General features: G+C 42.9%; 1 protein-coding gene and 1 non-coding gene across 2 annotated transcripts; both read right to left on the reverse strand.

Annotated features, from left to right (window-relative positions):
* Positions 1 to 40,386: 40,386 nt before the first annotated feature.
* Positions 40,387 to 212,255, reverse strand: PIP4K2A (phosphatidylinositol-5-phosphate 4-kinase type 2 alpha). The gene is made up of 10 exons (XM_044229441.1): positions 212,029 to 212,255; positions 106,093 to 106,190; positions 104,691 to 104,787; positions 89,213 to 89,365; positions 76,543 to 76,689; positions 70,954 to 70,992; positions 56,502 to 56,615; positions 47,283 to 47,526; positions 45,125 to 45,228; positions 40,387 to 42,680 (listed from the first exon to the last, which is right to left on the reverse strand). The coding sequence occupies exons 1-10, from the start codon at positions 212,170 to 212,172 to the stop codon at positions 42,600 to 42,602; spliced, it is 1,221 nt and encodes a 406-aa protein (XP_044085376.1). The 5' UTR covers positions 212,173 to 212,255; the 3' UTR covers positions 40,387 to 42,599.
* A 17,023-nt stretch (positions 212,256 to 229,278) lies between these two features.
* TRNAK-CUU lies at positions 229,279 to 229,351 on the reverse strand. Its single transcript has one exon. It is a non-coding gene; the product is annotated as a tRNA-Lys (tRNA).
* Positions 229,352 to 288,358: the final 59,007 nt, after the last annotated feature.

The following is a 288,358-nucleotide window of genomic DNA, read 5'->3' on the forward strand; positions in this document are numbered from 1 at the left end:
AGCCTCTTAGCATGAAACCCCACAGAAATGAGGGGAAGTTGGATTCTATTAGCTGAATACTTTACTCACTGATTAAAAATGTATGTGTTTGCATCAAATTTGAGGGGATAGAATCCCTGTTCAAATAATGTAAGACTTATTTTTCCCCCTATTTCCTAACATCACTTAAAAATATACCTTTGGGGTGATAGCATATGTTAAATTCTCAAGGACTTAAGAAAATGAGGAACAATTTTTTTACAATTAGGAGAATCAGCGATCTATGACAAAATTGCTGAAAAACAACTCTCCAAAGAGATGTGCGTGAATGAGTGCATTAGTTATTGCTTTAATATGAAGAGCTTCAAAATGAAGAAACTGTTTTTAAAATTGCTAAGCCACCCCAATAAACTTCCCAGAGTGACTCATCCCCAATTTGATTTCTTAAGGAGCATGCCTGGACTATACTCTCCACACAGAAGAAACTGTTCTCGAGTAGGGAATAATCAGTAGCTTAAATTGTGTCCAGAAGAAGATGAGTGAGCTAAATGATCAACAACACATTAAAATAACATTAGGTTAATAGCTCTTCAACATGCTTTGGAACTGAAAATTTTAAAATATTAAGTTGGAGATGAAAGGTTGTGGGACAATTTTTAGTAAATTGTGTACATATGTGGGAGAAGCTACACAAATAATCTGCAGCATTTGTGTAAGTGTATTTCCAATATAAGATTTGATGTTTACTACACAAAGGTGGATTGTATTAGGTGTATGCAATTGTTGAAACACAAAAAACCATAATGTGAGGTCCCTACCTTTGCTATAGGTAAATTATACCTCAATTTGAACAAATCTTCAAACTTTCAAGGTCACCAGAAACAAGTCTGAGAAACCGTCACTGTCTAAGGAGACATGAAGACTAATGTAAAGTGATATCCTGGATGGGATAGAAGAACAGAAAAAGGAATATTTTTAAAATGAATAAAATCCAAATGAAATATGGCATTTAGTTAACAATAATGTATAAGTATTGGCTCATTAATTGGGACACAAGTACCACACTAACCTGAGATGTTAACAATAGAAGAATGGAGGCTGTCTAGGAAAACTGGCACTTTTCTGCAAGCCTTAAACTATTCTAAAAATTTAAAAGCTTATTTTGAAAGATAGAAACAAATAGGATAAGGGGTTGGGGAATGGCTAATATAGCAGTTACCCAAGATACTACTCCAAGTCAAGAAAATGAAAAAGAAAATACTGGTATACATGATCCATTTCAAGCAATAAGGGTAAACAAAGAGGAAGTGTTTTATCTACTGGAAATTAGCATGGAATAGATTACCCTTCTATCAGATCCGACTCTCCCCTGATAAAACTGAAGGTTGCCATCATTACATTGTTTTTAAAGCTGGGCTCACGTTAAAAGGGGCTTTACACACATACATGGCAATGGACTGAAAAAACAGTATAGCTTTTATATCTGAGGCAGTATATTCTTCATGGTGCATTATCTAGTGCGGTGCACCGTTCCGCCCTGTTTCACTCCACCATCGTGAGTGACACACGTTCTATGGATAAACAGCAAAAAATCATTTCGTGCCTGACAAAAAGGTTTTCTTCTCAGGTGCGTATATAGAGGGAGTGTGTGTGTAGAGAGAGATGGGTAAAGAAAACTCGCTTACAATGCCAACTCTGTCTCTTTGTTAAATACGCCTTTATGCTATAATCCATAATCATCATAATTAAATCCTGTCGATTCCTCTTTCCATAAACCGGGAGTCTTCCTCATCGTTTACCGGTGTCCGGGCCAGCCGGCCCTCGCAGCGGCTCGGATGGGCCGAGCACCACCGTGGAGCAGTGTCTGGCGCCGCCGCATCTGGGCCCGGGTGCCAGAGGCAGGTGCCCACGGGACGGAGCGGGGTCCTGCGGGGGTGCGCGCAGCTCCATCGGGAACACGCCGTGCGACGACAAATTCCTCTTTCTTCAGTTAACAGTTCTGGGACAGTGGCTGGTGGAGAGGCCCCGAGCCGACGTAGACCGAGATGAAGATGAGGAAGACCAGCAGTAAGAAGAGGCTGGCTGCCGCGGCGGCCACAGCGAAGAGCTCCATTCCCAGCGCAGCCTCCCGCCGCCGGGACTCGCCGGCTGCCTGGAGGCGCCGCGTTGCCATGGGAACCGCGGCGGCGCCCCAGCGGAACCCCGCGTTTATGACGCGAGAATCAACCCGCTCCGCAGCCTCCCCCAGCCGGGGGGCGGAGAGAGGCGCTAACCCCCGCCCCCAGCACGCGTGCGGGAAAGCAGGAATCGGACAACGGCTATACACGTGGCAAACACTCGGTAAGCCGTGTCGGGAGTGCCGGGAGCCGGCGCTGGGAGCCCCGAGGTCGGGTGCGCAGCCCCGGGTGAAAGCCAGTACCGGACCGCCCGCGCGGACCCTCCTTTCCTGCCGCTCCCGCTTGGGCCCCTGGCGTGGGGCGCGACGCGGGGCGCAGAGCGCTGCTCCCGCCGTCCCTGGCTTTGCTGACGCCCTCGGACCCTGCTGGGACCGTCGCCCGGAGGAAGCTGGAGGTCCGACGTGCGCGTTTCTGCAGAACCTCCCCGAAGCGAGGGCCGCATTTAATCCCTCGCCCCTGCCCTGCAGGCTCTCGAAGTGGAGGGGGGGAGCATCAACGACATCTACCCCGAGTCCTAATTATTGGAACATTTCCTAGCACGCCGTCTGTCCCCGGAGCGAGAAACATATTGCGGGAAGGCAATGTTTGGGTAATTAATAAAGAGACAATAACGGGGCTTCGAAACGCTAGCCGCCCTGCGTCGTGCGGTAGGCCCTGCGAGGTGCTCGGCCGCGCTCGGCAGCCTTCAGGGCGCACGGACGGCGGTTCCCGCAGGGCTCGTCCGCCTCCCGGCCTGACTTTCACCGCTCCTGTAATTAGCAGAAACGCAAAAGGCGAACGATTCCCATTTTACCCACTCCACTTTCTCCTCCTGGGTCACTGGTGAGGTCCCAGGCTCGGAGACGCCGGGGCTGTGCTCCTGGGCCTGAAAGTCCGCCCCCAGGGAGCCAAGTCCTGTCGCTCCCAGCTATAAATATTAATAAGCTGAGAGGCTCGGCATAATTATCTCCTTTTAATTGCAACTCAACCAAAAATCCAACCCGCTGCCACTCAGGCCCCCCTAAATCGGGATTGCTGGGTTTCCATGTCAAGAGATTCCCTTGGCTCCAAGCAGTTCTTTGTATCCGCCGCCCAACATGGAAACCATATGCTGCGCCTCTCCGCGAGTTAAAATCACCCTCGGAGAGATTCGAGCTGACGCCCTTTGGCTTTTCATCGGTCGCTTGCCCCCCTGGCCGCCCCGTGTCCTCTAGGTCTCTCCCCGCCACCAGGGGCCTCGCCTCTATTCGTTCCAGACCTCCTGTTACTGAAGCAGTCGTCTGAGGAGCTCGGCACGGAGGAGTGGCCCCTGGAGGGGGTGGGATTCACCCGGTTTTGATCCGAAGGCACCTGCGGCGGCCCGGGGGACAGAGGCCTGCGGGTCGCAGAAGGCCTCGGCCCCGTCGCGCCCGCGCAAGCAGCCCTAAGGGGCTCCACGGCGGCCGGGGCGCTCCGGCCCGCAGTTCTGACCTACCTGGTGCCCCTCCGTGTTGGGGTCCCTCCGCCCCACCTCTCCTCCCTCCTGCTACTTCCCCGAGGACTGCTCCCTCTGTCCCCCGGCTGCGTGCCGCGCGCTACAGAGGAGGCCAGTTCCGAGGGGGCAGCTACCCAGGGCCGCGCTCTCCCGGGGATGGAGGCTGAGGTGGGGGTTCGTGGGCTGGTGCCCCTCGCTGAGCTTTCTCCCCACGAGGCCCAAAACCTGAGATCCCGGGCGTGGGGTGCGGCGAGAGCTGCGCTCGGTAACTAGGCCTTCCTCGCCCTCAGGGTCGCGGACGGGTGGGCGCTGGGAGGCACCTGGAAAGGACCGGGGTGCGGGCTCCCGGCCTCCCGACCCGCAGGCTTCAGTAGCTCAGGCCCGGACTCCCGCCCGCACCTCCACCGGGTGTCCCCAAGGCTTTTTCGGAGCCGAGAAGTCTCTCGTCGCTCCCTGGAGGAGGCTTTGCGGAGCCCAGATACCCGGGACGCAGGAGGAGGCTCAGCTGAGTTGGTCCTGGCAAAGCAGCGGACACGAAGATCCCTGCAGGGAGGACACACCGTCCGCGGGCTCCTTGAGAAAGCCCTGCTTTCTGCGCACCAGTCTGGTCGCTCTTAATAAGCAAACATCGTAGGCCAAGAGGAGCTGCCGAATTATTTCTTGCCCACTTACTTCTGTTGGAGTTTTGTGCCAACAGACAACTGCTCCACGCAGAGAGGTGCTGGCTGTCCACTCTCCAGGGATTATGACGATATCATTTAAAAATATTAATGTCCATTTACTTGATGCATGCCCATTTAAAGTGCATCAGGAGGAAAATTTGAAATGCAAAATAAGAATTTATTTAAAATCCCCACAGCAGTTAAATTAGTACCCATTATACTTCAGTTAAAATTACAGATCCATCAGGAAGGCCCAATTAAAAGACACTCTGGGCTCTGGAAGCTGAAATGTCAATTATCAGACTATGGTGGTGACAGAACTGTCCGCTGAAATGACAAAAACAAATCTACCTCCCAGTCGGATACTTGCACTGTAGCCGTGAGAACCCTAGGCAGTTTCTGCAACTCTCCTGCTGACCAATGGAAGTTTTCTGTAAAATTTGCATCGGTTCCACACTCTGGCAGCAAATGTTTAAGTGGGTCCCAGAGCTGGGGCGACCCAATTTGGTGTTCAGGCTAGGAGGTCAGTGCTCCCACCATGTGGCACCCAGGTCACCTATGTGGGAAAGCAGGCTGTAGCTGGTTGCCCAGGAGGAGGGGTGGGGAAGGCATGGGCAGCAAGACCCGCGGCGGTGGCAGCGGTGGGCATTTGGACTGGTGTGGGTTTTATTTTTTTGCTATTCCTGCAGCCTGCAGGTTTTGAGTAAATATTAAAAGACCCCAAACTACAGAAGACCAGTGGGGCTGGCCTTCTCTAAAGGGAAATTCAGCTTGAGCAGCCTGGTTAATAATCAGGCCTAGAGCCTACATGGAGTAGTGTGTGCTTTATTCCACTTTTCTTTCTTCTGTGGTGGGTGGAGGCAGGCAGTGGTGGGAATGTGGGCAGATACAAAGGCCTCCTGTCCTTTGGAGCGCAGGAAGGCATCTGGAAATCTGTTAGTGGGAGTATTTCTCCGATTGTCTTAGGAACTCTTTCATCTCGACCAAGAAGTGTTTCACAAGGCCTTTGGAAATCGTTCTTTGCTACTACTGACACTGTTGGGATCTCTCGCTCGCTCACCCCCTTCACACGCACACTCACAAATCTGTCCTTTTTGTATTTTGTGTGCAACTTTTTAGCCGGATAAAGATCAAAGCCACGTACCGGCTTGTCTCCCTGAAACCCCCCACACGGCTCTACGTCCTCCTGGCAGTAAAAGTCTGGAAGCTGTTTTTGGGTTCTGCTCACTTGGCCTCACCGCACTCCGCCCCAAATGATGCAATGCTAGGACAGGACCCAGAAAGCTGCTGGGTCTGTCACCGGCTGGCTGAGGCCTGGAGGTACCAGACCAGACCAGACCAGACCAGACCAGAGGCTTGTTGAGTGAGCTTCCCGCAGCTCCTGGAGCTTTGACAGGATTCGCAACGTAACACCTTCCATTTTTATCAGACTTTAGAGCTGACCAAATTAGGGCTAGTTTCTTCCAACAACTTATTATCTGCATTTATAGATGAAGAAACTGAAATCTGGAGAGGTTAAGTGAAGGCCACCAGGAGAGAATGGGGCATCTTTTGAGTCTTCTTGCTAGCACACCTGTCACTTGAAGGTCAGCAGTAGACTTGATGAGCTCTAATTGGTATTTAACCCGGAATTCCCATTGCTTCTCCACTCCATTGGGCAGGAGCTGGGTCCCACACATCTCTCAGCGGCAGAGAGACGAGTGCGTCCCAGCAAGAAATCGGGGACAGTCCAGGCAGCAGAGCCAAAGACACAAGTGGGAGCCAGGCCTTTCCATAGGACAAAGCCTTCTCACTGGCGGGTGTTATAAAAGTAAGTGACGCCTCTCTTTCCAAAGGTGGAGACAGGGCAAGGGATGTCCCCCCATGGTGATCAGTCCCTATAATTCTCCCCTTCCTTCCCTTCCACTCTGGCTTGACTCACTGGCTGCCAGCCGTGATTAGCAGGGCAGGCTATGGTCTGGGACAGGTTTTTTTCCTCATCAGAAGTTGCAGGGCATGACGTTTATTAGCCCTAGACGCTCACCAACCTCAGACCTTTGGAAAATCAGACCTGAATTTGATGTACCATAGACTCCCAGACACACCTGTCACTCGCAGCCATGATGACCAATCAAAGCTCCACCTCTCCCACCTGGTAAGGTCTCCAGAAGGTGAGCAAGAATTGAAGGTAGGCTTTCTCACGTTCGCTTGGATTTTCGTATTTGCTACTTTGAGTTGCTCATGTCCTCAGCCTAGAAAAGTGGCCTAGAAAATGCTGGAGTGAGATGGGAAGGAGTATCAGAGGAGAGAAGACAGCATCGTCGATGAGTAGGGCTGGGGCTACTCGTTTGAGGATTTAAAGATTGTTGTAAACTAATTATGAAAATTAGTACTCAGCTGGTATTAATCAAAGCGGTGAGTCTGATTGATAATGGTGGTTGACCTTGATGGGTCCTTTCTATGTACCTGGCACTGTGCTAAGTCCTTGACGTGTGGACTCATTCCATCTTCGAGGCAACACTGTGGGGGAGTGACTGTGACTCTACTCACTTTATAGATAAGGACACTGAGACCTAGAGATGTTCTGTAACAACGCTGGCAAGTAGCGGAGTCAGGATTTCACTGGACCTGGGAGCTAGCACGAGCCGTCATCAGTCCCACAGGTGAAGATGGTTTCACTGAGGTTGTGGGCGCTGAAGCCGAGCAGCTTCTCTTGGAGAAAGAGACTCTTCACTGTTCTTAGCAAGAACACAGATTTCAAGTTGTTTTCTCCTCCCTGCTTTCCTTCTCCACGCACTGCCCCCGCTGGGTACCCCTCAACCTCCGCCCCATGTTAGGGCTGAGATTCCGGTGGTTGAGCCTGGAGGAAGGTGACAAGTGGTTAGAAATGGAAAGATTCGCTGCCTTGAGTTCCCCCTTGTAACCTGTGCCCCACAGAGCTCTGAATCTGGCCGGGCTGAGGTGTACAAAGAAAACCGCTGTTATTAGTGGCTCCCATTCCACGTGGCTTGCGTCAATGACAGTAGCGCCTTTTACACGGATCACACTTATTTACAGTCTACAAACCATATTCACTCGTGGCGTCTCGTTTTGGACATTTCTTCTTTGCGCTTGGGCCCTTAACTCTAACTGTGGAATGAAAGGCTGTGTCCCTTGTTTAAAAAGATTCCCAGCTGTGGGACTCCTGGGTGGCTCAGTGGGTTAAAGCCTCTGCCTTCCGTTCGGGTCCTGATCCCAGGGCTAAGTGAAAGAAGTCAGTCAGAAAAGACCAATACCACCTGATTTCACTCATATGTGGAATTTAAGGCAGAAAAGAGATGGCCATAGGGAAGGGGGAAAAGAAAAAAGGAGAGGGAAACAAGTCTTAAGAGACTCGTAATAGAGAACAGGGTAGTTGGAGGGAGGTGGATAGGAATGGGCTGGGGGGATTGGTGTTAAGGAGGGCAGCTGGGTGTTGTATGTAATTGATGAATCACTGAATTCTGCTCCAGAAACCAATATTGTGCTGTATGTTAACCATCTAAAATTTAAATTAAAAAAAAAAAAAAGGAATTCTTCTAGCTTTGTGATCTCTTTTTTACAGGGCTGGGACTAGGGTGAAGTGAATGAGGTATTTCCTTGTGCATAAGATTAAAGACGGTGCCAAAAAACTCAACAGTCAAGAGAAATATTTTACTGTAGTATTCTTTTTTTTTTTTTAATTTTATTTATTTATTTGACAGAGAGAGATCACAAGTAGGCAGAGAGAGAGAGAGGAGGAAGCAGGCTCCCCGCCGAGCAGAGAGCCCGATGCGGGACTCGATCCCAGGACCCTGAGATCATGACCTGAGCCGAAGGCAGCGGCCTAACGCACTGAGCCACCCAGGCGCCCCCCCCCCCTTTTTTTTAAATTTTATTTACTGTAGTATTCTTAAAAATCAAAATTAACACCAAAAAATTAACAATGAATACATAATCCAAATTTTAAATAAGAAACAGTATTACATTTCCTTTTGCCTCAAGCTACAGTATGGCTTGTCACGGCTTTTTTATTTATCTTAAATCGGAGGAAATGAGGAGGCAGCAGGAATAAAGCCAACTAAAATTGCTGTAATAAGCCAGAGAAAGTAGACATGAACAAAATGAAACCAAAAGTAAAATCATGCGTTGAAAAACTTAATGAAAGAATGAGAGGAGTGGCCAAATTAATACCTAAATAGCTTTTTGTCAATGGCAAGTAAACCTTATAAAGAATTGTTCTACTCTTAAGTTATTATTTTATTTTCAGTAATTATTGAAAACTTTGTTGTAGTTCAAAGTGTTTTTAGAGGGCTGTTTGTTTTCCCTAGCACTCCGTTTTTGTTTCTGCTTTTGTAACAGTACTTTGTCTTTAGAGTGCTGCTTATTTTTCAGAGCATTTTGGTATTGCAAATTTATTTCATTTATTCTTCTCACATTGAAAGCATTAGATTAGGTATGCTATCCTTTCTCACAAAATGAATTGATGGGATTGTAGAAGAAAAGGAAGAGTTATTTTCTGAATGCCAGGCACTGAACTAAATGCTCTACGTGTTTTATTTATTTCCCAGATACTTCTGGGTTATGGATATGATCAGCTCCTTTTTATAGGTCAAGAAACTGAAATCCAGGAGGATTGATTAATTAGCTAATAAAAATCTCAGGGTATTTATTTCCTTAAAATATTATATCCTTGTTCTCATGCTTTGGTTGTTAGTAACACTAAAAAGGGAAAGGCTAATTAGACTGTGAAGTTATATTCTAGCTCCAAAAAATGTTTTATGCCTCCATATCTGGTCAAAGCAACTCCAAGATTTTCTCTTTGCTTTTTCTGAGCAGTCTATAAGTACCTAAGCCAGAATGCGTCAACTTTGAAAGGGCTAGTTTGAAGAACTGAAGTGTCTTTTAATGTAGAAATATTTTGAATTAAGTAGATGTAAATGATGGGGAAAATACTCTTTTTTCTTCACTATGCAGTGCATTTATTTGGTTTATTAAATACATCAACCACCATGTTAAAGTGTGGAATCGTTCTCGTGTGGCCTAATTTTAGTACATTACTTAATTTTTATAAATAGAAGTACAGCAACATTAGAATAACGTTTAATGGACCACAATCCCCCCACCCTCTTACAACTGTTTTTATTTTTGAGACATCCATTCACATGAATAGTTTAGTAAGAGGAAGCATATTATTTTATACTTAACATATTATCGTATAAACATCCCATGATTTCAATAGCTTTATACTAACAAAATGGCTGCGCAAGTCATTTTACTGATTTACTGCAATATAGTAAACCGTGTATCTGAAAATGAAATATTAAGCTGTTTCAATTTTATGTTTTGCACTTTAATTGATAATGGTATTGAAGTCTGCCACTTACTGAACTCTGACCCTGTGGTGGGAGCTATGTTAGGCACTTTTTTTTTTTTTTTTAAGATTTTTTTATCTGACAGATCACAAGTAGGCAGAGAGGCAGTTAGAGAGAGAGGGGGAAGCAGTCTCCCTGCTGAGCAGAGAGCCTGATGCGGGCCTCGATCCCAGGACCCTGAGATCATGACCTGAGCTCAAGGCAGAGGTTTAACCCACTGAGCCACCCAGGTGCCCCTTAGGCACTTTTAAAGTGTAGATGATTTCATGGGGCGCCTGGGTGGCTCAGTCAGTTGACTACTTGCCTTCATCTCCGGTCCTGGGATCCAGCCCTGTCTGGGGTTCTCTGCTCAACGGGGAGCCAGCTTTTCCCTTTTCCTCTCTCTCAAATAAATAGACAAATCTTTTTTTTTTTTTTTTTAAGTGTATATGATTTCGCTTAAGCCTCATCCAGAAGCCCTAGAAAGTAGATTTTAATCATCTCATTTTACAGACTTAGAAACTGAGGCATGTCTTGGGGTGGCAGACCTGGGAGGGTGCCAGTTGCTATGCTCCCCGTGTGCTCAGTCACCATCCCAGTGAAGGTACCATGCCCCTACCTTTAGTCCTTTATTATTCAATTTCCAGGGAAGAAAAAATATCTTTAGGATTCTTCCTGTGCCCAGCCATATGCTTTCTGCAGGGGTTGTAATCGTGTATCGTCTTTCTACCTGTGAAGAAGAGAACCAGTCTTGCTTTCTACCTTAGTAACACTGGGTGTTGCTACTTTAAAGCTGATACTTGGGCAGGTATAAAAGTGACAGCTGTGGAGGGGGTGCTCTAATGTCTGTTTCTTCCATTACAAGTGAGGACAGATCTTTTTCAGATGTTTGCAAACGTGTCTTCCCTCTTAGGTGTGAATTGTGGGTAGCCCATGTAGCTATTGGTGTCAAAATTTTTCTCATGAATTTGATCTCTGCATTTTAGACATAAAAATTCTTGTCTTTCATGGCTGATCCAGATATCCTCGTGGCTGGTGGTTGGACCTTAGAATGTTTTGTAGCCTGCATGGAAAAAAAAAAACCAAAACAGTTTCATGTTAGATGATTTTGCAGCAGGCCCAGATGACGCGGTGGTAATTTGATTATACAGTATTATTTATCAAAACTAACTGAGGTTGATCATTTGACGTTAATTAGGGGTGAATTTCCTCAACTCTAACAAGGCGAGCTCAAGTGTGGGTGGACTAGGACTGTATTTCTGCCATTTTCTATCACTGAAGTCGGAGACACAAATAGAATCATGTCACTAAAGGGAGCTTATGTAGCTTTTATGTTTTTCTTATAAAATAGAAACTTATATACATTTTAGCAGAAATTGGCATAGGCGGCTCTGACTTTTTAGGTTTTTAGCTATAAAAACATTTTAAAGCAAAGAATAGAAACAATATCTCATTCAGGTCAACATGAGGAACCCGGAAGGGCAGATTATGTTCACTCGGATTTACTCTTCACTTTTCTCTTCCTGTACTTTCCCAAAAGGGAAAAGAAACGTTTTTTGTCATCCTCCTCGGTAGTCTGCCAGGTAGCCTCTGGGGACTGCACATGTATATTCTCCCCTAATTATGAAGGTTTTTTTGGAGGTGGAAATACCATGTACATCTGAGTTGTTTTTTCCTAACTTATGGTATAAACTCTGACTCTGTACCTTAAAGTTATGTGTTTTAGCAGGTACACCACACACACAAGCACACACACGTTAAATCCTTGAAAACTCATTCACAGGGACGCTGGGTGGCTCAGTGGGTTGGGCCTCTGCCTTCAGCTCTGGTCGTGATCTCAGGGTCCTGGGATAGAGTCCTGAGTCAGGCTCTCTGCTCAGCAGGGAGCCTGCTTCCCCTCCTTCTCTCTCTCTGCCTGCTTCTCTGCCTACTTGTGATCTCTCTTTGTCCATGAATAAATAAAAATCTTTAAAAAAAACAACAACACCTCATTCACGAGTTTTTCCTTTCCTTTTCTAATCTGGCCACAGGTAGTTACCAAAGACCACACAGCACCCCCATCAGGTGGAGAGAAGGGGCCTGATTAGAAGGTGGTTCTCTCCCCTGCTCAGTCTCCTCTCTCTCCCCGTCCCACGTGTGGTGGCCCTGCTGCGGAAGGGCCCACTGCTAGATTGTTCTGAGTTCTCCCACGTCCCCGGGAGCCACACGGGAAGCTGGGCTGCAGCCATGGCAAATTGGTGCTTTGTGTAGAGTCAGACAATCCCTCACTTTTTCCTTTTGGTTGTAGGAGAATATGTGGTTTTGGCCATCTTGAAAGTACTTCTGCTGCAGATACACAGAGAACAAATCTAAGTAGAGAAAGAAGTCAGGTAAAACTGTGAGGCGCTGGGCGCTCACGGCCCTGTGGTCCTAATGACCACTGTGAATGTTTGCCCGGCTACTCTGCCTTTCCAGAAAAGTGGCCAGAAGCAGAGGGCTCTTGTTTCTCTCTGAGACCATCAACTCTTATCAAAGCTCTGCCACCAACAGTGGGTTAGTAGAGTCCATCTGAAGGGCCTGCTGAGGCAAAATTCAAAAAATACAAATGAGTTGGAACAGGTTATGGTTTACTTCCAACAGATACTACAAAATTATTCAAAGCACGGTAGCTGCAGAAAACAGGATATCCTTAAACCATGAAGTCAATTTGACCCAAGTGGTGTCCACAATACCAAGGAGTAAGTCCTGAGACAGGTTTGCTGCCAATGTTTGCATTTCCTCTCTGTGTGTCTCTTGTATTCTGATATGTTGCACTATATAATCTATTTATTCTTTGGCCTTACGGCTTCCTTCTTTTGACATCATTACTGATGCTTTTCTTTCCAAACTGTGCCAACGAGGTGACTGCATGCCAAGGGATTGAGATGTCTCTGTAAAAATCCCAACATTCACATATAAAAGCAACTTACACAGCTTTTTTTTGAGAAGAGTCAGAAACTATGTCTTCTGCTGGGTGATGCCTCCTCCTTTCCGAGAAAGCAAATTTATCTCAAACCTATTTATTGTTTACATTTAAAAAACTTCACCTGATGATTTTCCTACACAAAGGGAGAGAGACTCACTTATTGTAAAGACCCAGAAAAATCCTGCTAGAGGAAAAAGGAAATGACTCCTAATTCTTCATATTTGAATTGAGCAGCCACTTTTTATTCTGTCAAAATAGTTGTTGCATTCCTTTGATTACATTTTCGCTTTTCCCATTAATGGAAGAACCTCACCAGCAGTTCTTGGCAGTTTTTTGTAGAAGATCAAACCTACTCACGCATCCTCTCTGAGGTCAAGTATGAAAGAGTCATTTTCTGTCACAGGTTTTCTTCAAATCAACCTTGAGTGTCATAGAATATAAAATGAGTGCCATATTGATTTAATAGTAGCTTTTAAATGATGCGGAAGGATCCTCATTTAATTAATTCAGTCATTCATTCAGTAAACATTTATTGCATGCCCCCGCTGGAGAAAACCTCTGTCTGTCACTGATGCTATTGCTAAGCCATCATGGCCGCCATTTTTTTTTATTTTTTATTTTTTTAAGCAGTTGTGGAGCTCCACGCTGGGGACGCTACACCACATAATTTTATTTAATCTTCGGAGCACTCTGCCCGTGACTCACATTTTCAACATCAGGAAGCCGAGCCTTACATGGCTTATCACTGTCAAGCTAGTAACAGTGGAACTGGGGTTGGCCCCCCCTTTGGCCTAACTCCAAGTTTGGGCCGAGAATCACTTGAAGTCCCTGACAAGTTCTCCTTCAAAAGAATATTGAGAATGGACTGCAGATAAGAGTTGAAACTGAGGAATTTGGAGAAGTGTGAACTTAAGTCACTCTATGACCTTTACTCTCAGCTTGATTGTGGCTGCTGGCTTATTTTTAGATCATATGGCTCCCTTTTGTTACCTGTTTATTTACAGCCATCACTCCTTAATTTAAAATTGTATTGAATCTCTTGTCTTGTCTTGTCTCTAGTCAGCAGTCTCTACTGGTCTCTCATACCTCACAGCTTCCTAGGACTTAAGGAAACCTGGTGTACCACCTCCAGGGACCCCTCCCGTATCACTCAAGCCAGGCTATTCTTTCTCAACTTGGGACTTCCAAGCACATCCACGTATAATTTCACGGCTTGCTGCTCCCGGACTATGTTCCTCTTCATGACCAGGACAGGGTCTCTCTCATACACTTCTTTTGAATCTTCTCTGGTGCCTTGCATGTGGTACACTCCTAATAAAAGTTCGCTAAGTGTAGGAACAACACTTAGCTTTTGAACAATCACGGAGGTGAACAGGGCTGGATAGTTTCATGATGTGTTAAGTTTTCTGAGAATCGCAAGCCCTTGGCAGGTGGAAAAACTCTACGGAAAATCACTGTCAGTTTGTTAATTCCCCAAAGAGGCCAGCCTGAAAGAAATGAAGTCCACGGTTCATAAAGAGCAGATAAATGTTTTATATGGAAAATAAATTAGCAAATTCACTGTCAAATTCCTAATGGCATGGAAGCATGGAAAGTCACAGTTTAACTTCCTTAACAAACCTGTCACTGACAGCCAGATGACAGACTCTGTCAAAGAAACCATGTGTCACTTGGGAAACAGACTGCTGTCTGACAAACAGGATTCATTCCTGGGCCTATCCCCATAGATTGAAAGAAGAGTGAAATCTTGTAAAAAGCGTTTGTCATTTGACTGTACAAAAGTTTCCCTTCAATTTTGAGGGTATTTTGAAGCTGTGTAGATTCCCACCCATGAAAGAAGTGCTTGTCATGGGGGTCTTTTCTGGAAAGTAAAATATATTTGAAAATCTGCTTCAATTACATCATGTCATGTAGTTTGCGGTTTTGCTCAGGGTGAACACATTATGAGTCAGATAAGGCAGGCCCAGCTCACTTCTTTGTCATGGAGATTTCCCAAATCTGCCCTTGGCTGCTAAGTGTCTCGTTGTTTGATCAGTGTAATGGGGAAGTAAGAACTGCCTCAGCTAAAAATAGGCCCACATATTCCCAGAGGGTGATGGAGCAATGATGAGGTAAGGAAAATAGTACGCTGGTGGATGGAAATTCTGAGTGGGGTAAAGGGGCTCAGTCACAACCTCTCTGTTCAACAAGCATTTATTAGGCCCCTACTGTTGGCCAGGTGTTAGGTGTTGGAGAAGTGACGTGAAGTTGATGTAGCTGCTGTTCCCAAGGAGACTATGGTGGAGGAAACCATGTCCCATGTAGTGAGGAGCCATGTTAGATTCAGGTATCCCCAGCGCTTGAAGAGTTCTGAGAATTCCCTACTGGAAATTCAACTTTACTGATTCATGACCTCTCACACTTGAAAAGTCACACGCTAACAGAATATCGATCCTTTAATTGCTGAAGAACCGGCTGCTGGTATCCCTGGGCAGCCCTACTGACTAAATAGAGCCCGCCATTTTGTTTTTCTTACTCAAAGGAAACATCAGGCTACGATGGCTCATGGGTGAAAATTAAGGTAGACAAACTCCCACTCAGAAATGAAGCCTTGCTAAGACAAAAAAGAAAAGGCAAGGCATATGAAAGGAACACAGGTATGCGAAAAGACAGATCTAGGCTGCAGACTTGCCTCAGCTGTGTAACGTGGGGTGCTTTTCTCTGCTCGGCACAGAGTCCTTGGAAGCTAGTCCTGTTGACGACTGTGGTGTCAGCAGTAGAAGCCCTTAATTCATAGGACCACCTGCCCCAAGAGGAAGAGACTGGGACGGCTCTGATGGTGCACCTGGGTATGCTCAGCGAGGCAGCAGCACTGGAGTGATTGGCAATGAAGGATTTGGCTCAGGGATGACTAGATGGCTTACTACTGTTGCCGCTGAGCCTGAGGCCATCCTGAAGCTACCTTGGGTCAGCAGACCTGGGGTTTGGAAAGAAAATCTGCATGCCATTGGGAGACAGAACCAACTGGAATCTATGAGGTGACCTGGAATCTGCATTTTCTTTCATGAACCCCAACCTTGGGTCACGGGAGACCTTTGCCTGGAGCTGCACGCATACCACGTCCCCACCTCAGAGAAGCTGAAGCAGGAGATCCCGGGGGAGCTGTGGGCCAGGTGCTGCTCCCCTCAGACAAGGCGAGCCCGCAAATCACCTGTAGGGGCTGCCGTGGCCCCTGGTGTCTTATACTGACTGCCCTTCACTTCTGCCCTCCCACCAGTACAGATTTCTTTGGGCCGGGCTCTCACTGGGAGCCTGCTGGGAAGGGAGCTCTGGGGAAGAGCTTTAGCTTCGCTAAGTTGATCAAGAACAGACTGCCACAGAGGAGGACTGTCCATTGCTTCAGAACAGGCTTTTCCACCTGGCTCTGGTTTCCTGTCCCACCTCACTCTGCACTTCCCCTCCCCCCCCACCCCTTCACACTGTCACCAGATCTCTGTAGAGTACCTACTATGTTCCAGGTACTACATTAGGGTCTGGGGGAAAAAACTGAAACATGGTGCCCCCCTTCATGACTCTTTCAGTCTAATGGGTGGGAGACATTAAATAACCACCCACGTAGATGTAAAATTTCACCCATGGCTAGGGCCATGATGGGAGGGTACGTGATCCCCTTGAGAGTGCACAGAAAGAGGATTTTACCTAATCTAATAAAAACACCTAAAATTCAAGTATCAACTTCTCTTAAACCTCTAGATTTTTCTGGCAGCACCAACACTGTTGATGCTCATTGACTTCCAAGGTCAGCCTCAGACCCCTGTCATCACTAATCTACAACTTCACAGTGGACCAGAGTAAGCAGAGCTGAAAATTAAATCAAGAGCTGAAGAGATTTTTTTTTTAAATAATTATGTTATTAACTGAATTCAAGGAATTAGAAATGCTGAGTTACAGTCAAGGGAGACTAGAGTAGAAGGTTCAAGCACCAACACTCCTATTGCTTACCCAATGCCCCAGTGGGACAGCCCAATAATTGAATCCGATTACTGTACAGATGTGGCATCTCGGTTGCTAAATGGACAATTCCAATATGAGTCCATTTTTTGTAAAGGATGAGCTACCTTTTCCAAGGTAGCATTCAAATCATGACAGAATGCTGCTACATAAAGATGACAACATCTTTTACTTGTGCCCTATCTGCAGCACCTGGCATCATCCCTGCTATAGGTCAGTGGTCCGTAGTGACCTGCTATAATATAATGCTGTAGACTGGGTGGCTTTTAAATGACAGAAACTCTTCACAATTCTAGAGGCTGGCAAGTCCAAGATCAAGGCATTGGCAGATTAAGCGTCTGGTGAGGACATAGATGCTTCCTGGCTCCTAGATGGCTGTTTTCTCTCAGCGTCCTCACATGGAGGAAGGGATGAGGGATTCCTTGGAGGTCTCTTTGGTAAGGCTCCACTCTCATGACCTAATCACTGCCCAAAGGCCCTACCTCCTAATACTGTTACATTGGGGGTTAGGTTTCAATGTATACGAATTTTAGGGGCAAACAAACATTCAGGCTATAGCAGTAAGCATTAGCTGGATGGATAAACCCATCCAAATGACTGGTTGGATGTCAGGATCTGCCTCCTATGTCAGGTTGCTCTACTGTAGCAAACGTTCGATCTTCCAAGAGCAGGAAGTGAATGGAAGGTTTTACCCTTGAGTCAGGCTTTCCCTAAACCCAGGTCTTCCAGTGGGGTCTCCCTTTGTCTTAACTGCAAACTTAACCTTTGACCCTCAGCTCTGTAGTGACCTCCGGGTTCTCCATACCTGGGTGGGGACAGTTGTTCAATGTCATCCACCTCTCAGTCACCATCTCTAGCTTGTGAGCCTCCAAACCCAGTGTGTCTCTTTGGTTTCCCTTGACGGTTTCTGGAGATTGAGCTTTCGGTTTCTTGGCTGTTTATTGTGTCTCTGATCTTACTCCCCCTGCCCACTCCCCACATGGCTATTGTGGTCAGACCTGCAGCATGTGAGGGCCAGTGTGCTAGCTGAGGGCCAGCAGGCGGAAACAGCATACGGGCAAGTTACATGACACCTTCCAAGCAGCTACCAGTGTCATGGGTGCCACAGAATTGTGCCATCACAGACGTCCCAGGAGCGATTTTCTGGAGCTACATTGACTAGATGCAGAGTGAAGGTGCTGGTCTTGTTTCTTAAAATTCTTTTGAGATTTGAAGCTAGCTTAACTTTTAGTAATACTTTTATTTTAAAAGAAAAGACCTTTTTTTTAAAAAAAAAAAGATTTTATTTATTTATTTGACAGAGAAAGACACAGTGAGAGAGGGAACACAAGCAAGGAGAGTGGGAGAGGGAGAAGCAGGCTCCCCACTGAGCAGGGAGCCCGATGCAGGGCTCGATCCCAGGACTCTGCGATCATGACCGGAGCCGAAGGCAGGTGCTTCATGACTTAGCCACTCAGGCGTCCCAAGAAAAGAACCTATTTGATTTTAAAAGTAAAACACGCTTACTATGGATAACTTAGAAAATATAAGATGTTACAAAGAAGGCACATTATCCATGACTTACTATCCAGAAAGAATCACTGTTAACCCTTTGACCCTGTTTAGATGGCATAAGGCAGGAGACATGACTGAAGGTCTATGTGTCATATGAGCCACAGGGCCCGCCATGTCTCCTTCTGACAGCCTCAGGGCTGGGCATGAAAATCCAGTTTCCTGAGCCTCCCTGCTGTGGTCATAGAGCACAAATCTCATCCTGTCATCCACCCTGCTTAGGCCATTTCCCATGGACTCCCTGTGCCTTCCAGATAAAGTCTCTCCCCTTTGTATGACACACAAGCTTTCTTTTCCTTTTCTTTTTCCTTTGCCTTTCCCTTTCCCTTTCCATTTCCCTATCCCTTTCCTTTTCCCTCCCTTCTCTTGCCCTGCCCTGCCCTCCCTTCCCTTCCCTTTCCTTTTTGCAATCAGCTTTGTTGAAGTATAATTTATGTACAATAGAATTCACTGATGTTACGTGTATAGTTCAGTGAGTTTTGACAAAATGTGTTATCCAGGACAGTTTTCTGAAAACTGTTGATCTGTTTCGTGTCACTGTAGTTTTGCCTTTTTAAAGTAATGTATTAAAAAAGTCCTAGAGAATGTAGTATTTTGTACCCAGATTCTTTTCACCTAATGCTTTTTATATTTGTCCATGATTTTGCGTGTATCAGATGCTCGTTCTTTTTGATTGTTGATTAATAGTGCATTGTGTGGACGTATCACAATTAGTTTATTATTTACAGTTGATGGGCCACTGGATTCTTTCCAGTTTTTCACTCTCCTGAGTAAATCTGTTAGGATCATTTGTGTACGTATCTCTGTCTGAGCACATGTTTGAATTTCTCGCAGGTGAATCCCCAGGAGTGGGATTGCTGCATTGTGTGGTAAATGTGTGTGTCACTTTATAAGAATATTGCAAACTGGTTTCCACGTGGCTGGGCCATTTGACACGCCCTGTCCTAGCGTTTGAGTGTTGTAGTCATTCCAAATCCTCACCAACTCCTGGACCATGGGATCAGCCATCTTGTACATTTTAGTCCTTGTAGTGGGTTGGGCGAAGCTTTTTCAGCTCACCCTCCAGGCCTCCAGTGGCCTGCCCCCTCCTGCTCTGGTCACAGATTTACACTCAGTTGTAGGTGTCGCTGCCCCCCATGCTGCTGCTCCCTCAAGTGTCCAGCTTCCTGTGGGAGCCCCCTCAAGGCTCAACCAGGGTCCTTGCTCTGACCCCTGCAGTATCCAGTGCGCACCCATCCTTACTGGGTTTGTTGGCTTTTTTCCCCTGGCTTGTCCTCTAAACTCCGTGTTCAGTGGCAGGAGTGAAGATGGGGAAGAAGTTTCCACAGCTTTGTGTCCCAGAGTCACGAATTCTGTGTTGAGTGAGAGTGAACAAATCAATCTTAAGACTTTAATACATTTTCTAACTGATAGGACTTACCCCCTCAAAACATGCACCCAGACATTCTTCAAAGGTTGGAATTCTACACATCTCTCCACAGGCAGCTTGGGAAGAAGGAGGTTTTTGAGAAAGCTAGTGAGGCTTCTAGCCCCAGACTACGAGATGTGAAACGGAGTGGCCTTTAGCAGGACTGGGGCTCTGACTTTGCCCACTCTGTGCCCGACAGAGCCAATCACTTCTTCAAATTATTTACCAAGTACTAACCATGTGTAGGTACTTTGGTTAGGTTTTGAAGGCACCATGGCAGGGAAGGGGGAGATGTGTGTGGAACCACAGGCAGAGCTGTGAAGAACGGGTATAACTGGATGGGTGGAGAAACAAGGCAGAGTCCTTTCTGGTCACAGAATTCCTGCTCACAAAACTGAAACGCGGACCTAAGTCGTGCCTGTTAAGGTAGTTAGGCCCTGGCTAGAGCATGGTTAGAACAGAGGGTTCCTTTGAGAACTGCAGCACATGTAATCGGAGGGATGCACGAGCAGTTGGGGGAGGGTCTAGAATGCATGGACAGGGGTAGAAGGGATTGAATTTTATCTTACGTTCAGGGGGCTAGAGGGAGGGTGGAAATAGACTTTACTTGTTTGTTTGTAACAGGGTAGTAAAGGGTAGAGGTCAGTGTCTTAGAGGAAGATTCTGGTAACTGTATGAGGGAAAGGGCAGGGGGCCTGAGCCACCTTCGACATTTGCACCAACCAGCACTCATTGTCTGGTCTGCTAGATCTCCCAGAAACCTTTCATCCCTTTAGCAGCTGACCTGGTGTCCTCAATCTGTTTCCTCATGACATTCCTAAAGTTTATTTCTAACGATATACAGTCTTCTGGATTGGATGCCTTTCTTTCTGTCCTGGCCCCATCACCAGTGGATGTAAGAAGGCTGGTTTTATTTGATCACGCTAGTTATCCATCCAACAAGACACATTGACACTGGCACAGTGATTTGGAGTTTGCGGGCCACCTGGACATGTGACTCCCAGTGGGCATCTCTAGAAGTAGGAGTATGGCCACCCGAGACACTTCGCGGGGTCCTTGGGGGGAGGACCTGTGCGAAGCTCTGCTCAGCAGCTCACAGACACCTTGACATAAGAGGTGGGAGCCCCTGGGCCTAGCTACCTGGCCTGGGACGGAGGTCCTTCCTGCTGAGAGGAGAGGTGGTGACCTCTACAGCATCGAATTTTTCATCTGTCCTCAGAGGACACAGGCTTCCTCTCCAAACCTGCCGTATTCTCAAGGGATAACCAGCCTCACATGTTGCACTAGGGAGTTCCCACTCGAGGGTCCCATGTGTAGAATATTCTGTGAAGACCCTGTGTCCTATGGCCACGAGGGCGGCCCTGCTTGCTCAGACCGCAGGGAACGGCAGGCAGCTGGTATGCAGGAGGGCTGCGCTGTGTTCTCTTCCTCTGATGGCCACCTCTACCGCCTTTTGGATCTAAACTGTTGGAGCAAATGCCAAAGGCCATAAATTCGAATAAACTTGCGAGGATGCCTAGTCCATGCAGGGATTCGGAGTTCCTGCATAGAACCCTGCGTCTGGCGGGGACTCGTCTGTTCCCTGTGATGGGGACGGGTGAGCCCCAGGCAAGGTGGTGCAGCCTCGGTCCTGGACCCACGTTCCTGGCAAGTCTGTCTTCTCAACATTAGTCCCTCGGTTTGTTTCTTTCCCTTCTGTCCTCAGGCAGAACGGAGAACAGCTGGGCCACCTCCTTCCTCCCGGAAGGTGATTATTGAGTCCTGCCCTTGTGCATTGTGCCCCTGTAGCCGGTAGCCCTGGGTCACTCACTGGGCATCTGAGACACCGCGTCAGCATGAAAACTCATTATTTGCCTGCCTTGTTCTGCGGCCTCAGCTCCTCCTTGGAAGCAGGTGGCCTCTCCATTATGAATACATTAAAAAAAAAAGAAGAAGAAAAAGAAAACCTTCCCAGTTTGTCGTTAGACCAGCTTCTTATTAGAGCACCGTCCCCCTTCCACTTCAGTAGAGGCTAAGCCAGAGGAAGGAGCTTCCCGTGTGGGGAGTCGTTTTTCTTCAGCATTTGTCAGAGGCAGCAATTGAGATCGAGTAAGTTCCCAGGTAAAATTAATTAGCCAGCTGAGGGGGATCTGAATCCTGCCGAGGTGTGCATACGGAGAGGTGTTTGCTCTTCCCAGAGTGGAACAGTCCCGGATGGCGGAGGTAAGGGTGCGGGCAGCCATCCTGAAGGGCCCCAGCACCCCCTCCTTGGGCAGAGGGGTCTGGCCATTGTGTGCTGATCTGGGGAGAGGGCCCCTGTGAGGGAGTGACAGCTCCGGGGCTGGGGAGGGAGCCCCAGCAGTTACTGGTGTGAGAGTGAACACCAGCAAGCTCCTGCCTGGCACAGAGGTCTGAGGGGAGGGCTCCGGAGTGAGGCGAGAGCCTTTCCAAATGCGGTTTCCAAATGAAAATATTCCTTTCAATGACCTTGGACTAATTAGTATCCTTTCCCTTGGGTCCCTCCCAAGGTTGGACGGAGAGACTCGAGATTTAGAAAGAAGTAAGGAGACGTGAGGAGAGAGAACAGGAAGGAGTCAGTCGATTGTAAAGGAAATGAAAATCGCTTGGTGACATTAGACCCGGGGTCCGCAAGGTCTCAGACTGCGGGGAAATGGCAGTTTGCACCAGCCGTTTCGGCTGTTAAACCAACTGTCATTGGAGAGAAAAGAAAGAGCTGTTTGAATTTTGGCAGCTTGATAGACTTTTTAAAAACCTCTTTGCAAGGTTGATTTTAACATAAATCTCGAGCTAGCATAACATGTAAAATGCCACCCAGGGCCATTACAGTTACGTTACGGGTTTTATTTTCTCTTGCCAGCGGGATTTCTCTCCCCGCTGGTATTATGCGTGCCTGCCAAAACTATGTAAAAAGCATTCATGGAGAGAAGTTTCCACTGCCAGCAGCCAATCCAGTTCTTGCCCGAATTCGAAGGTTGGAAGGCACAGCCTGGAAACTGGCAGGCGACACACATCAGGTCAGATGCGGAGCGAGGCGGGATGAAGGCCCTGGTGTCCGGCCTGTGCTTCTGGTGAGGGACGGAAGGCGTCGGTTCATTACGGCTAAAGCGGGATAGAGACAGAAGTTGATGATGTTTTTCAGGGACATTGATCTTCTCATCTGTCCATTGTTTTCTGTCAACAAGAAGAAGCTGCTCAAAAACCAAACCAAACGCACGGTTCACAATAATCAATAGGTACATTTGCACTTTGTACACACACTATGCTAACCCAAGCCGTCCTGTTTCCCCTCCTGCTTCTAAAATGAGGAATTACAGAGAGAGTCATAGGGGGAGAAAATGATTTTGTCTAGTAATGGCTTTGATGAAACACACATACACACACCCTTCCTGTGGCCTTTATAGTAACCAAACCTGTCCTGAGCTGACAGTCATATTTTTATACTGTGACATGGGCCATATATTCAGGACCATCAGGATAGATAAGACTCTGAAGTCCCCCGTGATTCCCCTGTGTGAGGAAGCCTTTGTTTAACTGGCGGCAGTGTTCACAGGACAATGGACTTCGAGCGATATATGCAAATGTGTCCTTTTCCCATTACTGAAAGTGACCTTTATGATTAGATTGGAATAGCAACATCAATTCCTGGGTTAATATGACTTATTGGCCTAAAGGGAGGGAGCATGTTCTGCTAGCAAGATTTGAAAACTAGGAATTAGACCCGTCAAACCCAAACCCTTGCCGGTGCCAAAGGAGCCTTGCGTGATGCTGGAGAAATCTTTCAGCCTCGCGTAACTCATTTGCTGTCTTTGGAAATCAGAGGAAACCACCTTTCCAGGAGTGTTACGAGCCTTTATTAGGCATTCATGTAAAAGTCAGAAGAGTTGGCTTAAATAATATTAAGACCTATGAGGTCCCCATCTAGGACCTCTTCAGATTATTCTAAGCCCCAGGGCCATGGGCTGATTCAGGTCAGATTCAGAGACATGCATGCCAGTAAAAATCACTGTTAAATGGAGTTAAGAGTTATTGTTTATTGGCAAAACAGTCCCCTGGCAGCCAAATACGGAAAACACACAGAAGGTGACATTTCTGGAAGAGAGGTAAGGCCTCGCCAAACAAACTGCTCCCTCCAGCGACCACCCCCCACCCCCAACCCAAACCAGCCCTTCCTCCACCTCAGGGGCCAGGAGTTCTGCTATAATGTTACTTGCTCTTCCCATACTCGTCTTGGTTATTTATTTGCCCTGTGATAACACTTAACATTTTTCAAATGCCTCGAAATAACTTGACCAGGGTCTCGAAGTCAACACATGTTAAGAGCTGGGGGAGAAAAAGTGGCTCAGACACACAGAGCAAAGCCAGCGTGTGCCGACAGGCACCTTGCCGTCCCGGACAAAGCGAGCGGACATGAATGTGGTGACATTTTTCAGCGAGGCGCAGGGTTTCAAAGGAAAAACCGTGGTATCACTTAAAGGAAGAAAGCGCCCTCTAACACTGCTGTTAGAGGGACTCCGGACACTTTTCGTTGATTTAAAAAAAAAAAAAAAAGAAGCTGAGATGAAGTTTGCAATCACACAAACATTTCTGCAGGTATACTCGTGTTTGCAAACGAAGAGCCGTTTTCAAACTCAGAGAAAGTGTGTCTTTGTCAAAAGAAGTTGACTTCGCCTTGTTGAAGTATTGTTCTATGTGAAAGGCATTTGGCTGGGGTTCTCATCTGTGGGGTTAGAATGGTTAAGTATTTAATTGCTGAGAGGTAATCCTATTATTTCAGATTTCATGCGTAATGAATTCTTTTTCCGAATTTGAGGAACTCTGCAGAGAAAGTGAGATTCTCTGGGAAGTCATGTTTTTGAAAAAAGTGCTTGACAGATGTGGTAACATCTGAGCAGGCATGGTCTGGGAGAGGCTTTTAGCCACGGGCTGGGGAGCAGGTACCAGAGGGTGAATGCGGGGAAACCCATGTGACCATCGAATGAGGTGATGTCTGCCCTTGGTTCCCAGCATGAAATCACCGCAAAAACATGACTTTTTAGAAACAGGGCATAAATGAATACTTTGTTTCATTAAAGCCCCTGCTATTTCTCCTGGGAGGTTGTGCATCTGTGGAAATATCTCAGCCCCGAGCGTTTAATAGTACCTTTTTGCGTACCTCTGAGAAGTTTGGGGGAAACATGGCATGCCCTTGTGTCCCCTGATTCTGTCCCAAATGACTAGACGAGAAATTGCTTAGAAGCAGAGGGGGAGAGGACAGTTGGGGCAGAGGAGGTGCTGGGTGAATACGGAAAAGGCTGGTGAGCACCACAGAGCTCCCAGCATGAAACACAGGCGTTCGTGAAGGTCTGTCGTCTGGGTGGATGACCGGATGGGACCGAGTGAAAGCTTTTGTGTTCCCAAAAGTCAGCCAGTGCTTTTTCTTGTAGAACCCACCCACGCCCCCAAATGATTGGGAAATGGGGACTCCTGATTAAGTTGATTAATATGCCCTAAATGAACCACTTAATTTTAAAAAAATGTTCAAAAGCCTTAATGACACACCGCACAGACCAACCCCATTATGACTGATGGGATTCTTCGGTGAACCCTAAAGCCCTTGAGGATGTCATCCTGCCTGCACAGCATTTATCATCGTGCGGCTCAGCAAAAGCTTTCGGTGAGCTCTTGTTTTCAGATGAATTTGATTCTTGATAAATGGGAATGTATTTTGCCTACGTTTTTGTTCTTGCTTTTATTACAAAGCATGTTATTATTTAATCTTTGCCTGAAATTTTGACAGGAGAACTTTGTGGGGGTGGGGCGTGAGGGGGGACACCGGCAATGACCTTTGTTGATGGGTTTGACCTTTGCTAAGTGGGCTTCTCCGTGAGCTTCTGGGGCCTCCAGAAAGGGACCCTCTGCAAGTGAGAAGAATTGGCTGTTTTAAGCCACAAGCGGAAAAAACCTGAGGTTTTGGAATTTGTGTCATGGTTTCTCTTTGCGACTTGGACTACATTTACAACTTAATGGGATTGGTGGACTTTCTTTCCTTATGCTTTTTAAACTTTTTCATCGCTCTACAGAAATATTCAGGAAGTTTTCATTATTATTTTTATAATGTAGTAAAACAGCAAAGGATCACTTATTCACGACATCCAAGAAAATGGGAATTACTCTCCCTTAACCTCAGTCCTCTTTCTGCCCCAAGACAGCATGCTTATCAACATGTTTCCCCTGAATTCCTTGCCCAGTAAAGCTTTTCTTTCTTTTCTTTTTTTTAACCTCCCGTGTTGCATCAAAGATCCGCTAAAGAATACTTCAACAGAGGGCCTACACACATTTTACTTGCAGAGAAAATTCAGGATGGAAGCCACCAGCCAGAGGGAAGTTTCTGGAAGATATTGAGAAACAAACTAGATGGTAATGAGACAGGGTAAAGGAGAAGAAAAATATCTCTAACATGTTGTTAAGACAGCTTTAGAAAACATTCTGGTCCCAGTAGAAAACCTCTCAGAGCTATGTGTCCACCAGTTACTGTAAAGCCATTTTCTCTCTATCACTGGAGATGAGTGTCAGTCACATCTTCTGTCTGGGAGAAAATTGTAATTGGAAGGTTGGTGTAAGTAGAGAACAGGGGCCTAGGCCCGTAGAGCTATGTTCTGCAAGGGAGGGGCCCCTAGTCCCCAGTGCCCCCCAATGTCAAGTTACCATCCATGCTCGCCCATAAGTTCCTTTAGTTGACTGACTTTCACATCCTCAGTGGTTCACACAAAACTTAACACATACTAGGACTTCAGTACATGCGGTTACATGAGAGATTGCGATGTAACTTCTGTTACATCAGTCAAATAACAGTAACAGTCAAATCCTAGAGGCCCTAAGGATCTTGGATCTTAGATCCCTAAGATCCTTGTATCTAAGGATTTTGTTTCTTGGCAGCATTTTCTCTGTCTCAGGGGTGGTCTCACAGGCATCTGGGACACCTACACTTAACAGCCCCACACAGCCTGCCCACACAGCCCTCTCCCTTCCTTTGCTCATTGTTGTGGTTGCTTCCTGTGCAAACATAGAGCTGCTGTTGACATGTGATTCACATGTTTCAATTGTTTTTGTCCCTGTGAGAATTCTGGCTGGGAAATAATAAATAAATGAAAATGAGTGAGGAAATGAAAATGAGAAAGCGGGGGTGTGGGGGGGAGTTCAACATCCTATTTTTTTACAAGTAAAGTTATAAATGCTGAATCAACATTCGCTCACAGTATAACGAGAAGGTAAGGGTGCATCTGGTCCCCTCACTGACCCCTGTGATTTCAGTTCAGCCGTGAGAAGGCCCAGCCAAGCAGCACGAGCTGTTACCAAACACACCGTCTGCACAAGCGAGTTGAGAGCGGGGAGCTAGGGATTTAGCTCAAGGTGACCCTACAACTTTCCCTGTAAATACAAAGGCTTTAAAAGCTGTCATGCATTCCCCTGCTGCTTAATACTTGAGTAGTAATATCTAGGGGCATAGACACCATAAGAAAGGAGAAAGACCCAGGTGCTTGGATGGCTTTGGGGATGTTTCTGATCCCACTGTTTTCTGTGAGTGCCCTTTGGAGCACAGATACCTGCCCACTTCCCTGACTCCAGATGAGGTTTTAACAAACCTTTAACCAGTCCAAGAACAAGTTGTTTATGCCCCACTCGGGGGAGATAATAGTGAATGTAGGTAGAAGTCGTCACTCGAGTCACTTCCCAGCTCCCCTACCTTATTCTGCACCTTTATTTCCAAGAAAATTCCGAGTGTCAAAAGCCTTTCCCTCAATTTCAATACCAGCACTCTTTAAAAGAGTTATGATTTAATTTGTATTCTGTATTTGCAAAGGGTACAAAAGGGTATATTGTGTAGAGCAAGTATGTCTCCCATCTGTCTTGAAGTCCCGAATTTCCCCTTACTTCCAGGGGCAGCCACCGAAGCTGGTTTCATATGTCCTCTACCAGAGATTCTCTGTGTAGCTACATGCATATATAGTTATTTACAACAACTGGGATTGTCTTCTGTGTACCTCGATATACTGTTGGGTGCCATGTTTTGTTCTGTTTTGTTCATTTGTCAGTTTATCCTGGACAGATCATTCCAGAATCAGCACATTTAGAATATCCACATTCTTTACAAGAGCTACGTGGTTTTCTCTTTTTTAGATAAACGTCTACTGGATATTTAAGTTGTTTTCCATTTTGCCATTACAAAGAGGGCTTCAGTGAATGTGCTGGCAGTATTGTTCCATATGTGTTTGAGTTTAGGACAAATTCCTATCAGAGGGATGGGGGTGTCACAGGAATAAGTTCTATGTACCGCCATTTTCGTATATCCATGTACAGAATATGCCGCCCATTCTGTTCATCCTCCTGTCTACTCCTGGCCTCTAACTCTATCCCTAGTGGCGTAAAACCATTTGAAAGTGCCGTGTTGTCTCAGTTCTGTCTACTGTTCACTCAGTCAGAACATTCCCCTCTCGCTCACCATCCCACCTCCTCTTTTGGCACACGATGCTTTGGATATCAAATTAGACAGAGCTACTTACTCTTGGCAGCTTTCTGTCTCCTCAGGGATGGCCTAATTCTCTTTCTGTGGGCACCCAACAGCACCTGTGTTTTTGCCTTATAGCAGAGAACACACAGCAAACCAGCACGTGAAAAAATGACTGACTGTAAGGTGGATTCTAACGCCAATGAATGGAGTATTATGATTAAAAGGAAATTATGGAAGAACCTCCATTTCATAGGATTTTCAGTCTGAGAAGGAACAAGTCAGAGAAGGACCTTGCAGGATACGGGAAGTGTAAGCACAAAGGCATTGAAGTTGGGGAGAACATGACTTATTTGGGAAACAGACACAAATCAGGTAGAGCTGGAACACAGGGAGGAACCAAGAGATTAGATGAGATCGAGGAAACAGGCGGGGGGCAAGATGAGCTAAAGGCTGGCAGGCCGCGAGAGCTGTGTGGATATTCTGAGTACGATGAGAAGCATTGATGGGTTTCATATATGCGAGTGATGAGTGACATGTTTTGAGTTACCTTTTGGGAAGAGGAAAATATCCCTTGTAGCAAGTAGGCACTCAGCGAGAGATGACAGTGGGTCTGGACCGGAATGGTAGGCATGGAAAGAGGGGGAAGTTGATGGAATGGGATATTTTGAAAGAAGAGCCAGCAGGATCTGCTCATGGATTGACTGTGGTAGCGAGGGAAAGACATGAGTAATGGAAGTTCCCAGGTTTTTCATTTGATTAACTGAATGGACTCTGAAAGCTTTTTTTTTTTTTTTAAATATTTTCCAAATTTACATTTTATTTTATTTATTTATATTAACATATAATGTATTATTTGTTTCAGGGGTACAGATCTGTGAATCATCAGGGTTATACAATTCACAGCACTCACCATAGCACATACCCTCCCCAATGTCCATCACCCGGCCACCCTATCCCCTCTCTCCCACCCCCCCTCCTCTCCAGCAACCCTCAGTTTGTTCCTGAGATTAAGAGTCTCTTATGGTTTGTCTTCCTCCCCTGTCTCCTCTTGTTTCATTTTCCTTCCCTTCCTGCACGATCCCCTGCCCTGCCTCTCAAATTCCTCATGTCAGTGAGATCATATGATAATTCTTTCTCTCATTGACTTACTTCACTTATCATAATACCCTCTTGTCCCATCCACGTCATTGCAAATGGCAAGATTTCATTTCTTTTGATGGCTGCATAGTATTCCATTGTATATATACACACCACATCTTTTTAATCCTTTCATCTGTCGATGGACATCTAGGCTCTTTCCATAGTTTGGCTATTGTGGACATTGCTGCTATAAACATTGGGGTGCATGTGCCCCTTTTGGTAACTACATTTGTATCTTTAGGGTAAATACTCAGTTGTGCAATTGCTGGGTTGTAGGGTAGCTCTATTTTCAGATGTGCCTCTAATCATGTTTTTGATAAAGTCTCTGTGTCCTGGGACATCAATAATGGTCACATAATACTTGCTGGTCTTGAATTTCACAGGGAGAGATCAATGGTGATACCATGTTCATGTTCAGCTTTCAGTTTATCCAAGACCCAAGCATACTTGAAGGAGTCCTTTCCCATCTCAGCAGCCTCCCTCTCAAATTTTTTGAGAGTTCTTTTGTTGATCCCATCACATTTGGAGATCAGATGACCTGCAGTGGTAGACTTGCCCGAATCTACGTGTCTGGTGATGACGATGTTGATGTGAGTCTTTTCCCATGTTGGTTTAGGCTGAGCGGTGGTTGTCACGACACCTGTGTTCTGGCAACAAACATGCTGAGAAAAAGCAAGCTTCTTTTTTTTCTTTTTTTTTTTGAAGATTTTATTTATTTGAGAGAAAAAGAACATGAGTGGGGTGAGGGGCAGAGGGAGAGGGAGGAGAAGATTCCCCGCTGAGCAGGGAGCCTGATGCGGGCCTCGATCCTGGGGCATCAGGATCATGAGCTGAGCTGAAGGCAACCACTTAACCACGGAGCCACCCAGGAGCCCCTGGACTCTGGAAGCTTAAACAAGGTGGTAGACAAGGAAAATGGATGAATTTGAGGGATACTTGGGAGGGAGAATTAGGAGGATGTGATATTATTGGATATAGGGGAGAGGTGGTAGAATGGAGGGTGGGGAGAAGTGACCCCAGATTTTGGCTTATACGCCTAAATGGATGGGAGTAAGATAGAAAAACTGGAGGAGGCTTAGGTTTGGGGGGAGAGAAGAGTATGAATTTAGTCTGGTATTTATAGGGTCTGTGGCTTAAGGGCCTTTGAAACTTCTAAGTGTAGAAGATGAATTGATTGAAGTTTTGGATCTCAAAGGAGAGCTAGAGTAGGAGGTACAGATGTATGGCTTATGATGTATCATTGATAACTGGAGTCATGAAAATATTTGAGACGGACTAGAAACAGTTATAGACAGTGAGCAGAAAGCCCAGGTCCAAACCCTAGGGAATGCTAACATTTAAAGCTCAGTTGGAACTTTTAGGTTTGGAGGTCAATGGTGGCTACCTAATTCTGAATCTTCCCTTTCACCCTCTGCAAATATCTGTAAATCCAACAAGGGGAGCAAATAAAGCCATGCCCCACACCTTCCGCAGTACTAGGAGACAGAATACCAGGGCACTCAAACTACCCCTAAGTAGAAAACAAATAAGAATTCAACTGTCCCCTGCTCACCACACATGCCAGGGGGTGTGGAAAACAGGGGAGAGAAAGCTAAAGAGACTCAATAAGAAAGAGTAGAGGGGTACAGAGACAATAAAAACGTCACCCCTAGAAAAAGAAAGCCCAATACTGAAATGCAAGTCAGGCATTGATAACTCAGCACTGGCGAAAGGAAAAGGGTTTGAAAGTGAGCAGAACGGAAGCACTTGGGAGAAGCATTGCTTCTGGGGGAGACTCAGCTATTATGGGGAAGGGGAAATACCTCCAGAGATACGGCAGTGAAGGAAAAGAAGGAAAGAAGAGGAAAAAATTAGGGATCCTGCAGAAACAAAAAACATATCCATGCTTTCCCCCACACTATTGTGCAAACGAATAAAAATACCACGGACGAGACCACATCCACATAAAACTATTGTGATAGTTACTCACAACAGCCAGAAGGTGGAATCAATTCAAGTGTCCGTAGACAGGTAAATTCATAAACAAATGTGGGGTGGCTGTGTAATGGGAGTATTATTCAGGCTTAAAAAGGAAGGATATTCTGACCCACACTACAATATGAACCTCGAGGACATTATGCTAAGTGAAACAAGCCAGTCATAAAAGGACGAATATTTTATGGTTCCACTTACATGAAAAACCCAGAGGAGTCAAGTTCACGGAAAGGAAAAGTGAAATGGTGGTTGCCAGGTGTTGGGAGAGGTGGGCTGGGGGAGTAGTTTTATAATACAGTGTTTCAGTTTTGCAGGGGGAGAGTTCTAGAGATCCGTGGAACAACAACGTGCATGTACTTAACACCCCTAACTCTGGACACTTAAAGTTGGTTAAGATAGGAAAGTTTATGTTATGTGTATTTTACTACAGTTTTTTTTTTTTTAAAGGAAGTAGGTACCTTCACAATGAGCCTGGGATGATCTTTTGAGTTATCCTGGTATGTTGATATCTATTGTGTTATCTATTATCTGTTAGACGCTTAACACGGAAAACAATTCTTACCTGACAGTTTCTGTGGGTCAGGAATCTGGGAGCAGTTTAGCTAAGCGCCTCTGCCTAAAGGTCTCTTGTGAAACTGCAGGCAAGTTCTCAGTCCTGGGTCTCACCTGAAGGCTCAGTGGAGGGAGGACCTACATGGTTTCTGGTAGGTGGAGTGAAGGTCCTCGTTGGCTGTTGGGAAGTGATAATCAGCTCCTTGCTAAGTGGGCCTCTGCTCTGACGTGACAGCTGGATTCCATCCGAGGGTGCAACCAAGAGAGCGAGAGAGGGTGAGGAAGATGGAAGCCAGAGTCTTTTGTGACCTAACCTTGAAAGTGATATCTCATCATTTTTTGCCATATTCTCTTTGTTAGACGTGAATCACTGTTCCAGCCTACACTTGAGGGGACAGGATTAAACAAAGGATGACTACCAGGAGAGGATTTCTGGAAGCTGCCTTGTAGGCCCGATAAAATGATTAGACTTCACATATAAAGAGGAAAATTCTTCAGCCAAGCTACTCTTTGAATATCAAAGCTATTAAGAAACAGTCCTGAGTGTGCAAGAACTCAGGGACTACGTACATACACAGGTGCTTTTCCAAAGGAATCTATTAGAAGCAGGCGTATTAGCCAGGGTTCTCCAGAAAGGCAGAAACAATAGGATGGTAGATACTGGAAGAGATTTGTGTAAGGAATTAGTTTACACAATTATGGAGACTGAGAAGTGTTATTTTGAAGCTAGAGACCCAGGAAAGCCAGTATGAGTCTAAATGCCTGAGAACCAGGAGCACCTTGGGCAGGAAATCAATGTCCCAACTCAAGTGATCTGGCAGGAAGGGCTGAATTCTTATTCCTTCCTCTGCCTGTTCTGTTTTAATCAGGCCCTCAACGTATTGGATGATACTCCCCTACATTGGCGGGATGAGGAGAGAGGGAGGCAAACTGCTTTACTGAACCTATTGATTCAAGTGGTAACTTCATCCAGAAATACTCTCACAGACATACCTAGAAATAATGCTTAGCCAAGGATCTGGCCATCCTGTGATCCAGTCAAAATGACATATAAAATTAACTAACACAGAGGGCTCAGCAAACCGGCCATCCTTTTTTGGTAAATAAAAGTTTGTTGTAACAGCCACATCCATCCATTTACGTATTGTCTATGGCTGCTTTTGCTCTGTAACAGCAGGGTGAGCAATTTTGACAGATTGTCACTGAGCCCAAAATATTTACTGTCAGGTTCCTCAGTGAGAAAGCTTGTCCTCTTGTACTATAGGGTGAACCTTATCTAGTATGACATGACGGGGGGTTTTGGCAGGAGGACGGATGGTGAACGTTTCCTATAATTACAGCGCCAAGGCTAAAATAAGGGTGGAACTAGGGGCAAGAGAATAATATGTAAAGATGATATGTTCTGAACAAGTAGAAAAATATAATTCAAAATAGAGAAAGGAGCGAGCGAGGGAGGTAGACTAAGACCATGTGTGTTGGGGATTCATAACGGGAGGCAGGGCGCCTATTAAGATAGTGAGAGTGCGCCTGCGTCGTGGGCCGATGCGCCGAAGCACGCGGGGTCAAGGGTCAGCGGCACAAGATGGCGCTGAGGACCGGCTGCGGGCTGCTGGGTTGGAGCTACCGCCCCAGGCTCCCCGGTGTTTCTCCGGGTGGTTGGTGTTCGTTCATCGGGGGTAAGATCGCGCAGACTGAACGGGTTTATGATTTTAAAGACTATGGGGAAATTCAATTTGTAGGTCATCCCAAAGAGGGGAGTGAAAACTTTGGTATTGATTTGAAGTTGAGAGTCAGGTCTCGACATGTGACGGCAGTGAGGGGTCTCTTGGCCACGGGAAAGTTTATATAAACTTGAACAGAGAAAAACTGGGGCAAGCGGTTATTGTGGACCCCAGACAAGGCCATCACTAGGGTGAATTGTGCACCCTCAGCCTTAGGATCCTTTGGCTCAGACCCTGCTCCCTGATAAGAGAGAATAGACCTTCTTTTAAAGACCATGGGAACGTTCCTGGAAAGGGGTCATATATTAGGGCGCAAAGAAATCATTGACAGGTTTCATCAAAGTGAAATATTACTAATAGTTTCTGAACACAGTACAGTAAAATTAAAATTAAAAACAAAACTAAAAACAAAAGAGCACTTCCACCTGGAAATTTTTTAAAATTTCTTTTAAACTCTTGGGTTAGGAGGGAAATATACACAAAAATTACAGAATCTGAAAAACGATCATGAAAAGGCTATAAATCAAGGCTATATTTATGAAACTTTTATATAGTTACATGGTTAAAATGTCCATATAAGAAGCAGTGGTGATTTAAAAACTCCTAGCCCTAAACACTTTTATCAATTAAAATTAAAAATTGAAAATAAATGAATTAGATTCCAATCCAAAAATCTAGAAAAAAAATGATAAAACAAAAAGAAAGATAATAAAGGTAAATGCAGAAATTAATGGGATTGGAAACAGAAAAACAGTAGATGAAATCCATTAATAAAAATTCTGGTGCTTTGGAAAAGAGGTTCAGAATAGAGCAGTAGGTAATTGAATCAAACAGAAGAGGTGATGACAGAAGCAGAGTTTGGGGAGAAATGTGAAGATGCTACACTGCTGGCTTTGGAGAATGGAGTCTCCCCTCAGGGTTCCAGAAGGAAGGGTATATACCTAGGAGTGTAATTGCAGAGTCCTGTGGTAACCTGTGTTTAACCAGTGGAGATACTGCCAGACTGCTTTCCAAAGTGGTTGTACCAATTCACATTTCTACCAGCCCTCTGAGTGTTCCAGTTCCTCGACATCTTCACTGATACTCACTATTGTCTGTCTTTTTTATTCTGTCTGTCCTAGTGGATGTGAAGTGATTTATGGCTTTCATTTGCATTTCCCTAATAACTAACGCGCTAAACATTTTCCAGGTGCTTATTAACCTTTGGCAGAGCTTCTTTGGGGAAACGCCCATTCAAATTCTTTCCTCATTTTAGAATTTGTTCCTTTGATTGTTGAGTTGTAAAAATTCTTTATGAATTCTAGATATAAGTCTTGTTCCTTTGTTTGGCACGTCTTTTCCTGATGGTTCATCATCCTTGACTCTGTTGGTCTCCACGTATTAGACAAAGCAGGCACCCCTCCTGCTTCACGGACTGGCTTTTGTACAGAAGACCCTTGTCATTCAGCCGGGTTAGAGATTGTGGGGACCTCTACCAACTCTTTCCCTCCTCAGGGAAGAGCAGGTGGCTGTCATTTTTTGTCTCCTGCCCTGTGCTGAGCCTGGGCGTGGGGGGCTGTGGAAGCTATCAGTTCAAACCATAGTCTCTGTTCTCTCCTAGACAACGAGCCTGTTCCGACCAGTGAAGAAAAGAGATTCAAAACCGGTTAGACCGTTACTAGCTCTTTGGGCAGCCCTGGAGAAATTGGGGTGGTGGGCATAAAAATCAACTTTCTTCCTCCCTAGAGGCAGTTGACAACTGGCAGGGATTTTTTTATCCACTTGCTCTGTACCAGGCAGGGGGAGGGTCTAAGGCATCAAGCAGCCCAGGCTGCTGTGTCCTGTTTTTCCCTCAGCAGCGAACTGTGCCAGGCCTGTCAGAGCTCCAAGACTGACAAGATAAAAGCTAGTCTTCTGGGGAGACCTCTTGGAAAAGTTGGGGTGCTGGATGTGTAGCCAACTTCTGCCTTCCCCTGGGCTAAGCAGGGGAGGGGGTTTCCTCCTGATCATGGGGTGCTTTGCCAGGTGCAGGGACTCCCGTGAGAGGGTGTCCTGAATCTCTTTACTGACTTCAGTGAGTATGGTTTTGTGTTCTTTGGGGCGCAGGAGCCTTTCAGTTCGTTTCTAGATTCCTCAGAAAGACACGGTTTCTGGATTGTTGCTGAATTGGTGTGTTTGTTGGGGGAAGAAGTGACCAGGGCTTTACTCCCCTGTCTTGCTGACACCATCTTCACTTCAGCTTGAAGGACTTCATTCGGTGTTTATAGAGGAAGGGTCTGCTAGTGGCAAGTAAAAGACAAAACATGAGACCCTCATTTCTTCCCAAGATGCAGTTGTTTTCTTGAATAAAAGCTCCTCTAATTGCTGTAGGTTTTTGGCTAATATCCAGAGCTCCGAAAAATTTGATGAGGACAGTTTCGGCAAGTGTTTGGATTACTTTCGTGGAGAGGTGGATTTTCAGAGAGTTTTATTCCACCATTCCCTTTCCCCTTATTATTGAAGCAGCTCTGGAAAGATCAGTATGAATCAGGGTTCCGCCAGAAAACCACAACCAGTCAAAGCTGTTTATTAAGTGATTGATTGCAAGGCATTGATTTATATAATTGTGAGGGCTTATTAGGTTAAGTCGAAAAACCAGAGGGCCGGCTGTTGGGAAGGGTGGGCTGGAAATCTCAGGCATGAGCTGAGCTGCTGTCCATAGGTAGGATTTCTTCTTCTGGAAACCCCAGTTCTGCTCTTAAGGCCTTATTGAATTAGGCCCACTCAGGTCATCTATGCTAATCTTTCTTCGTTAACATAAACTGATCATAGACGTGAATCCATCTACAAAATACCTTCCTAGCAACACCTATACTAGCATTTGATCAAGGATTTTCATGGGGTCTCTGGAGAAACCAAGCCAACCATGACTGTCCAAATCAGATGCAGTACAAAGTAACAGTTTGACTCCACGTGCATTAAATGGCAGGAAATCGAGGACATCTAATATTTCGGGAAGCTTCGTGATGTGATACAGTACAAAGAACACCTAAGGCAGTACAAGGAACACCAGGAGGACATGGCTGAAGAGCTGGCCGTGTGACTTACTACCTCAGAGGGTTTACCAACCCGTCTGAGCCCTAGTCTCCTCACTGTGAGAGGAGAATAATACAAATAAAACCTGTGTGTGAGATTTGAGTGAGAGAATGTGAAGGGAAATGCTTTAGCCCAACACAGACCCCTGAGTCAATGTTTTTTTTTCTTAATTTTAAATTTTTCAAAATTAAATCTCATCACACTGATGACTTAAAAACCTTTTTATATAACAGCATTTAGAGGACCAAAAGCCAAGAGCATCTCTACATCCATGGCACATGTATGCTACCCCCACCCCATGTGGGGACAGTGGATATGTGTCCAGTCAGCAGATCCCAAATGTCCCTTAGTCTGTCCGGTCCACTAGAGCTGTGATCAGTACACACAGTGCATTTGTATATTTTGGCATTTTTGGTGCTGCTTCTTTTTGATAAAAAGAGGCAAGGCTCTATTTAGGCACTTTGTTTAATTAAAAGCTAAATTCCTAAGCCCACGTAGGAAGATAGTAAAAGAAAAAAAAATGTATGGCTTCACAGTTAGACATTCAATTCAGTGTTGGATTTTGAGAGCCTTGTGCTTGGCAGTGTGACGCTTCCCTGCTTTGCACGTGCATTCACTGCAGGAACACAATCTGGTCATTCTGTGATGACTTATTTTTAGAAATTTAGACCTGCTAATTTTCAGTAAATCAACTTTAACAATCTGGACATAAAGTGGGAGTGGAGTACAGTGGAAGGAGGAGTTGTAGTTTCAGAATTGAAATGGAAAACTTCCTCATTTTGCCTGGTCAAACCTTCGTTCAGAGATGTTTAAGTACAACCAAAGCAGGAAGAAGCTCCCTTCTGGAACTCTGGGGGAAAATATCTGAGGTCATCCAAGGGACCAGATCCACAGGCTAATAAGCTCCCGACCCCCAGACTACCAGGAAGCTTGAGGGGAAAAAAAATGTTATGTAAACATAGTCCGACAGATTCTTATATTTTAGTACTATCATCTTTGGTAAATAAAATTAGGTAAAAGTAGCACATATTTTTGCCACAGAATCCTTAACTAATACGATCAGAGACCAACAAAGAGGTTTTTTAAAGTGTGTAGGAGTATCTTAAAGTTCTAGGACTTTTAACAAAGTGACTGAATGACTTGAAGTTATGCCCCTTTTGTAAATGAATTTCTCAGGTGGTCAGTTCCCCTGGCGGCCATGACTGTAACTTAGGATGATCATAGCAATTTGCTCAAACTCAAATGGCAGTAATAACTTCAGTAGAGACTGAAGGCAGTCAAGAAGTTGCAACAGCTTTAGTAAAAGAATGAAAGAAACCTCAGCAACTCCAGGCAGGAGGAGAAGATCTCTGGATAATATAGCAGTTGTAGCTAAAGTCTGTGGTTTTGCAGAAACTACTTTGTGGTACTAAAATGAGGCTCTGTTTCAGGGGTCGGCAGACTTTCTCTGCAAAGGGCTGTATAGTAAATATTTTAAGCTTAATGGGTGTCAGGTCTCAGTCACAACTCAGTCTGCCACTGTGAATTGAAAGCAGCAATAGAAAATATGTGAATGGGTGTAACTGTTTCAGTAAAACTTTACAAAGATCATGTGTGGGCTAGATTTGGCCCTCAGGCTGTGGGTTGCTGCTCTAATCAGTAAGAAGCTATCTTGTTTGTATATTGTAAGTATAGAAAAGGGAGAAAGATGCTGTTACAAAAATTTTTTAAAATCAGTGATTCATTTAGTGGGATTCGCCACTTAAGACAGAGTTTTACAAACTGGCCATTCATCAAAAAAGTGAGACTCCTGTCAAGCAACAGTAATAAAAAGCTGTTGGACTAAGTAAAAATGATAGAACTGGAGTAATATAGATCAGCTCTCATAAAACGAACTGTGTAGGACATGTGCTCTAAAATGCAGGAGGCTGCGTGCCAGTGAGGGCTCTCAAAACACAGCGGAAGGGACCAGGCGGAGAGGAGCGCTCGCCCAGGAAGGGCAGTGGTGAGACCTTGGGAGTCCCCAGAGGGTACGAGGGCCCTCGTTCAAGCATCCAACTCTCAGTCTCGAGCTGCCACCAAGTGCCAGCCCTGACTTTGCTGTGAACTGTCCTCTGACCTCGGGCGAGTGACATGGCTTCTGGAGCCCAGGCTTTCCTTATCTCTGACATCCCCTCTGGCACAAGGTGTGGGATTCTGTGACACAGATGTGTCACGCTGGATTCTCAGAAATCCTAACCTCTGGTCCCTTCTCTTAAGAAGTTAAACTAGACATAAGTGTTTAAGAGTGAGAGAAAATTACAGACTGCCCTCGGGCAGGATTTCCACCCAATCGCAAAAAGAGGACGAAAACAAACTTCCGAAGGGCATTCGGTTTAGATGAAAAGGTACCCAACTGTACTCTTTAAGCCTGTCTTGTATGAAGGAACTTTCTGTAGTCGCTCTGTGTAGCTTATCAAGTCTGCCCTCCCAGAGACACTTCTGTGGTCTTCGGGGCCACTTTGGAGTTTCTCTCCGATACGCCAACTGTTTAAAGAAAGTGGTGTGTGAGCCGGCAGACAGCGTGCGTGCCACTGTGCGGGTCCCTCCTGTGCGCGGGAACCCACAAGGTGCAGCGAGTTTCTGCTCTTTAGGGAGAGCGACTTGTATATTTTTAATGTCGCAGCTCCAGATAACGTGGCTGCAGCTGACTCAAGTGCTGTTTAAGAAGATGGGGAGGGAGGAAGCGATGGGGCTGTTACTTTGCGAATTGGAAGAAGGCTTTTATGTGCACTAGAGACCATGACTGCTGATTCTGTGCTGATCAAACAGCCATGTACAGGGGTGGCTGGGCACTTGCAGAGTCCACCGACGTTAAGAACTCCTGGGTTCAGATCCATCTTCCACTCGGCCTTCTCTTCTCTACACTGCTTCGTTCCGTACATTACCACTTCATTGTCCACAATTCTTAGTCCCTTTGCATTTAACCCTTAGTCGCTTATTTCCCAAAGTGTTGGCATCAAGGAGTAATGCTTCCTATCAGCTTTTGTCCTTCTGTGAATTAACAATAACCAATTTTCTGGGACCAATGTGAATTTAGGCCAGGAAATTCAGTCATTGCTCTGTGCACGATAAAACCCACAGAGCTCATGGGAATACTGGGACAAAGGGGCACAGTACCCCAAAACTTCATCACTTAGTTAAAAAAAAACAAACACAACCTAATAAGAATAGTAGTACAGTTTTCAGTGTTGCTTCAGTGTTGCTAAATGGTCAGGAACCATATAAATACCCCAATAAATGTGGCAGGTTATCTAGAAAAGGACCTGCAGGGAACCTGTGGTAGAGGGCCTTGGAAGGGCTGCATCTTTGGGGCTGCTGGAAGGCAGAGGACGGAGTGATCCCAAGTTGGACCAGGGTGACTGTGCACAGGGGGCGACACTGGGGGAGCTGGTGATGTTGGGGGGGGTGCGTCTCATGTTTTCCTGTGCGGCACAGTTCAGCTGGGGGCAGTCTGCTGTGTTCATCTGATGTTCCTGGTGGACCGAAGTGCTCACAAGTAAAGGGGGAAAAGCACATTATGCTCAAATGATTCCTCATAGCTCAGTTGCATTAGAACAAACAGGCATTTTCAAAACAAGTGCTATAGCCAAACGGACTGTGTTTGCTAACCTGGCACCAGCGGCAGGAGAATGCTGTCAGAAAGCCTTCCACCCGGCCGCGGAACCCCAAGAAAGTTCCAAAAAATGCTGACACAAGAACTATGGTTGGTAAAAGTTAAAAATGAAACAAGCGTATTCACTGGAGAGATTTCTTTTCTCTGCCTGTCCCTCTTGTAGTATGTCCATTTTGGTGGGGAAGTTTCTGTTTACTAATAAAATAAGTCACAGGTTGAAGGCCAAAAAGATTCAATTTCACTTTTACTACTTCAAGGATCAGCTAAGTACCGAGTACTTGGAATTCATTTGCAGTAGAGAGAAACACAATGGAGAGAGAGGATCCACCTTGAGTCATCAAAGTGCTTTATTTTGTAAAGCCTGGCTCATGACTGGAGTGTATTGTTAGCACTAGGAGATACAAGGCAAACTTCCTCACTCTGTCCAAACAGTTTAGCGACAAATGAATGACAGAGACTGTTACAGACCAAAAAAAAAAAAAAAAAAAAAAAAAAGCATTTTGTAAACTTCTAAAAGCATACACAGACGGGCCACAAAGGAAATGGTTACTCAAATAATGTATGTGTACCTTATCTTTACTTCAGGGTCTCACTTTTGTAGTCTTGGGTCAAAGAAACCACAGTAGGACTTCAGAACACTGAAAGGGACTCCGTGCCAGAATGAATGGTGGGGGTGGGGGGAGGGGGCGCAAACCCCAGGCTCAGCTAATAGGAGGGCATAAAATTCAGATTTGGACGGCCATGTCACAGGGTCGAGAACAGCAGCCACCGGGACTCACAGACCTCGGGGGAAGCCGCTAGTAGAAGGGCGTTGCTGCTGGCTTTCAGAGACCCCGATTTTGCTGTCACCTCATTTTCCCAAGTCAACTCACACGCAGTAGGCACAACTGAAGTCTTGATAAGCCCTGAAGTAAAGTTCCTGGAAGGGGCAGTATGGCAGGGGGTGTTTGCTTAGTTCTAAGTAATCACTGAAAAGTGGCTTTTTTTTTTTTCTTTCCTGAAACTGCCTACAAAAATCATCTCGTGTTTTAAACAAAGAATTTCAAAGGCACAGCTTTAGCACAGTGTATAAGTTGATAACCTACTCTAAGCAAGTCTAATATTTGAGCTTGACGCCTTTCCGAAAATGCCAGAAAGTTGGTAAATACATGATTGATGTTGGAAACTTATAAACTGATTAAAACACAACCAGCACAGTTTAGGGCAATGAACTTACATAACCAGATTTGGGTTAAACATTAAAAAAAAAAAATCTGGTTGATAAATGTACATCTGGAGGAAACAAACAACCCTTTTCCTTTTATTGTATAAGACTGCCTACCATGTACTTTGAATAAAACATTCACCCAAAAACATGACTGCAGGATACATTTTAAAATATGACAAACATTATTTCACCTACACTGTAAAATGACTTTACATGTAAACTTCAGAAATCACATGCTGTACATTAAATTTTTAGATTCAAAAATATCCCTGTTTTCCTAATAATGTAAACAGTAAAATTGAGGGTTTCAGTTAAAGGGATAATTCATAACAAAATACCACTGTTTAATTAATGGTGAAACAAACATCTTAGAATCCACATTTGCCATTGTTAACAGGAAAATTCAGAGTTCTAATGCTTTGCTCACCTTCCCACAGTAGGAGATGTAGATACCATTGCCCAAAACTATGCACTTTTCAGGTAAGCTTTATTTTTATTTTGTAGCATTAATTCCTATATTGCAACATAAGAATGTAACAGTGAAGAAGCTCCAGGCAAGAAAAGAGAAGTAAGCAGTTTTCCTGGACATACTTACTGAGGTGAAAATGTACAGACAAGAGTCACTAGGGGCATCGGCTTCTTGCTGGAGGAGGGGCCTTTGTCCCCGGACCCCGGGAGTCCCGACACTGTGGAGGCCGAACCCTGAGCCCGGGCGTGCTGGCGATGCTCGCGCTCCCCCGGCCAGCGCCAGGGGCTTGGCGGACAACTATAAAGGAGTGTCAGCGTGCGTGGTAGAAATGTAACATTCGCAGTAAGTTTTTTTCTTTTAATCACCATCATTATTATCATCATTATTATTATCTTCATTATTATTATGAATACTGTCACATCTTTCAACTCCAAAAAATAAACTGATCCACAGTTTATCGCGTGACGCCAACATGGTCGGTCTGACATGCATTGCCTTTGCCCCCTCCCCCCGCACGTGCTCACCCATCCGTCCGTCCACCCACAGCTCGAATGGGAGGGTTGTTGCCCAAATGCACTCTGACTGAAGCTGACCGGTTTTCATTAATTAATTAATTAATTAATTTTTAAGATACACGCATACACGCGCGCAGACACACACGCACGCACGCACACGTGTCAGAAATAGCTAGAACGATGCTGGGAAATATCAGGTAGCTGTTAAAGCGAGTAGCCTCCAAATCAGTCATCTTGGCCTGAAGATGTAAACGAGGAGGTGTGCTTCACTGAGTTTGGTTTTCGTTTTTCCTACGCCGAAGCCACCTCTGTCCTTCCCGTGCTCATGTCCGTCCAAGGCCATGTGGGAGGTTACGTCAAGATGTGGCCAATAAAGTCCAAAAAGCGCTTTGAATACTGTTCTGGGTTCACGGTCGAGATCTCTGCACCAGCCTGGGCAGTTTTAAAAGAGAAGAATTATCAAAATAATTACTACTTAGTCTCTATAGCAATTTCTAATTGCAGCTAAACACAAAGCTAATAATTTTCCAATCTCTGCCTCTGTTCTTAAAACATAAAATATCTTGCATATTGTGTCCGAATAATCAAGGTTCTTAGAAATCTGTGTGAAAATGAGGCGAAGAGTCAGTAACAACAGATGCTGTTATCACACTGACTTCAGCAACTTAAAAAAAAAAAATCAAACTAGCCATGTTTGGGATGTGCCTGTCACATGGTGGACTGTGTGGCCTACGCTCAGAAGCCACACGAACAATATTGCCGTTTTTCAGGAGAGCAGAGTGGAGATCCCTTGAGAGTGATGCCAACAGCAACATTTGGCTGAAGGGAACCGACAAGGACAGAGGATCAGGTTTCTTTTTCAGGACTCAGGTAAGGGGCGGAGCACTCACAAGAGGGGTGACAGCCACAGCAGCGGGGTCTGGATCAGCCGCCCCCCAGCCAGGTGAGACCTCAGGCTGCTGATGGCACCTCCCCCCGCAGGGGCCGGGCCGGCTCCCTCAGCGCGGGGCACAGGGCTGCCATTGTTCCCCTTCACACAGACCTTCAGCGGGGAGTTCCCGTTCCGGGAGGCAGCCCTGGCGACCAGAGCTGAGGTATGTAGTTACTGGCCAGCTTCCTGAGCCGCAGAGGGCAAGACCAGTTTTATGAAGTCACCACGGGCTATTTTTAGATACCCATACTCCCCGGGGAACCTGTAATTTCCCAGCCTCCTTGGCCACGGGGATCTCCACGGAGGAGCCGAGGCCTTGAAGGCAGAGAAGAGTTCCCAGCAGCAGTTCGACACATTCCTTTGCTAAGAGTAAGGTCTTGCTCCTGCAAACTTGTGCACAGTCCGTGGCGTATTGTGGAGCTGAGCCGGGGTCTCATAGAAAAGACTAGAATGGAGCCATGCTTGCTCCGATCGATTTCGAGTTCCCCAGGGGGGGTGATACTGCAGCACGTGTGGGGAGGGGTGGGCTCAGACGTAGAGCACCTGCTCACCTCGGGTGTCCCCCACTAAACCCCGTCAGCAAGGGGTTAGGACTCTATTAGTTGGGACCCTTAAGCTCCGAAGTGTTTTCTCAAGGTTACAAACTGGGAAGGCTAAAATATGGATTATAGGGCTTCTGACCCAGTTGATCTCTGCAGTAGACCCGTGGTTCTCAGCCAGCGGTGAGCATCAGAATGACTACAGAGCCTTTTCCAGACCTCCCCCAGCCTCCTGCACCAGACTTAGAACCAGAGAAGGGGGACGGTGCCTCAGGCATGCACGTATTTCGCAAACGCTACCCCGAAGGATGCCAGCTGCCAGGTGAGAGCCCCCAGGTACCGAAACAGGCCCTGGACTCCAGCAGTGGGCTGGGTGAGGTCTTCAGCCCTGCTTTGCACACAGCAGGAATACCATACCTAGTTGCTGGTGATGTAACTGAAATGTTTCTTTGGCAAAGAGGATATGGCTGCAGACTGGCTCCCTTGCTGGGAGGACAGCCTGTTTGATTTTAAAATACAGAAAAAGAGCCTTTTTAATCGAGGCTGATGTTCTCGGCTGGCTGTACACACTACAGCACCTCTCCTTCTGTGAACCGGCCAGGGCCCAAGTTCATTGCTATGGGCTGGGGGTCTCTGGCTTTTTTAGTAGTGCCTGGAAAGCCAAAACAATCTCTACAATACGAGCATAATGGATGGTCACAACATGTGAAGTTCAACCAGGGAGGGGGTTTTTGCTGGTAGGGCAGGGGGGATGGGACTACCAGAGAGCAGGGGGCTGGCTAGGTTCTGGGGAGCAGTCCCATTTCTACCACTTTCTAGCACTTGACCCTGAGCAGGCTGCACAACTGGCCATCACGGGCTCGTCACAGGGAATTCAGCAAGTCCCCATATGCACAGAATAGTGATAATTTAGAACAAGCACAATGAAGGTGAAGAATTCATGTTATTAAACTTGGATCTTGTACCCAAAAGATAGAGAAAATACAGTTCACTGTACAAACGGAAGATAATCCCGCAGGTCCTGGAAGCGTCTGAAGCACAGAGTAGTGCGTCAGTCAGAATAGTCTCAACAGGTGAGTTTTGAGGACTCATGTGAAAACACTTAGCTGTCTTCACTTTCATCTTTGAAGCATTTTTCCAACAAAAACCCATTTGTAATACATTCCAGAGATGCACGAGTCTGTGACTATCCTGTGCGTAAAAGGACGAGCCACTGAGTTTTAAGTGACTTGCCCAGGGTGTGGGAGAGCTGGTGTGAGCCTGTTGGTATTCGCTGCCTCTCAGTCTCACACTCTGAACGCGACCCCCCAAACCAACAAGAACCCCCGAGGGACTCTGGCCAGCTTGGCGGCAAGGGGCGGGGCCGGTCCCCGCACGGCAGACAGCAACACGGTGGAGGTACTTACCCCATGCTTAACAGTTTTGGCGGCGTGGGCAGCTTTCTTTTTTGCATCATAATGAGTCAAAATGTCAATAATTGCCATAAAGTACACCTCTTTCCTGGGCGAGTCTGTAAAGGGACGAGAGCAACGATCCTGAGACAAGGGCACCGCCGGAGGGTGAGGAATCCGGGACGGGGACCAAAGGGGTCTGACCACAAAGGCCGGGTACACTGCAGCTCAAACACATTCTGGAAACGACAGCTTACTTTTTACTCCCCTCCTCTGGGTTTAATGGGGTGGGGGGAGAGGCAAAATGGGGAAGTGGGGTTGGGGGATACAGGCTTCCAGTTCCGGAGTGAGTACCAAGGCACAGCACGAGGAATACAGGCAGTGAGAGGCTAACGGTGTTGTGAGGGGACAGACGGCAGCCACCCCTGTGGTGAGCACCGTGTCACGGACAGACTGGTCCCATCCCTATGCCGGATATCCGGAACTAGCCTAACATGGTGTGTCAGCTCTCAAGTACAAAACAAAAACGTGCTAAAAAAATCGTAATTTGAAAAAAAATCCATGTAACTCCAGCATATCCCTGTTAAATAGCTTTTTTTTTTCCTGTCCCCAATTCTCTCTCAATTTAAAAAGTAAAATAAAAAAAAAAAAAAAAAAAAAAAAGTATAACCCTAGAATATCACCGGTAGAGGTCCAAGGACAAGACTGTTTTACTTTTGTTGTTAATCTGCATTTTCCTTAATCATTATGTATTGCCTTGGTGTAAAGAAAAATGCAATTTTAAAAATACAATAGAGGTAATTTTGTTCCTTAATCCTTTTCTACCAGTACGGCTGTAATGTGCTTTGCAGAGACTGCCTCTACCCGCAACCCTGCACGGAGCTTTCCAACAGCATTTGCTCACTTGGTGTCTCGGTCACATTCTGGTAATCCTAGCAATATTTTAAACTTTTTCATTATTACATTTTTATTGTGATGTTTGATCAGTGATTAAAACTCACTGAAAGCTCAGATGATGGCTAGTATATTTTAGCAATAAAGTATTTTTAAAATAAGTGTATGGTTTTTTTCCGGACACAGTGCTATTGCACAAATAGACTCTAGGCTAGAGTAGACACAACCTTTATACACACTGGGAAACCAGCACATTCATTCGACTTGCTTTATTGTGGTCTAGAACCCAGGGTATCTTTGAGGCATGCCTGTTTGTAATTCTGATGGAGTCCAGCATCAGAACTGGATAAAGGCATATATCCAATCAGTCTTCCTGCGTATTTCCACCAGTATAATGCTGTTTTAATTATAAACAATAAGAGAAGTACATTTGACTATATCTAATTTTCTGTGTTGGGAGTTTTGGTGGGCAAAATTTAAAAAAAAATTCTCATGGGGCATATCAGCCAAGTGAGTCTGAGCTGTGTTTAAACAATGATGAACCACTTTTATTACTCAAAAAATAAGAGGCTGGCATTTATCATCTCTCTAAATTGTTTTGATTTTCTCATGCATAAGTAGCTAAAGTAGAAGGTAATATTCCTTCAAATACCCAATCATACCGATTTCGAGGATTAAGACTGCGCTCACGCTGGAGAAGAGAGCCACAGACCCTTTAACGGGGCTGGGGTGGGATGGAGTGACAGAGTGTCCGCTCAGCAGAGGACGGACAACAGCAAACCAGACATTGTCATCCCACACCCTGGGCCAGCAGCGCTCGTGAAAGGGAAAGGGCGGGTAGTGATGAGACCCCCGCTGCCGTTACAGGGTGGCTGAGTGAGGTTCAGAAGGGACCCTATCTGTACCTGGCAGGGGAGGGATTCCCGACGCTCCTTCAGAGCCACGTAAGAGCTAAGAAAACATTTACAAACATTTCTTCTACGTGTCCCCTCCATTTACAGAAGTGTGCACACATGTGTGTTGTGTATATAAACTAGTTGGTGGCTTCGCTCTATTTCCTCAACATCAAAAAATTCAAGGGCCTTTTCACAGTAGGTTTCAAAACCAGAGATTACAGATCCTCTTAACATACTCCCGTCCCTGAATCGATTCCTGGGGCTCTGGGGAGTAAGTCTTGGAGGGCCGCCTGCTTTTAACGGGGGTTACAATTACTGGTAGGAAACAATGCAAAAATCAAACCATTTCATAGATAAAAAGAGTTGGTAATAACTCAGCTTACTTTCATGGCATTTAATTCCATAAACATCAATGTTCGGGTCAAACTCCCCTGGAGCCAAGGGCGGTGAGCTGTTCAGCGTATTTCCAGGACTGTCCGGCGGGGTCCCGACGGGGTGGGCGCCATCGCTCTCCCCCTCCTCCTCCCCCTCATTCTCTTCACACTCCACCTCTTCCTGTTCGGCTCTCTCCACGTCGTGGATTCCCACCAGGAGGCTATAGTCCATGAGCTTTAACTGGGCAAGAAACTGGAGGGGGGGAGGCAACAGGGTCAGTCATGCCTTAAACGAACCCCCCGATCTGAAGCAAAGGGGCGCAGGAAATGCCCGTGGGGGGACACTGGGAGGGAAGGGGCAGCAGAAATGAGGCGAGGGTCTCCCTAAGAGGCAGGCAGCCAGGAGCCTCCATTACGATGCTCTCTCAGTCCCAGGCAGCTTCTCTGGCCAAAAACGTAGCCCCACACTTGAGGCTGGCTCAGCCCCTGGTATTATTTTCCCTGAAACGCGACGCTGGATGCCGAGAGGCGTGCACGGATCACAGGGAGGTTGGATTACCCCAAAGAGCAGAGCGCATGACTGGCAAGGAGGGAAGAGAGCCGTTCTCCCGACAATGAAGACTGGCTGATGGGAAAAACCAGGGACCTCCCAAGTAGCTTCCAGCAGAGTCTCTTGTGAAAGCACTTTGAAATTCAGCACACTGGGCTGAGAGCAGATTATTATGCTGTCTGTCACAAAGAAGTAAAAGCCCAAATGTTCCAATCAGCCAGCAAATGCCCGTGTCAGTGCTCTGGTGACTAACGCGGTCCTTCTGTCCTCAGATTTCCTTATGGCGGGAGCGGGGGGACCGGAGAAGCCGGACGGGGCTCCCTTCCCACGCGGCAGCACCGGCCCAGGAGGCCTCCTCTCCCTCCGTCCCCCGGTCCAGCCGTGGGGAGACTCATGTGGGGCAGGACCTAGCCCCGTCGGGCAGCCTACTCCTGCCTGCCAAGTTCTCGTTTGCCTTTTCAGGTCACGATTTTTCTTCTAAGTGGACGTCCCCGGACTCGTGGTCTGAAGCACACTGTTCTAACCGCTCAAGTCAGACGTGGCCAGGCCTACTGAGGACAGAGCATGGCGGCCCGGCTGCTCGCTAAGACGCCGGCAGCCCCCCAGCCGGCTGGCTCGGCACAGGGTCCAAGACTGCTCTGACCCTGGGCCTGTGGCCCGAGAAGACGACGCATGACCCCAACCCTTGGGGCCTCGGTGCCACCCCGCTCGGTGATGCGGAGCAGCTGGCGGGCCTCTAGCTCAGCTAGAACTTAGGAAATGAACTTCCTTGCGCAAAGGGCAAGCATGTGAAATTATAGGTCTGAAGTTCTGGCTGGAAATGAAATGAGATCAATTTGTGGAGACCCGCAGAGCCACTTCTCGTCCTGAGCCTGTTGGGAAGCGGCCCGTTCTCCGAGCTGGAGAGAAAGCCACACTCCCTTAGGACAAGGAGAGGAGCTGCCCCCGCTGTCCCTGATGCCTTCCGCTCCTCAGAAGCCGCCTCCTGCCTGCTCTCCTCTTGCTCAGCTCCCATCTCCTTGTCTTTGCACCATGAGTCCCCTCGGGCCAGGCTGACTCTTCCTCATTTAAGCTCAGGGGGAAAAAATCACACAACTCTTTGTTTAGATAGGTGAGTGAGGTCGGAGAGACCTAAAACTTAAAAATTGATACATGCAAACCCTTTGGCAAAAAAGAGTCCAAATGGCCAACAGGTACAGAGAGGTTCCACATCACTTGTTATCAGAGAAATGCAGATCAAAAACCCCGATGAACGGTCACCTCACCCCTGTCAGTCAGGACCGCGAGTATCAAAAAGTCGAGAGAACCAGTGTTGGCGAGGATGTGGGGAAATGAGAACCTTGTGCCTTCTTGGTGGGAATGCAAACCGGTGCAGCCGCTGTGGAAAACAGTACGAAAATTCCTCAAGGAATTAAGAACAGAACCTCGGAAAGATCCAGCAACCCCAGTGCTGGGTACAGATCCAAAGGAAACAACATCATTATCTGGGAGAGATCTCTGTACGCCCATGTTCACGGCGGCATCATTCATACCATCCAAGGTAGGGAAACAAGCTCGGTGTCTGTCAGTGGGTGACCGGGCCGAGGAAACGGGATCCGTACGGATACAGTGGGATGGCATCTGGCCTCAAGAAAGAAACTCTGTCATTTGTGACAACATGGATGAACCTGGGGGCATTAGGCTAAGTGAAAGAAGCCAGACAGGGAGAGACAAATATTGTGTGATATCACGTGTGTGTGTGTGTGTGTGTGTGTGTGTGTGTGTGATTTAACTCCTAGAAACTGGAAACATGGCTGCTGAGGGCTGAAGGGGGTGGAAGACATAGGGAGAGTTGGTGAAGGGTAGAAAGCTCCAGCTCTCAGGAGAGTCAAGTCTGAGGATCTAATGTAGAACGTGGTGACCACAGTCGGTAATGCTGTGCCGTATCACTGGCATCTGCTAAGAGAGCAGAACTGAAATGTTCTCACCCAAAGAACAAAGGTCACTATGCGAGGTGATGGCTGTGTTCATAACTTGATGGGGTGACATCAGTCACCACCACATATGCATGAAATATCCTATAATACTGTGGTCAACTATACCTCAATAAAGCTGGGTAAAGAAATAAAGATGTTACTTATTCTAGTAAAAAAAAAGAAAAAAAAGCCAACAACAAATAAAACGGAGTGCTGGTTCTCATGCGTTCGATCAGTTTGCTGAGCCCCAGAGACAGAGGAAGCTCTTGTTCCTCCCACGGGCTTTCCCACACTCCCCTTTTCAAGTCCTCACAGAACAGCTTTCCACCTCCCTCAGCCAGTGGCCAGAGACGGCTCGTCCTGCCGCTGCCGGGAGTCACGGTGCATCTGGCCGGGAGCTCCTCTGTGTGGGCAGCCTTCCCCCTCTTGAGGCAGTAATAATACTCTAAAGTTGTGGCACTGTATTCATAAAGCTTGAATCTTTTCCCCACGCGGAGCCAGCCTCCCAGCCACGCAGCTGGACCTCGGGTACCTGGTCTGCTCCCCACAAGCGTGTGGAGGTGGAAGAGAGCCAGGCCCGGCGGGGTAGGGAGACAGCGGGCCTAGCCTGAGACAGACGTTCCGATCCCCGTGCAAGACAGCAAACAGGCTTGGAAAGATGAAAAGAGCTTGCCCGCGGAATCAAAGCTAAAGCAGAGTGAATTCAGGATCCTACGTTCGAAGCTCCTGTTCTTTATACTGCATTAGGCTGCTTCTGGAAACCACATTAAGGCAGCTTTTCCCAAGTCCTGTTCTTTGCAACACTAGTTGGGGAAAAAAATGAGTCAATCAAATCCAACGGTTTCTGAGGAGGAGGGCCTCCCAAAGTTACTACGGGCTGTGAGTCTCTGCACCAGCAGCAGGCCCCACACTGATTTCCACATGAAGCCTGCTCTTCTCACCCCTTCAGAACGCCCCTGGGCCTACTGATTTGGGAACAAGACATTCGGGAAACACTGCATCAGAAATCCCCAGTGATACCCTCTGCCCCCCAGCAGATAGGACAGGCAGGTTGTTCACTGGTGGCCGTGGGTCCCAGACAGCTGTGCCTGGGGCTGAGCTCAGCCTCTGAGCTCCTAGAGAACAGGGTCAGGGCCTCTTCTGCCCCCCACATGGCCCTCTCCCACACCTAGCACAGCACCTGCCCTGACCCCTCTCTCTAGAGTCTATCTGGCCTGCCCCCTCTGCCCACCCCGACACCCTCTAGAGGTCTGGGCAGACACAGCTGCAGACACTGATTACCAGGTGACAGCATCTCTCTGCAGGGTGGGTGGGGGCTTGGCCAGGCCAGGGCCTGCTCCCCTAGACCTGTGGCCAGGCAAAGGTCCTGTTTCTCCATCCCTGCTCTTTCCAGGCCCTTGGAAGCTCCCTGGGAAGTGGTAAAGATTGAAGCTGTGCAAACTGACCCCCAGTCCTCTGGGAAGGGAAGATCTTTTCCAAATGTAAGTTTGATCTTGCCTAGCCCCTGCTAAGGCCTTCATGGTATCCCATGTCCTGCCGGGCAGAAGCAAACTCTAACATGGCCCAGTGGGCCAGGATAGTTTGGTTCTATTACCTCCTGGGCCACCGTGAACTCTGTTCCGGCCTACCTTCTGGCCCTCTTACCACACCCAGTTACCTGCCACCTGACTTCAGATCTCAGCTGCAGAGACACTTGCTTATGGGAAGCCTTTCCTGGTTCCTGCCTAGGCCACATCCCAAAGCGCAGGCATGTGAATGGGTAAGTGCACTTTTCCTTAATGATGCTTGGCTCAGCTGCTCATTTATCTAGTTAGATTATATGAGTCGACTTCTCTCTTCCCCAAACGTGGCAGCTCCATGAGGGTAGGAACTCTGGCTGTTTCTGCCCTCACCGTGTTCCTGTCTGCCAGGAACTGATGGTCAGTCTTGATATTTACTGAACAAATGAATGAGATGTCTGCTGCTTACCTCACCTGAATCTCCCTAACCCCGTTCTCAAAGGAATAATCACCCCAGCCAGGTAAAAACATAGTACAAAGCAACACAAAAACCTTGGCCCAAGACGTAAGAGGCAGCAGCCACCGGGAGTAGAATGAGACCATTTATCATGTGTTCTGTCTACTGACAGAACAAGTATCCCCGTAACACGGGAGGAGTCCACTGTTCCACCTTCATATGGCTGGCTTTCAAGAACTCAAGTGGGGGGTTGGCCTGGATGGCTTAGTTGGTTCAAGCTTCTGCCTTTGGCTCAGGTCATGATCCTAGGGTCCTGGGATCGAGCCCCGCATCGGGCCCTCTGCTCAGCAGGGAGCCTGCTTCCTCCTCTCTCTCTCTTTGCCCACCTCTCTGCCTACTTGTGATCTCTGTCAAATAAATAAATAAAATTAAAAAAAAACAAAACAAAACAACTTAAGTGGGCTTTATTACAAAAGGAAGAGGGCTGCCTGTAATGAACTTGCAAAGGTCAGCCCGGCAGGAATGACAGGGCTGGCCCGTCTCCTCAGTTTGGGGAAGGTCTCCAGCTCCAGTGTCCCTCTCACAATGCCAGGCCCCTTCCCGGCCTGAGCTCCGCAGTCAGACCATGGCCGGGCTCCTTCCCAGTCAGGAAGCTCTGCATCTAAAACCTCAAGCGAAACCACCGGTGATGTGTCCAATGTGTCTCTAGATGGGAAGCTGCTTTGACACAGCCAAGATCAAGGGCCGCAGCGCCAAGTGGGTATTATGTAAGTGTTCCGATCCAGGACACTGAGAGGGAAATGGGAGACCAAGGATAGCGGAGTGGGGAACAGCAATAGGTTTTGCTGATAAGGCTGACCCCTTTATTCTTTAATTAAAGTACCAGGAAATCTTCAAAATAAAAAGAGTCTAAATTTGGGACTCAGACGGGAGATTAAATCTCTCGCTTACTAGCTCTGTGCCTTGACAATGAGTTCACCTCTCTTGAGTCTCAGTTATAACTATAAAATGGGATATTACCACTAATGTCGGGGGAGGGTGGAGAGGACACAGAGAGAGAGCGTAGCTCAGGCAATGAAAACAGTGCCTCGCAGGTGACCATGGAGGCTGTGACACGATCGCGCGGGTTGTTCTTACGGTAGAAGGACTTTTTTCATCAAATAAGCACCTTAAACACGGAGACGGGTTCAGTGAGGTGGGCCAAGAGGAGAAACTGTGGAAAAGCCCAGAGATTCACTAGTTCTTATCTTCACAAACAATTTTGAATCTCTTCTGAAGTAGAAGGGAATGAAATGTGGCAATAAACCCGAGATTCTTATTAGAGAAAATTCTTGCTGGGTATCACCGTGGCCTGTAAGACTCCACGTTGAGGGGAAGGAAAGGAGGGAAGGGGTTAAGGGCTACACTGCTGGGGCTGGCCTCCAGCTGACATTAAGGAACTTAATACATACTTGCTCTGTTTTCTGCTCATCGTATTAAGCTTCTGACTCAAATTTATTCATTTTTTTTTAAGTACATAAGATTACAAAGCATGACGATTTTTAAATCGTTATAATCTTTAGGTCCCTCGCCTTTCCTACTTTCCAACTTTTAATAATTATCTGCCAGAACTTTGGTCGGCTTCCTTTTTTCCCTGAGAATATCCCACCTAATCTGATTCCTTCATAATTAATTCCTCTTTATGCCAAATCTTTGAGCTAGAATCTTCAAGACCTTTCATGAGCTCTGTCACAAACCCTTCTGGAAAACTATGTGGTAAGAGAGCCATTAATAAACTCTCCTTCACAACATTTAAATTCACTTTAGTTGCTAACTTTATTAACACATTTGTTCTACCGAATTACCACCTCCTAACACATCTCAACGCAGATTAAAATTCCAACCAGCCCTAACTCACAGTCATCACTTATCACTTGTTAAAAGTTACAATGATCCTCCTTTGGGGCGTTCATCGGGAAACAAAGTCTCAACTGTGTTCTCACAAACATTTTTAATTCGCGCCTCATAGCAGAGCAGTTCGGGAGTGCGGCCTCTGACAGCCTCCGGCCCCAGACTGAATTTAGTACCTGTGTGTCTTTGAGCAAGTTACACAGAGTCTCGGGGCTCATCCAGTTTTCTCATCCATAGACTGGGGCAATGTCAGCACTCATCCTCAGGGGTAGTTAGGAATGAGAGAGACAATGCCTGGGAAGGGCTCTAGGCTGTACCAGTGGCTCCGTCAATGTCGGCGGCCCACTATCCCTGTCCCCAGCCTCCCACCCATTTCCAAGGTTGTGGGCCCACAAACATGACAGCTGAGATGCCCTGTGGTCAGGGCTCCCCAACACCACTGGGCTCCCAGCGTGAGCCAGTGAGAGGAGATGGGTGCCAGCTTTCCACCATCCAGCATCATGATGGGAGCTGACGTTAGCAGGCCAGAAGGCCAAAGCCATTTTCATTCTCCATATAGCACGGTCTTTTGGAGAAAAGGGCTCCCTCATACATAGTTATGTGCAAAGCTCTCTGAATTAACATATTTTCAAGGTATATGAACAGAGCAGGATTTCAGCTGCAGAAAAAAAAAAAAGCTAGATTCTCACGACAATTCTTTTCTTTTTGCTACAAAACCAGATTGTTGCTTGAGCTATATGTAATAAACTCATCTTCTACCTTAAGCATTAAGTAAAAAACAAAGAGTCATCCCCACCCCCAACCTGCACCAAAACACTGGACTCAAACGAACAGGCCAGTCAGCTACATTAGAAAGCACAGTGTTAATGAAAAAACAAAACTAGATGAAATTCTAGTCTCATTTATCAAGATCAGATGTCAAGCCACTTCACCATAATTACCTGCTTAAAAATTTAATGATGCTTCTGCATGAATTTCAAAACTAAAGATACTTGTATCAGCCATTGAGAATTTTTTTTTTTTAATGAAAGAATGCTTTATGCCCTGCTCCTATTTCAACAAAACAGCTAAGTGCGAGAGCCCTGCATGGGATTAAACTATCCAAATCCTCTAATCAACGACATTATTAGAGACAACAAAAGGGCTAAGAGGATCCTTATGTAATTCAGCTGTAAACTGGAACCGCTTCAGTTACATTGTATTGGAGTCTGAGCTCAGTGATATGCAGCCAAGAGAAAAAAGGATGAAAACAAAAATTTATTTTTTTTGGCAGAGCAGACATAACCCTAAAAGATATTTACCATAATTGCTCAAATGGTATTATTCTCAAGATCAAAGAATTGCTGATTGAGGAATAAAAACCCGAAAGTAAGCATGTCTACCTAGAGTACCTAGTTACCAGTTAGATGAAGTTGACACCGAAATATGGGAAATGTCTAACCGATGTTTAACTAATATATACGGTAACAATAATCACTGGCAACATGGGGGAAAAAATGCTTGTTACTGAAAGACTGGAGGAAAAAAATGTTACATGATAAAAGCAAACACTTTTTTCTACTTTTCTTTTCAAGTAGACATTGCATCCTTCACAAATAAACACTACTTAGGTTCTACTGGAAATACATATATACCAGCTAGGTTGAAAAAAAAGTAAACATTTTTTAATGAAAATAACCCACGATATAAAAATAATTATGAACTCACTGACTCAGTCTGGGTGTCTTACAATGAAAGGGACTTCAGAACAGGGAAAAATGCAATTGTAAAACTGCTCTGCCCTCACGGGGGATACAGTCGAGTGTAAAACACTCAATCGTTGGCCCGAGCCATTTTAATTATTTTTATTTAATGACACAAAGAAGAAAACTTTCCACTAAAGCCTCTAAGTAGAAGAGCTATACTGGTATGGCGGGGGCAGTATTTCAAAGTAAAAAAATAAAAATAAAAAAAAAGTATACCACACCCACACATACATACATATGAAGGAAGTAACAGCTTCCTTCCTATGTATGAAGTAACAGTAACAGCAAAACTGTGTTCATTAACTGTCTACATTAAAATTCTCGTAGCACGCTCTTGTTAACCTAATGGATCTCAAGAAAATCTCCCCCCCCGCCCCGAATTAATTTCTAAAGGAATCATAAAAGGAAGTCCCACAAGAGAGCTATGATGCCTTTAAAATCAACAAAAGGATAGGGAAGAGTATATTTTTAATTCTTAAACAACAACACAGTTAAGAAAACCTCCCTCACGAGAGATGAAAAGCCCATGTTCACACAGTATTTTGTGTGTCACAACCATCCCCCGTGCCGCTAGTGTCGCGAACAGCCTCGGCGCTGTCCCCACCACGTGTGAGGCCTGGTGGGCCTAATGACATCACTTCCACAGAAGCTGGTGGAAATGTTAAAGCACCAGGGGACCGGGGCTGTGTTTACTAACACCGAGATGTGGTTTAGATGAAGAAAACCCCAAATTCAAACAGTTACTAAGCATTTGTTTTTAAAACGCTTTACCGTGTGACAGAAGGTCATCGCTCAGCGTCACCCTCCCTCTGGTTGCTGTGGGCAGTCCGTGTGAGCAGGCTGGGACCACACAGGCTCCCCGCCGACCAAGACGGTGGCAACCCGAGGGTGGGGACGCCCCGCAGATGACATCCCGAGTCCATCGTCTAGAGGAAGCAGCTGCCGAAGCAGGACACTCTTTCCTAAACCAGATCACCCAGGAGAGGCACCTATTTGGATGGGATTTTCACAATGAACAATATGAATTTTGGCCTCGCCTGCAGATGTAAATGGACGGCTGAAGAAGCTTCTGAGACTCGAGAGTGGTGACATTTCTATAGCGGGGCTGTCCTTCACGTCGATGGTTTCTTACCTCGACATCCTTTTTCAGTTTTTCCAGGAACACCTTTTTGTTGTTGTCATCGATATAAATCTTTTGGCCCTCATTAATGAAATCATTATCCTTTAAAGTCGGTAGTTCTTTGGCCTAAAACAAACGACAAAGGGAATGAAATAAGTTTGAATAAAAGCGAAGAAATACATGCCTTCCAACCCCAGAGGTGAAGTTTCCACGCCTGGATATGGAGTGTGCCTCCCTCCCGGCGGGCTTCTCACCCGAGGCAACAAAACGTGAGGTGACTTGAGTACCGCAAGGGGGCACCAGTGAGCTACGACCACTGGAAGCAGTCCCACTAGGAAGGGAGGGTTGTACACACTCCATATTAGGAAGTTTTGCAATAGATCTCATGGCATAAAAACCCGACGGCTTTCTTAGATCCACTGTCTTACAAGAAGTCTTCTAAGTATAGAATTTGTATTCTTGGAATTCTTTGTCAGGAACCTTCAATTTTCTTACTGGTACAACCCAACTCCACGCCCCTGACACTTTTTGGGTAGCCTTTGCTGGCTTCATGTTACAAATAACAGGTTATCTTGTCTCAGAAAAGCACCATCCATAATCATATCTAATTTCTCAGTCAGGGACAATATGCACCCAGACACTGGTCATCTGCCCCTTCTAAGCCTTCCTGGTCACCACCCCACCAAGAAGAAAATGTGGACAATGCCAAAGGACAATGTCTTCTTCTAACACAAAACATATTAAGATGAGCAGTTCTATCCTTTACAAATAAACCAGGGGCGAGCTGGCAACTACACTGTCCTTACAATGACCGTCACAACACAAAGTCATGGGTGACCATCGAAACATGGGTCACAAGCAGTAAAAACCTTTAGCTTATGCTCTAGGATAATATGGGCATATGATCTTAAAATAGTGTGGCTTATTCTATTTCATTTCGTGCAGCCTGCATTCTGGGAGAGTTCAAGACCAGTCAAAGCCCCTCCCCCCTCCTGTCAGCTAATCATAGCTTCTTTCTTCCAGCCGAAAGGAATCCAACAGAAGACACTTAGTATACCAATGAATGTCTCAATAGCTTTCTCCTAAGTGTGAGCTAAATGAAAGAAAAAAAAAATAATCCAAGGAAACAACATATTCTCCTTCCTGCTCCCCACATGACCCCCCTCGTTGTTCAGAGCAGTAACAGCTATTGGTTCTATTGCATAGATCTACTGAACCATCTTTCAAATGCCTGAACCGCTCACTTTTTCTTCTCTGTAAACTATTCACATCAGTCCGTATGCACACATATATGCATATACATTACGGGATTCCAAATTTGTAGCTGCCACTCATTTTAACTTTGCAAAAATTTGAAGTCTTGCAATTTTTTAAAAAAGATTTGAGTGAGAGAGAGTATACACGAATGGGTGGAGGGGCGGAAGGAGAGGGACAAGCAGCCTCCCCTCTGAGCAGGGAGTCGCCATGGGGGCTCGATCCTAGAACCCTGGAATTGTGATCTTAGCTGAAGGCAGACACTTTTAAAAAAGTTACCCAGGCACCTCAAACGTTTTGCAATTTTTAATTTGATAAAACTACTGCCAAAATAACAATCTTTACAAAGCAGGTCTATCAAGGATCAGAAATCCAAAGGTTTGGTTCAATTAGCAGTTACTGAATGACCGTTACGTACAGGAATGCAAAAATGAGTAAGTCAATACTTTTCTTTTCTTTTCTTTCTTTTTTTTTTTTTTTAAAGATTTTACTTATTTATTTGACAGAGAGAGAAAAATCACCAAGTAGGCAGAGAGGCAGGCAGAGGGGGTGGGGGGAAGCAGGCTCCCCACTGAGCAGAGAGCCCGATGCGGGGCTCGATCCCAGGACCCTGAGATCATGACCTGAGCCAAAGGCAGAGGCTTAACCCACTGAGCCACCCAGGCGCCCCAGTAAGTCAACACTTCTAAAGGGGTCTGTGATCTAGTATGAGAGAAAAACAGAACAAGTAGGTAAAAAAAACAAAGAACAAGGCAGTAAGAGTATGCACAATGGACAGATAAATAACAATCATCCTTGGGGGACACTGATCTACTCTCAAATACTTTCATGCTGAGTCAGAGTTTTGAGGAAATAAAAACACAATGACATTCTTCACAAAAACTATGGAGGGGCCTGCTAGACTGACTCCCTAAATCTGTCATTAATAATTTAAAAATGTCATAAACGGGACATAAAAAACCCAACATGTAAAGACGCAAATTAATGTGAAATGTTTGAGTCAACCGCACTCTACCCGAAGGTCTGCTTCTAGCACAATTATAAACGCAACACAGTTTCATAGCAAATGAAATACAAGAATCTTAAGTTTCACAAATCCAGAGAGCCGTGAGAACCACCACCCAAAATACAAAACTGGAAGTGCCTTAGAAGAAAGGGCTGAAGCCAGATCCACGCACATAAACACAGATGGAGGAAGGGATTCTCTAAGGGGACACCCTGGGTGTTGGCGTCTGTGTGTGGGGGAGGATGGCAGCAGCGTGTGTGGGTGGCGGTGATGGGGGGTGGCCGTGATAGGGATTAAGGTATCAGCCTCAACTCCACAGCTCCCTTCGTTCGTGTAAGAGAAGAAGGGCGGAGGGATTTGGGGTTCTGTGTGAGCAAGGGAAACCTGAAGCCAGGGAGGTCAGAGCAGAGCCGAGGCAGTAAATGACACAGGGGATAGGCGTTTGTAATTCCGGGCACATTCATGGAGATGAATGTCATTTCGGGTTCACCCCAGCAAGATTACCTCATGTGACAGGGAAAACTTAATCCTAGCTCATAAAACTCGGGGCACCCTGCACTCTCTCACTCAGCTCACTTGTGAATTTCGCAGGCATTAGGGACGTATTTAGATTGGATCAAGTTTTAGAAAGGGCAACCAGATTGGTTAGAAGACTAAAGGGCTTACCGAAAGGCTCAAGAGGCAAGGGCAGATCCTTAGCAGGGCAGCTGCGGGAGGAATCCAACACGGGTCTACACATACCCACCCCCGGGGGTCTGCGGCGGGCCAGAGCGCCTGGGAGCACCGCCAGCGCGTGGGAGACGTGAATCCGGCATTCCAGATCCTGGCTCTATGCCCTACCTGTCGGGGGCCGGGGCCAGGTTTCTGGAGCTTTCCGACCGCAGTCTTACGCACGGAGTGGGGAAGGCACCACCCGGCACCAGCAGCTGCAGGTCCTGTGCTGACAGGCATTTCACTTGGATCCATTGCGGTGCATCGGTTCGTTGATCCTTCACAACAACCTTAACTATTACCCTTAGGTTCGTACTGACACGAAACTGAGTTCAGAGAGATTATGCAGGTTACCAGGTCTGAACTAAGGTCTCACAGCCTGGCAAGGGCAACTAGGAAACCAGTCCTTCACGTGGAGGGGGGAACCTGGGCTTCCTGACGCTTCAGTGGGTGTGGGGTGTGGGGTAGAGGTGCGGGCGTGGGAGTTGTTCCGAGAACTCCGCCCACACCTGTGGGACACACTTAACTAGCGAGGGCTGCTCGTCCTCACCATCGTCGACGTGAGCGTTCGCCGGCTTGCACGGATTTAAAAAGATACGTTGAGAGACTGCATACAAAATCTTCTCTTAAAACAACAAAAAACTGTTCTTTTTTTCTAAGAACTAGGTGACAAAGATTAAAGTCACCTGACAGTGATTCATGCTCAAGAAAACCTTATTCTTAGCTTTTGGAAAATTTTGTAAAATTTTAATTTCCAGTATAGTCCCCAGAGTGTCACGTGAGTTTCAGGCGTACAACAGAGCGGTGTGACAGTTCCACACATCACTCCGTGCGCGTCCCGGTACGGGTACACTTTCTCCCCATCACCTGTTTCCCCCATTCCCGCCCGCCTCCCCTCTGCTAACCATCTGTTTGTTCTCTATCGTTGAGAGTCTTTCTTCGATTGTCTTTTTTCTTTTTTATTGCTTAGCTTTGAGAACGATTTCAATATATTCATCTCTGATAGTGAGATGTGTTTATATTTAAACACAATTTTTTTTTTTTTTTAAACTGCTGAGAACTTCTAGGCTGTGAGCGAATGAGCTTCCACATTCCCGGCTCCACAGCCCACGAAGGTGAGGTCTGCAGAGCAGCCCAGGGGGTAACTGTGGGGAGCAATGGAGTCTACCCTTTGTTTTGCAACACTCGATTCTTTGCACTTAGGAGAGCTTTGAAAGCCTTGAAGTCACTGGTCTAGTTCTTTCGAGGGTGTCTTTCATACCCTTTCTAGTTCAATGCAGAACCAGCCAGAGGGCGGAGGAAACCGCCAGAGCTAAAGACCTCAGCTCAGAATCGCTTAACTGTGGACTCTCCGAGGCTGGCTCCCAGCCAGCGGTCAGCAACCTTTCTGAAGTGGTAGTAGGTTAAGTCTTTATTTATTCCCTCTGAATTAAGTTCTCCTGGCCAGTTTCGTGTGCAGACTGGGAGCCTCCGAGTGTGACAGGGGAATGGCGGTACCACACAAGGGACTTGCTGGGAGGCGAGGCCAAGAAAGACCAAGAAAGATGAGCTCCGTCACCCTCCCCCACCCTGCCTGCCCCGGGCTGGGGCTCCGGCCTGGGGGCCTCTGGGAGCTGCTCCCAGGACCCCCGCCAGCCGAGGGAGGCTGTGTACAACCAAACTCAGCTAGAGTCAGGCAAGGTTACTTTCCCTTTGGAATGAGGTAATTCTATTGGGGTGGATTGGACTCAAAACGACATTCAACCTCTGCTAATGCAACACGTAAATGCACAAGGACAGCCTACGGCATAATAACCAGACACCGTTCTCCTTGCAACCTAGCTATCCTGCTTCCATCGCTTGGATAAAATTACCAGGATGCATATGGCTCACACTTTCCTGCAGGGGGATGCCAGATGCCAGGTCCATTCGGCACGGTCCTGCACGGGGCACAGACTTGAGTGTCAGATTCTGAGCACAAACTGGATCCAAGCTGCCCGGTTTAGAGCTCAGCAACTTCGATTAGCTGGGGAGCTCTGGGCCAGTTACTTGACCTCTCTGTAACTTGGTTTCTTCCTCTTTAAACGGGGATTAGCAAACAGCACTAGTGTGAGCATGAGCTGAGTTCATACACATAAAAAGCTTAGGGGAGTGTTTGCCACGTGGAGGGTGACAAACATTGTCAGTGTTACTTGTTGGTCATGTTCTCAAGTATGGCTTGTGTAGCTGGGGGAAAAACTCACGGCTGATAAATCCAGAGCAAGATTTTTTAAAAGTCTGGCATATTTAACATTTTTATACTAGCTCTGATGTTCTGAACCAGCTGCTTAATCTGTCCCTCACAAGTCTATACTCTTCCTCAGTAAGAAACACAACTACGTAACAATATTGGTCACGGTCAGAAATGGTTTCTGTGTAACTGAACACAAATAATCAGGGCCGTGAGAGTCAGGATATAAACCCAACTGTGTCAGAGCCTGAAGATAACCAACACGTGGGTATTTTACACGTATAAATGCTTCTGAACATAAATACTTATTATTCCCGAGGGTTCAATGAAACACATCAATGATCTCTAAGGACAGATTTGGCCAGGGCCTTTGAGATTAAAAAAAAAAAAAAAAAAAAAGGAAAAAGTATGCAGAACTAACAGCAACCGAGTTCAGAACTCTCATTTTTAGAAATGAACCATGTACTTCTGTGGCCAGAAATCATGGATCCTGGAAGGGCCAAGAAAGAATGGTAGAAAGGAGATTAAAACAAGACAAAACAAAACAAGGCATTGGAACTGCCCTTCCAATATAAAAATAGTGCTGTTAATGAAACTTTTAAGATTCCAAATTAATAAAAATTTTACATATTCTCTGAAAACAGATCCAAAAATAAATGTTTAGCAAAGGAACTTACATCTTGTTTCAAATGGAAGTCAACCTGTTGGTTACATATAAATATTTATCTACTTCACTGGGCTCTGGGATGTGATATAGCATTGCTGTCATGCACATGGAGTTTAGTAGTATGTTAATGGCTAGTAAAGTCAGAGAAATGATTGAGAACTCTTATTTTTAGTGAGAACAAAAAAACAAATAATCTCTTAGAGGATTCAGAAATAATTTTAAAAAATCACAAAGATTTGAAATCTGTATTCACAGTCAAAAACGTCCTTCATATACACAGAATTCAAATGAAAATGATCCTAGGTTTTATTGTTATGCTACAATTATATTAAATTATGCTAAAAGAGTCTATCGTATTTTACGTTGCAGTAGGAAAGTTAAAAAAAAAAACATATATATTCAAAACGCAAAGAGCCAAAATTTATGTAACATAGAGTCACATTTTCATTTTCGCCTGGACAGAAACCCTAACAGGAAAATGGAACATACTCCTGTCACATTTGAGTATTTAATGCGAACAGGATTTAGGCACCAGAAGGTTTCAAGGCAAAGGATAATGCAAGGCATAGTCCTCTGTGATTAAAAGACTTGTATTTCAGAAAGAAATGAATTTCTGTTCGATGTGGTCATTTGGCAACCCATTTTTAAAGTCTAATTGTAAGCCTTGATGTCAAAGATTGCAGCCTGCTATCCCTCTAATGGGCTATATTGTCACACTTGGGAGATGAATACACAACATAAAAAAAGTACTAATTATTGTCTCATGTTAGACCTGCTTATGTTCCCAATTTACTTGTTATTCCAAGCTCACCTAAATGAAAATTAAAAGAAAGAATAAAACCCCTTTCAGCAGGCTTTCCAAAACACTTCAAAAAAATCACAGTCTGTGGGGCTGAAAATATACTCTCCAGAAATATTTCTGTGAGGGACAGAATTTTAGGTAATCCTTACTTTGGAGCTAGGATAAAGATAATTTGATTGAATAACATCATATATGTGGTATCAATTTTAGGGTAATAAGAGATGTTAGAGATTTATAATAAAATCAGTTCTGCTTCTCAAAACATCCAAGCCACAAACTTGATACACGAAAAGACAAATTAGTGAATATGGGTAAAGCTCACACAGAAGTAGCAAAGATAACAGGTGCTTTCTCACAAAAAGTGCATGTAACCACCTTCTTTAACATAAGCGGAATGTCTATGCAAGTTCATGGCTTGGAAAATGATCCCACAGCTCAGTACTACCTTGTAATTTCCACAATGAGAACCAACACATTTGTGACCAGCATCTGCATGTGAAAGGTTCATCATTTCTGGTTTGAACTTGTCTATATATAAACGTAGAAAGAGAAGAAACTTCAACACCCTTGTGAAACCAGACTACAATTAAGTAGTGCAAAACTCGGTAAACCCCAGTGATTTCAGCCCTTAGAACTGTTGGAGCTGGCAGTGCCCAGCTGTTGGTTATTTATTTATCCTAAGATTTTCAAGCCAATCTTTAAAATGTGAAATATATTGCTTTTCAAATATTATCATACTTTCCAAAATGGAATGGCCCTTTAACTGGAAGTGGGTGGTATCAATAGGGACAGTTTGGTTTTCCTCCCCGGGCTGTGACATGACAGTTAACCTGCAGGTAGGACCCACAAAATAGGTTGTTATGATCTGACTGGAAGATTCTGTTGCACAGATGTTGGTGGTGATAATATGAGAAATCTCAGAGTCTGAAAGCTTAGGAAGTACTAAGTGGCTAAGTACTATATGGTTTCTGTTTTAATACTAACCTAGCAAACATCATAATTTTATTATTTTATTTTATACTTTCATTTATTTATTTTTTTTAGAGAGGGGAGGGGAAGGGGAGAGGGAGAGAGGATCTTAAGCAGCCCAGATGCGGGGCTCGAACTCACAACCCTGAGATCATAACCTGAGCTGAAATCAAGAGTCCGTCGTTTAACCGACTGAGCCACGCAGGTGTCCCATATTATATTATTTTAAAAAGCATGCATCTGCAGCAGCTTGGCTAAAATTCAGGCCCCGTTCTAAATTTTAAAGTTTTCTTTCCACCCCGACTCTTTCTGGAACCAACTGAGTAAGAGTTGTCAGCTTAAAAAAAAAAAAAAAAAGCCCTGCTCCTGGCGTGTCTGGGAAACCCTGAATGTTGTTCCTGGGCGATGCTCACAAGGACCCCAGCATGTTACCCCTTTATTTTCATGTGCCACTTCTAGCAAATTCCAAATGAGCTGAATCTTAAAAACTCCACTTCCCAGACTATCCCCTAAGGTTTACATTGTAGGGTTCTTAGGTTTGCCCCAGCATCTGCTGACATGACAGTTCTGAACATTCTTTCCATGAATCCTAGCAATCGCCTTCAGCCATACCTGGAACAGACAGGACTTGAGTGATTGTCAAGTCCAAGTCCAGGACTTCTCAGAGCCCACTGTGCTGCTGATCTGTGCCTCTGCAGCAGGGGAGGGCTTCGTTTGAAACAAGAGATTCTGACACTGAAGCGGGAGAACCAATGATACCATCCCATCTTTTCATCTTCCGAGTGATGACAAAGTGAAATGATTTATCCCCAACCCCCGAACATCCATTAATGCCAGAGCAGGGGCTGGGACTCAGATCCGTGACTGCCGTTCGCGGCCCCTCCCCGCAAACTCCCCTTAATAAAACATCTCTACGCCACGAGGCAGATGTTACCCGTGTTGCCTTTAACGTAAGAGGAATAGGCCCTGCTTCTGCCCTGACGGGAAGCTATTCCTGGCATTTTGGGGGCTGGAATCGGGATTTCTAGCACTGGCTGGCAAAGGGAAATGATTCACTTCCATCTGGGAAGAAAAGGGATTTTACAGAAGAAGGTTAAAGCATGAGCTGAGTTTGGGGTGCAAAAACCATGATTATCTTGTTTTAACTGATCACCGGTTGACGGCAGAAAGATTTCCAGAAGGAAAGGACATGCCGCTGTGCTTGTGTCCCTTATTGTCCAGCGGCTTTGTCACCTTGCCTTTAACTGCATCCCAAAGAAGCAGAGAGAGGGCGTCATTAATTGTAATTTGTTACAATTTAAAGATCACAAAAGAAATGCTGAAAACTGGTTTGGGAAAGCATTTCTCAATGTAAGGGTATTAATGATCAATTCTTCTAGAACCTTCCGTCCGTAATAGGTAAAATGTCAGAGATGGTGACAGTCACTTAATTGCTGGTGCAATTCACGATGCCTGAGAATCGACAAGGCAGCTTTCTGCGGCCCATTATCAAAGTGTCAACAGTGATTATTGCCGATAGAGTTACACAAATGCCAACCGCGGGGCAGCTGTTTCCGGTCACGTGGGCCCCAGGGAGCAGGTTAGATGTTAAAAGGAATCTTCTGCTTGTGACCCGGTGACTCCATTATACACGCTCTGCTCTACCTCACACAATCAGACCCGAGTTTTGAGGAGAAGTGTGCAGAACGATGAACAAAATGCATATTTGTGCAAATCCCCAGGACTCTCTCCCTCAAGAACACGGGCTCTTTAAAGAGTCAGGTCAAATCCCCCAGAAATCAAGTGAGTCCAGTTATGTTTTCTTTTACTTCCCCAGATTCCCTGCTGCGTCGCTTGCTTGCTGGCAGCATGCTCAGGCTGTCATTTGTCAAAAGCAGCCCCCGCTCAGCTATAATTACTAATTTGATGTCACAGTGGAACCGCAGCGCAGCTGTGGAAAGATCGACCACCAGGGAGATCCGTGTTTCTCTGTCTCATTTAGAGGCAGCTAAACTGCTGGAGCCATGAATGGAAGATGCCCTTCCATTAAAAAGGGAAGAATTAAAGAATAAAACAAGTCATAGCAGCTGTCAGATTTGACAATGGCTTAAAAAAGGAAGGGAAAAAAAAAGCACTGTTCTGCTTTTAAAAAAAGAAACAAAACTCAAGACATCTGTACATGCGTGTTCGGATACTTGTTGCCATGAAAGTGATGCCACTATTGTTGCAACGTAACTTCTTTATTCCCCTCGGTTCCATCTTCATTATTATGCTAATGCAAATCACACTAATTATGTGTCAAGCTGAAATCGAAGGGACGGGACTCGACTGTACCTATGTAGCACTAAATATTTGAAATGACGGTTTCAAAACTTGTCATCAACAAGTTGAAAGTACGGGAAATTAAAACAGTTATAATGACTCGGATGGAAGGAAAACTCACAATTGAGATTACTAATTAAGCCGTGTCAATGGAAATTCTTTACGAAAATTATTCTTTGCACCATGACAATCATTTCTTACAGAACACAGTCCCACAGGGATAGCAATGAAAAGATTTTTGGCAGATCGTGCGACTTCATTCATAAAAGGTGAAAATGTAGAAAAGAAATATTTTTAGCCTTCCTCCAATGGTTCTATCCAGAGAGAAGAGCGATTGTTTCAATAACATTATGGTTTTATTTGTGGAGACAAAGAATAGCCTCTTAGAAGATGCAAAATGTTAACTGCTCATGGAAAGAAAAACTGAAAACTGACAGAAAGAGAAAGGCAAAGAAATTTTTTAGAACTTAAAAAAAAAACCAATGTTTTTTAGAGTTCAGCTCCATTATATACATTTCACTTATTTTTACGTATTACAGTTTGGTGACTGCCGCCTCAGTTGTGGCCAGATTATAAACCAGCTACTGTGTCAGAGCCACAATGCCCCTGTACCCACACAGGCAGGAGGAGTCTCTATCGATTACAAATTTTAATGACTTTTACTTCCTTATCTATAAGGTATTTGCTCTTGCCCCTGCCCGGGGAGCACCTGTAAACTAGAAGGGCAGGTGGGCAGGTGGGCGGCCTTCTGGAGCTGCTCCTTCTGGAAGCAGAACTATCACTAACCCAGAGCCCGGAAGGAGGCAGAAAGCACTGGATTCTTCCTCAGGGCCATGGTGTAGATGACTTTAATGCTTACCCAGTGTGACATACGGTCGACCATAGTTACAAACACGCCCAAAGCCCCAAATGGAGGAAATGAGAATTGGTTGTTTTGCCAACACAGTAGGAAACCGAACGATTTATTTCACAACTTCTGAAAAGTTTTAAACCAAGACTCAGAACGAACTGCTCTTGTACCATATTTAACTCTAAAACACTGTTTTTGTCAATGCAGGAATGCTTCATGATTCACAGGATTGCGACGCATTTTTGGTAATAGGTCCTTTTAAAAAAGGAGACAGACACGCCAGACATTCGGAGGGCAACAGCACAGCGGTTAGAAACGTGAGCCCTGGGCTAGAAGGCTGGCTGCCCCACGTCGTAAGTCTGGGGCTCTGGTCAAGTCACCGAACCTGTCTGTGAAGCAAGCTCGTTTACTCAAAGGAAGTAATAAAGGCGTGACCTCATAAGATGGCTGGAAGGATGAGGTGGCTTGAGTCATGTAAAATGTAAAACACACTCTGGCACGTAGTACACACTCAACAAATATCAAGTATTACTATTGACCTTCCTAAATCCCAAGACTCCACAATTCATTGTAAAAAAAATAATCTCCAGATGAAGGTAAGGTTTCACCTCTGCTACTTACTGACTGTGTGAAGGCGCGCGGGAACTGAAGCTCGTGGCCTCCCAACTGTCGTGTCGTGAGGTCCTTCCCATGGTTGACTTCTCTAAGCCTACCTCCAGGGGAGATGTTTTGAGGAACAACACAGTACAGGATAAAAGCATCCTAGGTAGTCTCCTCAGAAAAGTGATTTTCTATTCGATAAATTCTATAATTTCATTCTTTTCACAGAAACCTATGCCAGTGAAGGGCTCAGCATTTTTGGTGAGGTGGGCAGTAGAAATGTGAATGCCGCAGGTTTCTGGAAACCATGTGGTCCTGCAGGCAGAACAATGGAGGGAGGGACGGCAACTGGATGGTCTGCATCTGATGAAATATTACAGAGTCAAGGATGTCCAATACTCATGGCTTTCCTTCACATATGGACTCGTTTCATGATTTTGGCTTCAGCAGAAACGACCCCATGGTCTCTGTCTATCTTGGCAATGTTTTTTGTCAGAGCAGACCATGCCCTTGGTGATCAAACCTCAAGAAATGAAAATGAACAGAATTGGGGGAAAAGAGTGGGATCTGCTAGCCGTTGTCTCAAGGGACTTGGGACAGAGCCACCAGCGTGGAGCAGAAGCTGTCATCACCACATAGTTCTTACCCAGGGGCTGGCTTCCTGTTAGGAGGCCAAAATGTCTGTGTGGCTCTCCAAACAGTTCACATATTTTCTCCTAAGAGAAAAATCCCAATCCTACTAAACCTCTGATTTTCTCATGGAGTAAAACCTAAATACTCGCTTGGGTCTTGGGTACATGGACAAACATTTCGTCATAGCAACATGGAAGTTGGCAGTCCATTGTTTCTGCAAACTTTTGGCCAAAGCTGGTGACTTCAGGGTTATTTATGTGGCGATTGGAAGTGTGAAAATATATTCACTAGTGCACAGTAAAAGTACAAATGGTCAGAGAAGGATCCACCATTTCCTTTCCCATTCCTCACTTCTTCACCCACTGTCATGGACAAGGTCACCAGAGAGTTCCCTGGTGGTTAAGTCCAATGGATAATTGTCTCAGTCCTCATCCTACTTGACCCTGCAGAAGCATCTGATTCTGGGACAGTTCTCTTCCTCCGGTTTCTGGACTATAACTAGAGTGCAAGTCTCCAAGACCAGGGGCATTACTCAAGGCAGTGTTTCTCTCAGTGCTTGGAGAAACGCTTGCTCACAAGAAATATTCCATAAATGTCTGAACAGAATGTCTGAAATGCCTGATGACCTGAACTTTCCTGGCTCGTCTGCTCGTCTCCTGTGTCTTTGGCTGATCTTTTGCAGGATTCTCTCCTTCCACCCACTCCTTCAGTGATGAAGTTCTTCTAGGCTCTTCTAGACATCCTTCTCTTCTATTCCATATACTCGTCCTGGGTGGCCTCAGCCACTTCCCTGTCTTTGCTGATCATCCTTCCTGTGAGGTTTCCCAAGCCCTTTTTTCCCCCGAGCTGAAAGCTTCCCCGGAGCCTCTCATACCTACTGACCATCTCTGCTCTAGTGCCACACTGACGTTTCGAACCCCTCCTCTCACTCTGCTCCCTCTTTTAGTGAGTGGAACCAGCACCCTCCCCGCGGTCCAAACCAGACATACAGGAGTCCTCCTGAACCCCGCCCTGCCTCCACACACACTCCCTGGCACTGTTCACCTCCCACACTGAATCTCTGGCTTCTGTGGCTTCTTCTTCCCAAATCTCCCTTAGAACCTATCCTTTTCCACCAACCTAGCTCAGGACACCACTCTATTGGGGTTATTTCAACAGCCTTTCCAACTGGTGCGGCTTATGTCACCCTCCAGCTAAAGCGCCAAGCACTCCCCCTCCGCCCCCTTGCCCAGGGTGCTCTGTCTCACCTTTCCCTCCAACTAGCTCTTCCTGTCCTTCAGGGTTCCAAACATCACCTCCCCCAGGAAGCCCCTTCCTGACCCCCCGAGCATAAGTCAGGTGTACGTGGTCTCTATTAAATTGCTTATCACATGATAACTCATTGCCTATTTTAATGTCTGTGTTGCCTGCTACATGTGTCGCGTGGTTCCTTATTTTAGCCCCTGAAGCTAGGATGGTAACCATGAAAAAAATTTACAAATACTTCTGAGTGAACAAAGAACAGGAGATTTCCAAAATGTAAAATTCAAATCCAGACAGGAAGAGAATATTTTAAAATCATAATTTAGAGGTGTCTGGGTGGCTCAGTCAGTTAAGCATCTGCCTTCGACTCAGGTCATGATCCCAGGGTCCTGGGATCGAGCCCCATGTCGGGCTCCCTGCTCAGCAGAGAGCCTGTTTCTCCCTTTCCCTCTGCCTACTGCTCTGTCTACTTCTCTCTCTCTGTCAAATAAATAAAATCTTTAAAAAATAATATAAACTCATAATTTAAAGTCAAAACAGAAACAAAAATCCTGAGCCCTGCTTTCAAAGTTTGGTCAAAAAACTTGCCCAGGTGACGAGCAGGGGGGTAACTAAGAATTTCAAGGTCCTTTTCGTCTAAGCAATGCGGATTTTGGTTAGTTTCGATTTCCATACAGAAAGCTACTTCCCATCGCTTCATCAAACCAATTTCAGCTGAATCTGTCTATACTCTTGCATCATAAGCCAAATGTGGTTCAAATATCACCCGCTGTCCAGTGACTCAGGAAAAGAAAAGATACAGTCTCCACATGCTTAATTCTTCGTCAGAAGCCCTCTCACCCTGTCTTAGAGCTGCAAAGGAGTTTGAAGTTTGTCGGAGCCAACCTTTTTCCAGGTGAAATTAAAGCTCAACACACTCATTTTAGGAGAGGCTTGGAAAGGACTGGAGCTCCCGACCGCGCATCGTGGGGGGCAACCGGCGTGAGGACTCTGGGGGCTGACCAGGAGTCGCATCTGGATCCCGTAACCACACAGGTGACTGTGCTTTCAAGACCATGTCGCATGCGGAATGTTTCTTTCAACCACACATAAAACTAGCAGAACTACTTCAGTGCTCAACAGAGAGCGTGGGGGAGCTCAGGGCAGGAGAACTGCCGCCGGAGGTGGGAGAGGAAGAGCGGGCCGGAGAGGACCGCAGCAGGGTGAGTCAGGGTACTCACCTTTTCCTTGTCGCTGGCTTCTCTGGCCACAGTGGAGCCCTGAAACACAGAGACCATCATGAAAACATCGGGTATCACACGTGGAAAATACGCAAGTGTGTCAGGCCAGAGCGCAGAAATAAACAAGCGCCCCCGTGGCCCTGGAGCTGTGCCTTGAGGAAGCTCTGTCCCCTCCTTGGTCACACATTGCCCCAGGGGCACTCCCCCCCTCTGCAGACATTCCTGCTGGCTCATCTCCAACCCTTTCCCTAGCTTGTCATCTGAGCCAGATTCTGGTTCTTGTGTCCCTAGTGGAAATCAGAAAACCTGACAATCACTTGAACAATAATGTTTGTTTGTTTTTTAATGATTTTTTTTTTTAAGAGAGCATAAAAAAGGTGGGGGGGGTTGCGGAGGGAGAGGGAGAGAGAGAATCTTATGCAGCCTCTATGCCCAGCACCAAACTCGAAGCAGCGACTCGATCTCACGACCCTAAGGTCACAACCTGAGTCAAAATCAAGAGTCAGACACTTAACTTACTGAGTCCTCACGGGCACCCCTTGAAGGATAACTTATTAACACCAAATCAAAACCATGCTCTGCTTCTTGCCTCGATTGCCAGAAATGGTTGGCCTTATATCTTCAAAGGTGATGTGGGCCACTCGTGGTTGCAGTAGTCACCCAGGCATTAGATGCCTCCTCCCTCCATTATATCTTCTAGACGCGGGCCCGTCTTGGCCCTCTGCCTGCCCTTCTCCCCTGTTTCAGGGTTACTGATGGACATGTCCTCACTACTCTGAGTACCCTGTGGGCCCTTCCTGTCCCCCATCACTCTGGGAATCCCTGCAGACATATATTTACTTGTGCCCCCCTTTGTTCCAGGCTGAGCAAAGCACAAAAGTATCAAGGGGAAGAAAACATGCTTCTTGATCTGCACAACTCTACTCTGCTGCACTGGTTTTCAAAGCCACACACACCTCAGAGCTCTGAGGTTGTCTGAGAAGACCCAAGCCCACCCAGACGCCAACAGGGGCATGCGGTAGAGATCAAGAAGGGAAAGGTCCCCTTGTCTGGAAGATGTGGATCCCCAGCAATGTCAATAACAACAAGAACAATTTCTTCTTTGTGCTCCTCAACATATCTCACACAGCAATGCCTGCATTCCCTAAACAAATGGCTGGAGAAGGATCACGACCACATCACCACTCCCCCCGCCTCCTCCTGCCATGGCGCTGGCCACCCCAGCAAGCTCAGGTCAGCAGAGTGACATGCTTCCTCCACCACTTCTTAGATGGGCATTTATTGCCCTGGAAGCTGTGCATTAGCCGACTATGAAGAGAGTTCCCCCGCCACCTCCACCCCCACAGGTCAATGTTCCTTCCCCCTGGTGGTCAGCATCCCCAGAGATCTGCTGTCAGCTCCAGGGAAGTGCTCTGAGTTTCTGGGGGATGCATCAGGGGGGCAGAAAGCTGATCCACGAAGTGATGAGGGACAGTGTAAATTGTTCATGAGGGGAAATGTGTGGTCCCATTGCACAACCACAGCACACCCCCCCCCCCCGCCCACACAAACCCAGCAGCTCCCACTTGTAATGGTCAGTTTTCCTTTTTTAAAAGGGATTTTTGAATACAGACCACAAACATCTTCCTTTACACACTGATTTCTAACAAAATGCTTCTAGATTAAAAAAAAAAAAATGGGATAGTTGCAATATTTGAGCACTGTCTGTGCTCCTAGTCAGAGGAAGAAACTACTTACTCCTCTTTATCTCTAGCCAAGTTTCTGGTCCCTGTGCGTTTTCCCTCCTGCAGTAAAATTTACCCTGCTTCTGATTCTCGGTGAAGCTTCATCTCCATGTAAATGCAGATCATTAGCATAGGGTGTGGGGGCGGGGAGGTGCCCGGAGCTCACTCAAATTTAAATGAATTCAAAATAAAAACTCAAACAGAAACAGACAATAAGGTTAGTAAGTCAAGGCCAAGAGTTTGAGCCATGAAATTATGCCAGATGTCCAGGTTCCATCACAACTGAAAAGTACTGGCAAGAAGAGAATTTATTCTACAAACTAAAAACTGGAGATGAAATTAAGGAAGTCTGAGGCAAATTAAAACTATATTATCCAGTCTAGAAGTATAATTTACATCAAGATATGTTTCCTAGATGCTTGCTTGAACGAAACACTATCTTAGGGGCATAAAAAAGAAAAAAGGAGCAAAGATTTGCCTTTAAGGCACTTACTAGTAGAATGGATGAGTCACTACCCAAATTCATTGACCAGTTCCCATAGGCCACACATTATGCCGGGCATGACATACATGTGTGCGCGCGTGCGCAAAGGTAGGTATAATTATCCCTGTTTTACAGATGAAGAAACAGAGTATCAATAAAAGTTCAGCAACCCACCCACTGCTAACAAGTGATAAAACCAGGACAGGCGCTTCAGAATTCTCTCTGGCTGATTCTGTGGGGGGAGTCAGACCAGTGAACAAAGTCCTGTAATGCTCCACAGAGTCCTTCCTCTAAGCAGCACTGCAAAGGCTTCATGAGAGAGACGGTATCCAAGACCCTTGGAGAGTGGTTGGAATTTCCACCAGGGGCGATTCCAGGAGACAAAACAGAGCAAGGCTGGATCTGGGAAGCTTATGCAGTTTATCTGAATTCCAGAGAGAAGGAGATAAGCCTAAACCAAAAATTCCTCCCTTAGACTACTATTCTCAAAGTGTGCTCAGCATCCTGGGGTCCCAAGACCCCTTCAGAGCTCCGCAAAATCAAAACCACCTTTCTAATAATATTGAGACATTATCAGCCTTTTTTCACTGTCTTGATATTTGCATGGATGTTACAAAAACAACAGTGGGTAAACCTGTTGGCAACTTAGTACAAATCCAGTGGCTCCAAATGGTACTGAATTCGTCATAAAATACATACAAAATATACATTATATATAAATGTCTAAAACTCTCCTTGATGAGGCAATGAAATTAGTAAATCTTGACCACAGAGTACACATCTCTTCAATATTCCTTGTAGGAATATGTGTAGAATGCTTTTGTTTATGAAGATGGAATGTTATAAGAAAAGTCATTTTTGTGGTGATTTGAGTTATGAGCTCAACTAGCCACATTTTTCATTTAAAAACATTTTTACCTGAAAGAACAGCTGGCAATCTCTTTACTCAGATCTGGGCGTTTGGTAGGTATTTGCTCAATAATAACGAGCCAAGTGGGGCTCGGCTGTGTGCGGGGGAGATGTGTGTTGGCATTTCACAGGGCTGGTTGTCAGTGGTAAAATGTGGGCTTTCAAGTGGAAATCAGAGTTTTTAAAAACTTGTGTCCAACACCATGAGACTTCTCGGATGAGACTTGTGGTGATATTAATGAGACTTCTAGATATCGCATAATGAGATGTGTCCATATTTAGAAGACCACATAATTCAATGAGTCCATCTGTTTCAAATGATCAAAGTTTGTAAACAGACTAGTGGGTTTTAATGAAGTAAGTACAGAAAGTTCACTTATATGATTTCTGATTCCACATTGTAACTAAGCTTTGAGAAATCACCTTTTGTTAGGTGTTAGCATAATATCAAGGAAGAATATCCATAAATTTCTGAAAAAGTTACTGAAATACCCACCCTCCCATTTTCCCTCCCATTTCTGAAAAAGTTACTGAAATACCCACCCTCCCATTACATGTATCTATGTAAGGTCTTTCTTCATATACCTCAATCACATAACATTGCAACAGACAGCACAACCAAATAGGACATTCCAACTGTCTCATATTAAATCATGTATTAGGGAGATTTACAAAAATGTAAAGGAAAAAAAAAAGGCCACTTGTCTCACTAAATTTTTTTTCTTGTAAGATACAGCTATTTTTCATAAAAATATGTTCACATGTAATGCTTTTTAAAGTTGTAAATAAAGTAAGCATTTAAAAATTTCTTATTTTAATTTCTAACAATATAGATATAAATAGTAGTAGATACAACCTATATAACCAAAAGCTTTTGGGAGACCTCTTTTCAAAAAATTTTAATTTCAACATAATCAGCATATAATGTCATAGTAGTTTCAGGTATACAATAAAATGATTCAACAATTCTATACATTACTCAGTGCTCATCAGGACAAGTGCACTCCTAATCCCCTTCACCTATTTCATCATCCCTCACCCACCTTCCCTCTGATAACCATCAGTTTGTTCTCTATACTTAAGAACATGGGTTTTTATTTTTGTTTCTTGTTTTGTCTCTTTTAAAATTTGTTGGTTTGCTCTGCTTTTTAAATTCCACTTGATTGAATTGATATGGTATTTGTCCTTCTCTGACCTACTTCACCTAGCATCATACCCTCTAAATTCATCCACATTGTTATAAATGGCAAGAGTTTGTTCTTTTTAATGGCTGTGTAATATTCCATCATATATGCGTGTGTGTGTGTGTGTGTGTGTATACACACACATGTATCTTCTTTATCCATTCACCTACAAAGGACACTTAGGTTGCTTCCATAATTTGGCTACTGTAAATAATGCTGCAATAAACATAGGCATGCATGTGTCTTTTCAAATTAGTGTCTTTGTATTCTCTGGGCAAATACCCAGTAGTGGAATTACTAGATCATATGGCAATTCTATTTTTAATTCTTTGAGGAACTTTCATTCTGTTTTCCACACCAGCTGTACCAGGGGTCTTCTTTTAAGAGTGGAGGAGTCTGAGATAAAAAAAATCCGAGATCTACTGGCAAAGACCAAAGGGTGGCAAACTTTACCTGAACAGGTCCGGTGGCAAATGTTTTAGGTTTTGTAGTTCAAAGCAGTCTCTGTGTTTCTACTCAACTCTGCCATTAGAGTATAAAACAACCACACGTGATGCAGAAACATTGGCCCCTGCAGTGTTCCAATAAAACTTTATTTACAAAAATGGCCAAGCTGGATTTGCCAGGCAGGCAGGTCACAGACTGCCATCTCCCAACACCGACATCCTCCCCTGAAGTCAGTGATCCAAAGACTCAGTTCAGCTCACTCCCCTCAGAATTCCTACACTGTGCCTCTCACCCAAAGTCTTTGAAATAGCCGGTCCCAGGGCCTGTATCCTCTGCCAGGAATGCCCTTCCCTCAGCTCACACCCTCTTTCTTTGGGTGTGCTGAAAGATCAGCTTCCAGTGAAACCTTCCCTGACACCCTGTATACGCTGTATCCTGCCCCCGTTCTTCCCCATCTTTACTTCTATCCACAGCACTTACCCCTTCTTACTATGTTACAGGATTTACTCGCTGCTTTTACTTATTGTCTGTCCGTCTCCACCACAATGTCAGCTCCTTGGGCTCAGGTTTGGTCCATTTTGTTCATCCTACTATTCCCAGCACCAAAACAGTGCCTGGGACCTAGCTGGCGCTCAATCGATAACTCGTTGAAAATCAGACACGTTGTTCCTGACAAGTGCAAAAGTCTTCCAGTAAAGCTAGCAAGCGATCCTTGCGTCCCTCGAAGGCAAGATTTACTAGTTTAGTTGCCTGGTAGCTTTAAGCTCTAAGCACCTCCTAAGTGATTAGCAAGATCAATTACAACAGTTGATTACTTAATAAAAATGAACAAAAAGCTCACCTTTAAGTCGTATTTCCTATATACAGATAAACGGTGACTGAACACATTTCTTGTAACAATCACGTATATTTCAACTCCATCCACGTTAAGCCGGTACATGCCCAAGAACTGGGGAAGAAGGGTGATCCCATGACATTCTACTATGTACTACAGAGGAGAGAGAAAAAGGAAAACATTATGCAATCAAAAGGTGCTCATTCAGATGTAAAGCATAACTTTTTTGCCTTTGGCCTTTAGACAAAGTAAAACCGTCCAACCACTAAGGTCCTGTTTACAGAAAATGACCGTGTTTATACTGCCTGACACAGGATCTGTGTTCAGCAAGTATACATAGATAAGAAAGTTCAACTTTATCTCCAAAGAGATATATTTTCCCAACATCCCAAACTAATCTGTAAAGTCAAAATTTGGATGTAACAGACAAGAGGACAAGTGATTGGTCCATTTGCTAATTTCTCTAAAGGGAAATCACACTCTACCGAGGGCCTCCCCCTTCCTCCCCAGAAGCCTGGGTGATGACTCAGTGAGGCTGAGGGAGAGTCACTTGGCCACTAAGATCCGCTCCTTTAACAGCGTTATGAAAACCACAGCCCTGAAGCTGTGATTAAAGAGGAAACCGTGGAGAGAGCTAAGCGTTGCAAACTGGGACAGTCCTCTCTAGTCCTAATTTATGTTTCTCACCCACCACACTAATCTGTTGAACTGCTCTGCCCGCCAGAGCAGCAGCGTGAAGGCAAGGTGCCACGCTACTCCAGTGCTTGCTCCTGCTCCGCGGACAGACGAGGTACTCTGGCCCCATGTCGGATTTCATCGTGGCCGTTGGACAAGTTCTAGCTTTGACACCATTTGTGATTACGGTTGCAAAAACACTACTCAAGTCTTGAAACATTGATGACCATCCTCGAAAGGGCCATGAGAGGGAGACACATATCCTCTGAAAGCGGATATTTATAAAATGGGTCCCACTGCACTCTCCAAAGGAAAGTTGGGTTTTCCTTTCTTTAAAATGAAAGGGGAGAGACTATTTCAAAAGAGCTCTTTTTTGTCCTCGACAGGTGTGTGAATAGCATGAGTAGCAGGAATCCAAAATTGTAAAAATTGTTAAAATCACACATGTTGTGCCTATTTACAGGGAGCAGCCTGGAGGAATGGTCACCAAGTGGTAATGATGGGATCTGGGGTAATTTCGCTTTCCCCTCCCCTTTTTGTAAATTATACTGCTTAAATTTTTCCATTTTTACAATGAGCATTTTACAAAAATAAAAATAAAATGCCCTTTCAAACTTTTTAGGGGTAAGCATGGTCAATAATCAACTCTGATAACATTTAACCATCTTAAAGGTCAACAAAGCCCTCAGTTTTTGTCATTAAAGACACAGAGCGTGGGTATCTGAGTGCGACCCTTGTCACCCAGTGCTGGAAGGTTTTAAAGGCACTCTTGGTCTTTTCTAGCACACCGACCAGAACTGAGCTACACGTTTTAATTTGCTACATTTCCTGAGTAGAGTTTCATCTCAATTTATTCTTCATTTGAAGTCAGATCAGTGGAACATTTTCTCTTTCTCTCTCCTTTCAAAAAACCCAGTAAATTAACGTGAGGTTTGCTACTACAAAACAGGTCGTGAGGAGGCGTTGGCTGAAAACAAAACTTCTCACATCTGACTTCAAGAAACAAAAAGCGTTGTTGTCCCTCACCTCGGAAGGAAGATGGTTGGGTGAGCCTTCAAAACATGGAGATTGGGGGGGGTCTACACTGCGTGAGCATGGTAGAAAGAAGGTGGATTTGTGAGTCGGGAAGAATGCATGTGCATCCTGGTCCCTCCATGTACCAGCTGTGGGATCTCAGGCAAGTTACTAGACCATTCTTCATTTTAGTTTCATTTTTTGGGAAATGAGCACCATAATTCCCACCGGCAAGGAAAGCTGTCAGGACTAGTATGTCGACCTGTTTCGCGCCAGGCCTGTGCGCTGCACTGCGCTCTTCCTCCCTCTGCAGAGAACGGTAATAATAGCGACGATTATTTTCATTCAACACTCTCATAAGAAACTTCAATGTTACCCCTATCTGCTTGGCCCTCGGCACTCTGAGGCAGGCCGTGTGTAGGTACTCTGGCGGCTCACAGAGCATGTCTGTCCCACGCTGGTTTCAGTTTGGCTGCTCAACCCCTCTTTGTGCTCAGATTATTCTCATTCTGGCCTGTCTCTTACAAGTCCTGGCAGCAGAGTAAGTCTTTTTGATCAAATCTCTGTACCGAGCCACAGAGTGCCTCGGGATGAGTGGATAATATTATTCAGGTAATGAAAAGGATAAGGAAACTTTCTGCACATTGTACAGGAAATCGTCGACAAGGGTTTTTTTTTCCCCGTAGAAAAACACCCACATAGATTACATTCTACAGCCCCTTTATTTTTAAGACTAAATAAATTACTGCCTATAAAACTGAGATCAATTTAATCTGCATCTCCAAGTTTCTACAGGTGCTGCTTCTCAAAGGCCTGGCTCATCAATGAGGCTCTTAGACGAACACCTTGAAAAATACAGATTTAATAGACTCAAGTTCTTAAGTTTATAAATACGGATGAGACCACAACCCATATTCAAGTCTATCCTATTAGATCCCAGTACTGAAGAGCAACACTTGGTGCCAAAGGTTTAGAAAACATTTATGGGTCAAAACTTCGCAGAAGAGAAAATCGCACCCATTGATGGAATTTCTGGGCAGGGGCTCCGGGAAAAGATGACACGGTTTCATTACAGTAGAAGGACATTCCACTGGCTCTGGCAATGCCAGGGCTGGCAGACCGCCACTCTAGCGTGGCCTGTCACTGCGTGGGGTACTGGCACAGAGGCCTGAATGTTCACCCTCTTGGGTTCTGCACCAGCTGTCCCCAGAAATTCTGCACATAAACTCTGACATCGGGTGTCACATCTGCAAACCACACATGTGAACTACTGGGGTAATCCCAGTAATCCCACATCCAGGGCGACTGTAAGAGCTTTAGCTGGGCCCCTGGCATGACTTAGCCACATCAGGGGGCTAGAAGCCCTCTCGGTCCAGGTCTATACTCACTAGCTATGCATCCCTCGGTCAATTATTCAACCTCTCTGTGCCTCTGCATTTGGAGAAGAGGCGTAATGATAGTAATGAGGGCATAGGTTTTGGTGAAGAATATGAAGACCAGGTAACAGGACTGAGGGGGGCACTGACTGCCCATGACTTGAGCTGGAACAAGATGAAACCAAGAACCTGGGATGAAGGGTGGAAAAGGAAGCAGGGAGGGAGGGACGGAGGAATGGAGGGAGACTTCCTAGAGCATCTGATGTGTCCCTAAAATGCTGAGAAATGCATTTTATTATTTTTTTTAAAGATTTTATTTATTTATTTGACAGAGATCACAAGTAGGCAGAGAGGCAGACAGAGAGAGAGGGGAGGAAGCAGGTTCCCTGCTGAGCAGAGAGCCTGATGTGGGGCTCAATCCCAGGATCCTGAAATCATGACCGGAGCTGAAGGCAGAGGCTTTAACCCACTGAGCCACCCAGGCACCCCTGCATTTGATTTTAAATGCATGATGGGAACTCTCAATTTCAACAAACCTCCACAGAACAAAAGCTTTATAAAAATGAATATTTTTGCGAATGTATATAGTATATATTTATCTGCTTATAAAGTGAGGTAATATTCTTATAAATATAAAAGAAACACTAAAAAATAATATTTCTCTCTCATGTTGCTTTTAGGATCAGAACTCTGAGCACCTTCCCCTTAAGAATTTAAATATCATTGACAAATTTACAAAACAACTCGTATATAAATGCTTCCAAAATACGAAGGGGTGTTTGTGAAGGATACAATATCATGTCTTTCTTCAATAACCAAGTATTTGTCAGGAGGACCCTTTTTTTTTTCTGCATATTGAAAAACATCCTCAGCATCTCTCAATTCCTTTTTAAACACTGTTGATTCGACCACAAGATAACCTAAGGAATCTTTGCTTCCTCCCTTCTACTAGCTTCACTTCCAGACTACAAGAATGAAGAAATATAATTTAATCCTGAGGATGACTCCTAAAGGAAGGTAAAAATATTTCTTTCACTTTCAACCCCTGTCTTGATGTGGCTCCAAGGCAGGCCTTTCCCACTGGCAAAGGACATAGACACATGGGTATTCCCCGCCCGCCGTATTCGTATCTCCGTCCACGGACGGAGCAGGTGTGGCACCTACAGTAGCCTCGCAGACTCTCTTCTAGAAGTCAGGTGAGTCTGCAACTTCTGTCCTCTGCCACTCTGAGGTCCTGAGGGAGAGAAGGCCACAAATGGACCACATGTTTGGCAATGCCGATCGCCCATGTGTGGCTCGGAAATTCAGAGCACTCATCAGGCAAGAGAAACGCTTCTTTTATGAGAGTGTGGCTGCAAGGACACACTGGAGACTGTGCCTTTCAGTGGCTACGCGGAGGTGGCGTTTTCCTGGCGCATCCCTAGCTGCGGCGGAAGGCCGGCTCTCTAGGTCACTGGCAGCCAAGCTCTTCTCCCACGTCCAACAGAGAAGCTCGGTCTGGCGCCTGGACCGGTGGCTTTTGAATGCTTGCAAGTCCACAATGACACAAGCTTCCATCTGAATTGGAACTGGATATTGACCCTCCAATCTCTGAAGAGTCACCTTGATTATCATCGGTTCTTACTATGCTCACTATAAGAAGCTAAAACCATCCGTTACTCTTGGGGCCGGCGTGCATACTCTCAGTGTTAAACTCACTGCATCACCTACATTTGCGTTTTTTAGATACTGTTCTATGTGTCTTTCACACTTGTACAGTCGTGGCTGGATTATCTCGAGTCACCTGTTCTTCAAAAGCAGCGTCTGTTTTTTCTCAAGAGGATGCTCAGAAACTTCTGTTTGCTGGCAGTGCTTCCGTCCAAAAGTTGTGCTGCCAACACTACCTGTTTTTACTTTCTTTTGTCTTCTTTTGAGAAAGGTACTTGTAAACGATTCCACGGTGCAATCAGTAAAACCAAATTTTATCTCTTCGCAAGGCTTCCTTACAACTTTGGCTTACACAGCCATGGGTTGGTCAGAGCTCCCATACCAGGATAAATTAACGTGGTGAAATCAGAATTTCTAAAACAGACACAAGGAAACAGCCATAAGATCTGTTCCCTTCGCTCTTGGGCGCTCAACAAGAATAACAAGTATTATGAATCCCCGCCTTGTTGCTCTTCTCATGCAAAATAAAATGCCATTAAGAGATTCCCAGCTGACTGAAGGGTTCAGCAGAGAGGATTCTAAGTGATGTACTGCAACAGATAAATATTTATATCTCCACCTGGGAGTGTGAGCCCAGGCTCTGGCTTTTGGAAATTGCTGTTATTATCATGTTTCACTCATTTTTTTAGAGGCTTGAAGTGACAATTTAATATAGCGTCAAATTAAGACTTCAATGTAAAGTCTTGTTTCATTTAATGTTTCTGAAAGGTTAAACTATCTGTAATCCTTATTGTGCCTCTGGCTATGTTTATAGAACACTGCGACAACAGAAAAGAAAAGAAAGGAAAGGAAAGAAAGACAGCCTGAAATTAAGGATTGCTTTGCTTTAGAAGGACCAAACAAATAAATAAATCTAAACTTAACTTGAATTCATGTTTTGGGAAAATGGTCTTTAAGGATCAGTTAAGAGAATTTATTTTGGTTTCAAACAGTTTTGAGGTGAAAAAAGAATGTAAGGATGACTACATTTAAGCTAATCTAAATACAAAACTACTGCTTTTCTTAAAATTGATAAAATCAGATTTAAAAGGAATAAACACTCCTCCAAAGTATTTACAGACACTCTCAGTGCTGAGATAATGCAGAATATATAGTACATACCTGAAGGAAAACCCTGTTTGTTACACCATAATAAGACCCAGAAACACCACGGTTGTTAAAGATGAAATGACCGTGTAAAAATGATTCTATTATAAGTGCAAAAGGCATTTATTCATTGACTACAATGAAAATGCAGAACTGCTGTTCCAGCAGCATCCTAAGGAGATCTGAGAGGCCATGGCCTCCACTAGAACCGCACCCTGTGGGAGGCATTAGTTGGTCAAAGAAGGCGCGTTCCAGAACCAGCCCCTTGCCCTTCAGTCAGGAGCTGCACCCCCTGTGGCTTGTGACTGGGGTTGGGACGCCAGAAGTTCAAGCAGGGGTGCCAGGGGGCCAGGGAACTGGGAGGTGCTAGATTCTGACAGAAACACTTTGGGCTCCCCGCTCATTTTCTTCAGCACAGATAAAACTCTCCAGGCAACGCTTATTCTAAAGTAAGCTCGGAGGTCCTCTAGAGATGAAGCAATGAGCTCACCAAGACCATCAAACACAAGTAGGCAAGTATGGCTGCCTTTGGGGAAGGTCTTCCTGCCCAGCTGTGGAGTGCAGTCCGCAGCCTTGCTGGCAGCTCCTTCCGGTTCTACCTCCCAGTCACCCTGGGCCATCGTGGGAGCTTCCGAGGGAAGCACTCAAGAGCACCCCAGCAGTTGGCTACAGCTTGGTTGGCCTGTGTGGTGGTCTGACCTGCCCTTCTGTCCAGCCCTGCTTCTTCCCCATCCTACATACATAAGTTTGATCCCTAGCCAACGTCTTGACCCCAGACTGTGGGGGCTTTTGCTTGGGAAGGTCACTCTGACTGAGAGGCAGCAGGTCCAAGAGACAACAGCATCAGGTTCCCAGAAATGGCAGAGGTTAAGACCATCGGAAATAGAGCTTGAACAGTCACGCATAAGACATTTAAAAAAATAAAGGATGCAATTTCAGAGATGAACCTAAAACAGGGAACTATCAGGAATGAACTGGCAGATTTTTTAAAATGGAACTTCTCTAAGGAAAAATGGCATTACCAAAATAAAACCGCACTGGACAGCTGAGACAACAGAACGGGACAGTAGAGGAGAGAGCTGGGACTGGCAGAACGGAGGAATTTCCCCGGAATCTCATGAGCAGGGATGTCTAGAAACAGAAAACAGAAAGCAGAGTGATGGACGAGCTGTGGAAACCAGAATGAGAACATTCTAGCTGTTGGAAAGATGAGAAGAGACAGACGGTGTATAAAGAGAAAAGGATGACAGAATTTCCAGAAACTGGAGGAAATCTGCTGCGGGCAGTGGATGTTGGTGAACAGGTTGGGCAACTCCCCAGAAACCTAAGAACGAACGGGCAGGACTCTGGGAACTGAGGGCTCTGATCATTCCATTAGCAAGCGGCCACTCCCTGCCTGCAAAGTAGAGCTCAGCGGGGTGCTCCCTGGGGACCCAGGAGATGGCAAAGGCCTTCCTGATGTTTCTAGAAGAGATGCCAAGAAATGTGTCTGTAGCTCCTGAGGGCAGAGGCCCTGCTGGGAGCTCAGCTGTAGTAGCAGAGTTCCAGGGGACCCCTTGGACTTGAAACTCTAACCTGCTTTTCAAATTTTTTTTTTTTAAAGATTTTATTTATTTATCTGACAGAGAAAGATTACAAGTAGGCAGAGAGGCAGGCAGAGAGAGAGAGAGGAGGAAGCAGGCTCCCTGCCGAGCAGAGAGCCCGATGCGGGACTCGATCCCAGGACCCTGAGATCATGACCTGAGCCGAAGGCAGAGGCTTAACCCACTGAGCCACCCAGGCGCCCCCCGCTTTTCAAATTTTAATTGACCTCTCCTCCAGATGGGGAACCAAAAACCCAGGAACAGACTCAGACTATTTCTCCAGCTCTAGAAAGTAGATAGCGCCCTGCCACTTAATAAGCTTCATCAGTGTCACCTGGGAGCAGGTTAGAGCTGTGGCATTTCCGGCCACCACAGACCTTCTGAGTGAGAATTTGCGTTTCTGCCTGGGTCTCAGGTGTTATGTCTAAAGTCGAAGTATGAGAAGCACTGATGCTGTATGTAACTTTTTCTCCTTCTACGCAACACCCAGCTGTTTTAGCTGTTGGCTTTTAGGGTGCTTCATTCTTCCAGTGATGACACCAACACCCCTGTCCCTTATGGGAGGATAAAAAGAGGGCTCCAAAGAGTCAAACATTCACCCTAACATCGTCTACTGAGATGTGAGGTACTAGCTAGCTTATTTAACAAGGAACTCAGATGTTTAGTCATGACATTCAGATTCGGCTCAAGTTTCTAGTTGTTTCCCAATGCAAAGGATAAAAAAGGATTTGGGGGTTGCTTTATCGACCTTAGCAGTTTATCGTTTCAGTCATTTTGAAATAAGAAACAAGTAAATTTAAACCCTCTATCTCAAAAACTTAAAAGATACTCTTAATGATATACTTTTAGACATTTCTTAATGATGTATGCAGAAACCTGCTTCCTCTCCTAAAACTTCTAAAATTTTACTGACACTGACCCAGAATTTCAGTTAGAGCTGAAGCTACCTGATGTCAGAACTCCCAGTGATTTTAGGTTAGTGGGGGGAAAAATCATCTTAAGAGAAGTAAGACATTTAAGAAGGCTCTTGACTATTGTTTTCTTTTCAAACGTTATTCTAACACTGGTGAACTAATCAGTTGATAATCATCATTTAAAAGACCCAAGTTTGTTCTAGCCTAACAGAAATTTGAAGAAAATGGTATTGACACCAAAACTTTAGGTTATTTTCCCAAATATACAAAGAGAAAACCAAATAAAGTAAGAGACTTATAAATGTTTGCTTTGCTTAATAGAAATTCTCCTTTGGTCTGAGAGATGATGCTGAGTGGAAATTATGGCAGGATTTGGGCCAGAAGTAAAGACTAAGGTAAGATGCGGGGGTTTGGGGAAAAATTCTAACTCCTTATGGTTTGAATCTTCATAATTCTACAACAGTGCCACATGATACCAGAAACTGGGCCCCCTAGTGGATTGATAGAGTTAATGATTTCAACACTGGGAGGTAGGAAACTGAGTAGAATGGTCTCGATCTTATTCAATCATTGGTAGAGCACTTACACCATACAACAAGTTGGGCAGGTTGTAAATATCAACTCACCTAATTAGTACAATACCCAATAAAGAAAGTACTATTATCCAAATTTTATAGACAGAGAAGCAGGCGTAGAGAGGTTAAGTAACTTGCCCAAGGTCACACAGCTGGTCAGGGGCGAAACTGCAGCGGACAGCTCCAGAGTCTGAGGTCTGAACCACCTACCACACTGTGTCAGTGGTGAGGTTGGCTCGTCAGAAACTTAGTCCCAGGAAGGATTTATTTAAACATCTAGCAATGTTCCACTTCTCCAGAGACTGGCCTTGTGGTGATTTTAAACTTCTAGACTATAGCTGCAGCTCTGAATATATTCCATCAAAACAGAAACCAATGAAAGCAAAGAGAAGAGAAAAGAGAAGCCAAAGGGCCACAGAATAATCGCAAACATTGGCAAGTCCAGCCATTGGCTCCACGGGACACACCCTCTCTGAGAGCCAGTCCTGTCCACTGACAGGCAGTTGGAAGAAGTCTCTCCACTCGTCCAGACCAGGCAGTTCAAAAGCCCAGCATATCAGAGGGTAAAAAGAGCAGCAAAGAGCAAGAGGAAAGAGAAGAACTGACGGTTGCTGCCGAAGCAGAAAACAGAATTTGTAAGACTCAACATAAGTAATTGAATTGGCCCAGGCCTTTGTAAGGTAGGAAGAAAGGCCTGACGTGCATCTCAAATGCCTGTGAGCATCACTAAGAGAACCACGAAGCCTGGAGAGACCCTTCCTGGATCACAGGTGACGAGGCCTGTGTCTGATCGTGTGCAACAGCTACACCTGGGGATGGGCGGGGCTGAGCTGGCCACCACGTCACATCACCCAGCACCCTGTGTGAAGGTGGTCCGTGAGAGGACTGGAGAGGAGAACATTCAAATCCTGCCCGGAGGAAGCCGGGCCGGCAGAGGGTCAGGGACCCCCGGCAAACTGCATCTTCCCTTGCACAACCGTGGTGACTAAGTGTAATTGTGTGTCGGTGTGGTTTCTGCAGCCTGCACTGATGAGTTTCTTTTCAAGTTCTGTGAAATTCTGTGTTGCATGGGCATTTGTAAGCATGATGCTGATTGTGTCACATGCCCTCTCTGTGGGGTACTCCTTAGACCAAGACAACCCTGTCTGACCCTCGTGCCAAGAACAGTTCCAGTCCTCCTGATCAACCGAGTCATTCGTATTTTCAGGCACAGCAGCTGTGTAACAGACTTGCTTGGGTTTCTCTTTCCGCTTTCGTTCCTAGGAAACTCAAACTCCCCATCCTCATGCAAGCAAGCATGCCAGCATCCTGGCATAACGTTTTCAGCTCACCCCAGGCTCCATTTTATGTCTTTGCCCTCTCCTTCTGTCTTTTCCCATCTATGTCTTGTGTTTCAAACTTCCTTGAAGGCCACCTGAAATTCTTTCAGGTATTAGGTCAAAGGTAAATCTATGAATGAATGAATGAATGAAACATCCATAGGGAAACTGAGCTTCAGAGATCACCTAAGTAGCCATTTTTTAACAAGCCAAGATCTAGGTCTCCTGACTTTCAACTAAATGTCATTGAAATAAATTGTATTAATAGCGGTGATTCTCAATCATTAAGATACTTTAGATTAGATTTAAAATACTATTTTTAAGAAGAAATAAAAAGCTAGATGTCGGATAACAGACTTTTCTGGGTAAAGAACATAGCAAGAAAATAACTGTTTCCTAGCAGTGGAACGAAAGGCAATCTTTAGCACTGTGGAAGCCCCAGGAGCACGTCAATAGATTTATTTTGATCCCCAATGTATTTTATGGAATACTGATGACATGTCAAATCTGCATGCGAGGTTATAGTGACTACCCCAGAGAAAATGTTTCAAACAATGATTTCTGGAAAGTCGAAAAATTCTGAACTCAAAGTTGTCATCAGGAAGTTGATGTTTGAATTGCATGTCACATTTTATTAGAACGGTATCGTAGCCATCTATCAGAATAATGTTTTCATCAGTCACTAAGGTATTACTTTGCTTTGAATGTTCTGAGAATATTTAAAGAAAGAATAAAAAGAATGTCTAAGGATGACATTAAGTTCCAGAGGGGGAGAAATGAAACAGTAGACAGTTTAAAAGGTGAAGAGTTAGAAGTTCCATCTTGTAATTCAATTCATTCAGAAGCCTGTGCCTTGGTGTTCTCACCCTCACTCATATTATCCTGCCATCTTAAAAAGTCCTTTGTATTAGGCAGCAACGTAAGTGCTACAGAACAAATTTCAAAAGGAATAGATGTTACAAAAGATTTTTTAGATATTCAAGGAATTTAGAGGCTCACTAATGTTTTTAGAGAACAGATTAGGAGCAGTTCCCAATTTCCAGAAACAGAATACAGCTCAAAGATTTTTAATAGATTTCAGTGCAAGCAAAATGCAATCGATCGCATTCGCAGAGACGGGAAGAAAAGCAACTGCCAAGAAATAATCCGTGATGTCAGAGCATCACACGTGGCCATAAAGTAGGGAAGCTGACTTTTAAACAGATATCTCAGGGCTCCCAAATCCAAACGAGCACCGCCTGCAAAGCAGTCACCTTGAGAGGCCGAGACTTAATAATGTTTCCAAATCCTCTGGGTAACACAAGTGGGGCCCTCAGCATTTTATTTTGATGCCCTCTGTGACAGCCAATCTTTACCTGTGAGGAGGATTTGGAGCTATTCAGGTCAAAAAATGAAGCAAGAGTCTAAAAGCAAGTGTGTGTGTGAGAAACCAGTTCTGAAGATGACTGCTGTGATGTTGCAAGCAATGGTCGTATTCATGCCAAAGATCACAACTGCTCAAGATGCCTGTGCGACCTGATGACGATGACAGTGGCCGATGCCATATATCGACCTGCCAGGGCATGGCAGGTGCTACACTGAGTATCTGATGTGCCTTCTCCCGCTTAACCTCCAACCTCCAGTCCTCCAGAGTCAGGTGTTGTTATTACCTCCATTGTCTAAATGAAGAAACAGAGGCTCCGGAGTCCAGAAATCACATGGTTAGTAAGTGACAGGGCTGGGATTTGAACTCAGGAGACTCGGACGCTGGACTTCGTGCTCTTATGTCATAGTAAGACCTTTTACAGCTCCAGCTGGGACCTGACTGTGTGTGCTCTACCAGGCACACTTAAGTTGGAATTTATTGAGATTGAGAGAAAGAGAGGGAAAAGGAGACAGAGAAGGAGGGAGAGAGAGAGATCACTGCTCCCACAGGTAGTTTCATCTTATTCCCTGGGGATTATGAAGGGAGCACACTGAGGGGCGAAAAGGAGGCAGGAAGTAGACAAACACGCAACTTTCTTAAAATCGGCTACTTTTCTCAGAGTGGGGTGGACCTCTCTGGGGCTGGGACAGGAAGAGACAGAGAAAGCAGGATAGGATTTGGAGGTATTTCTGGTTGAAACACTTCTGAAACGTTGCCAAATCTTCAACCGAGTGATTTTAAATTCAGAATGGTAATCATCAAAACCATTATGCAAAAGAGTATTTACATGAAATAGTATTATACAAATATGAAAAGTATTATATAAATAACTACAGATTTCCACAGTACACGAATTCCTAAATGCTAACGATCAGTAATCTGGCCAAGGGAGTGTTAATAAACCCAGCTAGAGGAGATTTTTCCATCAAATGTGTTCTCATTTCCTAACTATATCTTTGGCCTTGGTCATAATTCATTGTGAATGTTAACGTTTGCAAGGGTTTCAAACGGAGATAAATTACCTGGTGGTATTTCTTCAGGATGTTGTGCATTTCGGCCACATCTTCACTCGTGATGGTCTTGATGATATATCTTTTGTCGTAGGAAGTGTGGAATCGAGCCCCACTGCGCGCTTGGGAGTCGTTGGGAAGGGGTGCGCTCCTGGTCAAGGAATTCTTCCGGTCAGGATAAGGTGGGGGGAGGAGGAAAGAGATGGGTTAGAGGCACGGCTTTCTGATTTCCAGATCATGTGTTGTCATCACAAGCTTTCAAACACATTTATGTTTGGAAGAAACTGGTATAAGTAGGATGAAAGCATTATATATTTGTCGTAAGTCAAATTGCTAGTCTTTTAAATGATGTGAAGACAGCCTGGATATATTCTATGCTTCTGATGTCCTTAGACTAGGCTAATGCCCAGAATTACAATCAAAATTATTTTGTTCACCTGGTTCTTTTCTGAGTTGGACAAGAGAGCTCAAATTTTCTTCTGAAGCAAATTAGGTTCCAGTCATGAAAAGAATTTTTGTCACATTCCCTGAGTGGTTTCCTTATAGGAAGGTATTCTGCCAGACAGCAGGCAGGAAACAGCTCTCCTCATTCTGATCCCATCCCCAAGAAGTGGTTACTATTTCATACCATCGTCGTTTTACAGCTGAGGAGATGGGGACGAGAGAGGGTTCATCACTGGGCAAAGGTCCATGACTAGTAAGGGGAAGTACTAGAGTCCTATCTCCAGCGTGGCCGGCTCAAAGCCCCAGTTCTCCACCAGTAAACCACTCAAAACCACACTGTCTGTGGCAGGCCTTGGGAGGAGTCTGGGCAGGTGTATTCTAAACTAGCTCCTCACAAGACTCATATTGGGTCCATCCTCCTTCAGCCATTTTTGAGAACAGCTTAGCTCCTGGGGTGGTGGGCAAGAAAGCGCTCTGAGCAGGAGCTCTGGTAGCACCATTCATTCCAGTATCTAGCTGCCACTACTGACACTCTAGGTGGGTAAGTCCACCCTGAAGTCTCCCCTTTTCTCACTTGCGACTCTCTTGTTTGAATCTCTCATTTTCTTCGTGTCCAAGAAACCTCTCCCACTTCCTCACACCTTCTTACTCTGGTCTCTCCCACTAGGATAAGCTCTAACATCTCTGGAGTCTGGACCTCACCCCTGCTGCCTGTGCTCCTCGGTATTGACCTTCCTGCCCTGCCTGGCCTCACTGGGTCCTGTAGGAGGGATTCAAAGGCAAAGACAACTTCCTTCTCCAACTTCCTCTCTAAAAGTGGGCATTGGAAATTCCCACTGAATGTCCACTAAAGGGGACACAGATGTCTTTAGAGAGGTAGGTGATCATGCATCCATGATGGATTTTTGATTAAATTGTTTCTTTCTATCTGGTATATTCAAGTCTCTTTATCCTTTCCTCCCTTTCTCAAGGAAATCTGACAGGATTGAGCCTTATGAAGTACAACTACGTCGCAGGGGTAGTAACTCAGGAAGGTCCTTCTGGTGCTGAGGGAGTGGCCCGCCGGCGTATTCTTATCTCCCAGGATGCACCCGGGCATGGCTGTCCGCACCGCTATGTCCTGCAACAGCGCATCTCCCAGGATGCACCATGGCACAACTGTCCGCACCACTACGTCCTGCAATAGCACATCTCCCAGGATGCACCTCGGCACGGCTGTCCGCACCACCACATCCCGCGACAGCGCATCTTGATCAGAGTGCTGCCAGGCACACCTGTCAAGTGCAGCGCCAACGCTGCCAATGAGCTGAATTTGCTTTCCTTAGGTTATTAGGAAACTGGAGAGAAGGAAAAAAAAAATCGACGTAACTTCCAATGACGTTAAATAGCAGGATCTGGAAGTTTTAAACTATTCTTGAGACAACTGAAATCCATTCGACAGACTGAGAAGGATGAAAATAATTTTCAGGGTGAAAATGGCCATATTCATGAGAGTCTAATTCTCCATGACATTGGTTTTTTGGTCCTCAAAAAAAAAAAAAAAAAAAAAAAATTCTCCTTCACACTACTTCCTCCTAAGAAGAAAATCAAAGTGAATTCCCCTTCTTAGATTTTAAACACTAGCAAAAAAAAAAAAAAAAAAAAAAGGCAACCACTGCCATGGGCTAATGGTCTCACATTTTCCTCCCATACATTAACCTGCAAAGAATTATTCAAAATAACTTCTTTTTGGAAGGGGGCAGGGTAGGTAAGAAAGGCCACCTGTGCTCAGCAAAGGACAGGATGACAGCAACATATTCATTAATATCAGATATTAAAGTCTAACATTCCATCACAGACCAATGGGAGAGAATAAAATTGAAGGCTGCACAGTAAGTGCTTCTTAAAATTTAATGAGCCACCAAGTTAGCTGGGGATCACGTTGAAATGCAGATTCTGACCCCAAAGGTGGGGGCGGGGGCATCTGAAGAAACAGAGGACACTGACAGAGTTGCAGCCGGTCTATCTCCCTGGTTAAGAATCAAGAGTCTGCTGAATTGTGGCTCTGATGTGCTTTGTCTGCATAGTGTGTCAAGTCCAGTACATTGGTGGTACCTGCATAAACACCTTTCTCACTATAATCTGTCCCAATCTGGTTTGGTTAAAATAGAAAACTTTATTTTATTTTTTTAAGATTTTATTTATTTATTTGAGAGAGAGAAATAGAGACGAGGGAGCCCAAGGAGGAGCAGAGGGAGAAGAATAAGCAGACTCCACGCTCAACACAGAGCCTGATGTGGGGCCTGATCCCACAACCCCGAGATCATGACCAAACAGAAACCAAGAGTTGGACGCTCAATGGACTGAGCCACACAGGTGCTCCCAAGTGGGAAGCTTTATAGTGAAAAAGAAGACTTTGTTGCATTCACTGTAGTAATTCAGTAGAGAAATGTTTAATAATGATATGTACAAGGCAATGTATAGGTTTCCACAGGGCTAGAAATGACTCATCAAATAAGCAATGGTTCTTCAGCTCAGATGTTTCCTCTTTTCAAATTCTTCGTCTTCCCTGTCAGTATCTAATATATTGATAATCATTTATTCTAGACTCTGCATTAGCATATTGTCCATGTCTTAATTCTGGTTATAACACTTCGCAAATTCTAATATTGGTTCTGTCTCAACTCCGTTTTTCAATAATCACATGAGTAGACCCAACCCACAGTGTCTACTTCCAGCGTGTGTAAGGATTTTTTTTTTAAAGCTCTTAGTTTTCAAATAATCAAAGAAGTAAGGAACACTTTGTGAAAATTAAGAAAGTACCTTTATCACTATGAACATAAAAAGATAGGAATCAAATTTACTGAAAGCCTTAGACAAGCAGAAAATCAGAAGAGTAAACAGTATTTCACACAAAATGCACAATTCTTGGAATGGCCCTAAGGCCTGGAAAAATCCAACTCATTATTTCATCTTTATTTTCCCAACATTCCTCTGAGATAGGAAAGGCCAGATGCATTTTCCTACTTGAAGATAACCAAACTGGAGTACAAGGGAGTCAGGTAATATGCAGGCTCCTCCCTAAAGCTTCCCCTGAAGAAACCCAAAGGGGCAATTTTCAAAGACTAAATTTTTGCCATTACTTAACATCACAATCATTGACTTTCTGTGGTCTTTGAAATAAGGTAGAAGTGTGTGTGTGTGTGTGTGTGTGTGTGTGTCTCAAGGCAGTACTGTGTAATGGTCTGCCATTCTTCAACCCTTGGATTTAGTCTCTCTGAGCCTCAGTTTCTATGTCTGTAAAGTGATCAAGAAGAAACCAGGGTAGAGGGTGAGCTGAGTGAAATCTCCACCACAGACCTTTTATAACTCTAAGAACGTATTTACTCAAAGGCATGGTGCACGGCTCCAGGAACTATAGATTCACCTCAGAGGGTGAGTCGAACAAAAGTTCAGTCAGAAAGCTACGACCATCACCTCAGCAGAGGCATAACGATGGCTTAGGATATCTGGGCCATGATTAAAAAGAAGATGGCAATAGTTCTTAGGACAGCATGGAAATAAAACTTCATAGATTCTAGACATTCTCTGGACAATTTTGGCAAGACCGAGAAAATGAGCGGAGAGAAGGAAATCGGAGCCATATATCGAAAGGCGTCACTGAGCAGCCTCCATACAGTCTGCTATGTAGCAAAACTGAATACTGAAAATTTTCAGTGTGCTCTGCCCTGTCACAAGGAAAAATGGCCCATAGTATCATACAGGATGGTTGGCGTGTTTGGGAGGTCAAGAGGGTGGCTTGAGAGGGACCTTCGGGAGCGCCCACAGGGTTCCCCCCATGTGTAATTCATGCTCATAATCAAAGAGCATGACAATTAAAAGCAACCTGGAGATTATTCCAAATCATTCAACTTAAAGGTAAGAAAACAAAACCCAGACAACGGAAATGACTTGCTTGCCTTAGTGCTTGAACATCTGAGTGGGTCGATGTACACACATGGCTTTATAGGGACCCTGCCCAGAGCAGTTGGCCCCCGACCCTCCCGCCACTGCTGCCTCCTTCCCGGGCTTGAGAATCTGGTGGGCATTAGCGATGGGATTGCTGACACAGTCTTCTGCGGTGACAAACACCTTCTAATCACAATTTAGAGCATGAGCGAACTGGCACAAAACCCAAACTGTCTGTATGTTTTCCGTCTTGCCAAGTAAAAATGTATCATCGGCAACAGTCTCATTGCTAATGCAGCCCAGAGTCCTCAATTTACACTTTTACTAACATGTGTACAAATCTATCCTGACTCACTCTAGCACTGTTCATTATTCGACTTGAGGTGGGTGGGCGTAGTTGCTGTCTTCTCTCAAGGCCAGAGCTGAGACGGATGTGTGTTTGTGGAACAAGGCTTCAGGACTGGGAAAGCATGTGTGATTGAGCCCTGGGCTTAGAGGCCTACAATTCATGTGGCACAGACAGGGCTGAAAGCTGCCTAGCGCTTCGCTCTTTGGACAGTTCTGTGCATGGGGTGATGGTGTCAATCCTAAGAATTCTTCACATTTCTGACCACGTGGCACAGTGTCTGTTTTAATTAGTTCACTTGTTCTGAATATTGCTGGAGGCTTTCCTTCTCTTTTGGTGACTGGTTTCTATCTTTAAACACTGTCCCATCCTGCTTCTCCCTGCTGAAAACTGTAAGGGTTTTCTTGGCAAAGAAGGCCAAGACTGAAACAAGTAATCCTTTACTCTGAGAATGTGATATGCTGGGTTACTCTCCACAATGCTAAACTGGCAAGAAAGGAAGAAAGGAAAGAAAGAAAAGAAAGAAAGAAAGAGAGAGAGGAAAAAAGTTAAGACAAAATCTGTAAGTGAGGACAAGATTTATATGGAAGAAAGAAGGTCCAGCAGAAGAGACCATTCCATTTTTTTTTTTAGGAGTTTTTTTTTTTTTTTTTAATTCTGTCTCCTCTTAATCATCTGATTTAAAAAACCAAGTCTAAGAAGAAAATCTGATCTAACCAAAGACCTAAAAATCACTGCTAACAGGGCTGGTTTAGTCATCTACAAGGTAATTCCATTTTTCAAAGTAAAATATTTACTCTTAGGAATGTTCACCATTACCTACCTGTCTGTGTGAATGAGAAAGCTGTGGGGTAAAATCACCCAATGAAATCTATGTAGAGTGTAGAGTTCTACTCTTGTTCCCTTATTAGTAAACAGACGGATGGAGGGACTGACAAAAGAAAGAAAGGGAGAAGGAAGGAAGAAAGAGAGGAAGGAAGAAGGGAAGGGAAAAAGGAAAGAGATTCTTTGTCATGGACAAAGCCATATATCCTGAAATAAGGTGCCATTTAAAAAATTCAAAATCTGGGATTCTGAAACTCTCAGTTCAAAAGTGTGAATGTGCAAAAATAAAATGCCCTCTGGATATCTGGGATCAAAGTCACAGGACAATTTAAAGGCAATCCAGAGCATTCAATGTGTGAAATGTCCCACTGGCCTTCGGAAATGTCCTCCAACACCTTCCCGAGGTTCGAAGCCATCAGAAGAGAACACACTCACACAGCCACTACGTACACACTCATCAGAATGCTCTGAACATCAAAACCATATCGCCCTGTTTAGTTTGTTCAGACTTCTATTTCGTTTCCTCATATTTTCTCAGGTCCGCATGGCCGTAAGCAGAGGCCTGGTGACCTTTCAAGTTCCAAACAGGGATGATGGTGAGCCTGGGGGACGTTATAACATGACATTGGACACAGGGAACCTTAAAAGTCAAGACTGTGAATTTGGGCAAGTTAATTTAAGCTCTTTGTGCCTCAGTTTCCCTATCTATAGAAATAACAATGAAGATAATAATACTAGTCAAAAGTATAGGAGCTAAATTAGAGGAATATAAAGTTTCAAATTAGTGCCTGGAAGAGATTAGTACTCAATAAATGATAGCTGTTATTATAAATAGTGAATTTCAACTTGGAAGAGATTTAGAAGTGCAGATCAATATTGACATGATTCTGCAGGCTGGGAAGTTAAAAATGAAGAAGGACTTACAGAATAAGCTTCTTCCAGTTTGCTCTCGATTCTATCTCCCACCCTGGCCAAGCCTTTGGTTTATACCCACTGAAAATCGAGAACCACACATTGTCATTTACCTGTGCAGGTTATTTCCTATAGCCCTCCTTAATGACCACTTATATTTTTACAAAAGAATTTAAAACATTTTATAAAGAACTTACATGTCAAAAAATCCCAACCCACAAGGTCTTCCTTCTGTCCTTGGCCTCCTGCTTACCTCCCTCAGAGGGGAAAGGGGCTGGGACAAGTCTCTAAAGAAATAGAAATCACAGGGGAAGGCAGCCTGAAGAGACGGGTGACTCCTTCCTGAGGAGAGGGAGGAGGGTGAGGAGGAGGAAGAGGAGGGGAGGAAAGTGGGCTGGAGGAAGACACCCATGAATTTGAAGGCACAGGCGAGGGAAAGTCAGGGGAGCTCAATGTACATGCCTCTGTTACCTCGAGGGAGAAGCGAGAATAAAGGAAGGTGAGTGGGTGCCAGGTAAAAATGAGGGCCCGAGGAGAGGGATGGAGGTTTGGAAAAGCAACCTTGGAACGGACGGTCTGGGAGGTCATCTGTGTAACACACTGAGTTACCGTGACATTTACAATCCCATTCAAGGCAGGGCTTTAAAAGACTCAATTCAACATTTAAAACATGGATGAATAGACATCGATAGAGTGTCTTGTTAACCTCACTGCCCACAGAAATTTCTCACAGGTTCCAGGTCTCAGCATGGATGGCAGAAACAGAGCGAGTTAGAAGTCAAGGGCAAGGAGGCCTCCCAACTCCCCTCCCCCACCCCTCACTCTGTTACCTGATTATCCGCCAAGACAGTTGGACTTCATGTCTCGAGGTTTCCTTCTTGCTCTACTAATTAGTGTTCAGTAGTAGTTACTGCTGTTAGTTTGTGGGGACATAGGATATGGATAATGATTTGCTATTAGTTTAGGGGGAAAATCTGATCACAAATGTAAACTAACTGCAAAATGTGTGCTGTATTCACCAGCCATTCGTTCATTTCATATTATAAACTATGTAATTCCTCAAATTCCCTTGTTCTGAATGCCAATACTGTTATCATAACACCCTACCCTCAAGAAAAAGGCAGCCAAAGTCAGTGGTAGAGGAAAATGAAAATCACGTATTGAATAAAAACTAAGTTTAAACCGCATTCTTCTTCCTTCGTAGCTTTACCGAGCTATAACTCACATACCATACAATTCACCTCTTTAAAGTGTACAGTTCAATGGCCTTTAGTACATATACAAAGTTAACCAACTCCACAATGAATTTTAGAACATTTTCATCACCTCGAAAAGAAACCTGTATCCATTAGCAGTCACTCCCATTCTGACATCCATCCTCCAAGCAGGAAACCACTCTGCACTGTCCTAGAGTTGCCAATTCTGGACATTTCATATAAACACACTCCTCCAGTGTACAGGTATCTGTGACAGGACCAAACTTTTCTCTTGCAAGTCCCTAAGGCAAACAGCTTGGTTGCCTGGTTTGTCTCTGGCGAGTGAAGGGACATTTACACGCACGCTCTGCTCGGTCCAGTGCAGTGGACACGGGACAGCACGCAAATGTTACTTCTTAGGCTGCTCCTAGGCTTGCTGGGAGTTGGGTAGGAAAATGAACTCTCTGACAAAAACTAAAGCTCTTAAAGAGAAGAGCTAGTAAATGGAAGACAGGTAACAATCTGACAATTTACTCCATTTTCACTTGCCTTTTTTGCCTCTTGATAAGTGAACTGATTTTTACTATTTCTATTCTGCACAGCCTAGTACATGGCTGATCTTACAACACCCTGTCCCCAAACTCAACAGCGATGTCTGAAGCTCTGGTGGCATGTCAGCCCTCGGCAGGAAATAAAGGAAGATAATGAGAGATGAAGCTCACTCTTTAGTGGCCTTCTTATGCTTCTAATTGGAAATTTATTGTCATTTCCCTTAAGAAAGGGATTAATGGTGCCATCCTTCCTCTCCACTCCTGTGCAAGGCTACACTGAAGATGTTTATTTCCGCAGTGGGAGGTCTGGGATTAGCGGGGCCTCCAGAAGTGTGGAGGAAATGCAAAGGTCAATTTAATTAGCTCATTCTTGCCACTGATCTTCTATGCCTTTCCTGAGAATGTCATGATTTAGTAACCATTATGGTCCCCTGTGTGTTTTTTAAATACCCAAGGATTCTGAACACTTAATTCTGAGTCTTACATGTTTTTGGATTTTTTTTCCATTTTGATATGGGTTTTTAGTCCTGTTAAAAATCATGTATGAGGGCGCCTGGGTGGCTCAGTGGGTTAAGCCGCTGCCTTCGGCTCAGGTCATGATCTCAGGGTCCTGGGATCGAGTCCTGCATCGGGCTCTCTGCTCAGCAGGGAGCCTGCTTCCCTCTCTCTCTCTCTGCCTGCCTCTCTGTCTACTTGTGATTTCTCTCTGTCAAATAAATAAATAAAATCTTTTAAAAAAAATCATGTATGAAAACTTCTTACTTTTAATCAACAGAAAGGCCATTAAGATCAATTCCGCCATACTCCAGTGTATGAAAGCCACCACCTTGCAAAGGGAACATGTTGGTCTTGTACACAAGAACTTCAGTGACTGTCATCTCCTTGAGATGACTTAATAACAGATTCAGAGAGTTGACAGCTGGGAGGGACTCAGCGAACATCATGTCCTTTTCCCTCATTTCACAGATGAGAAAATTGAGACCCTCCAGGACTAAGTGACCGGAGACAGCCCACAGCCACAGTCCCTGAAGATCCAAGACTCAGACCAGCCTCTTTTCCTCCAGGAAATGTTCTTTTTCCTAACCCACGTTACCTGTTTCATGGACTTGAAACCTGGAAGCTGATCGCTCCCTGCTGACAACCCAGGATTATGATTACATGCCTCAAATCACAAGGCCGGGAGCCAGGAGCAACTGCCCGGCCGAGGCCACTTTCTGGGTTTGCGTTTGACATATCTGAGGGAGCACAGATGGTCCTCTGACCTCATCGGAGAGGCAAAGACCAACATGCTAACTTGAACATTACCACCAAGGATTTATTAAATGCCCACTGTGTTCAAAGTCATATGTTAAGCTCCTCGGGAATTTCAAAGAAAGTCTGAGCTGTGATCTCAGGTGTAGAGTGGCTTTCATTAAAACGGGGAGTAAGAACACTGCAATTTAACATTTATCAATAATGAAACAACTGAGAAAAGAAGAACACAAAAATGAATGGTGATGACCGGCAGAGAGAAAGAGTTGCAGGAACTTCACAGAGCACCGTGAGATCTCCTTTAAAAATCTCGGGTTGGTACTTGATTGACATTAAGATACCACAGACCTATGCCCGGGGATCATAATAAGCAAACACAACATCTAACCTGGACAGGAGTTTCCTGTGGCAGGGACTACTGTCAGCTCTTGGAAACCACAGGTCATAACCCAAAGGGTTCAGTGGGGTTGCGGGGGTGGGTGGGTGGGGGGAGGGGACGAAGGCCAACAGTCTGTGATGGGGACAGTCACAGGTTCAACTTACAAGAAGGAGCAGAAAAAGAACAAGAAAAAAATCTGATGATGTTGATAGGTTGTGAGACAATTTTCCCAAAAGTCTGTCAGGAGAAGACTGCTTCGGTTTTTGGCCCAGGAGGAGTTTCTGTCCGATATGCACTGTGAGGCCTACAGAGGCTCACCGCTGAGGCCAAAAGGTGTGAGGAGAGGCTGTGAATGAGCAGGCTCAAGAGACACAGCAGTTACAGAGGAAAGAAAGAGCTTATATGGCTCAAGGAGGAAGCAGATTCCAGATGGTGACAGGACAAGTAGGTCTGTCGAGAGACAACACCCAGAAGCCAATCCCTCCCACGTCTGGGCTTGCGCTCCCCAGGCTGCCCACAAACAAGATCACCTCTATGTTCAAAAGGCTAAACACTCAACTGTATCTTCACTCTCCCCTCGCCCTTTCCCAAGCCTTCCCCCTGCTAGTGATTGGTACCCCTGCTCCCCTAGTCCCTCAGGCTCCAACACCTCCACTCCTGTCAGGTTTCTCTTCCCTCCACCTTGGGGCGCTGCTCTCTGCTTGACCCTGTCAGTGAGGAGGGCTTTGGTGTCCCTGGGATAGTTCACAGTCTCCGAGCTGCGTTATCTCCTTTATGCATTCTGTCCATAACCACCTCAGTTATCTTTAGAAAATCCACATGTCATCACATCATTGCCCTGTGCAAAATCCACAGGGCTGCTCTGGGGCTGAAGTATCCGAGGGAAGCCTGCGGGGCAGTTTCCCATCTTCCTCTCCACAGTCCCACCACCATCCGGCACTTCCCATTTCCTGAGCTCTTGGCACCATGCTTTGGCCCAGAAGGTTCGTTTCCCTGGGTTGACCCCCAAGCCCTCCCTCCCTTTCTGCCACAGATATTTCCTACGTGCCTGCCCCAAGCCAGGCTGATACTAAACTCTGGGCCTGCACCCCTAGACACAGGAGACACAGTCCCTATCCTCAGAAAGTTTAAATGGTTTTTGGGAAGTCTTACATTTGAAAATACAGTGATAGGCTCTATATTCTACAGATAATGGCAGATTTTTTCCCCACAAAGTTCTGTATACTCTCAAGGTCTTAACACTTGCACATTTTATTTTTAAACTTGAAACTAGAACATCAAAAGTTTAAAACATTAGCTTTTAAAATTAATTATTTTAAAATTAGAATTCTCCATTACAAATACAAAGCCGAAGACGCATCAAATGCAAATAATGAGGGATTCTAATTCAGGCGATGTGGTAGGGGAAAAGTTAACCTGGTATTATCCTCCAGGAAGAACAAGAGGGCTCAGTTTCAATTGTGTGGTGGGGTGAGGCTTAATAGCATCATCTCCATCATGCAGAACTTTTTGGTTTCTGGTGGGCAATCCTCTCCCGCAGCTCAGAAACTTTAAGCGAACCCTCCCTTTGACTTGCCAGGCCTGGTGTAAGAGGCTCTGGTACTCTAAGAGACTGGAAAGAGGGATGCAGGTTTTCTTGGAGACCAGTAAAAATTAAGATGTCTGGATTTCTATTAATCTCATTAGCATCTTATACAGAATCTGATAGAGAACAGTTAAAACAAACAAAGAATGAGGAATTCCTCCACTCTTTCTTCCCTTCTGCATCCCCTATAATGTCTTGCAAACAGCCTGACATGCACTAGGTGCAAATAAACACACACTGAGTGTAATTGTGCATCAAATCCTCCACCAAAGGAGGACCAGAGCTTCGGGGAGCAGCGGAGGCAGAAACAGTGTCAGGAACAGTGGAGACCTCCAACAGTGAATGCACTCCATGGGTGCGTTTATCTTGAAAGATGACTTATCTTACAAGTACAGTAATGCAGCGTCTCATTGGCCCAACAATGATCAGAGGAACATAATTCAACACTGAGTCTCTTACAAACCAGTGAAGTCATTTTAAGACACACTAATAAGCTGGAGAAAGTTCTGAATCTGGATGCACTGGACACACCTATACAGAGGTTTTTATGTATAATGTTAAGTGATACTGTTATTAATGAATATTCTAGAACCACTGTTTGCATTTGTCTGTAACAGCAAGAAAAAAAGTTTTATTTTAAAGGCCATCCAAGAAAGAGTGTTTACTAGATTTGAAGGGGAAAAATACAAGTGTTTATGGTAGGAATGCTCTTCAGTTCTTGTCAAGAAGTTTAAGTATGCTGATAGAGGTCAATTAGGTAGGCTAATTACCATGTTCTACTTTTATCAGATTCATCAATAGTGACTTTTTTTCAGGGGCAGCAAAAAGGCATTCACACACACAGGGTGGGTCAACACAGTTTATCCCTTTGATTCAATAAGGAGGTCTGAATACGAAATGAACCAGACAGTGGCATTACTTATCGCCATATTGATTTAAAGCCACTCATCCAATAAGAAGGCTCTTCAGAAAAATAAACACATGAAGGCAAGGCAAAGCAGTGTGAGGTCTGGTCCCCTCTAGCAATCGGTGCCATCAAAAGATGATCAGACCCCAGGTCACTGATCTTATTTTTCAAATCAGATTGAGAAAGAGTATTTAATTTGGTACCCTATGTCAACCCATACATGCTACTTGTTCATGCCATGATCAATGCAATGTCTGGGCAGTGGTTGAGCTGATGTGCCCAGCAGCTGGGATAACAGCCCCTCTAGTCCTGGCCTATGCCCACTGCTGGGCCTCCCAGGGCTTTCCCAGGACCATAGCACCTCTACCTTCAACCTGTCAATGCCCAGAGGTCCCAAGGTACGAACTCAGAGCCAGAGCTGGCACACTTCTTCCATTTTTCCAAACCAAGTAGCCAGCAAAGTAGGGGAGTGGAGCCCTACATTTATGATCTGATCTTCAGTTTGAACTCCCGGCCCTACCCCTGCTGAAAATTTCCTAAAAGGTAGAGACCTTAGAAAAGGAACAATGGGAACGGGGAGGGAAACCAGCATATATTTCTGGTTTACGAAAGTTACTAAACACCCACTTTTTTTTTTTTAATAGAAATACAGTTGCCAAAGAGAAAGCAGCAATTTAAATGCCAAAAGCACTGGGTGTAACTGAGGAGAGAAGTGGTATTCAAATGATTAATTACACGCACACCGGCTCTCTCTACCGATATCTCCCACTAAGAGCTTCAGAAACTTGCCAATTAGTTACATGAATCATCCTCTACTTGCCTGATTTGCCTTTAAAGTTTGTACTTAGCAATTTGTACTTATTTAAATACCAAGTTACACGGTTTTGTTTTTAGGGGGGGAAAAAGGTGAAGGAAAACTGGCTCATGTCTTGGTATTTCTGCAACTAAACTGGTCATTTTAGGAAATTCAAAAAAACTACTTTTATCAGCTGTAGTATAGATTTTAGGCTATAAAGGGTCCATTTCAGATCGCATTTAACAGGGCTGGTTATAGGAAGAAATTTAAGAACTTCATTTTGGTAATGAATTGAGGAACTTCAAGATCCTATAGCATAGGCTCTCAAAAGCCAGTTTCTGTGAAATGCCAGTGCAGCCAATTAAAAAAAGTGGGGGGGGGGTAGGGACAGAGGGAGAAACACACAAAAACTTAACATGGGAATCAGGCAGAGGAGATTTTCTTAGGACATCGAAGTTGTCAGCTATTCATTCCTTTAAAGCACGGTTTATTTTCATACGGCTTCTTTAAATGTATTAAACAGTTCTTAAATAATGTAGAATTATTCCTTTTTATTTTATATAAACCTTTTTTACTATTCTGAAATTTATTCTTTAAAAGTGACTTACTGGGGTGCCTGGGTGGCTCAGTCAGTTAAGCACCTACCTTCAACTCAGGTCATGATCCTGGGGTCCTGGGACCAAGTCCTATGTTGTTGGGCTCCCTGCTTAGTGGGGAGTCTACTTCTCCCCCCTGCCCCCTGCCATTCTTGCTTTCTCTCTCTCTCTCTCACTCTCAAATAAATAAATAAATAAATGTGACTTTTTTTTTTTCCAGCAGTAAATTCCAAGTCTAGGTTTGATTGAAATTCTTTCTCCTATACAGGAGGCCCAAATCTGAGTGCTGGCTCTACCAGTTTTTCGAAAGCAAAGTGAGTGCCCACTCTACCCTGTCCCACTTCTCCTCAGCCCTCGCTCGGGTGCACCCAGCCTCTGTTCGGAACCCACCTCTTTGGGAACCTCAGCTCTAGTCCACGGAGGAGGGCATCTCACTGGCAGCCTGGCAGCTTGGAAGCTTCTTGGAAGCCCGAGTGAGCATGCGAGAAATTCTTGGAAAACCAAGAATGGGGCAGGACAGGGTGGGGAGGCCCACGTATCGTTAGAGAAGTATATACTAAAAGAATAGTGTCTTATGGACCCTACTCTTTAAGGGAAAATACAAGGTAAACTGTGTCGATGTTCAACTTGTAAGGTCACTTGGGACAGCTATATGGCACTTAATGCAGGGTAAATTAGGATCTCTGATTTGAGGCAAACGAAAGAGTGTTTACTAGATTTGAAGGGATTTAAAGTAAGTCAGTGCTTCCACAGTAAAATGAATAGACTGTCCTAAAAGACCAGGAAGCAGCCCTTGCATCTCTTAACTCAGATTTTCTGCTCTTAAAAAAAGTCCTTGGGGGGCACCTTGGTGGCTTGGTTGGTTAAGCGTCTGCCTTCAGCTCAGGTCATGTTTGTGGTGTCCTGGAATCGAGCCCTGCATCAGGCTCCCTGTTCAGTGGGGATCTTGATTCTCCTTCTCCCTCTGCCCCTCCCCCCAACTTGTTTTCTCTCTCTCTCTCTCAAATAAATAAATAAAATCTTTAGAAAAATCTTTGGTTTTTACAAATCTTACTGGCTAACTGACGTCAGGTCCTTTCTTAGCAGAAAAGACCATGGATTAGCACTTATGGCAGCCCCATGATCTCAATTTTAAAAGTCAAATTTGAGAACCAGGCATCCATAGGAAGAAAAGCAACGGAGCACAGTTTTCTGTGGTGGGTACCAAGAGCAGACGAGAGTGCTCCCCAAGCTGTTCCGGGACCGGCAGGCTCCTGCTGACGACAAGAGCTCTATGGTCACTAGACCATGATGCATCACAGTGCACAAGGTGTGGCCTCTGACAAACGTGAGCAAAAGTCAGGTTCGGCCAATTTGAAAAGCAGCAAATCAATCAGAACAAAATAGAATTGCTATGATTGCTAAGTGGCCTCTGTAAATACAGGAAATGTGAATTCAAGACCCACATACACACTAGCACGGGCCGCGGACACAGTTGACAGCAGAAATCAAAAGGAGGCTCTGCTGACAGGACGTTTCCACTGGGAAATGCGAGTATCACCTAGAACTCTCCCGTGTGTTCTCTTCCCGAAGAATAACCTTTTCCTACCGACTGCCAAAATCATTCTGTACAGAGGCTCCTAAACAAAAGAATCCTTTACTTTGGAAAAAAACACCGAAACATTCTTATATAAAATGAAAATTACTATTATATAATTACTTGTAATGAAAAAAAAAGTAAGTCCTGTTTTACAGAACAAAACCCATTTGAAGCAAAGGTTGCAAAAGCAACTCACCTGGAAATCCTGATCGTCGATGCCAAACCTCTCCCGCAGGTTACGGAAAACCATCGGGCAGTATTCCTTAAACTTGAAGTGGCTCGGCATGTTTTCTCTGAAACAGGCATATTGTGGAGTAAAGTTTAGATGTACAGAATGTTAACCAGACCTGAATCTGCCACCTTCTAGTTTCACACGTAGCCAAGTGCCTGGAGTTCCCCACCCCCAGAAGGCACGGGTGTGCTCCACAGGATTGACTATGACCCACAGTATATCCGGGCGACACAGGGACAGACTGGTCACATTCACCTCCTTACATCACCTAGGGGCCCTGGGACTAGATGACTGTTCTAATCCTGACCACTCCAGAGAGTTGCTCCCCCAAGGACGAAGAGGTGGAATGACAAGAGGCCACACGGAATGAAACCATGAAGGGACAGCAAAGAGCTTGGGGAGCTGGGGATGGGCAGCAGAGCAAGTCACGGACATGTTCCCCACACTCGTCTTCAGGGACGTGCTGATGAAAGCTTGCAAAACAACATTACCTCTCACTCCCGAACGACCAGTGTTATGCTATATATAAATACCACATTCTAAATTCACACAGAAAAATATTCCTCCAGAGGTCAACCTCTAAACAATAGTAAGAGAATGAACGCATCTGCTTCCCATCAGAACAATGGTCACAGTAAGAAATTCTATACTTGATCCTTGTGTGGGCGGGATTTCTTGGAGGCTCATATCCCACTCATTCAGAATTGCTTCCTCCTTTGTGTACACGTACACACACACACCTCTCTACTGTCATACTTTGTACACCAAATTATAGTAATTTGTATACGTGTCGAGTTCCAACCACCTGCCTGTGAGCCCCCTGAGGGCAGGACCATTTCTCACACTTCCTTGTACCTCCAGCTCTCGTGGACAGCTAATACATAAGGTGCTCCAAAATGACATCCAACATGACATTCAAATGAAGGAGAAATTGTCTCAATGCCTGCCATGGTATCTAATTATGTTTTACGAAAATGTGCCCTAATTCTTTATTGTTCAATGAAGGAGTCACATCCTGTTCATGAAGTGGGCATTATTCAAGTTTTGTATAAGATAGCTGAGGTCCATAGCTGTTAAAAATTCCAAGCAATTTACAGCTTCAAACATTTAAATTGTAATGAGAATATCACTTTTAACATATAAGATATTCATAGAGAACAATATGCCATATGGCAAAAGGATATTACCCAAGAGGGCCTGCTGTTGCTTTTCTGAAAATGACAGATGGTTATGTTTATCACAGGATTAACTTCATCAGCAAAACTTTACTCCCACCCATTGAAAAATAATGTGATTATAGAAATTCACAAAAATCATGCTCCTGGCAGCCATGTCAGTCCTATAAAAGGGCCATACTTGTACTTACTTGTTAAAAAGGTGATTGTCCACCTTTATCTTTGAATAGGCTTTGAAGTCATCTGGCATCAACATAACAGGGATTTGAACATGGCTCAGTTCATTGATCTAGAAAAATACAAAATAAATGGCACAGGTTATTACTATCTATGTGGAAAGTGCTTCACTTGAACACAGGGCTCAGGAAGAAAACCTGGTAGACCCAAGAACGTCCCGCTCACTTTCCTCCTGCTCTGATCCCAACCCGTCTCTCTTGAGGCCCTCCTAACTCTCTCTTCAGGCTTTGCCACTGCCTCCACCTCCCTTCTAGCTCCAACTCCCACTGCTCATCTGGGTGGAGGGCGTTTGGGGGGCAGTGACAAGGGAGGAATCCTGAAGGGTGAACCCTCATGGCCAGCGGTCCCTGCTTCTCTCATTTGTCCTCCCACTTCCCCTCCAGAGCCTCAGCCCAGGGCTCTTTCTGACATAGATATTTGTTGAATTAATGAAGGTAACCATTTCTTTAAATGTTTGGGTACTCAAAAAGCAACATGGTCATTCATGTGATCTTTACCTTTCTTACAGGAACTATATTTAAAAATAAGTTTTGGGGCAGGGTATGAATTTACCAGGAGAGCAGCCTTCATGAAGGAGGGGAAGGAGACATACAGTCCTGGGGTGTAAGAGGGCCGTATGGGTTTGAGGGAGTAAAAGGGAGATGGGTTTGAAAGGAGTCAAGACCAGAAGTAAAGATGTGGTTACAGAAAAGAAAGGGTTGGAGCCGGATGACTGGGTGGCTCAGTCGGATGAGTGTCTGACTCTTGGTTTCAGCTCAAGTCATGATCTCAGTGTCATGAGACAGGGCCCCACGTTGGGCTCTGCACTGGGCCTGGAGCCTGCTTAGGACTCTCTCTCTCTCCCTCTCTTCTTCCCAGCGTGCACTCTCTCTTTTAAAATCATTAAAAAAAAAAAAGAAGAAGAAGAAGAAGAAAGAAAGAAAAGAAAACAAAGGGTTGGACTAAGTTCTGTCTGAGTTCCAGTGAATGGCAGGAACAGCTTTTGATATATGACTTTGAAAAGGTTGAACTTTCTCTTGGTTATTTTTTCTCTCTTGGCTCCCAAGCTATACCTCCCTTGTTGCTACTGATAAAAACCACTTTAAAGATTTATACTTCCAGTAAATTGAGGATTCGCAGAAGGGTTCTCAGTTACAAAAACAAAACAAAACAAAACAAATCAAAGGGAAAAAAATGAGTTCTTTGATAAAGCAGAGTGGTTAACACACTGCTGGGTTCATAGTCGAGGAAATTTTCAAGATGTCTTCCTTCTCCTAAAAAGAAGTTAATCCACCGGGAATTCAATGACTATCAAGCAAGCAGGAACAGAGAGAGCCGTTTCTCTGAAGATAAATACCAATTTTGACATTTAGTTGGGTCAAAGGAAAGCTGGGGAGCTCAATCAAACACTTCAAACCTTAAATGAGGACCCCTGAAGGAAGTAAAAGGAGTCCCAACAGGTGGTAGAAGTAAACGCAAATGGTGTCTGGGGTAAAGCATCCCCAGCACAGGCCTCCAGGAGTCGCACAAATTCAGTTCAACCAACGGTGAGCACACAAAGATAACAGATAAAAGATACTCAGCAGAAACAAAATTATTTGCATGACTTAAAGCTATTAGAATGATCAGATATAGAAAAGAAAACAAAAACTGTGCATAAAATGTATGAAGAAGTAAAAGATGGACCGGCAAAAATGAGTACACTATGAGACTTTCCAAATGACCAGTTAGGTTGAAAGAGAATCCAATAAAACTTTTACAAAATGGAAACTATGATTGGTGAACAGAAAAGAGAACAAAAGCCCCTAATTTAAGGCTTCAGAAGCAGACTGGATAACTGGTATACCAGAGGGGAGATCTGAGGAAGTTACCCAGAATCCACAAAGAATGAAAATGTAACATTTAAAAGAATGATGAATAGAGGACATTAGGAAAAGGAAAGGAAAAGTGAACTGGGGAAAATCAGGGTTGGGGGGGGTAGGATGGACCATGAGAGACTGTGGACTCTGAGAAACAAACAGGGTTTTGGAAGGGAGGGGTGGGGTGTTGGTTGGGCCTGGTGGTGGGTATTAAGGCGGGCACGTACTGCATGGAGCACTGGGTGTGGTGCATAAACAATGTATCTTGGAACACTGGAAAAATTAAATTACATTTAAAAAAAGGAGAGAAGGGAAAAAATAAAAACTAAAAAAATAAAAGAATGATGAAGGAAGAAAAGAAAAGGAGAAGAAGAATGCTCATGACGGGGGCTGGAGTGAGATTACATGAAATCTTAGAGGAAGGGAACTGAGTATGGGGAAAAGTCAATATTTGAAATATAATGGCTGAGAATGTCCCATCATTGCTAGAAATTATAAATCTATGGATACATAACAAGAAATGACAAGCAAAATAGTCTACGAAGAAATCCACACCTAGATACACTGTAGTTAAACTGAAGATACCAAAACCAAAGAGAAGAAAAGTGGCCAGAGGGAAAAGACAGAAGGTAAAGAAGCAATGACAATGAGAGGGACAGCCAACTTGTCAACAGCCAAGCTGGCAGCCCAAAGACAGTGGCAGATCTTCACAGTGAAAAATGACTATATAAAACTGTATACTGTGTCCATATTTTTGGTCCATTATCTGGGTTCCTGTCACAAATCTAAAACCTTTGGAATTTCCAGAGTGACAGGAATGTCTTCTGCCATTCTTAAGGCACCCTGAGCACCCCTGAATTTATGCTAATGGGGTGACTGCGGGGGGCGGGGGCTGTCCCCAGAATGACAAGTAAATACGGCTTTGGCACGTTCAGCCCTGCTCACTGACCTCAGGGAAGCGGAAGGAGGTAGCTAGGGAGGAAGTTCCATAAAGACTCCTGAACAAGACGTGGTGAGCTTCTAGGCTGCTGAGCACATACATGTGCCAAGGGGACAGCCCCCCAGTTTCACAGGGACCGAAGACCTGTGTACCTCTTCACCGGCCGTTCATCCGGATCTCTTACAAGATCCTGTAGACTAAAGTGGTGAATGTGCATCAAGGTGTTGTCTAGAGCCACTCTAGCAAATTCACCGCACCCGAAGAGGAGGCCGGGGATCCTCGGGCTGGGAGCCAGGGTGGTGAGAGGCACAGGGGGCAGCCTGGGCTCAGAGCTGGCGTCTGAACGGAGGGCAGACTGTGGGACGGGGCCCTTCACCGGGGGGCCTGAGGCTATCTCCATCCAGGAAGGCAGCGTGAAAATTCACTGCTTCGAGGTGCTACGTAGGGTAGAGCCACTGAAACTACCATCCCCAGAATGAGAGCAAAATAAAGGCGCTTTCATAGAAACAAAAACCGAGGACTTAGCAACAAAAGAGTGCACTAAGGAAATGGATCAACTTTAGAACCGTATTATTTAGACCATGAGGATATGATTCAGAAAGAGAGCAAACGTTCTGCGTGGAAGGCCTGAGACATGAAAAGAACTAGTAAGCAAGTAAATTGGTAAAAAGGATAAACACAAGTAAATATCACCTATATAAAGTAATAATGCTTAATTCATGGGATGAAAATGTACAGAAATAAACAACAGCATGTGCGTGGGAAAGCAGTCACAGGCCCTTGTATTATTCAGGAGGAGCGTAATATATAGCTTTAACTACCATGATAACATTTAAAAGGCAAACATTAAAAGAACAGAAACAGAGTTATTAACTTCCAAACTAGAAGGGGAAGAAGAGAATAAGAAAACGAAACTCATTATTTTAAAAAGGAGAGCAAAGAAGAAAATATAAACACTGCAAAAATGGGACAAATAGAAAGCAAATGGTAGAAACTCATCTGGATATCCACATAATCCCAATAAGCACACACACACACTAGCAGTTAAAAACAGACTGTCAAAATGAATTAGAAACTTTGAGCTATATGCAAGGGAAACACCTAAAATATAACTCAAAAAGGGGGAAAAAGAACAGAAAAAACACATTAAATAGTACCAAAAATTATTGGGAAGCTAGTTGACCTTTATCAACATCAGAAGAATTAATAACTTTAAGACAAAAGCATTATAAGGATAAAGAAGGCCTGTATATAATGATAAAAGATTCAATTAGCCAGAAAGATAGGAGTCATCTTTTAAGTACCTAATTAGTTCGGAAGTATACAGCAAAAACTGTTAGGACCTCAGGGAAAATCGGCAACCCACTACTCTAGAGGAGGATTTGAATATGCCTTCTGGATAGTTCAAACAGCCAAAATATTAAGAAAGATAAAGACTTTTATTTTTTTTATTATTTTTTAAGATTTTATTTATTTATTCGACAGACAGAGATCACAAGTAGGCAGAGAAGCAGGCAAAGAGAGAGGAGGAAGCAGGCTCCCTGCCGAGCAGAGCCCGATGTGAGGCTCGATCCCAAGACCCTGGGATCATGACCTAAGCCGAAGGCAGAGGCTTAACCCACTGAGCTACCCAGGCGCCCCAAGATTAAGATTTTTAAGCAATATATTGAACATCATACATTCAATATATATGCTGTACACCTATGACTGACAAGTGGTCTTCCAGATGCTTGGGATATGTGATTGAAAACAGATTAAGATGCCTACCTCCTGAAGCTTACATTTTAGTGGAAGAGTCAATAAATAAAAGGTACACTCAGTAAATTACTATGTTAGATATAAATTATCTACTATGTTAGAAGACCATAGAAAAAAAAGAAAAAAAGCAGGATAAAAAGGTAGGAAATGCCCATCACTGCATGGGTGAGGGTCACTGAAGTATTTTAAATCAGGAGGGCTGGAGTAAGCCAAGGTTTGGAAATGAAGAGACATTTCACATTCCAGTGCAAAGGCCCTGGGGCAGGGTGTGCCTGATACACATGGGACAAGGAGACCTCCGTGGCTGGGGATTACCTGAGAAGAGAAAGAGCTTAAGAGTTGAGATCACTGGAAAGACTGGTTTTTATTCCAAGTGACAATGGGAGCTGTTACAAGGTTCTGGGTAGTCACTTAGGGTTTAAAAAGATTACTGGAGGGGTGAGAGTGGTCACAACTATAGAAGCAGGGAGCAGTGACAGCAGTGTAGGTAGGAAAAGGAGTATTTTTTGAAAGTGGAGCCAAACATGATTTCCTGAAGCTCTGGATGTGGGGTGTAAGAAAGAAGACAAGACCAAGTCCAAGGTCTTGGCCTGAGGAATTAAGGGGACAGAGCTGCCATCATCCAAGGTGGGGGAGAATTCCTTCTTATGCCTTTGCTTTCTGAATCATGTTAAAACTGAGTGCTATAACAACTTTTTTAAAATGGAAAACCCATATGCAAACCATCAGGCTATTTATAACACACACACACACACACACACACACACAGAGTTGGCCACTGCAGATCAAGCCTTATAATCTGATTAGAAACCACCACCCACCTTTCCTGATCCACTTCGATTTTCCTGGGACAATTTTTTTTTTTTTTTTTTTTTAAATACAACTGCTCAGCACCCAGCTTCCCAAAGATACCATGTCCTTGAGAGAAAAGCTGAACAATCTGAGCTGAATTATGAACTCCCTCAAGCCAGTCGTTTGCATGCTATCTTACAGATGCTGAGTATTGCCACATTTTCTCTTGAAATTCGAAAATATCCTCTGGCACTGTGGGGTAAATTTGCTGCAATGCCCTCCGGCACCTTGGCGGAGTTTGGGAAGCACAGAGATAAACAGCAGATGTTTAAAACAGCAAATGCTATCAGCTAATGATAGAATAAAATCATCGGAATAATCCCTTAAAATTGACTGCAATGGATCATAACCTCCAAGAGCTTTAGATTCATCCCAAACAAGCTTAGTTAAACCAGCAGTTAATCCTTAACCTGTATAAACTAATGATCTCTACAAACAGTCTCCTTGCGGAACTCTCTACCAACTGTTTGTGCGAGGCCAAATTACAATTCTGTTTCTTTCAAATTATTTCAGTAACTTCATCAGGCATCACTTTTAGTTTCCTCTATGTTATTAAAATCTCCTTCATGCTATGATCCATTAAAAAATGTATGAAACTGCCACTTACCAAAAATAGGAGGCTAATTTAAAATTCTATATTCTCTGGGTGCCTGGGTGGCTCAGTGGGTTAAGCCTCTGCCTTTGGCTCAGGTCATGACCTCAGGGTCCTGGTATTGAGCCTCGCATCGGGCTCTCTGCTCAGCATGGAGCCTGCTCTCCCCCGCCCCCCGCCCCTGCCTGCCTCTCTGCCTACTTGTGAGCTCTCTCTGTCAAATAAATAAATAAAATAAAATAAAAATTATATATTCTCTCCTATTCATTTAACCCAAGTATCTTAAATACTAAATCATTCTCAGTCTCTCTGTGAAAAATTGAAAAATATATATCTTCATACCAGCACTGGAAAGTTTGAAAACAAGAGAATCAGAGCTGAAAACCAAACTTTGCAACAAGCACAATTAGAACAAAGCTGGGTGACCCATCAGTTTTTCTGCATCTTGTGGAAACAAGAGTGTAAATAAAAACAGAGGACATTTGCAGGACGGCAAGGGGAAGTGGAGGAGCCATCACTTCATATCACTTTCCCCAAATTAGACAGAAAAAAAAGGGAGAGAGCATAATAAATTATTCTCATCACAATGTAGGCTCTAAGTGACTACCAAGAAAGCAAAACCCAGTCTGAATGAGGAGAAACCAAACCCCTGAATTCCTACTCCTCATGCCACATGCTGTTGGGATCTGGATGGGCAATAGTATCTTCTTTAGAAAGAAAGCATGAAAAGAAACTTTTTCAATCCTTTCTGCTTTATAGAGTTCTTGCTCTGGAAAAAGTTTTGTGGAAAAAAAATGTGAAAACCTTTCAGACAAAATGGAATGTGTCATCTGAGAATTCACCGATATTCACTCACCACCCATCCTTTCACAAGTGCAACATGTGCGTGTCCGATCTGGGTCGGGCACTGAACAAACACCAGTGTTCACCCTCACAGCGTTTATAGTCCAGAGGGGCACACAGAGTTAACTGAAGAAGTGCACAAATGTAAAATTCCAATAGTGACAAGTGTCAGGAGAGGGGGCATCAGGCTAGGAGCAAACATGACAGACCTTAGATGAGGGCAGGAATGACAGAAGGAGGAGCCAGACTTGAGCAGAAGGCAGGTGGAGAGGATTCCAGGAAGTAGGGTCACAGGGCAAAGGCCCTGTGGCAGGAGGGGGGCAGAGTTAACTAAAGAAATAAAAGGTTAACATGTTAAGAATGCAAAAAATCAAGAGGTCACGTGACAGGATGGGGCCAAACAGCATGCCTCCAAGGACTGTAGGAGGCTACTGTGGAGCTCCAGGAGAGGCAAGAAGCCTGGCCCACACAGCAATAGCAGAGACAAAACAGATCCCAGCAAGGTGGTAAAAACAGGGACCGGAGTGACAGGATAGACCATGATTCCATGTACAGAGTCAGAGCGCTTTAAGAGAAGAGTTCAGTTTTGAACTTATTAAATTTGATGTGCTGTTTCAACATCAAATTTAACCTTGGCAGGTAGACGTATGCATCTGAAGTTCCCAGGGGAGGCAGGGGCGGGACAGAAAAATATGAGTTACCCACACGTAAGACAGTAGTTCTTCCTTGGGAGTAAATGAAATAAGCCGGAGAGTTGACAGAGAGGACGGGAGGGCCTCCCGTCCTCAGGGAGGACTACGGGCCTCAGGGCCGTAGTCCTGAGGAACATCAATGGTTAATGGCATGGAGGAGACGATGAGCCCTCAAAGGAGAAGGGGAAGCATGGTGTCACCTCAAGACGTGAGGGAGGGGGGAGTCAAGAAGAAAACAGGACAAGAACAGTGTTGACTGCTTCAAAGAAGTGGGAAGTCAAGCTGGACCGAGCACCACGGGGTCTTTGGCGAGCTCAGCGCGGAGGGGTTCCGCGGGAGGGTAGCAGTCGGAACCCGAGTGGAGAGGCTGAGGGGCGCAGGCGAGGGGAGCGAACGCAGTTGCTGAATCTGGTTTCTGAGTCTAGGAGAGCAGGAGAGAGAGAAAGAGGCAGAGGGGAGAGGGCTGGAGGAGAGGCCTGAGAGGAGGGACGTTGCTTCCATGGCCCTTCTGCGGTGGGAGCAGGTGGGAGCCCAGGTGCTTGTCGAGGTGCGGGCTGTGGGGAGGCAGCTCCTGCAGCAGAAGAGGGGAAGGGATGGGGCTGTGTGGAAGCAGCCGAATCTGCCTGAGGGAAGCCGGCAGCTCCTGTCCCCTGGCAACTGTTATCCCCGGGAAGGAGGGGCTGTGGCCATCCGTGGGGAGTGCGAGGCAGCCTGGGGGCGGGGGTGGGGTGTGCTCGGAGGCTTGAAGAGAACACAGAGAACTTGAAAGAGTGGCCACAGAATGTGGGAGAACGAGTTTGAAGAGGGAAATACGGCTGGCCTGTGGGGCCGAGGGGCATCCATCTGTACTCCATGAACCAAATGAACCCGTGGAGTGACATTCTGGGCAGAGCTCGGTGCAGAGGCAGAGGATGGCTGGGGTCCCCTTCACATCCAAGGTTTTTGTTAGTCGAGTGTGACATAAAGAGCAATGGAGTTCCAGGGTAATCACTTGGAAACGGAAAGTCAGCACAAAACACTCCACTGGCATTGACGGTGGCCACACATACACCCAGGGTGAGGGACAAAGCAGAGAGAAGAAACGCTGAGTCTAGCCAGTAAGTGACACGAGAACGTGAGCAGGGAGCTGCTGTGGCAGGTGCTGACGGCTTCCGGGAGGGACTGAAGCCCGATGTGGCTCTTGGCGGACAGAGAGATGTGACTAGTGTTTCATTTAAACGTCTAGAAAATGCATATTTTTAGTTATTGCTACAAATCCCAGCTTCGCTACTCAGAACACCCCAGGATATGGGGGAATGTTTCACCCTCATAATTAGAGAAGAAAAAAAGAAATGGAATAGGATTACACTCACACCTTGGTTTCCACAGATTCATGAGATGATGAAATTAAAAGAGAATCTCAAAGATCCTAGCCTAGTCTCTCATTTTGCTGATTACAATGCATCCCAGTATATGTACCCCTTTATAATAGAGAAGCAACTCCATTCTAAGTTATATCAGACGGCTACTGTTTTATCTTTCTTTCATTCATGATGGCTTCACAGTTTCTGTTTTCCCCAGAAATTCTCCCCCCGATCCACTGGTAAGGTTATGAGTAGCTAGATCCCATGATCTACCATTTAAAAGCTTTTAATTAGTAAATACTATTTTTTAATAGTGTGCCCACAAGCCCCTATATTATCTTCTTCTATAAGCTCACCTGTACACAACATTCATCAGTTTCACCCAAATGTATTAATTGTAAGGCTACCCAATTAACTGAAAGGCTATTTAACTTTCTGGACAATCTCTCCTTTAGTCTGACATTACACAAATCAAAATATATCCTTGTTTCTGGGGCGCCTGGGTGGCTCAGTGGGTTAAAGCCTCTGCCTTCGGCTCAGGTCATGATCCCAGGGTCCTGGGATCAAGCCCTGCATGGGCTCTCTGCTCAGCAGGGAGCCTGCTTCCTCCTCTCTCTGTCTGTCTCTCTGCCTACTTGTGATCTCTGTCAAATAAATAAATAAAATCTTAAAAATATATCCTTGTTTCTAGTTCACATTCTCGAGCCCATGGAGGTAATGACAATGAGCTACCATCTTGAATAAGGTTAAATTAATCCTATTTGTTAATTTCCATATTCCACACATGGCTTTGGGTTATGAACACTGTTTCAGGACAAAATTCTTGGGTTTCAAAGACTTTAGGGTGAGAAAACTTTATTAGTTTGGCATTCTATATTGCCCAAACATCCCATACGGCCCATGCCAAAATTGGTGGCAAAGCTCACAGTTTTATCATCATGAGTTTACATCTGCTATTATTAGTATTTAACATTTTCTTTCTTTATAGATACTTCCATAGGGAACACACATACATAGTTATATTGATATATGCTACATAATATCCATGAAAGGAAATAGAACAATTGTGTCCACAATTACCACTTGGAAGGAAGGAATGACACACACCTCCCATGAAAGTAGGCATACGTTATAAAATCCAAGTAGTTTTAAATTTATGGAGATAAAAATGGTTTTGGAGTTTATTCATATTTTATTAGGCTAACAATACAATGAAAGCACCAGTTGTATTATTAAGGCCACATTCAAGGTACTTTGGGTTGCAAATCCTTAATTAACTCTCACAAGAGAAGAGCAGCACCACTTTATACTTACGAGTACTTCAAAGCTGCCATTTTGGCAAGTATTTTTTTCCGTTTTGTATATTCACGGCCCTATAAGGCTCAAGGGCATAAAAGTAGTGTAAATACCCCCCTGCAGACAGGCTGTAGGATGCGTCTCTCCCAGGACCCTGGGAAGAGCCTCACTTCCATTTAGGCCTTGCCAGTCGCCCCCAAAACAGACAGGTGAAGACCAGCTCCTCTGTTCTGCTTAGCCCCTGGGCATCAATATGGACAATGTTGGGGCCCAACATAAGACACCGACCGAATAAAGAAGCTTTGTTGTCAGTCTCAACAGAAACCAGGGCAAAGGGGTGCGAGGAGGGTTAGCAGCAAGGTTTAGTACGAAGAGGCCACATCTAAGCCAAGAGTGGGGGAGAGCAGAGAGAGTGTGTATAGAGGGGAGGATACTGATGGGCCCAGGGTGGTGAAGGGGGAGGATGGGGAGGGCTTCAGAGGTCTCCACTCAGCTTTCCTAACTCACTTTGATACCTGGTATTAACCTTGCTTCTAACACTTCGTGGACACCTGCCAAGAATGCATTAAGCACTTTGGGAACTGGGTACCGTATCTTATCTGATCCTGACAACAGAATGGAGTAGTTAGGACTATGATCCCCATTTTCAGGTAAGGAAATTGAGGCTTAGTGAGATTAGGTAAACTAACCCAGCCTGTCTTGCTCAGGCAACTCACTCACTTGAATTACCTCAAATATAAAATTCAGACAGTGGGATTGGCTGACCCAAAGATCTCTTGGAGCAGCTGACAGCCTATAAGGTAAGATTCACAGCAATTTCATAAGATATACACTGGACAGTCATGAGTTCAAGCCCCACACGGGACATAGAGCTTACTTAAAAAAAAAAAAAAAAAAAAGAAGGAAAGAAAAAAAAAATCCACCTGAAATTTTAAGTCTTCCATTGTGCCCAAAATTACTAAAAGATTCCTTATCTTCTTTAAAAGGTGGAATAATTAAATAGAAGTTTAGGATAAATTATTAAACACATGTTTAATTAAATTTGTACCATGATCTGCTACAATTACAACAGCTATGATTTCAAGAAGTGCAATCTAAATTTGGAAAGACCTGTTAGCAGTGAAAAGTTAGTCCTCTTCTGACATTCCTTGTCATTTCAAAAAAGGGATAATAAATATTCTTCAGCATGCCATTAAATCACAATGAATATAAACAGTATCCTTGAAGGATTCAAAATTGTTTCACCAAGCAATAATTTATTAAAGCAAACTGTCTAAGTTTTCCTTCGAAAAATATGATTAACATATAGTTTTGCAAAATTTATGTGGACTTTCCCTTTTAAAATATGGACCAACTCAGAAAAGGTATCTGGATTCCTCTCTTCAGAAAAACAGTTAAAAGCACCATCTCATTTAAGACACCTCCTATGCTGCAAAACATTAGGTTTGGTTTTTGGGGGTCAGATCTGCCTATCACAGCGGTTATCACTCCTGCAGATATAAGACTGAATTCATACTGGCAACAAAACAGAGTTTGCAATTAAGCTGCAAAAAAGTAGGCATAATAAATGGTTACTGGACAAGGAATAAGTAAGACCCAACTGGTAATGATTCTGAAATTAAGACATACAGAAGTGTTCCCGCCAAACCACTTTATTCTGTGACATTTAAAAAATAAGCTTCACTACTTTATATGATATGTAAATCAAGCAAAGATGAGGCTCATAATTTGTGAGGCTTATTAATGACAATTAATTCAGATATATTCAGCCTAAATACTATGTTCCCAGACTAATACATAATTAGTAATTTGTTTTCATTCAGGCAAGAATAAACAAAAAAAGACCTCCCCTACCCCTGCCAAAAGAAAACAAAAAAAAAAAAAAAAAAAAAAAAAAAAGAAAGAAAAAAAAAAAAAACACCCTCTTCCATGGAGACACTGAGATATTTATTCGGATTATGAGAGACAACTGACTACAAATGATGCCATATTGAGAGGAAAGAGCCGAGGCATCCAGCATATGAATCTGCAGGCTATGCTGCTGGGCATAAAGGTGGCCGGTGGGAGCTGTTTTCCGAGCAGCACTTCGGACCGGGGCAAGACAGGAGATGGTCTTGAAAGGCCATTTACCCTGGGGCACCTGGGAGCTCAGGTGGATAAGCAGCAGACTCTTGATTTCAGCTCAGGTCATGACGGCTCAGGTCATGATCTCCATGATCTGGTGAGATCCAGACTCCTGTCTCGGGGAGGAGCCTACTTAAGATTCCTCTCCCTTTGGGCCTGTTCCTCCCCCACCCCCCACCCCACAACCTCCCTACCATTTAAATAGGAGTGCGTATTTTCAAATGCAATTTGCTAATAAAAACAAAGTGGGTAAAGTGCAGGGTGATACACCCCAGCACGATCAAGCCAGAGGACTCAATGGGAAGAAGAGATGGATGCATAACTTGGCAGTTTGGGATACTCTTTGAACCTTAATTAATTTCTTAGGGAAATCAGGTAATAAATATGTCCAGTCAGAGTCCTTAGACTTTACAGATTTCACACTTGCTTCTGGTCTACAAAAGGCTCCTGACTTCACGGTTACAAAAGTGGCACAAGTTTCACTATTAATGTTAAAAATGTCTTCTTCTTGTGTAAACCTGGCGATTCACAGACTTGGGCCCCTGGGGCTAATAATACGTTATATGTTAATAAAAAAAATTTAAAAATTAAATTTAAAAAAAAAAAAAGGTCTTCTGGGACACTTGGGTGGCTCACTCAGTTGGTTAAGCATCTGCCTTTGGCTCAGGTCACGATCCCAGGGTCCTGGGATTGAGTACTGCACTGGGCTCCCTGCTCAACCGGGAGTGAGCACTTCTCTCTCCCCTACTTGTGCTCCCCGTCTCATCCTCTCTCTCAAATAGATACATAAAATCTTTTTTTTAAAAAAGTCTTCTAATCCCTCCATATATCCCCTCATACCAGTGTCCAAAGACAGATACCTTCCACTTATTGGACTCATCCTAAAAAAACAAAATTCCTTTGTGACTCTGTGGTTCATATGCATAGAAGGATCCTACCTATCAAGTAAGTTTCTTGGGACATTTCTGCCCTAGGGTTCACTGGCTTTCATAAGTGAACAGGTAGAAAACTAAAATTACTACTTCTATGAGGTAATGGTGTTCCCAGAGCTATGGGAACAAATCACAGCTGGAAGTTCTAATGCCTTCTGTCTGGGTTCCACAAACAGCAGGGTCATTGAAATGTGAACCAGAACTTTCACTGGTTCCCCCCAAAGGTATACAGAATGACCTCGAGTGCGTTTCTAAGAAAATATTTTCCACAGTGTGACCTAGGAAAGGTCATCAAGATAGCATAGGTCTCTCCCCATGCTCCTCTCCAGAGCCCTCTGCCCTCACCCCTTGTGGGGGTGGGGAGCGGGAGCTGGACAAGGAGTAGGGAAGCAGAGAGACCTAACTTTGAGGGTTATAACAATAAACTTTAGCAAATTAGGCAGATGGCCTGGTTTAGACGAAATTGCCCAAATTAGATGCAATACCTATTACCACCCCTTCCAAATGCCTGGGAGTAGGCTCCTAAAAACTTGTTACATTTATTTTCTGAAAATAAATAAATTGGAAAAAAAAAAAAAAAACTTGTTACATTTATTAGCTTGTAAAATGGGGATCTCGCCAGCAACTTACATATTGAAGCTCATATTTTGTGATTGAGATTGCTAGTGTCCTCAGAATAAAAAATATAAAGGCACCATTTTCCTTTCTTTTACTAATTTTCTTAGTAAATTTTGTATGTGGGGGGAGGGGAGGAGATTACCTAAGATTTTTTTAATCTGATTTTTTTTACTATCTTTTGGATACCTAGCTTGTAATTTCTTATTCCTTATTAGAAAAATACCCATTCACTTGAGCATCAGCTCCCTGTTTTTATAATCTTACAATGAAGATAGCTTGAAATAATGAAGAATTTTAAAAACTGAAGTCTCAGTATGACTCAAGCGTGCAGCCTGCACTGGGAATGGTGTGGCTCTCATTATAAGTTAGACTACAAATTGAAAAGCAATTTCGAAGTTCTGAGGTTTCAGAGGGGCAGACAGCAAATTAGAGTCAATTACAGAGGCAGAAAAAACAGGCAGCTGAAAATGTTTGTGAAGTGTATTTTTATTTGTCTTGAGGCAAGAGGTCAATTTTCTAAGCTGCTCCATCACTGTTCATTAAAACTATGTTTTAAAAGTTAGTATCTTTGTATTTGCAGATAAGGCAAAAATAAAAAATGCAAGCGTGTTTTAATTAGAGCCTTCTTATGAAACGTGAGCTACCTTCAAATGTCTAGAAAATAAATGTTTTATTTTGATGAGCCAAATAAAACTGTTCTGATAGCGACGCTGAGTAGAGACGCAAATCAAAGCACAAAGGTCTGTCATTCCAACATCCATAAACTCAAAAGCCCAAATTAATATACTTACGGGGATTTTTCTGTTGAACAAGGATCATTAAGTCAATCTTTTGATAAATGGCTACTTGACTAAAATTAAAATGTCATCAGAAATATTTAAACTCTTGCTTAGAATCTTAATTTATAACATAGACACACACTCTACACCATCTGTCAGCTTGGTATCTGCAGCTAAATCAGACTTCTGAGGGGTGTTTCTCGCTGGCTGGCCCAATGCCAACTTCATCCAAAAGAATGAAGTCATGTTAAAATTGTACCTCTCATGAACCAAAGACTCTGACATGAAACTATTGAATTAAGGCCAAAAATTTACAGGCTTTTACAGAAGTAATACTGGCTTTAAAAAATTTCAAGGAAAATGTTTGCTAAAGAAAACAAGATTTTGCCACGTGAATGTGGTCTTGGGAGTCAGGAGACCTGGGACAGGGCCCTCATGCCACTTCATCTCTGCCTAACTTTGAGCAAACTGTTCCAGCTCTCTTGATCTTGTGTTATGCTCTAAAAAATGAGTTCGAGGAGACAAGAGATTGTAAATGATGTGTTGTTTGGCCAAGACAGCGATTTAGGAAATGCTTGAATTAATTACCCAATTTTTTTCAGACTTGAGAAAATTGACATCCAGATTTGGATTTCTGGCTTCTCTGGAAAACAGGAAGACCTGGCATCTTGCCTGGCATCATCTGGTGCTGAGTACCAGTGAGGATGCACCCGCTAATTGGGCACAGGGCCCACCACTCCCCATAGTCATCAGCGCAGATGACCTCACTCATTCAAGGGTTTCAGCCACCACTGGGCTCCAGGGCCCGCACGGGAGGTAGGCCCACAAATAAACGTGAATGGTAAAACAACTTTACACAGAGATTCTCTTAATTACTAGAAGAAACAGATGACCTCATGAAGTATTTTGCTTATATGGGTGCTGGAGGACAGGGACAAAGGTAGGAAGAGAAAGCCCACAGCTCCAATATTATAATCAAGGGCATTGTATGATCTTGGCCCCTCACTGAAATGGAAATAAAGACTTGAAAGGGATGCTAACCTGAGGTAGTACTCCCAGCTGGCTGGAACCATGCCTTCAGTCCATCTCCAGAAGGGTACCACGGTTGACACACAGGCAAGGTGTGATCAGAGAGACAAGGTCCATGTGGAGAGGTACCATGCTTTGAATTCCTGGGCCCAGGGGATCTTAAGGCCAGCTTACCCCTGCCACCCATCCCAGATCCCCAAATCAACCAACTCTTTAAGTTAGTGCAAGTGAAGTTTCTGCCACTTGTGACTGAAGACATTCAAATACAACACTCCTCTACTTAGTCAAGTTCAAATGAATACAAACAGCACTTGTGTGAGGGCATGAATACTAGCAATGGGGCAGTGGTCCAAGAAACTGACCTTGGAAGTTTCCAGCGAACAAATTTTACTTTCAATGGTCACATATCTAATATGCCAAAATAATTTAATGCTTCCTGATGTCTTTTTGCAGATTCATCCTGTGATAAGGACATCCTAAGTGTACAGCGCCCTTGGTGGACCATGAAGAAGCTTCCCTAAGGCACTAGGAGATACGATGCTGATGCAATGCTGGCAGGAGACCCTATCTCACACAGCTCTCTGGGAGTGGGGCTTGGCTGACTATGCTGAAGGTGGTCGGAGTCTGGTATGTCCCACCGGCATACCCCGGGAGGGCCAATCTGCTGAGAAAGGAAGCAAGGAGAGACATCACGCACTGAGAAAACCACTCACTTATTTAGGATTAATAAAACCCACCAGATGCTGGGGAAGGTAGGCAGTGATAGTTCAGCCTTTTTTTTTTTCTTTTTCTTTTTTTTTTTCAAAGCAAACTTCCTCGTTGGGAACAAACCTATATTAAGATTCCAGAAGGGAAGCACTGAATTCCTGATTCTGTCGGGGTTGGACTTTTGTTTTTCTTTCCATGAACAGAACAGAGGGTCAGCTTGTTTTACGGCACAAGAAAGAACAATATGAGGAAGGTTACCATTATGCAGTTTTTATAGCCTTCCTGGATTCCTGTTTTAAGTGATGAATTGACCACACATTTTTATCTCCTTCCCTTCCAGAAACCCTGCTAAAATGACAAAAAAGTTAGAGATGGAAAAAACAACCCTGACCAAAAAAAAAAAAAAGAAAAATATTGGGAGAGCAGACCACAGAAGAGGAGAAAATTTTAAATACTTTTTAAAAGACAGCAGATAGAGCACTGTTAACCGAAGTCAGAGGAAAAGTCTCACCTCAATGCCTGGCCACCTTGCTCACATAGATGCAGAGGCCCTGGTGCCTGGAGTTCAGGTGGCAGAAAGTGTGTTCCCTGTTGCTAACCACTGTCACTCCCCATGGGAGACAGAGGATTACTTCCTTAGAGAATAGAACCCGAGATGCTTCAGAGCCAGGCAGGCTGGGGCCCAGGACCTGTGGAAATCTCCACTCACCCCTGGGACCTCAGCCCCCACCCTCTGCCCTGCTGCGATCATACCTGGCCAGTCCTGGAGGGAACACTGGAGGCTTCCCCCCAGGAGAAAAGCCCCAGAGAAAACTCCACCAGTGGGCGACAACGGGAAGGCTAGACCCTCCCTAACCACTCTGCTGAGAGCCCACCAGGCGGCAAGCACGGCCCCTCCGCATAGCCAGAATCTGCCATCTGCTTCCTCCTCTCCTCCCGGAAAATGAATGGCTAGCCGTGAACCACCAGACACATGAGGAAAGCCTCGAACATGAAAGAAGCACTCAGACAAATCTCTAACTTTTTCAGTGATATTTTACCCCATACAATACAAAATTAGGAAATTTGGCATTTTACTAAGTACTCAAAATAACTGAGACATAGAAGGTAGGTGCTATCATCTTAACCAAAAGCTGTGAATTATGTGAATCAAAATGGGGTGAGAGCAGAAAAGAAAAAGCCTACCAGAGCGACAGCAACATCTATCATGGCAGGGGACGCCTGGGTGGCTCAGTCATTAAGTATCTGCCTTTGGCTCAGGTCATGGTCCCGGGGTCCTGGGATTGAGGCCCTCATCGGGCTCCCTGCTCAGTGGGAGGCCTCCTTCTCCCTCTCCCCCTACCCCCGCTTGTGTTCCCTCTTTCGCTGTGTCTCTCTCTCTCTCTGTCAAATAAAATCTTAAAAAAAAAAAAAAAAAGAAAGTCAACAGATAATACTTAATGATTGACAAATGCACAAATATAAAAATTCCCTAGAAATATAGAGGTGCATACCTCTATATTATTATTAATTATTATTTATTATTATATATAATAATTATATTATAATAATTATTATTATATTATTATTATATTATATATATTATATATATTATATTATATATTATATATATTATATATATTATATTATATTATATTATATATTATATATATTATATTATATATTATATTATTATTATACTATTATTAATTATTATTAAGCATACCTGTGTGCTAATATGGAAAGTTCTCTAAGAAACAGGATGAAGTGAAAAAAAGCACGATGTGTTTACTATGTTCCCATTTAGGTTTTTGAGAAAGGTTACACATGTGCGTACCTGTATATGAAACTTACAGGAAGCCCATAAAAGCTGGAGGAGTGGGTTTAGGGGTTGGGGGACTGGGGGTGAAGTTTCTCACATGTTGTTTTCATCATAATGATGGAGGGAAAACCAAAGTACTCACGAAGCATCTAACCCAGTAGCACATCATAAAACCACACGGCAATGCTCCCCAACAAAGAGAAGGGTGAATTTCTATTGCTATTTATTTCACATCAAAGAAAACTAGCCTCTGTAAATGTATTATGCCTCATCAATGCACAGGTTAGTCCTGAACCGTCTCCTGTAAGGGAGATGGCTGGAAGAAACAGCTGGAACCCCCCCAGCTTGGAGGGCTGGCGGTGGGTACATCACGCCCTTGTCCCCACCAGTGCCTCACAGCTGAGGGCGGTGCGCATTTACAGAACACATGCCCGGCTCTAACGAAGCTAAGTTAACCCTCATAAAACAGACACGTGCTGAAAAAGATGCCTGAAAAGAACCTCCGGGCGCTAACGCTGAAAACCCAAGCACCGGTTAATCAGAACACCGCCGAGCTGGCAGAAAGCTGAGCTCCTGGCCCATTTTCTCTGTTGACCAAATCATGAGGTCAAGCGTTAGGATTTAATAGGATATGACAAGAGTAGTTCAAAAACAATTGACATTACTGAGAGGACTGTTTAAAATGTGGGCTCCCATAAGTTCTGGTTAACTGATATTCATGCACTTCCTTAAGATATCTTAAGATATTAGCTGGGGATAGTATAGTGCTCTCGGAATTGGCAAGTTATTTCAACACAAAGCTCTTAACCCAAACACAAGCACCTACGGTTATTTTAATGATGCTTAACATCATGTAATACTAATGCAGCAAAGTCAGCACTCTTCGAAATTTTACTAATTTACTGATCAGTGTACAGAAACTCCTTTCTAGGTTCCTTGAGTGGCAAAAGACTAGGCACCATGGATAGCTCTCCCTCCCCTAACCCCCCGCCAAGGTAAAAATGGCCCAATGTGGGGTGCCTAGGTGGCTCAGTGGGTTAAAGCCTCTGCCTTCGGCTCAGGTCATGATCCCAGGGTCCTGGGATCGAGCCCCACACTGGGCTCTCTGCTCAGCGGTGAGCCTGCTTCCCGCGCTCTCTCTCTCTCTCTGCCTGCCTCTCTGACTACTTGTGATCTCTGTTTGCCAAATAAATAAATAAAAATCTTTAAAAAAAAATTTTTTTTTTAAATGGCCCAACGTGCATAAAAACCAATATGGCACCAGATTTAAATGCATTCCTTTGTCAGCAAACACTGTTAGCAGATACACAGAAGATCCTGGGCAATATGCAAAGATTAGAACAAAATGCACAGCCCGAAAGGTTTGCATAGTTGCATCAAAGTGAAGAGGAGTCTACCACTAAATTACTCCATATATTCATTCAAAGAACTACAGTGTGTGGCTGAGAGGGAAGCAAAGCCCAGTAATTTAAGAAGTGAGATGAGTCATATGCCTTTCCTTTACAAAAAGACAAGTGTTCCAAATCTGTGGGCCTTTGCAGGGGTCAGGGGTCCCTGTCAGTGATGTGCTACCTAGCAGCGAAGAAATAAACACACTTTAAGCATCCTTTCAAAGCAAAGGTGAGACTCAACATCCAGGAGGAAAAATAACTGGTTTTCAAGAGAAACTAAGGCTTTGAAAAGAGACAATTCTAAAAACAGATGTTTGGAAATGTTTCCACTGTTTTGTGATCTTGTTCCCAAAAACAATGTAACTGTGTCACCTATGAAAACTCTTGTATCAGCACACTCAAAAACTTGGAAAGAGAATATTCTAGCCTATTAGAAATCTTGCCAGAGAATTTCATGCTCCTTTTTCAAAACTTTAAACCGTAATACCCCTTGATGAGTTTTGAAGTGTTGGGGGAGGGGGGGATAAAATTTAACATCTGAAAGTCAAATACTACCTTTGTCAGGTCAATTAAAACCTGTAGGTTGGGCTGAGGCAAGGGGTGTGGGGATTTAGTAGAAATGAAATGGTCAGTGATATGCATCTTCTGTTGGTATTTACATATCTTTGTGTATATTTTTCAGCAAAAGCCACTAAAACCAAAAATCCAAATATACCGAAGGAACCTCAGCTAGACTTAAAAGGAATCAGTGTTAAAATTGAATTTTCAAAATACATAAATTAATTGCACTGCTCACTCAAAAAGTAATCATTTTTAATAAGGGCAAAAGACTTTTTTTTTATAGCGTTAAAATTATTTAAAAATATTTAACCTTACCTTTTTTGTTTTTTAGAGGTGCTGTAAAATGGATGTGAGCTCACTATTTGCATAGGAATATAATATATAAATAAGTGCAAATGGCAGCACGCTTAGCTTTCACATATATGATGTGTGATCAAAAATATCTGGAGTTTAGGGGCGCCTGGGTGGCTCAGTGGATTAAAGCCTCTGCCTTCAGTTCAGGTCATGATCCCAGGGTCCTGGGATCGAGTCCCGCATCGGGCTCTCTGCTCAGCAGGGAGCCTGCTTCTCTCTCTCTCTCTCTCTCTCTCTCTCTCTCTGCATGCCTCTCTGCCTACTTGTGATCTCTCTCCGTCAAATATATAAATAAAATCTTCAAAAAAAAAAAAATCTGGAGTTTATTGTTCTAGGGGAGATTTTTCAAAATGCACGTTTCTTTACCTATCTACAAGCCCCGTGGTGGGAAACAGGGCATTTGGCTGTGTGTTTTGGACAATGAAAAGTTCCCAGGTATTTCTGACACAATCCTCTCCTCCTTTGCTCTCTCCCACGGAGCCAGCAGGGCCTAGCAGGCTCAGAGCACCCCGGAGAAACGACTGAGAAAGAAACACGATCCTGTTACAGTCTTGCTGGCCAGAGGCAGGCCTACTACACAGCATTCACTCTTAACCAGAGCAACATCACATTTTTAAAAAACTGTCAAAAAGCACTTTCACATAAACCTGATTTTTCCTTCCTAACGATGAGTCACATTCACCTGGTTTTTCCTTCAAAACAGTGAGGCAGAATTATTCTCACTGCACCAGGAGAAATAAAGTTTAAAGACTCAACAGAGAGGGTAAATGGCTTTCTTCAGATCATTGAAGAAAAGGTAAAATTAGACTCCTCTCTGCCAAGCCTGAAGCTTGTGACAACCTCTCACGCACTGGACCCTGAACCCCAGAGTCTTGAAGGGGGTGCTTCATGGAATAGATGGCAGACATGTGGCCCAGTATTTTAATGAGAAAACAGGGGTCCACTTGGCGGGGGTGGGGGGGGTGGGGCATGTGAGAAGAGGCTTCTGGTAATCCCAGGGAGGAGGGAGCATGTGAGAAGTTTATACAACTTGTGAAGTTAGGGATATAAATTTGTCTCCGACGATTGTATGAGATTAACCATGTTCAGTGTATAAATCTCAGTCTTCTCCGTTCATTTCTCCACCCCACCACTTTGAAAGTACATTCTGTTCCAAAACTTGAGATTAACTTGCCTCTAAACTCAGAGCTTTTGTATCCGATATGCTGAATTAGTCATGTTTTCCTGGTGAGTTACAGTCTTTAGCTGAAAAGACTATTTGCAGCACGTGTAAATGCATTTTTCTAAAAAAATGAAAGCCAACGGGCAACTCGAGTTTTGTCTAAAAAAGAAGTAATTGTTTAGCAAACAATAGTCTGAAGTTATTTTATTCAGAACAAGAGGATACTTTTTTTGAAGACATACCAGACCACATTGCTTACATAATTTTCTTTTGTCCATGAAAATGTTTCTGAAAATTGAGGATAAGCTCAACCTAGGCTTCAGTGTAGGATTTATAGCGTCCTTAGGCTTCCAGCACCCTGAACTGCAGAAAGTTACTCTTTCCTATGGACACAAATTTACTTTACATTTTGATGTGAATCACGGGGGTGTGGTTTAAAAAAAGGGGGTCATTAGCTCAGCCAATTTCTTTTCTTAGCTGAAAACAGAGTATTTTTAATCCTTTACCTAGATCCATATATACTCAAAAATCAATGTACTTAAGTGTTTTACAAATAATAATAAGTGCCCTTTTTTATCTCGTTCAAAAAACTGTCACCTTTTCATAATTCATTAATTTTCTAAAACATGCCATACCAATTCATATGTACCTCCAATCCACAAATACTCTTAATTCACAAATTGTCAGAAGAACAAAAAAGCTGCTGTTTGTTTTCATTATTTTAGGAGAAAGAGCACTTGCCATCACATGAGTTTTGCATAAATAATTCTATTCTCTCCTTTCCCCACCTCCTCCCACCACATTCTATGTATTCTATCAACTGTAAAAATGGATAAGCAGAAAAATGCCCCAGAGAATTAGATGACAGAGAATCTTAATTCCTAATTAGATCAACGGACATTAATTTCTCATTCTCCATATGCTATGAACATGAAATAAGGATGCAACGCACCAGATTGAATCCAGGCGGTTCTTACTGGATTTTAAATCTGGAAACTTCTAAGAAGGTTGGACAGGGGACTGACAGTACCCTTAGCTGTTACAAAAGGTTCCATTTTTTTTTCTTTTGCCATTATATTTCAATAACCTTTTTTTTTTTTTTCCCCCCTGAATCATTTGAGGCTAATGGTTTTCATCAAGAAAGAAGAACCGCAGGCGGGCAGTTAACCTATATTCACTGTTCAACATTACGAATACGTTCCCAGGAACACTGGACTGCTCTAAATGGTCTCTCCAAGGTAAGGCAGGAGGAATTGGAATGCAGATCTTAGTATGAGGAGGCAGATTTAGTATACAGTGCATTCGTTCCTTGAGTATTTTCTCATGAATGTCTTTTTTTACATTAACTCCAGGAGTCAACCTTTGCATTCAGATGTATTTTCCCCTTTGAGCTTAAAAGCTGAGGTTTCAGAGACCAGAGCATGGTTACCTTTTGAATATATGATTTAAGTACGATTTAAAGTTTATCTGTCAACTTGCAGTGAGAAGACATACTTAAGACAGAGAAACGAGATTTAGAGAACTCCAAGTTTCATGTTTTGTCAACTCTGAATAAGTTCATTCATGGTCACTAATTTTTCTTCCTCTAAACCTGAATAGTCAAGGTAAAAAATCAAAGGAATGCTGCATGAAATTCCATGGGAATCATCTTTTTTTTTTCAATCTTAACAGAGGAAAATCAAAATTTGCTTATTTCTTTGTTAATTTTTTATTTTTTCCCCCTCATGCTCTTTTTCCCCTTTTGTCACCAGATACCACATATATCTCAGGAAAGGCCAAAGGACTTGAATTTCAAAGGTGTAAAAGCTTCTTGAAGCCATCACTGAACATTTCACTCGGACAGTGATGCCTTGACCATGACCAAAAGGCCTTTCCTACTACACAGGGTCCTTACCTTGTAATTCAGACCCTGAAATGCTCAGTGATGATAACAAGAAGCACTTACATCTTCGAAAGTGAAGAATGAGAGCTTTTATGAATGCTCGCTGGTACCAATTTAGGTTAAAAACAAAAACACAACTTTGCGTGGTAGAACATGAACATGAAGGCTATTGCATTGTCTATTCCTGCTCATCAAGGATGTGAAAATTTCAGAAATGTGGGAAATAAACCTGCATTTGTTAAGCCCCAATCTAATGTTAAGAAAAACAAAGAAAGCCACTGAAAGTCTTGCTGTGATACACAACAAACTGTGCTTTCCACAGACGCCGTCCACTGTAGCTACCAGAGCTTTGCCCATGCAATAGGCCTTTCTGTTGAAGAATCCCCCCACGATATATTTATTTAGTGACAGCAATTATTTGAGGACTGATTCCTTATCTAAACACAATCTAAGCATTTGCTGTGACAGCAGGATAAGACAAAATTTCTTATAATGAGAAAAAAAGTTGGCCTATAGTCATCTTTTTTCCCTACTAGATTATAAACACTTCAAGGGTGGGAACTAGATTTGCTTAATCTTTGTACATTCCTGTCTACCCCAGGGACCAATTACAAGAAACAGTTGTTAAACAAATTTTTGAACTAAATCCTTTCTTCGCTTATAAACTTTGAAAGTGACTTTACTATTATATCTAGCAAAGACAAATCCTGATACTCATATTGATCTCTCAGAAAACCAAAAGCAACAATGCTGATTATAAATGCCTATTTACCAAGTTGCCAAAGTTTGGACTGGTAATATGCAAGATGACTTACTGAAACATTATTTTACTGGCACAAAATAAACGAAATAAAATATTCTCCAAATACTCATTCTATCAGCTGAGCAATTCTTGAGGAAGATGTTTATTTTTGTACATTTACACAGCATTTTAAATTCATGAAAAATGTTCATATCCATTATTTAAATCATCTTTATAATATATGAGCCTCTGTCCCAGAAATCACAGAAAAACAACACCCTAAATGCTTTAAAGTATCACTTACTGTCTACTAAGGAAACAGCAATTCTTCATACTAAAACAAACAAACAAACAAAAACAAAAACAAAAATCCACAATAAACAACTTTCACTCCCATTCAACTTGGTGACACCCAAGCAAACAGAGAAGAACATTTATCAGAGACTCAGGTCAACAGTGCTTAAGGATGTATTCAGTTTTAATACACAAGCGTCCTTATTCACAGTCTCTAAATACACACTATGGAAAGCCTGAAAAATGAAAGTAAAAAGAAAACAACCTACTACAAGCATGCTTTACTTAATACTTTTTTAAAAATTATTTATTTGAGAGGGAGACACAGAGAGAGAGAGAGAGAGAGGGCATGAGCAATGGGAGGGGCAGAAGAAGGGAGAGAATCCCCAGTAGACTCCCCGCTGAATGTGGAGCCCAGCGGGGGCTCGATCTCACACCCTGAGGTCATGACCTGAGCTGAAATCAAGAGCAGGATGCCTAACGGACTGAGCCACCCAGGGGCCCTGCTGTACTTAATATTTTACCTCCATTGGCTAAATGTTTATCTACCTGCATTCTTAAAAAAATGTGTGTGCATAAAGAGCTCCTAGACCCATGACTACTCTAAGACATGGGCAGTAATATCTCAACTGGCACAGTCAGCTAGAAGGAGATGACAATTTTTAGTTCAAAGACAGCAACTTACTGAGTTAACTATAAAACACGGTTTTATAGTTCTTAAAAAAAACCCTATATTTCAAAAAGTAAGAGTGGCTTTTTGGTAACATATAAACAACACTGAAGATAAGTTGAAGATACGAATGGGGCACCTGGGTGGCTCAGTCAGTTAAGTGTCTGCCTCTGGCTCAGGTCATGATCTCCGGGTCCTGGGATTGAGCCCTATATGGGGCTCTCTGCCCAGCAGGGGGGCTAATTCTCCCTCTCCCTCTGCCTGCTGCTCCCCCTGCTTGTGTTCTCTCTCCCTCTCTCTAATAAATAAGTAAAATCTTTTATTAAAAAAATTAAGCTACAAATAACAATGTACCCAAATGTGAAAACTGTAGGTTCTTTACTGTTTTCACTGATGAGAGAAGCCTGACCTTACCAGAGCTTTAGAAATTGTCATTTTCCCAATGTGCTGATTTGTTAACTCAATCTCACGAATTTTCTCTCTCTCTTTTTCTTTCTTTTTTTTTTTTTTTTAACACTCTAGAGGGAATATTTTCCTATATAAAGGATTACTTCCAACAAAGACAACAGGGCCTGTAATTACTGATGGCAATAAATGCCTTCAATTCTTCCTTCCTAAAAGATTTCTTTCAAAATGGAATTAAGAAAAAAAGATGGTTGTGGCACCTGACTGGCTCAGTCAGTAGAGCATGCAACTCTTTTTTTTTTTTTTAAGATTTTATTTATTTATTTGACAGAGAGAGATCACAAGCAGGCAGAGAGGCACGCAGAGAGAGGAGGAAGCAGGCTCCCTGCTGAGCAGAGAGTCCGATGTGGGGCTCGATCCAAGGACCCTGAGATCATGACCTGATCGGAAGGCAGCGGCTTAACCCACTGAGCCACCCAGGTGCCCCAGAGCATGCAACTCTTGATCACAAGGTCATGAGTTCAAGCCCCACATTGGGTGTAGAGATTAACTAAAAAAAATTTTCTTTAACAATTAAAAAAGAAGAAGAAAGATGGTCTACTTTCACTAGATGATAGAAAGAGGAAGGGGTATTAGGTGTTGCTGTGGTCTGAATGTGTCTCCCCCAAATTCATATGTTGAAATCTTAACCCCCAAAGAGGATGGTATTAGATGGGGGAAAGGTGCCTAAGCCTCTAGGAGGCACTTAAATCATGAAGGTAGGACCACTGCTTTATGAGAGACCCGTAGAAATCCCTAGGCCCAGGCAGGAACCAGAAAGAAGTACCAGCTACGAACCAGGAAGAGATCCGTCACCAAAATGTGACCACGGTGGTGTCTCAATCTTGAACTTGCTGGCTCCCAGAACTATAAGAGATAAATTTCTCTTGTTTATAAGCTACCCAGTCAGTGGTACTTTGAGAGAGCAGCCTGCCTGGACGAAGCGGGATGTTCTTCCCCAAAGTCGGACTCTTTGGTTGACTGGACCCTATCTACACATGACACCCTGTACTTGGTAGGCAGGTTCCGCCTGACTAAAAAAGCTTGTGCCTGGTGTAGGTTTCCAACCACAGACCACAGTGTGAATTGAATATATAGGACAGAGCACTTTCTTGTTTGACACAAAGCTGTTAATGATATCATGCCATTTCCTGTACCCAATTTCTAAACTTCATGATGAGTTACACTATCCTGATTATTTTAACAGTTTAATTATGTGATTTATACTCTTTTCTCTAACCCTGTGATACAGAGCACCAAAATTGAGAGTCCTGCCCATTTTTTAAAAGATTTTATTTATTTGTGTGTACAGGTATGTGTGTGAGAGGGAGAGAGAGTGTGCACAGTGGGTGGGGGAGGGCAGAGGGAGAAGGAGTAGCAGACTTCCCACACTCCCCACTGAGCGGGGAGCCCCATGTGGGGCTCCATCCCAGGACCCTGAGATCATGACCTGCCATAGGCAGACACTTAACTGACTGAGCCACCCAGGTGGCCCCATGTCCCTGTTCATTATATATTATGATGTTAACCATTATTTCAAATCAAAGCTACTTTGTAGATATTCAGAATATATTACTTGTAACTACTTAGATATTAAAATACAGAATTACTAAATGACTATTAAAATGTAACTGGATAAAAATTATGTTTATAACACATAAAATGGAGATGTGGCAGGGAAAACTGCTTTCCCTCATACATGTGAATCCACCAAGCCCACAGCTGCTAAAACTGCCACATTTATTCACTTTAAAGCAATGACCTTAGTGTCTGTTTTTAGACGTTAGTGACTGTATGAATATCAGCAAAACATAAGAATGAACCACAGAGGAGAGCAAAAACTCCTGCTCTTCAAGTCTTGGTTTCAGGAACCACACCACCAACTAAAGCTCAGACAGGATGTGCAAATTTGAGGTCTGACTCACCAACTACAGTTACTGCAATGTCCTCACACACCTTCCTTTGTCATCCCTCCTGATTCAGCCAGGAAACCTAGGTCAAGTTTGACATGCCAATGCCTTTTTTTTTTTTTTTTTTTTTTAAATAAGGATAAATACAAATGGATAGTAAGATGGAAACAGCAGTGAGGGGTATAGACAAGAACTAAGATGATAACTGTTAATGGATCAGAACAAAAGGAAAATAGTACCTTTACAGGAGTGAAAGCTGATCCACTCTAACCAGGAGACCAAAGTTACCATCGATGGTAATGGGATAAGTGGACATGATGTGTATTCTGATAAAATGCACTGAGATGGACACAGCATCAACAATCTGGTTCCAAAGAAAAATGCATAATCTGAATCTGATCATTAGGAAACAAACCGTCATGGAGAGCCATTCTACAAAATAACTAGACACTGTTTTTCAGCAAAAGTGTGAAGCTCCAGAGAGACATATAAAGATAGAGAAACTGGTCCAGATTAAAGTAGACTAAGGAGATATGAAAACCGAACACAATATGGGACCCCAGACCAGAAAGGAAACAAAACTGGGACAACTAGAAGTATGAATGAGATCTATAGATTACCTAATAATATTGCATCAGGGTTAATTTTCTGAACTTGGTAACTGTACTGTTGGTTATGTACGATGTTAACCTCTAGACGCAGGGTCTATGAGAATTCTCAGTACTATTTTTAGTGACATTTTTATATGTCTGAAATTATTTCAAAAGGAAAAGTTTAAAAAAATCTTTTTTATTAGTATAGCACACCTCTCCCTAATAATCTGCACTCTGTTTACTGAAGTTAACAACTTGATTCACAACTTCAGTTTGCACTTAAGCCACATATATGTCTTACATGCATTAATTGGAATATTTCTCTCGTGTCCCATTAGGATAAGCAGTATCATTTTATCTGTTCTAATCTGTAAGCAAGAAGAATGGACCTCACAGGTAAGATACGCATTTATATCCCTAGTACCTAGCTCAGTGCCTGGCTCAGGGCTGAATGAATGAACGAATCCCTAATTTTATTTTAAAGTAAAAATTATGGGGGAAAAAAAAAAAGCAAAGGGACTAGTACATGAAAGAGTCTCGACTACGTCACATCATCAAATGTTACGAACAATTCCCAGTCAAGAGGAAAAAAAATAAGTCTTACTTCGAGAAAATATTTGAATTTTACTTTTTGCTTTGTATCTTTGGTTTTCTATTTGTACAATACCTGTACATGCCCAGCACTCATCATTTCTAAAAATTAACGACAACAACACTTCCTCAAGGCTAAAATTTATTTAGGGCTTACTGTGTGTGAGGTATCTGCTAATTGCTTTACGGTCTTTCTTATGTAATCACCTTAATGACCCCATGAATCAGACAGGACAGGATTCCCCTCGCCTTTCCAGAGAAAGAAACAGAGGCTAACAGTGGCTAAGTGACTGGCTCAAGGTCATCACGACCTCTGTGCAGGGCAGGCTGATTCCATTCACCTGGCCAGTGCTACTGCACAGTCTGGGCTCTCAGCCATGGCACTAAACTGCCTCTTGTCTTATAGACACATTAATAAATAAAAAGGATATAAATTTTAAAAAGGAAAAAAACAACAACAACACCTGTTCAATTACTTAAAGTAACCGACGGAAAAGTGCTTAAGGGGCAGATGGCAGCTACACAGCAGAAACACAAAGCCTCTATGTAGAATACCTTATCTACTTTCTTCAGTGTATTCAACTTTCTGCACTTTTTGTAAATTTACACAGTCACCCACAGTAAAAATTTCTCATGCAAAAATCCCAGTTTTGTGTCATCTGCTAGTAAGTCGAGGGAAAAAATAATGTCATCCTCACATTCAGCACAGCCTGGGGCTTCTGGGGGCTCCTAGGAGCCTGCAGCAAAGGATGCCGGGAGAAGGGGCAAGTAGGTGGGTTGGCGGGGGAGGGGAATACAGGCTGAGAACCCAAAGCGGGAAGGTGTCAGAGTCACTGCGGGCCCCGACTCTCAAGGAGGCTGTGGTTGCGCCGATGCCACAGCCCAAAACTGTCCATAATTTCATGCTCTAAAAGCACTTTCTAAAACTGGTAACCAGAGAAACAAGACAACAAATCCTAAACACACGAGTGTTGATTTGTTTCCATGTCCTCGGCCCAATAGGGGGGCAATGAGGGAAAGGAAATGAGTCTGTCTACATGTAGGCAGAGGCAGTTTAAGTCTCAGGCATCTGAGATACAGGGCTGGGGGTGCGGATTCCCAGTGCCGGGGCCTGGCGCGGGGAGCACACCTGACCTGCACAGTGGTCAGTGGGCCCCGGAGCAGAGCTCCAGAGCAGTGCCCTGGGGAACCTTTGCTGCCTTTCATTTCAAACAAAATGTGGTGAAAACAAAACAGGACCATTGGGCTTGGAGTCAGGATGGGTCCGTGACTGCAGGGACGGCCTGCTGCAGATGTCCCGCAGAGCAGGTGCACGGCCATTGAGGGGGCGACGCCGCCTGCCCGAGCACCTCCAGCATGTCCTTTCACGGGGTCGGGCACAGACCAAAGGACAGTCATAGGCGGGGAGAAGCAGGCCGGAGCAAACAGGATCTCCTTCAGATGAGGCAAGGCCTGCTTCCCTTTGTTGGCATTAGCAAATCACAAGCATCCCACCTTTTGTTAGGAGGAACTGGAATGTGTTTCTCTGGTATATCCCCTTCCTTCCCCACAGGACTTGGTTACTGCTCACGCTCGCCTCCTCGGTGGTTGCAGATCCGGGGAACATGGAGACCGCTGGCTGGCCATGATGTTTAATGCTGCAAGAATTCTATACCTTTTTGTTTAACTCTCTGAAGCAGTATCATATTGTGTATACATTACAGACTTGCTTGTTTATTATACTTAAATAGCATTTTTTGAAGTCCGAATTTAGAAAACAAATTAAGAGGTGGTTATTCACATGATAAAATGAGATTGCTTTAAAGATGGACTCACTGGAGAGTTCTTTTCCAAGGCCCAATTCTGTCTCTCGCTCTCAATTTAGCAGAGTGCAAAGTGTTTCAGGAAGCATGGATTTTTTAAATCTATGGAGAAACCACTTAGGAAGGAGCACACATAACTATAATAGAAGGTAAAATTCAACTCTAATTTCCTCAAATGCTTATCAGCCTGTACCAAGCTAGAGAATGTCTCTCTTAATTATCAAGTTTCACTGTTCTTTTCCAAAAGCAAACTCTAGGGCACCTGGGTGGCTTAGTCAGTTGTGTCTGCCTTCAGCTCAGGTCATGATCCTGGGGTCCTGGGATCGAGTCCTGAGTGGGCCTCCCTGCTCAAGCGGGGAGTCTGTCTCTCCCTCTGCACATGCTCTCTCTCACTCTCTTTCACATAAATAAATAAATACATCTAAAAAAAAAAAAAAGTTACTTCTAACCTCAGTGGTATGTGTTTCTGCCACCCCCATTTCCAATTTGTATAAAATCTAGGCTTTCCACAAGGAGATAATTACTGTTTTTTCACTGAGACTTAAAAGATGTAATCTATATATCCATATTTTTTAAAGACTCATGTAGTGAAGAGAGACTAAGGCAAGGTAGCTAAGTGACAGAAACAGACATAAGTGCAAAGTCCTAGCAGTTTGGGAGGAGGGCAGGTGGAGTGGAAAGGAATTTTAGGGCTGTGAGAATACTCCATCAGATACTATAATGGTGGATACAGGTCATTTGCATTTATCAAAGCTCATGGAAGGTACAAGGCCGAGAGAACCCTGATGTAAACTATAGCCTTTGTTGCTCATGAGGTGTCAGTGCTGGTTCATACTGTCACAAATGCACCACCAGTACAGGATGTTGGTCGGGGAGGCTGGGGGGAGGGCATATGGGAACTCTCTGTACTTTTCCCTTAATTTTGCTCTGAACCTAAAACTCCTCTAATATATAGTCTATTAATTAAAACACACACACACACACACACACTGGTAACATGAAATGCATTGTGACAGCATCAAGAAGAGAGATGCCACTATCCACTGACTTTGTCTGAGGAGACCCTAGAGCCAGAACTCAGAGAAGGGAAAGGACTTGTGTTTGCATCAGAGAACACGTCACTAACACCGGCAAAGACAAGAAGGGCTCCAGGGGTGCAAACCGATAGGGCAGACTAAGAAGGCTGGTTTCTGTTCTAAGGGCAGAAAGGAGTCATGGAAGGTTCTGAGCCAGGTGGTTATAAGATGAGGACCAAGTAAGGAACAAGTTCGTACTGCAGGGAATGTTCTTTGGAGCAAGGATGAAGCCCAGAGGCCAGGCATCGAGATGTGGGCCTGAGGCAGGAGCTGGGGTGCAGGATGTGGTGGTTGGGACACAGGAGGGAAAGGGAGGGCCCAAGATGGTTAAGAAGTTTTGAGCCTCTGAAACTGAGAACAGTGAAGCCATTACCGGAAATAGGAAATACAGAAGGAGAAGTAGATTAGGGTACACAGAAGATGAATTATTTTGGGTATGCAGATTATTCATGTGAAGAGGTCTAATACGCACTTACAAATATGGTTCTGAGGCCAAACATTTTAGAAGTAATCTGTAAAGAGATATTTCTTAAACCTTTAGGAAAAGCTGCAGCTATAGCAACTGTTAGTGTTTCAAGGGTATTTGTTCAGAGTGAAAAAATGAAATGGCCAGAATCTTAGGAAGAGGACTCAGAAAAGGAGTATGAACAGGAATATTTATTTTCATTTATTCATTTTTTAAAAGATTTTTAATTTATTCATTTGGGAGAGAGAGCAAGAGCAGAGCAGGGGGGAGAGGCAGAGGGAGAGGAAGAAGCCAGCTCCCTGCTGAGTGGGGAGCCTGATGCGGGGCTCGATCCCAGAACCCCGGGATCACGACCTGAGCAGAAGGCAGATGCTCAACCGACTGAGCCACCCAGGAACCCCCCTATTCATTTTTTGGAAGAGTTTATTATTTATTTTTAAACATTTTATTTATTTATTTATTTGAGAGAGAGAGAGAGAGTAAGAGAGTGCAAGCAGGGGGAGGGGCAAGCAGACTTCCTGCTCAGCCGGGATCCGATGTGGATCCCAGAACCCTGAGAACATGACCTGAGCCGAAGGGAGACACTTAAACAACTGAACCACCAAGGCGCCCTTAAGATTTTATTTTATTTTATTATTATTTTTTTTAATTTTGTTTATTTATTTGACAGACAGAGATCACAAGTAGGCAGAGAAGCAGGCAGAGAGGAGGAAGCAGGCTCCCTGCTGAGCAGAGGGCCCGATGTGGGGCTCTATCCCAGGACCCTGGGATCATGACCTGAGCTGAAGGCAGAGCCTTTAACCCACTGAGCCACCCAGGCTCCCTAAGATTTTATTTTTAAGTAATCTCTGCACCCAACGTGGGGCTTGTACCCACAACCCTTAGACCAAGAGTTACACAGTCCACCAACTAAGCCAACCAGGCACCCCATGAATAGGAATATTTTGAGATAGATGAACCAGAAGGGAATAGGCAATGCTCCCTCCTGGCCACTCAGGGCACACAGACACTCACCTCTATCATCACAAATAATCGTCATAGCCCCTTTCACTTTCATTGCAGGACACAGATGCATTAAGTGAAAGCTAAACCTGTTACTTTGTGAAAGCTGATAATCTAGGGTAGGGTATACAAATATACATACTTTAAATTTGAAATGCGGACTTTCAAAACACAAATTCAGGGCATAAATATATGGGAGATTGGATATTAATGGTCCTCAATGAATCACAGCTCCCTTTATCACACCCTAATGAAGGTCTCTCCCACAATGACTCTGGTCTTGGCCACGAGGCTTGTTTTGGCCAGTGGGACATCAGCCGATGAGACATAAGCACAAGCCTGAGAAGTGCTGGGCCCTGGCGCTTGTCCTGCTAAGAGACTACCGCCGGGACGGTCTCAGCTGACCCCCAGACATGTGAGAAGGGCCATTCAGCCCCTGTGGATTCCCCAACTGACGGCAGCCACCTGAAGGAGACCAGAACTGCCCAGGAGAGCCTAGCTCAAACTGCAGAATCACAAGCAAACGGTTACTGTTTGCCACTACATTTTGGAGTATTTTGTTGTAAACCAAGGCATAACCGCTTGGGTTGTACACTGTAAATTTGGAGGAAAAGCAATTTGTGTAGAGAGACAAGGAAGAGCAAATGTGAGGAGGTTCAGAATGGGAGGGTATCTATCTCTTTATCGATCTACCTAAATGCCCACAGAAGACTGAAAATGGTTCCATGATTTGAAACCTGGGTTGGTTTCAGAACTGAAGAGCAGAAATGTCCCCAAGATGACCAAAGGATGAGGAAATTAAAACCAAGTAAGTGACTCACTCCTAAAGCACCACAAACTGTTTTTAGTGTCAAAACCAGAATCCTGAGCGGCCACTACTGAGCCTGATGTGCTCTGGGCTGTGCAAACCTGCCCAGTCGTGACCGCACACTCTCATAATTTAGGCTTCACAGCCTCAAGAGATACAGCCTTTCGTAAGCCCCAGGACACATGGGGTACGTAGTCTTCTCTTCCTTGTGCAGTCAGGCTCAGAGGCTAGATGGACTCATCCAGCTGCTGCTCATAGAAGCAACATGGGGACAAAACACAAGAAGCACAAAGTACACTTGGCCTGAAAGGTCACATAAGCCACGCTACTGAGACGAGGCCAGAACCCAGGCCATCACCACCACAGCAACCACGGGAACCAAGCGCATGTCACCATAAGACCCCACCAACCATGTTTATCCCACATTTAGCCTCGATGCACATCAAGTCTCAGTATGGACAGTGCTCGTGGACTAAGATGGTCTTACAAATATACTCTGAAATTCACTGACATTTCTGACTCACAGAATGACGCAAATGGGCAATATGAAAATAGGTGTGAAGACAGTTCTGTAATGGATCTATAAATGAACATCGTCCCTGGAAAGGTACATTCTCTGACTTTCTGACATTTGGAGATCTCATGCCCTATAATTTGGCTGACTTATTCTCTCATGACCTTCTCCTGAGGAGTTCCTTTGACCAAGGTCTGTGGGGTTCCAGGAGGGTCCATTTGGATAATTATTTGCCTTTTGATACAGGTTTCATCTTCCTGGTTAACTCAACTTGCTAAGAGTAAATTAATATAATTCAAATAAAAAGCATTCGGTTTTGACTTAAAACACCCTTATATGATCTAAAATTAGGGTTGGGACTTCAAAAGCACATCATATTAAATGAACTCCCATTTGTTTCTACCAGGCTCAGTTGGTTGCCGGGCTGTGAATAACTTCTTCTTTGTATCTTCCCATTAAGATTCTACATATGCAGGACCACGTTCTTCGGTTAATTTGACTTAAACTTACAGCCCCTCTCAAAAACTCCTCTCTTTCCCTCTCCCTATTTCCCTGATGTCCTGCCTTCGATTACCCTTAAAGTGTGTCTTATTAAAAGTATTTCATATTTTTTTCAAAGATTTTCTTCTTAAGTAATCTCTACACCCAGCGTGGGGCTCAAACTCACAACCCTGAGATCAAGAGTTGCATGCACTACCGACTAGGCCAGCGAGGCACCCCCAAAGTGTCCCATACTTAAGTATAAAACCAGAAAGAAGGGGCGGGAAGCATCCAACCCAAGTGTTCATGTTCCTCCTTCCCTTGTCTTCTTTTCTGCTTTCTCTTGATCTCACCTAAACATTTCCCAAAATAAGTAGAAACGGTCTATTACCATTCCTCCAGTGACCAAGGATCAATTTTTAAAGGGAAAGGGGAAAATGACTCTTCTACTATTATGCTAAGTTCAATCACAAATAATTCTCTGACACACTTTCTTGGCTTTTGCTTTAGAAGAATTCTGTAGGACCTTGAAGTTTAATGAAAAGGACAGTCTAAAACCTAGAGTGCCTTGGGCTGTTTACTACTATTTTTCTAAAAGATTCGAAGTAGTAGACCCAAGTAAGAATCTTTCTTGTAACTACCCACGTTTTAAAGTCACAGATCTCCAGCATTTTAAAAAAATAAATAAAAGCTGGGGAGCCTGAGCGGCTCAGTTGGTTGACTGGCTGACTCTTGATTTAAGCTCAGGTCATGACCTCAGTGTCATGAGATGGAGCCCTGATGGGGCTTCACACTCAGCATAGAGCCTACTAGATTCTCTCTCTCTTTCTCTCCCCCTCGTGCACGCCTGCATATGCATATATATATATATATATATATATGTATATATATATGCTGTGACTAACCAGATAGTTAAGCTGGGAGGCATATTCTCCCGGCCAAAGCCAGAACCACTAGCTCATACCGTCAACGATGACAGCAAAACCAAACTGATTTGATTGTACTGATAGGAAAAACAATTAGTCATGGGCAAACCTGTGGTCAGGAGAGGGGAACATAACACAGGGCACTTGCCAAATTGAAGTCATCAGAGGAAAAAGGTAAAAGCATGTAAATTAGTTGATAACAGATAATTCACGGAGGCCAAGAAGGAATATCTGAGGCACATTTAGGTAATCGTCGACTGCTAAAATGCAAGCAAACTAAAAAGTGCTCCGAGAAACCACAGCTCAGCTTACCAGAAACACCTCCTTGGCTCCTGTTTACACTAAGAGAAATCAAAGGAAGTTTAAAAAGAATTAACATTTTAACTAATTGAGAGACACAATATTGCACAAATTTGTGCAATTCATTGCACAAATATTTCTTTTCTCTATGCCAGAGTCAGAATTAAGAGCTTTCTAAAACGAACCAACCCACCAAAAAAAGTTATGTATATCCCCAGCTGTTTTTCAGGTCAAACGGACTTGGAAATAAGCAGCAGGAAAAAAAAAGTGGGAAACAGACCCAAGAGTGTATGTAAATGGACAAAAATAAGAGTGGGCACCGTCTCAGGAGCATTCCCAGCCCTAAAATTTCTTTAAAATTAGAGTACAGTTTTCTGCAACCCCAATTTTCCCTAAATAAGACCCCTGGATAGACTGTTTGTCATAGCTAATAAAAAGAAGTAGCCATAGCTTAAAACTGAACATCCTGTCAGTGATCTCTTTCCTTTAATATGCGTAAAAGGATTCTCCTGAACACCAATAAAACTAAAAAGTTGTATTTAATTCATTGACGCAGAAACAATTAGTCATGTAATGTCTTCATTGCACAAATTCACAGAGCCTTCTTTAGAACACGCAGAACACGTGAAGGAAATCACTACGCTGAATTTCACCCAATTTCCAGCTGGATTTCAATTTTCGAACTTAATTAAAACTGGCAGTTTCACCAAGAAGATTCAAATTTCAATCAACTGGGTGTGTTGCCTTTTTTTTTTCTTTCTTTCTTTCTTTTTTTTTTTTTTTTTGGGTGAAGAAAAAGCAAAAGATAAATCAAGCTGTCCCAAGCCAAGGATTAACAGAGCTTTGATTAGAATCGAAAGCCAGGAGTTAAACAGGTGTTTTGAATTACCACTTTCATTAAAACACAATCCTTTACATGGAGCTCACTGGATTTCTTATTAGTTCTGGAATATTGAAAGAAAGTGTTTGTTTGGCTTACCACAAGCGGGACTCATAAATTACGGAATGATGATGACAGTACTGCATGGGGGAAATACACTCCTAGGGTCTCCCTTAGCAGCACCAGGTATTTTAGAACCAAAAGAATCTTGTCAACAAGCAAATGCTCTTTCTACACACACAGAACCGCTTCCAGTGATGGGGTGGGGCAAGGCGAAGCGTCAGCCCATTTACCGACACGAAGTCTTTTTCCCCAGGACTGACATGACGGTGTTTAAGGAACGGCGGAATCTGCTGGAAGGAGAGCAGCTGTGCAGGAAGACAGGCTAGCAGAGACCCACTGCCCCCCAAAGGATCCAGGGAGCGGATTATGCTGACGCTGTGTAATAAGGCAGTGCCCCCAGTGACCTGGGCACCACCTCAGGGATTTGCCTGCCCCCTTCATGGGGTTTTGCTGAAAAAGACAATTATGGGCACATCCTAATATTCAGGCTTCTTGGTAGGTCCAATTTATTTACCTTCTTCTCATCCTGTGGGATAATGGAACCTAGACTCCAGTGACTGACGCTAAGTTGCTTAAACATGGCTTCATTTTGTGCCCTAATGCAAAGTGGAAACAGAGAAGCCGTTGCAGTTAGATGAAAGAGCACAATATCGAATGTTCTATACAAACATACAGCAAGGATGTGGAGCCTTATGAGATCCGAGGGAAAATGATCAAGCAAAAAAGCAATCTACAGTTCCAAGAATCAGAAAGGAGACCTAGGGGGAAAAATATATCTGTATCTATATATATGAAATTTGACTCATTTTATTTTGATAACATCTTCATGAGTCTCTTTTATATAATCAAGTCTTATCAAATAAAGGAAAGCAATATATGCTGAGAACAGCAATATTTTTAAATTTTATCATTAATCTTACTGTAAATTTATTACATCCTCTGACCAAAGATGCTATAGACAGCATTTCAGAATCAGAGGGTACTCAGCAGACCACCTAATCTAGCCCCCTCATTTTATAAAAAGAAGAAACTGAGGCCCAAGGGCGCATTCATGGAAAAGGTGGGGAAACCCCAGAGTTCTGACTACCCAGCAGAGGTCACTGCATTTACCCCACAGCCCACGGGAAATGATCCTGAGCCTACCAAGGCCACTTTCTGCCACTACAAATCCACAGACCACAGTCTGTCTCGAGAAACAGACCCTCAGTAGATCACACTAAGGTGCTGACTTTGACGTAAGTGAATTTTGGTTCTCAAGAGACCTCACGTTTACGTGTCTAGTACATACTCAACCCTCTCTTTTGAATGCCCAGCTCACCCCCCACATCATCCCCCCCCCACATACCTGGCTAGCACAGGAGTAAGGTCTCTATCAGCTGTGACCCTGGCCATCAGAGCTCCCTACTCCTCACCATAACTGCCGACCACAGCCCCAAGCACGGGCAGAGTCTTCTCTCCAGGGCCAGACTTGGGGCCTTCATGCTGGCCTCTCCGCATGGCTCAATGGAGAAACACTGAGAAGTGAGGCCGTTGGATCCTCCCGATTTGGCCCAGAGGAGGGAGAGGTGCTGACAGCAGCACAGATGAGAAACAGAGAGGTCTTGGCAGCATCTGGTGGCTTTGGCCCCCAGAAGGCACCTTAGTGTCCTGAAGATAAAGAGCCTCTTTTTGCTTACACGGAATGGGGTATAATACTTAATAACATAATTAACCCACGTGAAACGATTTTCATTTCATGATCAGCTTCCCTGGAAAAACCAATAATCCTGAAAGTGCACATCGACAAACAGAACTACCCTTGACAGCTGATTTTCTGGTAGATACAAAAAAGAAACCACTACTCTGTTTTCTGCAGGCTGGCTCTCTGGTCAAGGACCCACCTCTGGGGATGTGATATACTTGTCCCCAAATGTAGCTGGAGAAAGAGCCAAGAGGAGAGGAAAGAATAAAATTTTCTTGGATTTTCGACTCTATTCTTATTCTAAAAATAGTTCAGATAGCCTGACACTGTGTTTTTTTTTTTTTCTTCCATCTCAGGCAAAACAACTCAAATGAGTGCCAACAACTCCCATTTTGCTTCTAGGTATTTTGTACTCATCTCAGAGCTGAGGGGTTTAGGTACACCTATATTTCCTATGAATGGTCTTGAGTTCTGAGAGACAGAAATTAGATCCGTTTGGATGGCAAAAAATTCAGACCTCCCTGACTTGTGCGGAGAACAACTGTTTGGAATGACATCTGTTTATCAGAGTAAAAGCTACATGATACCCACTTGAGTTTCTAACTTAGGAGGAGCGCTGTTTCTTCTCTTTTTGAACTCAAGCAGGGGTCTGTGGCCCCAGTGGGGCTTCTAGAAGCTCCAGGGAGGAAGAAACACGCTCTCTTTATTCCCACCTACGGAAGCCAGTTAGCACTGATCCAAATGTTAAACACACTTAGTCAAGAAAGTTGAAGGTGATCTAGTTAGATCATTCTCGAGGTAAGTCGGCTGATACATTCTTTTCTTTAATTATTGTCTTCTATGTATCTAGAGCGAGAAGAGCTCCCACTCTTTAACAGAAAACCAGCAGAAGAGAAAAGGAAGAGACGAGAGAAAACAGGATGAAACTGACTACGCTATCAACTTAGCTGACCCACAGATGTTTTCTCTCCCTAAAATAAACAATATGGTTTACTTATACTACAAAGTTTTGTTTTTTTTTAACCCAAGGATTGAAACCTGGTTTCTGAAAAAGACTTTACTGCTTTCAGGCAAAAGCAGAACAGGAAAAATGAGACCTCATAACTCCTATTATCATTACTCCTGTCATTGTTTCCTGAGCTGTAAGAAGCCTATTAAGAGGGTGTGTGTTTGCCCACATGCCATTCAGCAGCATGCCACAGGGAGGGAAAATCCCCTTCTAAATCTTCCCAGATAATTCAGTATCTGAACACTGTGTGTGTGCTCACGCGCGTGCGCAGTCCTGCTTCATCTTCAAGTAGCTGTGTCGTTACTTTGTGAAAGAGTTCTGGGATGGAGGGAGACGCAGAGACACAGATAAGAACATACGACAGGAAACAGGATGCATGAGTTAGAGATGAACACGCACTCCTGGGATTCGGGGGTGGCAGGGCCCCACCTCCAACCCCATCTGAGACCCAACTTGCCCGTAAAATGGGAAAGATGCCAACATACCAAAAAATGACAACAATCCCATGTGCCTTCAACCACGTGCAAGGAAACAAGTGGCTGGTGCCATGTTTGGCAGGGAGCGCTTCTTCCCACAACTAGCCATGTCATCTTTGCTCCAAGGAACAGGGAACCTGCCCCCTGAGAGGTCGCAAAGGACGAGACTATGGAGACTTTGTGCACATCGGGTCACTGAGGAAGCTGGCAAATGAAGCTACAGTAAGTGACCCAACGAAAACATGCTGCTGACAACAAGCAGACGCATAGTGGCCCTCTGGGATTTCATGCAGTCAAATCTCCAGGGAGTGGCGGGAGAATTCGGCCCCAGCCTGGAAGCAGACGGCTGAGAACAACAAAATGAAAACAATGCGTGAAAAGAAAGAATTATGTTTCAAGAATAGCATTTAGAAGGTAAAAATAAAATATCGAGGAGAACACCTCAGCCGTACCTTTCCTCACTGTGAGTCACCCTTATCTAAAAACCTTTCTGAGTCCTATCGGACATCGACCCATCACACCCATCTCGCAAGGCTGCGCAGATGGGATCTCGTCCCTCCTCTGAGCCCTCCTGGGTTACCCCAGCCCTGACTGATCTTCCTTCCACTGTCTGTGCCTCTGGAGGGCATTTAATAGATCATTCAGTGTGTTTATAGGTCTAGGTTTCTCTCTCTCTTTCTGCAAAGTTGTATCTTAAAATACACTAAATGAGGGGGGAGGTGAAGGTACTAAATGAGTTACTATATACAGAAAATATTCAGATAAAAAAAACTAGCACTCCTTTAAGATGAGAGACAAGTCTGCATAACACATTCTGTTAATACTCTGTTAGCCAGAATTCCCCAGCCCTCAGGTTATTGCTGTATCAAAGAAGAGGAGAGGTAAAGTCAAGGAAGTTTCTTCCATGGACCAGCTTCTTTTCATTATTCCACTTATTCAGATTTTTATGAATGTCTTTGAAAATCTTTAACCACTTATTCCAAACAATGAGCTTTCTTCCTCTTCAAAGTATTTTCTCTCAGTCTGAAAAACGTTCATTAATATTTGACTCTGTCAAATATTGTGTCAAATGTCCTGTCACTCTGACTTTTCTAGGAGGGGACCCTGAAACATTTTTTTTTAAGTAGCTTATGTCCGGGAGAAGAGAAAACTGACTAACCACGATCAAGTATAAAAAAAAAATCCCCTTGCTGTTGTGGTCTCCAACAAGCGCATTTTCTTCACATGCTTTAAGGCAACAAATATAATTGAATGTAACTATTTAAAACATACCCCAAGCCTAATGAGTGAGAAGTGGCTTTTGCCAGACCACAATGTCTTTGGGGGATCAATTTGGCCAATAAAGCTATTCCTGAAATAAAAAAGCACAGAAATGTTTGCGATCCTCAGAACATAGCCCAAAGACATTTGCTTGGAAGCAGTAAGCACATTCAGGACACCAGTATCTGGCTGTAAAGAATTAATCATCTAACTTCCATCAAAATCTCATTGTTACAAGCCAGAAGATCCCTATAAAAATAAGTCACTATTCTAAGCACTGGAATATATGTCCACCCATAGTTCTAATTGGAGTTTAGCTATATGTCAATTTTTCAGGATAAGAATTTCTCCAGAAATTCTTGCAGATGTACTATTGGGCATGCGTTTGTTTAATGGAATCTCTGGAAGGGGTTACCAAATTTTAAACGTCCCATAATGCATTTATTCAGCAGCTATCAAGCAACTTATGAATAATTCAACATTTTCCCATATTTCACTGTCAGATGGATCTATAATAATGTCTCTAAGTTTCTTCCTCCTTGGGCTATAATTGTTTTATTAAAAAAAAAGTTTCTTTACGAAGTTCCCATTTCTAAAACATTAAGTTGGCTATCAAATGAATCATTATCCGCGTAAGAAGGGCAGAGTGACAGGAGTCCCTGTTGAACAGTGAGAACACACACCCTGAAGCAAAACACACACCCAGCTGACATTTCTTTTCTATACGAGGGCCGTGTTGTATCTGGTATGGGGCACCATGCGTGGCCACAGAGTTAGAAGGAAATCCACCCCTTGTCCTCCAGGAGTTGATAATGTGGCTGGAAGGGGATGCAGCCCGCAGTCCGAAAGTGTGGGAATGGGACATAAAGAATGTGTGTGGGGGCCAAGGCTTAACCTGAACACACTGACCTGCTCACCTCCGGGGTGAGAACACGTACCTGAGTGTCATGCCAGGAACAGGGTCCACCACTACACAAGAGAACAAATGAACTTGGTGAGAGGAATGAAACGTGATTACTGCAGACCCCTTGGCCTCTGGCACAGCGTAGGAAGGAAGACTGGCCCTAGACAAAACGCTGAAGCAGAGTGATTACTCTGGTGACACATGATCTGAAGAGCCATCGGAGGGATTTATTTGTGGGTGGAACTGTTCAGCTGCTGGGTCACTTACTTCTTTTTAGCCTCAGTTTCCCCAACTATAAAATGGAAATTGGAACATGTGCCCTCCATACCTCACCATGCCCTATCAGGGTGCACAACTGTAGGGGAGGAAAACTTTTCCCTCTTCCCCTTTAGGTTCTTTGGCTGGCCCAATAATTAAATTGCTGTAAGACAGATTAACAGGAGAAAACCAAATGTGATTTTGTACATTTAGGAGCTCACAGAAACATAAGACTCAAAGAAGGGACTGAAGCAGGCAGCTTTTACACCTTTTACACAGAGAAACAATTATTTGTGAAGATTTAACAATGGGTCTTGGTCTTGGGATAATAAATTAATGAAGAAGTAACAGCTTGTTTATACAGCCTTCTCAGCCCTGAATTCCCCATCTCTGGCCATTAGGATGCCTTCTTCTACCCTCCAGGTGCGTCCCCTCCCCATGGGGAACTCATCTGCTGCTTTCAGAGGAGCGGAGAAGGGGCAGAGTGTCCTCCTTACAGGGGCTGTCTCTTAAGTAATTTTGATTCAAAAATCAGATGCAGAAGTGGCATATTTCAGAGTAGCCTGCCCATCACTATATAAATGTGAGATCACATTTTAGCTAGATTTTGTTAATAATCTGGATTTCTGGTCTCAAAATACTGTCCCTCATGTAAGCATCACTCATGGTCTATCATGGTATGTCTGCTACTCTGACAGTAATAAATTCATTCTTTATTTTAAATGAACTTTTCCAGGCCTGGTCTAGCTGCTAGCAGTACTGGACACATGAACCAATCTCTACAGCTTTTGAAGTGGTCTGTTTTCAAAAATAAAAATATTCCCCACTGAACCTGATGGTGAGTCTTTGGGGAAATACATGGATTTTACTTGAATTGGTTTTTCTATCTTTTCCCGGGTGTTCTTGCTCTAGCAGACATCTACATGTCGAGGGAGGGGGTGGGCAAAGGCCCTCTCACCTCGCCCCACCCCCTCCACTCCCAACACGTGGCTCCACATCCCATCACGTGGCGACGCCCAACTCATGCCTTCTCTCTGAGCTCCCAACCTCCCTATGGCTTTCTCGACATCCCCACATAGATCGCTCAGAAGCCCTCACTGCCCAGTTAATTATGCCAGAAACCTGGGAATTTTATTCTTTCACTCCCTACACCCAATCACTCCCTAAGTCCTGGAGAGTCGACCTCCTAGATCTGCGTCCAGGTCTCTGGTTTCTCCAGCGCCACTGGCACCACATGCATGTGCACGTGGCTCCCTCCCTGCCAGTGTCTCCCACATCGCTTGAACTGGTCTCCTGGCTTTCTCTCCTTCCCTCCGCCAAGCCATTCTCCCAACTGTGGCTGCTGGGATCATGTGAAAACATCCACTAATCACTCTCATACTCAAAGGATCACTTTTGATTGCTTCTGGAAAAAAAGTCCTTTACCTCACAGCCCTGCGGGATCAGACCCTCCCCAGCTCACCTCTCCCTCCCTACACCAGCCTTCTCTCCCGGTGCCAGTGAGCCTCAGCCCCACTCAGACTTCCACCCCAGGGTTCTCTTTCCCACTCCGCTCCCTGCTTCCCCTGGCAAACTCTCCCTACCCTGCGCTCACACGCCTTTCTTTCCAGAGGCCTTTCTAGCCTCCTCCGCATCTCCAGTTTGGATTAAGTTCCCTTATTGTTTACCTCTAAGCATCGCGTACCTGTCCTTTCCGGCCTCATCACAGTCGGGACTGCTCCTTGTGCCCAGGGTTGAGTGCCTCTCCCTCCTCAGGCCAGCAGAGCTGTCACCACAGGAGCCACAGACATGGCTGTGCCTCCTTCCTGTGGGGAACCTGTACTGCTGAGGTACAGAAATTGGCATGGCCCCGAGCAAGGATGACATCCAAATTCGTGAAGCGTTCCGTATTTATAAATGAATGAATGAATAAAAATGAAATGAAATGGGGCACCTGGGTGGCTCAGTCGGTTAAGCTCAGGTCATGATCCCAGGGTCCTGGGTTTGAGTCCTGCATCGAGCTCCCTGCTCAGCAGGAAGCCTGCTTCTCCCTCTCCCACTCCCCCTGCTTGTGTTCCCTCTCTTGCTGTGTCTCTCTCTGTCAAATAAATAAAATCTTAAAAAAAAAAAAAAGAAATGAAATAAAGTGAGGTGAAATGAAATGAAGTAAAATAAAAATTACATTTCTTAAACTTCCTTGCCACTAGCCACCAAGATGTAAAATCAGTCCTACCCTCCAGCTCAACCTAAGGCTGCCTCTTCAGCATTCAGAAAGATTCTTTGAGTTACTTACTATCAACACCCACTAAGACATTTAATTCCTTATTATCTGTACCGGCTTCAGTAGCTTCTGTGTCTATAAATGAACTCTGACTCAGTGCTCCACATGGGTTGAGTGACCACTTAATATTCATAAACAAGTTTCTAAACTACACACATGACCATTTTTAACCATTTACTTTAGTCTTACAGACCACTGAATTAGGATATTTCCTGGGGCTTTTCCTTTTGCAAAGCAATGTCTTTAGAGTTACCAACACTGTGGCTCTAGGTCATGCAAGAAATAATTCAGATCAGCTTCAACATCGATGGCAAAAGTCATCAAGCATATTATTTTATAAGCTGAAGGTTACGTTTGCTTTTGAGATCATCAAATGTGCATTAAAACTAAAAACTGAAGAAGTCTCCTACTGTGTGATAAATGTAGTCTCGTAACTCAGGTTGTACTCAGTATGAGCAACACAGAGAATGGAAAATGGTATTTGTTCCACAAACAACATGCAAAAAATTCTCAGTGAAAAATGCTACCCCTTTGTTCTGAATCAATACTGAGGGTCTTTGAAATTTATGGGACAGGGTCATCCCCATGGGTAGGGACCATACAGTCAGTCAAGTGCAGGGCCACTCCAAGGACAGCTCTGAGAAGGAAAATACAATTACACAGATCAGATAAGGAAGAATGACTGGAGAAGGAGGTAAGGCCTCCCCTCCTGCCTCAGATATGGGGGTGAGGGGAAGGAAGGCAGACAGATTATGCTCTACAAAGCAGAGCTAAATAAATCCTCCCGTCTTCCCCAGCCCAGCACATTCGAGGGGGCCCCCGACACTCTGAGCCATGATGATGAAAAAAATTTACCCTCCAACTTCAAATTCCTTTGGTCTTCTCTGCACAAGTCGGTTTCACTGGGGAAGTGAACTGGGAGCTTGGGTTCCGTCCACACATGTCATCGGTCTCTCACCGCCTCCATTCGGCCGACACACAGGGCACATCGGCCGAGAGACAAGCAGAAGACGAAGCCAGTTTCCCTGCCCCGAGCTGCTTGGAACCCTGCGGTTAGAGCCCTGCGGGTGCTAAATCTGCAGAGAACGGTGGACAGCTTAGTGGGCTTGCAGAATCCTGGTGACTTTCTCATTTGCTCCAGCAATCCGCACTCTGGACGCTGGCGGAGACTTCGGTAAAGGTCCGTAGTCTGAGTAACTGACAATGTGTAGGGCATACGGATGCCGAGATGAGAGAGCGGTACCCTCTGCAGTGACCACAGATTTTGAAAAGGGTGGGTTTGGGTGAGTCTCTGCTTGCTATGGGGCGTGGGTTTAATAAGGCGGAAGAAAGGAAAGCCCGGCAAGGGGTTCCGGAACGGTAAATGACTTTCTGCTGGGTACACATGCCCAAGGCCATTCAGATTTCCAATTTCATTTTGGAAAACAGATGTTTCAGTAAATTTTTCAGGAAAATTGAACCTCATAATCATTTCCAGAAATGCTATGAAAACGTTCCTAAATGATGAATTATTTTATTTCCTCAAGGTCAGTCGGTCGTCACTCAGCACTTATTTGAACTAAGCCTTCCCCCCGCCCCAGGAGAAAAATCAACTACTAAGAAAATGGAGACACAATTCTTACTTTCCAAGAACTTACAGTGTACGGGGCTGGCCTGGGGGGGGGTAGACAAAGAGATATTTAATAGTGGACAAATGATTCAAATCAAAGGATGACAAATTACAAACTGGGGGGTTCCATTAACAACCCTACCTGTGACAGGCATTCCAGAGTTGGGCTAGTGACTTCAGAGTTTAAAGAAGGTGGTGGGAGGCTGGTGGTTAACTAGACCGAAGAGTACTAGTTTAGTTGTCTCTGAGAAGCAGAGTCTTCAAAGAAAGGTACGTTTTAAAGAGACGCACAGATGGTCAACCATGTAACTCCCAAAAGAGGGTCTGGTTCTACTGCTTGGGAGGGTCAAGCACTCCTAAAACTTTGCAGCAAGAGGCACCATAGGGAGGCACCTGGATCTGGAGTCCCGAGACCCCGTTATATAATTCCAAGCAGGTTAAGCCCTCTGAGCCTCCCATCACACTTAGAAATAGGGCTTATAATACCATTCGGCTAGAGCAGAAGGTATCAAACGGGATATGTAGAGTGCTTTGAAGACTACGAAAGGGTTGCCCGTGAAATTTCAAGTTAAAGGCAAAGAGAAGAAGGCTATGGCATAGAGCAGACCTGGAGCTCTGCTCAAGGAAATGCAGAGAAAGAAACACATGGACCAAGGAAACAGAACCTCCCAGCAGGCGGCAGGAGATGGGGGGCACGCAGGATAAGCTGGTGGAAGGCCTGGAGTCATGGCAAAGTATGATTTGGCCTAACACCAAGGAGGCAGGGTTCCGTAGATGTTTAAGGAAAGATAAGTTTTTAAACCAATGGGCAGCACTACTGGATACTTACCCAAAGAATATGAGAACACTAATTTGAAGGAATATGTGCATCTCTCTGTTTGTTGCAGGATTATTTGTAATAGCTGAATGAAATACGGAAGCATCCTAAGCAGCCACCGATAGATAAATGGATAAAGAAGACGTGATGTATGTATACAGTGGAATATTATCTGGTTATGAAAAAGAATGAAATCTTTGCCACGACGTGGACGGATCGAGAGAGTAAAATACATCTGTCAGAGAGAGACAAATACCATATGATTTCACTCATGTGTGGAATTTAAGAAACAAAACAAACAAGCAAAGGGGGAAAAAAGAGACAAACTGAAGAACAGACTCTTAACTATAGAGAACAACCAGATGGTTGCCAGAAGGGAGGTGGGGGGGTACGGGTAAAACAGGTGAAGGGGATTAAGGGTTCACGTCTCTTGATGAGCACAGAATAATATTTGGAAGTGAATCACTATATTGTACACCTGCAACGAATTCGGTACTGGAATTAAAAATAAGTGCACGGGTACTACGAAGTTCTTTTATCACTGCTCCTGTGCCTATAGACGTGGGCGGTGTCTTCTGGGCTGAAGCCTTCGGATGGGCGGAGACCACAGTCTGCCACCGCCGCCTTGGGCCTTTGACTCTCAGAACCGAGGTGACTCCGCTGCCGCCCCTGCAGAAGCCTGATGCCCCAGCTTTCAAACGCTGTCCCTTGATTTAGCCAGTTCACAGCTGTGTGGTCTTTTTTATTTGTTTTGAAAAGACAGGTAAGCCTAGAGAACAGAGGCAACCACGTATCGTTTTGATGTATTTCCTTCTAGGCTTTCAGGTTCCAAGTAGTTTGCAGACGGCTGAGCTCAGACAGTAAGCCATACTGGAGCCCAGTTTTTCTCCTTCAAGAATTCTTCAAAATATTTTAACAAGTAGGTGTTCAGTGACTATTGAAATGCAAACATGATTTCTTGGCTAGAAAATATTCTAACATGTATCTGTACTGTGATTAATCTTTCTTTTTTTCTTTTTCTTTTTTATTTTTTTAATGTTATTGAACCACTCCCCAGTGTCTCATTACCTCCATGATTGGTTCAGGCACAAAGTTTAGTATTTTGGTTCCCATGTTAGGCTAAGGGCTCCATCTCTTACATAATTATGTGTCGGATCCTTCTTCCGTAAGAGACTAGCAAAGGAATGGGTGTCCATCAATTCGGACATTAGAATCACTGCCATCAGCCTCGTTAGTATCTTGGGAGAATCAAACTGAGAATCGTACTCGTCCTTAAGGACCAAGTTCACATTCATCTGCTCTAGGAAGCGTTAACACCCCAACCACTCCAGTCCTCGCTTGGGTCCTCTCAACTCCAACAGCTCATTCAATGAAATTATTATATAATCACCAATGACTTAGGGGCCATTTTCTTTTTCTCTTGGATTGGCCCTGCCTTCCTGTGATGGACACACCTGTTGCACCTGCCGCTCGATGTCTACTCTGCTCCTTCTGGTGACCGTGTCCTGCGTTCCTACCCAGGGCACCAGCATCTCTGGTTCTGAGCCCAGCTCCGTGGTACATGTCCACTGTGCCTTTCTTAAGAAATAAGCACTTTCCATTGTTTTAGAAACAAACACATGACCCAATACAATCCTTTTATTCAAACCATCAGGGGAAGAGACATTTTCCTGCTGAACTCAATGATGAAAGTAGAGTTGGGCCACTGGGGCCATTTTGCTGCCACAAGGATGAAGATAAAGCCAACACAAAGTGGAGCCAAGAAAAACAGAAAGAACCAGGGAGCGTAAACTTATCCGTGAGTCTCTAGAATGAACTACATCCGAATTTTTGTATACATGGGCCAGTAAGCTTCCTGATTAACCCAGTCCGAGTTATCTTCAGTCACTTGCAAAACCAATCTAAAAAACAGGGCCTTGAATGATTTGCCAACTAGATTTTAAATTCCCTGAGTCTGGTTCCCAATTATATCAAGAACTGTGTTCAATGATTAATGTACACCTTGGGTCCTGGGCCATGGTTTATTTTGCTTGGTATCTGTCCCAACACCTAAGACTATGATGGACACATCAAACATCTATTTGTTGCTTAAAGTTAGGTCTTCAAATGGAATAAGACGCTCTCATAAACATCAACCCCATCACAGCCTATTGGTAGAGACAAGGCTGTTGGCAAAGCAGTGCTTCCTGCCCTCTCCATATCCCTTCAAGAGCCAACTAGAATTGCTGGGAATAATCCCAAATCACTTAGGGAAATGAGTGATTCTTAGGAACAGAGAGCCAGTCTTCTGTCAATACCTCCAAATTTCAAGAGACCGAATATTTGCCTCTTCAAGGAACATAAGTTTTATTTTATTTTTTTCCTTTTGTAGGTTTATAACAACTCCTCCAAGAACAATTTCAGATTTTTCTCTTCACCTGAAAAATCTTCAAGAGGATGCCTTTAATTTCCGTACCCCAAAACAAGGGAAAGGACTAGTGTCACTGAAAGAGAGACTATTTTGACCCCCATGAAGCAAAAAATAAAAACAAACCTCAAAAAAGCAAACCTAAAACAAATTTAGATTCCACAGTGGTAAATGTGAAGGGTCTTTATTCTTTTTCTTTTTTAAACTGTGGTATGAACTACATAACATGAGAACTGCCTGTAATGCATTTATAAATGTATAACATGGTATTGTCCAGGGAACACAATGCCACACATCAGCAGGTCCCTAGAACAGAATTGTCCTTGCTCTTGTTCCTAATATAAGTGTCATCTAAAAGAATGTGCCCACCAAAGAAAACAAAAGACCTGATGACACATCTTGAATTTGGGGCATGTGGCTCAGACAGGCAGGTTAGCACAGCTGACCTGTCCATCTGAAAAGCTGAAATCCCAGGCATGGGATGAGAGAGAGAAGGAAATGGGAATACTTTTTAATGTAACTTTTTAAATGGGTGCAATCGTGTGACCTACAACCTACAACCGTACTGAGGTCACCACTACAGAAATATGTGGTGCCAGAAATTCAGACAAGAAAAGAGAAGTGTCATTTTTTTTCCTAAGAAATCGGCAACAATATAAATCATTTTAGAAAAATATTGCCAATTAGAAAATGTAACATTTAAAAACAACAACAACTCAAAGTGTTGAATGGGACATAAAATGCAACGGAAGAGATTTTTCCTGGAAATATTTGCAACACTTTGCAACATAATGCCAACTTTAATGCTTGAACCAAAGACACGGGTGAAGAAATAGACCAAGGTATATTAATGTTTCATACACACACAGGAATCTGAGAACTTTAAAGGAAAAAATACATGTTAAAGTGACACAAATACAATAAAAAGAAAAGGAGGAAGGAGAGTTGGTATAAACTCCCAAAAGGTCAAACTATAGTGAGGCAGTGGAAAATAACTCAAATTCAAGAACCACAACTAAAAGAAATTCCATATCTGTTTAAAAACAACAACACCAACAACAGAACTTAAACAAGAAGATTCTTTGACTAGATTTTTACCAAATCTTCTCTATCTCATCAACGCACTGGGATTATATAGTTGATATATGGCTAAAGATCCCACAGGAATGAGAATGAGGACATCCTCCTTTTTAATTAACTCTAAGCCACTATCCTAAACCCTAGAATATCCCAGGCATTTTACATATACTACTCATCAAGTTTGCAGAACAAATCCATTTGATAGGATTTTTTTTACATCCCTTTTAAAGAAGAGAAAACTGAGTTCAGAAAAGTTGAATCCCTCCACCAGATTATATTTAATCCCACAACAAAACCCATAGCTTTCCCTGTCCTCTTGGGAAGGGCTCCAGAATGCCCCTTAGCAGATTTCCAGACCCGTACAAGTGGCCTGGGGCCACTCAGCACTGTGGATTGGGCAGCAACCCGAAGCCAAGAGATCCGCAGTCAGCCTGCTGGCCAAACTGGCGCCTTGTGTCTTCAGCTCAGGAGCTGGTTAGACTGCATGGGGTCCTGGATCCTACTAGTTCTAACGGTTGAATTTGATTTGAAAAATACAGCTTTAATCGGGATTCAGGGATTGTCTTTTTCTGTTCCTAAGCATACAGTGACCAATATACTCATAATACATGTTACAAACGATTCAATTACCATGAGGACTAGTTGAGCAAGAGACCTGCGTTTAATAAAGGACGGATCTACTGGGGATCTCTTTCAGAGGCTGTCTTCAGGGTGATAAGGCTGTGGTGGAGTTTGGTTATCGTTAGTGTGGCTTAATGTCACAAGTCTTAGGAAGCTTTCCCTCCCTGCCCACACACCCCACCCACAGCAAACCTCCGTCCCTCCCAGCTACGAAATACAAACATTGCGTCCTTCAAGCACCATGCTAGCTTTGATGATTGTGTCTGTGACTTTCTGCTTTGCTGGACATGAGTTCCTTGAGGCATGAACACCATCCTACCTTATCCCTATATCCCCGGCACTTAGTCCTTGCTATGATGCTGGGCACAAGATCAGAGTTTAACACATGTTTATCTGAACACTGAATTTTCTTTCTTTTAAAAGGCAAGTAGGAAGGCAGACAAGAGAAAAGAATCTAGGTGCTCTATGTACTTTATGACTCACAAGATCCCATTAAACAGGTACCAAGGACATGCCTGTCTTATTTTGCACAAAGGACCTGTTCCTAAAAGATAAGGAGAATTAGAAATTGATTCATCTTGCTAATAATTTCTCAGAATCTTTATTTCAATTTCAAATGAGGCAATTCTTTACATTCTGCTTTAATAATCTGTACATCTGCCATCTCCTTACGACAACCAATACTTAAATACACGAGAGAGCCTTTAGAACCCAAGAAAATTGGCAAGAGGTTTTTAAATGAAAAAATGTAAAAGACGGGGCACAAAATTGTAAAAAGATAAATAAATAAGGCAAAAAATATATCATGGAACCTGAACACCACCCCAGTCAATCCACACTGTTAAAGACTTGAGTGTTTTAACTTAAACCATTTTTTTTTTAAACCCTTACAGTCGCAAACCACAACATGACAAAATCATTTATCTGCAAGCAACGGAAATTAATCAGATGGAGCTTTCCCGGGGAAAGATATGTATTTATCCTCCAAGTCATCTTGTTTTGCTGTTTTTTTGTTTTGTTTTGTTTTGTTTTGTTTTGTTTTGTTTTGTTTTGTTTTAAAGTAGGTTCCAGGGGCACCTGGATGGCTCAGCTGGTGGAGGATCAAACTCTTGGTTTTGGTTCAGGTAGTGATCTCAGAGTCTCCTGAGATCCAGCACTTCCTGCGCTGTGCTCAGTGGGGAGTCTACTTCCCCTCTCTCTTCTCCCTCTGTCCCTCACCCCTGTCATACACTCTCTCTCAAAAAAAGCGCATCTTTAAAATAAATAAATAAATAAATAAAGTGCCATGCCCAACATGGGGCTTGAACCCCGCACCCCGAGATCAAGAGTCACATGCTCTAATGACTGAGCCGGCCTGGCTCCCCTATCTTATTTTTAGTTCAGACCTGTGTATATTGGGCTACACCGAAATGTATGAATGCTTCCAATATGTGAGAACAAAGACAGGAAACATCACATGTCCTGAAATCAGGCCACAAAGCTCTATCCCCAAGGTGGGGGTCAGTCAAGAAAGCTTCAAGGAGGAGGCCATTTTATTTTATTTTAAAAGATTGTATTTATTTATTTGACAGACAGAGATCACAAGTAGGCAGAGAGGCAGGCAGAGAGAGAGGAGAAAGCAGGCTCCCAGGGAGCCCGATGCAGGACTTGATCCCAGGACCCTGAGATCATGACCTGAGCCGAAGACAGAGGCTTAACCCACTGAGCCACCCAGGCGCCCCGGAGGGGGCCATTTTAAATGGAGTTCCAAAGGAAAGAGGGAGCAGATGATGGGGGCAGCATTTCCTATGAACGCGAGGGCAAGGCTGGCAACATAGAGGGAGAAGCAGAAAGGCGGTGTGCATGGACAGCAAAGGGATTCTCTGCCAGACGCTGGAAATCCTACCATCAGGGTAATAAGGTCATCATGGGACAGAAATTCAAGGCTCCCAGAAAGCCCTCAAGCCCCTGGGTCTTTCCATCTCCCAGTGGCTCCCTTCCGGCTTGCAGGCAGTCAGGCCTCTGCCCCTTGCGTTCTGCTGCACCTTCCCGTCTTGTCCCAACTGTGCGGTTTAGGTTCATGTGTGACTTTAAATTAAACCACAGGCTCCTCCAGGACAAGAACCTTGCTGTTTGCTGACATTCTTCCCCTTCCCTGATACCTAGTCAAGGCAGTAGGTGCCCAATAAATGCTGTGTGAATCAGTCAATCAATAAGGGAACATACTATTTCCAGCGGTGCCTGGGTGGCTCAGTTGGTTTAGCTGCCTGCTCTCGGTTTCTGTTTGGATCATGGCCTCAGGTTCCTGGGATCCAGACCCACAACAGACTCTGGTCCTCTGCAGGGAGACTGCTTGAGGATTCTCCCTCCTCCCCTCTCTCTGCCCCTCCCCCCACATGCAGGCACTCTCCAAAATAAATAAATCTTTTTTAAAAAATAAAAAGCAAGGTGAATATATTATTTTCAGTATTTCAGAGCAGGGAGTTACAGACACTGGACACAGATTCTAGGGTTGAAGACCAGAGGGAAGCATCTGGAAATGAGAAAACTACCCACAGGAGGAAAAACATAAGCAAACACTGGGGGGAAATTAATAAAGAGAATGGGATGTGGAAAGAACTCTGTGACTTTCAGGGGCCAAAAGGGCTCTCCCAGCTTGGGAGAATAAAAACTCCTTCACCAAGAGAAACGGCAGCTTTGACAGGTGACCATGATTCCAGCTCTGGAAAGCTGGGTGCAGGGATCACAAGAGGACAGCTCAAGTAAGGACCCGCCACTCACACTGCAGGAAGCAGAAAGGAAAAGCTCCGTATCTAGTCCTCGCCCACAGTGTTGGACGCTCCTTATTCCCTGCACTCTCCCCTCTGCTATTCCAGTGCATTTTCATTTTTAAAAAACAGTTTACAATCATTTAATCCAGGTATCTGCATTCTCCTATCAGACTACATCCAGCCAGCACTTTTTTCTTGTGTCTTCCCACACTTCCAAATCCTTTCCTACTTCCAAATCCTTTCCTAAGTATAATCCAAAGAACCAAGAGCCTTTTTAGTAAGATCAGAAGAGCTTTTTCCTCCAGTCAGGTCGACCATTTCAGTGAGATTCCGCTGAATGCTGAAGAGGCTTTCTGAAATGTTATGCTGAGAGGTTTCCAGAAGGCAACCTCGATTTGATGCCAGCAGATGCGACCAAAAACATTCTGCACATAATTAAGGACTCTTGTGTTCGGTGTTGAGCTTTGTCCTTTCAAATGCAGGGCACATCGCGGTTCATCTGTGGGAAATACACTCCTGAGTTAGATTAAAAGCTCATTTGACAAGATGTGAAGTCATGTAAAAGGATCCTTGAGCCTGATGACCGCTCAAATGGCTTTAGAAATGCACAAGTGCCGGCCAGGAAATGGAGAAATTACATTACCAGAGTGTATCTGGACACAGGGAGGTGGAGAAATGGCTAAAAGCCAATGGTGAGAACATCTAAATACAAACCGTCCCCATAAAATCCGACCACCGGACCGAATTAGGCATCTGTGAGACCCCTAGGTGGGTCTGGTTCCAGCCACGCAGCCCACGTGCAACCCTGCAACATCCAAATTATGCTGGCCCAGAATAAGGAGAAAGAGGAAGCAGTCGGTAACCCCCAGGTTATGGGATCAGCCAGGGATGAGGATGTATATTCTCCTCATCCTACCAGCGATGGGGTCACCACTGGTAGATCAACTCTCGGAGCTTCCTGTCCGCGGATCCGCGAGAGGATCCTGGCAATTCTCACTAGATTTAAATCTTTGGCTTTCCAATTAACTACATCTGTGATCTCAGAGGACACCTTTCTGAGGCTATATCCTTCTCAAAAAAGGTCTGAATGGGGGCGCCTGGGTGGCTCAGTGGGTTAAGCGTCTGCCTTCAGCTCAGGTCATGATCTCAGGATCCTGCGATTGAGCCCTGCATTGGGCTCCCTGCTCAGGAGGAAGCCTGTTCTCCTCTGTCCCTCCCTCTGCTTGTGTTCCCTCTCTCACTGTGTCTCTCTCTGTCAAATAAATAAACAAAATCTTTTTAAAAAAATTTTTTAAAAAGGTCTGAACAGTAGGTGTTTAATATCATTTGCTAAATTAGTAAATAAACACTTAACTGCAATAACGTATGCAAAGCGCTGGCACACAACTGGTGCTTAGTAAATGTTCGCTACTTTTAACTTCCTCTTCCCTTTTCACTTTGAGGAAATGCTTTGTGTGTATTTTCCATGTGGGTTTGTTTGGCTTTTTTTTTTTTTTTTTTTTAAACATACCAAATGAACAAAGTCACTTTCTTTCTAATTATAAAATAATACATGTTCACTGTAGAAAGTGAATATGTTGCATATTAGATTTGTAAACTGAGAAATGTGTTGGTATGTAGACACCATATTTCATTAAGAGTTGAGGTTTTTATCAGACTGCTTAAAAAAAAAAGCAAAGAGAAGAAAATAAAAATCACTCACTCCATGCTTATTACTATGTTTTGATATATATTCCTCCAGACTTTTCCCCATGCAATACTATATAATTTCTGCAAAAATGACAAACATATGTATACTATTTTGCAAATTAATTCTTAACCTTTTCCCATATAAATACATCACGATTATTGTTAACAGGACTCACTGTATGCCACACCACAATTTAACTATCCTCTTACTGTTATACATTCTAATTTTCCCCTTATTCCTGGCCACTATAAACAAAGCTGTATGATAAACATCACTGTACGTATATTTTTTTCAAAGATGTTTCTAACTAGCTAAGTCATGATAAATCCAGAGGAGTGGAGTTCCTGGGCACAAGGAATGCATATTTGTTGCCCACAGAGACCTTATTATATTCTTATCAGCAACGTATAACTGCTGTTTTCATTTATACTAATTACTACTGCAGTTGAACATTTTCACATTTGTGGCTATTTACATTTATTTGTGGTGTTTCCTGTTCATGTTTTTTTACACATCTCCTACTGAAGTTTTTCCTCTTTTCTCATTTTATTGTTTTGCTCTTGATCAGACATGTATGTACAAAATAGTATGTCTTTGTGGTTGCCAATTTTTCCCCCACTTTTTCTTTTGATTTTGGTTATGGCCAGCACCGATGATGAGGAGTTCTTATTTTCATGTGCTTATATACCTGTCAATCTTTCCCTTTGCTTTCAGATTGGTGTGCATATGGTTTTTCTAAAGATTTTACTTATTATTTGACAGAGAGAGACAGACAGTGAGAGAGGGAATACAAGGAGGGAGAGTGGGAAAGGGAGAAGCAGGCTTCCCACTGGGCAGGGAGACTGATGCAGGGCTCGACCCCAGGACCCCAGGATCACAACCTGAGCTGAAGGCAGATACCCAACCAACGGAGCCACCCTGGTGTCCACATGTTTCTAAACAAAAATTTCACAATTCTGAAATGTTTTACTTTTTACTTAATACTAATAAATGTGTCAAAGATGTAATACAAAAGAAACACCTTTATTATAGTGCAAATTACTATCCCAGAGCCACAGGATTTTCATTTGTAAACTAAGGGGTGTATTTGTATGTAGGTAGCACATTTCATTAAAGGTTTGGGGCTTACATAAGAATGCTAAGAGCATGAAATCAAATATTAGAAATCATTTTTCTTTTGTTCCCTATTTCATGAAGTTTTATTTTTATGAATATTATATAGACATGGGGTTCTTGGGGGGAACCTCAAACAGAGAAAAATCAGGAAAAAGTATAAAATCATCACTAACATACCAATAACTATAAGATAACCACCATTAACATTTTGAACATTTTATATACATATTTTACGTGTAATTTCAATGCATTCATACGGAGATACATACACATACATGTATATACTTGTACATAAATAAGTGGCTCTCTATCCATCTCATGTCTTCACTTTTCTTCCCTTAAACTTCTGCCACTCCCAAACCTCAGCCAATGTCATAGCCAAAGCTATTACTTTTAATAGCTACTTAATATCCCAGAGTAGGAATGTGCTACAACTTATTTGGCCATTCCACTATTAAATGTCATTCATTTTGTTTCCAATGTTTTGACTCTATTCAGTATGATGTAGGAAAACTACTTGTGTATATATAACCTTCCTAACCAGTGCTTCTATTTCTAGGAGATAGATTACCAGGAGTGGGACCGCGGCATCAAAAGCTGTATATATTAATAAAAATCTAAAAAAAAAAAAAAAAAAGCTGTATATATTTTCACCTTTAACAAATACTTCCAGATAAACTATAAACGTGTAAGACTCTCTACCATGTTTGAGATAGGATTCTAATAAACTAACCACCTATATCTTGGGAAGAAAATGAAATACCTATTGAACACATTTTAATTACTCTCCTAAAATTCCAGTGATATGGTTTGTGCTTTTATTACCCTCTTTGTTTCCCCATAACACTTTTACCTAATTATTAATACTACATGAGAAAATACAGAAAAATGTATTATACACATTTTTCCACCAGGAATTTCAAAATAAGCACCTGCAAAATGTTGAGACCATGACTTTAAAATACCCTGCCTTATTTCCTGATTATCAGCCTCAGTTTTTATGTCTGTCCTCTAAACTACCGGGGGGTGGGGGTGGGGGGGCGACGCGACATATGTACAAAAGTCACAAGACAAAACCTGGATCTTTCAAGGCCTCTTTTCCCTATTTACCAAAGAACAACTTCTCATGCGGCAGAAAGGCAAGAATTTAGGAAGTCTTGTTTCCAAAACTTATCAATCCAAAAAGATGTAATCAATAGTTAGGAAGAACCAAGGAGCGGCTCTAAAATTCCACTCAGAAGAGAACTCCAAGCCCAAAGGCAAGCTTAGCCATTCTGCAACATCTTGCAGCTGTCTTACCAACAAAGGCTTGCTTCTGCCTGCACAACCCCACCTGCGGGGCTTCCTACCTACCTAAGCACGGTTACTTCCGCTGCAGACCCCACCCCCATCCGGAACACAGATTTTTAAGCCATCACCTGCATTTGATAAACCCCACCCTTTTGCTTCCCAAATACACATTCTTCCATCACATTTGAAAGGTTTTAATGGTCCTACGCTGATAAGAGTAACAAGCCCGCAGCGAGGGCATCAGAATAACCAACATTCACACCTGAGCAAGGAAGTAAATCATTGCTGCTGCCACTCTATGGGCCAGGAGCAAAAAGGGCAGGTGAACCCATTCACTGCTTGCTTTAGTAGAACTTAACGTTTAAGTAAAATACATTGACTATATTGATAATTATACCAAATACAATGAAATGAAATGAAATGAAAAAAAATGAAAAAAAAAATAAACAAAACTTCATGTTTCTAACCCATAGGCTGTAACTTTGTAAAAATAATAATGTATTGACCAGAACAGGTATCTCTTCTCAGATTAAGAATAATATTTTCCATATCATGTAAAATGCCTTCTTTCACCATACGAGAGTTACTAATGGTTTTATATAATGGTTAAAAGAACAAGATTTTGATCAAGTAGCAAGGAAATTAAAGTAACTCATGTTCAATTACATTCCATTAAATAAAAGCCTTAAATTAATTTGACTTCTCATATAGGAAAAAAAAATTTTGATGTGTGTAATCACATATGGCAAACTAGTCTTGAAATACTACATAATTATTTCACAGAATACCAAATTACAATTATGGTCCCAATTACCTTAAGATGCCACTATAAACCCCTTGGCTTTAAATGTGTTGGCTTTCGTACAAAAATTTGAAGTGGGAAAGTCACATCCATGTGGTCTTAATCATTCTTCAACAAACAAAGGATCATTTATAAAACTATCGGTCATAAAAACAATTAACACCTAACAAATGAAATCTTCCTCGTATTACATTCCATGGACACACGTTTTCACACACCACAACATTAATGTGGGAGACTGTAAAATTGAAATTCTCTTGGAAAGTGAATCCTTTACTTGCATTTCCTAACTAGAAAATGTGTCTTTCAGACTGCTTCCCCCACTGACTAATACCTAGAAAAAGAGCATTGGGGGGAAAAAAGAATTGAATACTAGTTTTTTTAAAACCCCTCCGAAATATTTTAGAAGTAGGTCAAAAGATTCTCCAAAAGCTCCTCAGTAGGTGTTTACTTCACCGACGTCACCAACTAAAAGACAACAGGTTGATTTCAAAGCAAAAGCAGGGCCCTTCATTTGCTAACTGGCAAAATGCTTTTCTCCTTTCAACATGCTAAATGAGCGAGATGCTTCCGATCAAATTTCAATATGGTTCCAAGTGAAAGTCCTTTGTTGGCTTACAAATAAGGCAGCTTCCAACTCAGAATACATTTTCCCTAATATTCAATGTTATAAACCAAAGTTGGTTTTCTAAACTAGCCCACAAAATCCTATATATATATGACCCATATTTAAATGAAATGCTATTACGTATGTTTCAGTGCAGAGAACAATCTCTTTTGCAATACCCATTCTATCATAAACACTAGACATTAAACAAAAACAAAACTCTAATGGAAATTATATAAGAAATATTTACTTCTCTTGAAGCCTGGTGCTTGAGGCAAAACATTGTTTGGGCTGTTCTGGTTAAAACAAACACATGAAATAATGTAACAGCAAACTCTGGGAATGTTCCTTCCGGTCTGGCTTCTGTTAACTCTGTTATCTATTTAATATGTTTCTTGTTAATAAAACACTCCTGGTTCCAATACCCATGCTTTTGCTTCTAGGTGATAACACACAGCTACTACACAGAAAGCTGTCAGTTTCATTTGTTTAGGGAAAGCACGTTGTAACTAAAGTGAAAGACCCGTTAACATTTCCATGGAGCTTTCCAGAGCTGTGGGGCCCCAAGACACTGTAGCTAAGCTTCATTTTACTACAAAACTTACAGTTCCGAAATCCTTTGATAGTTTACTGTCCTAAATGTTAACTCTATGTTTTTCAACCATAACCAGGGGAGATTTTTTTGATATACAAAGAGTATAAAAAGGAAAGCAGGAGGGACACCTGGGTGGCTCAGTTGGTTGGACAACTGCCTTCGGCTCAGGTCATGATCCCGGAGTCCCAGGATCGAGTCCCACATCAGGCTCCCAGCTCCTCGGGGAGTCTGCTTCTCCCTCTGACTTTCTCCTCGCTCATGCTCTCTCTCACTGTCTCTCTCTCAAATAAATAAATAAAATCTTTAAAAAAAAAAAAAAAAAGGAAAGCAGGAGAGGTTGAAAATTAAGAAAGTGGGAAGGAAAGATATGTAAGTATAGATTAAGAAAATCCCACCTGTCTGAAATGGAAAGGAAACTAGGAAAGAAAGAGGGCGGAGGAGGCAAGACAAGTCGGGCTACAGAATTCCCTCCGGTTCAGTTCAGAGCAAGGCTTGTGGTGGAAAGAGACCAAAAGTTCTCACCAGGGACGGTACCAGAATTCTAACCTCTATTTTAAAAAAAAAGAAAAAGGGGGAAAAAAAAAAAAAAACAGGCAAAGCAGTGGACATGTTTTGCTTCTAATAGAAGTGTGATACTGGAAACCGCTATTTGATTGTAAGTATAGTGATAGCTGTAGTGAGCTCAGGGGAAGAGAAAGCAGAGAGGGCAGCATGAGATTGGGGGGTGGAGGGGTCACCACACCTGCCATCGGGCAGCGATGATTCTAATTCCAGGACTGCCTTTCCCTTTATCGAGTACCCACCAGAGCCAGTGGTGACTACCAGGATTTACAGTAATTTCTCAGAGAAGAGTTGGGGAAAACATTTTACATATACATATGTATGTATATAGAATACATGTATGCATTTATATATAATATAATATATACATTTAATATATATAATATATATTTTATATGTATATAATATATATACACAAAATAAAAATATATTCATCTGGGGGCACCTGGCTGGCTCAGTTGGTAGAGCACGCAACTCTTGATCTCGAGGCTGTAGGTTGGAACCCCATGTTGGGTGGAGCCCCACACTGGGTATAGAGATTACTTAAAATGAAAAAAAAAAAAAAAGTCTTTAAAAAGATATATATTCACCTAAAGTACTATCAAAATAGTGAATTCAATACTACTCACTTAATGTCTTTGGCAATAAACATTCACAAAAAGAAATATGAGTAAATAAAAAATGCAAAGAAAGAAGGTGGGGGGGAGAAAGTTCCAAGGAACCTTAATATACTGTTCTCCTCTGGATGGAAATAACATATTGATTAGCTTTTGCTAAGAGCTGCTGTTGGTGGATGACTTACTATGGTCAGCCACTGTTCTAAGGCTTTCACCTAAGCCAACCTCCTTAATTTCACCTGATCACTACATGATCAGGGCACGTGGCTGGAAGGCAGCAGCCCGAGCTCTGAAGGCATGACCGTAAACTATACCGCAGAGGTCCGGCCGGGTGGATCTTGGACGCTGCGATGTACGGAGTTACCCAGGGAGCTGAGGTCTGGGGCACCTGGGTGCAACCAGAACCAAGGGGCCCGTGCCGGCCTTCTTGAGGAAATGCCATATAAGTTGAGGCTAAAAGAAAGGTTACTGGGAAGAGACAGTTCTTGCTTTCAATTGCCTTAATTTCCAGATTTTGTTAGAATCTAGAGGCACATGCAAATTGGCAGTCTAGGACTTCCCTCCAAGAGTATGTTTCTAGCTAAATGTAAAGAAGCTGCTGTTTTTTCATGAAGTAGGCAGGCCCATTACCATTAAGAAACATAAAAATGTTTGGACAAGCACCCACTGGGAAGAATAAATGATCAAAAATAACTAATAACATGTTAATATACGACATAATTTCTTTAGGCAACCAAGGTTTCACTGGAAGTCGCAATTTACTCTAAGAAATTGGCAGCTATGTTTTGCTCATACTCTCCAAAAGCCATATACGATGAATCTCAAAGAAAACCAAAGGTTATTCCTCCAGAAAGAATTGTGGTCATGCTTTTTCTCTTAAGGATAAAGATGAATCAACAATATATGGTAATTATTCAAAAAGAAAAAAGGAACCTAACCAGTTAACACCTTGACTTTCATGACACCATGGATAAATCCAGCAGCAAGAGCACTGGGGGACAAAGGTCTTGCTGGCCGCCCCCGAGCTCCCAAAGCAAGGGATGGGGCTGAAACCACAGAATCCAATGTAGTGAATCTGCCCCCACAGTAAATCTGTTTACCCTTCACCCCACAGCTTCCTGGGAATTAGAAAAATGAAGAGATTCCTTATCCACGCAGTTTAACCTTATGAATGTATTCACATCAGCTTCTTCTAGATGCATATTTGACACTAACATGGATTTCTGAAAATACCAAGCACGCCTGTCACAGGTGCACCTGAGATGCTCAGGGACAAATCCGGTCAAGTGTGTGGGAACTGAGGAAGGGCCAGAGAAAACAGAAATGAACACTCGTCCGGAGGAGATGGATGCAGAGATAAATTTCAGAAGGACAGATTAAGAAGGGGCAGAGAGACAGAGGTCTGCACAAGGCAGACACAGAGATAAAGACCAGCTGATAAAGAGGAACAGAAGGAAGAGTCTGATAACCTGATCGTGAGTCATACCAACCTTGAATTAGAGCAGTCCCCTCAAAACGCTGTCACACTCCAGGCACTAAATACTCAGACCTCAACACCCTACGGAGGTGGGCTGGCGGGTTAATATGTTACTGACCAGGAAGCAGCAAAGACATCAAGGATGTCCCACCCTACCGAAATAGACCACTTCGGCGTAAACATTCTTCTGAGCTGAAGGCATCTGAGTTCCTGAAATCCCACCAGCCGAAAAGCAAAGCCTCCCATAAGAACTCAACTGCCATAAACCCATCCCCAGGAGCAAATCCAACCTTCTCCTCTTGGACAGAAGTCGGCACCACACTCAGACAGACTTCGTCACAAAAATCCCATCTCCCCACTGATTCTCCTAAGGACCCACTGACCTTTCCAAATTGTCATATTCCTTTCCAAAAGTATCCATTACCCCTCCCCTTCCTCTACTAAATTAAGCACATAGACCCCAGATTCTAACCTTTCCTTTGTCACTCATCACTGGGTTCTCCCACGTGTCTGGTTTGTCTGGTGACAGTAACTGTAAGTGTTAACTCTAAGTGCATGTTAATCAGCTTGTGTTTGTTCTCTGCCTCTTAATCTGTCCTTTGTCAGTCTAATTTATAGGGCGCCAGCCAATGAACCCAAGACCGGTGAAGGACAATGAGTTCAATTTTTCTTCTCCTATAGCAGCAATGTGACAGTTTCTGAGAAAATGAGCAAGTTCTTTGGGAGTCCTGTGTTAGCACCACCTCGTTTCCAGGGGGCAGACACCATCCAGAGAGCGTGTTCCTACAGGGTCACCTCCTGCCTCCCTGTCTGGGGCCTCCTCACGGACTGGTGACTCCTCTGAACACACCTGAGTCCTATGACTTAGGGTATCCAGTATCCAGACTTACACCTCAGACCTGAAGGCCCAAAGAGTCTGGGGGCTACTCCCCACTGGGCCCACCAAGGATGGTTTGGCTTCCCTCCACACAACAGTCCATACTCATTACCATTCTGCTTCCATGGGCGATCCTCCAACTACACTGACTCCTTTAAAGGCAGGAACAGGGTTTTATTCCTTTTAGTTTGTTCAGAACCTGATGCGGGAAAACACAATCAATGTCTTTTAATGAATTAAAACCACCACAGCAGTCAAAGGCAGACCTCGGACCAGAACACAGGTCCTAGATCGGCTCCACGCATCTAGTATGGAGACGAAATGGTATGCAATACCCAGAAAGGAACTTTAAAAGGTATAAAAGTCATTCTAACCTCATTTTAACATATACCAAACACAATTCCCAGACAACCGTAACTGCCTTTTCTGTTACTGTGGCACCTCAGAACCGACCCTTCTGAGAAGAGGGGCGAAAAAAATCCCACTATTCATCTAACTGTGGACCATTATGTAATAGGGAGCTAGAAAGCACTGTTCCCAACCCCGCCAAGAACAAACTAGACCCTTAAGCAGGATGATTGACAGGCCTTGTAATTTTATCCCAGAGAGAACAATAACAGACACTATTTTTATTCATACCGGTATTTAATCCTTTTTCCTCAGTAATATACTAGATGGCACTAATTTCTATGGGTTAATTATATATTCCCTCAAACAGAAGAGGTTTTTCTTTAGCTTTGTTTTATTGAATTCACGGAGCCCTCCCAGAGGAATATTACAGCCAAATGAAAAGTCATTTCACCAACTGAAAGACCAACTTATTTTCTGCAGGAATGTGCTGTGCCAGCGAGGCCGCTTTGCCCCCCACTTCCCACCCCGGTTACACACAGAACCTTAGCTTTTCTTCTGGTTTTTCCCATATCTCATATGGTGTCACATCCAGCCCGTGCTTGCTGACGACCAAACACTGAACCACAGGGACACAGACTTTCACTTTCTTTAATTTCTTAGATGTGGAGCACCGAGCAGACCCTGGCCTGGGACTTGTATGTGGCAGGTATTTACAAAACATTAACTAGCCCTGACATCTGTTTCAACTATTTCCAAACAATTCCTTTCATCTCAGATCCCTTTCTCTGGGTAAACCCTCCCTCCCTTCAAAAGCACTGTTTCCATGCTTCTCAGACACCACTAAGAATCCTGCCACAGGAATGGGAGAGAAGGAGGGAGGAAGAGACCTGGAGAAGAAAAGGGGAGACTATTTGCTTTCACTGCTCAAAGTCCGTTCCTTCCGCCGCCCAGCTAGGCACTGAACAAATATTTATTGTGCGTGCAGTGGCCGCCAGTCCCCAAGCCATGGGGCAGCTTTTCACTCTCAGCCTCCGCTGAACATGGATGGAAATATGTTCTGGAAATGGAATTTTATAATTAGAGATTCCTTATAGCATGAAAAACATTTATTTGGGCTACCGGGCTACTCACCAGGGTTGTTTTATTAAGAAATTTCCAACTATACCTTTCCTGGGCAGTTAGAAGGTAGCCAAGGCAACCATTAAGCAAAGAGAACTTACTTATGGGCCATAAGCGAACATAGCTCAGGGCGCTCAGGGCGGGTACAGGACATCTTTCTGGTCCTTCATTCTTAGCATTGACGTTGCTTATTCATACGATGTTGACTGGCATACTGATTGAGTACTAGAAAACAACATTTGTATTAATACAACAGTGGAGAAAGAAGCAAGCAAGTGGAATTCTTCTATCATAGCCAGCATTAGTTAGGATTAATCTGACACCTTTGTGTCAACTCTTAGAACACTGTTGAGAAAAAACAGTAAATAAGAAAGGCCAATAAACAAGGCATTCTAAGGGAAAGAATCTTCTAGACAAGCAGGATGTTTCCCTTAAATGATCTCTGCAGCACACTTCTCTGCCACAGGAACCACAGTGCCACAAATGGGCTGTTGAGTCGACTCCACTGCATGTTTGGAGAGAAACGAGACCAGGAAGTGCTCAAGCCCCATTAAACCTTGGTCATCATCCTCGAATGCTCTTTCTTTTACATTTCCTGATTTGGAATAAAAGGAACCTGATTTACACTTTGGTAAAATGACAGGATTTACCGTGATGCTTCATGACTTCACTACTTCGGGATGCTGGTTAGGCTCTCCTGGGTACCATTCACAGGCCAATGAACAGACGACTGCCCCTCACAGCCACCGCTCCACCACCACGCCCCATGATGGCGGCTGGCAATCCCGCTCCTCTTCATCTTGACTCTCCTCTTTGGGTCTCCTCTTAATGTTCACTGGAGAGGATTTTTCAAACGTATCCCATTGACAGCACTGGCTCACCGATTATGGCCCAGATAACATGTGCTTTCAAGTCACAAAGGTTTCTTCTACCTGATAAACCTCTACCAACTTGCATTAAATAGCAAATAGAAACTGCATCCCTTCTTTTAGGAACTGGCATCCACAGAACTTTCCATTATTGATGCCTTGCAACCAAAAGACAAGGTGAAGACCCAAAAGATGTCAAGTCCTAGTCCATCCTGAGTCTGAATCTATAGTTACCTTCTGTAGTTACTATAGATCTGTAGTTACCTAGAGATCACCTCTAGGCTAGTGGCTGCAGATCAAGAGGGGTCCCCTAAAAATCTGAATATGACGTGAGAAAGATAAGGTATGGAGTTTCTTCATCTTGTTCACAATGTCTCTCTACAAGGGTAAGAGACTAACTAACTAGAGGGAATGTCTGGTCTCAATGATGGGCCGATGAGGGACACTTTTTTGGACAGTTTAGCCATTCACAGGCCCTTCTTGCTGAAGAGTCGTAGTACAAGAGAGAGAGCAAAGAGGATTCACTTGTTCTCTAAAAATTTACTGAACACCTACTACACGGCAGACTCTGCTCTGGGTGCCGAGGATACAGCAGTAAACTCGAGAGAAAAATCCCTTGTCCTCATGGAGCTTCTCACTGGGTGGAAACAGGTGAAAAAACAAACAAACAAAAACCACACACAGAAAATGCCAAGTGGTACTTGGTGCTGGGGGGAAAGGCTGAGTTAAGAGGGATGGGACGTGCTGGGTGAGGGGGTTGTGGTTCTGTGCAAGGGACAGGCCTCTCTGGCAATTCTTTAGCAGAGGCCTGAAAGTAAGCAAGGGACCAAACAGTGGAGGACCATGATTGCTGTCTCTGTTGTTATAATGACATTCACCAGAGTTTAAGGCTGCATCTGGCAGAGAGGCTTATTAGTTTGATACAAACCATGCAGTTAATACTAGAAATGGGGGTGGGGGGAACAACACATTATTTTGTTACAAATTCGATGTTATATTTAGGGCACTATAATTCACCTTTTTAAAATTGTATGTAGAGATTATTTCTCTAATCTCTGAGTGTCACATCAGGATGTTTGTGAAAGAAGCATTGGGTGGGCCCGGACTGAGCGTTCCTGCCACGGTGTGAGCTCACTGAAGAGTCAGGAGTCCACCTGGGGCCCTGCTGCCCCTGGAGGTCACCTTACTCTAGGGAGTCCCATGGAAAGGTCCCAGGCAAGTCATTTAACTCAGTAGCTACACTTGGAAAGGTGTTTGGGAGGAAACAAACAAGGAGCTTACAGAGAAAAGGACTGGGGAAAGGTTTTCTTTATAGATGAGGGCCAGAACAGAATTCCCCCCGTCTCTTGTACTACGGGGGGTAGGGGTGGGGGGTTGCAAACTTCCCAAAACAGGCAGGGAGGGAGCATTTCGCACCTCAATCAGGAGCAGCCACAGGTGGCCGGCGGCTGCCATGTGGGCCACGCAGAACAATGGGACAGAACAGGCTCTGAGACGGACAAATGTTAGCAGATGAGTCATGGGCTCATGGGGGTTCAGTCGCTCTTCTCTCTACTTTTGAAATATTTTTAAGTTTCCATTAATAACAAGTTAAAAGAAAAACAAAAGCCCTCAAAAACACCTCTAGTTGTCAGTTTCCTACATATTCTTTGCTTAGTTTAACTCCTACCAAGCAATAACAGAGCCCAAAACCATCAGATAAAGTTTTTAAATAAAACTAAGATAAAACTTAGCATCTTAATCGGCCACCAAGACACCAAAGTCGAAATGATGGCAACGGTTTGAAGGTTTATTTAAAAAGAGGCCAAGTGTGTTCCAATGAAGAGTCAATGCGACAGGCCACTGGGGCTCTAAAGAGAAAGAATCTAAAAATACTAAACCTCTCCCTGCCACACTGGATCTTCTAAGAGAGAAGCTGACCATTTAATGACATTAGGGGCTAGCATATCAGTTATAGCTCCTAGAATATGTTTCTTGCTCCTTTTGGACCAAAATGAATAAAGCATACAAAAATGATATTCACTTTTAATTGCTGGGCTTTCATTTTTTAAATGTCCTTATTCTGTCATCATTGCCTGAAAAATATCAGGGCCGTGACTTTTAGCCCTTGCCAATCTCCTTTTCAACAGTACACAAGAAATTAAATATCAGTTATGAGACCAGCACCGGCTCCCCAAAGGATTTCATCAGTCTACACACCAGCATACACTGCGGGGGTGGGGGTGGGGTGTCTCTATGTGGTCCCTAAATTCCGTTTCAGCAGTACGGGGCAAAAGCCCACCAACAATAAATCCAAAAGGAAGGCAGGGCACACTGGCATACTTTTTTCAGTGCTTGTGTCCAAACTTTTCTGAATTCATCATTCTGTTGCTGTATGTGAAATAGTCTTCTCCCACCTTAAACAAGGTAAAGAAAGTCATGAGGGCAACCCTACTCTCTGAAATGAATTTGCTCTGACCAAGAGCTCTCTAGGAGTAGATTGTTAACCTCTTTTCCTAATTGGCTGACTAGAGTATTCATGATCTAATACAGAACAAATCTTAGCTACTTGGACTCTGAAGGAAGCTCTCCACTCCATTCTAGATAACGTATCCTGCAGGAACAAAATAATAAATGTACAAGGACTTTTGCAGTCTTGTTTGTGGCAAACCCCAAAAAACTGGAAATAAGACCTTATGCCCATCAATAGATAACGGTTGAATAAATACATTAAGGTATATTTAAACCATAGAATATTATGCAGCTATTAAAAAGAATGTGCTCTATACGTATTATCCCAGAAGGGTCTGCACTTTAAAACAAACAAACAAACAAAAAACCTAGCAGTACTAGCTACAGAGTAAAATAACATTTAAAAATTCTCTAAAAGCTTTGTGACCTTGGTTTAGGCAATCGTTTCTTACATATGACACCGAAGGAAGAAGCAACGACAACAAAAAAAGATAAACTGGCAGACTGTATCAAAACTGAAAACGTTAATGCTGCAAGCAATGCTATCAAGAACAGAAAGAAACAGACAAAATGGGAGAGATTGGCAAATTACATCTCTCATAAGGGTCTCGTATCTGGAAGAATTCTTATAACTACATAATAAAGATAAATAACCTAATTAAAAATGGGCAAAACATATTTGAATAGATATTTCTTCAAAAAAGATGTGGCCGATAAGCACAGGCAAAGATGCTCAACGCCATTAGCCATGAGGGAAAGGAGAATCAAAAACCACAATGAGATACCCCGGCACACCACTAGGATGGCTGTGTATCAATAAGACATTGGCATGAACGGAGCAGAATCCGAAACCTCACATTCATGGTGATAAGAAAAAGCGATACAACTGCATTGGGAAAATGTCGGCAATACCCTCGGAAGTTAGACACAGAGTCACCATATGACCCAAGAATTTCACTCCTAGGTATATACCCAGGAAAAATGAAAACACGGTTTCACACAGAGTATTATATTCATAATTACTAAAAGGGGGAAACAACCCAAGTATCTACCAACTGATGAATGGACAAAGTCAGTCCAGCCACACAATAGGGTATTATTCGACAATAAAAAGGAACGAGGTACTGCCACATGCTACAACATAGATGAACCTTGAAGACATTGTGCTAAGTGAAAGCAGCCAGTCACAAAAGACCACATATGAATCTACAGAGGCAGGAAGTAGATTTGTGGTTGCCTTGGGCTGGGGGTAGGGGTTGGAAGAGAGAAGAGGTTTGGTTTCTTTTAGAGGAGAAGAAATGTTCTAAAATTAGATTGTTATAAAGATTATGGGAGCTTGTGAAAATACTAAAAAAACACCAACTTGCATACTTTTTTTTTTTAAGATTTTTATTTATTTATTTGACAGGCAGAGTCAGAGAGATCACAAGTAGGCAGAGAGGTAGGCAGAGGGGGGCAGGGGGAAGCAGGCTCCCTGCTGAGCAGAAAGCCCTATGTGGGACTTGATCCTAGGACCCTGAGATCATGACCTGAGCTGAAGGCAGAGGCTTAACCCAGTGAGCCACCCAGGCGCCCCCTGAATTGTATATTTTAAATGCTTTTTACATCATACATTTGTATGGAATGTGAATTACAGCTCAATAAAATGGTTTTTTAAAAGTTTATTTTAAAAAAAATTCTCTAACTAGCAAAATAGAAAATGAAGACCATATATGTATTTGGCTTTGAATTATGTGAATTTTTTGTAGTCCACTTAAATAAGCTACTGTGGTCATTAAAAATGATATTTTGGAATATATTTAATGATGGTATAATGAAAAATAAAGCAGAGTACAAAAACAATATACTTTTATAATTTTACAAAACAAGACTATGTTTGTAAAGAAAAGGCTGGAACCAATAATGTTTCTCTAGTCTAGATGGCAGAATTTTAAGTAATTAATTATAAGTAATTTAAATTCTGTGCTTTAGAATTTTCTTTTTTCTAAATTTTCTCCAATAACTATATATAACCTTTTTTTTTTTTTTTTTAAAGTGAGCTCTACACCTGATGCAAGGCTTGAACTCACAACTCTGAAATCAAGAGTCTCATGCTCTACTGACTGAGCCAGCCAGGCACTCCAAGCATGCATTACTTCTTTAATCATAAAAATAACTATTTAATTTTTCAGAGGAACCACATGCACCAGGAACTCAAGCATGCAACAGCCAGTTTATTAATATCCTATATTAGAGAACTTTTTTCATTTTTCATAGTTAAAAAAGTCACATATATCCCCAAACTGTTCCAGTTAGATAGACTACAACAGAGCACTTCAAACCACTCCCATTTTACTGGCTCACAATTACAACGGTCAAGAATTTGAGGAGGGTTCAGGCACAAAGTGTTCCCGGATACTCTCAGCCATCCAAAACGGCCCACTCTTTCTTCTGGGTCTCCAGGACAGCTCTCAGCTGGAGTGGGTTCTTCCTTCTCCATCACGTTACTTCTCCTAGTCCAGCTCAAGCCTCTTTGACTTGGTGGCCAGTTGTCAAGAGGGCAAAACAGAAACTGCAAGGCTTCTAAAGGCCTGGCGCCTGGAAATCACATGGCGTCACAGTCACCATGTTCCGTTGGTCAGGGTGAGGGCCAGCCCAGATCCCAGGCAAGGAGGAAAATCTCTTGAGTGTAAAAGAATTGGGAGGAACTGTTGGTGAACCTATCTGCAGACCATCTGCAGGCATGACCAGAGGAAAACAGTATCGGAAGAGTGAGCCTTGGGCTTGAGATAGATACTTAATAGAAACACTTGGTGTTTGGTACAAGGTGGCAGCTACATGGGTGCTGTTTCCTTCTGACTTAAAAAATAAAGAGATTCATCCTACTGAAAAGATGTTGGCCCTTCCCTTTAATAAAAATCACAGTCTGTCTGCTAAAACATTTCTATTTTCAAAAAATCAGAGAAGAAAGGAGAAGAACACTAATTTCAGATATTAATATTATCCTGCCACAGCAGGGCTATTTAGTAAAGCTTCTAGGCTTTGTGGCCCATATGGGCAGTGGGCCAGATGGAGCCCATAGACCACAGTTTGCTAATCCCTGTGCTGTAGTTAAGTCAAAAGATACAATAAAAATGCCAAAAGAGTAGAACTATGCTGAGTATCTTATACAAACATCCGCATATATTTCTTGTGTAAAATACCCAACCTTGGGACACCTGGCTGGCTCAGTCGGTGGGGCATGCAACTCTTGATCCCAGGGTCATGAGTTCAAGGCCCCACACTGGGCCTAGAGCTCCCTTGTCCCCCCCATCCACCCCCCCCCCGCCAAAAAAAAGGAAGAAAGAAAGACAATATTCAACCTTTAGCTACGAAATTTTTCACTGTCCTCAAACTGCTCTACTTAAGAGCCAATTTCAGCTTTCATTAAACTTTTCTTATAACTTCAACTATAGCTTCTTTTGACTAGTTTCTTACTGGTAACTCAAAGGTCTGTTCACTTCCTTTGCCAAGAGGTAATAGTCTTCAAACCCCAAGTATGCACATTTTGCCTCCATTTACTGGAAAATGCCAGCAACCGAAAAATTAGGGGATGACCCTGTTCTGATCATTTTACTCCTAATGTAGTGTTTTACTTAACTGATAAAACAAATTCTTGGTTATCATATCAACAATGTCCACAAATCTTTAAAAAAAAAAAAAGAGTGCTGACAAATAGAGACCTGTCAGTTTTAGCTAAACCCATACAAAAGGAACAAACAACATTGGCAGTGGCGGTGGGTGGGGCAGGAACAAGCTGAAGAACACAGGTATTACGACAGGGCCTCGAAAATTCTAAGAGTGGATGTGCCTGGTGACTCAGTGGGTTAAAGCCTCTGCCTTCAGCGCCGGTCATGATCCCAGGGTCCTGGGTTCGAGCCCCGCATCGGGCTCTCTGCTCAGTAGGGAGCCTGCTATCCCTTCTCTCTCTGCCTGCCTCTCTGCCTACTTGTGATCTCTGTCTGTCACATAAATAAATAAAGTCTTTAAAAAAAATATTAAGCATGTCTGTTCTCACATTAAACCTGCCTAATTTGTGACTTCCTGCAGACCTGACACGGCTCCTAGAGTCCCTGTGCAAGGACAGAGAACTATCCCCTGCGAGTTAGCTAGCGTTAACCTACCACATTGACCCCTGTTGGAACACTTGGGATTCTCACCAGGCATCTGAAGAGACACAGATGGTCCGATAATCTTTAAATATGCATCATTTGTGTCAGAACATTCTGGCACTGACCCAGGAACTGAACAATGTGCAATCACCTACCACGTTACCTGCAGTCCTTTTTCACACAAGGCTGAGCTTTTGGATCCTTTTGCTTTCTGTCTAATTGAGCCGCCCACCCCCCCCCACTCCCCCCTCGCTCCCTCCCCCCACACAAAGGCAAAAGCTTATTTTCCATTATAGCACGGTACAAATGAAAATGAGGAAACTTTATATCTGATCAAGTCAATAAACTTAACACTATTCCACGGCCAGCCTCTAACAAAGGGAGCTGTGAGATGACAGATTACCCCCTATAATCTCAACTCTTCAAAGTTATGCTAATACCGCAGAGTCAAGGCTTTCCTTTAAAATCTTAACAGTATTCACCTCTTCATTTTTCATTACCTACACTTGGCCATGACACCGTAAGTCACCACAGAGACAGACTCTATGCACAAGAACCTACTGAAGCTCCTGAGTTTTCCTAAATACTGAGCAGGGACAAGAACCCCGGACCTGAGTCAGAACAGAGGAGGGTTTGCCCCTGACCCCATCCCTGAGACTGTCAGCCTCGATAAGGCACTTTCTCACTCAGGGCCAGTTTGCTCCTCTGTCAGCTGTGAAGAACAACATACGCCCTCTCTCCTCTCAGAGCTGTGTTAGGGTCAAGAGAGTAACAAAGATGCAACTGCTTTGTAAACACTAAACTGAAGTTACTTTCTTTTATCATAAACTTTCCTCTCAAGCATTAATAGCTATCTTTTGCTTAGTTCCACAGGGTCTGATAAAGAAGTCTAAACAGGGGCCTGGCTGGTTCAGTTGGTGGAGAACGTGACTCTTGATCTCGCGGTCATGAGTTCAAGCTCTGCGTTGGGTGTAGTGCTTACTTAAAAGTAAATAAACTAAGTAAATTAAAAGTAAATAAAACTAAGTAAATAAATAAAAAGTAAATAAAAATTAATAAAAAATTATTTTAAAAGAAGTCTAAACATTTAGCCTACGTTTTGTCTTGTTATTTTAATCACACCTTCATCTTTCAAGACTGAGGAGCCTTGTTTGATTTTAATTTCTCCTCGTGGTTTCATATATAATTATCACTCTCATACCCTTCCCGGCGCTCGTACAGCCCTCCTACCAAAGAGCAAATGAACATATGTGCACGTATGCACAAAGACACATGATTCAAAGTGTAAAATCTTCACATTAGACCGGATGGACTTAACAGATATATATAGAACATTCCATCCCCAAACAGCAGAATACACATTCTTTTCCAGTACACATGGGACAGTCTCCAGAACACATCACATGCTAGGCCACAAAACAAGTCTCAAGAAACTTAAAACTGAAATCATATCAAGCATCTTTTCTGACCACAACAGTATGAAACTAGAAATTAGTTATAAGAAGAAAAAAAGCTAGAAAAAGCAACAGGAGGCTAAATGATATGCTACTACACAGCCAATGAGTCAACCAAGAAATCAAAGAGAAAGTCAAAAAATACCACTTTGATTTGATAAGTCAAAATGGAAACACAACAGTTCAAAATCTTTGGGACACAACAAAAGCAGTTCTAAGAGGAAGAAATATAACAATACAGCCCTACCTCAAGACATAAGATTAATCTCAAATAAATAACCAAACTTATATACAAAGGAACTAGAAAAAGAAGAAAAAGTCCCAAAATTAGTAGAAGGAAGGAAATAACAATGACCGGAAAATAAATAAAGAGACTAAAAAACAAACAAAAAGCCCCAAAACCTATAGATCAGTGAAATTAAGAGCTGATTCTTTGAGAAGATAAACTAAACTGATAAACCTTTCCAGATTCATCAAGAAAAAGAGAGAACTTACTCAAAATCAGAAATGAAAGAGAAGTTACAACTGACATTACAGAAATCCAAATGATTAGGACACTACTACAAAAAAAATTATATACCAACATATTGGACAACCTATAAGAAATGGATAAATTCCTAAACATATACTCTTCCAAGACTGAAACAAGGAGAAACAGAAAATCTGAATTCCCAACAAACAAAAGTCAAAGACCAGATGGGTTCACTGGTAAATTCTACCAAACATTTAAAGAGTTAATACCTATCCTTCTCAAACTATTATCAAAAATTAAAGCAAAAGGAATGCTTCCAAATTCATTCTGAGGTCAGCATCACCCTGGTACCAAAACCAGACCAAGACACCACAAAAAGGAAAATTACAGGCCAATATCCTTAATGAACACAGATGCAAAAATCATCAACAAAATATGAGCAAACCAAATTCAACCAAATGCAATACCCAAAAAGATATTCACTATGATCAAGTACAAGTTATTCCAGGCATGCAAGGATGGGTCAGTATTCATAAATCAATGTGATATTTTACATTAACAAAATGAGTAAGAATCATATGATCATCTTACTAAATGCAGAAAAAAATGTGATGAAATTCAACATCCACTCATAATAAACACTCTCAAAGAAGTGGGTATAGAGGATAGAGGAATCATATCTCAACATAATAAAGACCATATATGACAAACCCAGAGCTAACATTATACTCAATGGTAAAAAGTGAAAACTTTCTCCCTAAGATCATGAACAAGACAAGGATGTAGTGTCGACTCTCAACACTTTATTCAACACAATACTGGAAGTCCTCACCACAGCACTCAAGACAAGAAAAAGAAAAGACATCAAAAATGGTAAGGAAGAAGTAAAACAGTCATTATTTGTAGATGACATAATACCATATAGAAAACCTAAAGACTCCACCAAAAAAACTATTAGAAAAAATAAGTGAATTCAGGGGTCCCTGGGTGGTTCAGTTTGTAAAGCATCTGACTCTTGGCTTCAGCCCAGGTCATGATCTCAGGGTCATGAGATCGAGTCCTGCATCCGGCTCCACACTCAGCATGGAATCTGCTTGAGATACTCTCTCTCTCTCCTCCCACTCCCTTTCCCTCTGCCCTCCGTGCTCTCTAAAATTAAAAAAATAAAGAATAAGCAAATTCAGAAAGATGTAGGATACAAAATTAACATACAGACATCTGTTGCATTTCCATACGCTAATAATGACCTAGCAGAAAGAGAATCAAAAAGACAGTTGCATTTACAGTTTAATCAAAAAGAATAAAATACTTAAAAATAAATTTAACTAAGGAAATGAAAGACTCATACCCTAAAACCAGAAGACATTGATGAAACAGATTTAAGATGACACAAAGAAATGGAAAGATATACCATGCTCACATATGGGAAGAATTAATATTGTTAAAATGTCCACAGTATCCAAAACAATCTATAGATTCAATGCAACCCCTATTAAAATACCAAAAGCATTTCTTACAGAATGGGAACAAACCATCCTAAAACTTGTATGGACCCACAAAAGGCCCCAAATAGCCAAAACGGTCTTCGGAAAGAAGAACAAAGCTGGAGGTATCATAATCCCAAATTTCAGACTCTACTGCAGTAAGCTACAGTGATCAAAACAGTATGGCAAAAACAAAACAAAACAAAAAAACAGTATAGCACTGGCACAAAAAAATGATACATTGGTCAACAGAACAGGATTGAGAACCCAAAAATAAGCCCATACTTATATGGTCAGTTAATCTATAACAAAGTGGGCAAGAATATAGAATAAGGAAATGACTCTCTTTTATGGGAAAACTGCCAGGCTACATGCAAAATAATAAAATTAGAACACTACCTTATACCTACAAAAATAAACTCAAAATGGATTAAAGATATAAATGTAACACCTGAACCTTAAAGCTCCTAAAAGAAAATGCAGGCAGTAATCTCTTACACATTCACTTTAACAATATTTTTTTGGATCTGTCTCCTCAGACGAGGTCAACAAAGGCAAAAATAAACTACTGTGACTATAGCAAAATAAAGGACGTTTGCACAGTGAAGGAAGTGAATAGGCAACCTATGGAATGGGAGAAGAGATTTGTAAATGATATACCCAACAAGGGGTTAATATCCAAAATACACAAAGAACTCACATAACTCAACACCAAAAAAAAATTGATTTAAAAATGGGCAGAGGACCTGAACAGACATTTTTCCAAAGAGGACATACAGATGGCCAATAGACACATAAAAAGATGCTCAACATCACTAATAATCAGGGAAATGCAAATCAAAACCAGAATGAGATCTCCTCTCATACCAGTCAGAATGGCCATCATCAAAAATGCAAGAAATAACAAGTGTTGGCAAGGGTGTGGAGAAGAGGGAACCCTTGTGCACTATTGGTGGGAATATAAATTGGTGAGGCCACTGTGAAAAACAGTATGGACATTTCTCAAAAATTAAAAACAGAAACACTTACAATGCAGCAATTTCAGTTCTGGGTATTTGCCCGAAGAAAATGAAAACACAAATTCAAAAAGATATAGACATCCCTATGTTTACTGCGGCATTATTTACAATATCCAAGATATGGGAGAAACCCAAGTATCCATAGATAGATGAATCGATAAAGAAGATGTGACGTGTATATATGTACACATACACACACATCTCCAACGGTGCATTAGCTAACCATAAATAAAAGAATGAAATCTTGCCATTTTGTGACAACATGGATGGACCTTGAGGACATTATGCTAAATGAAGTAAGTCAGAGAAAGACATATACTGTATGATCTCACTTAATGTGGAATCTAAAAAAACAAAACATGAACAAACAAACAAAACCCAGAAACAGACTCAAATATGGAGAATAATCCGATGGTTGCCAGAGGGCAGGAGGGTGTGGAGTTGGGCAAAGTAGGTGAAGGGGATTAAGAGGTACAATCTCCCAGTCATAAAATAAATAAGTCATGAGGATGAAAAGTATAGCACAGAGGATACAGTCAGTAACATTGTAATAATGTCATATGGTGACCGATGGTACCTATACTTACTTTGGTGACCGCAGGGTAATGTAGAGAATAGTGAAATCACTCTGTTAGGCACATGAACCTAGTATGACACTGCATGTCATCTATACTTCAATTTAAAAGTTAAATTAATTTAGGGGCGCTTGGGTGGCTCAGTTGGTTAAGCGACTGACTCTTGGTTTCAGCTCAGGTCATGATATCAGGGTCGTGAGATCAAGCCCCAAGTCAGGCTCCACACTCAGTGGGGAGTCTACTTGAGGATTCTCTCCCTCTTCCCCTCCCCTATTCACTCATGCGTGCATACTCTCTCTCTCAAATAATTTTTTTTTAAGTTAAAAAAATTTTTTTTCAAAACTGTAAGATCTTAAAACATTTTCTTTATGGCTGTTCTGCAACGGCCCAGCATTTCCTTGCTGTCATTTGCTGCAACAGGCAGTGCATCAGCCCAACGCCCATTAGCAATTCCTATTCTGAAATACTAATAAGAAGTTTGGGGGCCCGGGGTGCCTGGGTGGCTCAGTGGGTTAAGCGACTATTGGTTTCAGCTCATGTCATGATCTCAGGGTCATAAGATCGAGCCCAGAGTCAAACCCCACACGGGGCTCCGCACTTAGCTTGGAGTCTCCTTGGGACTCCCTCTCTCAAATAAGTAAATAAATCTTCAAAAAAAAAAAAAGTTTGAAGCCCACTTTTTTTTACACTTGTTGTCGTTTTTCTAAATATTTCTCATGTTTTTATAATGTTCCAAATGCATTACCTTACATTTTTCTGTATAGAGCTGAGTATGCCAACTCCAACTTCCTGCGGTTTCAGATCTGTGGCAAACCGTCTTTCAGTTTCTTCTTCCCACTGGTTTGCTGTTTTAGTGTCTATGAATCCTTACCAGCAAAATGTAAATTTAGCCAATCTCAAAGATATTACTGACTGGGTCATTTTAAATTAAAATCCAGCATCAAAATCTATGGTATTAACAGCCCAGGAACAAAAAATATCCTTTGCCCCATTCCTTGATTTTCTCATAGCTAGTCCTTTTACTTCTTTTGCCCAAGGAAACTGTCAAAAACCTTTTAAAGCTTCTCCCACTGTGCCCCCCCCACCCCGAAAGCTTACACCCAGCGCATTTCGCCATTATTCTTTGAATGTACTTGTTTGTGCCATTACGCTCTTCGGCGTACATGTCATAGTCATAATAAAAAACTATACCCACTGGCTCCCCTTATCCTCAGACTACCTCAAAAAAACAAAAACAAAAAACACACCACACTGTATTAATGAAACATGACTTATGTTTATCAGAAACCTGAAGTTCCCTCCCAGCTCCCTATTATCAAAGAATCCTTGGTCTCTAGGACACCAGAGCCTCCTCGCATCATCCCATTAGGCACAGTCACCTGCTAGAAGCTGTCACAATGTCTCAGGCATATGGCAAAGTGGCCATTTGTGAAGTACCGCTGGGTTCTTTGAAAACTTCTGGGAAAATGCCCAGTCTGTTACGGCTGCATCCTAGCATTTTGCGGCCCTGCCAAATCATTTCAAGTTGTGCTTCGGTGTGTCCTTACAGCATTTCTTATGCCCATCTTGCCTGCAGCTGCCCCGCTCAGCCCCCCACGCACAGCTGTTTCCCTTCTTGTACTGTCAGCTGTTCCAGCCAAGTGTCCAGTCCTAGGAAGACAGCACGTTCGGAAGGGTTATTCGCATGCTTGCGGGATGGATGCAGAGAGAAAAACCTCATTACCGGTGACAATCTTGTCATTTAATGTCCACAAGGGCAGGGAGGCCATGGATGTATTTTTAAGAATTCTACGGTTTACATTTGCAAAAGGATTTTGCAAATCCTTTTAAGGATTTAAGAAAGCCCCGCTTTCTTTAGTGTGCTTTTTCTTCAACTGATTTTTTTTTTTAGCCCAATGTTTTTGATATTTAATATAAGGTCAAGAACTTACTGCTAAATAGGCAGAGGGGGCTAGGGCATAGGAATCAAAGTCTCTATGTCTCTGAACCATTATCGTCAACTGTAACAAATTTCAGAAGAAAAGTGAATCATTAAAAAGAAAATTCTCCTCTTATATCCAGAAGAAAAGAAGAGAAGAGATGAGGAAAGAAAACAAAAGAAAAAAAAAAAAAAAGAGGGAAGGAAAGGGATGAAAGAAGAAAGGAAAAAAAGAAAAGAAAGAAAATTCTCCAAAAGAAATTCTGGTCATGGCACAGAATCAAAGCGTCAGGACTATAAAAGTTAGAAGCTGCTTAATCCTGTCACCTACCTGGGGACTGATGCCCCTGGACAAAGCAGGCTTTGGGACCAGTCGTCAACTTCAGTCATACACATGGGTAACTGAGAATTACTCAGTTATCAACTGTGTTCTTGGTCCTTCAGTACCAATAGTAATTAAAGGTTTTTTTCCTAAGAACCTAGTTTTATATATGAGCATAAGTAAATTGGCCACCAGTGTCCCCTTCACGCTTGAGTGAGGGGGAGGGGTGGGCTTACAGCTGGCGTGTCAGGAATGCTGCCCAAACCCAACTCTGCCCATGGGAGTGTGCTCTGATTGTGAATGTTTATCCATCTTGTCTACCACTGTGGAAAAAAGACTTTGAAACATGCTGACCCAGCACATACTCAGATAATTTCAGGAACAGGAAACTCATTATTCCCAAAGGCAGCTGACTGCATCCTTAAACAACTTGAACTCCTAGACAGTTGTTCTTATGTCCTGAAGGAGGTCTCATCTCCCAGTCGCTTACACATACTACATCTGACTTAAACCTCACAACTGAACTGGCGGAGAGGACTCTGAACCCCTGGGTTCCTTTCAGAGACTTGAAAAGTGGTATGAGTTGGTGTCAAAAAGACTATTTTCTCCCTGTCAGTTATTCTACAGTAAGGGGCCATTAGTCATCGAAGAAAGGAAGCTCTTCTTTCTGTTATAATCTACAAAGTAATTAGAAACATTAAAAAGAAGAAAATTTCCTGAATCCATTAAAAAATCAGTACGAATGAAAAATTTGAAATTGAGAACCCAAAACCATTAAAATACAGTTATCAACAGAGAAGAGGATACAGACTGAAGATGAAGGACTCTATCCGACGACCCTGTACAGACTCGCAGCTCTCAGGCCCAAAGCTAAGAACACTCTTACAGAAATTGCTTCATACCTTCCTCAGCAGGCCCAACAGCATATAGCGGGGAAACTGCAGGTCTCTACCAGCAGGAAATGTTTTCCTCACCAAAGCTGAACCTTTCCTATTCCCATTACGTTCCTTACATATATGCATACCCAGAACCAAGAGCAAAAGATCTGGGCTTATCGCACTTCTTAAAAATAATAGACTATAAAAGACTTAGATTCACTGAAAGCATTACTTCAAAGATGCACGTGTCCATCTGTAACTCGAAAGACACCAACCCATCCTTTTACTCTTTTTCGGGCACGTGGCTCTTCCAGGAGGCTTCACAAAACAGGACTTGCTGGACACTTCAGGGGCGTCCGGGGCCAGGGCCCAGCCTTGGCACTCCCTGGGCTTCCTTCCAACTCTCCCCCTCCTCCTTCACCAGGCCGTCGGGCGACGGCAAGTGCCCTTGCTCAGGCTCACATAACACATTCTGAGTCAACACCTGAGCACTCAGTTAACAAAAGCTCCACATCTAGAAATGCTGACAGACTGCTTGGCAATGTCACTAATTCCTTCAAGGAAACAGATACCTGCATTTCTCTCTAAACAACAATAAAGGAATATATGGCTTCAATTTGTAAATGTCAACAATGTGTCAAGGTGCACTACTATGTACCAAGTGTGACAACGCACTCAGAAAACGTGGAACCCTGGGAGAGCCACCGAATGCAGCGCAACCACTGAAAACCGCCCGTGCTGCCACCCCGCGAACTGCCCCCAGCCTTTCTTTAGCATCACCCTCACATCAAAAACGACAGATGGGGGACGCCTGGGTGGCTCAGTTGGTTAAGCGGCTGCCTTCGGCTCAGGTCATGATCTCAGAGTCCTGGGATCGAGTCCCGCATCGGGCTCCTTGCTCAGCAGGGAGCCTGCTTCTCCCTCAGCCTCTGCCTGCCTCTCTGTCTGCCTGTGCTCGCTCTCTCTCCCTCTCTCTCTGATAAAATAAATAAAATCTTAAAAAAAAAAAAAAAAAGACAGATGGCTCTAAGTGCATCATGCATAAGGCCAGAATTTGCTTACTACTCTATTCAAATACTTGAGCCCTGAAGAAAGGGGAAAAAAATATCTCATAATTGCTTATCCCAAGAAAATATTTTATGCAATTAAGTATCTCTTGAAACGTGTGTTAATCTTTTTTTTTTTTTTAAAGATTTTATTTATTTATTTGAGAGAGAGAGACAGTGAGAGAGAGCATGAGCGAGGAGAAGGTCAGAGAGCGAAGCAGACTACCCATGGAGCTGGGAGCCCGATGTGGGACTCGATCCCGGGACTCCAGGATCACGCCCTGAGCCGAAGGCAGTCGTCCAACCAACTGAGCCACCCAGAAACGTGTGTTAATCTTGACCTTAGCATTAGAGCAACAGCAGCTAAAGAATCCTAACGATAGTAATAAATAGAACAGTAAAAGGTGCTGTTCTAGGAGTTTTATGTATATTAACTCATTTAATCCTCAAAACGACTCTCACTGGGATGGAGGAACAACCCCAGGAGATAGGTACTGGTACCACCCACATCGTACAAAAGGGGAAAGTGAGGCACAGAGAGGTTAATTTGTCCGACATCATCAAGCTTGTAAGTGGGTCCAGTCAGTCTGGTTGCTACCTATGAACCTGGGCCCTATGCTGGACCATCTCCCCCAGGCTTTCAATCCAGCATCAAGTCACATTTAAATCACCGGGGCTCCCCAAATTGGAAATCTTTAAGATTATTTACTATCTTTTTTTTTTTTTTTTTTAGTTTTATTTATTTAAGTAATTTCTACACCCAATGTAGGGCTCGAACTCACAACCATGACTCAAGAGTCGTGTGCTCTTCTGACTGAGACAGAAGAGCGCCCCAAGATTATTTACTATCAAAATGTGCTTTTCATGAACTGAAATATTTTAAACAAAATTTTGGAAGATTTTCATCTTTGTGCATGAGAGTGATACAAGACTGAAGGATTTCCTCTTTCAAGGGAATTTTTCTTCAAAGATCACAGCTGCAGAAAAAGAAGAGAAAACCTAACATTTGCTGAATGCGCTACAGCTACTAACACTGCCAGATGCTTTTATGTACCTTACCTCATCTTGTCCTCATAACAACAGGGCAAGAAACATCAACCCCATGTTACAGATGACAAAACTGAGCTTGGAAGGATGAGTAACTTGTCCAGGGCAACAGAAGGGTTAGAGTCTGAAACAGCCTGGGTCCAATACTAACCAAAACACTTAACAAAGGCCTTCAATGCAAAGACAAGAGCAGTGGGGTATAAATTGGCCATGGGCCACTGAAGCAAATATTTCCAGCAGCCCCTTTGTCCAGCACTTGCTCCACCCGGAAGGATGAAAACGTCCTTATCCTCAAGCAAACATCAGCTTCTGCAGTCCCCACCTAACCCCCTCTGGAAGGTAGAAGAGGTGGGGAAGTCCCCATTTTACCAATATGAAAATGGGGGTGTGCCCGCCTGGCTCAGTCAGCAGAGCACGTGACTCTTGATCTCTGGGTTGTGGGTTTGAGCCCCAGGTTGGGTGTGAAGGTTACTTCAAAATAAAATCTTAAAAACAAAAACAAAAAAATTAGAAAATGGTTTTGGTAAAGCCTGTAGAGATCCTGGGGGCTCAAACCACTCGCTGGGTATCTTTGCCAAATGGCAGCAACCATGCCCCTTGGCCACAAGACTCTGTTTTGTAGCACTCGGGGTGGTGGCTGAGCTCCGAGCTCTTCCCCAGCCGCCTTCCCCACAGCCCAGCTGGATCACGCTCGTGTCTGCCTTGGTCCTTGGCGCCTCACCTCCCAAGTATCTGTACCATCTCCCAGTACCTTACAGGTAATAAGCCTGGCGTGCCTTTCCAGATACCACTGTTCCTTTCTGCTCTTCTGGATATGAAAAGCCCCAGATTTATTTTTATTCCCTTGTTCCTTATCCTCCTCTCAGGATTACTGATTTCCATCCCAGTAACATGTGTTCCATTATATATGGATCCTCATACAAAGCTGGGGGGGGGATCCCCCCCAGTTTTTACAAAACTTCCTGTGACCGAATGTTTAAAATTCTACTCCTTCCCTTTTCCTCATAAAACTTGAGTCTTTAAATATCATTTGTGTAAAAGAGAAATACTGTAATACTTAAAATCAGTCATTACTTATGGATGCCCTACCTGACCTCACAAACGATGAGGTCACTCCTCCATTACATTTCCAAGGTTTTCAGCTAGGAGCTCCTGAGATACGGGGAACCTGCTTCTAGCAAATGTGCTGACAGGGCTTCAGTAAATGACTCTCAAGTTCACAGTTCAGGGCAGCGCAACTTCTCAAAAATGAGCTTTTTAATAACACTTCTAATAATCAGTGAACAGGAAGAGTTACAGAAAGCATCTCTAGACTAGAGTCAAAACTACATTCCTTGTCACTGCCACTCTGGACCATGTATCAGAACCCTGTTAATGTCTTACACAATAGAAAATAGTCCAAAACCTATACCAGATTGAGGAAAAGCGTAGGGATATGCTCCTAAGTAAACATATTACAGAAGCTGTCTTCTGATTCTCCTATCATGAGTATAGCGGCTTATTACCTTACCTTACCTAAACATTGTCTTCCCAACTCTATAGATCCGAATCTGGGGACTTCGACTGAGTATTACAGTAAAATGCTTCTGAGACACACCCAGATCCTGCCTATGACCTTCCCCTCGACAGAGGTGGCCCTTTTTTATGAAGTCAGATTCTCCTTCTACCTAATAAAACACGGTCTTCACTACTTACATACCAAGGTACTAATTCTACAGCAGGTGAATTGTTCATTGTTTAGTCAACAATGCAGAAAACCCATCCGTTAGGGAATCAATAATCACCTCAATTCATCACCAAGCCAGACTGGAAAAATTGATTCTTGAAGTAATCATTTATTCAAGCTTTATCTCAGAAAAAGCCAGATTATGAGAAGGCCACACTCCTGGGCTGTATCATTCAGAGTTCCCAATCCTGGGTCCCATTTTTGCCCATGGCTTTCAAGGAGTTCAATAATGGTTATGCATCTCCAATCATTTTAATCCTCTGTTGGGGCCATTCATTTCACTGTGTATTGCCCTCTCTAGCAAACTTCCCTCAGAAACAGGGAATGAAAATGAAATCAGTTTTTGTCCTCCCAAGAGACAAGGATAGTTCAGTCACAGCTTTGTCACAGCTATTAAAAAATTCAAGTTCAAATGTCAATGTCTTAAACCAGGACCATGTACAATGTTACAGTAAATGTATATTTCCATCTTCTTCTTTACAATTTGATTTTTTTTTCTTTTTTTACCTTGTTTGTTGTTTTATTTTATGTATGCTTCTCGGTTAAGTCTCCAAGACTTTTGGAGAGGAGATGGGTCATAAGGATTTCATCTTCATCCCTAAAAGCAGAGAGATTCTCTGTTGCATCTTGATTCACTTAGAAGGCTACTCCTCAGGAAATGAGGCTGTACTTAAGAGCACTCTTCAAGTTTCAGTAATATCTAGATGAAGCATGTGTCTCTGATAAAAAGGAAGGAAAAAGAAAAAGATGATCCCAAGGCCATATGCTTGGAAAGCCAAAGAACAGAACAGAGAGATTTGCGAAGGAAATTAGTCTTGAGGAAATCAGTTATCGACAGATCTCCACTAGTTTGTCCGGGGAGCTGTGGGTCATCCACACACTATCCAGAGGTGAAGTGAACTGAGCAGAAGAGCCCAGTGCTGGGTAGGGAAATGTGTTTCTAGTCCTAACTGAAGATCATCTCTTTCTCTATGTCTGTATTTTCATGAGTAACATGGTTGGGGGGGGGGCGGATCACAAGTAGCATCTGGTTCTACCCAGATTTTATGATTTCTTGAGATGGAATCTAAGAAATGAAGAGAACCTGATGAAAAGGTGCAAATCTGGAGTCACTCCACCACAGGCATACTGCTTGTAGAATCTTCTAGGGGGAGAGGGAAGAGTGAGCAAGACAATCTGCTAGGTTTAGGAAGAAACTCTCAGAATGTCTATTTATAGTTATTTTTATCTTCGAAGGAAAGAAATGCAGCTATATCAACACCAGCACCCTCGTTTGGATTCACATGTCAGATGGTCTCCCGTCATCCATTCCATTTATTTATGGTAGGAAGTCATCTATGGGGTATAAAACATAAAGCCTTTAAATAATGAGGTGGGAATGACCACAAAAATAATTTTGCACCGATACAGAGGTATTCTAGTTATCTCATGGCAAAATACATAAAAAGAATTGTCTTAAGGATGATTAACATATTTTTCTTTTAGGTAAATATAATCTGTTCTAAATTTACTGACCTAGTCCATGATGACAAGTAGCTGCCAATAATGTGCTACCTGGCAGATTTTTAAAAATAAACGTTACTTAGTTCCTTCAAGATAAAGATAAGGTTCTAAAATGTTCAAAAAATAACTGCTTTTTGGAAAGAAACTCATGTTATGGAGACAAAAATTTTAAAAGTGGGGTGCTTTTGTATTTACAGACAGCTTAGAAATAGTGTTCTATTTTAAAATTTTCAGTGAATGTAAAAAGTTTAGTTCAACCCTCCACCATCCTTATTAATATAAACTGAAATATATTTTTTGAGAACTTAATGATATCAGGGGAAAAAAAGGAAATTTACCAAATTTTAACCAAAAGTTCTGCATTCGTTTGAAAACGAGATTCGCAAGTCAATAAACTTAGCCAAAAATGAGATTCATCCATTTGGATCAATATATCTTCGTGAGGCAACTTTTTTTCTTTTTTAAGCTATTATAACTTTCCCCAAACCATATAACAAAATCAGTTGAATGTAGAGCCAGACTTGCAAATCACCAAGTAAGTACTCACAAAGATTTTTAAAAACAATGACACAAATTCACCCACCAGCCTTCATTTAAACACATACACATACACACACACACACACACACACACACACACAATATATATATATATATATATATATATATTAAAACATTCTTAAGAAGAGCAAGATTTTATCTGTCAATATTTACTTTATCTTTAACGCAGCTTTAAACCTTATTTGTATTTTAGGGGCACATGGGTGGTTCAGTTGGTTAAGTATCCAAGTGTTGATTTTGGCTCAGGTCCTGATCTCAGGGTTGTGGGATCTAGCCCTGCATGGGGCTCTGCGCTGGGAGTGTTTAAGATTCTCTCTCTCTTCCTCTGCCCCTTCCCATAGCACTCTCTGTCTTACAAAAACAAAAACCCAAACAAACAAACAAAAACTTCGTTGTATTCTAAATCAAAGAAAATAATGTAGTAGTACAACATGAAATGTGTTAAGGATTTATATGCTGAGGAAATATGCTCACATTATTTTTTTACTAATGGGATGCACAATAAAAACCTGGATACCTAGTGGAAAATTAATGGTAATCACTCCAGTTTATCTTTTTTCTCTAGCTCACCAAAAGTAACTTTCAGAATCATTCACCACTTTATAGTTTCTCCCAATACAATCAATAATGCTTTATAATCAAGGGACTTCTTGGGACAGCTACCCAAAAGAAAAAAAATCCTTTATATCAAGCAAATATATCTTTCCAAATTCAGTATGGAAGAGATTTTTTTTCCCACCTACCACACCTAAGAACATGTCTTGTTTTCCTAATTAGAAAGTACCGCCTGCTTAATATTTAAAAAAAAAAAATCAAACTAAAAATCAAATTAAATTAAAATCAATTTAAATCAAATTAAAAAGATGTAAGTAAAAAGTAAAAAATCACTTACCATTCCCTCCTCTCCTCCTCCTCTTTAATTACTTTAAAACATGTAACATTTTCAAACACTGGCTATGTCTTCATTCAACCTATTACAGTTGCCCACAGCAGTTACACTGACGTCCATAAACCTGTTTAATAGCTACAACATGTTTCAATATATAGATACATCATATTTCATTTAACCCAAACATCACGCCAATAGAAATGTATATTATCTCCAATTTTTTTTATTATAAGAAAACATCTATGTTTTGGTTTTGCTTTTTAAGGAAACAGGATAAAAAGGTCTCTCTTCAGTTGGTGTACCCAAGAGTTATAAGTAAATGTTTCCAGCTCAACTCTTATCTAGGACTAGTCCACATGCATCAGAACAGTCTTTTCTTCTTAAAATAATCAAACTGAAATGCGTTCTTCAACAGTCTCTTGTTTTAAAGGTTCAGAAATGGGAATACCTTTGTTCTGAAATAGTACTTGGTCACTCTGGTTAAGTGGAAAATGACTAATTCCATTCCAAATATTACTCTGTACTGAAGCTTTTTGAACTCTTGCAGAAATTTCTCACATAAGGAACCAAAGTATTTTCTTAAAGAAAGAAAGCATAAAAGATTTATATTCATAATTCTAAAAAAGTTCTTATTTTGAAATTAATGAAAAAGTACATTTAGTTTATTCATACTAAAAAGTCATACTGGCTATGTTCTCACTCAACACCCTTCCCAAAGCCTATTCAGAATGGTCTGTGACTTTTTTTTTTTTTAAGATTTTATTTATTTATTTGGCAGACAGAGATCACAAGTAGGCAGAGAAGCAGGCAGAGAGGAGGAAGCAGGCTCCCCGCTGAGCAGAGAGCCGGATGTGGGGCTCGATCCCAGGACCCTGAGATCATGACCTGAGCCGAAGGCAGAGGCTTTAACCCACTGATCCACCCAGGCACTCCTGGTCTGTGACTTTTAAACATGAATTAAGGAGACTTCCTTAACAAAATGCAATATTTTCTGCTTTTCACGTCAGTTAATATTTTAAAATAATAATAGGATAGGAATAATTCTCTATTAAGTAATCATCCAAGTTAAATATTATTACCAGCTTTTTATAAAAGGCCCTTAATTTTCTACTTAATGCAAGCTTTAAAAAATAAAAATCAATTAAATTCCACTTTAAATGAAATGTATTATCCAGGGGCTAATTTTAAAGCCTGTATCCATCTGAAACAGTCAGTAATTTAGGCCTCCTGAAAACTGGCAACTGTAGTTACTACTGTCACAATACAACACATCCACAGAAAGTAGAAATAACAGTTTATCTGGTTGACTGTGGTTTATAAGTATGACCTTTCATCTCTTTTTTTAAATTATTTTAAAAGATTTTATTTATTTATTTGACACACAGAGATCATAAGTAGGCAGAGAGAAAGGCAAAGAGAGAGGGGGGAAACAGGCTCCCTGCTGAGCCAAGAGCCCAATGTGGGGCTCGATCCCAGGACCCTGAGATTATGACCTGAGCCAAAGGCAGAGGCTTAACCCACTGAGCCACCCAGGTGCCCCATGACTTTTCACTTCTAAGAGTGTTCTGCATGTCCCTTCAATTTTCTTCAACGTTCTCAAGAATTCTTTCTCTTCAACAAAATGTTACTTTTAAGATCATGGAAAAGAGTTAAATGTTAAAATAGGTTATTTATTTATTTATTTATTTATTATTTAAAGTAATCTCTACCCACAATGTGGGGCTCAAACTCACCCTGAGATCAAGAGTCGCATGCTCTTCCAACTGAGCCAGCCGGGAATTTTATTCATGAAAATACACAATATACTTGTTCATGTCTGTTCGAAGGAAAAATTATGCTACTTTCTCCTTTCAGAATACCTCTCCCACCCGGCCTTGCCGGGATGCAAGATGTTTGTAAAGTCAGCACAGGTGACTGACATATTTACATCAGATAATGCTGAGCAGAGGGACAGCACGCAGAATGGAGCTCCAAGCCAAGGACGGGACTACCAAGGGGTGAGAACACTCACACACATACATGCTAATTACGGACTCCAGTGGGCGTGTCGCCTTACATCTGAGGAACGCTGTTAACTGAATCGTCCACTGGTCAAGTCTCCGGTGAAGTGGTAAGATTAGGTAACCAACTACAGATTCCTAATATTCTGTCTGAAGACTTTAACCTGCCTGTACATGCAAGCGGGTTGGGAATAATAAAAGCTATGTAGAGTGTGGCCAGTTGAAGGGAGACAAACATAAACAGCTTCTGCGATCCAAGTACTCTGCCTGAAAAATCACTACTATTCTCTCGACGCCCCAACTGCCAGACCCTGGACTTGGAGAAAAGCACATAGGCGGTCTTGCAGCTTTTGTTTTTAAAAAAGGGAATTACCAGGTCCTCTGTTTCAACAAACCTGAGAATTCTAAACGTGAATGAAGAACGAGATTGGGCTGAATGACTCAGTGAAAAACAGCTCTCCGTAGAGGACAGAGCTCACAGGAAGGCCGCGCCTCCATCACCCAGACCAGACGCCCCCGCACTGCACATATGTTCAACTGCCTAAAATGCCTCTCAACAGAGCTTTAAAAATACATATGAAGAAAAGCCTATATTTTTATTCCAATCTTTGCCATACAATTTAGGGATACTCAAACAGGAGATGTGATTAAGAAGCTTTATACACTCACGTGGCCCTTTTTGAAAGCAATCCGACAACAGGTACAAGAGCCTTAACATATTCATACCCTCCGACCAAGTAATTCCTCAAAACGGGAATCTGTTCTAAGGAAATCAACCAAAAAAGGAAAATGTTTTCTATAGGAAGATGCAGACTGCTGCATTCTTTATGGTAGCAAAAAAATGGAACCAATGTATAGACTATTAAAACTTCATTAGACTATTAGGCGGTCATTAAAAACTATCATTGTGAGGCATACATGATATGAGGAAATATACAGACAATATAATCTCAATGAGATTTTAAAAGAGATTGAAAAACACACATCAAAACATTGACACTGATTGCCTCTGAATAGGATGATTATGGTAACTCTTTAATACATTTATTTCTATTTTTCAAGTTTTCTATACAGAGTACATACAATACACATATTATTATATAAAATAAGTATAGGGAAGAAAGATAGATCTCCCTCTGTACTAATTAGAACTTAAATTCCTATGATATCATGAATGTCTCTAGTTCACCCACATAAACATGAGAGGGAAGTTTCATATAACACAAAATAAAAATGTTCACTATGGGCTGCTACTGGATCAAATCTTCACTGGCATGTTTTAAATATGCAAATATCTGATGCCAAAAGTGCAAGAGAAAAGTGAGGGAGACAAAAGGATACCCTAGCTTCTCCTAAACTTTTTTTTTTTTTCCACTAAAATTTGTTCCTGTCCTCCTACTTCGGCTCCATGTGCCAAAAAAAGTAAGCACCTTATGGGTTTATCATAATTGTTTCTGAACAGTTCTTTCCATGCCAAAGCAGTTTGAACTTTTCATCTGTGTGCAGACAGAATCTAATTTATGTATGGGTTGTGTTCCAAACACTCATTTGTAAGTTGGCTGTTTGTTTCTATGAGGAAACTTTTCCAAGTCATCATGTTAAAGTAAAACCCTGAAGTCTTGGTTCTATGAGGGAGGGAGGGTCCATTGAAAAGAAAGTTCCTTCTCAGGTTTGCAGGCACAGAAGAGAGCTAGAGCAAATTTTCAAAAAAGGTAAAGTTGATCTGGAGCACACCGAGATAGGCAATCTTGAACCATGGAAGCTCCAGGAGTCGGGGCAGACTCCGGAAAGAGACACGAACACACGTGATGCCTGGGAGTGGGAGAGAGTGGGACACAGCAACATGGCCAGGCAGAAGGAGGACCACTAAGGAAATCTAAGAGGACCATAAAGAAATTATGTTTCTGCTGATTTAGATGTGTCTTCAAACTTTTTAAGCATATTTATGCCTGGTTATCCCCTGGAAGCAGAACAACACAATGTCGATGATGGGGGATTCCAGCCTGGGCATGCAGCTATGGTCAGTACAAATGTTTCTATTAGAATGTCAAAGGTATTCCTGAAAAACTAAGTTCTGTATACACACCAAAAACACAATGTAGGGAGACCGGTCAAAACCCACAGAACTCAGCACCAGAATGCTTTAAAAAAAAAATGCCGGCCACCTAGGTGGCTCAGTCGGTTAAGCGTCTGCCTTTGGCTCGGGTCATGATCCCAGAGTCCTGGGATCAATCCCTGCGTTGAACTCCCCGCTCAACTAGGAGTCTGCTTCTCCCTCTCCCTCTAACTCTCTCACCCTCTCACTTGCTTTCTCTCTCAAATAAATAAAATCTTTTTGAAAATAAATAAACAAAATGTTAAATATATATATGAGTGTTCAAAACTGTTTAATTCCAGTTAAATACAGAAGGGACTTTACCTTTAAAAGTACAATTGTGAAGATCACCTGATGGAAAGAATGTAAGGAACAACCAGGGCTTTCAAGTTATCAAGATTAGGATAAAATGCGCAAAGAATGGAGAGAACCACAAAATTAGGACTTCTAAGAATGAGGTACCTGGCCCCCTGAGTCACGAGGAAGAACAAGCATGAAATGAGCAAGGTGCCCAGTCCTGCTGTCCTGCCTGGACTGCTGCCTCTGGCTGTTTGTTAGCAGACTTTGAATCGAGCTGCTATTCCTGGGATGCAGCGATGTTCCAGGAAAATTGTGTATGTACCAATGTCCACATCATTCCCTATTTGTTCACCTTGTGTAAACCACTTCGCATTATAGAAACACACATGTCGCAGAAAAGACAGCATAATTATATGTTTGCCAAAGCGGATTCAAATCTGTAAGGGAACTTAGTAAATCCCATTTTCTTCTCTTTTGTCTAGGCTAAACAGCTCCTGAATGCTTCGTCAAGGATGCCAGCACGTAGGAATTTGACAAGAGCAATTTTGGACACGTGACCCGAGAAAAGCAGGGCAAAACAGGACAGCGGCTGGCACCTCCCACCCCCCCGTGCCCATCAGAAGATGAGCTCCCCCCGTGCAGAAAAATCACAAAGCAGGCGCCTGTCTCCAGCTAGTGCAGCCCTCTGCCACAGTGTGCAGGCTGCGATGGGATTTCAGCCCACACGTTCCCAGGCGCCTGGGCATTCTGGGGCAGGCTGTGTGGTACGCAGGGCCCCAGAGGTCACTGGTGGGTTGTAACACAGAACACCTTCCTCAAAGTGCAGGTTGAGAAAACATACAGAAAGCGTGTTTATTACAACTGTAGATAATACTCAGCTCTGAACTTCAGGGCACCAGGCCACTTGAGCAAACACGATTCCAATCCTCAAAAAACAAGCCTAAAGAAATTAAACTGAACAGAAATAATGTCAATAGAATTATGGGCAAAAGAATGGAAAACGAATAAAACCAGAAAAACAGACCACGGGAAGTATAACTGTACCTGGGAGGGGGGGAGGTTCAACGGTTCCTTAAAACTGACACCGGCCCTTCCTGCTTTTGTACCTGCTACTCAAGCCTGCCTATTTATTACCTGTTTCCTCCAGTCTCCTCACCAGATTCATTACAATTCACTCTTCAAGATTCAACCCAAAGAACACGAACTCCCGCTGGGGTGGTTTATCAATCCTTTTTTGTGGGTAATGTCGCTGCATAAAAGTTGGGAGGACGGGTGCCACTCCAGGCTTGACAGCTGGCACTGACCCTCTGCTCAAGTTCCACGGGCAAAACCAAGGCCACATGGCAGGAGGGCCTGCTCCTGTGGCCACAGCTGGCTGGATCTTACGGCCACCAACCCTCTCTTTGTCTCTCCTCCTTTCTTAAGAAAGCTGAAATGAGGATCCGAGTGGCTGATTGCCCCCCCACATCATGGACCCGGATCTGGGGGCAAGTAAGTTTAGAAGCTGTGTGGGGTCTACTTGCAAAAAGCAGCTGAGAAAAGCCAAGGTGCCCAGAGAAAAGGTTCATGAAAAGTGATGCAAAGATCAGAAAGACAGTGAGGAAGGAAGTCACTTTGGGTCCCAGGCTATGTGAGGCTCAGGTGAGGGTCCTGCCTTTCTGCTCTAAGGGGGACCCAATAACCCTGTTTTTCCTTCAGCTGATCAGACTTTCCTGTCATTTGCCACCAAATAAACCTTGAATGAGGCACTCCTGTTCGTTCACCAATGTACCACCTTGTTCACATAATCATTGCCTATCTTTCCTGTAAGACTATGAACTGTCTTTTTCATATGTCTTTCTTATTAGGCCTTATTAGAGAAAATACCAAAAAATGCAGACCAATGATAGGTTATTGGTAGCAGAACTTTATTAGATATGAAAATGACATTTTTCTACAAAATGAAGGACTAGTTAAAGTTAGAGCATTAAAACACACTTCAGGATTCCAGTCACATTCAGGACATCAAATGCTGAGTTATCGATCAAACGCTGGATTGACCTATACGTTAAAACATTTGTGAAAACTTCAAAATTGGAAATGTCATTTCCACTTATTAGTTACACAAGTGCAGCTCATACAGGCTCTTTTTGGCTAAGAGCCCAAAAGATAATAACGGAACGGAGCAGGAAGGGCAAGAGAACTACTTTAGGCAACCAAGCCAGGAAGCCCAGAGCTGTCCTCCACTATCCGATCCCTTGAGCCGCCACCAAATCCAGCTGACTTGACTTCCAGAGCTTTCCTCAAGCAACCCGTTGTCTTTAGTGCCACTCCCAGAGGACAGCCCCGTCTCCCTGACGGTCCTTCCTCTGGTGGCCCCCAGGCCCTGACAGAGTGATCCGGCCCTGGGCCCACCACAGGCTCTGACCCGCTCCCCCTCACTCACCGCCGGCCATCCCCGTCTCCTGAGAAACTCTGAGGCTCATCTCCATTTACACTAATAGAGTATCACTAAGTTATGCAGCTCTAAACATCCTGAATAAAATATTTTGTAAACATCTTCTTGAAGACATCAAAGCACCGAGGAGGCAAGAGTTAGCTCGGCAGAGGCCAAGTGAGAGCTGGAAGCCGCAGCTTAGTCAGGGAAGCCATTCCACTTCGGCCCTCAGGGCTCTGACGCTCTTGAGATGGAGACAAACAGAAGTCAGAGCCTAGAGCTGACCCAAGCTGGGGGACCTAAGAGGAAACCCTTTTTCCACGGGGCTAGAATCCAAAAGGGTCACGCCCTCAGGGTAAGTACAAGCCAAAAATAAACCCATTCCTCCCCCTCTCCGGGGGCCTGCAGTCCAAATTTATATCACTGTGAGACTCAAAAAATCCCAAGCTATGAGTTTAGTTTGAAATGGCCTTGGTCTGTCGCACCCCTAGCCTCCCCTCTGCCAGATGGCAAAGACCAACCCCAAAGAGGGCACGAGGGACACACTTGCGACCTACGATTCAGAGAATCCTTCCCCAAGTAACGTCCAAGGGGAAGCAGCGGCTTGTGGCCAACATAACCAGGCAAACACGGGAAGGAGGCGCTGGGACCACAAACCAGCAGAAATGTAACACAGCGGAACAGACCCCACAGAGATTCAGGATGTTGGGATTAGCACCATTTTTACATCAGTCACAGAATCTTAAACTTAATGTACGCCAAACTTCTGACCAGAAATAACACCGCAGTGCCCTTTTCTTCAATAATGTCTCAGACGTTCAGAAAGGCATTCATTGTCTTCACGCGTTCACTCGGTGGCCATGCAGCACCGTGATAGCCTGCGAGAAAAGGGGTTTCCTCACTCAGCCTCCTCTGCACTGTGCACGAGGCCAAGTTCTTGCATGCCACTGCAGACAAAGCCCTTTCTCTGGCAACGGCTCACGGTTACCCCATACCTCTTATCACCGCCATGCAGCAAGTTCCCCGCTCCCCACTGCACTGCCCAACCCGCCAGCCAGATGCTCTAAATATCGTGCTCGATCATAGAAGAAATGAATTTTACATGTGGGTGAAAATTTCCTGTGGAAGGCTCACAGTACACCAGCTGAGCACGAATGGCCTACGGTTTACGGACACCAGCTTTGTCCAGTCCTTTGATAGGGTTTATTGGGCACCTACTACATTCCAGCACTGCTCTAGGTGCAGGGACACAGCTGTAACTGAGACAGCCGCGGCTGCTGAGGAATTTAACATCCCAGTTGGGGGAAATATACCATAAACATGGAGACAACTCAGTTTCCGATGGTGTGAAGTGTCACAGAGGAAACAACAGAAACATGAGTGGAGGGTTACTTTACAGGCAGTCGGAGAGGCCGTCCAAGAAGACAACCCTTTAGCTGAGAGACTAAAATGACAGCCATGCAAAGACCTGAAGGAAGACCATTCCAAAGAGGAAAGTAAATGCAAAAGCTCTGTGTGTCTGCCCTGAGGTCAGCTTGTTTAAGAAACAGAGAAAGCCCAGTGTGGCTGGAATGAAGAAGTCATGAAGACAGTGGGAAACAAGGAGGGCAAAGAAGGAAGCAGAGACCAGGCCAGCAAGACCCTGCAAGCCACAGAGAAAAAGAGCCTGAGGTTTGTGCACAATGCAACAGGAAGCCTCTGGAAGGTTTTCACCGAAGACATGAAATGACAGGAAGATCACTCTGCTACCACTGTAGAGAATTTGGATGGAACCAGCATGAGGGGTGACTACGGGCAGACCTGCAGACCATGATAGTGCTCTGGAGAAAGGGAATTCGTATGGGAAAGAGAAATATGCAGAAACGTGCAGGACTCAGAAATGGTAGTGGTGATAATGAGAAAAGAATCAAGGCCGGTGCCAAGGTTTATGGCTTGAGCAGCTGGGGAGATGGTAGTCCATTCACCGACAGGGGAAGAAACTGGCGAAGGGCGTGACAGCAGGTGGGGCAGAAGGGCAGGAGGAGATGGAGAGCCCTGTTTGGGTCACATCTGAGATGTCTATTCGGTTTTGAGGGAAGAGATCTGATAGGAAATTGAATAGAAACCCAGCAGGGAACTCAGAGCTGAAGGTAAAAACTTCTCAGGCATCAGCATGAAATGCCAAGAGACTAAGATGGTGCGGATAAAATATGCCTAGTTATAGAACACGACGCCGGAAAGAGTCCTGGGCACTCCCACTTTTAGAGACTGGATAAAGAAGGAGGAACCTCGTATGGAAGGTCCCTAGGAAGAAGTGGTGGGTGAGGCAGGAGGAAAACGAGAGAAGACATGAAAAGGGGACCCCTGGATTTGAAAACATGAGTGTCGCTTGTGCTGTGTGCTCGGAGCGGGCAGGATGAAAGCGAGGCTGCAGCTGGTTCAGGGAGAGAGGCGGGGAGGGAGCCAGCAGCTGCGGACGGACAACCGGAGGCAGGTGCAGTAGGCGAGGCTTTTCAACTTCTGCTAGAAAAAGGAACGGAGAAGCAGAGTGGACACTAAAGTGAGGGTGTAATGCCAAAGGAGACTTCCGTGACTCTGGCTGTTTATTTTATAGTTTTTAAGGGGCGAGGCCCCAGTGCAGGGAGCGCTGTCCACTAGACAGTGCTGCAGGGACGGCAACCGTCTACACCCTCGCTGTCCAGCTTCGGAGCTACTACCCGTGTGTGGCTGTTGGGCACTCGACATGAGACTGAACCTCATGATTCAGTTTTAATTCAGTAAAATGTCAATAGCTATGTGTGACAATGGCTTCCAAACTGGACTGTGCGGCCCTCCAGCACATCTGTAGGTTCATGGATTCAGCTGTCCCTAAGTTAGCAGCATGCGTGGTGGGAAGTGGCTTCTGTTGGTCCAGTGTTTTCCTAAAGCATGAAAGGTTACCAGATGGAAGAGGGCAAAGGGGCAAAACACTAGAGGAAGGTTTAGGGAGAAAGAAAAGGGTAATAAATGGTTTCAAAGAGCGTATGTTATGATTTATGGTAAATTTTAAAGAGGCCCTCACCGAAACTGTTGTTAGGTTTTTCAGTGGCAAACACTGGCTACTGGCCCTTTACAATCTGACCTCCAACTACCTCTTCTACCATCTCCGAAACATTTCCCATCATCTGTCTACCTCTGTGGTTTTCAATCTCGGTGGTTGCAGAAACTTTGTCCCATCCATATTTGCCCTTGTATTTACACAGTATGTACTGGGTGCCCTCAATCACAAATTTTTTAAAAGATGATGAGGAGAACAAAAACAAGTTGTTCTGGATGGAAGTGAGGTCGGGGCTCAATTACCCCCCCACCAGCTCAATGCCCCCCACCCTCCCACAAGCTCAGCCCCCTCCTACCAGCTCAGTCCCCTCCCACTACCCTCTGAGGCACCTCCAAGGAAGCTCAGGGTTTGAAACCAAGTATTTGCCCCGGCCATGCTTCTCAAGCTGGCATGAGTTCACAAACCACCTGTCTTATTACACTGCACATTCCATCCCGGAAGGTCTGCAGAGAGAGGCCCACGATTCTGCATTTCTCACAGGCACCTGGGTGATGGCTGAGGCCACCACTCTGTAGATTACACTCTTGATGAGTGGCAAGGTCCTACGCCACAGTCACACCAGGCCACATACTATGTACTTTTAGCAGTTTGTTCCTTTGGCCATACATACATATCCCTGCCTTCTCTAGAAGGGAAATTCTACCCTATCTTCAAGGCCTTCTCAATGTCAGCTCCTCTTGAACTCTTCTTCCAAGAGTCCTGGGCACAAGTAATCGTGATCCAGTCCCTGCCTCCATCTCCTATCACTTCCTCTCTTTCTCACACTGCTCCAGCCACACAGGCTTCCTTGCAGTTTCTAAGAGCCACCACTAGCTCTGGGCCTTTGCACAAGCTGTTCCTCCTACCTAAAATGCCCTTCCCCCAGATATCCCAACCCCTTCATCTCCTTCATCCTCCCTGTTTATAGTCTGACCCCAGCATTCCTAGACACACTATTATTTATACATAAGGTCTGCATCTATGTCTCTCTCCCCTGTAGTCATGATCAGTTAGTTGGAGGGCACGGTCCACAATATATTCATTTTGCATCCCAAGAGTTTCGCACAGTGACACGGAAGGAAGGAAGGAAGGAAGTTAGTTTAAAAAGAAAGAAAGGAAGAAAGAAAGAAAGAAAGAAAGAGCTAACACAATGTACAACTAATGAATCTGAATGAAATTTCTGACACCTCAAACAACCTGATCTGTAGTGGAAGCATTAAAGATACAAGAAAGGCCATTATAACAAAATAGATAGAGAAATTAAAGCAAGGGCACAAAGATAATTCTAAAAGGATTAATTTGCAGCTCCAAGATGCTCAAGGATACAACTGCAGCAGTGACTTTGTATCTATGAACAATGTTCATGTAACATTAATTTAACATGCACTCTAATAATTGCTCACATTTTCTCATTTAAAACACTTTTTAAAACGTATTAATGACTACTAACATTCATTAACAACTTATTATGTGCCAGCAACTCTTTAGGTATCTTACAAGTACAGACTCATCTCACCCATACAGCAAATCTCTGTACTAGATACTATTATTATCTCTTTTTACAAAGAAGGAACTGAGCGAGAGCCCAAATGACTTTGTCAAAGCCAACCAAACAGTGTGGCACCAAATCCAAGCTCTTAACCATGGCCGACAGGTGAAAACCTGTATTCAAAGAATTACTTTGAATGTAAAGGCTTATCTTTAGGCAGGTTACTGTCTTCAAAATCCCTACATTTTTCTTTAATAAGTTTTGTGTGTGTGTACAAATACACACACAAAAATTTATTATAATATGCATATATTATAATATACATAATATATAATATATGCATTTTCTTCTCACATGCTTTGAATATATGAAATGACTTTCCTCCTATAAAGGAAAAACTGTTTTAAACACATATTAATAGGTAATACTCCATATTAATAGCTTACAGTCTGTCAAAGTATAGCTTTTAAGACTAAAGAAAAGAAGGGGAAGAATAGACTAAGGAAAGCACAGAAATGACTAACTCTGAGGCTGGCCCAGGCAGCCAAGTTCAATGGTTGTGGGTACAGGTCTGAATCCCACCACCTACTAGCACTGTGTGCTCAACAGGTATTAATTTCATCTGTGCACATTCCTGCTACGTATTATTCTTCCTGGCTGCTGCACGCTCTCCCCCATTTCTCACCCCACACCCACTCCTACCTTATTCTTTCAAGAGTTCTCAATTAGGTTCCACACCTCCCAAGTGGTCCATGGACAGAATTCAGGGGATCCATGAACTTGGTAACATGCAGCTTTACGTATTTTCATTTATTCATTCAAAAGCATTATTCTAGGAAGGGGACCACAGCCTTCACTAGACTGCCATGGGGGTACGTGCCATAGTAGATACAGGGAAATAAGCTAGGAGGTATTTTTAACATTTCAAGAAAGGTAACAAATCTGGTTAGGTTGGTAGAGATGAGAATGGAAAGTGATGGAGGTGAGGAAAATACCTTGGTAACCCTAAATAAAATGGCATGTTCTACCTTCCTTCTACTTCTAACCTTCTCAAAAGAAATGCTGTCTCTATTTCCACTCATTTGTTCTCTGACTCTTTAAGCTTGCACACACACATGCGTGCGTGCACACAAACCACTCAGCCACTGTCAGGAAAAGTACATCCCTGAACATCATGGTCTCCGAAGCATTCATCTGCTGGCCTTCTTGCAGAGTTCCGTCTTGTTTCCTGTTTCTTTTTCCTCCATCCCTCCCTCAAAGCCAGTTGTTTTCCTCAGAGACCTACTTTACCCCCGTTTTTAGCAACCCAGCATGGACAAGTCTCCATTCTCCATCTCAGCCTTAACCTTGCTCCTGAGCTATAATTCCACCTTCTAACACTCCCCACCCCCGTGGGCACTGTCCCTAGAATATCCATCCAACTAAGCCAGCCAGAAAATTTTTTTAACCTTTTTCAATACACAATTCCTTCTCCTAACTCTACCATGGAGTCACCATTCTCCCAAGGAGAGTCATCGCATGCAGTCAGGGTACAAATCCTGGGTATTTCTCTTTATTTTTAGCCCTATGGCCTTGCTACTCAACATGCATCCCAAGAACCAGCAATGTCATCACCTACGAGCACAATAAATGCAGTCTCGGGGACCCACCCCCATACCCCAGGACCTGCTAAGTCAGAATCTGCATTCCTTAAAGTGTTCTCAAGTGATTCATACGCATATTAAATTTTGAGAAGCACTTCTCTGGTGCTTATGAATATGTTAACAGCCTAACTGCATCTGAACTTGAACATTTTGGGGTATCAATTACTAACTCCCTATTATGTGCTAATTACAGTTCTAGACTTTAAATACATTATCTTACTTAACACCCAGAATAATCCTGTGATAGAATCATCATCGTCTCTATTTTCAGAATGAGTAAATTGAGGCTCAAGTGGATAAATCATCTGTTCAACAAGTCCATAACTGATGGAGGCCAGATTTGAACCTAATCTGTCTGACCACAAATCGTTTTGCCAAATTGCACTAATTCCCTTAAATTCCAAAATTTGTATTTCAAAGGGTATGTTGGTCGAATTAATTACTCAGCTCGACTGCATTTTCTACTCAACTTAAGGTAGATTTTGTTTATTACAGTTCTTGCTGAAAGTCTTTCTAAAGGCAGAGCAGACGATCCTGGTTTAGAAAGAGAAATCGCTGCCTTGCCACGGGCATCATTCTGAACACTCAAGTCCAGCCTAAGGTATTTGGGAAATGGAGAAGAAAATGTATTCTTTTCTCAGGATCTAATCCTAAGTGTGAAGGGGCATAAAACTGTTTCCTTAGTAATAAATGCTGTGTGTCTGCTTGGCATTCTTCTTTGCTCTAAAGTAAAGGGAAGAAATAAAAATAGTGTGAGACTGAGGAGCCTGGGTGTCTAAGAGTCGGATAATCAGCCAACTCTTGATTTCGGTTTAGGTCTTGATCTCAGGATCGTGAGTTCAAGCCCGGCATTGGAGCCTACTTAGAAACAAAAACAAAAATAGTGCAAGACTAGATCTTGAATGAATGGTTTTTTGGGTTCCATTCAATAAGCTTCATCTAATGTCTAGCTAATTACTATTTTAATTGCCTCATTATATCCCATTCAGTCAACATGTCACAGTCACTCGTTTCGTTTTTAAACCTAGTTTCCTTCTTTCATTTTTTTCAATGCCCAAATATAAACCCACAAACCTAAAAGATGTTACTAGTTCTCCAATATAGTATTTACCTAATTCAACTCCCAGGACTTGTTGAGAATAAAACAAAAGCTTCGATGCTCTACCCAGAAAACCGCATATTTGCCCAAACACACAAAACACAGCACCCAGACACCAAGACAAACACCCCAGCTCTACCACTAGGACAGATAGCAGCCTTATACAGTCTATCCAGCCCCCCTCCACTCTTATGGGAACTGTTCCAAAAGGCAAGAGCAGCTTCCACCTTTTCCTAACTGCTAGCCCAGGGCGATGCCAGATCAGTCAGAATCCCTCCATGGGATTTTTATAACTGAAGCAGAGACAGAAAGTCCCTTTTTTGGGGCGGGGGGCAGAAATTACAAAATGTGAAATTCAGGAACCATTATTTTCCTGCCCTGTAGAGGAAACCAGTGAGCCTTGAGCACGGAGAAAGCCAAAATGGACAGACAAGTCCCGAAAGCACCCAAGCACCTGGTTCCAATTACCGCTGAACCCAACCCTATTCCTGTTCTCTAGGTTTGGTTACTAATTGGTCCTTGCACAGGACAGACCTCCAAAACCCTCCTAACAAGTTTTTGGCTAAGCTCATTCACATTTCTACAGCTTTCCACAAAAGGAATTTAACATTTATACTGACTACTTCTAAATGCTATATTTGTTTTCGACAAGTTTTATATCCTTTAATTTTTTTTCTATACAGATGAATTCCTTTAGATATTTAATTAAGTCTTTAAATACTCATTTCCAAAAGGCTCACATTTCACTCTCCATAAAAATCTTTTAGGATATCTCTTTAAAATAAGTCTTGGCTTCTCTCATGCTACATGCTCCACACACTATTAAAATATAATTTTAGAGAGCTAACTGCCTGATCATTTTTAGTTTAATTCCAAATGTAACAAGACAAAATTGCCTGCTTAAGTCGTCTTTTTTCCTTTATGTATTCAATTATATTCCCTGCTTAAAATACTTAAAATAAAAATTGGCTGGGATCCATTTACTGATGGGTGTTTTAAGTTAGAAAGCAGTAACATATCAAATTCACCACACAAAGTCAGGCTTATTCTTGTCATTGAGAGTTACCACCACAATGGACTTGGAAATTTCCACCTTAATTGCCAGTTTTTACATTTCAATTAAATAGACTTTAACTTCATAGACTGCAATGCAGTCCAATTCGGATCAATCCAACAAACTCCTAGTTCACACCTCTCTTACAATCACCACAGATTTCTTCAAGTCACAGCCTTGAAAATTCCCTGAATGCACCTGCATTTTCAAGATTACAATAGTAATGCCACTTTTGTTCTATACCATTAACTACTGCTAGTCTACAGATCCTAACATAATACTATGAACCCAGTGGACTATAAAAATGGTTGAATCTCGAAGTTAGAAAAATACTTGGAAATCATGAGTCCAATCACCTTACTTTCATAGATGCAAACATCAATGCAAAAATTAGTTAGTTATCATGCCCAAGGTCAGCAGAATTAGAGAAAAAATTAGAACACATGTACATTGAGCATTTTACCGAAGTATGTAGGTTCCCAATCCCCATATAAGATGCCTCCATGATAAATATATATGAAGTTTTCCTTTAGTGCTACAAATGTACAGTTGTTGCTAAATATCCGTAAGACAAATTCAAATGAATTATAAAAGCATGAAATGGCTATATTCATAAGAAGTCTTTTCCCATTAATTGTGGTCACATTAAAAACTCAGGAGAAAGCCTGATTTAAATGATCTGCTCTTTCTCTGTTAAGCTTTCTCAAATGTCCCTAACATACACAACAGTAAGCTTGCTCCTTCTTAATAATGCTGACGTAGTTTATTCTCATATTATACTGTAGACTTTGGTCATATTTGGTCAAGTTCATATAAAAATGTTTATCTAGTATTAAACTTTGTTACCTAAAATGAAATCCACCAGAAACACATGGCATCTTGGTGTTTAGATTTCATAGTTATACACACTTTTTTTCCAGAAATAAAGAAAACAGACAATTAGAAAAAGAACGCTGTGAAACAGAACATTCTTATGTCAGTGAAGCCCTCAAAATAAAGATATTTGGATGAAAATATGGGCAGTTTTAGTCATCTTTTGCACAGGGACTGGTACTATTTGCCTACTACATCTTACTAAGGAAACTTGACTCCTTGGGATGACTATACTGAGAATTGCTAACTTTTCTTGAAAGCAAAAGAAAATAACATAAAAGGTACCATCTACAAACCATACATTATAAGCCATAAGTAGTTTTGAAAATTCCAATTAGCAAGAAATTCTAAAACAAATGTAGCAATTCATAAACATAAGGTGCAACATAAGTGGTTAAAAGAAAATATGCACAATTACAAGATTCTGTAAAGTAAACTGGAATTGAGACTAATCCCCAGAAAGCACACTCTTTTTCCGCATATTGTTGGCACTAATGCTTTACTACATTAAACCCTCACACACAAACTCACCTGACCAAAACACCAGAACTCTCAAGGAGATAAAAGCACCAATAAATATAGAACAATATTAATATTTTTGAAACGGCAACTAACATACATAATTTTTAAAGCTTAATAGAATTAGACATAACTCTAAATTGTAGATTCATTATAGAGGGAAAATTCCATTTCACTTACTACAATGAAACTTCGGAGAGTTTAGGGGCATTAACATAGGCGCTTGTAAAAGCTCACGTTCCTAATTGCTAAAGAAGTTATCAGGAAGTTAAAAAGAACGTCAGTGGATTAGGCATTCATCTTCTTTAACACAACTCATTTTCTTAAACAACTCTTAAACACAATCATTTCATGCAAGCACAGTCAATCCTGATATGCTAGTTCACCTTTTCCCCAGCTCAGCCTGAGAAAGGAAAATACAAATATGATGCTTTTGAGCCATTTTAAACAACTTCCTTAAACTGAGAATGGTCTTCTGTCATTTCTATTATGCTGAAAAGGGCACACAGACATCCAAAGTACAGCAAGCAAGCTTACACTCTTCCTCACATGCTAACTGACTGCAGTGGTAAGGTCATGGTCAAAATTCACAGGCTCATTTAAACTTTCATGGCTCAGCCAACAGCTCCTATCGTGTTTCCTGATCCTAAGGAGATTAAAACCGCAGGAGTTTCTCGCAGTAAGATCAGCAGGAGACTATTTCAGACCCTCAAACCGCAGTCCGCAGAGTCCGCAGCGGCGCGTTTCCCACCACCTCCGGCTGTGTGTTAAGCTAACCTTTCAGAGCGTTCTCCTCCGGCCTTTTAAACAAACCCCCAAAACGGGTGCGGCCAACTCGAGACCGCTTTCTGTCCGCGCCCGCGGAGACCCCCTCCTGCTGTCATTCCCCAGGCCGCCTTTCCGCAGTCGGTGACTTCGGCCTGGCTCCCCAAGGTGGGGGAGGAGGTGTGGGGAGGAAGACTCCCCGCCAAGCAGCCCTTCAGCCCGCACAGCGGCAGGGTGATGCGGGAGAGGAGCCGAGGAAGATGCTAAACACCAGTGCCATATTTACATGAGCTTTTTCTTTGCCAAAAAGATTCCTTGTATCCAATGATATCGCCTTTAAAGGAAAAAAAGGACCGAAGCACTAAAGCCCTGACCACATCTCCCGATCTCCAGTATTCTCACCCCTCTTCCCCCGCGGGGAGGCTCCAGACGCTCCTAGCCTCGCACAGGTACACCTGCCAGCCAGCGGAGGACCCCACCGCCCCCGCCACCCGCTGCCAAAAGGGAGCGACGTCCAAGACTCAGACCCCGGCAGCCCCCGCCTGGGATGACAGCCCAGGCGGAGCCGTGCCCCACACAAACTTCCCAGTCGCCCGGCTGCGAGAACCGGACGACCGACGGACGAGCGCGCGGACTGGGGGACCACACTGGTCCCCGCCGCAGGGTTCAACTGCAGATGGGACCCCTCGTCCTGCACCCGGCCCTAGGTCCAAACGGGGTTCAAGGGGCGCCCGGGGGACCCGGAGAGGCGGGCGGGCGCCGCGGGGATGGGGGCACCAAGGCGCCGCCGCGGGCGGACAGCACCGGAGAGCGAGCAGCCGGAGGGCCGGGTCCCCGCTCCGGCTCCCCGCCCCGCAGCAGCTGCAGCAGAAGGAGGAGGGGAGCGAGGAGGAAGAGGAGGAGGAGGAGGAGGAGGAAAGGGACTGCGCGCTGCAGCCTGAGCCCTTACCGAGTGGTTTACCCCCCACATCAGGACGCTGAGCAGCGGATCGCTGGCCCGAAAGAGCTTCACTTTCTGCGCTACGAAGTGCTTCTTCTTGGTCTTGGTCTTGCTCGCCAAGACGGAAGACCCCAGGTTGCCGGGGGTCGCCATGGCCGCCGCCTCCGTCCCCTCCACCGCCGCGCTCCCGAGGCCGGGGACCCGCCCTCTCTACACGCCGGCCGGGGGAGGCAGCCGCATCCCCCCGGCGGCGGCCCCGGCGCGCCGTGCCCGCTCCGCCCGCTTTGCCCGCTCGGCCCGACAGACGAGGGAGGCTGCGCTCTGCTCGCGCCCCGGCCCGGATCCCGCGCCCGCCGCGGCTCCGCGCTCAGCCCGCGGCTGGACCAGGCGCGCCGCGAGCGGCTTCCGCGTTGGGCGCCGGCGTCATGACGCAGGGGGCGGGCGGGTAGCAGCTGCGGCGCCGCCAGGCGGGGCGCGGCCGCGGGACCGTTAAGCTGCAGCCTAGCGCTCGGGCTCGGGCTCCGGCTCGGGCTCCGGCTCCGGCTCCGGCTCCGGCTCCGGCTCCGGCTGCGGCTCCGCGGCGGTCCGGCCGCCCCCGGTGTGCCCGCGAACTTCAGGCGGCCGCTCCGGTCCCGCCCAAGAGGCCGGCGAAGAGCGGGAGGCCTCCGGCTGGGCAACCCGCCTTGCTCCCCAGGGAGAAAGGGAGGGGGAAGGACCGAAGAGTGCGGAGAACCGAAGAGAGGAGCCCCCAGAGGCGGGGGTCGGGCGAAGGAATGAGGCTCAGGGAACCGCCACTTAACCGTTGCCAGGAGTCCGAAATGCTGCGTGGAGACCGGGGCTTCCCTAGCACCAAGGGAAAGGACCTGGGCACGTCGTTGGCCACCTCCCAGAGTGACACTGACATGAAGTTACACTCCTATTGTGCCTTTAACTTTCGGGCCTTTTATACACTGGACTGCAGACCTCTGCACTGAGTCCTGCAGAAGGGAGACGCCCACCCACCACACTGCCTGTCTTTCCTACCCCCACCACCTGGCAAGACCCTGGATTTCTGGTTCATGGCCCGTGGTTTCGCCTGGAGAGTCATGCCCCAAACTGCACCTTCTACTTCAGCTCCTTGGCAAGGTCCCTTACATTTCTTCCATTTATCCATTCCACTCACCTTCCACAGATGCCTGTTCATCGTCTTCATCCATGTACACCTTAATGCTGGGAATAAATGACCCACCTCAGGAAGCTGCCGTTACAAGTGTGTCTAAACCCAGTGCTGTCCCCAAACCTGCCCTGACTCAGCCCACTGGGCAAACATTTTATCTATTGTCATTATTACTCGACTCAAATATAGTGGAGGCCCACTGTGTGCTTGGTGACGTGCTTGGTTCTGTCAAGGAGACAAAGGGGGACAGACCCTCGTCCCTTAAAATGCTCAAATCTCATAAAATGTAGAGTACTTGCAGATAACCCATGTAATCTCCACTGACCTCCGGGAATTAAGTGCCTGGGTGAATATCTCTACATCAGTTGTCCATAGGCACCTTTTAAAAGTGTCCAAAACTTAAATGCATTTTTTTTAAATGTCTAAAATGGAGACATCTGGTTGACTCAGTGTGTTGAATGCCTGCCTTTGGCTCTGATCATGATCCCTGGGTCCTGGGATCTAGCCCTGCAGCGGGCTCCCTGCTCTGAGGGGAGCCTGCTTCTCCCTCTCTGCCTGCCTTTCCCCCTGCTTGTGTGTGTGCTCTCAAAATCCTAAAAAAAAAAAAAAAAAAAAAAAAAAAAAGTGTCTAAAACCAAGTTGTCTCTTTATATTCTATTGGAAATGGCATTCCTATCACTCAGTTACCCCAGCTAGAAGATCATTTGTTTAACAAATTTTCATTGATCCAGGTTTGAAAGCTTAAAATCATCACTGATTACTGCTTCTCACTATTACTCCACATAAACCCCTTTACCAGGTCCTGGCCTTGGAAACAGCTGTGCTCAAATATTATCTCTTCTCTAGTGCTTTCATGGTCCTCCTGGTCAAAATCAATCTGTTCACCTCAGTGCTTCCATAACACTTGATTTGCTTTGTAAGCGTTTCATTGTACTTAATTGTGTATCATTAATGTAATCATTAATGCAAGACAGTGGGCGTGCTGTGAACACTGAAAAACTGGATTTAGTGATGACAACGTGTTGAAGGAACCTATAGGAAGGGGAGATGGACACCTGTGGGGACGGTCAGACGTAGGAGAGCAGGAAGATAAGGGTTTGTGCACAGGAGGTCATCCCTATCCAGGCCTGTCAGGAGCATAGACATGGAGATGAACATCTATGTGCTATTGTTGGATAGTAATGAGCAGAGAAGTATCTGTTAAAGGACAGAATTTTTTTCCAGCTTCATTGAGTTGCAACTGACATATCACATTGCATAGGTTTAAGAAGTACAGCCTGATGTTTTGCCCTGTATATATGGTGAGATGATTAGGACAATAAGCTTAGTTAACCTCTCCATCACACCTAATTGCTTAGTGTTTGTGCCACGTATGTGATGAAACATTTAAGATCTGCTCTCTTAGTAACTTTCAAGTATATGTATGATACAGTATTGTTAAGGGATAGAATTTGGGGCGATTTAACTTGATTTGAATGGCACTATAGTAAATGCCATTCGTGAATAGGTCATTAAATGATTTTGCCAATGACCTTTTGCATTAACTTTGTCCTTTGCAGAGGGGGTGTGTGATGCGGAAATTCTGGAGTCACAGAAGCGACCACAGAAAATACCTAATCCAGTTCTCAAATGATATACATCAGACAACTAAGATCTAGATTTAAGAGATTTCCTAATTTGTTGGCAAATAATAAACTCTTGAAGGCAGGGTCCATGTGGAAGTCACTCTGTATTCTCCAGATGAACCTAACCTACTCCCTTTCTGGTAGCACCTACAGCAAAGTTTTGGTGAACAAATGGTAAGGAAATTGTCATCTCTAACTGCAAAATTACACAGAAAGTTTTCATGCCCAGTAAATGTTTGTACCAAGTTCCATTCAGAAAAGTTTATTAGAAGATTAGGCTAGGGGAGGCCTAATATTTAAAGTTGAAGGTTAGGGACACCTGGATGGCTCTATTGGGTAAGTGTCAGACTTGGCTTTTGCTCCCGTCATGATGTCATAGATCATGAGTTTGATCCCCAGGGTGGGCTCCGTGCTCAGCGCAGCATCTGCCTGAAGACTCTCCCTCTGCTCTTTCCCCCACGTACACACACTATCTCTGTCTCTACAATAAATAAATAAATATTTTTAAATTAATTAATTTTAAAAATAAGGTTCACGTTTGGGCACCTGGGTGGCTCAGTGGGTTAAGCCTCTGCATTTGGCTCAGGTCATGATCTCGGGGTCCTGAGATTGGGCCTCACATAGGCCTCTCTGCTCAGCAGGGAGCCTGTTTCCCCCTCTCTCTCCGCCTGCCTCTCTGCCTACTTGTGATTTCTCTCTGTGTCAAATAAATAAAATCTTTAAAAAAGAAATAAGGTTGAAGGTTACATACTACATGGATTTTGCAACTTAACAATTTGATCGTTCTTTTCCTCGGAGTTTGTGCAATAATGAAACAATGCATATGACCTTCGTTCAGCGCCACATTCAGGAAGCTTGTGTCTGTTCAGGCAGAGTTGTAGCACCCCAACCACCAGCATGTCTTGAGGGTCTTGACCAGACGCGTGGCTAGAGAAAGAAGAGCTAAGAAATTTGATCTCAGGATGTATGTGGTTATGTTGGTCAGGGGGGATCTGCTCTCATTTGTTTGCATTTGGCCTCTTGGGCTGTTCATCCAAGTGCCAAGTTCATCACAGTTGCAAGAAATGCTCTAGCAGCCAAATTCACTGCAAAGAAGGAAGGAAATGTCAGGAAATCGAAAGGCAGATGCTCACTTGTCTCTGCTTGTTGTTACTGTTGTCTTTGTTTTTCTGTCTCTTTTCTGTCTCTTACCCTGTCTCTTTGTTTTCTGTCTCTAACCAGTTCTATTTACTAACCTCGAAAAGTATGGCGAAATTGTGATGTTGACTAACGTATACACTACCAAAAATGAAAATTGAAATAAGGAGATGCTCTGTTTTTATATTTTATTACCCTTTTCACTAAAAAAAACAAAACAAAACAAAAACAGAAAAACAACCTTCCTTTGGTGAATAATTCCAATTAGAATTCTTCATTGAGTCATTCAGTAATGCTGTTTGGAAGCTTTTATGCCTTTCCTTGCTGCATAAGGAAATCAAGGCAAAATGTGGGACCATTCCCTTTCATCTAATGTAGTATCATCCAGAGCCTTGCCAGCCAAAATGGTATTATTTTGGAAGACCATTATTAAAATCCATAGAGTTGAACCCAAACAAACTGTAAGAAATGGGATCCAAGAATTCAATTGCGACATACGAATTACTTCTTCTTTAGTGGGAGGGTTGACAAGAGGCAGCCCAGCTTGCCATCTGGGAGTCCCGAGGGTCTAGCTGTGCTGTCCAAACCCCTCCAGGGCTCGCTGTGTTTTGGCATCAGCTGGTAGGGCTGTCCACCCGACTGAAATATTGATAGGGATTCTTCTGGCTTCTCCAGCTGGCCGGGACTTCCAGGACAGTGGTGGTAATTCCAGGAATCTACCACTTACTTGGCAGCTCTTCCATTGGCCTGACTTAGAGAGACTGGGTAGGGAGAAGACTGGACATAGAGGAGCCAACATAGGGAGTGACCAGGACCCCAGCCTGCCTCGCTTTCTCTTTCCCTCCCCAAGCCTCTCTGGCTTTGGAACCTCTGTGGAGGACAGGGCAATCTCTGATGGCATTATATTTTTATTACTCACACCTTTATAATAGAAATATCCAACATTGTGAGAGCAATTTTCATGAATTACAGTAGATCCAAATAGCAGACTGTAATGCAACCAATAAAACTTGTGTTTTCAGAGAATATAATGACCTAAAGTAATGGGATACTAATATAAGTGAAAAAAATGAGATACAAAATTGTATGTAAGTATGGTTTTGACATCATAAAATGTGTGTACGTGTGTGTATATACTTGTAAAAGACCAAAAGAAAAGACATCATACTGTTAAGAGTAATGTATGAGGGGTGAGGTGTTGGATGAAGAATGATTTTAAAAATATATTTCTGCATTTTCTAAATGTTCTAAACTTTATTTGTGTTATGTTTATAGTAATTTTTTTTTACATGCAACCATCTTCCCTGGTTAAATAAATAACACAGTAAAAGCATTTAACATAATGGCCCATTCCTATAACAGAACACCCTTTTAAGTTATTCTTTGCTATTTATTATAGTTACAGTATAATTTTGGCAGTGTTGAACTAGGTTTGTTCTGGAATGGGCCATTTTCCAATATGTAAGAGGAAGAGAAGCTCACAGAGTCCCTAAAAAAAAAAAAAAGCAAAACTACAAATATGAGGAAGATAGAGATAAAGCTTTTCTCATCAATTGAGAATCATATTCTTAATGCTTAGGACCTACCCTTTTTTTTTTTCTTTTCTCTTTTTAGAATAAGTTTGAGAATCCAGGGGCACCTGCTTGGCTCAGTCGGTAGAGTATCCAGTGCTTGATCTTGGGGCTGTGAGTTTGAGCCCCATGTTGGGTGGAGAGATTACTTAAAAATAAAACCTTAAAAAAAAACTGAATCCAAAAGAAAACTGTAAAATTAATATTAATAATAAACATTTTATTAACTGGCTACAAAACATGACATAGGACAGTCAAATTTATTCCATTTATTCAAAAAGTCACTACATTGACAAGTATTGGTGAATTACCATTTATTTTACAAGTATACATAATGATTGATTTAAAAAGATAGTATATAGCTAACCAAAAATGAAATGTTAGTTAGTCAAAAAAGTCTGAGAGCAAAATTATAAAAATATTGTCCAAAATATTTTACAACAAGAGTACTGTATTAAATGTGAGTTATGAATTCCTTTTAATATGTTTGATATAATGAAGGGGTGGAACTCCTAAAATCAAGAATGCCCAATACTTAAGAGAGCCTTTCAAATGCTCTGGGAAGAAGAAAGGTCTATTCTTTGTTGATCAAGAATGTCCATACAAATCTGTGTGACCTTCAGAAGCCAAGGCTGACTGAAAAGACTGGAGGTATCAGACTTTAGTCTGAGCCCTTTTCCTGATTAAGAAAAAGGTCCGCGATGTCAAGAAGCAGGAAGCAAGGGGACCCCACATGCATGGAGGCTGATGAGGACCCTGAGTGGGGAGATAGAAAACCTTGCAAGGTGTCTGTGAACTTGCCCCAATCCCTTATGGTGGTGGCATGAGTTAAAACTGACTATTGTTGAGGTGGTTGGGATTTTCCTCAGTTATTTATTTTTCCACTAACACTTCAGAAAAATGCATTTATGTAACTCCTAATTATTGATTGCACCTACTGTGTGCTAGATGGTATGCTAAGTTCTACACATGATTTCTTCCCTCACAGAGTTTACGGTTTGAGAGGACACAGAGCAGAAGTAAAGGGATAATCCTACAATCACAGATTGTGACCAGAGTTCTGAGGGTAATAAACCCAGAGCAGGAATAGAAAATAGGTAGAGTGTCAGAGAAAACCTCACCAAGGAAGAGATCTATAAGCCTGCAAGATAAGAAGCATCAGTCATGGAAAGAATGGGGCCAAAAGTGGCCTGGATAGAGGGGCCATCTGTGTGAGGACCTCTGTTCTAGAAGCCAGAGGAAGCCTGTGTTGACAAGGAAGGCAGGGGTCAGGTCATTGAGACCCTGGCAAGAATCTGAATTTTATTCTAAACACCATATAGGCGCCCTCGGGAAGCTAATAATTTGTTTGTAAAAAATCTCAGGGGCTCCTATGAGGAGAACAGACTGAAGAAACATGAATGTTAAAATAGGGAGAGAAAAAAGGAAATTATATAGGAGACTAAGTAAGAAATAATGGTGGCTTGGACTGAAGTCCTGACAATAAAGATAGAGAAAAAAATGGGCAAATGCATCTACAAGGTAGTGTCTCAAGGTGGATGGGAGCCCAGAAAGCACAAACTTATCCTCGCTGCCCAAAAAAGAGCCTCGCGTGAGATCTCAGTCACTCCTACATTTCATTTGTGTTTTTAACATTCCTGCTATCAAGGGACATTCTGACTTAAGTACCTGTTTTTCTTTTTCTTTTTTTTTTTTTTAAGATTTTATTTATTTATTTGACAGAGATCACAAGTAGGCATAGAGGCAGGAGGTGGGGGGGGAGTGGGGGAGGAAGCAGGTTCCCTGCTGAGCAGAGACCCACAATGTGGGGCTCCATCCCAGGACTCTGAGATCACGACCTGAGGCAAAGGCAGAGGTTTGAACCCACTGAGTCACCCAGGCGCCCCTAAGTACCTGTTTTTTCTTAATGAGAAGGCATGTAAAGAACAATCTTACCCTAAGTCTGCTTTAATGGTGGTATTTTTAATTCAGAAACACGCTATGTTCCATATTAATGCTACACCAAGGAAAACCTAGAGAAATAATCAATGTGTATATGGGAAAGATACAGTCCATCCACCCAGGGGGAAGAACTGAAGCGGGAAAGAGGAACAAGGGGTCCCGGTAAGATGCCCATTCCTACCCAGGCTATTTCCACTTCCTCCTTCACTGTTCTCAGTTCCTGAAATGGACTGTTTCTGCCTCCTGCATAAGCAGGAGCAGCCCCAGAGCAGTGAGGGGGCGTCCTACGATGGTATCCCTCGAACATGACTGTGTTCTTTACACCCTTTCTCCCAAACCTGGGGACCCCCATTTCCACACCCCATTTTGACCCCAGAGAACAATCTAGAAGTCTGCAAATCCACTGACCTTTCTCTCTCACCTGTACGGAGACCTCAGAATTCTATGTGTGAGTTTTTTCAGTTTTGAGTTTGGGTGCTTAGTATGTCAAGTTCTAGTTCCTTTCAGTCTTAATAATTTGGTGTCTGTCACCTTATAGAGACCTGTCTTAGTTACATTCTCGGGTCTCCTAAAGTCTTGAAAGGAGGGGAGTTGGGTTCCATCCTGTTGCTTGGATTCAGAGGAGCTCCTTTGAATTTCCCCTATGTATTTTTAGTGCCTGCTAACATCCAAATGTTATACTGAAAGGAAGCTATAGATGAAATCATCGTTACATAAAATTCTAGGCCTGAATTTTAAAGATAGGAGACTGTTGATCATTTATAATACTCATACCGTTTGTTGGTGCTTTCATCTTAAATAAGGCATCTTAAATCTTCAGAGAGTTGTCAGAAAGCTCACTTGCAATGAGGAACTCTGCTTTGCTTTTATTAATTTGGGCTTTTTCTGTTTAAGCTTTCATACTCACATTTTAAGTAGGTCATAATAGTGATATTTTAAAACGTGACAAAATAGAACTCAGGAACTAATCTGAAGTCAGAAGTAGGTTTATTACCATTTTTTTCCTCACTCATTCATCCCGTACGTATGGAAATCCTAGAAGATTCTGGGCCCCAAATGAATAAGATACGTTCCTTGCCCTTGAGGAACCCAGAGTTGAGTGGAGAAGATAAAGCCATGAGCCAATCCTTTTCAATAATCTATGGTATATGTGCTGAGGCAAGAGTGTGGAGGAGCTGGAGGACCACTCCATCAGCCTGTGGGGGTGGAGGAGGGAAGGGAAGGAAGGTGGTCCTGAAATGATGGCGCTTGAGTTTAAAAGAAGTCTACGCAGCATCATCACAGCATTTTTAAATTTCATTGTTGCATTTGTGCAAAAGGCAGCTAGATGCCAAAAGTTCAAACCAGAAGGCAGCCATGGACTAAAAAGGGAAAGTTCCCCCATCCACTCCACTTCCTCTCTGCTTTCATTTGCAGAAATGGAAATGCACTTTACATTGTTTTACGGCTTGCTTCCTTTCCACTTAACGCTATGCCTTGGAGATCTTTCCACACTGGAGAAAGAGGGACTGGTCTCATGGTCACGCACCTCATGCACACAAATTGTCCTTTTCTTAATCCATCTTTCACTTCATGTCGCTCCTAGCTCAGTTCTTAGGTGAAAACCAGAGAACTTGATCGCCTATCTTTTAGATTACATCCTCTATTAGGTAAATACTCTGTGAAGGTAGATTTTCCCTCTTCCTAGGAGTAAGTAGGATGGGGGCAGGTGGCTTCTGTGCTATGCCTTAGGGGTGAAGACCACTGAAGATTGTGGAGATGTGAAGATGACCTCCTTCACACCGCGGTCTCTTCTACTCAGGCCTCATGCTCTGGAAACTTCTTCTCAGCCAGATTCCAGTTCCCTTTGGGTCTGCCCTTCCCCCCACCTCAGTCACCTCTGCCCCCTTAAGAGGATGCCAGGGGCTTTGGGCTGCCCTGGCCCTTCTGCCTGGAACCTCAGTCAGTTGCGCTACTCCGTGTCCTGATTTGCCCTAGTTCTTGGAGATGCAGCTTTCAGCCTCTTGGGACTGACCAGATAATCCAGGTCTCTTCTGGATTGCCTCCAGATGCACACCAGGGGTCCATTCTGCTGTCCTCTTACTCTGAGAAGATCTCCCAGCTACACCGAGAGTGATTTTTTTTTTTAAGGTAATTTTTACACCCAACATGGGGCTCGAACTTACAACTCTGAGATCAAGAGCAGCATGCTACACCAACGAAGCTGTCAGGCACCCCAAAACCACGAGTGTTTTTTCCCATCTCCTTCTAAAAGGCGTACGTTCATCCCAAACTATTATTTAAGGATAAACTTTACTCTCAAATCCTTTGGATACTTGGCTTTGGGATACAAAAAAATCTGCTTACATTTTTTTTTTTAAGATTTTATCCATTTACCTGACAGAGAGAGATCACAAGTAGGCAGAGAGGCAGGCAGAGAGAGAGAGAGAGAGAGAGAGAGAGGAAAGCAGGGCTCTCCGCTCAGTGGAGAGCCCGATGCGGGACTCGATCCCAGAACCCTGGGATCATGACCTGAGCCGAAGGCAGCGGCTTAACCCACTGAGCCACCCAGGCGCCCCACTGCTTACATTTTTAAAAAAATTTTTTAAAAGTTCAGCTCTTGCAAAAGCCAAAAGCCTTGGCTTTCAACACATTTACCTTCACTGTGGGTTTTGAGGAACTATTTTGGAAGGAAAAGCCAAGGATTTTAACTTTGCATGTGTTGCTTTTTGGCCTTTCTCTGGGGCAGCTAGGTACCCGCATTGTCACCGTCCAGATACCCATCAAATAGACAATAGTAGTGGGACCGGCTGCAAATGGTTGTTGTGAAGCTTAATACAAATTGAACCACAGATTAACATATTGTATAGTAATATATAATTAATATGAATTAAATGTGTATTTATAGGAAGTGCTTTAATATAAATCAAATAAATAAACACAAAGTGCTTTTTACAGTGCCCAGCATGTAGGAAGTACTAGATAGATAGAACCATTATTACTTTTTATTTAACGACTATTTACTGAGCAACTACTATGTGCCAGAGCCTGTTACAAATGCTGGAATAGAGAATAACATGGATTAACATACTCGTCCTCCTGGAGCTTGCCGAGTAGGGAAATGCAGAGCATGTTAAATGGGGAAATAACGAGGAGCAGCATAAAGCAGGGGAAATGGAAAGGCAGGGTTGGAGAAGGCTCATGATTTGAGAAAGCGTGCCAGGGGAAAATTTGAGAAGCAATCTGAGGAGGCAGGGAGCAAGCCAGGCAGGTACCCAAAGGAAGAATATTCAGAATGCCTACAGGTGACAAGTGTTTCACGCGGAAAGTTTAGAAGGAATTACCGGGAACGCAAGCCATGCGGTTATATCCCAAAATATTATCCTACTACTTGAGTATCTACAGAAGGACGGGACTTTTCAACTACTGCGTGGTTCCACGGTATAGTAGGGCTTGGCCAGCGTTTTCCTGAAGGCCAATTCTGGCTATCTACCACAGTAGAGTTGAAGAATTGTGATGCAGACCGTATGAACTGCAAAGCCTAAAACAGAAAAATTACTACCTGGCTGAAAAAAGTTTGCCAACTCCTTTTTTCCCCTTTTTTAAGATTGTATTTATTTGAGAGAGTGCATGAGCGAGGGTTGGGGATGGGGGAGAGGACAGAATTTGAGGGAGAAGGACAAGCAGACTCCCACTGAGCACAGAGCTGGTCACAGGGCTGGGCTCGGGGCTCAATCCCAAGACCTTGAGATCAGGCCCCGTGTGGAAGTCAGACACTTAACCAACTGAGGAGTCACCCAGGTACCCCAAGTGTGCCAACTCTTGGTATGAAGGTACTGTCCCTTATTTTTTTATTATTATTACTTTAGTATACTCTATGACTGACACCCTGTGTGAGCTCACAGCCCTGAGATGAAGGGTCTCGCGCTCTACCCGGCACTGTCACTTGCTTAACATGTCCCCTACTGCTCAACAAGTTATGTAAATACTCTTTTGGTTGAAAGATTTACCAACCTATTTTTAATTTGTTTTAGCAAAGTTAGGGAAATTACTGGTTTATTGAAATAGAAGATTTGGGCATAGCTGGAACTAGAAACGGAACGATTGTTTCAGACATCAATGTTCCCATCTCTTGACGAGCCTGTGTGAGTGTGTGTGTGTGTGTGTGTGTGTGTGTTGGTTGGTTTCATCCTGCCATGTGCCAGAGGAGAGGGCCCCTGACAGCCCATAGTTTAACAACTACTCTGCCTAGATACCTTCTTTATGCCAGTGTCCTTCCATCAGTTCAAGAGCCGGTCTCAGATTGGCCCTGATGGAGTCAGTACACCTCTGGGTCTGTCACTGGGTCCAAGTGGTTGGCCAAATGCTGTTTTTTTAGCCAGCCCTTGGCCGTAGTGCCCAGATAGAGGAAGGAACTTGTATCAATCAGAGTTCTCCAGGGAAACAGACCAATAGGAGATTTAAATAGATAGATACTGATACCGATACAGATATAGAGAAAGAAGTTGATTATGAGGGATTGGCTCACAAGATTACAGAGGCAGAGGAGCCTCATGACTGGCCCAGAAAAGCTGGTGGTTTGTTCTAGTCTAAACCTGAAGATCTGAGAACCAGGGGGCCAGTGGTATCAGGTCCCAGCACAGGCCAGAGACCTGAGAACCAGAAACACTGATGTCCAAGCATGGTGGTCCAGCTCAAGCAGAGAGCAGATCCGCTCTTCCTCTGCCTTTTTGTTCTACTCAGGACCACAAAGGATTGGATGACGTCCACCCACACTGGTGTGGGGTGGGGGAAGGGGTTGTTTCTTTACTCAGTCTGCTGATTCAAATGCTAATCCCTTCCAGAAATACCCGTACAGTCTCTCTTAGAAATAAACAGCTATCTGGGCATCCCTTAACCCAGTCAGGTGGACGTAAAATGAACCATCATAAAGACCAGCACCACTGGCCCCCTAAGTGAGAGGGAAAGTGGCGCTTTTCCAAAAGAAGGAATGCTGAGCAGATTACAAAACAGTACATGTACTACTGTTTGCAGTTTTTCATTAATTAAAAATGTTTCAAGGGGTGCCTGGCTGACTCGGCCGGTGGAGCGTGTGGCTCCTGATCTCAGAGTTGTGAGTTCGAGCCCCGCATTGGGTGTAGAGATTACTTTAAAAAATATAATCTTAAAAGAATATTTCAGGGACGCCTGGGTGTCTCGGTTTGATTGTGTCTGACTCTTGGATTTTGTCTCAGGTCATGGTCTCAGGATCCTGAGCTTGAGCCCCGTGTGGGGTTATGTGCTCAGTGGGGAGTCTGCTTGAGATTCTCTCTCTCCCTCTCCTGCTGCCCTTCCCCCTCCCTCTCACGCTCTCAAATGAAGAATAAACCTTTTTTAAAGAGTTTCAATGTACTGATATATATATGTATATATATATGTATGTATGTATATGATTGTACTAGCATTTATCTAAGATTTGTACTTACAGGTGAAATTGACAGATTTTGGCAAATTGCTTTCCAAAAACGACTTACCAGTTTCATGACAGCTCTGACAGTTCATGAAATGCTCTTTGTCCCACACCCTCACCAGCCCTGGATACTACCATTTTCCTTGAAAATGTTGCCTATCTAATGAGCAAAATAGGACCTTTAGTTTTTGTTTTTGTTTTTTTACTTTGCATTTCCTAATGAGAACTGGGGCAAGGCATCCCTTCATGTTTACTGACTGCTGTAGGTCAGGTCCTGCAAAGCAGATGCTGAGGTGGAGAAGTGGGTGCCTGCGTTTATGAAGGAGTGCTCTCTTTTGATTGACACCCATGGGGGAGGGGGAAGGGAAGGAAGCAGGATTAGGCAGAGGGAAAGTTGGGATGCTTGGCTAAGGCCTCAGCTGACGTCTTGGTGATCTCTGAAGCTAGGCTGACCCTTGTGAGCTGTCCTGAGTTAGAGCATGGTGGCCAAGCCCTTATAACCCCTGCTTCCCCCAGTCATTGGATGAGGGCTGCCCTGGGAAGATACATAGCCTTTGGGTGAAGTGACCCTTCCAGCAAGAAGCATTCCCAGGGAGGGCTGAACGCTGAGGGCAGGCAGCCAGCAACACCCCAGCAGCTGGGGAGATACATCCTTCAGGATTGGGACACAGCATAGTATGCGTTACCCTAAGTATATTTATTAATTTGTGAATTACCTATTCACAGTCTTTCCATTTCTTCAGTGGCTTGTAGTGGTGCTTTATTCTGGGTATAATCCTTTATATATTATACACATCACAAATATTCTATTTCAGTCTATTGTTGGTCTTCAACATTGTTAAGGGGTCATTTATTTAAAGATCTATTACATTTTTTTAAAAAGAGTTTATTTGTTTGACAGAGAGAGCCCAAGCAGCAGCAGGGTGGAGGGGCAGAAGGAGAGAGAGAAGTGTGGGTCTCGATCCCAGGACCCTGGGATCATAACCTGAGCCAAAGGCAGACACTTAACTGACTGAGCCACCCAGGGGCCCCAGGACCATGTATTTAATAGACTATTCTCTACCAACTGATGTAAAAAGACATGTATACTGGAATTTAAATTTTTGCTTAAATGGGAATATGTCTTGTTTGCAATCCCAGTTATCTTTTATCTATTTTTCTCTTAATATTTTATTTTTTAAAACACTGTATTCTTCTACTTTGGTATCAGGTTGGTCAATCTTCCAATATGATGGAATTTATTTTCAAAAACTTTTGGCTGTATTTAAGCATTTTTTTTTAAAGTAGGCTCCACGCCCAAAATGGGGCTTGAACTCACAACACTGAGATCAAGTGTCACATGCTCTACGGACTGAGCCAGCCAGGCACTCCAAGCATTTCTCTTTCTTGTGAACTTGTCTTATTGATTGCACTAAATTTACAAACTAAACTGAAATGTTACAACTTTACAATATTGAGACTTCTTCTTCTTCCTTTTTTAAAAAAGATTTTATTTATTTATTTGACAGACAGATACAGAACACAAGTAAGCAGAATGGCAGGCAGAAAAAGAGAGGGAAGCAGGATCTCTGCTGAGCAAGGATCCGGATGTGGGGCTCCATCCCAGGACCCCGCAATCATAACCTGAGCCGAAGGTAGCTGCCCAACCAACTGAGCCACCCAGGCACCCCACAATATTGAGACTTCTTATCTAAGAACATATGTATCTATTTTTAAAATTTTTATTTTTATGACCTTCAGTAAAACTTTATAATTTCCTTCACATAGGTCTTATACATTTTTTTAAGACTTTATTTATTATTTGAGAGAGAGAGAGAAAGCAGGGGGAAGGACAGAGGGAGAAGCAGATTCCCATCTGAGCAGGGAGTGGTATGTGGGGCTCAATCCCAGGACACTGAGATCATGACCTGAGCCAAAGGCAGACGCTTTAACTGACTGGCCACCCAACTGACTGGCCAGCCTCATGCATTTCTTGTTAGATTTACTTCTTTATTAAATTTTTGTGTTTAAATTTTAGTTTTAGGGTGTGCCTGGGTGGCTCAGTCAGTTAAGCCTCTGCCTTGTAACAACCTGCTGCTTTGGTTACTACCATTTTCTTGTGTCTGTGTTCATAGTGAGGCTGGTTTATAATGATTACCTTCCCTCCCCCCACCCCCGAGATCATTAGTTTTAATCAAAAGAAAGAAGTTTTGTATTCTTAAAAGTTGTATTTATTCACAACCATAAACAGGTGTCATCCACTAGATTTCACTTTTCTGTGAGAGTCAACCTTGTGCCATTCATGAGCTCAGGGAGTACGTCACATTCAAGGTCAACGAAGGATTGAAGATTATGTCTGTACCTTGAGCTTCATGAGAAATGGTGTTTATATTAGTGCCTCACAAACCAGGTGCAAATCATCAAGTCCTTGGCAGCCTGCGGGGCCAACTTAAAAAAAAAAACAGTGTTTTTTGTTTGTTAGTGTTTGCTTTTTATATTCCATCACTAAACACCAAATATTTTTCACCAGTCAGTTCAAATTCCTGTGGACTGTGTCCTGTTTATAAATCCTTGATTGCCCTTTGTTGCATTTTCTGCTGCTTTGAGTCACCAGTGTATGTTCTTAAAGTGCCCTGTGTGAAGACTTCCCCTTCCCTTTCCCCAAATGACACATTAGGTAACTACTGAGCAAGCTTCTCACCGAGCAAACCAGAACTGGGTGAAGTGGGGGTTGTGAGGTATTTCTAATTTAAGGTCAAGGACAAGATGGAAATCCACGGAAGGGGGATGCTTCTCCCCCGAGGGATCTTTACAAATTCCCAAATAGGCGACTGAAAGACTGAGTAGTTATTTTTGGGCTTTCGTGTTTAGGGGCCACAGTTTAGAGTAGCAGGCTCTCGATGATAGTCACCCTGGTACGTCCTCATATCTTCTAATTGGCACGCGAGATGGCTCTACCCAGAAGTAAAGGGGAACTGGAAGCAAGGAGGCCTCATAGAGACTTTAGCCCATCTCTTAGTCATTTAACTGACTGTAGGGCTTCTGATATTAGAACATAGACTTAAAAAACCATGCATACTGGGACATCTAGGCAGCTCAGTCAGTTAGGTGCCTGACTTTTGACTTTGGCTCAGGTCATGATCTCGGGGTCCTGGGAGTGAGCCGTGCCTCTGGCTCTGTGCTCAGCGGGAGTCTGTGTGTCCTTTTCCCTCTGCTCCCCACCACTTGCCCCATGTCTCTCTCTCTCTCAAATAAGTAGATAAAATCATAAAAAAAAATCCCAATGCTCACTATACTTAAAGTCTATAATGACAATTCTTATTAATAAACATTACATGGTTTTAGTAACAAATCAGAATGTTTTTCCACAAGTTTACATGTTTTTCTATCATATTAAAATAAAATATGATTCACATGATCACTAAAAGTATAGCAGAAACCACTCAAAAACAACTCGTCTCAAAGGAGCTATTTCAGAGGGGTTTCTTTGGGTATTTACCTGTTCAGTTTTCTATCTCCTTGACTCAATTTTGATAATATACATGTTTCTAGAAAATTAGCCACTTAGGTTTTATATATTATTAATATAAATTTTTACATGGTATTCTCATAAAATTAATGGCTTTTATATCTGCAGTTATGTATAATTTCAAGATGTGTTTTGTTTTTCTCCGGATCCCGATTTGACAAAAATAACTAGCCCTCTATTCTCCCTCCCAGAAAAGTTTTACTGGTTTTATGGATTATATCACTTCTTCTGTTTTTTTAATATATACAATTTCAGCTTTTAAATTTTTAAATTCCTCTCTATGGATTATTTTATTCTTTTTCTGTATTCTTGAATTGAATGGTTAGATGTTTTATTTATTTATAATCTTACTTATTTTCTAATATATGCCCTAAAATAAGTCTATTCACTTTTCCCTGGTTATCTGTTCATGTCTCATAGTTTTAATGTTTTCTCATTCTTGCTTTTTTCTATTTTTGTTTGTTTGTTTTACATTTTTTTTTTTTACGTAATCTCCATGGAGGTGGGGGGGGGGCTGGGTGGCTCAGTTGGTTAAGCATCTGCTTCCAGCTCAGGTCATGATCCCAGGGTCCTGGGATCAAACCCCATGTCAGGCTCCCTGTTCAGCAGGTGGCCTATGTCTCCCTCTGTCCTTTCTTGCTGTTCATGCACTTTCTCTCAAATAAAAAAATAAAATCTTAAAAAAAAAAATAGGGGCGCCTGGGTGGCTCAATGGGTTAAAGCCTCTGCCTTCAGCTCAGGTCATGATCCCAGGGTCGTGGGATGGAGCCCTGCATCGGGCTCTGCTCAGCGGGGAGCCTGCTTCCTCCTCTCTCTGCCTGCCTCTCTGCCTACTTGTGTTCTCTGTCTGTCAAATAAATAAAATCTTAAAAAAAAAAAAAAAAAAGGCTCCATGCCCAACATGAGACTTGAACTCATGACCCTGAGATCAAGAGTCACATGCTCTGCTGACTGAGCCAGCCAGGCTCCCCTTTTGCTCTTTTCCTAAATAGTTTATAATTTTATTTTAAGTGTCCTTTTGAACCTAGCAGTTACTTGGAAATGAAGGACAAAATACAACAAAAAATATTTTTAGTCAACCGCTCAGCCAAAGTGAAAAAGTCAATAGCTCAGCCTTCTCCAGAGGCCAGAAATAAAGAATGAAATGATTTAAGTGAAATTATGTCATGTTTGCCATCTTTCCCACAGCTGACAGGAAAAAGGCCCGAGGGGCAGTCTGCTAAGGTTTTTAAAGCCTAGGCATCATGATCTTGGGTCTGTATAGGTTTGAAAGCTGGAACTGAGCGATGTGGGTAAAACCTGACCTCAAAAGTCTGCCCTGCCCATGGAAACAATAATAGAAAGAAGTCTGCCCGCTTACCTGGCCAAGGGGCAAAGAAGTTTGCTGTTCATTTAGGTGAGGGGTTGGGCAATCTACTATGGGCAGATCTGCTAAGTCCATGGGAAAATGTAAGCATTTTTGCCAGACTTCGTTTCCTCTCGTGCTGTAACAAATTACAATAAATTTGACAGAACACTGCAGAATGCCAGGGGCCTGCTTCTCTCTCATCTTAGATCAAGTGAGAGGTCCCTTAGATCAAGTAAGAAAACTTGGCATGGGAATTTGGGGGAGGCAACAAATGAGTGGCTTAAAACAACAGAATTTGTTCTCTGACAGTTCTGGAGTTCAAAAGTCTGGAATGGGTTTCACCAGGCTAAACTCAAGGTGTTAACACAGCTGTGTGTTTGGAATTTTATGTTTTGGCATTCTCCGAGGACTGTGCTTAGGAAACATTCTTCTAGAGAGGATTCCAGGATGGGCCTTTTTTGCCATATAAGTAGTATGAATCTGGCTCCAGAAGTGGGTGAGTACCTGCTGTGACTACCAACGGTCAGGAGACTTTTCCATCGTCTCTTTCAAAAATTATTTATTTATTCATTTGATCTTTATTCATCATATTGATGAATAGTTGACACACTGTTATGTTAGTTTCAGATGTACCACACACTGATTTGATCAACTCTCTCTTGTTACTCTATCCAGAGCCCAAGCCCAAACAAGTCAGTGTTCTTTCTTGAGGTATATCTTTTCTAGTTCACCCACTTATGAGGTCATCTTTAGGGGAAGGTCCTGGGTTTTTTGGGCAGCCCCTAGTTTGACCCGTTATTCTGTTTGGCCTTCAGATCCTGGGTCATCAGGGACCTGCAGATGTTCTCCAGTTAAAAGCTAGTTTGAGTGAATGAATAGTTGAGTGAATCATGTTGTCTAGCATTTTGTAGCCTCATTGTTTTCTCTCACTTTCTCGACCACAGAGAAACATCTTTTTGAAATATATTATTTTGTGTGGCATCTGGGTGGCTCAGTGGGCTAACTGTCAGCTTTTGGTTTTGGCTCAGGTCATGATCTCGGGGTCATGAGATGAAGTCCTGTGTCAGGCTACCCACGGAGTGTGGAGCCTACTGAAGATTCTCTCTTTCTCTCTGCCCCTCACCATTTTTTTTTTTTTAATTTATTTGATAGACAGGTAGGCAGAGAGGCACGCAGAGAGAGAAAGGAAGGGAAGCAGACTCCCTGCCGAGCAGAGAGCCCGATGCGGGGCTCAATCCCAGAACTCTGGGATCATGACCTGAGCTGAAGGCAGAGGCTTTAACCCACTGAGCCACCCAGGCGCCCCTGCCCCTCACCTTTTAAAAAATAGTTTGAAAAATATGATTTCCTACTTCTTACTATCATTGAAAAATGGTTCTCTACTTGGACGGTTACACCAAATTTGTGAAATTGTTGGAAATGGAAGTCAGGAGACAGTGTTTTAAAAGATAATAATTGCGAATTTTTTTAGAAGCTTATAAAGGCTCTAATTTAAGAAGATATCTAGTCCAGAGCAGAATGTATTACAGTATCGACACCTGATTACCGTTATTGTAAACTGTATAATGTCAAAGAAAAGGAAAGATACAAAAGCTAGATAAAGAAGTCACCTGAAAAGAATGACAGTTAGGGGTGCCTGATTGGCTCAGTCCATAGAGCATATGACTCTTGATCTTGGGGTCATGAGTTCGTGCCCCACATTAAGTGTAGAGATCACTTTTAAAAATGATAAAGAATGACAGTTAAGTTGATAGTGTATCTCTCATTTGCAATATGAGATGTCAGGTGACAATGGATTATGGAGGGAAAGTAACTATCAACCTAGGAATCTGTTCGGAACTAAACTATACCGTATCTCTTCCATCAGATTGGCACAGATTTTGAAAAATTCAACTATAGGGGCACCTGAGTGGCTCAGCGGGATAGGCTTCTGCCTTTGGCTCGGGTCATGATCCCCGGGTCCTGCGATCAAACCCCACATTGGGCCCTCTGCTGGGCAGGGAGCCCAATTCCACCCCCCCCCCTCCTCACCCCCGCCTCTCTCTCTCTGCTGGCAGGAAGCCTGCTTCCCCCCACCCCCCGGCTGCCTGTCTCTCTGTCTACTTGTGATCTTTCTGTCTCTGTCAAATAAATAAATAAAGTCTTAAAAAAAAAATTCAGCTATACAAAGTATTGGTTGAGATGTGAGGTAATCAAATCTCAGCCACCTCTGGTAGAGTGTATATTGGTGCAACTTAGCACAATTTGGCAATAACTAGTGAAACTGAAGATGCAGAGTCCTCACGACTCAGCAATACTACTTCTCTGGGAAATGCTTCTACGTATATCTACAGAAGTCTAGACAAAGGGGCACTCCATAGAATGATCACGATGGCAAAAAATTAGGAGCAACCTAAATATTCATCAGTAAGAGAATGGATCCCTGAATTGAAGACGTCCCCACAGCTAAAACGAATGAACTTCGTGTTATGTTTTTAAATGGATACATTGTATGTCAAATATATCTCAGTAAAGCTGGAAAGAATAAATGGATATAACTTGGCTACTTTATTTATTTTTAAAGATTTTACTTACTTATTTGACAGAGAGAGCTCGCACAGGCAGGGGGAGCAGCAGGCAGAGGGAGAGGGAAAGCAGACTCCCTGCTAGGCAGAGAGCTGCTGGGGCTTGATCCCAGGATCCTGGGATCATGACCTGAGCTAAAAGCAGACACTTAACCGACTGAGCCACCTAGACTTTATTTTGAATTCAGAAAATATCACAGGAAGAGACACATTTATATAAATTAAGAACAGCAGACACAGAAAAAAGCTCACTGCCCTCCACCTATCTGACTAAAAGCAGGGCATCACCTTTCCATTTGTAAAGGTGTTTGTCTCTCCAGTACTAGAGAAGGAAAATTGCTATCGTTGCTGGTGGTGGTTGTTTATTTTATTAAAAAATTTTTTTTTCAGTCTATAAGGATAAAATTGACATATAACATCGCGTTAGTTTAAGGTATTCAATGTAATGATTATATATATATATATATATATTTATATTTATATTGCAAAATGATTACAAGTTTAGTTACCATCTATCGCATCACATAGTTGAAAACCTTTTTTTTTGGTGATGAGAACGTTTTAAAAAATTCACTCATAGCAACTTTCAAATACACAATAGAGTATTGTTAAGTATAATCACCAGTGCTGTGCAGAGAACAACTCTTACTCACTGGGGACTTATTCCCAGAGGTGACTCCAATCTCTTAGGCAGAAAAAGGATTCTGCATGACAAATCTTACTCAGTAGCCTTTATCCTTCAGTATTTTCCCGACATATTTACCTTCCCACAGTTTGCCACCCCTAAGAGCCTAAATCCCTATTCCTTTGTCTTGTCACTTCTCTACAAATGTATTGTTCTTTGTTGAGATGCTATATAAGCTCCCAGTTTTAACTCAATTTGAGTCACTCCTCATTGAGTGTCTACCAAGCATGTTAATAAACTCTGTTTTTCTCTTGTTAATTTGTCTTTTGTCAGTTTAATTTTCAGAGCTCCAGCCACAGAACTAAGAGGGGAGAGGAAAAGGTTTTTTCCTCCCCTACAATGTATATATTAAGAATACATAAAACAACCCCATATATTATTTATGGAGACATCTATATATAAAAGAAGTATGAAAAACAGGGTGGCAGGGTACTTGGGTGGCTCAGTTGGGGTTAAGTGTCTGCCTTCAGCTCAGGTGATGATCTCAGGGTCCTGGGATCAAGCCCCACTGGATCTCTGCCCAGGGGGAGTCTGCTCTACCTCTCCCTCTGTCCTTCCCCCTTCCCCACTTCTGTAGGCACTCTCTTTCTTTCTCTTTCAAATAAATAGATAAAATCTTTTTTAAAAATAGCATGGGAAATTCACATTTTAGTAAGGATAGTTGTTATCTTCAGGGAGGGACAGAGGTAAATGGGATAAGAAAGCATTGCTCTGGCTCTTACATTTATTTTTCAGAGATGAAAAGATCTTAACAAACCTCAAAGCCAGTTAGCCTTTAAACAATCTCATTGGCAGGTACATGCTGTTGAATGGTACTTTTTATGTTGGAAATAGTACATACACAAGAGGATAAATAAAACTTCGTAATGCATTTTTCCAAATATTTGGTGTAGATTTTTTTTTCTTTCCTTTTCTTCTTAATTTTATTTTTAAGTAATCTCTGCACCCAGTGTGGGCCTCAAACTCACAACCCCAAGATCAAGAGTCTCATACCACTAAGTGGTACAGATTTCATTAAAATATAACTCTTCACTTAAGTTTATTGATTACATAAGTTTAATTTTCTATATTTTTACTTATTTTTAATCTATTTACTTCTAAGGTGTTTTGTCAAATTTTCTTTTATGTTATGTTAAAGCAGTTATTACATGTTTTGAAGTTACAACATTAGGTGTATAATGACTTTTGTATATTCCTGGAAAAGTCACATTTAATAATGTGAAATATCTTTATATTTCAAATACTTTTTACTTTTTCTAATTTTAATTACTTTTTGCTTAGCATGATTTTTTTTTTTATTTGAGTAAAGTAGATGTCCCTTCATTTTTAAACCATGTCATTTTTGTAATTCTTACAAATAGCATTTCTGGATTTGCTCTTTGCTTGCCTTTCATGCATACTTTTTTTCATGCATTAGGTATATACTGCTACATAAGGAACCACCCCCAAACTCAAAACAACTACCTTTTTATTTATTTCAGATTTCAGTCAGTCAGCACTTTGGGCAGAGTTCAGCTGGGGTGGTTCTTCCGCTGGTTCTGCCTGGGACCTCTGATGCAGGTGCAGTTACTTGGTGGCTCAACTGAGACATCAGTCATGTGTGTGGCTGTTGGTGCTACCTCTCAGGGGGACCTCTCTCTGCACATGGTTTCTCCTTCTCAAGGAGGGTCACGTGGACCTCTTCAGCCATAGCTCTTTACCAAGAGGGTGAGACAGTGGAAGCAGCAAAACATTGTGAGTCCTGAGCTCAGAAGACCCATGGCATCACCTCTTCATCATCGTGCTGGTCAAAGCAGGTCACAAGTCCAGCCTGGGTTTGGAGGGTGAAGAAGGGAATGCTATCACTTGATTGGGGACATGGCAAAGGATTATAATAACGGGTCAGGTGGACAGGGTGTGAGGGACTATTTCACCATTCCTGCAGGCAATCTACCGTAACGTTGGACTGATCAGGTATGTGCTTAGTTTGTGTTTCTTGGTTCTAGTAGTTTGGAAATTATTTCACTCTTGAAATGTCATAATTAAAATTGTAACCTATACATTTGATCCACCTACTCAATCCACATCTTCTTTTCTTTTTTAAAATTTATTGGTTTATTTTAAGTAAGTTTTATGCCAAACATGGGGCTTAAACTCACAACCCCAAGATCAATAGTCACATGTTCTACTGACTGAGCCAGCCAGGTGCCCCATCCACATCCTCTCTTAGCCTTACGCACCGTACTCTTCCCTGTGAGGCTCTGTGTGGACCTCAGCTGTAGGCTTTCTTGTCCTCTGACTTATGATAGAGTTTGACAAATGGGGAACCTTAGCAGGAGATTGGAGGAAAGGAAGGCAGTGAGGTTGGATTATTGATTCCCCAGCTCCCTCCCTTTGTAAGTGACTCTTCATGTTCACCTGAGATGCCAATTTGTTGTAAAAGCTTATCTCTGGTGATTGTGGGAAGGAACAAAATGCTGCTGTGTTAAGGGTGCCAGCAGCTTGCCATATAGGTGTGGGGTTTCCCTGTTGCTTGTGAATGTTGCCATTTATCTTGGGTACTACTTTTCTCTCAGGCCTAACACACTCGTTCTCCACTCTAAGCTGAGTTTAAGGCAATGTTGCTCATTGCAAGGCAAAAAAAAAAAGGAGGACAAGAAGGAGCTTAATTAATTGGAAGGACTGTCTCTAATGGCATGTCTCAATTAATCATCTTCATGGTCAACTCAGGACTCCCATCCATTTGGTCTTTGTGTTCATTACCTCTGAACTTGATATACCTTTACCCATCTTGAAAGCTCTGCCTTCTTATCCAGGGACCACTATAATACACCTTGTTTGTCAATATAGGACACTTTGAAAAAAATTCTTCTAGTTTCAAAGCTTATGTTTACCCAGTGCTGTTTGTCTATCTCCATAAATTTTGTTGTTATATTGACTATTTTACTGTGCAAGAGTGCCATGCTTAAACATTTTATTACAAACGTGCCTATTTTTCTTGACTCTGAGGGTACAATACTATGAATACTGCTTGTCCAGTTAAGCGATGATTCTGGTTAAGAATTAGACAATTTTTGGGGTGCCTGGCTGGCTCAGTTGGTAGGGCATGTGATTCTTAAAACGTGGAGTTTCAACCCCACGTTTGATGTAGAGATTATTTAAAAAAAAAAAAAACGAACTTAAAATGAAAGAATTAGACAATTGTTCAACTAAATTGCACAGGTAGCCAAGAATTTTTCATTATTCCTTTTGTGACTTAACAGATGTATGGTCCCCAGTGGTCAATATAGGATGAGAGTTCAATATGCAAAATCATTCCAAATGGAGCATGTGATTTGGTACAGATAGATATCCCACAATTAAATTTTTGTTAATTTACATTTTTCATTACCTTGATAATGTTTACACTGTTCAAAACAACTGAAAACCAGTTACTTTCATGGACTCCTCAAAAGTAAGCCTGTGAAATTATAAAAAACATATTTATACTGGTCTCCAGCCTCGGTTGCTACCATAGGCCTCCTAAGGCCCTTGTAAACAGGGGTGCCAGGAGAATCTCTTGTTCCAATGCTTATTCTTTGACCCCAGTACAGGGGACCTAAAATTCTTGTAATTTCCTAAATGATAAGAGCACTAAGAATACATTTTGTTCTAATATTTGGTCTTTAGCCCTGGTTCCTGATCCCCATAGCATTCCTAAATCTCTTGGAATTTCCTGGGTGGTAGCGGCGTCTTTTGCTTTAATGAGATGACTCTTGGGGGGACTCCTCGATGGAGGCTGGTCACCAGAAAGACAAACCAGCTTGATCACAAGCTTGGAATTTTCAGCCTCACCCCCCATTCTCTAGAGAGGGAAGAAGGGCTAGAAATGGAGTTAATAATTGGTCATGCCTGTATGATGAAACCTTTTAAAAACCCCAGTAGTAGGGAGTTCAGAGAGCTTCTAGATTGGTGAGCACATCTCTGTGCCAGGATGGTAATGTGCCTCGGGGACAGAAGCTCCTATGCTTGGGACTCTCCCAGACCTTGCCCTATGTACCTCTCTATCTGGCTGTTCATCTGCATCCTTCACCATATCCTTTCATAAACTGGTTAATATAGAAGAGAATTTCCTTGAGTTTTGTGAGCTGTTCTAGCAAATAATCAAATCCAATGGGGAGAAGGCCATGGAAACCTCCAATCTGTTGTCAAGTCAGAAAGAAGCTGTGGGTGACCTGGGACCTACCACTTGTGAATGGAAAATAAAATGGGGCCAGTCTTATGGGACTGAGCCCTAACTCTATGGCATCTGACACTATCTATGTGGAGCTGAGTTAATCATAGGACCATCAGCTGGTGTCATAGAACTGCTTGGTGCGGGATGCCTAGGTGACTCAGTCAGTTAAGCAACTGCCTTTAGCTCAGGTCATGATCCCAGGGTCCTGGGATCAAGTCCCCCATTGGTCTCCCTGCTCAACGGGGAGCCTGCTTCTCCCTCGCCTTCTGCCTGCCGCTCCCCCTGCTTGTGCTCACTCACTCTCTCACTCTCTCTCTCTCTGACAAATAAAATAAAATAAAATAAAATAAAGAATTGCTTGGTGCAACCACACATGGTCAGAGGTGTTGTGAGTATAATAGTGTGTGACAGTAAAGGAGAACCGCAGAAGGAAGATTCAGTTTTGTCCGAACAAAGCCCCATAAAAAGATAAATGGAATACATAGAGATTTTAGAAAACTCAAAGTAACAGTAAGGAAAAACTCCATATTCTATTATAATTTTAAAGCAATGAAAAACTAAAGTTTAGTCATACCCAATGTAGTAACATATCCTTCCACACTTAAGGAAACATCACATTTGACTGCCTCACAACCCAACAGGCTGTAGCCTACATGTACATGGTCTAGAATTTTTAGATAAGATGTCAATGAGTATACCAAAATCTAAACCAGCTTTTAATAACTTGAAAGAACTATACTCTTCTGGGTTCTCTGGAATAGTTATAGAGTAATAATTAGAACACAGCTAGTATGCAAGCTATTTCGATTTTTTTGGTCTAAATATTTATAATAAAAATGTGACCTTTGAGAAGGTTGTAGGACTTCTTTGGGTGACTCAGTTCCTTATCTAAGATAAGAAAAATATTATTCTTTTCTTTCCCATTTAGTCTTATTTAGTGAACATTCATGTATCTCTGATTTTTTTTGTTCTCTCTCTCCCTGTATCAGTTTTTGCTGGGTAACAAATCATCCCACAACTCAGTGGCTTCAAAAAGCAATAATTTCTTTAGCTCACAAGTCTGTGGATAAACATTTTGGATTGAGCTCAGCACAGGCAGTTCTGCTGGTCTTGACTGGGCTCCTTTGTATATCTGTGGTCAACCTCTAGGGACACTAGGAGCTAGTTATTCTCGGAGGTTCCGCTGGGATGGCTCATCTCTTAGCTGGGACCACATTACTTGGCCTCGTTATCCATTAAAATATCCAGGCCTTTCCACATGGTGATGAAAGTGTCTGCACAAGCTGCCAGAGAGCAGATCCTAATGTACAAGAGCTTTTCAAGTCTCTTCTTAAGTCAGGTTTGCTAGTATTTTACAATAACCAAAGCAAGTCACATGACCAAGCCCAGACTTAAGGAGTGGAGAAATAGATTTCACCTCCCAGTGAGAGAATACACAAAGTCGTTTCACAAGAATGGGGATGTAGGAAGAGAAGGAATTTGTGGCTATTTTCACAATTTATCCATTCCTTTTTTTAATTAAAAAATTTTTAAATGAAATTTAAAAAATTTTTAAATTAATTTTTTATTAACTTATAATGTATAATTTCCTTCAGGAGTACCTTTCTGTGAATCATCCGTCTTATACAATTCACAGCACACACCATAGCGCATACCTTCCCCATGTCCATAACCCAACCACCATATCCCTCCTCCCCCCACCCCCAGCAACCCTCAGCAACTCCTTGGGGACAGAAGCTCCTATGCTTGGGATGCTCCCAAAGTCTCCTATGGTTTGTCTGAGATTAAGAGTCTCTTATGGTTTGTGTCCCTCCCCAGTCCCATCTTGTTTCATTTTTTCCCTCCCTTCCCCCCCCATGACCTCCCCGCCCTGCTTCTCAAATTTCTCATATCAGAGAGATCATATGATAATGGTCTTTCTCTGATTGACTTATTTTGCTTAACTACTGCCCTCTAGTTCCATCCACATCATCTCAAATGGCAAGATTACATTTCTTCTGATGGTTGCATAGTATTCCATTATGTATATATACCACCTCTTATTTATTCATTCATCTGTTGATGGACATTTAGGTTCTTTCCATAGTTTGGCTATTGTGGACATTGATGCTATAAACATTCAGGTGCAGGTTCCCCTTCAGATCACTACATTTGTATCTTTAGGGTAAATACCCAGTAGTGCGATTGCTGGGTCATAGGGTAGCTCTACTTTCAACTTTTTAAGGAACATCCATACTGTTTTCCAGAGGGGCTGCACCAGCTTGCATTGCCACCAATAATGTTGGAGGGCTCCCCTTTCTCCCCTCACCAACACTTGTCATTTCCTGACTGCTTAATTTTAGCCATTTTGACTGGTGTGAGGTGGTATCTCACTGTGGTTTTGATTTGTATTTCCTTGATGCCGAGTGATGTGGAACAATTTCTCATGTATCTATTGGTAATATGGATCTCTTCTTTGCAGAAATGTCTGTTCATGTCTTCTGCCCATTTCTTGATTGGATTTTTTGTTCTTTGGGTGTTGAGTTTGATAAGTTCCTTATAGATTTTGAATACTAGCCCTTTATCTGATACATCATTTGCAAATATCTTCTCCTATTCTGTCAGTTGTCTTTTGGTTTTGTTAAGTGTTTCCTTTGCTGTGCAAAAGCTTTTGATCTTAATTAAGACCCAATAGTTCATTTTTGCCCTTGCTTCCCTTGCCTTTGACAATGTTTCTAGGAAGAATTTGCCATGGCTGAGGTCAAAGAGGTTGATGCCTGTGTTCCTCAAGGATTTTGATGGATTCCTGTCTTGAATTGAGGTCTTTCAACATTTTGAGTCTAATTTTGTGTGTGGTGTAAGGAAATGGTCCAGTTTCATTCTTCTGCATGTGGCAGTCCAATTTTCCCAACACCATTTGTTGAAGAGACCATCTTTTTTCCCCTGGACATGCTTTCCTGCTTTGTCAAAGATTAGTTGACCAGAGAGTTGAGGGTCCATTTCTGGGCTCTCTATTCTGTTCCATTGATCTATGTGTCTGTTTTTTGTGCCAGTATCACACTGTCTTGATGATTATAGCTTTGTAATAGTGCTTGAAGTCTGGAATTGTGATGCCACCAACTTTGGTTTTCTTTTTCAACCTTCTGGCTATTCAATGTCCTTTCTGGTTTCATATAAATTTTAGGATTATTTGTTCCATTTCTTTGAAAAACATTGATTGTATTTTGATAGGAATTGCATTAGATGTGTAGATTGCTTAAGGAAGCATAGACATTTCCACAATATTTGTTCTTCCTATCTATGAGCATGGAATGTTTTTACATTTCTTTGTGTCTTCCTCAATTTCTTTCATGAGTACTTTATAGTTTTCTGAGTACATATTCTTGCCTCTTTTGTTAGGCTTATTCCTAGGTATCTTACGGTTTTGGGTGCAATTGTAGATGGGATTGACTGCTTAATTTTTCTTTCTTCTGTCTTGGTGTATGGAAATGCAACTGATTTCTGCATTGATTTTACATCCTGACACTTTATTGAATTCCTGTATGAGTTCTAGCAGTTTTGGAGTGGAGTCTTTTTGGTTTTCCACATTAAGTATCATATCATCTGCAAAAAGTGAGAATTTAATGATGTCTTTGCCAATTTGGATGCCTTTAATTTCTTTTTGTTGTCTGATTGCTGAGTCTAGGACATCTAACACTATGATGAATGGCAGTGGTGAAAGTGGACAGTACTGCTGTCATCCTGACCTTAGGGAAAAAGTTCTCAGTTTCTCCCCATTGAAAATGATATTCGCTGTGGGTTTTTCCCTAGATAACTTTGATGATATTGAAGTATGTACCCTCTATCCCTACACTGTGAAGCGTTTTGATCAAGAAAGGATGCTGTAGTTTGTCAAATGCTTCTTCAGCATCTATTGAGAGTATCATATGGTTCTTGTTCTTCCTCTTATTAATAAATGGTATCACATTGATTGATTTGCGGATGTTGAACCAAACTTGCAGCCCAGGAATAAATCCCATGTGATCATGGCGAATAATCCTTTTAATGTACTGTTGGATCCGATTGGCTAGAATTTTGGTGAGACTTTTTGCATCTGTGTTCATCAAGGATATTGGTCTGTAATTCTCTTTTTTGATGGGGTCTTTGTCTGGCTTTGGGATCAAGGTAATTCTGGCCTCATAAAATGGGTTTGGAAGTTTTCCTTCCATTCCTATTTTTTGGAACCGTTTCAGAAGAATAGGTATTAATTCTTCTTTAAATGTTTGGTAGAATTCCCCTGGGAAGCCATCTGGCCATGAGCTCTTGTTTGTTGGGAGATTTTTGATGACTGCTTCAATCTCCTTACTAGTTAAGAGTCTATTCAGGTCTTCTATTTCTTCCTGGTTCAGTTTTGGTAGTTCATATGTCTCTAGGAATGCATCCATTTCTTCCAGATTGTCAAATTTGCTGGTGTATAGTTGATCATAATATGTTCTTATGATTGTTTGTATTTCTTTGGTGTTGGTTGTGATCTCTCCTGTTTCATTCATGATTTTATTGATTTGAGTCCTTTCTCTTTTCTTTTTTGATGAGTCTGGCCAAGGGTTTATCAATCTTATTAATTATTTCAAAGAACCAGCTCCTAGTTTTGTTGATCTGTTCTACTGTTCTTTTGGTTTCCATTTCATTGATTTCTGCTCTGATCTTTCTTATTCCTCTTCTCCTGCTGGGTTTAGACTTTCTCTGCTGTTCTTTCTCCAGCTCCTTTAGGTGTTAGGTGTAGGGTTAGATTGTGTACTTGAGACCTTTCTTGTTTCTTGAGCAAGTCTTATATTGCCATATACTTTTCCTCTCAGGACTGTCTGTGCTATGTCCCAAAGATTTTGAACAGTTGTATTTTCATTTTCATTCCTTTCCATGAATTTTAAAAATTCTTTAATTTCCTGGTTGACCTATTCATTCTTTAGTAGGTCGCTCTTTAGCCTCCATGTATTTGAGTTCTTTCCAACTTTCCTCTGTGGTTGAGTTCTAGTTGCAAAGCATGGTGGTCTGAAAATCTGCAGGAATGATTACAGTCTTTTGGTACAAGTTGAGACCTAATTTGTGACCCAGGTATGATCTATTCTGGAGAGTGTTCCATGTGCACTAGAGAAGAATTTATATTCTGCTGCATTGGGATGGAATGTTCTAAATATATCTGTGATGTCCATCTGGTCCTGTGTGTCATTTAAAGCCTTTATTTCCTTGTTTGATCTTTTGCTTAGATGATCTGTCCATTTCAGTGAGGGGGTTGTTAAAGTCCCCTACTAATATTTTATTATTTTTGATGTATTTCTTTGATTTCATTATTAATTCATTTATATAATTGGCTGCTCCCATGTTAGGGGCATAGATATTTAAAATTGTTAGATCTTCTTGTTGGACAGACCCGTTAGGTATGATATAGTGTCCTTCCTCATCTCTTATTATAGTCTTTGGCTTAAAATCTAATTTGTCTTATATAAGGATTGCCACCTCAGCTTTCTTTTGATGTCCTTTGCTTAGAGGATCCCTTTCAATATTTTCTGTAGGGCTGGTTTGGGTGTTTGCAAATTCTTTTAGTTTTTGTTTGTCCTGGAAGTTTTTTTCTCTGCTTCTATTTTCAATGACGGCCTAGCTGGGTATAGTATTCTTGGCTGCATATTTTTCTCACTTTGTGTCTGAATATATCATGCCAGCCGTTTCTGGCCTGCCAGGTCTCTGTAGATAGGTCTGCTACCAATCTAATTTCTACCATTGTATGTTACAGACCTCTTGTCTTGAGCTGCTTTCAGCTTTTCTCTTTGTTGTTGAGACTTGTAAGTTTTACTATTGGATGACAGGTATTGACCTATTTTTATTGATTTTGAGGGGGGTTAATTTGAATTTTGATGCTTGTTCCTTTCACCCATTTAGGGGAATTCCCTGCTATAATTTGCTCCCTATATACCTTCTGTCCCTCTCTCTCTTTCTTCTTCTTCTGGGATCCCAATTATTCTATATTGTTTTGTCTTATGGTATCACTTATCTCTCGAATTCTCCCCTTGTGGTCCAGTAGTTGTTTATCTCTCTTTTTCTCAGCTTCTTAATTCTCCATCATTTGGTCTTCTATATCACTAAGTCTCTCTTCTGCTTCATTTAGCCTAGCAGCAAGAGCCTCCATTTTTTAGTGCACCTCATCAATAGCTTTTAAAATTTCAACTTGGTTAGATTTTAGTTCTTTTATTTCTCCAGAAAGGGATTTTATTTCTCCTGACAGGGATTCTGTAGAATCGTCCATGCTTTTTTTGAGCCCAGCTAGCACCTTGATTATAATCATTCTGAACTCTAGTACTGATATCTTATTAATGTCCAAAATAGATTCCTAGCCATCAGTACTGCTTCTTGTTATTTTTTTGAGGTGAGTTCTTATACCTTGTCCTTTTATCCCAATAAGAATAGATGAACTAAAAAAGAAAGAAAGAAAGAAAGAAAAGAATAATTGAATGAGAGAACAAAATACTAAAAGGCTAGCAATGACTCCAGAAAAATATACACTAACCAAATTGGAAGAGACCTAAAACTGGGGAGAGAAGAAAGGAGGAAAAGAAACAAACCAAAAATACATATACATATATGACTGGTGAACAGAACAGAGCCACACACTTGATTTTGGGTGTATTTTGGTCTGTTAGAAGAAACTGCCTCCCAAAATTTTAAAGAAAGAAAAACTTATATATATACCAAAACAAGGGTAAACATGATGAAGGGATGAAATATGACTGAAAAGATGAAAATTGAAAAATATTCTAAATATTATAAAATATTCTAAATTGAAAATTGAAAATATTCTAAATAAGAAGTTGGTTGAAAAAAATGGGGGGGAGGGGAGTGGAGGATATGATCAGGCTGGAGGCTAGAACAAAGCCATGTGCTACATTTAGGGTATATTTTGATCTGTTAGAAGAAACTGTATCCCAAAATTTTAAAGAAGGAAAAACCTACATGTATACAAAAAATAAGGTAAAAACAATGAAGAGACAGAACTTGGTTATAACAATGAAAATTAGAAAAGAGTTTTAAAAAAGGTATTGATAAGATAAAATAATTTTTAAAAAGGTTAAAATAGGGAAGAGGAAAAATTAAAAAGAATTGAATTTAAAAAATTAAAATTTAAATATTTCACTTTAAAGACTAAAGAATCATGGGGAAAAAGCCACGACTTCTATGTGTTTCATTCCCCTAGCTCTGGAGTTCTGCAGTTCTCATTGATTGATGAACTTGCCTGGATGGTCTTGCTAATCTTCTGTTTGAGGGGCCTGTTGCAGCGATTCTCAAATGTCTTTGCCCCAGCCAGAATTACTGCTCTTCCCAGGGGCCAGGCTAAGTAATATGCACGGTTTTGCTCTCGGGATGTTTTGTTCCCTGAATGCTTTCCATACAGCTATGGAGGATGGGAATGAAGATGGCAGCCTCCCAATATCCAGCCTGGAGTTGCTGAGAGCTCCGGGCCCCACTCCTCAGTGTCAGATAAAAGCCGTCAATCCCTCCCACCTCCCTGGTCTCCGGCCACACTCTCAGCTCACATGGCCTGTGACCAAGCATTTCTATCATGGCGCATAGGCCTTTTTGGAGTCTCCAAAACCAGAAGATTCCTGCAGCACACTCTGGTGCAGCTCCTCCCAGAGGAGAAAGGTGAGTCTCCTGGGATCTGCCACTTGTGGGGTCCTTGCTCAAAAAGCAGTGGCCCAACTGTGCCTCAAATCATGGTTTATGGCAACTCTGAGCTGAGAGCCTACTCCTCGGTTCAGTCTCTGCATCTGGCTTCCCCACTCTGACACCTGGGAGCTCTGCCCCCCCACTCAGATACTCCCGGTCTTTCTGTGACTCCATGGGTCCTGAGACCACACTGTCCCTATGACGGGACTACCTACCCCATAGCCTCTGGAGCAATGTCCTTCAGTGGAGCAGACTTCTGAAAGTTCCGATTATTTTGTGCTCCACTGCTCTATTGCTTGCCAGGAGCCACCCTTCCCCACACGGTCTATCTTCCCGAATGTTGCTTCGGATTCACTTCTCCACACTTCCTACCTTCCAGAAAGTGGTTGCTTTTCTGTTCCTAGAATTGCTGCTCTTCTTCTCTTTGATCTGCTGTTGAGTGTGTAGGTGTTCAGAATGGTTTGGTAACTATCTACTTGAACTTCTGGGATCCAACGGTATTAGGTCTCCTCCTCCTCTGCCATCTTGTTCCTCCCCCCAATCTACCCATTCCTGAAAAGACTAACATGACACTGATGTGAGTACTATTTATCATAATGAAACACCATTGTTCTTATGAAGATTTTCATTGTGAAATGAAGTTGTGTTATGTTATCAGAATCTGGTTGAGTATAAATAGTGAAATGTTTTCTAATGAGCTCCTTTGAAATACAAATAACAATATAATCTTTTATTGGCAAGCCTTGTTAAAACAAATATTCACAACAACCTCAAAATGACATACAAATATTAACATTATAAAAAGTTTCTTTATTTAAAAAGTTATTCTTGGATAATGTTATCCTATTAGATTAAAACAACATTTGGTTTATTTATTCATTTATATGTTACTGTAAATATGTGGTATGGTGGGGAAAGCAGGAGGTAGCAGACATGGGGACTAATCTCAATTTTCCTCTAATCCCTTGCAAACTTAGGCAAATCACTTCATCTCTTGAAGGCTCAGTTTCTTCACGTATAGACAAGATCATCTGGAAAACAAAATCCTGCTTCACTTCAGCAATAAGATTATGGATTCTCTTTTTAGGAACACATCTATAGCAAAACCAAATATCAAACCCAAGTATATGTAAGAATAGAAATATCCGTCTTTAGGTAGAATCTTAATCATTGGAAATTTTTGAAAAAATTACCTTAATGCTGTTGCATAGTATTCAGCATATTTTTCTTTTATTACATACTTTATATAGTTTTATTTCAATTCTATATTAAAAATATAATAAAATGAAATAATGAATCTGAAAACCTTTTACTAAAACAATTTTTAAAAAACATTTAAAAAATTGCTGAACAGGGGTGCCTGGTTGTCTCAGTTTGTCCAATATCTGATTCGTGATCTTGGCTCAGATTATGATCTCAGGATTGTGAGATGGAGTCCCACATAGGGCTCCATGCTGGGTGTGGAGTCTGCTTAAGATTCTCCCTCTGGACCCTGAGATCATGACCCGAGCCAAAGGCAGCGGCTTAACCCACTGAGCCACCCAGGCGCCCTGGGATCAAGTTCCGCATCGGGCTCTCTGCTCGGCGGGGAGCCTGCTTCCCTCTCTCTCTCTCTCTGCCTGCCTCTCTGTCTCTCTGTCTACTTGTGATCTCTGTCTGTCAAATAAACAAATAAAATCTTAAAAAAAAAAAAAAGATTCTCCCTCTGCCACCCCCCTCTTTCTTTCTCTAAAAAAATAAAAAAATAAATAAATTGTTGAACAATTATACTTATGATTAGCTCTACATCAGAAAACCGAAGACCTGAGCATCATTAACACATGGTACATTTAGTAATTTTTTTTTAAGATTTTATTTACTTATTTGACAGACAGAGATTACAAGTAGGCAGTAAGACAGGCAAAGAAGAGAGAAGGAAGCAGGCTCCCTGCTGAGCAGAGAGCCTGATATGGGGCTCAATCTCAGGACCCTGGGATCATGACCTGAGCAGAAGGGAGAGGCTTTAACCCAATGAGCCACCCAGGCTCTTATTTAATACTTTATCTGTTTATATCATTTTTATAACTTGATTGTACTGTAATTCTCTGAAAAGATAGAACTAAAAAAAATTCTATACATTTTTCAGTTAATAGCTCAGTAGTCAACATTCATTTAACAAATGGATGGATTTGTACCAGGTTTAGTGGCAGCTTTTTCACTTGTAGGTAGAGCTCTAATGTGCCTTATTTGCTTTATCGATCTTACTTTTTAAATTTATTTATTTATTTATTTTTAAAGATTTAGTTATTTTGGAGAGAAAGAGAGCATGAGAGCAGGGGCAGGGGCAGGGGCAGGGGCAGAGAGGGAGAGGGAGAATCTCAAGCAGATTCTGCACTGACCATGGAGCCCCACACGGGTCTCAATCTCACAACCCTGAGATCCTGACTTGAGTTGAAATCAAGAGTTGATGTCTTACTGATTGAGCCATCCAGGTGCCCTGAATAGTCTTGCTTTTTTTATTTAAAAAAAAATTGTTTTTAGGAGTTATCTTGACAAAATGATATTTAATTAAAGTGGAATCTGGGAATAAATTATATTTATGCTATCCTAGTATTTTTTATTGCTATGAATGACAATGAAAATGATCAAAATAATGAATTTAACATGTGTGTGGATATTGATGAGAGGCCAAACAGCATAGGGGGGCAAGGACAGGAATTTGATCAAGGCTTGTCTAATCATTCAGGTTAGAAGGGCATTCACAAAACGGACAACGGGCAGTTTGCAGCCCTTGTAAGCTGTCCTCTTATAACTTACACAGTCCTCAGTTTAAGACTTTTTGAACATACACATCAGTGGAAATAATCTTTTGAGGAAAAAAAGAATTTGTGACATTAACAGCCCATGTCTTTTTGAGAGGCATCTTTCTTCGGTCTTAACTTCTTGACCTCTCAGCTGTGTTTGGTGCTATTTGGCCACTTCCTCCTTCTTGAAGCTCTTCCCTCTTTTAACTTCAGAGACTGGCTGCTTCTTGCTTCTGCTTTCATGTCTCTGAGTGTTCCTCCTGCCTCTTAAATATGATTGTCCCTTGGATTCTATCCTCAGCCTTCTCTTCCTGACCTGCCTACTCTCACCTGCTTCTATGGCAGAAGTCACTACCACGTCTATATTGTTAATCCTGAACAATTTCCTTCTCTAATCCTGAACTCTGTCCCAAGAATTAGATTCACAGATGTTCTTTGAGCATCTTGAACTCCATATGTCCACAATGGAACCCATTATTTTTCCCTAATAACGTTCTGTTCTTCCTGTGTGTATGCTGCTCAGTTAATGAGAAGACCCCATGTGAATCTTCTTTTTGTAATTAATTAATTTTTAAAAAAGTAATCTCTATACCCAACATGGGGTTTGAACTCATGACCGTGAGGTTAAAAGTTGCATGCTTTGCCAACTGAGCCAGTCAGGTGCCCTCTGTGTGAGTCTTCATGTGTCACACATAAATCTATTTTCCAGCCCTCAGTGGCTCCCCCTGCAGTTCTTTCTTTGCCATAACTTCCTAAAGAGGTGATAATAGTCTCCTCTGGGGTGTTTTGCTATGGACAGGACACAATATCCAAATAAGCAAAAGGTTGCTTTTTGAAAACATTTTATTAGGAGACAGAAAGTATTTTCTAAAAATAACACAATGTACTTTACTTTACAAAAGTAAAATAATTCATTAAGCAAATACTTACTGAGTCCTATTCTGTGCTGGGTGCTGGGGATGCCATGGTGTTGGATGCCGGTTTTTTTTATTGACCTCTGAGTCTAGGACTAAGGGGTGGGTGGAGGGGGCAAAATAGAGCTGAAGCAAACAGTCACACAAATACATGGAACCCTGACTGTGGCCAGCGCGGGGAAGAAGAGGCTCTTAAATTGGTCATAATAGTGTGATTGAATCCAGGTGGGGAGCCCCTGAAAGGCTTCCCCTGAGGAAGCTTATCGAGAGCCAATATCTAAAAGATAATGGGGTAGATTGATTGTGACATTGTCCTAATTATTTCTACCCTTTTAAGGCGACTTGGCACCTCCTCCCCTCAAGAGAATCTCTTCATGACTCTTTTCATCTGGGCTGACTTTGTGACTTACCTTGGCCAATAGAACGTGGAAGAAATAATGAGGGGTGACTTCTGAATTTCGGCCTGAAGAGGCTTTGCACATGACCATTCAGGCTCTGAAAATCCCATCAGCCCTGTTCCGAATAAGCTGGGCGAAGCTTCTGCATGGTAGCAGACATGTGGCCTCCCTGACCCCATAACTGACAACCAGCTAACTGCCAGACCTGTGAGCGAGGCCATCCAAGACCAGCCAGGCCCCAGCTGACCCATTAAGCAAGCGCAGAGCCATGAACAAGCCAGCTGAGATCAGCCAAGCCTGGCCCAGAGCCGCTGAACCATCCGGCTGACTCAGCTCTCCGAGCCATAATTGGTGTTTGTTGTTTTAAGAGACTGAGTTTTGACATATTTATTAGCTGTCGCAGCTAACTGGTACAGATGAGTAGGGATTAACTAGGCAGAGAGTTTTATAGATAGAGAGGACAGCGTGTGCCAACCCTGTGTGAGGATGGAGCATGGCGGTTTCCCAGGACTGCAAAGGGACCTGGGTGAGTGGATTGTAACCATCGTTGTGGGGTGGGGTGGGACCCTGTGAGCTGGCTCAGAGTGGGGAGGGCCAGAGCTATACAGAAACTAGCAGACCGTGTTAAAGACTTGAGTCTTGCTTCTAAGAACAATGGGAATGCACACATAGGTTTCAAGCAGGAAGGACGTACAACTAGAATTGGGTTTTGGAATTTGGGTGAGTTTGAAGAATAGTTTCTGGGGGTGGGGTCAGAGTAGAAATGGGAGTGTTGCAGTAGTCAGTAGTCATTTTTTGAGAGAGAAAGAGAGTGAGAGAGAGTGTGAGAGGGGGGAAGGTCAGAGGGAGAAGCACATTCCCCTCGGAGCTGGAAGTCCCATGCAGGACCCCATCCCGGGACTCTGGTTTCACGACCTGAGCAGAAGGCACTGGCTTAACCTACTGAGCCATCTAGGCAACCCCCCCCCGCCAACTTTTTTTTCAGATAAGTCAATTTTAATAAGATCCTCTATGCACACATTTCCTACTGAAAACTGAAATAGCACATCAAAAAATTTTGATTACAAAGTCTAAAAACCAGAAAATCTAGCATATGTACCTGCCCTAATTATGCTCTAACCAAACCACCCAAAGTTTTCCTGTATTCCTTCTGCACAAGTTAGTTGACTTCCAATTTTTGATATTAGGTCTCATCTTAATGACTTCAGGTCTCTCAAACACACAGGCAACATTCAGAACCTATTAGTGCTTCCTTAAATTAAAAGGTGTAAGTATACTGAAGTCATTCAAAGGCAAACTACAGGATTCCTTACAAATTACTGGTATCATGGTACCAGTAAAAAAAAAAAAACAAAAAAAAACAAGAAAAAGAAAAACCTTACAATATCATAGATTATAAAAATATTATAGTTTGCCCTAACACAGAGCAGCTTTCAAAGCTACTGCAAAACGATCCTAAAGTCACTAGCAAAAAGAAACAGTATAAGAATAAAAGTTTGTTTACATTGGTTCCATGTTGTAATTATTCTCCATGCTGGTTTCCTCAGAAAGATCTTTATGATATGCGCAATAATGACAGCAACATCTGAATCTTCCCACTCTGGTTTCACCCTGATCCGTTTTCTTCTGCTGTAGATCTTTTGGAAGCTGGGACCCCAGGTTGAGGTAGCACAAGTCAGGCAAGAGACCATAAAAATGTAGAACAGGATGGTGTTGGTGACAGGGCCATGATCTTGCCCAGCTCAAGAGACTCCACTATTTATTCTGTGGTCTACAGGAATGACTGTCAAGGATTTGCGCAGATCATCCTTTGGAACCTGGGAGTAGAGATGATTGGATGGATTTAAGAGATAGTTAGGGAGATGGCAGGTATCAGTGATTGATAGGGTATACAAATATGGGGTTTCTAGGGACACATCAAGGGCAACTGCTAGGTTCTTGGTGGAGAATACCAGTCGTTGAACTGGAGAACAATGAAAGAAGATCACATATGGAGAGAATGATCTTAAGTTTGGATCTCAACGTGTTGATTTGAAGTGCCTTTGAGATTCCTGAGAAGATATCCAAGTAGGCAGTTGGGTATGTGGCGCGGGAGCTCAAGTAAGAGATCTGGTTGGAAACATAGTTTTGAGTCTTTTGTGTATATGGCATCCAAAGGCTTGAAAGACCTATCTTCAAGAGACAATCTCACCAGGGTTTAGATGATTGTTTCAATATTCCTAATGCTTTCAGAAATGGTCACTGAGCTCTTAGGACTTCTCTCTCCAGAAATTATTTTTGAGAGTGAAATTATTTCTGATGATGTGAGGCTCACAGGTCATCTCTTCTTTCTGACCAATGGTGGGCAGCTATCACCTTTATGTATCATTTAGTCCTCAAGAAACAGTTAAAATGGTTGCTGTTTTTTGAAACCACTGGACTCAATACTCTTGGTCTGAGTGGAATTCTGAGGTACACAAAAACTATCGCTTTTGTGCTTTTCAGCTAATAACCATTTTTAATACAGCTAAAAACCCAGGAATTATTTCTTCTTTAGTTTCTCTCTCCAGTGCAGTGCATAACAGATTCTCACAATTGCACTTCTCTTGAATAGATCTCCTCATTCCCTCTCGTTCCCTTTGTTGGTCTATTTCTTGTCTTCATTTACCTCTTTGCCTCTAGTTTAACTTCCACCCAGTACATTTTATTTTCCCCCATAGAGCTGTCACCACTTTTTCCAAAATGCCAATTTGACCATATCACTATCCTAAAGGACCCGCAGGGCAAAGCACAAACACCTGGGGACGGTTTTTAAACGCTTTCTGGCCTATAGCATTGGACTTCTCTGACCTCATGTCTTAACATTGACTTCCCCACCTTTGCGCAATCTATGTCCAGCCTTATAGAACAGCTTTTCTTTCCTTTACTGTACTGAGATACTTTAAAGTAGGTTTTTAGAAAGAAAAGCTAGCAAAACAACCAGTACTTATTTTCCTAGTGGGTCAAATCAAAGCAAAGAGTAATAGCTCTGAGCAGGACAAAAGCAGTGTTAGAAAGATCTTATTATTGTTTTTTTTTCAAGATTTATTTACTTATTTAAGAGAGAAAGAGTGTGAGTGGGGGGAGGGGCAGAGGGAGAGAATCTGAGATCAAGACCTGAGCTGATATCATGAGTTGGATGCTTAACTGACTGAGCCACCCAGGCGCCCCTAGAAGAAAGATCATATTAAATAAATAGTCAGGGTCACTTCAGTTGATATAATGGTAACTGAAATTGAGCTTTTGGTGGCTACCTTCAAATTGAGGTTCTAGGATCATATTCGTCTCATGCTTATAAAACCGTTATCCATATTTGATTATTGCTGTACTTGATGGTCCATTCCATTTAAATAGTGAACCTAGATTTATTTCACGTTGCTGTAATTGCCCTCTTAAAGCATTTAGATTCCACATTATAGTACTTAACTTCTTAGTTATGGCTATCAATTTATTCCTTTTTTCTCACAAAGTAGAGAAAATATTTTGTACAGATAGACTTTATATCTATTTTCTTGGACTTTTCTTCTCCTTTGAAAGACTTTTTTTTTTTTAAGCTTTGTAACTTTTCAAGATTATTCTGGCATTATTCATCTCTTCTATTCCAAATGGTTTAAAAACATTCATCATTTTTCTCAGATGATAAACAACAAAATATGGCTTAGGGTTTAGAAGACAAAGAAAAATATCTCTGGTTTCATTTTGAAGTTCTTTAGAGAGAATTTCTGTAATGTTGGCACATAATAAAAATTTGGAAATAAAGGATAAATTCCAATCTGGAATGCAATTATCAGCAAACCGCTAGATTTGCTGCATACCTATGTGAAGAACTGTGTAACACAACTCCCTGTGTCTTAATAATCTCCAGAAACTTCTCCATCACAGCCAATAAAACATAATAGTGTGGTGTGCAATACGTTTTTACTAAAGCATATGGCATTTTATATCTATGTTTCACATATAATTCTCTTAAAAACTTGGTAACTTCTTTGTAGGTTGTTGTTAAACAGAATTAGTAATACTGAAAGTATTTTTAAGTTTTAAAATAATCTCACCAATCCCTGTCATCATTGGATCCGAAGTATGTGCTTGACAAAGCTCATTTGAAATTCTTGGCTCTTCTGTCTCACACTTAATTTGTAGAATGTTCCCTCCTGTTGGCATTGCCATCATTAGGCTGCCCATCTGTTGTAATTCGGATCAAATCTGAGTGGCTGTCGATGAGTTAAAGCCCTGTAAGGCAGCCACACGGAGATGCACCTAAGAGAGCTGAGCTTTACTGAATGTGGCCTGGTCTATTTCCTGCATGTCTGTTACACACAGGAACACCTAGTGCACTGACAATGTCCTACAACACTTCTGTCTTTGGTATTCCAAAGATTTTATTTCAAAATGCATACATTTCTCTCTCTCTATATATTTTTTAAACACACACACACACAGACACACACACACACATATTTAAATTTCTTGATGATTTTCAAATCTGCAATCTATTACTTTTATTCACAGTAAAACAGTGTTTGAAAATATAAAACATTTCGGGAGTGCCTGGCTGGCTCAGGCAATAGACCATGTGACTCCTGATCTCAGGGTTCTGAGTTTGAGCCCCACATTGGGTTTTTGAGATCACTTTAAACACACACACACACACACACACACACACGCTGAGTTTCAGGTACTCTCTTTTCCAGATTTATCAGGCATGTTTCATCACCATCTTCAGGCCTACTCTGTGGTAGTTTGAAGTGAAGTTCACTACTGTCGTGGTCTCCAAATATTTCTGCATTTTAAAGCCAGAATTGGTAAAGAGTGTAACGGTTAAGTGTGTGGATGCTGTACCCAGGCTGTCTAGGTTGGAACCCAGCTCCGGGCTTACCAGCTGTGTGCTGTTGGCCAGATCATTTAACCTCTCTGTGCTTCAGTTTCCTCAACTGCAAAAGGGAGATGATCACTGTACATGCATGTTAGGATTCATTCTTTGTATTTATCTTGAGGATAAAATAAGAAAAACACTTAGAACAGTTCCTGGCACTTGGAAAATACTATATACAGCTGGCTTTATTTATAATGTATTTCAGACATAAAAATCTAGATTTAGCTTTTAAAAACTTTGTTTTTTAAGTAAGCTCTACACCCAGTGTGGGGCTTGAACTCACAACCCTAAGATCAAGACCTGACCTGAGATCAAGAGTTGGATGCTTACTGGACTGAGGCACCAGGGGCTCCTACATCTTTTCTTTAAGAGAAGGAACACAAAAGCAGAGTTCACAATAAAATGTTAGAGAGCAATTGAATATTTATTTATTTATTAATGATTTTATTTACTTATTTGAGAGAGAGGGAGAGAAGCAGAGTCCCTGCTGAGCAGAGAGCCTGACACTGGGTTCGATCTCAGGACTCTGAGATCATGACCTGAGGCAAAGGTATATGCTTCATCAACTGAGACATCCAGGAGCCCCAGCAAGTGAATATTTAAAGTGATATATTATAGATATTAATTTATTCAATAAGCTTTAAACAATGTTTTGATTGCCTACAAAGGGAAAAATGCCAGGTGGTGGGGAAATTATGAGAAGAAACAAAGCCTCTTCCCCCAAGAGGGTCCCACTTGTCGAGACACAAGCATCAGGAAACTGCTACAAAACCCAGTCCTTGATGCCCCACAGGGTGGTACACAGCATACAGCGAGAAGACAGAGGAGAGAAAATTGTATACTATTAATTAACAAAAATTAAACAGAGTACATTTTATTTTTTATTTTTTATTTTTTTTTTAAATATTTTATTTATTTATTTGACAGAGAGAGATCACAAGTAGGCAGAGAGGCAGGCAGAGAGAGAGAGGAGGAAGCAGGCTCCCTGCTGAGCAGAGAGCCCGATGCGGGACTCGATCCCAGGACCCTGAGATCATGACCTGAGCCGAAGGCAGCGGCTTAACCCACTGAGCCACCCAGGCGCCCAACAGAGTACATTTTAAAGACGTAATTGACTTTATTAATTGATTCATGAATCAGACAGCATCCCATCCAGCAGGTAGAGAAGAGCTCCGAAGGACTACAGAAAGGGAAAAGTTTTGAAAGGCGGGACTAGGAAGTCATAAACTGAAAAAAGGGTTATTTCCGGTGAAGTCACCTTCATTTGGGGACAAAAGTGTCCCAGTAGGTAGATTACCTCAACTTCCTTTGGGAGCAGGATAGGGTCCATGTACAGCTTACCTTAATGGTGCTGACCAGAGAATTCCTGACTGAATGGTTATGAACACATTTGTGGAGGGTTGAAACTGCAGTTAAAGTATTATTAAGTCTTCGTTTACTGACTTGAGACCTTAACCTGAGTAATGCCATTTTGGGCCTTTTTTTTTTTTTTTCTTTTTAAACAATACTTATTTCTGATTAGAAGAAAGATCTTCTCTTTCAGCATGACATAATAAAAGTTTGCATATGCTGTCAAAATATTTTTAAAGGCAATCATTATTTTGGTCATGCAAGCATTCTAGCAAAGCCAAGACAAATTCCCAAGGAAAATTTGCTGTGCTCCTATATGCAATTTTATGATGAAGCTAAAATAATTTAACCAGTGTGGTACTAGTATGGTACTAACCAGAAAACTAAATTAAACGGAATAAGACTGCATAAAAGTCTAAGGAGGGGCACCTGAGTGGCTCCGTGGGTTAAAGCCTTTGGCTTGGGTCATGGTCTTAGGGTCCTAGGATCAAGCCCCGCATCCGGCTCTCTGCTCAGCGGAGAGCCTGCTTCCCTTCCTCTCTCTCTGCCTGCCTCTCTGCCTACTTGTGATCTCTGTCTGCCAAATAAATAAATAAAATCTTAAAAAAAAGAAAAAAGTCCAAGGAAAATGAACACCTCCCCACTGATCATGAAAGGATTATTTTTTTTTAAATTTATGGGTTAGGGATGCCTAGCTGGCTCAATCAGCAGAGCATGTGACTCTTGACATGGGGTTGTGAGTTCAAATCCCACATTGGGAATGAAGTCTACTTAAAACAAAAAAGGGTAGGGGCTTCTGGGTGACTCAGTCAGTTAAGAATTGGACTCTTGATTTCTGCTCAGGGCATGATGTCAGGGTCTTGAGGTTGAGTCCTGCTTTGGGCTCTGTGATGGGCCTGTAGCCTGCTTAAGATACTCTCTCTCCTGCTTAAGATTCTCTCTCTCCCTTCTGCCCCTCCCCCTTCTTCCCCTCCCCCCACTAAAAAAAGATAATAGGCTCTAGCACTCTCATAAACTACTAAAAATACTAATGTAAGCATCAATTTGGCATATGAAGGAGAACTTAGGAATACTTATCAGAAGACATATTATTTCACATACCCTTTGAATAAGTAATTCTTTTTCTAACAATTTATTCTAAGGACATAATCAGGAATATGGAAAGAAAATGTAGCTGCAAGAAAGTTCATGACGTTGCTATTCAAAACAGAAAGACAAGGATACTAATGTTTCACAGTAAAGGCTAGGATGAAAAATGTGGGAAACATTTTTCCTGGAATATTACAGAGCTGTTCATGTGTTACTTCAAGGGCATGAAAATATTTGGGATGCATTGTTGAACAAAAAAGTCATAATATAGAACACAGTTCAGATAACATTTTTATAAACTCTACAGCTGATATCTGTTTTTCTGCCTTTTTCACTGTGTATTTATATGTATTAAAAAACTGTATAAATAACTTAATAATAGTGACCTCTGAGTAGTGAGATTATAGGTAATTTTTATTTCATTTTTGCTTATTTACATTTTCTCAAGTTTCTTACATAAACATGTGTGTGTATATATATACACACACACAAACATAATATGTATATGTATGTACATAAATATTTCTATCTATATCTGGCATCTATATTTCTATATTTCTTCCTGTATATTTATACACATTAAATACATTATATATATTTTGTGCATTACATACACTTATACACGTTACATACATTGTATATATTACTTATTTGTATTTGCTGAAGTTTCTCCCATAAACATATATATACACATATATATGCTTATATATGTGTGTATGTATGTATACATTCATGCATACAAACATATTCTTTTTTTTTTTTAAAGATTTTATTTATTTATTTGACAGACAGAGATCACAAGTAGTAGGCAGAGAGGCAGACAGGGAAGAGGAAGCAGGCTCGCCATGGAGCAGAGAGCCCGATGTGGGGCTTGATCCCAGGACCCTGGGATCATGACCTGAGCCGAAGGCGGAGGCTTTTAACCCACTGAGCCACCCAGGCGCCCCGAACATATTCTTCGAAATCAAAAGAAAGCATTTTTAAAAAAGGCAAACATCTTAATAGTCAGATCCTGTGAATTTATTATTGGGTTTGCATTAATTATTTTTAAAGTACGATGTGAAAAAGCCTTCCATCCCACAGTGTGGTAAGTAAAAAAGCAGGGAGCCTTCCTCTAGGATGATACTTATCCATATTCCACAGCCTCTCAAAATGAGGTCAATGAGTTTTTTTATGTTTTTGTGGGTTTTTTTTTTACATAAATTACCTTTGACGAGTTCTGAGGAAGGTCTGGCTTATTTTAAATTCTGCGATTAGGGAGTAGTTTCACAGCAAGGTTTGAATATCATTGCAGAATGACTAATGTGGACAAATATAATCGTCTTTGTCTAAAGCTGTATGGTTTACGTAGTTCTTTCATATACACCATCTTAACTGAGTGCTTCTAACGGCCCTGAAATGCGAATAAGATATATTTGCATATGAGGAAACTGAAATTTCTAAAGGTAAAGGAACTTGTTCATGGTCACCCAGCTATTAGCTGGTAGAACTGGGCTTAAGCTCAGGTCTTGTGATAAGAGACAATCAAGAGGGAGTAGCATACTCCATAATCTTTTTACCACACTATTTTCCTAACATTCAAAAATGTTAACTTACTAAGCAAATGCCCCATTCCTATTCAGGATGATACCTGTCTGAAGAGCCTTTGAGGGGCACCTTGATTACTCTATTCTATGACACTTTACCCAGAAGAACAGTCCTAGGCACAAAAGCCAGGAAATTCCCACAGATTAGAAAGAGTAGACTAGGGTAGGTAAGAGCTCTAGTGTCATCCTCTCATGGCATTCTTTTTTTTTTTTAAGATTTTATTATTTATTTATTTGACAGACAGAGATCACAAGTAAGCAGAGAGGCAGGCAGGGAAAAGAGAGGAGGAAGCAGGCTCCCCGCAGAGCAGAGAGCCGGATGTAGGGCTCGATCCCAGGACTCGATCCCAGGACTCTGGGACATGACCTTAGCCAAAGGCAGAGGATTTAACCTTTGAGCCACCAGGTGCCCCTCTCATGGACATTCTTAAGATGACCCACCGCCGCTCTTACTACTCTACGCCAGGCGCATCACATACACTAACACATCAGCAACCTGGGAGACAGGCTTTATGATTCTCATTATAGCTGAGAAAACTGAGCCTCAGAAAATTGCCCTTGGTCACAAAGCTAATGAAGGGCAAATGTGGGATTGGAATATGGCTGTATCGACTCCAGACCCTTTCTATGAGCTAATTTAAACCCAATTTTCCTTGACTTAATCTGGGTTTGAATTGGGCAGAGAAAACATATATCTTCCAGGCACTGACCCTGTGAGTTTCAGAGCACGTGGTTCTGCTGGAGAGAAAACTCTTCACAAAGTGGTGATGGAACCCAATGCCAAGAGGAAGGTTACGGCACTGGAGCAAAAGAGCTTTTCACAGACAAAGGGAAGCCTTGAGTCTTTTCTTATTTTCCTTTCCTCTTTTGTACATGTTCACCTAACTATTAATAATTTCCTAAATCTCCTTAATGTAGTTTCCATCACTGAGATGGAAGTTCTACAAAAAAGAAAGAAAGAAAGAAAAAAGAAAAGAAGGAGGAGGGAGGAGGAGAAAATCAGGAAAAAACTATTTTGTCTTCTCTCAAGTTTTTGATGAGGTCTACCACCTAAACAGTTTTCTGTCTAGCAACTTGATCTTTTCTGATCTAAGAGAAAGATCCTTTACTAGTTCAGATTAGAATGATTCCAAATATTTGAAAACACAATATTTGTGTTTGGTATTCTGATGATGGCTCCTACGGCTTATAATACAAACTTTGTTTGATCGCAGATTGAATCAGATCTCAAATCTGGTCAGGAGAAGTAGCCATGTCTTCTTTCTCTTGACAGTTATTTATACAAGGGTTCAAATGTTTTGGTGTCAAAGAACTCTATGGCACAGGAGGAAAGCTGTAACTTTCAGTTTCAGTAGCGTTAACAGTATTTGCTGTTTTTTATCTCCTGTGACCAGTTAAAAATTCGTATTCTTGAAGTGCCTGGGTGACTCAGTTGGTGGAACCTGCGACTCTTGATCTCAGGGTTGTGAGTTCGAGCCCCATGTTTGGTGTAGAAATTACGTAAAAAATTTTTAAAAATCTTAAAAAAATAGTACTCTTTTAAAAATTTTAATTCCAGTGTAGTTAACATACAGTGTTGTAGTAGGTTCAGGTGTACAATAGAGTGATTCCACACTTCCATACCTTACCTGTGTTCCTCGCGGCAAGTGTCCTTTTCACCCCATCCCCATCACCTGTTTTACCCATCCCCCACCCACCTCCCCTCTGGCAACCCTCAGTTTGTTCTCTGTCGTTCGTAGTGTGTTTCTTGGTCTGTCTCTCTCTTCTTTAAAAAATTAGTATTCTAATGCAAAGGATTATAGACTGATCTTATCAATTAATATACGTGTGGCAAGTTGAATGCACTTTATCAAAGTGTATATATTTAGAATAAAATCCAGCTATATGTATACATACACACATGTACATATATACACATACATATATGCATTCACATATACACTTTCTATATGCAATATATAAGTGTGTGTTATATATGTGCATGTTTTTATATGTGCATAATTTTTTTCAGTGTTGAGCAGTTTTTAGAAAATTACAGTTCCTATTTTCATTACTTCCAAATCACTTTTTAAAACACCCCAAGGGGGGGCGCCTGGGTGGCTCAGTGGTTATGCATCTGCCTTCAGCTCAGGCCACAATCCCAAGGTCCTGGGATTGAGTCCCACACTGGCTCCCTGCTTGGCGGGAGGCCTGCTTCTCCCTCTCCCACTCCCCCTGCTTGTGTTCCCTCTGTTGCTGTGTCTCTCTCTGTCAAATAAATAAATAAAACCTTTTTTAAAAAAATAAAATAAAAAAATAAAACACTCCAAGGGACATAGCAACATCGAACTAAAGACAATCTCCCAAATTGTGTACCTATCAATTCTTAACTAATCAGATATTACGAATGTCTTTTAATTTTTGTGTTTCCTCCTGACCAACCTTTGACTTTTTCAGAAGAGCAGAGACAAGGGAAGAACAAAATGGTTCAAAAAGGGGTACTTATGGGGCGCCTGGGTGGCTCAGTGGGTTAAGCCTCTGCCTTCGGCTCAGGTCATGATCCCAGGGTCCTGGGATTGAGCCTCGCATCAGGCTCTCTGCTCAGCAGGGAGCCTGCTTCCTCCTCTCTCTCTGCCTGCCTCTCTGCCTACTTGTGATCTCTGTCTGTCAAATAAATAAATAAAATCTTAAAAAAAAAAAAAGAGGGGTACTTGTCATTTCTTAATCTGCATTTGAAGCATTAACTTGGTATTTGAGAAAGGAATCATTAGTCACAATTGTAGAAGTGGAATTTTAGAACTTGTATAAATATAAACATTTCCTGGCTTACAAATAACAGACAATTACAAATGTTTATCCCTCATTCCTTGCCAGAGCCTCAGCTATTTCCATCAAAGCTACCATGCCGACGGGGAGGGGTTGAGAAGGAACAGAGCTTCTCCAGGTTCTGAAAAGGACCTTGTTGGGAACAAGTATAGGCATCAGACTGGGACAGATCTGGTGTGTCCTTGAGCTCAGGTGCCTCTCACACTAAAGCATTATTTTTTTCTTCTCAAATCTCATTTTACTTCCCCCAATATCCTAAGTTACAAAGCGTGCTCCCTCCCTTCCTGTAGGATGTTAAAAAATGCAAATGTCTCTGGGATGTTCAAGGAGTCTTAGTCATTCATATCTTTGTGTAAACCGGCTCAAAAAAAGGTTGTTTTTCTTAAAGCACCTAAAAGAAACAAAGGATGCCAAGTTTGCTGAGATTCTGGAAGAATTCTGAGGGTGAGGACGCTGAGCCTACAGTGGTCCCCAAGCTTCCGTGGGAGGTGAAGGGGACTGGAGAAGGACAGAAAGAGGGAATGGTGCCAGAAATAAACTGCCTACTGTCAGAATTTGTCTATATCTGGCCACGTCTCAAGGCTTTAATTTTTAGTTTGGAAGGGAAAACATTATCCATTCAAACATCCAATTCTTCTCCCCTTGGCAGACAAACTTCTAGTTATCCCCTTACTTCAGGCAGGGAGAGGCAGAGAATAACCCCCATCTTAACTGGTGCAGAAGTTTCCTATTTCCTGTTTTTGTTGTACCATGGAAAAATTTTCCATATGTATCTGCAGTGCATTATGGACTCTTAGAACTTTAGAAAGACTGGAAGTGCCCCGTTAGGTCCTTTCTTATGCAAGCTGCGTCCCAGAGAGAAGGGCTTGAGTTTTCCAAGCAAAGTGGCGTCAGAGCCAGGGACAGAAACCGCCTCGCTGGTGGTGAAGTTCAATAGTAAAAGCCAAGTAACAACAATGGGCGAAAGTGAACCAATTCAACTCGCCAGTTTCACTTTCCTAAAGTGTTGTGTTTTTAAATCAAAAAAATTTTTTTTTCAAAGTTGAACTAACCTGAAAATGTGTGCAATGCTCATTGAGTTGGTTAACACGTTCTGCCTTGTTCCCACCATCCCTTTCTGTTTCCTCTTGTGGGGGCTGTCTTGCTGCTTCAGTTTGCTGGCCCTCTGTTTCCCTGGCTGCTTCTTACTTTTCAGGGAAGAGAGGGGGTGTTGGGCAGGAAAGCTCCTATTCCTTTTACAACTTCCCTCTCCTTAGGGGGAGACCAACTAGTGTATTCGATGCCTGGGAGATATCAGGCTCTAGACCCCTGGGCCAGGCCTGCCCTGTCATGCTCCAATTTACATGACTTGATTAGGATGTCATTTCATCTAACAGGTGAAAATGAAATTAACAGCTCAATTTGCATTCACCCTAGGGTATATGCCCCCAGAACTTCGAGGCGTGTGACACTGTTACTGTCTTTGCATGCCAGCAACAGTCTTCTTATATGGCCTCCTCTGATGTGGTTTCCTTAAAGTGGATGGATTTATGGTCCTTGACACGGACGGGTCCAAAGTTACGCAATCAACAATGGTTGGGCTTCAGGCCGTTTATGTTGCAGAGTCCATAAAGGGATCTGAAAAGTCTTCCATTTATGTGTGCAAACATTTTCATATTTAAATACATTTTGTACTCTGAATAATATAGCGTAGGGTCTATTAACCCCAATAAACTTAAGCCCTCTGAAAGGTCGTGTGCCTCTGCAGCATCAGAGCTGTCACCAGAACCCCCAAGGTCCCCTGATACAAAGATAAAGAACCATGAATTCAAATGACAAATGGGTTATTTAAATCTCGCCAAATTTACTGATTTTTGTCTCTGTCCCATTTGGATGCATTTCCTCATTGATTTTCTTTAATTTGTGGCTTGAAAGACTTCAATTCACAGGATTTTCTTACATCCATTTCCTTTATGTGCCGTTGATTGATTTGATTTGAGCAAAAGGTAAGCCATAGTACAGGATTTTGATGTTACAGCAGGATGATTTCTGCTGTGGGAGAATTATGAGCTTTAGGATTAACAGACTGGAGTTCAGCTGTGCCACAAAGGTCACTCAAGATCGATTTTATAATTTCTTTGTGTCTCAGTCTCTGACCTATATATTGGGAAAGGGGCATCTAATTCATGCAGCTGTCACTGGAACGACACAGCATAAACCTGTAAAGAACCCATCCACTGTAGCTCATGATGCCTAAGAGACACCCAGTAAGCACACCTTCTCCTTCCTTCTCTGGTTGGGCTTGGTTTGATTTTTGTCCAGTTACACTAGATGCAAGGAACTTACTTCCTCCCATTGACATTTGTAATATTTACCTGTGGGTGGGCTTTCTATTTTTAGGCCCAGAAGGCAAATCCTTTAGCAAAGGTAAAACTTTCCCCATTTTTGATCTCCTCCTTTGCCTTCCTTCCACCTCACTTTTCTGCTACTCCTGACCGCTCCCAATATCCACAGAAAGAGACAATTCTTTCTCGAATTGTCTCTCGATGTTTCCAAGACCTCAGACAAAAAAAGGTATCAAAGGGAAGAATAAATATTGTATGGTTAAAGCATGACAATAAATTACACAACTTCATCTCAAATTTTGCTCTGGGGAGAGGTTGACATGAAACGTTTGAAGAAACATGAAACAGACCCTAAAGACAGATGATTTTTCACAGTGAAAGGCAATTTTTTTTTTCCCCAAGCTTCAAAGCAAAGGTTCCTTTTGTCATCTGCTTGATAGGTTATTTTTGACACGATTTAACTTATGAAATTGTTCCGTTGCCTTCTAAAAGGGTCTGGGCACATGAGTGTGCTAGTGAAAATGATGAATGTTAGTTCTTAATTGAAAATTTAAAAATATCCTTGTGGCAAAGTGTAATAAACACATTTGCTCTTTTGTAAAAGTTTCAAAATGAGTACCTTCCATGGAACTATTTTTGCACTCAATAATCAATAATACGAAGATCTGAGAAATAAGCTGGGGAGGAGTGTGCTTTCTCGATCAGTCTTTTTTTTAAAGTGTCCTCTGCGGCTCTGATTCATTAAACAATTTAAAGATCTTTTTCTCTAATTTAGACATCATTTTTTTATAATTTTATTATGAACCTTAACATATTATACCAATGAAAAAGTGAATATACCTGTGAAAATATTAATATTTATTTATAGTAATAGAGACCTAATTTTTTTTTTTTTGCTATAGAAAAGTTGCTGAATTTTCAGCATCGCTTATAATTTCAAAAGAATTCCAAAAAATTCTGTTATATTAAGAAGAAATTTTAGGAGGCGCCTGGGTGGCTCAGTGGGTTAAGCCTCTGCCTTCGGCTCAGGTCATGATCCCATGATCCTGTCCTGTCCTGGGATCGAACCTCGCATCGGGCTCTCTACTTCACAGTGAGCCTGCTTCCCTTCCTCTCTCTCTGCCTGCCTCTCTGTCTACTTGTGATCTCTGTCTGTCAAATACATAATAAATAAAATCAAAAAAAAAAAAGAAGAAGAAGAAATTTAAGGGCACCTGTGTGGCTCAGTTGTTAAGCGTCTGCTTTGGGCTCAGGTCACAATCCCAGAGTCCTGGGATCAGGCCCCGCATGGGTCCCCTGTTCCCACTCCCCCTGCTTGTGTTGTCTCTCTCGCTGTGTCTCTCTCTGACAAATAAATGAATAAAATCTTAAAAAAAAAAAAATTAAGCAACTTAATTATAATATAGGCTGAGAGGTTTTGCCATGTTATATGTGTATATACTGTGTGTATATATGTGTACATATGTATATGTGTATATATTTGTTATATGTGTCATAATCAAGCGATACTTCGGCTGCATAACCATTAACGTTTATTATAAAATTTAATAAAACAGAACTTTGAAACGACTCAAAATTTCCAAAAAAATGTAGTTTCTGAACAATATTGCTATAACCCTTGTGTCAGATGACCATCCTTTCCTATTCCAACTATATCTTACCACACATAAATTATGTTTCTGAAAATATAATTTTATTATTGTAAATTGAATCCTACAATTGCACTAGAGAAGTTTGTTTTACCTGTGTCTATTTTTAAATATTTAATATTATTTATTAATAAATAAATTAATATATATGTTTATTTATTTTTAAGTAGACTCTACAAGCGAAGTGGGGCTCTATCTCACAATTCCAAGATCAAGAATTGGGTGCTTTTCCAACTGAACTAGCCAACTCCCCAAAATTTGTTGTTTTTAAAACCCCGTAGTGTCTCATTTGATAAAATATGAATGGCTTGTACCTAAATATTATTTTATGAATCTGAAGTTGTACATATTAGGGAGAGGGGGAGAACAGTTGGAGGGAAGGGCACTAACATTGAGTGAACATCTCTTTGGGGCCAAGTATCTCCTTTAATACCCCAAATAACCTACAAATTAGATATTCTCACTTCATTTTTATAGAAGAGGAGTCTGTCTGCCCAGGTCTACAGAGTTAATAATGGGGAAAAAAGTGTCAGCTCTTGATACCTTTTTTGCAATATTTTCAAATAATTTATTTGTAAAATTTTCCAAGTAATTACGAATGTAGTAGATCTGTCTCTTCATCACCCAGATTAAAAAATGATCAAGAACAGGGGTCCCTGGGTGGCTCAGTGGGTTAAGCCTCTGCCTTCGGCCCGGGTCATGATCCCAGGGTCCTGGGATCGAGCCCCACATTGGGCTTTCTGCTTGGCAGGGAGCCTGCTTCTCCCTCTCTCTGCCTGCCTCTCTGCCTACTTGTGATCTCCATCTGTCAAATAAATAAATAAAATCTTTTTAAAAAAGAATGATCAAGAACAGCACATTTGCTTCATCTCTCCCTTTTTCCTTTTCCTTTTTCGATTTGCTGAGGTATTTTAAAGCAACCCCCAGATGTGTCATTTTATTGCTTCATGACTGTCTGTAAAAAATATGGATTTAAAAAATAAATCAATGCTGTTATCATATCTTATAAAGTCATAATAATTCCTTGGTATCATATGAGTTATGAAATAATTCATTTCCCTACTTTTTTCAAGAATATCTTTTTTTTTCATCTGGTTGCTCACATCAAATTATGAGCATGCATTTTAAAAAGGTTTTTTAAGCAAGTTCTTATGATTCCAGAAAATAGAGCGATGACAGAGATGAAGTCTTCAGTCTCAACAACGAGTGAAGATTTTACAAAGTATGCTATAATATTCTTAGTTTGAGTTTTGTAGGCCATCATTTAAAATAATAATTGGCCACATCTAGGTGGCCAATTATTATTATAACATCAAGGTTATAATAATTATAGGTTATTTAATAGGTTAATTATTATTATAACATCAAGGTTATTTTGGGGTTTTGTTTTGCTTTTTAAAAGAAGAAAACTTTGGGGCTCCTGGCCATCTCTGTCAGTAGAGCGTGTGACTCTCAGACTCAGGATTGTAAGTTTGAGCCTCATGTTGGGTACAGAGGTTACTTAAAGATAAAGAATCTTTTGGGGTGCCCCCTGGATGCTCAGTCAGTTAAGCATCTGACTCCTGATCTCAACTCAGGTCTTGATCTCAGGGTTGTGAGTTCAAGCCCGCCCTGGGCTTCACACTGGGTGTGGTGCCTACTTAAAAAAATTAAAAATCTTAAAAAGAAATAAAACAAAAGGAGAAAACTTTACCATCTACCAACACCGTGTTATGAACTGAGCGTTTCCTGTCCATTAGAATTCCTACGTTGAAACCTAATCTCCGAGGTATGAGTAATTAGGAGATCGGTCCTCTTTACAAGGACTCTAATCCCATTCAAAAGGGCTCCACCCTCGGGACCTAATCACCTCCCAAAGTCCCCACCTCCTAATACCATCCCCTCAGTGGTTAGGATTTAAACATATGAATTTGTAGTGGGGAACACGCACGTTAAGGCTATGTAGCATGGCCTGAGACCAGTATTTTATTTTTCAGAAGGATGTTTAACCCACAAAAGTAGGAAAGATATCATCTCAGAATGACAGACCTTCCCAAGAAAGGATGTTTAGTAAATCTATAAATATGTCTTAGAATATGGATGTGACAACTGATAAATACCTCAAAAATTAGTAATACCAAATGTTGTACTTCTATAGTGAAAAATAGCATAGACCAGCATACTTAAGATAGAAAGAGACGGGCGCCTGGGTGGCTTAGTCAGTTAAACGTCTGCCTTTGGCTCAGGTCATGATCTCAGGTCAGGGTCTTGGGATGGAGCCCCACATCGGGCTCTCTGCTCAGTGGGGAGTTTGCTTCTCCCTCTCACTTTCCTTCTTAGTTCTCCCTCCCTCTCTCTCTCAAATAAATAAATAAAATCTTAAAAAAAAAAAGACTTAGAGGCAATAAGCAGTGGTCAAACTGACCGTTTACCCAACCTTTCTACACTTTAATCTTTGTAAGGTGGGATAACATTAACCCCACTCACAAGGTTCTTGTTGGAAAGCATGGCGTGCGTCTAATTCGTATACTATGTACTAAACAAATTCTAGCTAAACATTAACTTTATGTTTCAGACAGTATGCCCAAAAGATCATAAATTCAGCCTCTCATCTGTACTTGGCTTTCATAGAAACCTGGAGGACTGGTGAGGAAACTCTAGTTTTATCTCCTCAGTGCCGATGGTTGTTTTCTTTCTGCCTGCTGATGTATAGAGGAGCCAGCGTTAATGGTATCTCTAGGGGGGTTGTGTTTGAAAGAAGTAAGATTAAGTGCGGACAGAGTTATTTCTTCACTGTGTGTGAAACGTCTCGGAGACTATGAAGTCTTCCTAAATATGTCTCCCAAGTTGACGTGGTAGTTCGAAAGTCCAAGCTTTTTCATAATATCCCAATTTTTCTAAGGACCAGTGGGTGAAAACAAATTCAAGTTTACAGATGGAAAAACTGAAGCACAAAATAATTCACTCATTTGCTTAACATAATAACAGCTAACATTTACTGAGACTTTGTCTTCTGAATGCTTTCTATTTTTCTTAACTCATATGATCCTCAGGATAATGCTGGCTGGTTGGTGCCACTTCATGTCCATTTTAAAGACAAGAAGACTGAGGCATGTTTGCCCAGGATCCTTTAGCTGGTAGGTGGAGGCCCAGGACCCATACTGGACAATCTGGCCCCAGAATACTCTGCACCCCCCACAGAAGATTCTCTAAAAGGAAACTTCCTGTGTTTAGAGTTGGAATTGGGGCGTGATGCTGGGGGTGGGGGTTATTATGCAGCCCCCCAACCCCCACCACACACACACACACACACACACACACACACACCTGTGGGTTGCAACATTTCTTCTCAGCGGCCCCCAGCCAGGAATGCAAGCCGGAGGCAGGCTCCGCCCCCTCCCCCAGCTCAGGATCCCACTGTACCTCTTTGTTTTCTCTTTGTTGTCTCACAAAGATCTATTTGTTTGACCTTTCCATCTCTTCATTGTTTCATCCTAAATTGAGAGACAGGGACGAGGGCAGAGGGGAAATTGACATGAAACCCTTCCGAGGGAGAGAGATGAAAATGCCAGGGTATCTCTCTGACTTCCTCCGCTTGTCGCTTGTCAAATAGAAATTTCTTCAAAATGCCTCTCCATGTCACCCTTCTTTTTTTCTTCTTCTGCCCTTTAATCTGATTGACTGTGCAGATATCAATTGTTTGTCTCTCTGGGGAGTAAAGTCGGCCCGTTCTGCCATAGAAAAGCTGTGATTTTACCCTCGCTGTTCTTATAAAACCCAGGGTGGGGGCGCTTGGGTGGCTCAGTGGGTTAAGCCTCTGCCTTCGGCTCAGGTCACAACCTCAGGGTCCTGGGATCCAGCTCTGCATCGGGCTCTCTGCTCAGTGAGGAGCCCACTCCCCCTCTCTCTTTGCCTGCCTCTCTGCCTACTTGTGATCTCTCTCTCTCTCTCTGTCAAATAAATAAATAAAATCTTGAAGAAAACAAACAAACAAACACAATAAAACCCAGGGCGACCGAGAACAGGGTGAGAAGAGTTCTTTCACAGCCTTATTTCGTGGTTACTCGGTGCCTTCAGGAGGGAAAGAGAGCCGGGAAGATTTGGGGCAGCGTGAGTGTTCTTGGGGCTCATATTCCAAAGTTCCTCTTCCTTGAAAACCTTACTTTTATTCTTTTACTTGCTTTAGACAGTAACAACCTCTCTCTCAGGGTGGATTTGGATGGTGGCATGTTTGTTTTCCTCAGAATTTCTGACCGCTGGATCAGCTATGTGCATATCCCTCATTTTGCCATTTCTTAATTATTTCACGGTGTGATACACACTCTGCTGGTTGTAGGCCCGGAGGCTTCCCTTTGAGGAAGCCAGCTGACCGGGAGAGGGTCCCAAGGGGAGAAGGGGAGACAAGTCCCAAGGCACAGGAATGCCTCGTACAAGAGTCAGCGCCCGAAGGGGAACAGTGAGCTCAGAGCTGTGTGGGCAGGCGCCTCGGGCATGACGTGCCAGGACTGGGTGTACAGTCACTGGGAACAGTGCAGGGGGGCCCAGGACACCGGAAGGAGGCTCAACAGAAGAGGCCTTTGGTGCTCCTCAAGCGGCCTGATCTTCCTTTCCAGTGCCATGGGGAACCGAAGAAGGGTTTTGTGTCCTAATGGTGGGGGTGGGGGGTTAGCTATCACTGGAGTTTTGTGTTAGGGTATTTCCCTCAGCATTCTTGGGAGGAGATGCTGGAGGGGAAGCATCCCCAGAGAAGCCCAGAGAGGGCCCTATTGAATCCAGGTAAGGGTTCAGCAGGTCCTGAGGTGGGGTGATTGATGGCGAGCCTGGCGCCCAGAAGGCACATTCCACACGCACTTAGGCAGTAGAATTGAGTGACATGACTATAAATTGGATGTGACAGGGAGGGCAAGAAAGAGGTTTGGGGTCATTTGTATAATTAAGTTTCGGTATTTAGGATTCTCTTTGTTCCAGGCCAGTTTTGACCTACTTAGCAAATCAAAATAGGAGCATGGACAGATAAGCCTAAAGAAATCCAAGGCAATGGGTTCAGCCGATAACCCAGGACAGGCTGGAGTCTGGTTCTGAGGATCAGGAATCAAGAAAAGGATAAGAACGCCACGGACAGAGACTCAGGCTTGCAAGACCAGTTGTTCTGAGTGATTTGGACAACACTGCCTAACTGGGCCGCCTTGCTTTTAAGATGGCTCTACATTCTTCCATGTGTCAGCCCTTCCCACATTCGGGATGGGGCCCAAACCTGATCTCAGGCAAGAGCTTATGAAAACTCAGAGAGTAGAAGGGAACTAGCATCATTCAAAACCTCCAAAGGACAAACCACACAAGTCGTGTATGACACACACACGCGCGCGCATGCATATGTCCTCGTGCACCACGGAAAGATGCGGTATCTGAAGTGAACGGGGAGAAAACAAAACGTGTACAACACTTTGTCCAGAGGCTGAAGTTCTTGTACTCGGGGGGGCCTTTTGATGTGCGGCGATGTTTCTCTCACGGATGTGTATATGTCACTTCTAACATGTTCTCTGTCTACTTCACATGGAATGGGAAGTCGAAGACTCTTTTTATTTTAGGGAAATAACTCGCGATGTTTTTGCCTTGGGGTCCTGTTTTCTTCCTGGTCCAACGTATTGGAAAGACACTGAATGTCCACTCGGATTTCTCTAGAGACTACTCTGCTGTACCTTCAAAGCATAAGGTTCTTCAACTCTATCTATCATATAAAAGCAGGATATATGTCCTTTACGTGACTCTTTAAAAGGACTAATTAGAATTGCTACCCAATAGACAGATATATAAGCCTAATGTGAAGGGGGTACCTGGCTGGCTTGGTCGGTAGAGCATCCAACTCTTTTTTTTTTTTTTTTTTTTAAAGATTTTATTTATTTATTTGACAGAGAGAAATCACAAGTAGATGGAGAGGAAGGCAGAGAGAGAGAGGGAAGCAGGCTCCCTGCCGAGCAGAGAGCCCGATGCGGGACTTGATCCCAGAACCCTGAGATCATGACCTGAGCGGAAGGCAGCGGCCCAACCCACTGAGCCACCCAGGCGCCCAGAGCATCCAACTCTTGATTCCAGGGTTGTCAGTTCAAGCCCCATATTGGGTATGGAGCCTACATAAAGGAAGAAAAAAAAAGCCCCAAAACCAAACCAAAACCCCCACATAATGTTAAAAGAAAGTTAAAAACAAAAAACAAAAAACAAAAAAAAACTGATGCCAGTGTATGATGTATCTTCGATGCAAATGTCTTCCAGACCAAAATTACTAGTGTCTCTAGGGCAAGGATATAAATAACCTGTGCTTACTTTTTGACTCATGAAAGAGTTGGCAAAAGTAATGAGTTTTTAATAGTCTCATAAATACCATGTCTGGAAATAGTTCGTGAATATTTGGGACTCGTTTATGAAATGCTTATATGTTATTTCAGGAAGGTACATATTTTGTCACAGTTTACTGACTTGCGAAGACTCCAGTTGGCCGTGGGATTCAGGAGAAGTGTACAATTTGCATAGGCACGAATTTAGGTATGGGAGAATTCGCCTTGCATGTCAAACATCTGCAGTCTTGTCATCTTACTATATTAGCATGAAGGTAGCTGAGGACCAGGAGAAGCAAATAGAAACGTATTGTGTAAAATACAAGACTGCCTCCAATTCTCTTTTTGGTTGCACACCATTTATTACTACATCAGAAGATGAAGTGTCTTCCTCTTTTCTTTTGTTCCAAATCTGTCCTCTGAAGACAGGCTAACGCTGCACCCCAAAGGAAGGTGCATATTTGTAGCCCAGGCTAATGTGGTTGCTGTGATAAATGGTGAATGCTTTTTTTTGTCCAACTGTACTGGAGTTCAGTCCTTCATTTTGAGTTGGAAGCAAGGAGGAAGTAGTGACTGATTTTAATGTGACTCTTCTTTGAAGTCAGTGCTAGTGTGGGGTGAGATGCTTTGCACCTATTAAAATGTATCTGTTGGGGCGCCTGGGTGGCTCAGTGGGTTGAAGCCTCTGCCTTTGGCTCAGGTCATGATCCCAGGGTCCTGGGATCCAGCCCCACATCAGGCTCTTCGCTCAGCAGGGAGCCTGCTTCCCTTCCTCTCTCTCTGCCTGCCTCTCTGCCTACTTGTGATCTGTCAAATAAATAAATAAAATCTTCAAAATAAAATAAAATGTATCTATTGGGGCTTAGTCGGTGATCCCAGGGTCCTGGGATGGAGCCCTGTGTCAGGCTACCTGCACAGTGGGGAGTCCGCTTGTCCCTCTTCCTCTGCCTCCCCCCCCCCCCCCCCGCTTGTGCTCTCTTGGAAGAGCTCATTTTGTTGGAAGACATGTTAGCCCCTGTAAAAATTCCTTTCCTCTCCCTCCCCCCACCGCGGCCGCCACGCTGATTATTCTCAGTTCTGATTCTAGGCAGCTGCTATATTTGCTAGAATAAGTAGAATCAATGTGTCAATAATTTTAGACTGTATTCATAATGTGCTGGATTGTTTCAAAGCAGCCCAGAAAGTTAGTGGGATCTCTGAATCTTCGTCTAACTTAATATTTCCTAAAAAGTCTGCCAAAAACTGCAGAGAGAATATGACAACTCTTGTGTGTATGTGTGTGTGTGTGTGTGTTTAAGACCTTTTCTTCTTTCTGTTCAGTATTCAGGCATATAATCAGTCCAATTTATTCTGGGCTCTGTTTCACTAGAAACTGACAGCCAAGGAACTCAGGGCTTTGGTGGAAGGGGCTTGAAATCTAAGAGCCTGCCCCTCGCGTGGGTGGGGAGGGGGAGAGTTAGAGAGATTTCAGCCAACGAACTGACCATCTCCTGTGCATCCATCCCCTGGGATGGGATTCCTGCTCTTGTTACAGCTGGCTTCAAGTAGATACAAATTTCAAGCGCTTGTAAAAATGACTTCCTTTTGAGTCTGCCAAAGATGTGTGTAACACTGTTCCTCTGTGGAGACCAGTGCTGGAGACATCAGTACAGCTGGCTCTACCAGAAGCCCGTCCTTCCTCTGATCCTGCCTCCTTGTCTCCAATCTCCCCTGCACTGAAAGCGTCTTTTTTCCCGTGCTCCATGTAAATGTGGTTCATTCCATTTACTCGGCACAAAGCATATGCTCACAGGTGTTATTTGATAACTGTAGCCTCCTGTTCTGTCCCTAAATGAGTTGTAAGTTTAGAGCAAGAGGGTCAAGAGAGACGGCTCTAGTCCCGTTACCTAGGTTTAACACTGGGCTTGTCACTAACTGTGTCATCACGTTCTTCAACATCCCTAAGCCTCAGTGTAGCCATCTGTAAAATGGGGCTCCTCATCACACTTCCTCCACAGGGTGGTGAAGATCAAACGACAGCACCAAAAAGGCTTGGCAGATTTGCTCCCTGGAAGCTCTCAGCGAGTTTAGCTATTAGAAGTAAATGCATCTTTTTGGTAAGCAACATGTTTTTACTCTAGCAAAACACCGAATGCCCATAAAATTAGTGGATACCACGTAGCTGACCATCTTCCTCTCAGGTGACTCAAGCTGACAGGGCAGTTAGGGGAAGTTGGTTGGAAGCTGGTTTCTCCCCCTCATCTTTAAAGGGAGCCGAGAAAGAGCAGTGTGGTCTGGTTCTGAGGAAAACCAGGTCAAGCTTTGTTTCCCATTTAGAAGACATCCTGTGTATAAACGCATATCGCGATTCCCAGAATTCCTTCGTGACAGCTTCCTTAGTTCCCGGGCAGGGAGAATTTTCTCAGGCTCAGCCTACACAGATCTGCCTCAGAAGAGACAGCCAAATAATTCCTATTTTTGGCCTTGTGCTTAGAAAAAGGGGACAAATTGCTTGTTTCAAAAAACTTTCTGGGACATTAAACAACAGTGTTCTTTTTTTTTTTTTTTTTTTTTTTTAAGGGGAGGAGATCTAGTAGGCTGTCCCATTTCACTCTTAGGATAAAACCTGTTTTTTCTGGGACGCCTGGGTGGCTCAGTTGGTTGGACGACTGCCTTCGGCTCAGGGCGTGATCCTGGAGTCCCGGGATCGAGTCCCACATCGGGCTCCCAGCTCCATGGGGAGTCTGCTTCGCTCTCTGACCTTCTCCTCGCTCATGCTCTCTCTCACTGTCTCTCTCTCTCAAATAAATAAATAAATAAAATCTTTAAAAAAAAACCTGTTTTTTCTCTCATGTGTCTGATTCTCAGGCATTCCTCTCTTTATTTCTCCTAGCTGGCCTCCCAGGATATATAAGAAACACAAACTGCTGATGGGAGAGGGCTGAGTTTTTCCATTTAGCTTCTCAGCTATCATCAGAGGACTGAGGTGGATACTCTGGCTGGGGATTCTCTCTGTAGTTCATGGAGGAGGGGGGATGGATTTGGGGGTAGGGGGAGCTAGGCAAGGGTGAGGTGTTGATGGACGGACAAAGGGCCAAGAGTGCAGTCTTGGATTCTCTTCTCATGGTCTGTCTTGCTGTTGTTACGCCTCTTCCTCTGATACCTTGTCGTCAAGCTTGTAATTGTCAGGCCAAGGTGTAGCCTCAGGATCTGCTAAGAAGGGGGCACCCCTCAGGGAGGGTCCTCAGAGAGAGCGTTCCCCTCCCCTACTCACCTCCCGCTAGGCCACACTTTTGTCTGCTGGGCATCTTTCTAGTCACCCCTACTCTCAACTTTCCCCCCTCTCATGTTACGGTTTTGCATTTTCATCTCACAAAGGGAAGCTTTTTCCTACACCTGCACATGTGGAAAACACCTTCCCTCCTCTCATCTATCAAGAAAGGAAGGAGCCCTTTGGATCAAAGCAATAGGTCTCTTCCCCACTAATAAGCATACACACAGAAACAAGATTTTCACACATGAAATCATGAGGAATCAACTCCACCTATGTATTTTTTTTTAATATTAAATGACATTCTAAGAGTTCTATCAAGTGCTCAAAGCACTAGGACATAAAAGCATTAGTGTGTTTTTTTTTTTTTTTTAAGCATTTGGTTTTTAAATGGTTGTATTTATACATATAAACAAATAAAAGGGAACTCATAAAGGAAGAAAAAAAACCTTCCAATGTAATGCATCAAAATATATGGCTCAGTGTAAATATTCTTGTTTTCTCTCATTTTAACATCCGAATTGCTTAATAAGAATTTTTTTAAAAAGATGTTATTTTTTTAAGTAATCTCTACCCCCAACGTGAGGCTTGAACTCATGGCCCTGAGATCAAGAGTCACGTGCTCTACCCAGCCAGGCACCCTGAATTACTTTCCTGGAAACTTTAACTACACATAGTAATGCCATATTATATTAAAGAGCCTTGTATTAAAGAGTGCCCTTTAATATCAGACCCATCTCGGTTTAACTCCTACCTTGGCTTCTTTTCTTGTAGCATAGACTTAAACAAACCATTGAATTTTTCCAAGCCTTAGCATCCTTACCCTTAAAATGAATCCTTTTTTTTTCTTTTTGGTGTGATATTGTGATTTATAATAAAAAATACGTATTTGATCTGCATCCAGTTCCTGATACAGAGCTCCTAAGACCCTTGGAATTTCCTGCGGAGAGAGAATGAAGGTGTCTTTTGTTATGTTAATGAGATAGTGTTTGGAACACAACTAATGGTGGGAGCCGCTTGTCAGAAGAACCCACCCTAACTGAAAGGTGGGAACTTTCAGTCCCAACCCCCTCCCCGCCACCAACATTTTATGGAGAGAAGCCACCGTTAAAATTTGAAAGGCCAGGGTTTGGACAGCTTCTGGGCTGGTGAACACACAGGGGATTTGGGGAGTGTGGTGCCCATGGAGAGGGCATGGAAGCTCCGAGACCTTTCCCCATACCTTACCCCATGCATCTCTCCCACGTGGCCTTTCTGGTTTTAGCCTTCCATAATAAACCATAATCTAGTGAGTAAATTGGGTCTCTGAGTTCGGTGAGCTGCTCTAGCAAATTAATCTGACCCAAAGAAGGGGTTGTGGGAACCCCAGATCTGTAGGCCCTTTGGTCAGATTATAACCTGGGCTCCTAATTGGTGTCAGGAGAGGTTGTAGGGGGGCAATCTCGTAGGACTGAGCCCTTCAGCTGTGGGATCCAACACCGTCTTCGGGTCGCTAGTGTCAGGATTGAGTGGAATTGTAGGACACCTAACTTGGTAAGGAAAAAACCCTACACATGGGAATTTGTGTCAGAATCCTAGTGAGTATTAGAGGAGAAAATGTATGCAGAGATGTAGCATGGTGCTGAGTGCAGAAGACATGTTCAATAGAATACAACCGTTTTGGGGGCATGCTTACAATCGAGTCACTGGGTAAGACCCTGAGTCTGTGCTTTCTTTCTAGATGGGCAGAATCAGTGCAGGTAACTGATGGTCTAGGGATAGATCCTCCCTTGGTTCTATTTCACACAGCACAAAACTAAACAAAATGGGACCTGGGCAGTTAGCTGGTAAAAGCTCAAAAGACAGGGCCAACCTTCTCTCTTGGTGCACATTATACTCAGTGGCCCATGGCAGACCCTTAGAAGTAAATGTTGGCCTCTTGGTCCAGCCCCATTGCCATCAGTCTCCAAGGCCAGCCGATTCTGTCTGTAAATCTGGTTTCTCTTCAGGGGAGCCTTACAATTTATAGCAGCATCATTTCAGTCTGATTTATCAAAACATGCTCCAATCTGGCTCACGTAAATTCTCTTATTAAAAAAAAATTATTTATTAAGCACCTGCTCTGTACCAAGTGCTAAGGAAAAAAAATGCGGGAGAAGCATTCTGATAAAGGTCTACAGAAGACAACCCAGGAAAGGAGCAGGAGCGTGTGGTGCCTTCTATTGAACACATGGAATGTGGAGCCCAGCAGGATTCTCTGGATGGGAAAGAAATACTCGGGAGTGAGTGGGTCCCCCTAGGAAAGGTCTACAGCAGAAGAGAAGAATGCTAGGACTAGGACTGGAGGCCCAGGCAGGGATGAAAATTAAGGGTAAGCCGACAAGGAAGAAAGGAAGGAGCTGAGAAGAGCTGCCAACAACGCAGGAAGAGAAACAGAAAACAGGGGTGTCAGGGAAACCAAAGGAAGTCCTGAGGGAGGGGTTCTGACCTTTCTGATACAACCGAGAAGTCAAGGGCAGAATAGTGTCTACCTGAGTTGAGAACCTTGAGGTCACTGTTTGCCCTCATGAGTGGGGTTTACGTGGTGTGGTGAGAGCAGAGGAGGAGAGCTTGTGTGAGTGACTCTTCCTTTGGAAGAAGGGAAGGAGATGAGAATGTAAACAAGGGGACACAAGGCACCTACTGATAACTAGGGGTGCACAGAGGGGGCGGGACATAACCAGTTACCCGTGGGCTCTGGGTCAGGGTGCCCGGCTGTGGAAGCCGATGCTGTCGCTGTCCTGTGACAGTATTTCAGTTCCATCACCTGTAAAATGGGGGTCGTCATCGGATCTTCCTCACTGAATTGTTACAAAGATTAAAGGAGAGGCGCCTGGTAGGGAGTCACTACTCCGTACATATTAACCTTAAAAGGAGATGGTTCCATTGGGTGTGCAGAGTAGGAGGAAAATTTGTAAAGGAGTCTTGGAAGCTGGATGGCAAAGGGTGAGTGAGATTTTTCAGGTGGAGAACAAAATCAAAAAGCATATTTGAGAAGGGAACACAAATTAGATAAACACAGATAAGTAACAGGACATCGCAGGCTGAGTTTGGTCCACAGCCACACCAGGAATCTGGAAAGATCCATTCTTTTTTTTTTTTTTTAATTAAATATCTAAATATTTTTGTAAACATATAATGTACTGGGTGTACCGGTCTGTGAATCGCCAGGTTTACACCCTTCACGGCACTTGCCATAGGGAAAGATCCATTCTAAGATATAAACCCTCTCCCCTTTTTAATTCTTAAAAGCTTTTATTTTGCCATAAATGTAGATTCACGTATAAGTTTAGTGAATACCATAGAAAGAGATCCCATAGATCCGTCACCAGACTTCCCCCACTGATAACGTCTTGCATAATTACAGTGCAATGTCAAAACCAGGAGGGAATGATGTTGGTCTAATCCACCCACCTTAGTCATATCTCATCAGTTTTATACCCACTCTGTGTGTACGTGTGTGTGTGGATTTTATGCTATTTTATTACATGTATGTATTCATGTAACCACCACCATGATCAAGATACTGGAAAGTTCTATCACTACAGTCATCCCTCAGGCTACCCTTTCTCAGTGCATTTTTAGTGTTTGCTGCTGGGAAGAGAAAGAAGAGGAAGACAGAGGGAAAAAAAATTTTTTTTTTTCTCTTTGGGCCACAGAAAGATCGGCCTTGGGAAAAATTCTGAGATTGTTGGGCACCTGCCCTCTTCCCTTTTGGAATGCCTCCCCTGCCTTGTGCCTTTAGCTGCGCGTTTCCAGGAAACCTTTCTCTGCAAAGTGATAGAAAAACCATCTTGGTCAACCTAATTCATAAGTAGGTAGGAATGACTCCAAGAGCATGACAGCAGCCAGAAGCTGCGGCTTTAAAAGAGCGTGATTGCCAGCCGCACACCACTTCTCCTGGGTGTTTTTCGGCGTCTAACAAAGTGAAACGAAATGATACACATAGTGTGTGGCAGCGTATCGTGGGGCCCAGATTACAAAAAAGGCCAGGCTTGTCTCAAAATCTGACCTCATGCTATGGTGTTTTAAGCAGATAATGATGTTGATAACTTTCATTTGTCTACTCCTGTATCTTTAGGTTTTTCTAGACATGACATGTGTTTTTCCATAGCGTTCCTGGTCACAGTAGCAAGGAAGAGATGGGAGAAGGAGAGACAGGAATGTGCAGCAGTAGATGTGAAAATCAGGTGTTTCTAAGTCACTGATAGCTATCAAAGGTAACCACATACTATTTTAATTCCCTTTTACTAAGATACAAGCTCTTGAGAGAAAATACTATGTTCGGGGCTTTTATTTTTTTTCCTTCTTTCCTTCCTTCCTTCCTTTTACTACCTTCCTTCCTCTTTCTTTCTCTCTTTCTCTTTCAGCCCTATGCCCCATGTGAGGCTTGAACTCACAACCCCTAAATCGAGAGTCACAGGGTATACCGACTGAGCCAGGCAGGAGCCCCTTTGACTTTCTCTCCTTGAAGAATATTGTTCATAATCTGTACGTGGCTACGATTGAAAGTCAATGGTTTTCTTGAGTGAGGGAAAACTATATCATACAATTATTATTTGAGTTTTGCTTTAACTTTCTATTTTAAAAACCAAGCTGCATGGCATTGTGAATGCCTTTGGTCTTGTTTATGGCCCCTGTATACATCTGGACCAGGTTGTACTGGCCTTCTGGAGAATTCCTTTAACTGAATTGTGCTCCTTGGCTATGTGGGCAATGATGGGTAAGAAACAGTCCGGTGAAGTCATTATCACCTTTACTGGAAGGATATTGCTGAAAATGGGTTCCATTCCACTGCACGGTGTTCTGTTTATGAACATCATTAGGAAGTTGTCTTTATAGTCTTAAAATGAAGGGTAGTTCTGTTTCCCTGATGGAATGGTCTGCTTTTACCATATAGGCACAAAATCGTGTTTTGTCTTTGCAAATTGTGTTTCGTCTTTGCAAAGAAGGAAGCTTACAGTACATCTGTGGTTCAACCTGAGCAAAAGCCCTTCACAAACTGGCCTAACTTCCGGTCCCCCTTCCATTCCTGTTCTCTTTCTCATATACCCCTAATTCATGTTCTTTTCGTATACACTCTGTATCTTTCAAAGCTACCTTAATTTCTTGTTGAGTTAGAATACTAGCTTAAAAACACAAGATCAGGGTCCAAACATCTCATTTCAAATTTTTTCTCCCCACTTACTGACCGTAGGTGCAACCTTAGGCAAGTTATTTAATGTCACCAAACCTCAGTTTTCTCATCTGCAAAATGGGGTTAATAGTTTTACTTCACAGAGTTTGGTGGGGATTAAAGGAGGTAGGTCATGAAAAAGACTGAGTACAATGTCTGGCCCATAAGAGAACATTCAACAAATTCATGTCATTATTGCTCTTACTAACGGTGTTTTATGTTAATATTAGCACACATGATGTAAGCATACACATGTACGAAAAAATATGATCATAACTCTTAGGAAATGGTTCTGTCACCTCCACGTTTATTTGAAATTCACATGCCTTCATATTCATTACAAGCTAGTTACAGGAAATAGATTTTCAAGTGTTAACAGCTCAAATCAAGGCAAAAGATTATACACGATAATTAGCATCAGCCTCAGAGAGCTATACAGAAATGTAATGTTTTTTCTATTTGTGTTTCTCTTAGATGTAGAAGCTAGTTTCTGTCTTTAGGCTGATGTATCTATTTACATAGTAGTTCTAGAAGTGTTAGTGAAATGCAGATTATCTTATCTTGCAATTTAAATGAAATATTGCACAGATAATTTCAGAAAGGAATTGCACAGATAATTTCAGAAAGGAATTTTCCAGATAGTAAGAAATAGTCCTCAGCAACATGAAAAACCAGAAACAATACTAGATCTAATTCTGCAAGAGCACAGCCACGTGCTGAGTGCACCATTTCATTTTTAAGGACATAGATTTAATTTCATGTGACAATCTGGCATCGAAGTTTTCCTCTGATCCTCTTTTTTCCAAATAGCCTTGTAAATATGAAAATGCAATCAAATAGGAAAAGATTAAATTTGTGAGACTACTTAGAGGGCACCATGGTTATTATGAAGGCAGCAAATGAACAAAATAGATTAAGGAAAATGCCAAAGAAACTTGCATGATATAAACACATGTAATATAACTAATGAGAATCCTACGTATGCAATAAATGTCACCCTGTCTATCTAGGTCATTGTTTTCTATACCATTTCCGTCTCTCATATTTATCAAAAAAGTGTAATAACTCTTCGGGATATCATATTAATGCATGCAATATTTTTCTCTTTCTACCAAGGCAAGGAGGGGAATTTTGCATTAGTAGTAGGTTTTATTTTCATCAATACTAACAAATCTTTTGCAACATTCCTTTGTTTAGAAGGGTTGAAGTTAACAATCTAGGGGGCACCCGGCTGGCTCAGTCGGTGAGTGTTTGACATTTGATCTCAAGGTCCTAAGTTTGAGCTTAGCCATGTGGGGTGTAGACACTACTTCAAAATAAAAATTTTAAGGAAAATTAAAAAAAAAAAAAAAAAAGAGGTTTTCGGGGGAGCTCAATTAGTTAGGTGACTGTCTTCAGTTCAGGTCATGATCATGGGGTCCTGGGATCAAGTCCTACATTGGGTACCCTTTGCCTGTGGGGAGCCTGCTTCTCCCTCTGCTTGCCATTTCCCCGCTTGTGCTCTCTCTCTCTCTGTGTCAAATAAATAAATAAATAGAATCTTTAAATAAATAAATAAGAAGTAAAAATAAAGTTAGCAATCTACTCTAAAAAGGATATGAGTATGAAACTAATTCTTAGTGACTTATACCTAAATATTTAAAAATTCTTTTGTTATTTATAAGAAAAATAAAAATACACTATAATTTTCTATGCCAAAAATTAATTTGAAGGTCTATCTCATTTACATTCTTAATGACTTCATTTATTTGTACTCCATAGCTCATTTTCTTTCTGATTATGCTTTTAAAAACCAGAATATATATTAATCTATTTTAATGAAACATGTTGAATGAATCTCCAGGGAAATTTCATTTGAGGGTAAGAAATTCCTTATCATGACTTAAAAAAGAAACATAAGTTATAGGGGTGCCTGGGTGGCTCCGTTGGTTGGGTGTCTGCCTTCAGCTCAGGTCATGATCCTGGGGTCCTGGGATCGAGCCCCCATCGGGCTCCCTGCTCAGCGGGGAGTCTGCTTCTCCCTCTCCTCCCTGCTTGTGCTCCCTCTTGCTATCTCTCTCTCTCTCTCAAATACATAGATAAAATCTTTAAAAACAAAACAAAACACAAGTTATAGATCTGAGGTGCAATGATATTTTTTTCCTTCCCTCTCATCATGTTCTTGTGCAATAATTTAACAGAAGATTCTCAGGGAGTCCTTGATGATATGTTCCAAGTTGTCTCCCCAACACTGACTTAGCATAATCACTTTCCAGATGTGCTGGTGTCTGTCATGTGTGCAAGTCAGGGTCATTAACGTCCTTAGGCTGGCCTGTTCGGTTGTTAATTGGGTCACACTGGCAGTTCTGTCTGTTCCTAGGAGAAAATAATTGAATGGTGTTCACCAAACTTTTGAAATGCCCTTAGAAAACCGTGGTTGAGGATGGTACATCGAACAGTGATGCTATGTTTAAAGTGTGTTTCTGTCATATGATTTATTTTCAGAAGTCAGTGTTAGTATTCTAACTTTTGGATCGTGAGACCATGGCATAAACAGAATGAATGAATTTCTAAAGTTAGCAGGAGAGTTTGAAAATAGAAGTTGTATTACCAGAATCTTAATCATCTGTTTTAAACTTTAAGTATTTTGACATCCAGATAGTTCTATGAAGAATTTTGTCTTGATTTAGAAGCCTGATGTTTTTCACTGTAGTTCTTCCAAATTGCCCTGAAATGCACCAAGAGGAAAGAAACAAAATTTTATGATGTATTTGTTATTGCCTAATATTTTACATACATTAATTCAGGTGAGTTAGTCTGTACAGCATCCCGATGTGGCAACTGTGGCTGTCCCCATTTTACAGATTAAAAACAAAAACAGAGATTCAAAAACAGAATAGTGAGGGAGCAAAACATTAAGTGTTGTGAAATATTTTCAAATTTTACTGTAAATCTTATATACTTATTTTTATGGAAAAAAATGTGTGATAAAAATAAGAGTGAAAAGGATTTTCTTGCCCTGGAACACGCAGTCTGCTCACTTTCCTGGAGCTGCAGATTTGGAGGCAAAATACTGTTTTCCTATGAAAACAATCTCTGCTATATTAGGGAGTTAGTGTGAAATTCATTAATGTCCATATAATATCTTAAAATAAAATAAAAAAGTTCAAAGGCATTTATGAGCACTGGAGGGATGTTCCCGACTTCCCAGGGGCAGGGCTTTCCCTCTCCTCTGTTGCTGGGGCAGTTGATGAAAATTTGGAGAAGCCTGAGGTTCCTTTTTAATTACTGCCATTGTTCTGTGGGGTTGGCCCCATCACTTCCCGCTTGTCTTTCAAAGTCAAGGAGGATTTACTTCTCAGAAAAGTCAGCTTGGGGGGAAATGAAGTACTCTCCCTGGGAGGATGGCAGATCCAATCTATGAGAACAAAATTGTGTTTGGAAGAAAAAGAAAACTTCTTTTAGCCGTGGCTGGGTATAATCAAGCTTCTAGAGATCAAAGCCAGTTAGCAGTGTGCTTGACGTTAGCAGGGGGCAAAGACATTCTGGCTGTGCATTCCTACTGGCGGAAAACACCAGAACCCTGAAACTCTCTAATGCCTTTTGCACCCACAGTTTCTTTGAGGGACACTTGAAATGTCCAGGGATCCCTTCAGCGTGCTGTGGTCTTAATCTACCTCTTCTCACTGTTGGCTGATCCCAGGTTTAGCCTCTCTGCAAGGCTCCGTGGCTCCCACTGTGACTTTACTCCTCCAAGGGACGCAGGGTCCTCCCTGGGTTTCCTCAGTCATCCCTCCCAGTACCTTCTCTGGCACACTATCGTAACTGCTCATTTAGTCATCATCTTTTAAAAATAATTTTTATTTATTTATTTTTTTTTGCCAGACTTTAAACTGCGAGGGCAGGGTCCGTTGCTGCCTTTCTCACCTCTCCAAACAAAGGTGCTTAGAAATGTTCAATGAATGAACGCAGGATGACTTCTCCCGGTGCCTTCTCAGCAGTGGGGGAGGACGGTGCCCACCAGAGTTGCCATTCTTCACAGGCTCCTAGAGAATCTCTAGTCCCTTTCCCATCTCAAGGAGCCTGGTTCAAGTTCCTGGAGTGGGGGTGGGGATGAGGGTAGGTCTAGGTTAGATGATATTTGAGAAACACCAAGTGGCCCCTTCTGCAAAAAATTAACCAGTAAGTCAAAGTGTAGACACTTTGGCCCTTACCTTTGAGCCTTATCTGGCCCATCCACAGCCAACAATATGAAGTTAGAGGTGGCTGTTGACTTCCCCCTTTATTTGATGGTTTTATTCCTTCAATCTTAGTGTGTGGAGATGGAAAATATAGTTCAGAAGTCAGATCCCTGAGGTTGGAAACCAGTTCCATTGCCCTGGGCAAATCACTTTACTTCCGGGAACCTCAGCTCTGTCATATGTGAAGTGGGGCCAATCCGAGCCCACCTCACATAGATGCCACGAGAAGTCCAGGAGATAAACCCCGAAACTCTTTTAACATGGTGCCCGGCACATAGCTCGTACTATAAATACAGATAGAAATATTGCAGTATTATTATTTTACTAGAGCTAGCAGGAGGCTCTCATATGCAGGGACTCCCTGAACATGTGGCACGCGTAGGTTAGGCTCCTATATTGTTTGCACACACACACATGCACACACGTGTGCACATGCACACACACACACACACACACACACACTTATGGACGTGTGTGTACCCGTTGATGAAAGCAATCAAGGAGCTCTGTACTTATTCTGGAAAATGGATTAATCGCATTAAGGAAAGCAAAGGCATGCTTGTAGGAGTCCATGACCTAATCCGAGAGAGAAAAAAAGCAGAAATAGTAATCTATTCCAAGAAAAAAAATATAACAATCTCCTTGGATGCTGGCCCACAGCACTGCAGTTAGTGTCTGCCACGGTGACCATTACTCTCCGCTCTGGCATTCCTTCCTTGCTGCTGGGGGATGCTGGACCTGGCAACATATTTTTTACTGAATGAAAAACAAATCAGGGTCCCCAAAAGATGAACACTTCGTGTCTTCCGGAGTGATGTGGACTTTTGGAGACTTCTGACTCTGAAGTCAAATTTCTTAAAATTCCAAGATGAAAGATTTGTTCCATCTGGAAGGGAACTTAAGGAATTCCTCTAGAAGGATCTGGGCTACTCTCAGGCAGGACAGTGGCCCAGCCAGGGCCACAGTGAGACCAGGAACGGGTCCTTCTGCTCCCAGCCTCCCTGGTGAGATGAACCTCCTCTTTGTGAGCTTGTGAATATCAATGAGGCTAAACCACGTGCAACAGAGCCAGAACTTAGAGCAACAGCCAACTTGCAAGTTGGCTCTTAAAGCTTGGCCAAAGGAGCATATAATTCAAACAGTGGGGCTGAGGCTGGCCCCGTGCCTCAGCTAAGGAGGGATGGAAGAAACCTCTGCTCAAACCTCTGAAACCTCTGGCAGGTTGGAGAGGAAAGAGCAAGGGAGCAGGCGGGCAGGCGCTGTCATCACTGCCCTGTAAACACTCTCGACCCCGGCTGGCCATCCAGAAGTCAAAATGAAGGGTCCTCCGTCAAAGCATGGCATGAGGAAAGGACCCAGTGCCCAGAAGGCGCACTCAGATTTGGCATAAATAAGAGCTTCATGAACACTGAGAAGCAGGGACATTTTTTCATTCCACAAATAATTCCAGGGCAGTCCCTGTAAGTTAGGCTCTCTGCTAGGCACTGGGAACAGGATGCAAAAGAGGAAACAGCTCCTGATCTCAATCGTTTACAGTGGTAGGGATGTGTGTGTGTGTGGTGGTGGGGGGGGCGACTAAAGGGGGTGAAGCAGGAAAGAATTTCAGTGTGCCATGCTGTGCTGGTCCCATGTCTCGGGGTTCATTCCTTTGTAGGCATTAATGTTCCATAATTTGTCTTTCTGTTCACCTGTCGATGACATTCGGTGTGTTTCCAGTTTGGGACTATTACGAAGAAAGCGGTAATGAACGTTTATGTCTTCACAAGTTGTACCTTTTCATTTCCCTTGTGGTAATATCTAGAAATGGAATTGTGGGGTTAGATGGTAAGTGTATATTTAACTTCATGAGAAACCAACTGTTCTCCAAAGCGGTGGTACCATTTTGCATTTTTTTTTTTTAAGATTTTATTTATTTATTTGATAGAGATCACAAGTAGGCAGAGAGGCAGGCAGAGAGAGAGAGAGGAGGAAGCAGGCTCCCGGCTGAGCAGAGAGTCTGATGCAGGACTCGATCCCAGGATCCTGAGACCATGACTGAGCTGAAGGCCGAGGGTTTAACCCACTGAGCCACCCAGGCGCTCCCATTTTGCTTTTCTGTCCTCTGTAGTGTAGTGGCAGCCTACGTGGTTTTATTTGCATTTCCCTAATGATTAATGATGTGGAGCTTCCCCACCCCCTTCATGTTCCTTTTTGTTATTAGTGCCTTTGCTTTGGTGAAATGCCTGTTCAAATATTTACCCATTTAAAAAATCAGATTGCTTGTCCTGTTATTATTTAGGGATATCTTTACAAATTCCGGATACAAGTCCTCATTAGATTTTGCAAATATTTTCTCTCAATATGCGGCTTGCCTTTTCACTTTCTTAACAGTGTTATTTTGAGGAGCAAAAGTTTTAAGTTTCAACATCTCCAATTTATTATTTTTAGTTCATAGTTTGTGTCTTATGTCCTAAGGCATTTTTTCTAGCCCCAAATCACAAAGATTTTTCTTCTGTTTTGTCCTAGAAGTTTTATGGTTTTAGACTTTTCATTTAAGTTAAAAATACATTTTGAGGTAATTTTCTTAACTAATAGGAGATAAGAGTTGAGGCTCCTTTTTTTTTTTTCTTTTTTTCTTGGTCACATGAAAATTAATTTTCCAGAATTATTTGCTGAAGAGATAATCTTTTCCAAATTGATTTCAATCATTTGTTTAAAAGACCATCTTTTCACAGTTGATTTTTTTTTAAAAGATTTTATTTATTTATTTGAGAGAGAGAGAGCACAAGTGGGGTATGGGACAAAGGGAGAAGTAGGCTTCCCACTGAACAGGGAGCCCAACGTGGGGTTCGATCCCGAGACCCTGGAATCATGACCTAAGCTGAAGGCAGATGCTTAACCAACTGAGCCACCCAGGTGCCCCATAGTTGATATTTTGATTATTTACGTGTGGGCTTATTTCTAGACTCTCGAGCGAGTTTCATAGATCTCTCTATCTTTATGCCAATACCATACTGTCTTGATTATTTTAGCTTTATATTAAGATTGCTCTTCTTCAAAATTATTTTGACTGTTCTAGGTTTTTACATCTGTATCTAAATTTCTACAAAAAAAGAAAAATCCTGCTGGACTTTTGACTGGAATTGCATTGAACTGATAGATCAATTTAGGGAGAATTAATATCTTAGCAATATTAAGCCAATTGGACTGTGAACAAAGTATGTCTCATCATTTACTCAGATCTTCATTAATGTATCTCAGCAAAGTCTTGAAAGTTTCCATGTACATACCATGGCAGATTTTGCTGAATTTACCCATAAGTATTTCTTGCTTTCTGATGCCACTATAAATGATATTATTTAAAAATCTTCCATTTCCAAATGTCTGTTGCTAGTCTCTAGAGACACAATTAATTTTGTATGTTGACCATTATCCTGTGACCTTATCAAACTGACTTCTTAGCTGTAGTACCTTTTTGGCAGTTTCCTTAGGATTTTCTATGTGAACAACCACAGAGCCAATGGATAATGACAGTTTTATTTCTTCCTTTCCAAAGTATATGGCTTTTATTTTGGTTTCTTGCCTTATATCATTGTCTAGGAACTTCAGTTGAATAGAAATGGCAAGAGTGGTCCTATTAACTTTCCCCCAATTGCAGGGGAAAATAATTCAGTTTTAAATTATGAAGAATGGTGATAACTTTACATTTTTGGTGAATTTCCTCTATCATATTGAGAATATTTCCTTCTTTTTCTAGTTTGCTGAGAGTTGGTTTGATTTTTCTTTTTAATCATAAATGGGTTTTGAAATCTCTCATAATGTTTTTCTACATCTGTTGAGCTGGTTGATCATATAGCCTCTCCTTTTGAGTCTGTTATGATGATGAATTTCATTTACTGATTTTGCATTGTTGAATCAATCTTGCAATTCTGGGATAAACCCTACTTGGTCATGGTAAGTTCTTTCTTAATATTTAACTGGATCTAATTTACTAAAACTTTAATGATTATATGTCTGCATTCATAAGGCATATTAGTCTGCAGTTCTCTATCCTTTTAGTTTCTCTTTTTAGTGTTGGTATTAAGGTAAGACTGGTTTCATAAAATAGGAAAGTTTTCTCTTCTCTACTTTTTTGTGTAGGATTGGTTTTATTTCTTCCTTAAATATTTGGTAGAATTCACTGATAAAGATGTCTGGAACTAATGATTTTTTAATTTTGTTTTTTATTTTGTTTGGTTATGTATTTTGTGGGAAGGTTTATAACCACAACTTCAATATCTTTAATATACATCGAGATCTTAAAATAAATATATATCTCATATATATATATATATAAATTGAGATCTTTGAAGTATTTTTTCTTGAATGAGCTTTAATTGTTCAGATTTTCAGGGAATCTTTTCCTTTAATCTAATTTGATGAGTTTATTGACTTGAAGTTATTCATAAATTCCCACACTATCTTTTTAGTATATGTAGAATTGTTCATACCTAATACTGGTGATTGTCTCCTCTATGTTCTTGTTCAGCGTAAGGTAATGATTTATCAGTTGTATTTTCGACAAATCAGCTTTTATTTTTTTTCTCTATTGTTTGTCCATTTATTATCTTACTGATTTCTGATTACTTCTTTTTTTCCACTTCGATTTAAGTTGCTCTTCTCTTTCTAGTTTCTTATGGTGGAATTTTAGATATTTGATTTAAACCTGTTTTCTTTTCAGTATGCCTAGGTGGCTAAGCATCTGCCTTTGGCTCAGGTCATGAT

The sequence above is a fragment of the Neovison vison genome, chromosome 12 (genome assembly GCF_020171115.1).
Source record: "Neovison vison isolate M4711 chromosome 12, ASM_NN_V1, whole genome shotgun sequence".
NCBI lineage: Eukaryota > Metazoa > Chordata > Mammalia > Carnivora > Mustelidae > Neogale > Neogale vison.

Coding starts and splice junctions, on each gene's coding strand:
- PIP4K2A (XM_044229441.1), bottom strand. CDS start 212,172: ATGGCGACCCCCGGCAACCTGGGGTCTTCCGTCTTGGCGAGCAAGACC. Junction 106,191..212,028: donor TGTGGGGGGTAAACCACTCG/GTAAGGGCTCAG, acceptor GTATTTTTCTAG/ATCAATGAACTGAGCCATGT. Junction 45,229..47,282: donor TGGAATTAAATGCCATGAAA/GTAAGCTGAGTT, acceptor GTCCCTTTACAG/ACTCGCCCAGGAAAGAGGTG.